Genomic DNA, 276984 nt, shown 5'->3' on the forward strand with positions numbered 1-276984 from the left:
TTTCGATCTAATAGCGTCAAGTGTGTGCGTTGGTCACTTATTTTACCCATGCAAAAAACTAATACTAGCTAAGAATATGTAAATTATATATTTTTGTCAACAGTCAGTTGCTCAGATAGTTGCTAACTATCGTTAGACAAATAAATGGGTTTTATGGCCAATACGGGATTGCTTTCACTTTTATTTTTTGTAACAATGTCTTATAAGGTTATAGCCTCAAGCTCATTGTATGTGTCCTCATTGCTAATACTGTCATTTTTTACCATATAGATCATAATATAAATGACAAAGGTATTAAAAGCTGAATGTGTATGTAGGATGGAATGAGATGTTCTTTGTTACTGACTAGGATCAGCTGTTTTCTTTATCCAGGTTCATTCAATAACTGAATAATGATTAAGGAAGTTCGTCAATGACCGAGTTATTAAGTATAAAATATTGGAATTTTCAGGATTGAACCAGCGAATGTTTGGAACAAAAAAACTCATTAAACAGAACTAGCTGTTACCCACGGGTTTTATACTTTCACCCCGTTTAACTTCATAAGTATTAATAAAACTATTAATTGGTTAAGTTAAGCTGAAATAAACAAAACAGAATACATTAATACAAACAAATAATCACACCTGATTATGAATGTAATAAATTGAAAGAATAACATACATAAATTAGTACAGCTGAAGCATTTCTAACATTAGTTATATAGAAAGTTCCCTTTGGAAAGGAATTGCGACCTTAAAAGGCAATTTATGAAATAATGGATAGTTTTTCGCAAGGTTTCTCGTCATGACGAATATCTTTAGTATATGGTTTATGGGGGTGTGACTTGTAGTTTTCTCAACGGTTCATGGTTACTTTGAAATTTATATATGGAATTATAATACAGTATTGAAAATTCATGAAGATTAGTGTACACCCTACATGGCGAATACCGTAATAAATAAGGAAGTAAATAAAAATTTTCTATATAAACTGTGTCCATAAAATTATTCCTCCAAATTAAAATATTACTTCAACTGAGAAAATTTTAGATTCTTCATAGTCAACCGTTAAGACCGTTTGACCGTTTAAGACCGTTCTATGTTATAGGAAAATGTCCCCACCGCAGCAAACCTGCAGGCTAAGCAAATTTCCATTCACCCGGCTGGATTTATACTAAAATATTTCCTAAAAATTGTCAGATTTATTTCCTATCTAAATAACATTAATTTTAGTGAGACATTAGGTTTGCTGCTACAGGGAAGATATTGAGGTGTCTTTTTATTGCAATTTTGGTAGCTTAGTATTAGATAAACAAAATTTCCGCAAATTTGTTAAAATATACCCATAAACAAAGCAAACTTAAACAGTTTTCATTTTCTCCATAAGAATAACATGAGAATTTTAATTTTTTTCGTTTTCTCCGTAACCATTAAGCGCACAATAACGCTTCAATATACTAAATTATTTGTTTTTTAAGTTCTACAAAATGGTTTGAAGATAAGTTAAAAATCTTTTTGTTTTTAGGGTAAAATGGGAAAAATCATTTTTCATCCCATTAAACCCCCGATAAACCCCCGTTCCCATAGTCCGATTATGCTGGTTCGCGAACTCGTTCGAATAGGTACTCAAAGTAGGTTTACATGTTTGTACTAAATTTCATCAAAATCTGATCATTTTATTAGTATTTTATCTGAAGTATTTTGCTCGAGTTATCACGCTAACGGACCCACATATATATGAATTTTAACGGATTGTGTTTTTGGCCTCTGGGGGGACCTAAAAAAAAATTAAATTAGTCCCGGGTCTAGGTCTTACCATGAGACAGTAATAGCTAATTCCCTATATGGGAAATTCACTAACATCCCATTAAATTACAGTATCCACCCTACCACATATTAAACACAGCCTGTTTGGTTGTAAATAGGAGTTAATCGCACACGAGACTCTGTTCTTTCATTCATACGTGTAATGACACAAGAAGAATCTAAAAGTCAAACCATGTTTATGGGTTTTCCTCACGAGGTTAATTGAAGGGGAAAGATCAAAACACTTAAACGTGAACTACGTTCTGCGAACCACGTGAGAGATAAAACAGACGATTGAAATTAGCATGCGAGATCCTTGTCATGTTTACTATTTTTATTTTCTCTTGAATGTCTTTGAAATGTAATTTGTGGATTGGGTTTTACATGTCATCAAATGTTGTTGATCTCAAGTAGTAAGACTTTATTCAATAGAAAACTAGACAAATGCAATCCTTTAATGTCTGAGATTATTTTACATCTTCCATTGTAACAGTGGTGTATATATGACTAGCAGAGTACCCGTCCTTCGTAAGGGGTTGGCATTCAAGTATAAAATGCTTATTGCAGTTATACCCAAGCTTTGCGTTTGCAATGAAGCAGGACACAGTTTGATAAAATTTGCTTCTTTAAATTTACAGTAGTCTATAGTATTTCACATCTACCATAGCCATAGTGTTCTACCACTTCACCTAAACAATAGAAACAAATAAATTATCAAAAATCCACAAATTATCACAAATTATTAATGAAATTAAAAACATAAACATAACTGTAAACAATCCTACTTTGACAGTTAGTTCTTATTGCGTATCACAGTTTTTTGTTGCTGCTTGGTTAAAGAATTAGCTGTTTTCATAAATGCAAAGAAATACAGGGTTATTACAAATGATGTTCCTGATTTTGATTATAAATATTACTGGGTTAATTTGTTCCAAGACTATTTTAGTTGGTACCATTGGAAAGAAAAACTCATAAAGTTTCATTTACATTGGTTTGGGTGGATATCAGCTGTTTGTCAAGTCAATTGTTGTAAGTGTTGTGTAATGGTTGAATTAGAAGGCAGGAACGCTTTTTGCCAGTTGGAATATTACATTAACCAATCTGTTATTAGTGTGCAACGACACTTTAGAACCAGGTTTAACGATTATCCTCCTAGTAACCACTATATTGGCAAGTGACACTTGAAATTTAAGAGAAATGGCTGCATTTGAATGTTACTTGTAGTAGGGCTGAACTTAACAATGTGCTGCCTGAGATATGGAACGAGCTCGATGGTCCGAACAATGACACACCCCTGAACTGGCCTACAAGATCTCCGGACTTCACCCCCTGTATTTTTTTCTTGTGGAGATGCATCAAAGATAAGGCGTACACACCACCATTATCAGATAGCATACTTGATATCCAGCAACGGATTACCAATGCTAACGAAACAATAGATCAAGACACACTTTCCAAAGTCTTGCAAGAGCTTGACTACATTATTGACATCTGTCATACCACAAGGGGTTCCCGTATCGAGCATTTACAGTTCTGTGTATCTGTGTCGAAACTTTTTGAGTTTTTCAAAAGCTGTAACCATTTGATTTCTTTGTATAACAAATAAAACTATATTTTATGTATGTTTGAAATCATGAACATCATTTGTAATAACCCTGTATTGTGGTGCACCCTATGTTAGTAAATCTTATAACGTTTTTATGCTTTTACATATCATAGAACCAACTTTTTAGTTGAAACAGCTGACTAAATTCTTTAATTCCCTTTAAATATGAATACTCATAAGGTTGACATGGGGAACTGCAGAGCCACTGGGGCGGAGCCCGAAAGGATTTTTGAGATAAGAATATGCCATGTTAATCGGGAATGTGAGCTATCATCATGCCAAATTTCAGTCCAATCCGTCCAGTGGTTTAAGCGTGATTGAGCTTCAAACAAACAAACACACTTACTTTCACATTTATAATATTAGTAAGATATTAGAAAGGTAACTATGTTATATTCACTGTTTACATTTATTCATCTGTTCTATCTGTTATCTAGCTGCCTTTTAAATATTCCCTGGTGTTTTACAGATGCAAAACAAGATGCAATTTAATTAAAGTTATATCAAAAGAAACTCGACTAACTAGTTTATGAAATGATCAGCGTGACCAAAAAAACAAGTCTCCATTAACAGATAAGCTGCACAAAACAGGAGTAATCCATCGCTATTTGTGTTCAATAGTATCATTCTACTGATGCGACAGGGTGGTATTTGCTATCAAAATTATGGAAAATGTAATTATTTATTTACCAACTAAGCTCAACTAATATGAAGCTTGTACGATGGTTGTTCAATAAAGACTGAACGTTGCGTACATGCTAACAAAGTACAATAATTAGTTTTACCAAGTTGGTATGAAACATTAAAGTATTAGCAATAACCCAATCAGCTGTTTACATCATAGCATACTTATTGTTGTGATGGTGACCGCTTAGTAACAAGTTGTAAATGCTTACCTCTAAAGTTAATTATGGCAGATTTCAGTGAGACTTCAGTAAGATATGGAATAAAGTTTTGTGTAAAAAAGTGTTACGGATAAAACAGCTACTTGAAAAAATGCTTTTGGTGGTGATAAAATGGGTGAAAGAACCTGTTTCAGGTTTATATAGACGGCGTCTTTTTGGCATATTCTGTTCAAAAACACGTCTTCAAGGCGTGGCAGAGGCACTGGAACAAGTATGTGGCTTCTAATAGCGACTAATTAACAGGCTAAACTTTTATAATAAAGTTATTGAAAGAGTACTGTCAGTCTTTATTGAACACCCCACATATTTATATAACCTTCTTAAAGTTTTCGTTCAGGAATAAATAGAGCCCATACTTGAAGTATCAACAAAACTGAAAACTTGTAGTAATGATTTTGATACCAACCCAAAAATCGTCATTCCATACAATTGATGTTTCTACTGCAATTGGTCACTTGAGATAAAGTGCAGTTTTAGAGTAGTGTTAAAATGTTATTCGATAAAATAAATGACTCTTGATAAGGTAAAGTATAGTGTCAAACATGTAGAGACTATGAGGTGTCAATTTGTGCACACCTTCAAAACCTATCTTTAACGCTATTTGGTACAGAACAGAGTAATATTAGGAAGCAAATAGCAAAGATGGGAGAATGAACTGAACGAACCTTTCGTCTTTCGGATTTGACATTTAATGTGCTCAGCATATCACTGATTCTACCGGTTGGCAATTAGCCATAGGAACAAAAATAGATTCCGTATTGTCTTCGTGTTTTTAAAGCTAATTTCCTTTATTTTATAGGAAAGAAATATGTGTTCGTGTGTGCGTGTGTCTTTAAACACAAAAACATGAAATATGGTTCAATTTTGATGAAATTTGGTATGAATGTGAAAGAAACTTGTATGAATTTGCGAAGCAACAGGATTAGGCTATAGGAGCAGAGTGAGTGTAATAGGGGTTTAATATTATTTTTTAACTTAATTTCAAATTTATATCCACAAAACAATAAAATACTCAGGTTTTATGGCAGCAATCGTGTAAAGTAGAGCTTAAATAAGCATATAACAATTTTGAACGGATTGTGTTTTTGGCCTCTGGGAATTCAAAATAAAAAGTCAATAGGTCTCGGGTCTGGGTCTAGACGTACCAGTTCCTTCCCTACAAGGAAATTCGCTAAAACAATTAATTATGTATATTTTATCGTCTTTGTACGAGGTTGTGGAGAAAATTTCGCCAAACCATGCGTTTAAAACTCTCATGTCATTTTTATAGGAAAATCTAAACTATTAGGTCTCTTCTTTATGGGTATATTTTGATAAAATGTGACAAATTTCGCACTATACTATTGGTTATCACGTTTTCGTACCTATAGCAACAAGTATTCATTGAACCTAGTGTTATTTAGCTTCAAGTGACTATAACTTAAAACTATTGGACTTGCTGTCATGAGTACTAAACAGCTTTAGCCACTGCAACAACGAAGGACAATTTAAACCACAAATATAATTTCAATTTACATATTCTAACGATCCTGAGGAGTGCGACCAACTTATCCTACCAAATATCCCTGTTGGCTGGTGCTGCGCCGCTCAGCGCCTCCTGAGACCAAGGTTGCCCTGTCCTTGGTCCTTCCTCTACCTCCCTCTACTCTGCCTCTACCCTGCACTTGCTGAATCTCCCGCAGATCATTCGCACATCTAAACCTAATCGTGGTCGAACAGTTTTTTGCCACCGGTAGGAAATTTTCAGTGCGACCAGCTGATTTTGTTGAACTTATCCTCGTCCCTGTGATCAAGTGAGAAGTGGGTTTTGTTTTTGGATACGTGGCTAATTGTGAGTACTGTTTAACATATTTGTAATATTTGTGCAAATTACGCCTATTATTAAAATGTCCTTTTTACATTTTCATTGGAAATTGAATACAATCTCAAAATAAGTGATTTAAAAAAATCCTTTGTTTGAGAAGGTACACATCTATATACACTTTAGTTATAGACCCTATAATAAGCCACTCAATCATATACAGTAATATTAATGTATACGAATTTTTTTATGGAGTTGGATTTTTTGGGTTTGTAAATATTTACAATGCTATAACGCACCAAATTATTGAAAACTGCATTATTGGTTAAGTAATAGTCACACTCCGTTCATTTAACTCGATGTTCTACATTACGTAACGAATTTTAAATCAAGCTTATTTATCAACTACTGTACTAGCTTCTGTAGCCGTGCTTTGCAACGGGAAGATGTACTATACCGCCTAATCAAAACACTTGTAAAGTAGTTCGAATTTATTAACAAAAAGTCACCAAATTTATACAAAAAAGTATGACCTACATTGAGTTGTCTTACTCTTAACATTAAAATGTATCAATTACATAATTGTCATAACTAACGGTTATAGAATCTTTCTTTAATTCCATAATCAATGACATACTTTTATAGAAAAATTGTGTAAAATATTTTATTTGTTTGGATCAGCTGTCTGAAATTGTCAAATAAGCATTCAACAGTACTTATTGTTTACATTAAAATGTCAACACAAAGGTATACAAATATTGTGAATTATCTTATGCTCCTACGGAGACCAATTAATATTTACATTTGAAAACCTCACCTCAAAACTTTACACATCAAAGGGGCGTAGCCCGAGAGGAACTCGTGGAAGTGAATAGGGATAAGACATTCCTAGATATGTGGACCATCGGTGTGTTTACTTTTGGCTGTATCGGTTTAGTATTTTAGTCATGACAGCTGCACAGACAAACAGACACCACCTCGATTTTATAATAGTATAGATAAAAATGTAACACTTGACTCCTACTAGCAGAATAAAGTTTTAAATTTTTAAATCAAGAAGATGAATGCTAACCGTTAACGACCTATCAAACGCTAGACAATTTCATGAAAAGGTGATTTAAGTCAACTTCTAGGCCGTCTGCTGTTTGTAAAAAGAAAAAAAATATTGACAAAAAATGCATATAGCCAATAATTAAACGTTAAATCAAACCCAAACGCTTTTTAAACTCGCAATTGCTTTATCAGGTATGTTTTTGTTGTGTTCTTAATCAGACAGGTAAAATAATTTTGATGTAAAGCTACATCTTAATCCAAATGTAAAATATTTATATATTGTATTAAATTCTACTAATTAATATTATTTGTCATTGCAATGCGGAAACCTGTAAAATTTTAGTCATAAAGAACTATCATTACTATACGTTGTCCAGCGAGTACAATTAATTTAAGAATATGTTTCACACATTGGGATTCAGTTTTGAAATCATTTACCCAAAACACTGTTGCCCTTAAATGGAATAATATAGGCATATTAGACTTATTCAACATTACTAGTCACAGTCAAAAACATAGAAAAAAGTATGGACATTCTAATTGATCTGCCGCCGGTAACTTGCCTAAAAGAACTTGAAATACATTAGAGACGATTAACCTGCCCCGTAACCTGTCTGCTCTACTGCCCTCATATAAACGCGGCTTAATGTTATATGGCTTAATTTTAGGGGCGTAGTGAAACTGCCCCAACATTTTGGGTACTTAGAAACATGAAACTGCCCCGCTCATTAAAGAGAAGGAAGAGTCACCTCGCAAGACTAGAAATTCTGAAATTGCTCCGATCGCCCGGCCAGGTAGTCGCTACGGGACTGGGGAAAAAAGAGAATTATTTTTGTTCCTGTGTCCTATCAGTGGCAGCAATCTCTAGGACTGCCTTCGACTGCTTTTCCTACTTTTTCTGTACCAATTCCTAACCTAACGTAACCTATCCTAACCTTTACCTAATCTAATCTAGCCTAAAATAAGCTAGTAATTCCTAATATTGGTGGTAGTTTTTAGAAGAATGCAGTCATTGACAGAACGCAGGGACAACAATAATTCCCTTTTTCCCCAGACCCGTAGCGTCCCCTACCTGGCCGGGCGTTCGGGGCAATTTCAGCAGTTTGGTATGGCGAGGTTACCCTTTTTGATGCTCTGTAATGAGCGGGGTAGTTTCATCATTTAAAACGTACCTAAAATATCGGGGGCAGTTTCATCGTTCCCAGTTTTAGCATAGCTCTATAATAGGTGCAGTGGAGGTTCCAGGGGGGGGGCTTCAGGGGCTAAATACCCCCCCTGGGACCCTGGAAAAATAAATTTAACTAATTTACATTTCGTCCTTAAAACACGCTATGTGATAAAACAGACATCAATGTAGTTTTTATTAATTTTAATAAGCGATGACAGGAGTAGTATTAAGTTCCACATAGATAAACTTTGTGGACAATAGCACAACGAATAAAACAATATTACACTCAGGAAAGTTGTACGCATCATCCAATTTTTACAGCAATCAGCTGTTGACATGCTAGGGTAAAGGCGAGCGCCGAGGACGGTTAAACAGCTGATTTCTTGATGTTCCATAGTTAGTTGTCAAATTGTATGCTAGCCACTAACTTTAGACAGGCATCAATCAGCAATCAGCGTTAGCACTAGTCTATTACAATTGACTATATAAACACTAGTGTCAAAGTTTATATAGTAAATGATGTTACGGAATTCGATACAATAGATATTGTGACAGATCTATGAAAGGGAGAAAACGTAAGCTTAAAAAACGTGTCTAGTTGCTTGCATGACATAGAACCGGTGAAATAGAAGGTTTTAGGACAATTGGGCACAGTTCTAGCCGTTATAAAATGGGAGGTTTGGCACACAGTTCTAGACTTAAAACTGGATGTAGAAAGTCACCCAACGGCTTTTAGGAGGATATGGCCGTAGTCTAAAGTGTGAAATTCATTAATGCAATCCTCATAGCCTAAGTTTAAAAACGTCTATTTGCTCATGACAAACAACACTCGAAATGGGAGTTTATGGACAATTGGGCACGGTTTTAGGTGTTAAAAATGGTTTTAGAAAGTCACCAAACGGCTTTGAAAATTTCCACTTACATTTCTGCTCCACACCCCCCAAGCCCCCTGGTAGCCCCCCTTGACAAGGTCCTAGAACTGCCACTGTCTCTCTGCATTTTTGGGAATGCGCAATAATCCTGATGTCGGATGCCTACTTTATTGCTTGAAGGAAACCCCTTCAAAGAGGTAAATTTTTAATTTATCGGGATGTTCACAATTGTGTGCTTAAATACAACTATGGAGTTCAACAGAATAGTAGGCAAACCTAAAAGAAATATCAAGTTGATATTTACAGTTGTAGATATTTTCATTTTAAAGAGCTGTAGATCCCATTGAGGCCTTCAGAAACAAACACAAATGCTCTTTAAAGTTTACGATCTGTGTTGCTTTGTTATTGAATAATACCAGAAGTTTTTTTTAGACAGAAACATGTATCAAAAGCCCAATAATGAAGAACTCCTGGGTCCAGTTTTGAACCATCAAAAAACTACTCACTTTTCTCAGGATTAAACCAGCGATCTTTGATACGAGGCGAGCACTATAATCACTTAGTTACCCAGCTGTTCATAGAAAAAAATCGTTTCAAATCGTCACTCTATTCTAAAATCCAAGTAACTGTGGACTCCGGATAATAAGCTGAGTATAAGAGGCAATATTTTCCGCGACCGCAAAAACAGAAAATTGTTGTCAGTTATCATAACAATTGGAAAACTAAGTATAAACAAAAATATAAGACGAAAAGGTGGCAGGTAATATACAGGTTATCCTAACATTAAACCTAACATGTAAAATGTTTAATGTATTGGACCGAAATACATTTGTATAATCTTTTACCTCGTTCATTTTTGTACGGAAGAGAAGTCAAATGTTGTATGATCCGCTTGCTTGAAATGTACTTAAATTGATTATTTTCTGCTTATAAACTCTTTTCGAAAAATATCGAAAATTAATACTCATTTACAACACATAAATGACTAGGTATTACACAAACAACGAATAGTGTTACAACACTTAAAACTTATGGATGAATTATATTCGTACTTAAACATCAATGCAATTTCTTTATTCATGATACAGTAGAAGCTATTGTTTACAACTATTTAATAAAGCGTATAATGTTCACGGTATAATGAATGGTCTATCATAAGAGACGGTAAGAAGTGCCTACTTAGGCATGCGCATTTGTCATTGTTTAAGATCGTCATACATACAGTCAAGTCATCCCATATAATTTACCTTGTCACACAAAGACTAGAGTCACTTCCGGTCTACAGTTTTGTTTAAAATATTCTGAATTCCATCAAAGATTTAACTTTTTTATTCAAAGGAAAATTTATCAAAAGAATAACGGAATTTCAGAAAATTGGATTTAAAGTTAATACTTAATTCTACTTTCTTTGGAGGTATTACTAAAATGTGATATTTTGAAATGGTAGCGAACAAAACCAATGAGGAAATTCAATGGGAGTCACCATCTACCTCCTTGTATAAATAATAGGGATGAATATGTTTTATTTGTACGCTTATAATGTCATGGGTGGATTATACATGTTCAATGTATGTGTTATTTAAATGTATTCTTCCTTATCACTTACATCAAGTACAACTTTAAATTTATGTGAAATAAATATACCGATTGTAATAAATTCCACATCCTTTGCACATTTTGCAGTAGTTAAAGCTCATACCATGAATAACATTAGCAAATTCTTCATTAAAAAATTAATAACAACTTGAACTTACAAGTATATAGAAAAAATGTAAGTAATTAGGTTTCTATTCAAATGTGAAGAATCGTCAATTCTGTTGAAGATAAATTAGACCGAGATCCATTCAACAATTCTAAATACTAAAACTTAATTGGAATTTATATGGAAACAAATAATTGCTGTATAAATGAATCTTATCTACACGTTTGATGAGCAATATCCCTCAAACTGGAAACCTCCTATACTTCCCTGCCAATCGCACTGAATTTTGTGATGAGTAATAGTATAGAAAATTATTTCTGGGTATATCTTGTACAGAGAATGGTGTAATGTGACTTTTTAGGTATGATTCAAATTATAGATTCAAACTACACATTAAATCATCGAGATACAGGTATTATAATATCTAACGCAGCAGAGCATCGGCCGGCGCCAGCATATTTGCACGTCTTCAGTGCCAAGGATGCTAAGTTATGGGAGAACGCGATGGTCCGTGGGAAAAAAGTGCTGAGGCAATGTCTTGCTCCCCTCTTCCTACAGTAGTATAGTTCTAAGTTTGTGGCTTGGTAGCTATAGTATAGTTGACTTTGATGCCACAATGTGAGAGGAAAACAATATTAGAATCGTAATCAAAGTGATCTAGAACTTTCAATGTACTTATTTTATTTCCTGGAGTTACACTCCTGATTTCCATAAAAGTGCTATTGTTGCGGATAGTATACACCTTAGGAATTAGTAAATACGCCAGCCGCAAAAGACCCGCAGACTAAGAGAATTTCCATTTGACTCATTATTTTAAATTATGTACATCGAATTCAAAAACAATAGGTTTAACGAGTAACTAGGTTTGCTGCTACAGGGAAGGTAGCAAAGTCTATTTTTTTTGTAAAATAATAATAGCTTAGGATAAAATAAATACATTTGCCAAGTTTGATCAAAATATATCCATAAACAAGCAAATTACAACAGTTAACTTATTCTCCATAAGAATAACATGGGAATTTAAAATTAATTATTTTTCTCTGTAACCAATAACCGTACAAAAAAAGTCGGCATACTAAATTATTTGTTTTTTAAGGTCTGTAGAGAAAGTGGGAAATTTTGTGCTTTGAAGGTCAAAAATGAGAAAACCAATTTTTACTCCGAACTAAAATTTCATCAAAATTGAAAAATCTTTGCTCTTGTTATCGTGCTAACAACAAAATCCCTTTTTTGTCAAACTGAACAAATTGTTTGGTTTTATTGCCTTTATACTTATAATTTTTGGAATAAGTATTTTGACAACTTCTACATAAAACGTAAATGTGGTTTTCAAGTGGTTTCCTGTGGTTATTCCGTAAATTTTGTCTACTTCACCCTTATTCTCATTACGTTACCAAATACTTTTACAATCTGAAAATCTGAACGTGCTGCAAACGTTATTAAAAAAATGTGCTTTGATTATTCAAACTTTAACATTTATTACACAATCAACCAAATTATTTTTTAATTCTCATCAGTTTGTTTCCAGAGAAAAAAATAGTTTACAAATGTTACGTATCATACATAATACACTAGCTGATGAAACCCATGAACAATTATGGCTTAGCTGCCATTCTTCATAGTAATTGACTTAAAACATGTCAAGTTTCTGTTTCAGGATTAGAATTAATAAATGAATTTAGTTGGGGAAATGAGCAATAATCACGGTTAAATCGAATAAAGAACAGCCCAACAACTAACTCTTAATTACTCCTGCGTGTATTTATGAAGTACAGGGTGGAGCGCGGGAAATTGCTATTTTGAGTTGCAGGTGGTTGGCAGCACTGTTAGTCAAAAAGAGGCGGAAGTGGGCGATGATTGTTGTGACTGACCGGAAGTTTGTCTTCAGCTCATTTTGAGTTGCCATCATGGAGTGGACACGTGAGGAGCGTTCATTTTGTGTTGAAGCATATTTTTCAAATAACTACTCGGTAATTGCAGTGCAACGTGCTTTCCGTTTGCGTTTCGCTGTTTCCCCACGCGGACGTGTTCCTGGACGGCAATCAGTTGTGAATTGGGTGAATGCATTCAGGACAGCAGGGAATGTGTCATCTGTACGAAGAGGACCTGCGAGGAGTGTTACAACACCACAAAATATCGAACGAGTTAGAGCAGCAGTATTGCAATCACCGAAACGCTCTGCTCGGAAGCAAGCACTTGCTCTTGGCATTTCAAGGCGTTCTCTCCACCGGATTCTCCATAGTGAACTGCATTTCCACCCATATAAAATGTGTGTGGTCCAACAATTGTCAGCACGGGATTATTTGACACGACGAACATCTTGTGAAGACATGCTTGCAACTATACCTCGTGACGCAATTGTGTTCTTTTCTGATGAGGCACATTTTCATCTCAGTGGGTGTGTAAACAAGCAAAACATGCGGTACTGGAGTGACACAAACCCCAGAGAAGTTCATCAGAGACCTCTGCATTCGGACCGCGTCACTGTGTGGTGCGCCTTATCACGAGTAGGCATCATTGGCCCTTACTTTTTTCCGGCAACTGTGAATGCCGAACGTTACCTAACTATGCTGCAGGATTTTTTCCATCCAGCACTTGAGGCAATGCAATTAGAGGATACATGGTTTCAACAAGATGGTGCCACTGCACATACAGCGAGAGTTACCATTGATCTTTTGAGGCAAATGTTTCCTGAACGGCTCATCTCTCGCAATGGTGATCTGAACTGGCCGGCACGCTCACCAGACTTAGCTCCATGCGATTTTTTCCTTTGGGGTTACCTGAAGTCCAAGGTGTATTGCAACCGTCCCAAAACCCTGGAAGACCTAAGGAACAATATTGCTGCTGAGATTGCCAGAATACCAGTCGACATGCTTGAAAAAGTGCATGAGAACTTCAGAAAACGTATGCAGCAGTGTGTGGATCGGGAAGGTCAACATTTGCCAGATATAATATTTAAAACAAAATAATTTGTAAATTCCATTACTGTTCAATGTAAGTGAAATATAAAATTAAGTTTCTACATGTTCATAATTTTTTTATTCCACTCCCAAATAAGCAAATTACCGCGCTCCACCCTGTATCTATACTTATTCATAACTAAAAGCCATTGTCTACAGTTAATCAAACAATAAACTAAAATTTCACACTGGAAATTAAACATAACGATTGTATTGTTCAATGGAATTTTGTTATTCGGATCAGGCTTTATAATGATCATCCTTATAATGATATAATTGAGCAAAAATTATATACTATTTGTTTTATTAATGACGTTTCTAGACTATAATTAGGACTAACTTACAATTATGCTTTTATTGGCCATAACTCATTCGCTTTAAATAAATTCATGCACTCAGCTGCAGATTACAAAAGGCAACTTTTCTTACCACCTAATAAAGCAAGTATAATAAAATTAACACACTATTTATAATTAAACTAATGATCGTTTAATTTTACATTGGCTAACTTTGATAGTTTGTTTAGTATTCCTCTACTGACAAGCGCATTTTTTGTAGTCAATTTTTATTTAATGAAGAGGAAGACACTTGTTTTTATTTGCAATAAGAAAGTTTACAAAACGGTTTTTATCTTATAGAAACTTTATTAAATATTCAACCTTCATTTTCATTTTCACCCTAATAGTATTTGCCATTCAAATTAAACCCAATCAATTTACAACAATCTTTTTTCAGCGTAGTAAATATTGATGATCATATTTTTTCCTTCTATGGTTGAAAATTAAGGAAAAATATACAATTGAAAAAGCCGTGTTATTAACAACGAGTTATAATCTATGTAGTGTGTCACTCTATGTAGGGTGTTACTCTATTTAGAATGTTACTCTATGTAGTGTGTTACTCTATGTGCCGTTCTCTATGTGCCGTGTTACTTTATGTACCGTGTTACTCTATGTAAGGTGTTACTCTATGTAGTAGTGGGGTGGATTCAGTTTCGTAAACTATTATAACACAAAATAGTCTAAAACTATACATTTCATTGATTATTTTCGTTAACGCATGGATTGGTTCTAATAAAAATCCACACAAACTATATTTTTGTTAAAAATCCACACGAACTATATTTTTGTTAAAAATCCACATGAACTATATTTTTTTAATCCACACGAGCAATATTTTTGTTGAAAATCCACACAAACTATATTTTTGTTGAAAAGTCTTAGGAGTTTTTTTAATACTAGTACAACATCAAGAACAAATTAAAATCATACAAATACATTTTCAGCACAAGTCACGAATGCAAATGTTACAGTTAAGATAGTGAAGGGTCCTGATCAGTGAATAAAGAGCAACTCAACCAATTACGTTAATTAGAGAAGTGGATTTGGATTTATCTGTACAAAACTGGACGTCCTCGGTCAGTGGAGCTGGCGCTACATAGGAAGTGGCGAATCGAGTTCGGGTTGGACTCGAATTACTTTTTGCAAATGTCCTTATACATAACGATGACCACAGGTCTCATGGTAAGAGGACCTACAACCACTCCACGAGTTCGGTTTATTATTATATTTACCAATTAGAGGGGGGCGCCACCTAGGCGCGTATTATAACCAAGATATGAGTGAAGGACGAGTGTAGAATGAAGTGTGATGATCTCTGTAGCTTTGTTACAAACTTATCAGCTGTTTATTAGCTAGGATCATTAAAGCACAATGATCAGGATCAGCTGGGTAAAGTTTCGAACTATCAAAAAGCTACTGCCCTTTTTTCAGGATCGAACCGGCAATCTTATGGTTGCCAGGTGAGATCTTTAACCACTCAGCTACCCAGCTAGTTGGGCCCCGAAATGCGTAACAAACCGACCTTTCGTACTAATTTGTGTGTTTGCAAGCATGAACGCTTTAAACTAACTGCTGTATCCGTTCTTCGCAACGGAAAGAAAAATCAGTTTCATTATAATTTAAATGGATTTGGAATAAATAGTCTATCACAAAGTTTTAAATTAAAATTTAATCTAATTATTTAATAATCCTACCTTATGAAGTAGCTGACAGTGCTCCAGAAGCTGACAGTTTGAGTTTCTTTACATTATAATGTGGTCTCTTAAAAATATTTACACATGATTGCATTGTTAGAACAACATATGTTTATTCTTGATTTGTTTACAAAAAAATCAGTGAAATTTAGCCCATACTCGCTGAATGGTGGTGGTTTGAAAGCGACCCTGTCTGTACACAACACATTTAGTCGATTCCCTTAATGAAATTGTTAAGAAGGTAAGTTTGGTTTTTAGTCATTTCGCTAAATTTCTTAAATAGTATTAATGATTAGGCTCATTATTTTTATCAATTATACCTTTGTTGACAATTTCATGATAAAATTGGGGTGTTAGGGGATTTGGATTAAAAATTATATCAATGTCAGGCTTTGGTACACAAAAGCCATACAAGTTCCAATAGCTGACAGGGGATATTTGCTACTTGCACAATATTAAATTGGTTTAACCCATCGAAATTTGCATGCTATTTATAATTTATGTGATCTCACATTTTTATAAAATGATTTCAATTTTTTAATTAATAAGCCAAATTATCTAAAAAAATGTATATATGTTTTTAATATAAATAAAAAATATATATATTTTTTTAATGTAAATATTTTTTATTTTAAAATATGTAAAATAAATTTTCTTAATAACGTTTTACATGATTTTATAATTTAATTATTAAGTTAGATTTTATTCGTCTTATAAATTATAAAACCCATAGGTTTAGCAGCTAGTACATGTATAGTTCCAGTGTCAGCTACTGGGACAACTGACTGTCAGCTACTGGTACAAGCACTTTTTTCACTGTCAGCCACTGGAACACGTACAAAGGTTGAATTAAGTTTAAAAATGTTATAAAATATATTAAAAAAACCCTTTTTGTATGACAAATTTGAAAACTACACTAAATTTAGAATCACATAAAATCCGTAATTTCTCTTTAGTTCCTATTTATTCAAAACCACGGATTATTAAGTGCGTATAGTTTCTTATACTGTCAGCTACTGGTGCGTTTACCTTAGTTTTGTAAAATATATTTCATTTCTTTGAATCAGCTGGGTAATTGTGAAATGAGCATTTGGCGGGTCTGATTGTTTACATTTACTAAACAACTTTACAAATTTACTAAACAAATCAACGCTAAGGTAAATATTGTGAATTTTCTCATGCTTCCATGGAGACCAATTAGTATTTACTTTTGAAAACCTTGCCTCAAAACTTTGGACTTCCAAGGCAATGAATACACAAACTATAGTTTGTGTATTCATTGTCCAAGGGCGTAGAGGAACTTAGGGAGGTAAATAGGCCTATGACATTCCTGAATACGTGGCCTATCTTTGTACTTAATTTTGGATGTATCGGTTTAGTATTTTAGTCGTGACAGCTGCCTAGATAGGCAGACAGACACCACCTCAATTTTATAATAGTATATATGATGTTCGTGAAATTCGGACCCAAGCAAGAAAATGTTTGATTTGGAAATTAGGACGTTCTTCATTTGATTTTTGAGCCAGGCTGATGGTTCTATGGGAATTGGGTTAAGAGGGTGTGTTTATTTGTAATTCAAAAGTTTTATTTTTCACCCCATTGGTAAAACAACCGAAATGTTGCTAATTAAAATTTTTTGTGAGAGGGGTGTGGCTGGTTAAATGGGTGTGGTCAGATCTTTGAGGGACTCCAGACTTTCATCATTGAGTTTTTAACGTTTTCCTTCAACCTGCTCCAGCTACGCTGTGAAATGTGAGCTGACCCGGTGGCTTGGAAACCACAACATGCTTAGGGATCCCTCAATAGTAAAATAATAGGTCTTTAATCCAAAAAAACCTCAAATGGTTGTCTAATTTCAAGGAAAGTGAAGAGATTTTAGTTTTTAACATTCACGCTAAAAGTTCACATGTAGGCTATTCATATTTTAGTGATAACACAATAAGAAACAAGAAATAAGAGTTTTAAAGATTATAAACTACTGTAATGCTCATGGTTCTTTCTTATATTTGATAGTGAAGTACTGCCAAGACTGGGACGGGTGGCGTCGTCCTGTAATCCAGCTACTGGGAGGTAACGAATCGTGGATAATTATTGGCATGCACTTTGGATGCGACACTCCCTGGTGTGGATTAACGTCCGCACGGGTTGGTACTACGACTATCTGCAGTACTATTCTGATAACTAGACCAATTCGTATATACCAAGGAAAAATGTGGTTCGGATTCCACTATAAACTGTAGGTCCCTTAGTCACCATTCGCTGTATGGGCTATTAATTAACAGCTTAGTCTAAGGAATATGTCGGCCTTAGTCACTAACAAGACTACAAGATCGCGCCACTCATCATACACTCATCTCCATTCATACTTGGAAATACCTACTTTGTATGGTCACCATTTCAAAGAAAAGTATAAAGTATAAAAGTATAAAGTAATTAGGAATCAGGATAGGACTCTTGTTATTCACTAAAAGGGGGTTTTATGTACAGGAATAACAGCTCTGTCAGCTGATAAAAGTACATGTTGGTATTGAACTATTTTCTTGAGAAATATTTATTATATCAATAGTCAAAGCTATAAGTAAATATAAATTCCTCACATCCTTCCTCTACATCAGACCGTCATCGACTATTTATCATAACACAGAGACATTATTCGATATCTAGGAATTTTAAATAATAAAAAAATAATAGAACTAGATCATATCGTTTTACACGAAGATAAAGCACTAAATGAAGTGTGATGTCATACTAGTTGTTATAACAGGCACAGGTTACATGATTGTTGATTAAGAAACCTGTATGATAAATATTGAATAGTTACAACATGTAACGTCTAACTATAAACATAATGATGAAATAGTTATAAGTGGGAATATGAGTTAATACATACATCAATGAATTAAATTGTTGGCTGAAAAACTACAGTAACATATCTCAATCCTACCTTGATTAATGAGAGATGTTTTGCTTATGATATTTTTCCTTCCGCAACTCTGACGTTACGCCATAATATCATGTATATTAGAAGTATAGATTAATGTAAATCTCAAGTTATATTTATGATATTTTAATCCCACAAAATGCGTGTGTTTCGTGTTGTCCTGACATTGGTAGATACTTTTAATTTAGTCGGGCAAATCATTCAACTGTTGATTGACGTTTTTTTATCTGTTTCTATATTTATTTATTCATACATAGTTACATGCAAATTTGCACAATACTGTGACAAGTTGTTTGACAAAAAGAGTTGAAAATACCCCCACCGCAGCAAACCTGCCGACTGATCGAATTTCCATTTTTCTTAATTGATTTTTAATTAAATCTATTTAAATAACATTCGGTTTAACGAGTACCTAGGTTTGCTGCTCCAAGGAAACTATTAGAGTGGGTTTGTTAGTAAAAGTATTAATAGCTTAGTATACAATAAATAAATTTGCCAAATTTGATCAAAATATATCCATAAACAAGCAAACTACAACATTTTACGATATTCACCAAAATAATAACATGGGAATTTTAAATTTACAATTTTTTTATTTTCTCTGTTACTAAAATGATCGTACAAAAGCACTTACTTATACTAAATTATTTGTTTTTAAAGCTCTTTAAAAATGTCTTAAGAGAAATTGGGAAATTTTATATTTTGAGGGTCAAAAATTAGAAAGCCCATTTTTTACCCCTAAGCCCCCCGCTCTGTAAAACCCCGTTCCCATCGTCCGATCATGATGGTTCGCGAACTCATTCAAGTTCATCCCACACCATTCACGAATGGTGTGGTTACCTCCCGCCATCTCCGCGTCCCGCCATCTCCGTGTCCCGCCACATCCGAATTTCAGAGTGACCCCTATAATCCTCCAATAATGTAATAATGTGTCCAATAATTTAGTAATTTTTGTTACTACATGCGTTAAGACTTTCCGTCCTATCCTAACCTAACCTAACCTAACCCACGGGTTGAATTTTCATTAAATCTTCCATCCACGGGGCTTCGCAGCCGTGGATGCAATGACAGCTAACAACGCAGGCAGTGACGGGATTATAAGGGTCACTCAAGAATTCGGAGGTGGCGGGACAGATTTGGGTTCGGAGTTGGCGGAACGCGGAGATAGCGGGAGCACACGATTTTATTCTTTAAAACGTCTTGTCGAAATAGTATTACCCTGCTTAGCGCAACAATGTTAGAACTAATAGTAGTGATTCTTTTAGACTATAAATCAGTCTTGTCATACAATATCGAACCCCGTAATACGGTACTTTTGTATATCGACTAGTTATGTATTCTACAACGATATATCGCATCGGATCCGAAGGTCGACTACTTGGTGTTTGCACCCAGCAGCTAAGTCAGCTGTTTATACAGTATTCACTGGATTCGCCAATCGTTTCCTGAAAGCTACTATATCCCAGACGTTTCCTGAAAAGCCGCAAGACATCTGAAGGGAATCAGGTGGATTCCGGAATCTGCTTTGTACACAAAAAATTAGAATGTTTCGCAAAAGACATTTAATAGTTGGATGATTTTGTTCAAAATACGAATACTAATTATGTAGGAATAATTTGAGCCAGGTCCAAGAATTAATGTTCGCGGTCTTAGTGGAAAAATGTGGTAGAAGGAAGGAAGATTCTAGAGGGCAAAAAACGATGGAGACCTTAAAACTACTTCCGTATGCTTTTCGTTACCCTAAAAGAAACTAAGGTTTAACAGATTTTACACAGAGTTATTGTACTAATATTTTACTTTTCAATGAAATGGCGACCATACAAAGTAGGTATTTTAAGCCAAGTATGAATGGAGATGAGTGTATGATGAGTGGCGCGATCTTGTAGTCTTGTTAGTAACTAAGGCCGACATATGCCTTAGACACAAATGTTAATTAATAGCCCATACAGCTAATAACAACTAAGGGACCTACAGTTTATAGTGGAATCCGAACTACATTTTCATCTTGGTATTAACGAATTGGTCTAATTATCAGGTTAGTGCTGCGGATAGTCGTAGTACTCACTAGTGCGGACGTTAATCCACACCAGGGAGGATCGTATCCACAGTGCATGCCTATAAATATCCACAATTCGTGACCTCCTAGTACCTGGATTACAGGACGTCACCACCGCCCTAGTCTAATATTGTCCTCTATTAATGACCTTGGATATCATCGCAGACAACAGGATAAGTATCGTTTCCTTGTCTGTTATACCAATCGACGAAAATTAAATACACTCAATGCCAAACAAACCACAACACTACCCACACAAAATAGTAAATACCAAGAAATGGTTAATTTGTTATAGTACAACGAATAAAATAAATTAGCTAAGAACGTCAACCTTCAAAGAACAACAATACAAATTCGTGTTTAGAGATTAAATACTAAATTAAATATGTTTTTAACGTAATTTAATTGAAAAAGCAAGTTACTAGGTTGGTAAATGGGTTAAACAGACGAGTATGGTGAACACATTATGGACAAGTGGCGTACGATACATTCGTAAAAACCTCATTTTCAAAATTCAACCCCCCCCCCAAAAAAAATTACATTAAAATCACCATTTTTGAAAAAACACTTTTTTACGGCTGTAGCTCGAAAACGGTAAGAGCTAGATTCGATTTGAGGAAATATCGCAGGTTCGGAATGAAATTGTCTACAAGACACAATTATGCGTTTTTCGAAAATCGCCCTCCTTCACCTTCAAAAAACGCCCTACTTACAAAAAATGTGAAAATTCTCGATTTTTTTACGTGTTTTTAATTTTTTAATCGACGTTTCGTACATATATTTATACTTTATATACTCCCAACGTTGAAAGAAAAGTGCCTAAAACGATATTCTATAATTTTAACCGAATAAACCAAATTAAAAATGGGGAATTTTCAATTAAAAAATGGTTTTTTAACGTATTCCTATGGAGAATTATCATGCATTTACATGCAAACTAGGCCCAAATGTAAATAGGTGCAAGGAAAAATACTGGACAACAACCTGTACCCTATGGCTCATCTGCACGTACCCCCAAACAAAAAAGGGGCCCTGGGGGCGGAGACCCCAGCGAGCCTAAGGCGAGTCTGAAAGGTTATATTGTCGTTTTCAACCACTCGCTGTAATTATGGTATTAGAGTTCGTAGTATCAAAACTTTTCATTCTACATATTCAGTTTTCATTTTTGAGTCAATCGTAATGCAACAATTTCTGTGCAAATGTAAATTTTATTTGATTTGTAAGTTTTGTTACGGCGATAATTAATTATCCATGCTTAATGGCGTATTATAATAATAACCAGCTAGCGTCTAAAAAAAATACAGTACAATAGTACTAATGATACTCTAGTTGAAGCAGGCGGCAAACAGCTGTTTTCCAGACTAAAATGATGAGTGGAAAGTCCATTAAACAGACCAGTGTGGCAAAAAAAGAGTTAAATATTTACTTGCCTGTAGTAGTACCATAGATTGGGAGTACTGTATGTTTTATCAATGGTAGTACGTAAGCAGGTGGCTGTTTTTCAGAAAAAAAAAATCCATGCATTGAGAGGCCATAAAGATTAGGAAAATGTGGTGAAAAACATAGTACAGTACTGTATTCAAATAAAGTAGTCAAGTACAGAATAATTTGTCGCAAAATTTCTCCAGTTTTATTTTATTGATATTGGATTTTTCTCAACACAATGACATTATTCATAAAATATTTGTCCTTTCAACGTTGAAAAACTTAAATCATTACGATGAGCAGAGTATGATCATAGATTAAGCAAGGGAGTATGCTTAATCTATGGTATGAGTTGATATTCTGGTAGGATAGATTCAGTGCGCGCCTGCAGTTATGGGACGGCGTTTGGTAGTACAGCGCAGTGCTGTGAGAGCATATGTAAAGTTTGAAGGCGCATCATTGCTACGATTTATGAATTACAACAATAAACTGCTTTTATTATTTATATTGTTTATTGTAAAGAAAGATATAGTGGTCAGTATGCAATTCTTTATACACAAACTAAATATTTACACTTCCACGTACAGTAATATAAAACGGTATTTTATAATTCTTCTTAATTATTTCATATAGCATAATCGAGTTAGTTAATCAATTGATTTTTCATCTAATCACTAACACCAAGGAGGAAACAAATATTTGGGAGCATTATCAGGGCCTACGATTCAGAATGTAAACATAAAAGGTAAAAAATACCTACAACTAAACAAAATTCAAACAAATTATGAGTAATGGTAATATTCAACTATAATAATGTTTAGTTAATTACCTATATATGACAATATTTAAATAGCTGGCATAGTAGCTGATGGTGTGTTTTTACTTTTGATTGGTTAATGGATAATCTCGATTTTTTTTTTATTAAATTCTACAATTTACCGTCCTCCGTTTATTCTCTATGATGATATGTGTAAATATTTCTTAAAGAAAGATAGTAGGTTTCTTACCTTCAATAAGCATGAGCAGAAAACCACAACAGAGCCCTCTTATGGCGTCTCGTACTGCTCCATCTGGAATGAATAATTAACATTTACATTTATAGAAAAAATTGTAGCCAGTTTTTTTAACCACAATCGTCGTAGTTGCTGTGAGCCACCGTCAGATTGCGCTGATCTAAATTACTGAATTCTGTCGAATACACAATCTTTTTTACCAATTCAAACTAATGGAATGACTTATTGTAAGCTATAGCAACTGTTATGACCCATCAACTTGGCCAGCAACAAAATAAGGTAGAAAATATAGTTTTAGTCACTAGCGCATTCTGTGATTGGCTCACACAACTACGTTCTGTTTTAACAAAAGATTGGCTACAGCTGGTCCATATAGAAAGGTCATCTACTTCAGTATCCATTATAGTATAGTCAATGATAATAGGTCAACTAACTGTTGTTTTTACCATACAACACTAATATTCTTACATTCGTACGGATATTATGATAAAGGTTATACAGAGTAATAACATTATTAAGAGAACCATTTGATCACGTATATTAGTAGGGTACCTTAGATGGAACCAATTAAGTTTCTCCAGGCCAATAAAACTACCTGATGATAGCTTCGGCCTCGCTTGGATGCCAACTAGTTTTACGTAGGAAGGCCCACAATATCGTTAACCTAGGACTAGTAGAAAATTTTAGACAATTAATACCAAAGTTGTATATCAACTTTCATTGACAGTTACTATCAAATGCCAATAATTTGTGTTTTCTTCAACTCCAAACCGAACCTTAATCACAATACAAAAATAGCTCTGTTGAATGAAGAAAGTCGTTAAAAAACCAAAAACAGCCAAGAATTTTGAATCAAAGGAATACAACCAAAGGGAATATAGTACTTTACATAATCAGAGTAAAATAGAAAAATATGTTTACAGACACACAAGTCTAACACTCTACAAATAATCAAGCGTCTTTACGAAGAAAATATTTCATACCCGAGAGTTCATGGCGTGTTAGGAGAAGGGGCTTTACCGGTCGTGCGTTTACAAACGAAGCTTTAAAGAACTCTTCAATTTCAATATATTGGCTGTGGTCGTTAGGTGTGGTCCAAAGTACCACTACTTGTATTACAATAATGTTTTTTTACAATATACTTACGCTTTAATCGCATCATACGAGAGTATTTGAGAGAGTATGTTCATGCCAAAATTTTCTATTTATATCACTTGTACAATCGAAATAAGCTATTCCGAGCTACAGCTCGGTCCCCCGGTACTGTTCGTTATAAGATTTGTTATTACTAGAAGTTAATTAACTTAACGTTTGATGATAAACAGTTGTAAGTTAAACTGCAAACCTTTTTTATGGGTTTTATCAGTAGGTTGTTAACTCTCTAAAACAGCGATAAATTGTTACATATTTAGAGCTAAATGAGAGGGTACAATGGTGTGATTGACTTTCTTACTGACGTAAACATGCCGGCTCCAAGAGTTTCTATTTTCTAAGGCTAGATTGCATAGTAATTTTGTACATCTTTATGTGAAAAACCCCCTTATGTATAGTAAATTATACTCATTTTCATACTGTTCTTAGAAACATCACTTATCATAATGGAAAAGGAAGGTTTTACCATCACCTTAGTTTTCTAGTATCAACTATGTACATTTAAATCCTTAAAAGTCCTTAAAATAGAAAGACGAACAAAACGTTAGTCTACGCAGTAATCCTCGTAATAAAGGCAGTTTATCTGAAACCTTCAACCCATACCATCTCACTACCGGGATACTTACGGTAGACCGGAGGTAAACTACTTGAACTAAGTATACAATAAACAAACAACTGTATACTCAGTAGCTATCAGATAACGAGGTGATAATAGTGATCTAACAGTGATAAAAACCAATCAGCATACAAGTAGGCCAGGGTGTAACAAAGGACGGCGAGGGTATAAAGCAGACCTCACCAACTATCGACCAATGTCACTTCTGTCGGTGTTTGGAAATATTTTAAAAATCGTTCCACACCGCTGTTGGAGATAGAATGAGTTGCTATTTAAAGTTCAAACATTATTTAAAGGTTCTAACTAGCTTGTTTGCCGTGTGATTGAAATAATTCAGTTTTATTCCACAATTTATGTGTTTATAAATTTATTTTATTTTATTTTCCGATTTTAATTTTAATAGAAAGAATACTTGAAGATTATTGTGAATGAGTGAACTAAATAACAGGTTTTAGGACCTACTACGAAAGTTTATCGACGAGAAAGGGGGATATTTGCTCTCTGAAGTTTATTATGGAGGAATATACATTTTAGGAACGGTTTAAATATCATACTATTAAAAATGACCCTGCACAATAGTACCTATCCTTTGTTGAGTTTAAATACACCGGTGGTATTTCTAAAAAGGTGTTATACTATCATGACCGTGGCCTTGGTTATTTTGTACACAGGTTGCTTCACAGTAATGAATCGTGTGGAAAAACGCTGTAAATGTCAACTTTAATATTGTACTACGCAGTTAACTGTTAATTTGTCTATCGTTACGTCACGTAGATCTATTAGAGTTTTGTTATTACTCGTCGTTGTTGTTGTTTTCTCTGAAAGATTTATTTTTGGTTAGAATGTGAAATGTTCCATGACATGTTTTAGCATTTTCTAGTTAAGAATTTGCCGTAATAACAATTTTGATACATTTCAACTGCTGATACTATTATAATGAATTATTCCACCTTGAGTATGAAAAGATATATATATAAAAATAGAGTAACTGTTGAGCAAATAAATGTATCATATCCTCACCTACCCAAAAACTATTCCTTCCAACTTGAACAAAATCCATCCACTTAAAGCAAAATTGTCATAACCATCCACAACTCTTAATTAAAAAATACTTTTATCCAGCATATGGTTCTACCATTGAATATTAAAGGTTCTACTTAAGAAACAATTTTCTGTTACCTCCATATAAGTAAAATTCAAAGAACACTCACGTCACCTGCAATTAAAGCTTTTGTAAATAGCTCACATGGTAATTACTGCCAGCATTGACCCATATAAAACAGCTGTACAAGGGGTCTAGCATGGCTAATCAGCGGCAAGGTCTAGGTAGTGCGGAACCGATTGTACGTAATTAAACATACTTGAGAAACTCCGTGATTGGAATGCCGAAACTCTACTGGTATTGATAACCGGGTATAGGTAGTGAAGTGGATAAAAACGTTATCAGAGTGTTTGTTTGACGGTAATAGTCTGGACTAGCAACTTAATGTACACGTACCGTCCGCCGCGCAGTTATTTTTTGGCCACACGTGTGTTTGTAAATAATGTATCTATGTGTTGTTTCTCGTGACGTATTTATAGACTTTATGACGACCTCTTCGGAGTGATATTTATGTTCCTTCATCGCCTGATGATGGCCCCACAGCTGGGCTGAAACCGGTCGCCGCTCATCGGTGACATTGATCACATTGACGGATTAAAGGTATTTTAACCTCTAGATTAATGTTTGTTTGATTTGGCACAAGAGTAGGAAATGAATAAATGCCCCGAAGTGGTGTTTCGAATCAGGTTAATTTAGTTTAATATATATGAGTTAATAATCGAGTATGGTTGCTGCATGGCTTTTAAGGAGGTATCTAAATGCCACGTTACACAGCATCCTCAGGGGAAAACTTTTGCCAGGGTTGTAGGGGATAGGCTACTCCGTAAATATCTTGACGACAAATGGTGGAGTTCACATCACCTCCGTAGTCACCTGCCAAGTTTTGTCCTAATTTTGTATTTTTCCTTGTAAACTAACTGATTTTTCCTTTTGTTTTTGTTGTTGTAAATAATTAAAATAATGATCACTTTAAACATCCACACAGTTTAAACAGCTATGCTAGTCAACAACGCAGCCTTAGTAGTAAGGTAATGAGTTATCAATGACTGACCAAGGATGGGAGCAATACCGACTTACAGACTCATTGACTGGTAAATAACTATTTACCCATTCTGCTTGTCCTAATAAGATTTTTAATAGTCTTTGAGAAAACATTATGAATTTAACATTTTAAATGTTCAAGTAAAAAAGTGTCTAACCAAGAGACAAGATAGGTATAAAACCAAAACTTTCCTTACACAACTTTTACTCTCATAATTATGAATCTAGGATTGGGAAAGGGAAAATACCTGAACTCATTTATAGTTTCTACTCTTAACGACAATCTTTTGTTATTAAAAATCACCCTATGGTTAGCAAGGTGCTATATTTATGTTCAGGGATATTCCCCTTATACAGCTGGACTAGGTGTTAGGGAGTCGAGAAAATCTGAACTTGGTATCAAGGTTATGAAGACTAGCTCCTTTCAGACTAGAGCACGGAAACATACAATCATAGGGGTTATCCAATGATTGGCCATCAGAGCTGTTTAATACTCACACAATTTTCCGTCATAGCTCTATCCTAGTTTATGACCCAGGATACATCTACTACAAGGACGATACAGAGCTGTTACAGAAATACGGGTATGTGTCAACGAAAGATATTTATTCGAATATTGTGTTGAACAACTTTACCTTGGGAATACCAAGTGTTGCAACATAGTTGCATTAGAGTCAACGAACTCCAAACTCAAAAACCGGCGCGTCTAGTTCTGGCCGTCCACTAATCGTTCTTTATGAGGTAGAGGTCTGAACTGGATGCTGGATAAAAGTCTTATTTAGGGAGTCAACTTGGGCGAAATACTTATCATTTATCCATTTTGAGTATAGGAGAGCAAATTGATCGTACAATAGTGTGGACTAGCTAGTCTTGAATGCATTGTAGTTACTCACAGAACCTCGGTAAAATAATGACTTAGACCTTAGGATAAATGAAACACCAGCAATTAAATAATAGTGCTCCTCGGCAAATATATGATCATTAAAGAGATACTGTTTATGTTTAGACTTCATTTGCTCACCCTCCTACTTCAATACACTAAAATCTTAGAGGAAATCTTCTTTGTTCATGTTAGATATTCCTTTGATTAAAGAGTGTACTTTGTAATAAGCTTTGGACATTGATTAACACCCTTATTTGTGACTGCCTACCATTCAAAATTCTTTGCAGGTCCAACTTCCAAATTTTTGTACTAGACCCACCTAAGATATACGTTATATTTAATACAACTGAGTACTGCCTTTGGAAGCACCTCAACAAATCTGATGTACGATACAGGCTTGAGCAGGTCGTTAGTATGTCGGAATATCAACTCCTCGATGTCCCTAGGGCAGGGTCACGTGACACATGATGGATGTAGCACGAGGTTGAGGAGGATCATAAACCTAGGAGGAGCTGTTGACTGCTCCAAGGTCCAGGAGAACCATTTGGTATTTCCTAGGACAAAGCCAAGTAGCGCAGTCCACTCTACTGCTGTGGAAAATGTGTGGAAGGCTATAGTGTTAGTCATCCACAGGAGAAAAGCAATAACGTATGACATATCAACGAAACCTTACGACATGGAGATTTTAGAGGGAATAGCAAAATTATCAGTTGGACAGTTTCTAGTTGTTGATGTTTACTGTGGTGGGTCTTTTCAAAAAGAGAGTCACCACTTTCTTAAAATGCACTGAGGTGTTTAGGTTAGGTTAGTTTAGTTTATGATAATGCCAAACAAGAGGTAGAACTTACATTCTTCTGAACACACGGTAAAAATTGCTAATGCACATTGACGTCTTTGTTTTAATTTTCACCTTAACAGATAGCACAATATCACAGCCTTTGTGTTTGTAAATAAATATTTACATTCTTTGTAGATATCATAAACTAAACGAACGGAATCTAACTATTCTAAACCCCAAACTAAACAGAGCACAACCATATACCTAAATAAGTGGCCGCCACAGTGACTTTGTAATCGATTTCAAGCCGCAATACTAACTTGTTTTCCGTATAATCGACCACCAAGTGACAACAACCAGTGTGTAGCAAAGGGACTTGCCGTGTGACCCGGTTTGATTGGATAACCAGTTGTAGGTCACGTTGCGCAATCGCAGGACTATCTCCGACTTACATCAGAGAGTTCCTTCCGCGTCTCAGGCCGAGAGGATCTTGCTTCTGCTTTCACTGATCCGGCGGCGGAGGTGGGTTGTGCAACCGGGGGTGTTTGAACTGGCCAAGTGACAAGTGGGGTGTTTGAACTGGCTGAATGACAAGCGGGGTGCCTTAACTGGTTGACTGACAAGTGGGGTGTTTGAACTGGCTGAATGACAAGCGGGGTGCCTTAACTGGTTGACTGACAAGTGGGGTGCATGAACTGGCTGAATGACAAGCGGGGTGCCTTAACTGGTTGACTGACAAGTGGGGTGTTTGAACTGGCTGAATGACAAGCGGGGTGCCTTAACTGGTTGACTGACAAGTGGGGTATTTGAACTGGCTGACTGACAAGCGGGGTGCCTTAACTGGTTGACTGACAAGCGGGGGTGCCTGAACTGGCTGAGTGACAAGCGGGGTGCCTGAACTGGCTGAGTGACAAGCGGGGTGCCTGAACTGGCTGAGTGACAAGCGGGGTGCCTGAACTGGCTGAGTGACAAGCGGGGTGCCTGAACTGGTTGTGTGACAAGCGGGGGTGCCTGAACTGGCTGAGTGACAAGCGGGGGTGCCTGAACTGGCTGAGTGAAAAGCGGGGTGCCTGAACTGGCTGAGTGACAAGCGGGGTGCCTGAACTGGCTGACTGACAAGCGAGGGTGCCTGAACTGGCTGAGTGACAAGCGGGGGTGCCTGAACTGGCTGAGTGACAAGCGAGGGTGCCTGAACTGGCTGAGTGACAAGCGGGGGTGCCTGAACTGGCTGAGTGACAAGCGGGGTGTCTTTAACTGGCTGAGTGACAAGCGGGGTGCCTGAACTGGCTGAGTGACAAGCGGGGTGCCTGAACTGGCTGAGTGACAAGCGGGGTGCCTGAACTGGCTGAGTGACAAGCGGGGTGCCTGAACTGGCTGAGTGACAAGCGGGGTGCCTGAACTGGCTGACTGACAAGCGGGGTGCCTGAACTGGCTGAGTGACAAGCGGGGTGCCTGAACTGGCTGAGTGACAAGCGGGGTGCCTTACCTGGCTGAATGAAAAGCGGGGGTGTCTGAATTGTCTGACTGCCCAGCGGGGGTATCTAAAAAGGAGGGAAGATGCATGGATGACAACCTGGTGAACTGTCAAGTAGGATAAGACGTAGTGCAGCACGAAACATGTCATATGTATATAATTGAAATGTTGAAGTAATACAGGTGGAGGTAAGCCTAAGCCTACAAATGCATGTAGTACCGACTTGCTAATTAATCACAACAAGTAGGAGAGGAAGTACTTTTAACAAACAATTGGCCGGTGAAGGACGATGCGGGATTGACCGGCATATAAAAAGAAGAGGATAGGGAGATGAAAGTCTGTTTAGTAGAGGGTGGTGGAGGAGGCAGGGGTGTAAACGTAGGTTACTAATAATAGAGGGCGGATAGCTGGGCAACTTTGCCAAGCAGCAGGTGAAACCATATAAGGCTTACAGGACAAAGTGGATAATAATTTGGCGACTGCGAGAGTGGACGGAGAGTGGACTGCAGGGTGGACGGTAGGTAAATGTAGGTAGCTAAATCTAAAAAATCTTACAAGTGATGAGAGATGCACGATTGCAGATTTAGTCCGTCAAGGAGAATACTAGACCTTCAACAACCTCACAAAAATATTCAGGTCATAAATCTTAAAAAGCTTAACTGCAGAGAGAAATGTTCTGGGGTGAATATCTGCCGAGATACAAGATGGGAGAAGATCTAAGTAAAGTTACAGGTGCAAACATAATATGAGATTCTAATATACAAAGTTTTTTCATGCTTGAAGAGTGATGGACTAATGTGAAGCTAAAGAAGTAATGAACTAGTGTTCTATGCGAGAATGTACCGTCAGTTAAGAAAGTGAAATTGAGAATAGACAAAATATAAATAATCTATTAGTCTAGCAAAATTTGATGCAGTAATCAGGGAAATATAATTATCTTTGAAAGGCACGCTTGTAGGGGTGGTGGTGGTACACCCATAGTGTAAAATGTTTAGAGGAATATCCTAATTACTCCTTTCTAAGCTCAATTCAATATTAGCGCAACAGTAGAGTAGGATGAAAATATGACGCATACCTATAGAAAAACACCTAATCAAAAGAAATGCTATGAAACAAAATAAATTTGAAGATTTAACAACCGTGTATGTTGTTTAATCTTTGGGTTAATTGGACTGTTAGGTTTACTTATATCTAAAGTGTAACTATTTCAGTAGTATAATGTAATTTTGTTTAAACATTGATGTTTACATAAGATCTTAAAATAATGTAAATATAACGTCAACAAGAGAAATCGCTTATACATTTTCACTTAAGCGTAGCTAATGTAATAAATTAATAATTTACAAAGACATAATTATCACCACTAAAATACGATTATTTGGAACTACAATTTATTACAATATTCTCCCTCGTAAGTAAAACCAACAAATTCAGCCTATTATTCCAACATAAGGTAGCCTTCCAATTATTTCTAAGTTTAAGAAAAAACTATTTTGATTTTACAAAAGGAATCCCAGAAAAGCTGAAATGTCAAATTTATTTCCGTAATTTTACAAATCAGGAAAGGGTCAAGGTACGTTGCTTTTGTAAAAACACTTCGCTCAGTAACCAGATACTTTGGCCACCTTCAACCTGACAAATGACAAGTGCTTTGCCACCTAATGTATTCCCAATCCTTATCCTAGGCCATAAAACTCCGGAACATTTTCGAAACTGATTCCTTGAATGAATCGAAACAGCGGAAGTAAAATGACGTGTCGAAAACTTGACCCGAATTGCATCGAGGAGAGCAACAATTTACGAAATTTAATGGGCTATCAAGTTTAAAAACCTCAGTTATACTTCTGATGTGCTCGAAGCGCTGTGATAACCAGTTTGATATATAATAATATAGTTGTTGTCCTTATAGGAGGGCCTTCTGATGATTGATTTTTATGTGATTTCTGTTAATCGCGTGCTGAATAGGCATTAAGTTTTACTCTCGCTAAACATTAAATATATGATATCAATGAAGAATAATATAAATGAGTTGTATATAAAAAACTTGGTTTTAGAATTCATTCTATTTCTGGTTTTTCTCAAGTACTGAAAGTATATTTTTCATCACTAGAGCGTAAAGTGACTCTTTTCGAAACAAGGTCAAGTTGAAAATAGGAAAATTAACGAGTTTTGAAAAGGTATTATTAGTCCATGTGATGAACTATATTTTAGGCGTGATTGTCACACCATTATCTAAGCAAACTAAGCTACAAAACAAAATACCCCCACCGCAGTAAACCTGTAGACTAAGCAAATTTCCATTGGCCTGATTGGATTTACACTAAAATGTTTCCTTAAAATATCACATGTATCCCCCATTTATGGATCAGTATGCAAAGAGTAGTCTGTACTGTGAACGGAAAGCTATCACAATACAGGTAGTTCAAAACCTGTCAATAGTGTAATTTTCCTTTAGTAAAAAATACAATCAGGCTAATATAAATTCGCTAAGTCGGTTTGAGCGGTGGTGATATTTTATTACTGTGTCCACAAAATGATATAAAAAAACAATTCTCATAAAAATAACAAATCTTTTCTTTTATCAATGACTTATTCCATATGATTATTATAGTATTGAATTAAATTTGTTTAAATCAACCTGTATGGTATTGTAAAACCTAGTGCATTTGGTAGTTCTGCTTGTTTGCATTCAAACATTATGAGTTTTTGTTGCCATGGATACCAATCAATTTACTTTTAAAAGATTCACCTCAGAACTTTGAAAGCCCACAGGGCAGAGTCCTAGGCCAATATTGAGCGGGAATAGTTATATATATATCCTTGGAGCTGTAGCTTTATTTTGTCCAATTTGAGCCCAGTCGGTTCAGTATATTTTTGAGTTTAGTTAATACAAACTCACACAGAGACAGATAGACACCACCTCTTCTTTATAATATGGATTTTTCTATTGTGAACAAGCAGCTGTTTAGTAAGGTAATGCATCATTTCGTCTATTACAATCATGTTTGTTTTGATTATACTATCGATATGACGAACTAGTTTGACATCAATAGTTTTCTTGCACGTCATGGATTTTTAGTGCAATAAAAAGTTCCCTGTGTCATCCATTTTCTTGGATTTGACCTAAGTAAATTTTAATCCAGTCGACAACCAGTTTAAATCATTCAATACGACCGATAGTACTTTCGATACAACCGATCGCTCACAATCGAAGTTGATATTTGAGCGAAATGTACTGTTGAAATGTACGAATTGAAACCAGCTGTTTCTACCCAGTGTATTTTTCTTTACTTTAACAACAGTGCATGCTTTAATTATTGAAGGAAACGTTTCCATTATGACCTACCTCTATTTATTCTGGTATTTTCCATTAACAAAATTAAGTATAAGTGTACTGAGTGTACTCGTTAGTAAATTATCCGAAGAGGAAATCGGAAAGCTTAACTATCCATTTATAAAATGTCTTTGTTATTTTTTTAACGAACATCCCATTACATTAGTAACTACCTGAAGCACATTTTTTGTTTCTTAATGCTGTAAAAAGCTAACGATGTGACACATTATGACATCAACCACTCTTTGTCAGATAATTACTCTCTGAGTGTGCAAAACCACGACTTTTTAAGTGGCGAAACCACATGTTAGTGGTCAGGCTACTAGTATCAAATCAAATCAAATCAAATCGTTTATTTGCACATTAGATTTGTATACAATAACATGTAACAAATATCATGCATCGTCAATATTTACAAACTAAAACTAAAACATACAACATGAGAATCTACATATCATTAGTTGTTAGAGTAGTGCGATAATAGGATTGTGTTTAGCGCCAGATTGATGGACTTGTAAAGTATCTGAAAATTAAAGAATCCCTATAAAACATTATATATAGTAAAATAAGATTCCTTACAACCCCACAATTCTGTACTGACTGGGATGGTGGCGTCGTCCTGCAATCCAGCTACAAGGAGGTCAAGAATTGTGGATATTTATAGGAATGCACTGTGGATGCGATACTTCCTGGCGTGGATTAACGTCCAGACTATTGAGTACTACGACTATCCGCAGTACTAACCTGATAATTAGACCAGTGCGTTAATACCAAGGTAAAAATGTGGTTCGGATTCCACTATAAACTGTAGGTCCCTTTTGCCATTAGCTGTATGGCCTAATAATTAACAGCTGTGTCTAAGAATATATGTTGGTCTTAGTCACTAGCAAGACTACAAGATCGCGCCACTCATACTACACTCATCCTTCGCTCATATTTGGGTTGAAATACGCACATAGTGGCGTCCCCATCTTAAATAATTGATATAATTGATAATTCAGAAATATACGTACCGTTTGGAGTTCGTGCGTTAAGATCACATATTTAGCATCAATATTTTTTGTGTTGAACCTGCATGAATTAATATGCTACCAACTGACTATTAGTGATTAGATAGAAGATAGATAACACAACTACAGTCAAACTACTAACCATTTAATGATCGACCAAGTTTTCTTTGCTGGAAGATTGCTGTTGTTTAAAATCTTGATTGCACTATGACTTCTAGAATTTCGAGACATCTGAAATAGATAGAAAAACTTGAAACGTGAAAAACACAGTGGCTAGGCTTACTGTATGTTTCTGTTTCCAGTTATATTAATCGTTATTGTAAAAAGACATGCTTGGTATTTAAAGTTTGAAACATCAACCACAACCTCAAAATATTACAGCTTAAGTCGGATAAAATTAATAGATTCAATCGTTGCACACGAAATGATTACCTTTGATGAACTTAGTAAGCTTTCTTGAGGAAATTAAATAATCTATTAGAAACTTTGTGTCCAAAATCACAGATTGTATACAGTAGTTACCAAGTTATGTAAACATATTCACCACCTTCACAACTAGAAGACAATCGCCCACAATCATGGTGCTGTAACAGTCAACTTCCTTACAGGGGTTTACGACTAAATGGTTGTAAATCAGCGCCTTTATCGACTCTTTCTCCTTATCGCTTCCTATAGGCAGTTTTACGTGGACATTTTAGATCTGTAGGTCTTGTGGTAGAACATTCTACTTAGTAACTAAAAAAACCGGCCACAGCAAACCTGCAGACTAAGCGAATTTCAACTTGTCTGATTACATTTTTACTAAAATTTCCATAAATACGACATATTTATTCCCATGTTTAAGACAGTTAGATTTAACGAGTGCTTAGGTTTGCTGCTTAGGGGAAGGTAAAACGTGTTTCTTTGACCAAACGCCAATAATATAGGATGAAATAAATAAGTTTGCCAAATGTTTTCGACATTATGTCCATAAACAAGTAAACTACAACAGTTTTCATTTTCTCCCTGAGAATAACATAGGAACTTTAAATTAGACTTTTTCTAACTTTTCTCCGTGGCCGTTAGGCATACAACAGCGCTTCAAGATATTAATTTAATTTATTTTAGTTAACTCTACAAAATGGTTTAGAAAGCTATTGCAAAATCTTTTGTTTTAAGGGTCCAAAATGGGAAAAATCCATTTTTACCCCATAAAAACCCCCATAAATCCCCGTTCCCATGGTCCGATCATGCTGGTTCGCGAGCTCGTTCGAAGAAATGTAGGTTTACACATTTATACCGAATTTCATCAAAATCGGATCATTTTTGCTCGAGTTATCGTACTAACGGACATATATTATGAATTCGAACGGATGGTGTTTTTGACCTCTGGGGACCTCAAAATGAAAAATAACTCGGTCCCGGGTCCAGGTCTTACCATGAGACCTACGGTAATAGGGTTTTTCCTATATGGGAAGTTAACTAATATCTGCAGTGCGGCATTAAAATGTCAAGAATTGTCCTGATTACAATTTAATTGTCCATAATAGCGGATCGTTAAAATTCGCATATTTCATAGCAATATTTTTTGGAATAATTAATTTTATTTTAATCAATTGAACCCAAGCCACGCATTATTTATTGAGAAACTAAATATTTAAGTGTAGACAATGTTGCATTAGCATTACAGTATATCATTTTTTCACCTCTAGTTTTTCAGCCTAACTTATCTCTGTGGTGTGTGTGGCTTAGGTCGAGTAATGTTTTAATATGTTTGGTTTTATCACCTGAAGCACAGAAAACATACTACTATAACCCAGAATGCCAACCGCATGGTAACGCTTTTTACCATGCGGTTGGCATTCTGGGTTATAGTAGTATGTTTTCTGTGCCTGAAGACGGCATGAGAATTCAGATCCCGAAACGTTGTGTATTGTATATTACCATTGTGAAGGAACATCTCCTCAAAAACCTTACAACATTAAACATCTTAAATTCCAAACACAATTCCATTGAGTAAACCTTGCACCCCAAGTTTCCCCACAACACTTTCCCAAACCCCATAAAACACGTTGCAACCTCTTGCAGCTCCGCCACGTTAACGTGTTGTTGCCCAACGTTTGTCACGTTTTGTCACGACGTTAGAGAGGCATTGTGATGAGAATCGTGTGATTTTTGTGCCTAGTTTGGTGACAATGCCACAGTGTGGCTCAACATGTACTCCGCTGTGGCGCTGGTAGGCTAATTAAAACTGAGTAATATAGTTGCTAAGATCGTAGCATGCAACGGAAGAGGATTTTTGCATGTAGAAATTTTGAATATATCGATTGATAAAGTAGCGTTACCTGGAGGTATTCTAAAAATGTTCACAGGGTGTCCCCGAACTCTCCACCGACCTTTAAGGGACCATTCCAAGACCAAAGGCAAACTAAAATATCACTTAAAGATTCCAACTCAAACATTACCTACAGAAAAAACTATTTATTTTATTTTAGAACAACTTTTGTAGCACCGTTAGGACCTATTTTGTATTTGTATAGTGTTTAGTATCAAAATGGCGACTATTTACAGTTTTTAATCTTAAATAACATACAATAAGTAAACAAAACTACTGCAGTAACGTTTTATTTCTACCATTTGATCACAATTTTAACGATATCAAATTTAAGATATCAGTTCATGAAGGACAAAACTCATTTTTTAATTGAAAGCTAAACAAATGATGTGTGAGCTATGTTACTGGCAAAGATCTGCTAATATTTCAACTTGGACGATTAAAAACCCAATGATCAAGAAGAGTTGGGTCCAGTTTCGAACCACGTTCAGACAATTCTCGTTGGTGGACATTGTTTACAGGAAGTTTTAGGAGGACTAGAGGAAGATTTAAACCCAGAACAGACCAACAGTTAAGTCCAAGGTAGAGGGGTCTAGGACCACCACGTACAACGGTGTACTAGAGTCGCAGTACCTGTCATTGTAGAGTCCTTGGAGAAGACGTGCTGCCCACTGTGTTAAATATACAAACACCTTAAAACTATTTTTTTAACCACTTTTATAGGGATAAATGATTAAATGATTTCTAAGATTGTTTTTGTCTTGAATACGACTTGGGAATCTATTTCACTCCTAGACGATAATATCATAGATAAAACATACTCCCTTAGTAGATTTCTCATCCTTATGGAACAGCTGAAGACAATTTTATTGTTAGTTCTGTACGTTGTACTAGAGGTCGAGTTTTACTTACAATTAGTTTCTTGTTATTTCAGTAAAACTTCATTTAACCAAATAACGTGATCGAATCATAACGAAAAACGTTTTAGAAAGAGGACGTTTGCAGAAATTTTGAACTCGTCCTCTATTGGTATAACCAAATAGTAAAGCACAAATCGAGAAATGAACCCTAAAATTATATACTGTAAATCAAATTTACGACACTAGCGCCCAGTGTCACAAAACATGAACTAGACACGAAAAACGAGCTTCAAAATTTACAATGAGAAGGCTACTTGTGTTGGTTAGTCAATTATAATACTAACCTATATCGGTGCATTTATTGAACAAAATATGAACGATGAATCATCTATTTTAATACAGGTCGTCCAGTGGTTGAACACTCGACCAAAAATATTTAATGTAGGCTACAGACTTCTCTATTTTCACCCCAAACTGTAAATAAAAAAAAATCATTGTAAATCATTGTTAGTCAACGTTGCTCAGATTTAAGTTGTTGTTCTTGTTGTCTTGTCAAGTTCTCTCATTAAGTAGATTCTAAGCCCCTTTGCATGTTTGGCTTGACCCTTAGTTACAGGAACATTGAGTAAGCATTATATAAAAAATAAATTGTAAATTGGTTTGTTTGGACCGTTGGAAGCAAAATAAAATAAAATAAAATAAAATATACGATTGGAATTTCTTCCTTCTATTTTGATTTATGTTTAGATTTCGTCACCAGCATGGTAACCAATAAGGCCCAAATGTTAAATTAATTTTTTTGTGCTCCTTTTTTATCCCATTTTAATTTATAAAGGGATTCTGCACATCTACAAGAAAATATCTTTCTAACAGTATGCATAGATTATCCCTGCGATGCACATAAGCTGAGAAAAAAATTTTCAAGAAACATGCTTGCCTATTAATAAATACGAGAGGTCGTCCAGTGGTCGAAACTCGACCAAAAATATGTATAATGTACTCACTTATCTATTTTCACCCCACACTGTAAATAAAACATGTGATTGGAGTTTCCTCCATTTGTTTTGATTTTCTGTTTATATTTCGTTGTTATGTCGTAACCAGCATAGCAACGCATAAGATCCATGTTAATTTTTTCAAATTTTTAAACTCATTTTTTGTGCTTATCTTTGAGCCTATTTAAATTTATAAAGGGATTCTGCACACCTACAGGAAAATAGCTTTCCAACGGTATGCGTAGATTTTCCCTACGATTCACACGAGCTGAGAAAAAAGGTTTTAAAGAAACATGCTTGCCTATTAATATATAGATAGGATTTTAAGGACAATGTTGTAGAAGTAAATACTGAATAGTCTATAATAGTGAAACAGTATATATGTTCTCATAAAAACACTCATTATTGGCACCGGTATGAGCTTGAACTACTATTATGAGTCTAGATTGTAATTTCAGTTATGTAATAAGCTCCAGATTTTTACAAAAAATTATACAAAACATAAACTGTTGCTTGTGGTGATAAAAATGCTAATAAATATACACATATTTTCAAACGGCACCATACTAGATAAAAAATCAACTTTCCATCCGAACCAATAAGTGAAAACGTTCAAACGTCGAAGCATGTTCCAAAATAATGAGCACTTGTTTCCTCCTCTAGAGTTTCATTCCCCAAACCCTAATTGCAGCTCTACTAAACTAATCAGGTCAGTATACCAGTTATGTGGCCTGCTATCTGGTATTCCTGTGTTATACAACTGGTGTGATATCTAGATCAGTGTGTGTGTAATTGTGTAATATACCAAGTGCACGCGTGATACATGCATCTCTCTCTCTCTCTCTCTCTCTCCCTCTCTCTCTCTCTCTCTCTCTCCCTCTCTCTCCCTCTCTCTCTCTCTCTCTCTCTCACCCCCTCCCTCTCCTTCAGACATACAACACATGTGCCATGTTGCTCAACTCTCAACACAATTGTACATTGTCAAATTATATAATAGCCCCTCTTTCGTCGGTGGCGCTCCCCTTTTGATTGAAAGGAATTGTGTCAAATATCTTTCGAGAGGACTAGGAAGCTTATAGGGAGGAAGCTTTGGCCAAACAGATAAACTAAGGAACTTAGAGAACTTGGATAAGTATTTATTAATTTTCTTTGTTTTATAACAATGTTTGTGGTTAATGAGTCGGGGGCTCAGTCGGTAGCGTCACGGACTTCTGATCCAAGGCAGCGATGTCGTGGGTTCGGATCCTGGTCACTATCGTAAACATTTTATCAGTACAGTTCACCTTCGTACTGCACCGGATCACTCCTTGCTTTGCTGTATACGATCCACGAACGGGCAGTTAGTCTACGCTATGTCGACGGGCAAATGCAAGGTTAGAGGCCAACCTCTTTGTTAAAAAACACAAAAAAAATGAAGATTTGACGAATACAACGCTTTTTCAATAAATTATCCATGCAATAGCTGTTTTCTCAGTGTTTTTCGTCAACAATTTACTTTATTTTTTCTTAAACAAGTGTAATTGTGTCTCAGTGTCGGAGAAAATACTAGCCAATACTAGCCCCTAAGTTAAAGGTAGTTAACGAATTTAAATACGGAAAATGTATTGATAACAATATTTCGTTCCGCATAAGCAATATCACATGTATTATCAACGAAGGAAGTGTTTTTTCAACAAGTAATCGTGTACCTACATTATACACCTCATATGAATGTTTGGCTATTGTTGTTTTTTACCAATCGGAGTTTTATTTGTGAATCGATGCAACATATACCCCTTATTTTTATTTTTGAAGAGATAATTATAACTACCATCACATTAAGGTGGCCCACGAAATATTACGTTTTACACACAATGGAATAACTCACTTACTTCTCGAAAAATTCATGATAGTGGCAATTTTAATTATTCCAATTTAGAGGTATAAGGGTAATATAATGACTCTACTAAGCATTGCGTCAAACGAGTAGATTACTATTTCCTCTAATCTTCAATTTTCACGAAACAGCTGCACGTAAGCGTTAATCCCGATACAATAAAACGACCTTCACAATGATAGACTGACAATTATTACAATTACTTTCAGTCATCCAGTGATTACCTGATTACATGGCGCGGCGCGGTGAGTCTGAATATCATAAATACTCAAGCTGAGATGTCAGTAATGAAGTTCACTCGACCCCTTCACCTCGCCATGTTTAAACATCCGTTGACTTCACGTTGACGAAAAATTGAAGGCTGCACTTTACTTTAGGTCCTGCACTCATTCGAATGAAAATATCGATCGATATATCGATTAATCGCTTGTTTCATTCAATATATCGTTTGGTTAGTTAGGTTAAGGTTAACCTAACCTAACTAACCAAACGATATATCGAATGAAATAATCGAATAATCGAAATTTTCATTCGAATGAGTGTAGGACCTAAAGTTAAGTGCAGCCAAATTGAAACACGTCAAGAGAAAACTGATGTAATGGGCATTCGGTAACGGCATGAAATGTTTATGTCTGACTAGGGGATCATAGCAGCAATTGCTGCTTTAGTTAGGTATGTATACGAATTGAAATTAAATACACACTTTTTTCACGTGGACGGTCTTTCCCTAAACGATACATATCACCACTGCTTAACCTAAAAACAGAACACTAAAATCAATAAATTTACAAATACGCAATGTTTGCATCAGCTGGTATATTTAACAGCTTATAGAAACACTGTAGCAGTACTATTAGAAAATGACTGGATCTTTAAAGGTCTATGGGGCAGAGCAGGAGTAAGTTTTGACACTTCTGATATTTTTCCCACCACCTTGGACCTTTCAAATGAATCCTCAACAGCCATGCTACCTTTTTCTTAGCTCGAAAAATTTCGTGGAGACCGATTCGCTTACGGAATTAAATTTATAGATGGAATAGATAGAAGCTCACAACCTTTTTAACCAAATCAAACTTGGGGAATGACTTGATGAGTTGTATCAACTATTATGACCAATCAACCTGCTCAGCAACAAAAAATAAGGTATAAAATAGAATTTTAGAAACTAGCGCATTTTGTGACTGGCTCATACAACTACATTCTTTTAAAAAATTGGCTAGAGCTGGTCCATATAGATGGGATGTCTATTTCAGTATCCAATAGTCAATGATAGAAGATAGATAAATAATATATGTGCGAATTAACATATTTGGTCAACATCAACGCTCTCTAGACTTACTAGACATTGATCAAAATATGAGCCAGATTATAGGATGAAAAGTCTACAATATCAAAGTCAGCGATATAACGATGCAGTGACAGCTAGGGCCATTAGACATATCAACGATCTCTGTGTTGTAGATAACTGTGTTAGTAAACAAAGCCATCAGACACCGTTTTGCCGTCTCCTTGTATCATCATAGGTGCGATCACCATTTGGATATTTACAGGTTACATCGCTGCCTCTTTTGAATATTTTTGTCTTCTGTAATTATAAAAAAAAAATATTAAATATAATAACTCTCCTAAGAAAATGTTAAAATGTGAATTATGCATTCAACTGGATGAAAACCCCACTGTATGATCAGTTGCATTTTTGCTCGGACAATGTTTTTTTTTTTTTTTTTTTTTTTACTGTTTAACTAAACTTTACACTCTTTCTAAATTTTCCGATTTAAAAAAATATCAAATACCTGTTAAAGAAATAACATCCAGTAGCAGAGAACACCTAATCATTGGTGTGATGATGTCATGAGCAGCAGCAAAACTATGAGGACTTTCAGCAGAACAAGCAAACGCGTAAACGTCATCATCGGTTTCATCTTCCTTAGCAGAAGAAACAATGTCAACGCAATGGATATCGTCGTTCCTTAGGAGTACATCAGCGACAACCACGTTACTATTTCTGTCAGAATCCCTCAGCCATAGTAGCAATAAAAACAAATACAACAACAACGTCTTCACGTTCCTCAACAGAAGCAACTGCAACGTTTTCATGTTTCAGAAGTAGCAGAATAGACAACAGTCACTATTTCTGTTTAACTTTTCTTACCCATGAGTAACAACCACAACACTGTTGTCAGCATTACAGTCTTCAGCAGAAGAATCAACACCGTCATCGTCGAAGACTTCCTCAGCAGCGATAACTATCTGTTAGAGTTTTCGTCAGCTAAGAGACGATAAATACAACGTCATCAAGCTCCTCAGCAGGAGAAGCGACTGAACGTCATCTTCGACGTCACCACGATCTTCAGCGGTAGCAGTCCTCCCCACCTTATCACTGCATCATTGATACCATACGGCCTTGCAGGTAGAAAGCCCTGTTCAGCACTCCAGTCCGGCCAGTCTTACTGCAACATCAGTGATAGTGCGCGAGTGCGTGGGTCTGCGTGTGTGTATGACAATCGTGTGTGTATTAGGATAAGTGAACACACAATACAACCAAACTTGGTGAGTCCACTGGGATATTTGAAAATTTGATGTAAAATATTTAACCTAATTTTGTCAGTGGTAATCTTATGATGACATCTTGACGGATTTTAGGTTATGTTTCGTTTTTTGCATATATTGACTGAAATATTATTGAAAGTAGAAGCTGGAAATGAATTGAATCATTCATTAGATATTTAAAAAGATGTATACAAAATATTTGTACCTATTTGTGTTATGAGACAGTGGTAAATTACAAGAACTACTTCAAAACCTTGGGCTCTACAGTTATTCATACCTAAAAGTATGATGATTTAAATCCTAATTTGCACTGCATATTTGAAGCTGTTGTAATTTTAATAGACCAATATTGAAGATAAAATATCCATGGTAAAATATATATGGACATGGTTAAATTGTATAGGCTATCATGCATTCAATGTTAAAAGGTGACACATCATACATACATCTAACATAGCATATAGGTTAGAAAACCCCTCCTGGCTATAAAGTTTACCTTTCCAACACTTTATTTATTACTCATGATAAAATTTCAACAATCATGCTACTTACAATTTTTTTAATATCATACAATACAATTTTTGTAAGCTACAAAGAAACTGAAATTATAATTTACTCAATTAATTGGTAATAACTTTAACTGTCTTAGTATGAAGCAAAAATTACTTTGATCTTTATGTATTAAATACTACCCTCGAATGATGACCACTAAGAATAATTTTCAATAGCAAAAAGTTCAGTTTATAGGCCTACTACAAGCTACAACAAAATATTTATCGTTTAAAGAGTCCTTTCTGAATAAGAACAATGTCAGACTGATACATATTGAGAATATTTAACAAGACATTTTTTAAATCTACAAAACAAGATTTTCATTCTGTATTAAGATCATTTTATACCGTGAGAGCTCTATAACTATTGAGAATAACTTTGATATTTGGCTGTTAATTTTTTTACCAAACCAAGTGTATATTACCTTTTGAGAATTGGAGATCTTAAAACAAATTGATGCAACTTTACATAAGAGAAAAGCTCAAATGATTCGACCAGTTCTTCTTTTGAAGTTAGGCTAAATGAAACTAAAAGAACGTGTCCTTCTAACCCAATCCCCACGGCAAACATAGTTTGGAAAAATTAATATGAACAAAATTTACCTTCTTGTGACAGACTTATGGTTATCAAAACTCTAAAATTCCCATTGGAATAAAATTGATTTTGAACATCCTGTAGAGTGGTGGGAGGGGATTTGAAAGGACATAATGCGAGTATGTAGTTGATGCAATAAAACTGGTAATGACCATTCCACCTCAAATGACCTACTGACGATTGGGTAACAAACCTAACACCAAATGAGAATCTAAATAGTACGTATTTTCTCATTTCACAAGATATATGAAATATTCAAAATCAGTTAAACCATTAAGCGCTCAACTTATGCATAAGGCGTTTTAAACAGTTAAACATTTTAACACTTGCATAAACATTGTTTTGACAGTTTGTTTAAATTGAAACAGCTGATTATTAAATATTTATTTCACTGCCAAACCAAAGTTTGAAAAAATTGTCCCAGACTTCGGGGATTAAGTTTTGGATGAAGAGAGCCAAGTAAAATAATCAGTATTTGATTGACACTATTTTCATCTATATCAAGTGATCTTCAGTGCAATTTTTGCTCAATAATAACAACTGATGTTTTCCCCTTGGAATTGTATTATTAATTTGCTAGTATACTGTGGATGGCTTGTTATAAAAACATGTTACAAGCTTTTTGTTTAATTTTCCCTTGTTATTTTGTTCAACCAACATAGTAACTTGCCAACCCATATGGCCAATGTCAAAAAATATTGACTTTCATTTTTTTTTTTTTTTAGATTTTAGTTTGCAGTTTTAACTGCATTAAACACGGTTTGCAGAACAGAAATATAAACCCAAACACCAGCTACACATTTTATAAAACCAAGCAGACGAACACACACACACAGCTGTTTTAGAGCAGTACTGCAATTAACCCAAGTCGACACAAAAAATAAATGAGTACCTTAAAGAGAAGTTATTTTTAAGGAATAAAACGTCTGGTTTTATTCACAGTCAATGATGTTATTAATAATAATTTTGTATAACCTAATATCTGACAATCATTGAGTTTACTCCAATAGTTTTAATTCTTAAAAGTAGACTTCCCATCTAGGATGGACCAGCTTTAGCCAAAATGTTATCAAACAAGAACGTAGTAGTGTGAGCCAGTCACAGAATGCGCTAGTCTCAAAAATTCTATTTTATAAACCTTATTTTTTGTAGCTGACCAGGTCGATGGGTCATAACAGTTGCTATAACTCATCATAAGTCATTCCCTTTGTCTTAGTAAAAACATCGTGTATAGGACAGAATTTAGTAATTTAGAACAGCGCAATCATCATCAAGTAATTCATTGCAGTAGATGAATGAATATGTGTTTAAACGCATAGGTAGTCAACAGTTACGAAAGACCTAATAAATCAGATGAGTGACATTGGAACATCCATGTTGTAATAAGAATAACTACAAACTATATTGCGCTAACTAAGACTTATTATTTGACACTGAGGTTGGTTGATCAGGTGGTTTACGGGTTATCAACCCTGTTACTGACTCATCATAACATAATGAGCGAGATGACACCAAGTTAACCTTTATAAGGTCATATATCAAACCTGTGTATCCCCAATCCCCAGCCATAGCGTACGAACATAATCCACACTAACACTTCAACTATTATCCAACATTTAAGTGGTTTTTGATTCTCGAGTGCAGCAGAGGCCTTTTGCACTCGTGTTACACATTATATTTTTCCTACAGTCACTATAAAGCATATAAATGATTAGTCTTTCAAACACTATACAACACGTTTTTTAGATTAGATTAAATCCAAGCGTTGATCGGAATAAAAAATACTGCACCAGCTGATTGTAGTGTAGTCTCATAGAAAAGTATGTTTTATCTATGGTAGTATCTTAAAGTGTTACTCAGTATAAGTGTGAAATACAAGTATGAATGGAGATGAGTGTAGGATGAGTGGCGCGATCTTGTAGTCTTGTTAGTGACTAAGGCTGAAATTCCTTAGACACAGCTATTAATTAATAGCCCATACAGCTAATGGCAACTTAGGGACCTACAGTTTATAGTGGAATCCGAACCACATTTTTGCCTTGGTATATACGAATTGGTCTAATTATCAGGATAGTACTGCGTACTTTGTTCTGCAAGATATGCCAATAAAACATTTTCAGGTAACAGGTTTCATGAAACATGTTATGCAGTTTCTGCTATTTCTTCCGGTGTACACATTTTCACAATCACTTTCACTGAGTTCATTATTTTTAAACTTGTTAGGTCCACTTATAATCGTTCTTTCAAATACTACACTTAAGGTTATGTTCAAACCAAGAGTTAAACGAAAATAGAATATAAACACGAAATGACAGGTTAAATCGTAGTATAAATAGTCAATCAGCTGATCATTGTAAAGTGTTGCCAACCTATTTCCAAGCATCCACGGATTACGTGTATAATAAAACCCGGTTTTGTGTTGTTTGGTTAGAATACTGGTGAGCGCCAAAGTATAAACCGTGCGACAAAGTATAAACGGTGCGACAAAGTAAGTAAATGCATCAATTAGCAGGTTTTTGTACTATAATCAGTGCAAGGAAGCCAACTTTGTTGGGTGACTGTAGGAAGAAATCTGAATCACCTACACGTGTTATTGAACGAAGTTATTCCACACATCGCATGTTGGTGTGTTTTCCACATTAGGACGTGTTAGCGAAAATCCTTCGCTTTGCCTTGGCCCGAGTCGAACGTTTGTTGTGCTATCTACATCCTTCCGATCCTTCCGCGTGCTGAGAAGTAGATAACATAAACTACCGCTACTTCTTCGCTACATCTCCTGGTGTTTGATAGCAGGAAAAGTCTAATTGAGTAGGTAAATCGATGTAAATTAGCATTAGAAAGTGTAGGTGTAAAAGTAAGTCGATCTTTTAAAACCAGAAAAGGTAAGTTAACAAATAATATCTATAATTATAAAAGACAAATACTACTCACTCACTGATCCCTATAATCTCAAATACCCCCGCCGCAGCAAAACTACCGAATAAGCGAATTTACAATTGCCTGATTTGATTTTTGAAACATTAGATTTTTGAAGATATTTAAACAACATGAGAATATAATAGAATAGAATATGTTTAATATTAGATTTAATGAGTACCTAGGTTTGCTGCTACAGGGAGGGTAAAAAGCGTGTTTTAGTAAAATATAATAGCCTAGTTTGAAATAAAAAAATTTGCCAACTTTGATCAAAATATAAAAAGACAAACTACAACATTTTACTTATTCTCCTTTAGAATAACATGGGAGAATTTTAAATTTACAATTTTTTTGAATTTTCTCCGTAACCAATAATTGTACAAAAACACTTCAATGTACCTTCTAAATTATTTTTATTTCTAAGCTCTACAAAATGGTTCGGAAAGAAATTGAAAAATTTTTTGTTTTTAGGGTCAAAAATGGGAAACCCCAATTTCTACCCCATAAACCCCACCATTAAACCCCGTTCCCATGGTCCGATTTTGCTGGTTCGCAAACTCATTCAAGTTTATCACATCATACACCTTCAAGCAAAATTTCATCAAAATCAGACAAAAATTACTCAATTTATCGCGTTCACTGACACATATATAACTCTAAAAATTTGAACAAATAATGTTTTTAGCCTCTAGGGACATCAAAATGAACACGTAAATCGGTCTGGGCCTAGGTCTTACTGTGCCACCTACAGTAAAACCAACATCTCTATAGGTAAATTCGCTAAAACTACAAGCCATAACAACTCAGGAATTGGAATGAAGGTTCCAATTGAGCTCGTGCAATAAGAAGCATTTTTAAGAATCAAAAAAGGTTAAATTACCTGTGTCAATTCTATTGAAATCCTTCACAGAAGATGCATTTTGGTGAACCATACGCCATCATCAGTCCCAAAACAATGCCTTGAAATTCCCCACTACGTGCTTCTTGAAGTTTGTAGACACTTACACAATACACAAAACGTTACATTGACGAATAAAAACAAATAACTCTGCGGTAGGCCTATTTTAACAAACACGGGATTTTCAAAAAATTCCATCAGAGTTCTGCCCCACTGGCCTTCAAGGTTTCCATGTTATTATTATGTAGAGAATATTTGTTTACATCTGAACAGATGAATATTTCTGAATGTTTCACTATTAATTTATTTCAGGAAACAGCTGGTTGTATTTATTTGGTTGAACAAAAATATTTTTACTATGCATTTTGTGACTTTTTGTGAAAATTTGTGTTTTACTGCAAGAAACTTGTTGAAATCGTCAAATGAATTTAAAACACATAATTTGTTCATTAATTTGGTTATTTATAATGGGTGCTCAAGAGAGAAGATCGAGTTTTTCTAGGCTAACAACCTCACAATCGTGCAATTGCAGATGAGTAAGTTGCTTTATGTTTTTGGTGGGTTATGTAAAGTATTAGAGGCTGAAGTGGATTAGAGGCCGAAGTGTTTCTATGTTTCTACGTTCTTTTTTGTAAAGAAATGTATGCATAACATAGAGTTTTAATATACCTTTTTACTGGAGATTTTATAAAAGTACTTTTATGTGTGTACAAATTCCGCTTAGTGAAAACATTGTAGTCGATGTATATCTGCAGTTTATTTTCTTTGGGGGGTTATACGAACCACATTGTTACTTTGATACATAATACTTTTAAATAAAGTTACGGGAGAACCGACTGTATTATTTAAAACTTAGTTTTATGTGTGTAGAGTGAAAGGAGGTACAACGAGAATAGTTTTCTGGCCAAAAACATTTGTAGGTGGTTTAAGAGTAAGAGTTCAAAGTTCCTTGTGGAAGGACAGTTAATTCTGTATAAGTAAACGTTCTCTCTTAGTTTAACATGTATCACATATGTTTAACATAAATTTTCGTGAGAAAAGCCACAATGGGTAAAGCTATAGTATATTTGTATAGAAAATTATTAACTAGGACTTTTAACTAACGAATGCACTAGTTTCCGTACCAACTTACCTGTTAAATAAATTGTAATTGATTTTAAAACACGTAAAGATATTCTTAACCATTATTTTCTCAAAATCACATTACATTGTTAATTATAGCACACGTGTTTAGTATGTGGAGGACTCATTGACAAGGATCTCGACTGTAAAGATATCTGAGTCATAAGCTATGATTTTAAAGGTCAGGAATATAAATAATTGACTTTTTACACGATTCATAATATATTTTATAAAATTATCCTTTAAAAATGTCTTTTATTGTGAAAGACTTATACTGATACATAATTTAGCTCGTAAAAGTAAATAAGCACATTTATTTGACGCCGAACCAATACAAAAAATGTTTTGATTTGATTTCGCCTTTGCAGTCGGCCGCGTTTAAAATCCTACAAGAGAGCAATACGGCATGAACGGTATCCCAAGCTACAGCGCAAAGCTATAAAAATAAAATTACCAATGACAAAAATAAATTAATGCATAACCGGGTGATATATTCTCTCGCTGCCATACTAAAATCAAGGTGCTAAGCCATTGGAGGTTTTGAGGTTGGTAAACAGATTTACCAATTCTTCAGAAAATACTGACTTATACAGCACTCATTTACTATTCATTTATTATTTATTTGCCAAGTGAGTACTACGACTAACCGCAGTACTGTCCCTGATAATTAGACCAATTCATTAATATCAAAGGTAAAAATGTGGTTCGGATTTCACTATAAACTGTAGGTCCCTTAGTTGCCATTAGCTGTATGGACTATTTTAACAGCTGTGTCTGCGGAATATGTCGGCCTTAGTCACTAACAAGACAACAAGATCACGCCACTCATCCTACACTAATCTCCATTCATACTTGGATTAAAATACCTACCTTTGTATGGTCGTCATTTCAAAGAAAAAGTAATGCTTCAAAGTTTGAGATCCTGTTCTATATCCACAACACTTGTCCTATATAATCTGAACACCCTCTCGGTGAATTTACAAATCCCGCTTGCTGTCAGCTTCAGAATTTCGAGCGATACTAGTAGAGGTAATACCAGAATATGACCTCACTTTCGGCGTTTTAGAGGCACTTTTAGGGCACTTTTTATAGGGGAAAAATGAGAAAAAAATGGAAGAGCTTTTTTTGGCCACTTTTTTAAAGATCCAGCTCTCGACCTATACACCCCTATATAAATTTTCTACTTTTTTAATACTGAAAAACACGTCTGGAATATGGCTCTTTTTTTTGGCCACCCGGCTCTCGGCACGCGAACTCGGGCGCGCTCCCTTGGACATCCTTAATGGAAATCCACGAGTTCTGGCTACTTGGGAACCCAAGCCATTTGACATACAATAAATCACCCTTTCTCCTAATTACCTTTTCTACTAAATACATGTCTTTATTCTTGGTCTTTAACAACTCCTCTGTATAGAAACCTCCCCTGATTATATTACCATTTTCATCTTTCAAGATATAAGTCACAGGCTTTGTATTCTTTACTTCTGCTATTGTAAATAGTTCCCCTGTCCAATTCGGGGTATAACCTTTACTAAAAACATGTTTATACTTGGAAATCCTCACACTATCACCTACCTTATATCTTGGCTTTTTAACTTGCACTACTTTAGAAGTCAACCTCTCATGCACATATTTACTATTCTTAATATTCACTTGGTTAGGCTTCATACCTATAGATCTATGCACCTTATTATTATATTTTCGAATTAACTTTGGAAGTAAATCCAACCATTTATAACTCCCCTGAGCACTAAATTCCCTATATAACCAATTCTTTAAAGTTCTCTGAAACCTCTCCACAATTGCAGCCTTAGTTGTAGAAAATGTGTGATAGTGATTAATATTTAATTGTTTCATTAGTTTGCTAAAATATTGATTAAAAAATTCCTTTCCATTGTCAGATTGAATGTTTTTAACCCCCTTTGGTAGAATGGTTTTAATGGCTTCTGTAACCACCAACCCTGTCTTATTCTTTAGCGGAGCAGCATAAGCTTTTTTAGAAAATGTATCTATTAAAGTTAAAATATATTTATTGCCAGAATTTTCTCTAGCATAGTTTTGCATATCAATTAAATCTATTTGTACGGTTTCGTTTATACCTAATACTTTAAAAGATCTTCTAATGAAATTCTTTCTTGCAGGCTTATGAAGTTCGTATGCAATTTCATTCATTTTTTATAACATCATCCTTTCCTGTAACTCTAAATACATCACCATTAGCCCCAATCAATAGATTATCTTCCATTCTTTTAAATACATAGTTTTCTGGTATATATGGTCTATTATCTATATACTTAAATCCACTCAAAGATGTGGGGTCAGCAACTAATAAATCAGGATTGTATTCCATCAAATTAAAATTTTTTTCTCCATACACAAATTTCGATCCATCATAATGCATAGCTTGTGACATTAGACAAATATCATCCAAATGTTTCCCCTCTGGTAGATTTCTTATAAATTGATTTTTGGCATCCCAACAATATAGTTTTTTATTATAAGTTATAGTCTGTTCTTTTGTAACACAGTCAGTGTCATCAATGGCAGGTTTAACACGTACTAACCTTTTATTATTAAAATTCCAATAGCCTGCTTCCATTTTTGGAACTTGTGAAACATTCACAGCATCTTTACTATCTGTACCTTCCATCAAATTACTAATTTTCTGTTTCTTTGCATTCCAAACACCATTCTCTGATTCTAAAAATTCATAATTATTATCGTCTTGTATAAATTTACCATCTTCTTTTCGTATTAAAGTCTGTTGTAAAGTGGGCACATCATCTAAACTTTCACCCTTTTCTACATTAGTAATTTTCCGTTTCTTAGCATTCCAAACACCATTCTCTGATTCTAAAAATTCATAATTATTATTGTCTTGTACAAATGTACCATCTTTTTTTCGTATTAAAGTCTGTTGTAAAGTGGGCACATCATCTAAACTTTCACCCTTTCCCACATTAGTAATTTTCTGTTTTTTAGCATTCCAATTTTTATTCTTAGATTCTAAAAACTCATATTTAGTTTTACCTTGTAAAAAGACATCACCTTTTCTAGTTAATGTCTGTCCCAAAGTTGATACATCATCTACAAACTCCCCATCTTTAACATTACCAATTTTACGGTTTAAACCATTCCAACTATCGTCTTGTAAATTTAAAGTAGGTTCACTACTAGCCCTGGGTTCTGCAGGCTTATTATATGGATTATATAAACGATAAAATTTATCTATAAACATATTTTTATTTAATAAATAATTCCACTTTCTCTTAATTCCTCAATAATGGAATCTATTTCATTATCCACTCCTGAGTTACCGGCTTGGCGACTTAGCCAAAGAAGTCTTAACCTATCTACAAGCTCATTAGGATCATCCCAATAAATATAGTCTATTTTATTATCAGTCACTTGTCTCAAACCTTCACCAACAGATTTAAAAAGAGGTTTAATTATATTAAGATATTTAGTATGTCTATTACTTGAAATTGGTGCACCATCTTTGTAACTCTTTAAATGCCCATTTGTAGCTTCCAAAATTTCTTTATAATTTTGCAAATCAGCCGGAGTATAATCCTCAGGTTCTTTTAAAGTTAACAATTGCCACAAACCTTTTGTCCCCTTGTAGGTTTTATTTGCAATTGTAACATCATCATTGGCAATGTCAACTTCCTTATTTCCAATAAAAAATTTATTTGCTTCTCGTCTAATACCATATGTAGTGTCTGTCATACTACTTTTACTGAGGTAATTTCCTAAATAGTCTGATGCTAAAAGACCAAAATCTAATTTCTGTGGAGTAGATTGTTGTAATGGTTGCAATCTTGGTATTATTGGTATTCTAGATGGAGTCATTGGGAGAATCTCCATTCGAGGCCTCTCTGTTTTGGAGATTTTTTTTAATTCTTGTAATGGCTCTATTAAAGGTTGGAATGTTTGAAACCTCTCTTCAGCCTCTAGAAACTTGCCACGTTTTAAAGCTCTATATTTCTCTCGTATTTGATTTGCAGAGTCAACCAATTCTTGTTGAATGTTTTTCATCTTTTATTTACATTTTATTTATCTCATTTGACAAAGGATTGTACTCAAACACTTTATCATGTATAATCAAACAATATGCAGATGTATTTGCTGGCACATTTTCTGCAGTTTCAATCTCTAATTTAATATCAACAATTCCTTCCTTCACTGTTTCGTTCTGTCTAGAACAGTCTATTACAATTAGTGGATATTTCTTCATAAACTCGGCCCTACTTATCATAGGATCTGGGATAGTATTATAGTAAGTCTCTCTAAACCTCATAAACATCTCATAAGCTTTAGAGACATCTCCATTTTCAAAGTCGAGATTTAAATCACTATAAGGATAATATTCAGAGTTTAGAAATACTTTGAGATTTTTTAACTTACAGTGATCAAATTCATCAGTTCTTTTTCGTGCACTATTATCCCTAGCTGTTTGGAAACCAAATATAATATACCTAGGCTTCTCCAAACTGGAAGATGTCTTTACTGACCATGTATGTCTTGTAGTATTGGGATATGATGGAAGTTCATGCAACTCTAAACTTCTAAATGCAATTTGCAAATTTTTATTTTGCAGTAACATCTTTTGTAATTGTAACTTCTCCCCATCTGATGGTATCACGTGTGGCATCACCCATTGAATTGAGTTAAGTGTAATTTTGGGAATTGCATCAGCAGTACCACTGGCTGGAGCACTAGTGGTTGTTAATATACAATTCAAATCATTTTTGGATCTTTTCAACACCAATTCTTGTTTGACATTTACTAATACCTTATTAAAATCCTCAAATACACCCATTAACAGTTCTAATGGCAAACAAGTACTAAACTTGCCACCTTTATGGAACTCTTTTAAATTCGTGTCAGAATCAAATGCCACATTTGACAATTTAGTTGTTTTATTGTAAGAGCTCAATATTTTCATAAGACTAGAAATTCCTGGGTTTCTTACAATGTCTATTTCTTTACCTGCGACTTCATATCTAATTTCATCAAATAAGAATGCAAATGCATTATTTATAAAATGACCTTTATCATGATTCTCAATTTCTCCCTTAATATACAGATAACTCCTACATGGGAGAGTTAGCAAATCTTGATTATTAATACATATTCGAATTTCATCAGAATTATTTATTGCCAAAGTGTTGTGGGGAACATAGGAGTGATTTGTAATTTTAACCACACTATCGTCGAATTGGGATTTCCCTGTAACGTCTAGAAAATCTTCCATTTTTATTAATAGAAAATTTTAACTTTAGTCCTATTGATCGTAGGAACCTAGCATTTTGTACACTTATAGATAAATTCTTATAAATTCTCATATCTTTTTTATATGACAAGTAATTGTAGTTTCTTCTCCGTTAAAGTCAATTGCCTTGTCGTGTTGATCGGCAAATGTAATACTGACAACATCTAAACTTCTCTTATTTACAGGAAAATATATAATATTTCTTGGAACTTCGATAATTTTGTAGCCAGGAGGAGCTTCTGGATAAAAGCTATGTATGGTGTGTGATTTGTTTCCGTTTAAATAGGACCCGTTTGCAATATTACATTTTACTCTAATCACATTTACATTATTAATGTTTATTTTATTTGTAGATTCAAACTGAACACCAGGAGTAGAAACACCTTTAAATCCCAATAAAACAGACCCTAAACATGGTTTTGTAAAATCAAACACGTGGCTAGAAAGTAATGTCGCTTTCATAGTTTTATTATTAGCTGTAAGGAAAAAGTTTGGAATTTGCTTTTGAATTTCCTTTGCAAGCTCAACCACCTCATATGTTCCTTCAGAAATTTCTATTGTAACTGGAGCATTGTGGTCATAATAGAAAACATCATCACCTTCTCCAATGGTTAATTTGTTGCCTTTAAGTTGATTTAATTTTGGAATAAGCCCTTTAAATAAAAGTTTGGATTTAGTATTAATTAATGCTTCTCCATTTTTATCTATTATAACTTTAAGTTTACCATTTAATAATTGGTTTAAATCATCAACTAAGATCTCTCCCTTTGGTAATGTTATTTTCTCTACTTTGTAATATGTTAAAGTATTTAGTGGTTTTTTAACATTAAATATAGAATTATAACTTTGAAAATCTACTAATCCAATTACATAATCATCATTTAATTCAATGGGAGGAAAGAACACTGACTTTAGCTCTGGCTCTGTACCCGAAAATGCTATAGTAAATGAATCCATTTTTATAAACAAAAATTTTTTATGAATGATAAACATAAAATTCCACAAATGGAACTATTTAAATCTTGTATTTGATCAGTAGTATAGAAGATTTTATGTCCCTCAAAATATTTAATTACTTCTTTTGGAGGTTGGATTCCAAATGGGTCAAAATAAATTACAATATCTTTATTTTTACGATATGCTGTCCAATGTGTGCCAGATGAACTGTCTAAATTAACTATTCCGCACTCTTTTACTCTTGGTGTTAGATTTTTTAGCTCGTTTTTTAGGTACACCCCCCGGAAGTGAGGCACGTCTTTTGCGGCCTCTAACAGCTGGTAGTTGTCCATATTTTTTATTAAATTTTAATCCCATTCCCATCTTTGCTTTTGCCTTCATCAAATTTGTCACGGCATAAGCAGCTGCTCTTTCAGCAAGATTTGCATCCTTGGCTGTTACTCTAGTCCAAGCTAAGTCTGCTAATCTCATGTCTGCTTTGTTCCGAGCAGCGGTATTGGGATTATTCATGTAGAATATGTCATGCTCTTTACAATAAGAGTCTAGTTTATTTTTTGGAGGTACATTTTTAGCTAAATTCTCACGTATATTCGTTCCAGGTCCACAGTACCGATATGATGGTATGTGAAGTGGAAATGGAAGGTTATTTATAAGAGTATTCAATAACCCTCGACCCCTGTAAGGCTTTAGGAATAAACCTTTGCCCTTTTTACATGTTTTCTTATTATTTTTTACCATTTTTATTATATAAAAAATGTCTTTTATTCAACAAAAACACAAATTTAAAATAGTACATACTAAGGAAAATATACCAAAGAATTTGGGTCTTTTTTCTACCAATATTCGATGTGTTATTTGTGGTCCCAGTGGAAGTGGGAAAACGGTTGTAATTTATAATTTAATTGTAAGAAAGGAAGGATTAAAATTTACAAACCTATATTTAATATCAAAATCTTTAGAACAAGAAAAATATAAAAAAATAATTGAAATATTTAGTTTGTGTGACGAAGTGAAATTACACACGTTTACTGACTGTGAAATCACACCAAATGATGTCGAATCACAGTCAGTTGTTGTATTTGATGACATAAATAGTCCAAATATTACACAATTTTTCTCAATGGGTCGACATAAAAATATTAACAGTTTTTACTTGTGTCAATCTTACAGCAAAGTACACAAACATTTACGTGATAATGTAAATTTCCTAATATTATTTAAACAAGATGATTTGAATTTAAAACATGTATATAACAATCATGTTGGTAATGATTTTTCATTTAACCAATTTAGAAATCTCTGTCATCAATGTTGGGATAAAACTAAATATGGCTTTTTTGTAATAGACAAAGAAAGGTTAAAGAATAATGGCAAATATAGATTTATGTTTGATCAATTTTATAATGACCAAGTGCAAGAGTATTGATACCATCTTCCAGAATAAACCTCTTGTCATCGTCAAACGATAGTACTTTCTTATTCATAGTTAAGGTTTGAAGATGATGATTTGTAGATTTAATTCTTGTCACATTCTCATAGTAATCTTGTCCAGTGGCAAGACAGTTCAAATAATGTTGATGTCTAAGGAGATGTTTAACTGTAGCACCATCAGCTCCTTTAGCTTTCTTCACCTCTAAAGCTTGTTTGTCTTCTTCATATAACCATTTTAGAGGAATATAAGAATATAACTTTGGTCTTAAACCACAATATTCATACATAATATGACCATCTAATTCGTCTTTAAACTTGCCTGTGACTTTTTTATTTTTATCAGAGTATAAGAAATGGTCTTTACTATATCCAGAGGTATCAAAATAGTGCAAGTCACATTCTATTTCCTTGTAAAAATCCTCTGTAACTATAGAATACATTAAAGAATCTGTATCTGTCATTAGAAATCTTTTATTCTTAAATTTTGACATATAATTATAGTGGAAATCATACATTATTACTTTACTAATATCCAAAATGGTCATTCCCAAATATATAGGTTTATTAAACTTTACAACTAATTTATTTAAATGTATAGCATGTAAATTGTTATCGAACTTTTTGCTACAGTCAAACCTTGGATTATTGACATATTTTGTTAATAGTGATTCATCCTTGAGATATATATCACAAAACTTGCGTTGGTTCATAATTGTTCGACCAAAGAGACTATTATTTAACAATTTGTAAAAGTCTTTTTCAAAATCATTTTTAGCACATTTGCGTTTTTCAATATTAAAATTAATATAGGGTGCAAGCCATTTGGACTGTCTAAATTTTAAAATTCTATGGTATTTTGTAGCAACCAAACCCAATTCCTCATATTTTTGTAATGTTTTATAATGTAAAATATATTTAGTTTTGTCATTTAAATTAGGTATTAATTTGCCATTCATTTTCTCAGGTGCTAATGGATAATCATTATGTAAATCATGTAAGCTTTTATCATATTTTAAATCAACTTCTAAAATGTATCCAAACTCATCATTTTGATTGTTTTTGTATATTTTGTAGTCTATCTCTTTCGTCCAATGAAATCCATCCACGGGTAGTGGCTCGCACATTGCTGTAGAGTATAGTGAATTACAGTCTAAATATATTAAATAGACACTTTCTTGATTGGGATCATAATGTTCACCCATATATCTATTATTGGCTTTAGCATAACGTGTGGAAATCATACTGACTCCTCCTCTGATTGCACTTTCTATGAACAAATGCATGTCAATATCTTGAAATAATTGTAATTTTATGCCAGTCATTCTAAGACAGGCTTCCCATGTTAGTCCTGGAAGTGAATACATGTGTACGGGGTCAAGTTTGTAATCCTTTAAACACAGGTCTCTAAATGTCTCAAACACATCAGCCAGTAGCAATACATCTGTTTTAAGATATAAATCATGATATTCTTGTAAATTATGTATATTAAAATGGGTCCAGATATGCTTTGCATGTTCATATTCATTGGGAGAGATATGTTCTTTAGTTAAAGTACTGTAAAATTTTTCAATTGGAGGTAGAGACTCTGTAAACTTATCTGGTCCTGTCATATATTCATAGGGAAATACGCCTTTACGTTGTAGTAGTGGATTGTCTATAAATCTAAATGTATTTAAATTGGAAGCTAATTTGTATAATGGAAGGGATAGAAAGTTGTAGGAATCTAAAAATACTAAATCATCAACAGAGAATGAAATGTACTTTTCCATATCTTTGGCTATGCAATTTAATTTACGATTATATTTTCCCAAGTGTTGCATTATTAAATGTCCATCGTAATTTTTCAAGTTATGGAAGAATACTGGTATTTTCTTTGTTACTTTATAGTTTAAATTACAATCATTATGGGCAGCTCCACGGTATCGGCCATTTGAATGACAATGATCATGTACCCTATCAAAATATAGAGGCTTTTCGCAAATATGACAATGTGTTGAGTTTTGGAAAGATGCCTCTTGCTCAGGAGTCATTACAAGGGGAATATATATCGCCATTTGACTTTTAATACAATCATAAGTCTCAAATAATCTTTCGAAAAACACATCCATAACATTTGCACCACTATATAACTCTTCAGAAATAATCTTAGAATCTCTCACTACAACGAATGCAAATCCCGATGGAATATGCTTGTTTGAGTTTATAAAGCACTCAAAATCAGCATAAATTACAAATGGGGCTTTAAGTTGATATTTATAATTTTTAAATTGTAATGTATCTTGTTTAGACATTTCCACTCGTTGGACATCAAAGTTTTTACAATATGTTATATGACGCTCCAATTTATCTTTGGTGTAAAAATGTTGTAAACAAAACTTGCAAAAATGCTTTTTACTGTTATCTTTTGTTGACCGTAGCATTAACCTATCAAAATCACGAATTAAACAGTAATGTGATTTACGACCTTGTTGTAATAATAATAGATCTATGTGAGCATTACTATTCAGTTTGGTTCTTCTTAATGGATATATAAATTTTTGGTCTTCAACTCCAAATACATTAACACTTATATTATTTTGTCTTTCAAATTTATCTATATCAGATATTTTAACAGGATACTTTATGTTTGTCATATTTAACTGATTTTCATAGGGTGCATATTTCGATACCCTTTCAGCATTTTTAGCATTCCTTGGATGTAAAGCTGCTAAAATTGACCAAAGGAAGCATTTATTATCAGCATTCTTTATATTTAAAACTGCTTTTGTCAATTTAATACTTTTTGGTGTGGGGATATATGACTTTGGAGTTAGGGGCTTATACTTGTAAACGTGCAACTGCCAATATTTAGTATAGTCATATATCCATCCACTACCTTCGGCTTGGTATTTGTGCATGGAAGTGTCAATCTTTAAAAGAGCATTTTCAATTTGATGCTTTAAATCTCTCTTCTCAATGGTTAGGATAGTAAGGCTTCTAAAATCTGCAATACATTCTTTCTCATTAACTAATTTTCCGTTTTGATCCATTGAATATTTTATAAATTTGATTCTCCTTACTAAAGTCCATTTTATTGGTAGAGGACAAAACTGAAGAGTACTTTTAAGTTCAGTTTTAATCGATTCACCGACAAATTTAATCATTGTATATGGACATTTGTTACAAGAATTTACGTGTCTTTTAAAATGACCAACAACATTTCTTTTACAGAAATTACAAGTCTTATGAGTTTGTAATATATGAGATTTTAGAGCTATGTTACTATCACAGATTAAATCACAAACTTTACACAGTTTCACCTTCATTTTATGTATTACCTTGTAGTGGCGAATAAGGTTGCTTTTTTTGGAGAGCGATACAAAACAATGTTGACATGTGGTCTTCATTTTTATATATGAAATTAAAAAATAGGTTGGCATCTTCTATATAGTAGAAATTACATTTTTACAATTTAAATTAATGAGAAGTAATAATTCAAATCATAATTCTAAATTTTAATATTCAAAACAATTTTATACAATAATATTTGGCAATTAAAATTTTCTAAATCAAAACTAAATTCTAAATCTTAAATAAAAACTCTTTTTAGCAGAATGCTGAGTCTACATTTATACAGAGTTAGTGTTAGTTATATAGAGAAGACTACCTATGAAAAAATTATATAGTGATTGAGATTCGGCTAAGTTTAAAAAAAATTATTTGTACACTTTTGACTCAAAGTCCCCAGTGATTGAGATTCGGCTAAGTTTAAAAAAAATAACTTGTACACTTTTGACTCAAAGTCCCCAGGTGAGTCAAATTCGGCTAAGTTTTAAAAAAATAACTTGTACACTTTTGACTCAAAGTCCCCAGTGATTGAGATTCGGCTAAGTTTAAAAAAAATAACTTGTACACTTTTGACTCAAAGTCCCCAGGTGAGTCAAATTCGGCTAAGTTTTAAAAAAATAACTTGTACACTTTTGACTCAAAGTCCCCAGTGATTGAGATTCGGCTAAGTTTTAAAAAAATAACTTGTACACTTTTGACTCAAAGTCCCCAGGTGAGTCAAATTCGGCTAAGTTTTAAAAAAATAACTTGTACACTTTTGACTCAAAGTCCCCAGTGATTGAGATTCGGCTAAGTTTTAAAAAAATAACTTGTACACTTTTGACTCAAAGTCCCCAGTGATTGAGATTCGGCTAAGTTTTAAAAAAATAACTTGTACACTTTTGACTCAAAGTCCCCAGTGATTGAGATTCGGCTAAGTTTAAAAAAAATAATTTGTACACTTTTGACTCAAAGTCCCCAGTGATTGAGATTCGGCTAAGTTTAAAAAAAATAACTTGTACACTTTTGACTCAAAGTCCCCAGTGATTGAGATTCGGCTAAGTTTAAAAAAAATAACTTGTACACTTTTGACTCACTTGAAAATAGTAATAACAAAATAAGGTTACATTTTAGATAGGGAAGCAGCATACAATTGACATGTAACTAAAAAACTAGGTTGACATCTTCTATATATAGTAGAAATTACATTTAAAAAATTTCATTTAATAAAAATAATAATTTTGAATATTAATTTTATATTTTTAATATTCAAAATTATTTCACACAATTAGATTTGGCAATTATAATTTTCTAAATCAAAACTAAATTCAACTAAAAGAACTAAAAGAAACTAAACTTCAAACTAAAAGAAATACAGAGTACAAGTATGAGTACAAGCATCAATTGGTCACAACCAATTGATCCCATGACCCGACACGCGACAATATATTAGGCCTACACTAGTCTAGCTTACATGTTACAACAAGAAGATTCAGGTGATGAGCAAGGTGGTCCAGGCGGGCGAGGTAGTCCAGGCGGGTGAGGTGGTCCAGGCGGGCGAGGTAGTCCAGGCGGGTGAGGTGGTCCAGGCGGGTGAGGTGGTCCAGGTGGGCAAGGTAGTCCAGGCGGGCGAGGTAGTCCAGGTGGGCGAGGTGGTCCAGGCGAGCGAGGTGGTCCAGGCGAGCGAGGTGGTCCAGGCGAGCGAGGTGGTCCAGGCGGGCGAGGTAGTCCAGGCGGGCGAGGTAGTCCAGGCGGGTGAGGTGGTCCAGGCGGGCGAGGTGGTCCAGGCGGGTGAGGTGGTCCAGGCGGGCGAGGTAGTCCAGGCGGGCGAGGTAGTCCAGGCGGGTGAGGTGGTCCAGGCGGGCGAGGTAGTCCAGGCGGGTGAGGTGGTCCAGGCGGGCGAGGTGGTCCAGGCGGGTGAGGTGGTCCAGGCGGGCGAGGTAGTCCAGGCGGGTGAGGTGGTCCAGGCGGGTGAGGTGGTCCAGGCGGGCGAGGTGGTCCAGGCGGGTGAGGTGGTCCAGGCGGGTGAGGTGGTCCAGGCGGGCGAGGTAGTCCAGGCGGGTGAGGTGGTCCAGGCGGGTGAGGTAGTCCAGGTGGGCGAGGTGGTCCAGGCGGGCGAGGTGGTCCAAGTGAGTGAGGATACGATAGAATCTCCCCCTTTTATACCCAAAAATTGTCAAAAAACCTGCCCCAGACAGACTGGCGCCAGACAGGCAGAAAAAATTAACAATTAGTTTTGATTGGGGTCATTGGGTTACACTCAGTCATTCATTAGAGTCAGGAGCGGGAGCATAGGACAGGAGCCCGACCATAGCATGGAGCACGCCATGGGTCAAGAGCATGCCAAGAGCATGCCCGCGACCGGGAGCACGCCATGGGTCGAGAGCATGCCTAGAGCACACCCACGACCAGGAGCGCGCCCGAGTTCGCGTGCCGAGAGCCGGGTGGCCAAAAAAAAGAGCCATATTCCAGACGTGTTTTTCAGTATTAAAAAAGTAGAAAATTTATATAGGGGTGTATAGGTCGAGAGCTGGATCTTTAAAAAAGTGGCCAAAAAAAGCTCTTCCATTTTTTTCTCATTTTTCCCCTATAAAAAGTGCCCTAAAAGTGCCTCTAAAACGCCGAAAGTGAGGTCATATTCTGGTATTACCTCTACTACTTTAACATTTCACACTAACAAAAACGAGACAAAACTATCCAACCAAACCATAAAATCCTTGTCAAAATTATAAGCTACTACAGGACCACGATCTGTAGGAAGAGGAACGGCGGTGAAAGGAAAACCACTGTAGAAGGCGTTCACAGGAAAACGCAGTAGGAAGCTTGGACTCACGGAAGGGACCGACTTCAGCGGGTTATTTAGGCTTAGCTCTAAATAACACAACACCTCAAGGTGCTCAACACAGATTAAAATATTAAACAGGTCCACCTCGGCTAGATTTGTAATTTTTGTCAGTGTTAATGTATAACCCGTGTCTAGCGCTTCTATCCCGAATCAAGGGTGATCTTGAAACTTTTAATCCAGACAGTGTAAATCGTTAGTATTGAGTTATCAGTTAGTGTTTGGACGTGTAAGTGGTTAGGTTGCTTCAGACATTCTTGTGATAAGGTAAATTTAGAATGAATTTTAGGGTTTGAGGTTGCGCAAAAGCTAGTAATAGCATTTAGGCGAGTGAGATACGTGAGTCTTGTCTTAAAATCTTAGTGATTTTGGTTGTTTCATATGAAATCATACACTACAGACAAACTCTAACTAAGAACTTTAAACAACAAAGTATACGCTGAAATTCAAAAATACGTTACATTATTTTAAGCAAACAAATTAAATTAGCAAACTATTCTCAATACTACAAAGTTTCTTTTGAAAGGCCATTTTACTTTTTCCTATAAACAGAATCATTTGTTTGAACTTGAAATTTTCGATGTGAATGTAAGTCTTAACATTTTACTGAACTTGACATCGAGAATATTCAGCTTTGGAGATAATGAAGTTTAAAAAAATTTTGAGCTCTTGGAGTTTTATAGAAATGTTCCACATGTAATTCACCCCTAAAATATAAACCCCAAAACTTGTAGAATAACGATTGGTAGTATGTTGGATAACAAGTTATTCCTATATTATAGAAGACAGACACGTTCCTAATCAGCTTAAGCTCGTTGACTACTCTTAATCTATATCAGATAACAAAATAAGCTGCATCAGATTACTTTAGCATGGTAAATCACTATCTTTAAATCACTATCTTTTACAACACTGAACAAACAAATTTTCTCCTCTATTATCTATCCACAAGAATTTGAATTTAGCAATTCACTAACGGTATTAAGTTGATCCATCCAAGCCTTTCAATTCTTTTAGGATACATTCGAGTCACTTATCTTTTTCACTCCGAAGTGCAAGGCTCAAAACCACTTGAGAGAATGTCCCAAGTTAGAATATAAAACAATCACAGTTTTTAAAGATCGATAGACCAGATTAGTTGCTGATAGTCATTATGATTCAGCATTACCCCTTTCTCAGCAAGATACACGACACACTTGCCAAATGCTGACGAGCATTGTCCAACAATTTGCTGACTTGTGTGTCCGCAGTAGAATTCTGAACTAGTCCTACATGGTCATCGTTGGGGTATCGTTAGTACAAAGGGGGTCAAAAATCTACAATAACAATTTTTGTTAGCTGATTTATGATTAACAAGCGTAATATATATTTTGTGATCGTACAGTTTGATTTTAGTTCAGATCGCCGTTTTGTTGATTTAGATTGATTAAGAATACAATTTTCTCTGTCACATATTTACTATCCATGATATGTACTTGGTTTTTATCACATCAATCAAAAGGTTTCCGTTCATACGTATATTAATGTAAGTATTTTTGCTCAATTGCCATTCCCAAGCAATAACTATTTTTAGTATGCTTCTACTCTGTTATTATCAGCAAAGTGTTCAATACTGTTCTTGTTTTTCAAATGTTTAAACTGGCATGAGCATGTCACTTATTTATTTATTGTAAAAAATTTTGTTTACCGTGAAAATAAAGGAATATTGAGTTAATTCATTGGATGGTAAACCTACATTTTATTACTACTTAGATTAAACTGCCGATAATCAAACAATGAACAATTGGGGGAGCGAGCTGGTCTAGTGGTTGGAGCGCGGGACTTCGGTCCCCGAGGTCCTGGGTTCGAATCCCGCCAAATCACCAATGGATTTTTTCTAAGTGATAATACCGCAACCCCTAGGTCTAGCCTGAAAAACAATCCCGGGCTCGTTCCTAGCGTCTTAGGACAAAAAAATCTAACAATAAACACGAATTCTTTTAGGTTAACTTTAAAAGGCATCAGAACAAAATATTGAAATCACTAGGATATCATTAGCAAAATTTTAAACAACGCTTTGAAAGTTGCTTCATCACCTTATTTGAGACCCCGTAACAGTGCCATTATGGTACAATGACTTGAAATGTGACTGAACATGTTTTAATGACCTCAGAAATACTAAAATAACAATTTAAAGAGACACATTTTGAAAAAGCCAATGATACACTAAACCTTTTTCGTTAAAATATAAATACTATAGGTTTGATAGAGGCAGGTCGATAATTTAAAAAACATTAAATGAATGTTTTTTTTTTAATCATTGGCGTAATAACTTCTAGATTTCTTTTATAAAAATTTTCAATGACTTGCAACTGCTACCAACCAAACTTTGCAGGATCCAGGTCAAAAACTGCATAATTTTGGTTGATTGAATAACGAAATAAGGTGGTTTGTAGTCAAAACCTGACCTGCCTAAAGCGGTATTCTCTCTCTCGCTCTAGCGCACGTAGAACCATTGATACAAACATGCTGTCTATCCCCCTCTTACATTGAATCACTGTCGACCTCTGACTTTGCAACTGGTTTCGTATGATCCGCGAGTATTGTGAATTTTGATGTAATATTACAATCATTTAACTCGTACGTTTTTTAAAGTGACATCAAATGGGAAACGCGTTCACCTAATAGTCTTAGGATCGTTTGAAAATAATAATACACGTTAAACTAAATAAAAGACATAATACTTTTAAAGACATACCTATGGTGGATCTCATAAAATCGCAAAAGAAATTTTTAATTTTTGAACAATTCAATAATTGACAGAGTCAGTGTAATTTACACATGTTGTTCCAGCGGCATGTTTAGAATATTTCAGTGATGTATAATTTGCCTAAAATAAGACCAAATACATGGAACATACATAGTGCATGGGTGCACCTGGTTCAATGATTAAACCTGGATGTAGCAAAGGTTTTCCTCCAATTGAGTGCTACACATTTCATGTGATTTGTAACAGAATTTTATCAGTATTCTTGAAAATCTTTTAAGCTTCTAACTCCCTAAATTTCACTTAATTCTGGATATTCATTTAAGATAACTGCGTAAAATTACTCTTTTAAAATCCTATGTAAAAAATATTTGTTTTCAATTCATCAATATCGACCAAATTTTTTTTATCTCGCACTACATAAATAACACATAATAACTAAATACCTGTGATAAAATGTTGAAATATTTAACTCAATCTATCCCATAGTTTCTATTCTATCGTATAGAGACGCGAATCCATACTGCAAATATACAAACTAGTAATCTTCCCTTCTTAAGTGATATCTCCAAAACAAGTGAGGTTTTGGTTTTGGACCGCCCCGGGATTGATGGTAAAAACATCATCAGGCAATGATAAGGAGGTTCGCAACTCAGTGATAAGACAACAGCTGAATTCACACGTTCAACCGGGCACAGCTGACTAACTACGTCTTTAGTTTGAATATAGATATCCCATTCATCTGTTAAAGTTGTGCGCAGTTTTAGGACAAAATGAACGTTGTTAGATTCAGGCAACGGTAGAGTCTATTACTGATTTCAGTCAAATACACCAAAGTTATATACACCAAATCCAACAGATAGAATAACTTATTGTATTTTAATCATCTTTTACGTTACATTAACGATTACGGATCGCCAATTTTTATAAAATTCTTTTGCAATTTTTATAAAATTGTTCTTTTTATGTATAAAAAAACTCTATCGTATTAACGAAAAGTATTGGTATTTTAGACCGTAGTGGTTCTGTGAGTAACTCAATCAAATGCTATCTTCTTATAATAAAAGATTGGTTTTGCATATTCCATGTAGAAGTATGTCTACTTCAATTTACAGTTCTCAATTAAGCAATGTTTCTAAGCCCTACTCAAGTTAAAATTTGTTAACAACAATGCATGTTCTAGCTAAATCTTTAGAATGTACACTTATATTAAAAACACTTATGTGGACTACAACACAAAAAACATTAATTTTAATAACCTATTTGAAATTTTGAAAAAGATAAACCACCGTTAGATGAAACTTTCACTCCAACTTTTGAAATGGTTTTCTACCAAATTATGATAATAATCTTCATTCGATTAGGTCATAGACTATGGGGATAGCTAACCATTTAATTTGTTATACAATAACATATTGATAGTTTCAACCTGAAAGTGATTTTTTTTAAATTATAGAATTACTCTATCCACATAATTCAATATGTAGTTAATGCAGTATATTTTTAAGTTTTTCGGGAAATCTTCAAAATATCAATTTAACTTATTTTATTTGCCAAAGATAAATTTTGTAAATTGGTTTGTATGAATTGGTAAATTGGTAGCTTTTAAAACTCATCTCTTAGAGACATATTGTAATGAACAAAAATTGGCTTTGACCATATTTGTTAACGCAAGTTTAAAAAAAGATTGTAAATACGACTAATGTAAAAGTTCCAGATGTAAAACCTATTCCTAAGAGAGTAATATTGCATGCACTATTCTCAGTACCTTCAATGGTTTTAAGTTTTTAAACCAAATCGACTATTTATAACACAATCAAGTCGCCAATACAGGAAGCTAAATATGTAAATGCTATTTTGAACCACATTAATACGATACGGCACAAACTTGTTTCTTAAATTAGATCCTTGACGGGGCAGGAAGTTGAATTCTGGTTCTGCTACAGTTGAATATGCGCGATCCGTGTCTATCCTGGCTAGACAATCAAACACAGTATTTAGTGAGGATGGAAGTGGCTAGAACAGTTTGTGACGTCATAAAATTAATCACGGCCACCAAGGTGTGTGGTATGCAAAACTTAGTTGAACATGTCACTTAACTCGTAATCCAGAACTAGATTATGTAATTTATTAGTTTGATGTGTGAAGTTAACTTTGAAGTATTGTCTAACTGATTAAAATCTTCTCTTGGAATTAAGCACGTTTTTTACATTGCGATATCTAACGTGTGAACTAAGATCTTTCTAGCGTCGAGTTTAGATAACATCATAGCTTTTTAAAAACTGTAAACAGCTGTTTTCTGCGTAAGGAACATATAGTCTGCAAAAGTAATGTAATAATACCCAGCTAATTATGGATACATTGGTTATATCTAATCGTCATAATGATGATGTCCAAAGAATTTGATGACATAATAATGACAGATTGAAGTAAATAGAGGAACAGGGAAGGTCAAGGTAAAGGGAAGATTTAGGGATTCGCAGGGATATATCGGGATAGGACCCAGAATCAGTTTGTTATTGGTGGTTTCAAATTAATTAATTTTAAAGCTTCATGGAGAGGCTTGATTAAATACGTGCCAGTGGTGTAAATCGTGTGGAAGTAAAATACTCCATTCTGCAGTAAATAAACCTGTTACAACCGTTCATAAACAACTAGGACACCTTAAGTGTTTAATATTTGTAGAGATTGGTCTTGAAAGTATCGAAATGAATAACATTTGCCCTTGAAATAATTGAAAATAAGTGTGTATAATGTTTAGCTACTATACAAAATAATGCACATAATGGTAAAACCGTCATTCAGTAGTTTAATAGTATGCAGGGCCTGTTTTGTAAAAATAATTAATTGTCTGACAGACGATGAAACAGACAATTTCTGCATCATGTAAACACGTTACTCTCGTTGAAGGTTATGGTGTACTCAGTATTACAAAAAAAGCACTAATTTCCCCATTCATTTAGTATCAAAAGTTTACAAGTAGGAACAACTTTTTGGGGTCAAAATTTTAGATTTAGAGATATTCGAAATGACTAAAACTTCTGATTGATCATTATTTAGATTTACAATTATTCTAACAATTGCCCCATACGTGCATAGGTTGTTTACTTTCTCAAAGACACAAAATACTCATAAGTCTAGTGTCTTATGTAAAATAATCAGCCAATAGAAAAATAGTCAAGTTTAAAATCTATTGACAATTTAAGGATTAGATAAAGCCAAGCTACTAATGGGTTATCTGGCTATTTGGCGGAACTTTCACAGAAGCAATGATAAAAATCAAAATCCGATTTCAACGCTAATTAGGGTTTAAGATAACTGATATACTTTGTTTGTATCCTGATTGTTTCATTATCAGTTATTATTTCTAACTAAGCCGATACTTATCATACTCTGATGAGAATCTGGGGAAGTTACGGTTACAAATGTTATGCAAGAGGGGTTTATCTTTTGAACTGATTAATACTAATCTTAGATCGTGTTTTGAACCAGTGGTTCTTGAGTCGAGATACCTACTGATTCAAGGTAAAAACCTTTTAATCTACAAATCAGTACTCGGTGCAAAAGTGTTTCACAAGTGCGTTCATAAACAGGTGTACTCAACATATTTCTATATACTAAAAATATATTTTGGTAGTTGTATAAAAACCAGTAAATCCTCACAAATCTGGACTGACCGGGATCAAATTTGTTCAAATTAAGTTAAATAATCCTAATAAGGTGAAAAACAGTGGTATTCCGGGCTGTTTGGGTTTTGCAAAACCAAGCGTAAAATGTATATTCTGGGTTGAAAAAAAAAAACAAACAGTAAACTTGTGCAGGTGCACTGTGAACTGACATCAAAACTATGTAATTTACAGTAGAATATTACTAGTTTAGTAGCATGTCATTTTGCATAATTTGCTCTCAGAATTAAATATATTCCGTATCAATAGATCTGGCCGGATTAATCCTACTAATATTATAAGTAAGAAAGTTTGGATGTATGGGTGGATGGATGAATGGATTAGTGTGACAAGTAAACGCGAAAAATAATGTCAAAATCTAATTTAAACCAACTATCAACAAAAAGCTGTTAAAAATGAGAATCACCCCTTTTTTATTGTTTAGGTGCAGAGGTAGAACATTATGGCTATGGTAGATGTGCTATACTATAGCATACCGTAAATTAAAAGAACCAAATTTTCTTAAACCGTGTCCTCCCACATTGTAAACGCAAAGCACGAGTATAACTGCAACAAGCATTTTATACTTATACGCCAACCCCGTACGAAGGACGGGAACTCTGCTAGTGGTTCATATGTTCAAAAATATTAACCGTGTTAACCGCGACGTCACTTACTTTATCAAATACCTTTTCGTATAAAAATCTAAAATATGTTCTCTTTTTCAGTAACCAGAATGACGCAGCCATGCCTGATCCACTAGGCGAACACGCTTTTCATCTCGAAACAAGATGGGACTTAACAAGCAGTACTACAAGGTGGTGGGCCAGAATGCCAAGAACCGGTTATTCGGTATCGCACCATCGAATCGGCAACATCGACCATCCGATAGGCCATTGCAGATGCTGGTGTCCGAACAGAACAAGATCAGCCATAGTGAGTACAATTTTATACTATACCGATATATCGATTACTGATCCGATATTGATACATACTTGCACGGGGATTTTTCATATTAATAGGTTTGAAAGTGAAATATTTTATTCGACCTATCGATTGTTTATTGTAGTAGTCGATATAATTGCGTGTTAGAGATTACAAGTCGATTAAATATTGCATTGGTTATCACATTTAGTTGTTTATATTCTGTATGAAGTTTTATGAAACATTAATTTTACCATAGACAAAAAGAATTAAATATGTATAGACCGTCAGCCATGCTGCGGTTACCATAGGTTCTGGCGCACACCGCTGGGAGTGCCATCTTAGTTACGCCGTACGCGATACGTAACTACATTGCGCTCACAGCGGTGTGCGCCAGAACCTATGGTAACCATGGTAACCACAGTATGGCTGACAGTCTATATTTAATTCATTTGTCTATAATTTTACCTACTTAGAAACGTACTAAAAAAAATATGTAATTTAATTTTTTACTTGTACCCAAGTTGTTTATTGGGCCTAAATCTAAACATATTTAATAACCCATTTGTAAAGAATAAATACATTACAACTAACGCAATACATGAATACATCAATAATAAAACCATCCAAATCAATTTATACTTTTGTAAAAAGGCCTATGTTTGAGTTTGGAAGTTTTAATGAACACTAATTATTTCAAGCTAGGTTCGTCTATTTAATTCATTTAAAACTGTCAGCTCTGGTCAGGCTTCACACACACGCAAAAAAGATTATCCCGTAGAAATAAATCTAAATATATAAAAGGCAAAGCCCTCACTGACACACTCACTCACTCACTCATCACTAATTCTCCCACTTCCCATTTACCTAGGAGGCTGAAATTTGGTACACCGATTCTTTAGGCATTAAATAGGAAAACTAAGTTGTTTTTATTCTGATCGGACTCTCGGGCTCCGCCCCAGTGGCTCTGGAGTTTCCCATGTTAACCTTATGATTTTTCATATTTAAAAGGAATTAATGAATCTTATCAGCTGTTTCAATTAAACAAGTTGGTTCTGTTCTATGATGTTCAATAGCTTTAAAGTTACAAGGATTGCCAACAGGGTGCAGCACTATTATTATTTTTTTAATTTATGACAACAGCTAATTTGCAACCAAAAGGTGAGTGAGCGTAGCGAACGAACTTCAACCTGGAGGCGAGTTAGCGTAGCGAACGAGCTAACCTGAAGGCAAGTGAGCGCAGCGAACGAGCTCCAACCTAAAGGTGAGTGAGCATAGCGAACGCACTTCAACCAGGACGTTCGCGTTTGAGTCATGCGAACGAGCTCATCTTGAAAATTAAGAAGTTAAACGGGGCAAAGCCCGCGGGTACAGCTAGTAATTGATACAACAAACAAACCAATACGTAAACACGTCCAAACTGCGTCATTCAATAAAAACCGCTTCTTCGAACCAGCTCGACCCCCATCCCCAATTACTTTATTTTTCACAGAATTTCCTGTATTTAATGTTTATTGTGATCGTTAAGTCTTTGTATCAATCCGGACAAGTATCTTCTCGAATGCAAATGTGAGAAAAAAGTCTACATTAGAGGCATAATACCCGGCCTAACAGGTATATCCAGCAATTAAAGCAACTAGGGGCTCTCTAGAGACTACAATTGGAAGTAGTAAAATTTTATTGCTTAATCGCGAAAATTGCAGTATCCTGTGTTACTCCTATAAGAATTAGAAGAACTCGAGAAAATGCAAGGCCAGATGAGTAAATATGTTATGTAAACAAAATTGTAACAACGCCCCTAATGTAATATCGAAATAATTTGAATGATAAGTGTTGTTGGTAAATACGTTCTTGGGAATGTTTAGGACATCTGATAACAAGCAAATTTTATGTTACAGCACGCACTAGGGTATGATAATAGATGTTTCTTAAAATAATATTATTCGGAATTTAGAAAGTTAATTATTTACCTAATAATTCTAAGTTACAGTCTTTACGTCTTATTTACAATGCCATACAAACTTAAATTTACTTAAAATATTAAAAACTCGTAAGTCTGAAAACGGTTTTGTTAGAGGATTCATCTTTAAGCTTTTGTAGGGATTTTAATAAGATTTAAGAGGATTTTTCTGATTAATAACAAACTCGTGTGGTAATTCTATCACTAGATAGCGATGCTCGCCACCTAGCTCTCAACTTTTCATTATAAAATAGCGCTGATATAATACTTAATAATATCATGAAATCTCTTTAAAAAAACAACATTTCATTAATGTTCTTTGTTTGTAAAGAAAGTGTGAACATTCAATACAATCATGGATTGTAAAACATATTCATGAATCAACTGTTAAATCATAATTTCACCATCTATTCATCCACCCAATCACATTTAATTCAATAAACGATTAACTGTAATTGTGTCCAACTTTGATGCTTTAATCATTATATAAATTTATTTGACTAAATACGGAAAACATGTAAATAGAATGATATTTGTACTTGACAGGCAAAGTATTTGAGTAGTAATGAGTGAATCCCGAATTGTGAAAATATTTTAGACAGGCTACTAATAAAGTATATACAATTTACAATTTAAATATCACCAGTTACGTTCAATATCACTTTAAAGTGAATTCTATTGCTTATCCAGTTGCTACCTCGTTGAAGCAAAGACCACTAAAGTACTAGACGAGAGGCTAATGCACAGACCATTAAAATCTCATTTCGCTACGTACTCAGGTAGCTCCTAAAATTACAGAAATTCATTTCCTTTCAATTTTGAACAGCTATAATTCCTACTGAAGTTTCCTTGTTCGGATACGTTTTTAATTGGTTTTGGTGAACCCAATAGCAACACAAGGTTATTCGCCTTGTAATGTTAAAACTACACACTTATTGATCTTTATAAAATATACCTACAATATTACTGTGTTATTTTACCCAAGGGTTAACGGATAATTTTAACGAACATAACGATAAAGTATCAAAATATACCAGATTGTAAGTAAAAATTGTCAGTTCTTTCACAAAAACGATTACTGTTTCAAGATGCGTAAAAATGTAAAAGTTATCTGTGTTTTAAACCATAAATTGCACTAAGCTAAATACAAACCCGTGTCAATATATGTGAAAGTGATAATCAACAATTATTTGGGTCCAACAGTTTTAAATGTACTTTTAATCATGCCAAGTGTTAAAATCATCATGTAAATTTACATTTTCTCCGTCAAATATTCATTATTTGCCAGCATCCCTAAAACAACGAGGAGCCTAAGGGTTATAAACTAGCAGACTTTACACAAGAGCTTCTATAAACTCAAGACTTGCAGAACGGTTTTTTACAGCCCTCGTAGTAAGAGGCTATAAATCACTACTCCCTTAGAACGCCTCCTTCTCTTATATCACCATACTACAAACGCTAGGGAATCATTTTAAACGTATAAGATTGTAAACACATTCATGGATGCAACAAATAACGATCAGTTTATTGTTGGATTCATGATCAATTATCTACTTAGGTTATTTCTCATAGAACTTAAAATTCCTTAGGTTATGTTTGAAGGAGAATGCAAAATAGCTCGTCGAATATGAGAATAATAGGTAAAGGTTTATCAGTGGGTAAATATTTTTATCAGTTGAATTTGTGAAGTCAAACTAACAACACGCATTCACATAATTCTTGTATCAAAGGAGCCAATTGACATTTTAAGTCACAATTTGACTAATTCGTTTGATATCATAAAAACAAGATCTTTAATTAAATCTTAACTTATTTCAAAGAGAAAATCACCTAACCCATGACATTTTCATTAAAATCCCAACAACAATATAAATCATTCATGTGAGTTTTGCTCAGTAACCAGGAAAACAATCATGTACACATGTAAAGTCCAACAATGTGCAAGACGTAGACTAATACGCACAAGTCAGCTGGTCATCAACAATCAGCTGCTAGTTCATCTAATCAGCTGATTCAAGGTAATTTAAACCGTCAGACCTTGCTGACTAACCTAGCCCTATCCATCTAATGAACTAGGGTCAAAAGCTAACTGCGGAAGTTGTTAAGTACCTACTGTTAATTATGTTTGAACTCCTTATTGGTTTGGTATAGTACGTTTAGGGAAGGACAATGAATGAGATATTTCAGGACGTCGTGTCGGTAACATCTTAGGTATTAAGACAAGTCTTAAAACGTACAAACTATTAATAGTCAAGCTTATGTTCAACAGTACACTTACAGATATGAAAATAGTCCTGAAAATAGGCGTTTACTTGACAAGTGTGGTCGTTTACGTGCGAGACGAAGTCGAGTACGGAATTACCATACGAGTCCTTTAAACACATTTTGGACGAGTGATGTACGATATTTTACACCATACTACTCTAAGCTAACTTAACAACAACAAATCTGTACAAACCCTAATATATTCCCACTGGCTGAAGGAATTACAATTTTAATTGAGGTTATGTTTATGTTTATAACCAATCATTTCGAAATACAATCAGCTGGTTGGTGTCCGGTAAAAACTCATTTCAGTACAGTAGTACGTAATGAAACCCCATTTGATAAAGCTTGGTGGCAAACGGCTGTTTTCTGGACTCAATCCTTGAGTGGGGAATTCGTTAAAACAGTGTAGTGTGGCGTAAAAGCTAATATAGTTTACGGAACTGTTTTTTGAGCTTGGCTTACTTAAAAGTGCTTAAAAGTATTCGATAAATAAATTGACAATAATCAGTAATTGACGTAAACGAACTTTATAGGGAATCAACCAGCATCCATTTTTATTGGAAAACAGCCAAAACAGGCAAGAAAAATTACCTATAGGCCAATAAATGGCCTATTAATAATAATTAAAGATTTGAAATAAGAATTTAAAAGACCATAAAAGTAAGGGCTCAGTTTATTTAGAACGTAAATTATTTCAAACCATTACTTCTAGTGAATATGTTAACAAGTTTCATTGACTCATCGTATTTTCAATACCGAACAGTCTATCTCAGACCTACCAGGTTGCAAATGTTAATATTACCAACAAAACCACGCAAAAATGTCCAATAGTCACGTCCATTGTCCAGCCCTGACCCTGACCAGGGATATTTGGTCGGGAAGGTTGGTCAGAATGATTAGCAGATGACACTCGAGGTTGTGAGGTTGGCAAGCTTGACCTTCACCTTCGGTTGTTATGGCAGCACTGCGAAAAAAGATTAATGACGCTCAGTACATAATGCATTGTTGCCTCTACTTTGAGATGTTGAACAGTTAAAAACGATCAATTTTGTAGTTAGACCAGACATTTGACACTGAACATTGATATCGTCATCCAAAACCACTATCCTTAAAAGGAGGACGTTATTTGAATCCTAAATCCAGAGGTTAATTAGAAAAAATCTATTTACACTTATTGAATACTCTAAAATAATTTCAATCAACGTAACTTCTCTAATAATAACAATGAAATCCAATATTTTTTTGTGTCTATGGATAAAATTTAACTTTATGATGTTTTCTACGAATTTCAAAAGAACCATTATTGTGAAAACAAGATACTGTAGTTTCCCAAAAGTTTTACATTACTTTTTACAATGACATTATTACCATCAAAATCTGGCATTTCAATTTAAATTATATCATCGTCGTTTATCTTCTAGGTAGTAAAAGAGTGTCCTAGAACATTGTACTCTTTTTTGAGGAGGAATACTTCAAAATTTAAGTATCTAGAGTGAAAAGTACTTTTTAGCAGGATCACAAGCTGCCTCACATAACACGAGATAGGATTTTGAAGTATACTACAGTTATATTTTATTTTACTTCATAGATTCTTTTCTAGCATTAGTTGCCAACAAACAGTAGTCAGATTACTAAAACTAGTAATACAGCACAACCCTACTAAATTAAAACAATGTTCCCTTTCAAACTTTAACAGTGCTTTTATTTTAAAACATTAACAAATCCAACAAATATACATCTCCTACACAGTTGTTACTATTCCTTTGTGCCTGCAGTACCGTTTATCGATATCAGCTGATCAGCCACCAAGTATGAATAATTCAACCATATCCCATCGACAGGTCCAAACCCTCTTCGTCCTTGGGTCAGTTTCGCGTTCAAAGGAATGTCGTTTTCCAGGTTAACCTTTAACATAGTCATAGCTAAAGACTTTAAACGGTTTGTAAAGAGGTTATGTTACCCGAAATATTTCGTTTAACTGCTCGTTCAAGCGTACCTTGAGTTATATTGCATAACTTTGTTGAAGAGGCATGATCCTAGAGACTCAGTCCAGTCAAGTTTCAGCTCCTCGACTGAAACATGAACTAAGGCACAGGACTCGATTCTTACAGTAAATGCAGAAAGTGCCTTTATGACTTAATCTTCCTGTATTTAAAATTTATATTTCCAATGCTGACTCAATTGAATTAATAAAACTGTCTTTGTCCTAAGAGCATCCAGGGTATGCAGGTGTTATGAATGGTCACTTAAAATTTACCAAATGCTTAAATTGTCCCCAAAATTCGTTCTGTATTGAATTCATTTACAAGAAAGTGCAAAGGTAGATAATAAAATTGCCCAGGAAACTGGATTGGATATAAACATTGATCGCTATGGTTTTGATAACGAAATTCAAATAGTACTTTGAAAAGTTAACGGTATAGTTAAATGCGTGTTGAATAGAGTAAAAACTTGGTTTTATGTGATCGCATTGGAAGTAAAAGAACATTGGTGTGTAGATGTTCCGCGAGTTTTAGAGTTTATTTATTTAAATGCTACAATACAGACTTATGTCCAATTAGTTTTATATTTTGAAGTAGGCTATTTGACTTATTCAATTAAATATTTGAGGCGAAAAGCTAAGTTTAGCATAATTGGTGAATACTGTAAGGGACCACAACGTATTTTAAAACTTCCCTACTTAAATACACAAAGCAAAATCTTTTTAACATTTTTTTTTGTCTGACAACTTTGAGAAATTAAACATTACAATATCCAACACGAACTCCTTTTTCATTAATGTTTTGTCGAACTAAAATATATTAAGAAACCCTCTGAAAAGTTGTAAATTTTTTCAATGTATGATAAACAATTTAATCATTTAAATTTTACAATTGTATACCCAGGGGTTGTTTCTTCAATGTCAAATGCACATTGTCTTATACTGCTGAAATACAGTGAACATTGAAGTATCATTACAGTATAAGTCATATACGCAAATCAGTGATAACTGAAGTCAGTCCACAAGGTCTGACTGGTCAACCCAATACGATTCTACCTTGTCCAGAAAACTTTAACCTCAACTTTTGGTCCTAACTTCACTTCACCGTCATAACCGTTCAATTACGAATGATTTCTTGTGATCTAACTCAAAACACACTCACATACACGGCTGTAAACACATACTTGACTTATCTCTGTTATCTTTTGACAAAGACCTCGAGAGGTCGACAATTTTGCAGATTCGTACTATCACTAAGTTCAAGATCAGATCCTTGACATCAGTCATGCGTGTATTGTATTGTTTATCTTTAATGTCTTCTGCTTAGCAGTGTTTAACATATTTCTCTCATCAACATTTTACTGCTGGTTATTATTCATTGTGTTTAACACGTTTGAGCCGCTCGCCTTGGTGTTAAAAGTGATCGAATGAATTATCTGCTCATCGTGTTGTTTGGTAAGTTTCCAGCATGGCGGAAAATTAATTTTTAATGGGTTATTAATACTAAGACAAAGGATATATTGCAAAACATTTTGATCTACCATGTATCATGTAAATATTACAGATTTGAGCTATTTTGTCACCTATAGTCGTAATTTTACTTTTGTTACTGCAATCTTCCATTGATATTTGTGACGTTATAGACATATGAATTATTTAGAATCGCAAACTATTTAAATCATAGTCTGTCAGTTAAAGCGTTAGAATAAAGCCATATTTTTTTCTTGCTATGCTTAAATATACTGTTATAATTTTTTTTATTAAATGGAGACAATATTTTAAAAGAGCAAAAGTGATCGCAATATGTGTGAAATAACAAACTCATAACTCAGCTAAATGATGAAAACTTGATAAATTTGCATTAATCAAGAGCTTGGAGACATGATGGTGAAATTTTATAAAAGCTAACTGAAACTGCATTGTCTTGCTATCCTGAGTAATATTTTTATGGCTTCAACAAATAATGTAAAACAAACTAATCAAATTAGTTAGTTATAAGTATGTTTAAAACTGTATAATATTTTTGACAACTTTTAGAACACGTGTACTTTTCAAGTTTTTTTTTTAATTTTGCTAATGCATCCAAGCTGTTAAGTAAGAGATCCAATCATTTCGTCTATTAATAATATATTGACATTAATACGTCTAAGCTAGAACCGATTAAATTAATATACATAATTTCAATACATACGATTACTTATAATCACAACAATGGATAACCATAGTCCACTGTCTGTGTCATAATCGAATTTTACAAACAAGTTTACAACAGCTGACTTTTACACTCTAGGGACTCGATAGGTATTTTACATCTTAGGGAGTAAGAGAGTTACTTTAGACTCCCAAAGCATGTATTGAAATGGCTGTTTTTACTGCGGTATGACTAAAAACAAATAATAAAAGCTCCTATAGGGTCGGGACAGTCTACGGATTCACTCCGTGTATGACTCTCGGTTTGCAAACTTAGCTTAACCTTCATAAGCTAAACAAACTTCCGGCCTTTAATGGACTTAACTTGCAGCATCACTCCGGTCCACGAGACTGCGACACACATTTACTTGGTCAAAATAGATACTGAAAATAGATTCGCAGAGGGTTATTTGTTTAACACTTAAACTCAGGAACGACGTATCACTATTCAAAGTTTGAAGAATTTAAAATGTCCACATGAAACTAGAGGAGGGTAGTGAAAAGTGCAAATAATTCACAGGAAATTGTTTTAGATATAACCAATCTACGCTTTACACCGTTTTGATGGATTTCGTTTTACGATTTTACATCATAATCCTGATATAATGGAAAGCTGTATGACAAATTTTCGTTCCCAAGCTAGACTTGTACATGAATTGTTGGTTAGGTTCACTTTGTGTAGTGGCCACAAGACTTCTGTCAAAGGAGTCCTAATCCCGCCAACTGCCAGAAAGTATGCTATTTTGGCTATACCACAGTGGCTCTGTTATTCCTGAGACCAAGCTGTAGGTCCGTCCTCCAATCTATAAAAGAAAGGCAAAACGAGCCACTGTACTGGATATTTCCATACCAGACGGCAATACTATAATTGGCTGCAATTTCTTTGTATGGAGTGTAAAATCGCCTAAACTACTCCTATTGCCAAAGGCTACGATGTAATTAACCATATAGGCGTTCTACCTCAAAAGTAATTTTATTTTAAAAGGAAGTTTTGACGAGTTAGTGGTTAGAGCATCGTGATTCGGTGTGTTGGAGACCGTCTATGCTTTGAGCACATCATGAAAAATAAAATTGAGCAAATAAAACCAATTTTCGTTACTGTAGAACTCACTCAAAGTCATGCTACACATAAACCTTAAACTTCACAAAGCTACAATACAACCACTACCTATTTTACCAACCATATCCATAACACTAATCTGACTAATCTCGTGTAAAATTGCCTCAATTTGCAACAGTTATCCTCAACTCGTCTCCACACTCCCTCACACATCCCTCCACAGTCCACAGCACAGTTAGAAAGTGTTGTGTCCTTGGCTGCCTCTGGACTGGTCGCGACGATTACACATATCGGATAAACTCTCGGTTTAACCTACATCTGGCACCTGACTCCAACACGGAGTGATCATATCGTGGTTGACGTTAAAGTAAATTTAGGGGTTTTGTTTACTTTCATTGCTTCACAAGTTAACACAGATTTATTTGGTCGCAAAATGTTGAAGCTATGTAAAACATGCGACTAAAAGAAGAAAATTTTTTACTGCAAACATCATTTTGATCACTGATAAAACATTAGGCCTACACTCTTGCAACTATCCCTCTACATCTCCATTCTATATTTGAATATAACTATCGGCAGTGTTCCTCTTTGACGTGTAAAAAATGGAGGTAAATTTTGTATTTCCCATCGCAGTTTCAATAACCTTAATTAATAGTTTACCTTTGTCGTTGTAGCCTGCAACTCTTGCGTACGTAAGATGTTTGTGGCACCCTATGCATTGCAGGGCGGCATCTAGGAGGTCCTCTGAAGATAACACACAAGCTGGCAAAATGCATAGTGACACAAAAACCTTACCTACTCAAGAACTGCTGGCTACAGCAACAAAGATAATATAATTCAGGTAACCATGGACTCAAAACTCATTCACTTGTCATAAAACTGGACGAAAATTTTAGTTTACTGCAACAAAATGAGCCCTTAAATAATAAATAGATCGTCAATTGTAATACGATATTGCGTAAAACATTATTACCAACGGCCATAGCTTATGACGGCTTTCAAATGTCAATGGGACTCTAAAATAAAACTTGAAATATACTGGTCGTGGTTTAAAATTTTTAATAAATACCACTCGCAAGAAATCTTAGTGATATGCCCAAATAGCCTCCAAAGTCGTCCTAATTTCAAAAACTAAGTTACCATAAAGACCACCAAAGATGATAAACAGAAGAGGACCTAGAGTGCTCCCTTGCGTGCTACCGTACACAGGATACGGAAGTTATTGCGTGGAAGACAACCAATTGTGAGGTTAGTCATCTTCATATCATTGTTGTATAGCCTCGAAAACGTTCCGCTACTTGCCAGAGCCACTTTGGGAATCACTGTACGACAAAGATATCATAAGGGACAATTTGTGCAGAATTGTTTGTGGGATTGTAATTGTAACAAGTCAAGCGATTGTCTATACACATCATTACTTGAGGTAGTTATAAATAAGTGTACGAATTATTATGATTGCTAAATTGGGTTGTCGAAATTTTGCTACTAATGATTGTTATTTTGTTTACCATTCTCTAATAGTATATTGTTCCTAATTTTTTACGCTAAAATAAAATAAAATTTCGTCAATTACTAAACAAAAATCAGTTTTAACAAAATCAACTCCGTTACGTGAGAAGACGTAAAAGCCCATATATATTATACACAGCTATTTGTTCATAAGGCCAAGAAAAATTTAATGTTTGGGTAAATTTCATTTTTTGTTGTGGTGTTTCCGGACCAATCATTTGATAAAAAAATTATACCTGATTGTGACCTTGTGGTCAAAGAAGACGGATTTTTTTTTTAATTTTATTGTTTGGATATAAATCATGCCAACTATATCTCGTTTGCCAGAAGTGCCAAACACATAGATTATAGTTGAAACCACGTTAGTATTTTTTTTATCGTTATTGACAATACTATAGAGACCGACACATTATTGGCAATGAATAGTTTTGAAGTTTGGCTTTCAACATTGATTATAGCCAATGGCTCCTCATACTGGACACTAGTAGACATACAAGACATACGGGATTTCCCAGGATACTCAGTTTCAGAGGAATTGATATTGATCAAGGATTTTATTCCGCTTAGAAAAAAGCTGGGTTTTCTATGAAAAGATTAGGATTTCTGTTGTGCTGTGGTGGTTGCGGTTACATGTCACCTAACCACGATTATTCAGCCTATTATGTATAGATTGGCAGTTATGTTTATACCTTAGCAATATCTCTTTATAACCGGTGTGCTGTTTACGGTATTCAATAAAGAATGCAGTGAAGGTTTGTTTCTTTAACATATACTCGTATTATAACCTCCCTCCTCAAGCATATTATTTTACATTTCATCCCCTCCCCGCCCTCTATACTTGCTGGGGTTAGTTGTGATAAGACCAACTAGACGCAATAAAATCAATTCATTAAAACCTTAGGACGGAGACAAGGTCTTAATTTATGTCTGATAAGGCCAATGTCAGAGGCCAAGCTCGTACTCATCACGGGAAACAAATCCAGTTGTAATGAATTTGTATTTGATTATATTTTACAAGTTGAAAACAAAGGATAAAAACGTTGTTTGTTTTATAAATTTCACTCCTAAGATAGAACCACTCATAAAAAACGAATCGGACACTCTTCACAGCGAAGTTTGGGTAAATTGGGTTTTTAACACTATTTTGAAGAGAGGTTGCGCTTACACTGGAATTACAACAAATTTATATTCAATTTCTAATTTTCAAACGTATATCCATTGCCTCAATCATATTCTATTGCTCCAAAATAACAATGAGTTCTTTAACCTGTGCACGACCTATTGACCGAAGGCAGCCAAGATAGATTACAATCACGTCGACCTTGAAACTCCAGTGCAAAAACAGGTGCCAAATAACGGTTGCGACCTGCTACACAACTATGACGCAACGGGAACGGTTGTAGTACGTTCATTCATAAAAAGTTTGTTTATAGATCGAATTGTTCTTTTCATTTTGTTAGTTACAACAGGTGCCAAATAACAGTTGCGACCTACACAACTGTGATGCAACGGGAACGGTTGTAGTACGTTCATTCATAACAGGTTTATTTATAGATCCAATTGTTCTTTCCATTTTATTAGTTACAACTAGGTGCCATATAACGGTTGCGGCCTACACAACTGTGACGCAACGGGAACGGTTGTATTACGTTCAAAGCTTTGATACATAACAAGTTCATTCACAGCTCAAAAATTGGTTTTTTATTTCATTAAGTTCACGTAATAGGTGCCAAGAACGGTAATAACATGGTTAACGAGGGTAGTATCAAGCAAACTAATGTTACTTTCATTTATACAAGGTAAAGTTACTAAGCTATTTTATTTACACTAAGTACATGTAAAAAGTATAAAGTTTGCGATCTGCTACGCCACTGTGACGCCACAGGAACGGTTGTAAAACCAAACCAAATGTATCTCTTTTTATAAGTCACAGAAACATTGTCATGTTTAAAAATTTCTACATTGCTTGCCACACAACCCATCGACTCCACGGAAAAGAGGTATATTGTATCATAGAAGTTTTATACACTCTTCGGTTGTAGAAATACCTGGTTGCGTCAAGATAAGGGAGTATGTTTTATCTATGATATTATGACGTATACAACTCACGATCGCGAGAAGATAGTGATATTTGGGGAACGGTCAAATAAAAAAACCATCAAAATAGACTCCCTTAACAATTATTAAATCGAACATTGAAATTATTAAAGTACTAATAATACATAGTAAATACAAATAGTATCAATGTATAAAAGGCACAGTTTTATATTTAACTGTCATTTTTAAAGCCAAGATGAAAACAGCTAAAGGCTTAAAATTGTAATTTAAAAAACAAAAATGTCACGGTCTTATTTGTGTTAAAATTTAACTTCAACTCAGTGTTGGCGAATTTCCCTATAGGGAAGTAGGTATTACCGTAGGTCTCATAATAAGACCTAGGCCCGGGACCGATTTACTTTTCTCATTATTATGTCCCCAGAGGCCAAAAAAACCATTCGTTCCCTATATGTGTCCGTCCGAACGATAACTTGAGTAACTTTTGTCCGATTTTGACAAAATTTGGTTTGAAGATGTAAGGCGGGATAAACTTGAATAAGTTCGCGAACCGGCATGATCGAACCATGGGAGCGGGGTTTTATGGGGTAAAAATGGGTTTTTCTCATTTTTTCTTAAAACACAAAATTTATCAATTTTCTCTCCAGACCTTTTTAAAGGGCTTAAAAAACAAATAGTTTAGTATATCAAAGTGTTTTTGTACGGTGGTTGGTTACGGAGAAAATTTAAAAATTTGTTAATTTAAGATTCCCATGTTATTCTTATGGAGAATATTGTAAGATGATGTAGTTGGCTTGTTTATGGATATATTTTGATCAAACATGCGGATTTGTTTACTTCATACTAAGCTATTGATGTTTTAATAAAAAAAACACTCTTTATTAGTTTCCCTTTAGCAGCTAACTAGGTTTTCGTTAAATATAAATGTTAATTTAGTAGATTAATTGAAAATCAATCCAGGCAAATGGAAATTTGCTTAGTCGGCAGGTTTGCTGCAGCGGGTGTATTTATTTTAGCGTTTAACGCTAATCCCAATAACACAGAAAAGCGATTGTTTCGGAGAACAGTTAAAGTTACGCATGTTATCAGCGTTAAGGAGGACAACTGTTTTACAGATAAGTTTTTGCATGGCAGTGACCCCAGAGAGGTTCAGTTTCAAGTTCACTGGGAATGATAACAGACGAACTGTGGCTCGGAAGTTGATAAATGACTTCCCAGTTTTTTAATTGCCGATTAGTTGAGATATATACCCACCTAGGTGCGTATATACCCAAATATGAGTGTAGAATTAGTGTGAGATGATCTGTGTAGCTTTGTTACTTACTAAGATCAGCTGTTTCTTAAGCCAACTATAAATTAATAGGCAATCATGTTTTTTTTAACAAACTTTTTCTCAGCTCGTGAGCATCGCAGGAAGAATCTACGCATACTGTTAGAATGATATTTTCCTGTAGATGTGCGGAATCCCTTTATAAATTATAATAGGCTCAACACAAAACAAGAATTTAAAATAAAAAAAATAACATGTACCTTATGGGATGGTGGCGACGAAATAACAACGCAATATAAACAGAAAATCAAAACAAATTAAAGAAATTCCAATCACATGTTTTATTTACACCGTGGGGTGAAAATAGAGAAGTCTGTACATTGCATATTTTTGGTCGATTTTTCGACCACTGGACGACCTTCTAGTCCTTATAAAAACACTGATTTCATCAACAAAGTTTCGAAAATCGTGTTTTATATAAAAGGGAGATGTCAAAATTGAACTGTTTTAAGGTGAGGAAAACATCCTGATTTACCCAAAATCTGTAAATATTACTTCCGCATTCTTCAGATAAGAAAGGATACGATAACGATCTACGGAAGAATCCCAACAAATCTGATGTGTGCTCCACATTAGGTAGTCAGGGGTGTCATATGTTTGGAACAGGCTAGCTTAGAGAATGTTTAGTGATATCTTCATTACTGGCTCGAGCGTCGTTCTAAAGCTTCACTTTATATATAAGATATATCAGCAAGTTATGTTGGACGATAAATATTTGATCATCGTTATTTGTAGGTAGTGTTTCGATTTTAAAACACAAAATATATTAAATTTTGAGGGAGGGGTTGATTTGGACCTCGGTGCAAGAAAAACGGGTTCCATCACCAGCGTATGCAAAAATTTGAGATCTTCAAACCACTTCCACAACTGTATATTATTCTTTCAAAAAAATATTACATAAAATCACATCCCCTAAAATTCTTAAACCACCATCGTTCAATGACAACCGATTCCGTTGACCGTTAAAGTCAATCTTGACATAATTATTACTCCCACGAATTATTAAAATACTAATTTGGACATGAACTTTTTCCTTGCAATACAATGCATGTCCAGATATGGGTAGAAATATCAAAAGCTAACCTTCATAACTCAACTCAACCACCTTGTACTGAACCCTCCTACTCAAACAACGCTTTTATTACGGACCTTGTCCATACTCAGCCCTAGCACAATCACTCACACATACACACACACACACAAACAAGGGTTTACACGTCGTACTTGTCGGTCAAGTACGGTTGTATCATAGTTGATGGACAGTTCAAGGTCACGTACGTGTTATTCCTGAGCATTTCCTGATTACAAAGTCGCCAGTTGAATATTAATTCTGTTTGAGAATAATCGTAATTTTAAACAGTTTTTTAGATGGACTTGAGACCAGTGAAATAGAAAAACAACTTATAAAGGTCCCTCTTAAAGTTTTGGAAAGGTTGGGAAAAATGTAAAGGATTTGTTAATTATTGTACATTATAAAATTTTATATTTATATTTATTATATGGTAAACTCTTAAAGAAATTGTTATTTGGTCGCCACCGGCCCGTCCAAATACGCGCACGCGATAGTTGATCTAATCAATGTCAAGTCTTTTGTTGAATCTGTCCTGTCAACGTGTGTTTTCAATTTTAAGTGTTTGACAAATTTAGAAGGGTATAGACTTGATGATGCATCAGTTGCCACAAAACATGTTCTACAACCAGACAAACAAGGATATTATGTGAACACGATACATTTAATGACTTAAAACTATTAACTATTGGATACCGAAGTCTATTAATATTGTATCAATAGTCAAAGCCTTAAAGGAAATGTAAGGTGACGTGTCCACATTCTTTCTTGTACCAATTTTAAAATGTTTTTTTTTCTGCAGAAGCTTTTTTATTAATTTGAAATTACGTATGCTTTAATCAAATATGATGAGTCGGTGGCTCAGTTGGTAGCGTCACGGACATTGGGCCCAAGGCAGCGATGTCGTAGGTGGATCCTGGTTACTGCCGCAAACATTTTATCAGTACAGTTCACCTTCGTACTGTCTTGATTAGCTTGGATACGTTCCATGCTCAGATCTGTAGTCTATGTGGACGGGCAAATGCAAGGTTACAAGAGGCCGCAAACCTAAAAAAAACACAAATTATTGAACGACAACTTTTATGCTAACCATCGAAGAGTTTTATTGTATGGATCACGTGCCTAGTAACGTGATGGCTGTTACTGAGCAGACGATGACTTGTCTGTTAACTGATAGACCTAGATCTATGCCAAGGTCATACGGTAGGAACCGAACTGTTAATAGGTTACCGATATTTTCAACATCGTTACTTGAGTTATTTATGAATAAATCAGACTATTGCACACGTTAAAATAATATGTATTACAAGTGGAATATCAACATTTATATGCTAGAAAAATACCGTTGAACGTGTTATATAAACATTGTTTTCGCGATTTCCCATAGGGGAATAAGCTATTACCTTAGGTCTCATGGTGAGACCTAGACCCGGGGCCGATTTACTTTTTCGTTTCGGGGTTCCCAGAGGCCAAAAACACCATCCGTTCAAATTTACAAAAATGATCCGATTTTGATCAAATTTGGTATAAAAGTGTAAACCAACGTTTATTCGAACGCGTTTGCAAACCAGCATAATCGGACTATGGGAACGGGGGTTCTATGAGGGGTTTTTATGGGGTAAAATTGATTTTTCCTATTTTCGACTCTAAAAACACAATATTTAATAATTCTCTCAAAAACATTTTGTAGAGCTTAAAAAAAGAAATAATGTTGTATATTGAAGCGTTGTTGTATGCCCAACGGTTACGGAGATAATTCAAATATTTTAAATTTAAAATTCCTATGTTATTCTATGGAGAATATATCACTGTTGTAGTTTACTTGTTTCTGGATATATTTAACCAAATTAGGAAATTTGGTTTATTTCATACTTACCTATCAACATTACAATAAAAACATACCTCAATATTTTCCCTGTAGCAGCAAACCTAAGTAGGTGCTCCCTGAAATTAATGTTATTTAGATAGGAAATAAATCTGAAAATTTTAGGAAATATTTTAGTAGAAATCCTGCCAGGTAAAGGAAATTTGCTTAGTCTGCAGGTTCGCTGCGGTGGGGTTATTATGATTTGATAGTCGTAATATAGTCATATTAGTTTAAAGATGAGAAAATTCTACGTTATGTAGCATTTTAAATACAACACTACCCTTATTTAACTATCTAACTATCTAAGGTTTGTCAAAAAAACAGTCGCAAAAAAACGGGATTAAGTCATTGAATAAATACAGAGACTTTGATTATAAGTAACTTCCAATAGGCAATGGTAAAATGTATCGCAGCAATTCAACACTCAGAGTAATTCAATTTTGAAATTTCCCAACCTAAGCTTATTGTTAAACACATCCGTTAGATATTAATATCCAATTTGCAAAGTCTTATGATCTTACAAGGTCTTCACTAGTATTTACTTATTCCTAATCACATAGGTTTCATAACTCCCACACTATAGGATAGTTAGTGTATCCGTTGGAAAACTTGTATAGAATGTTGACTATATAATTACATACGTAACTTATAAATGAAAAGGAATTGAGATGCGCCATTCTAAGAGTACGTAGAGTCATAGTAGTGGAGCTCTTTGCTCTTAGATACCGGTACGTCCTAATAAATTATTACAATAAACTATTTGTATTTTAAGCTCTTCAGAATAGTTTAGAGAGAAGTTGGGAAATGAAGATTTGAGGGTCAAAAATCAAAAACCCCCAATTTTTACCCCATGAGACCCTGTTCCCATAGTCGGACCATATTGGTTCGCGAACTCATTCAAGTTTATCCCACCCTACACCTTCAACGACGGACTATAGACTTTTGTCTGTGCAAACACAAATTTCATGAAAATCGTACCAAACTTACTCAAGATATCGTGTTCATACAAAGTTTGTATAAATATATATATATATATATATTCGTTTCGTATATTCGTATTTATTCACACTAGAGTTCGTCCAGTGGTCGAAAACTCGACCATAAATATGTAATGTACAGACTTCTCTATTATTTTTTCCAATTGTTTTGATTTTCTGTTTATATTGCGTTGTTATTTCGTCTTTAGCATGGCAACCCATAAGGCCCGTGTTAATTTTTTTAAATTTCAAATTCATTTTTTTGTGTTTATTTTTTAGACTATTTTAATTTATGACGGGATTCTGCACGTCTACAGGAAAATATCTTTCCAACAGTATGCGCAGATTTTCCCTGCCATGCACACGAGAAAAAAGGTTTTAAATAAACATGCTTGTCTATTAATATATAGATATACATATGAATAAATTGTGTTTTTAGCCTCTGAGGGACATCAAAATAAAAATTAAACGAGTCCCGCCCACTTACCGTACCACCTACTTTCCTATAGGGAAATTCGCTAATAGACCTATTTCGTGTTGGTCCCATTGTAAACTTTGCAGTCCAGACTATCTTTAGCTAATTAGGTCTACTCCCGTTCCCCGACCCAACCACGTGATCTATAAGATCGCACCTTGAGTCACGTCGACTATTAAGCTATCTGGACATTTTCAGATTATTCTATTTGGCCAAAATTCGGTAAACATATAAAGATTATCTCACCTCCCCACAATCGCATGATTCTAATCACTCTGCTAACGATTGGAAGGCATAAATTGCTGGGAAACAGTCTTAGTAGCTTCGCGTCTACGGCCAAAGTGGCTGCAAGGGCGGCAAACATGTATCCGTTCTATATTACCAGGCTGTTTGCCTACAGTGTGTGCAAGGCTATCCTCAAGTCTGTGATATTGTTTTATTCGTCTAATAGAGGTAAGGAAGTGATTTATGGATTTTCAGTAGTTTTTTAAGTATGAATTTTTTTCTGGGGATAATTTTATACCCATTTTTAATGTTTTGATTTATGTTGATTTTATCCTGTCACCGATGATGAGCTGGTGTAGTGGTTAGAGCGCGGGACTTCACTCCTTGAGGTCTCGGGTTCAAATCCCGCCAAATACCAATATATTTTATCTAAATGATATTGCCGCAACCCCTAAGTCTAGGATGTAATGTGAAAAACAATCCCGTACGAGTGCCTAGCGTCCTAGGAAAAAAATCCTGTCACCAGTACGTGCTGATTAATCACATTATTGGAGTTTAACTTTAAAAGGCTAATATATGCTTTAAAACGTATAAATTATATTACCTGATACATTTTACGGTACCTACTATTTTAGACCATTACAGCCATTACCATATGATATGGTCCTTACGCTACAAATATTATTATTTTAAGTCTTGGGTTATTGAGCCAAAACTACTTATTTTCTTTAGATATATTAAAATTCACCGAAGATTGTTCGGAATTTAAATTTCAACCTGTTTTTTTGAAACGAAAAAATATGAACTTAAATTTGAAGGTTTTGTATTAAACTAGGTTTTAAAGTTAATTTTAATTGTTTTTTTTTTAAATTAGTTTTTTTTATTGAAGTAAATCATTAATATTAACATTGTAAAATTTACACTAATAAAGAATATTGGATTTAATCCATGTCGTTTTTGGAGCAAAAATTAAGGTTAGACTTTTCCGATTACTCTCACCCTAACGTACATAATATTTAACCCTTAGGTAAAACATCGATGGTTTGGACAGTTTAAATAATATCTTTCATAAACAATGCGAGTATAATCTAGACGTTTCAACAAACACTAATCGTAAAAAATAGATATTAGTTGTCCTTTTTCGGCTTCTTTTTAAAAGACCTCAATCACATTAATAAGTCGACGATTTGAAACCTTAGAGTCACTGAGTAAATATTTACTCCAATGATATAAACCTTTCGGTGAAGAAATTTGTAATTTCAACGAAGTCCGTGGACCTCTTATAAGATAGTGTAGAGCATATAAGCTTTTCTTTCTAGACAGGTGAGTTTCAAGACATTATCATACAGCTTAAATGCGTTAATAATTACCATCTGGGCTTGGGCCTACAAAACAGAAATTCGGCGTCCCCATAACTTTTAGACTAGTCAAGCTGACTTGATTTTATAGATAAACACATCTACATCCGGGTATTCGTGTATCTGTATTCTGACACACAACAAACTCAACATAAAAATAATTTTCTCGAACTTTTCTTTACATGACTAATATGATATGCCAAACCCACCCCAAAAGCCTCCGTTCAAGACTAATTACACAAGGACCCCATTAGAAGCTAGGTGACGGAACCGTAATCCTATGTTAACCCTTGTTTACGCGAGGTGGCTATTAGTGAAAGTTTTACTGCACCCCTAGCCTAAGAACGCTCAGTCGCGCGGGTGGCTACCTAGGAACCACACCCATGTTACCTCTTAGTACCCAGGGGGTTCACATTGGAACCTCGAGGGTTCCCACCTTCGTTTTATCCTAAGTTTTTACGTTACGTTTTCGTTACTATTTTTCTTCGTCACCAGCTGAATTCCTTTATTTTTCTCATATATTTGACTACCGGACTTTTTACCACCTCAAAGATAATTTTTAATCCATCAATCGTGCCGTAATTTTTTTTAATTCCTCTAAAATTTTGGGGTTTTCACTTGTCCCCCTCGCACTTTCGCTCCCCTATTTTAGTTCGCGACGCGGGTGATCATGACACTACACCAGGAGTGTTCCAAGAAAGTCATCCTAGTTTTCTGGGTCTACTTGGAAGCACTTGGCTGCTTGTCTAGAGGTATGTGTATTTTTACTTTTTAAATTATATTGTAATCATATAAAAACATTCAGAGCGAGATACAATCAAATTAGGTAGGCCTAATCAAGGTATTAAATTCAAGGGTACCATTAATGTGAAATACTTTTTTTATTTTTTTGTTGCATTTTTCTTTATTTATTCAATACGCTCAAAAGTGACCAAATATTTCATAAAAAAAACTTGAAATTTTGTTAAGATAATTCGTTTTTTGGTTGGCTTATAGTTTCAGTAAAATAGTTTTTTCCGCTATTTTTATAACATGTTTTTAGTCACACAAAGTTTAATGTACATATTTTAGAGTTTTCTTCTAATATATTCTCGTGCGTAGCCAGGTTATATTGAAGCGACTTTTATGGCATTAGGAATACGTGTTGTATAAACTATCTGTGATACATTTGAATGTACAATGTTTCTCAATGTTTTGTTGATTTTCAAAATAATTTTTTAGTTTTTGTAATTTTTAAAACAATAAATTTGTTTATTTTAAGCTAAGGTTTTAAACCAAGTCATAGAGCATATTTTTATATATTTATAGCCAATTTAATAGTTATACGTTTAAAACTAATTATACGTTAAATGAAAAAAGATTAAAGCTTTAAAATTAACGTAAATTTATTGTTTTTTATATTTTTGTTAGAAATATAATTAATACAATTTTGGAGAAAAAAATGGTTCAAAGTTTCAAAGTGTAAAATAAAATAATCTTCTTGCAGTAAAAATTGGTTTCTTTAATTTCGTCCATACAGAAAACAACAATAAATAAATTTTAAAATTCGTCATAAAGTATTATCTCGGGATATAGATTATATTATTTAGTCTTAATTAACATTTAAAAAAATGTTCAAAGTACTCAACTGTTATAATACTGTATTCTTTATACTAATATACAGTTTTTTTCAATATTCACCTAAACAGTTTCGTTAGCATTACCACCTTAAAAAAAAAACATAAACATAAATGACCATAATCACAGGGTTGGCAAGAAAGAAGGTATTAGATTGAATGAATCAATTTCTCAACCGACACTTGTATTCATCAAATCACACTAATAGTAGTCAACACAACCCATTACTAAGTAATGAGGAATTAATTACAATATCATACATGACAATGGACTTAAGTACCATGAGTGGATCACAATTGGCCAATCAACTTTGCAATTCATTTTCAAATCTATTGACTCCAAAATGAAATAACTTCCTTGTGAATCTGCATGTATTTATCTTATTCTTTCTAAGGAACAATTGGTACTCAAATTATGTGATTGAAAGTTTTACAAGGTTCAAATTTAAAGAATACACTTTAACACGATTCAAGTAATATCATTGTGTTGGTAATAAATTGGTTGACTATCAACCAAGGTCCAAAAGGTAGGTTGCTTAAGGTATAAAAATTATACTGTCAATTTTTTGTTAAATACCTAAAGATAGGGTTTGGACATGTATTAGGAGTTTATTGCTTTCTATTTAAATCAGTTGTTTTATACACAAATTTAAAATAGTTTACTTTACAAAAACCTAATATAATAATGTAGTGTAACTCATGTAACGGTTTTAAGCGTATGACCCCTGATTATTAAACCAATAGTACGTTTTTCATCTCCATAACTTATACTAACATGTTTATCTCTAAAATTTTTACAGCAATTTTTTCATTGTTCTCAAATATTTCATATTTATATCATAATTCTTTTACAACTATCTTTCATATGAAGTCATTGTCTGCGTTACACTTAAAGTTTAAAATTACTACCGTGAAATTAATGATTCGATGTTATTAATATTTGTCTAGCTAAAACTTCCCATATAAAAAAAATGTATTATTCTATTAATATTATAGTTCTGTATGGATTTAAGAACTATTAACGAAGTGAAAGTAAGACCAGGTTGTCATCTTTTATTAATAACTCGCAAAACTAGTTGGGTAAACTTAAAAATTTAAAAAAATTGACTTTTAATTTTTTCTAGCTAAAATTTTCTATAAATAAAATATATTTATTTTACAAACATTTTACTACTCTGTACCTTTAAGAACTATAAGTGAAAGTAATAGCAGGTTGTCTTCTCGTATCTATTAATACCCGATGTTTAAATGTAGATACATGTTACCGCGGGTCTGTTTAGCCTGGGGGTGATAATTGGCGAGTCAGCTCCTTATCGAGGCCATTACACACACTTGCACTATACGTGGTTTATTGTTACTTGTAGTCTTAGCTGTATTAGGATTGGTGTATCAGTCAGTTTAAACATGACAAAAATTGTTTTAAATGTCTCTGTAGGTCAAAAATTGGCAAAGTATAAATAATTACCAGGTTTAAGAAGTTATAATACCTATTTAAATGTAATAGGTGAATTACTATAATTTTAACAAATAATTATAGAAATCTGATCAAAATATCGATTAAATTGTTACAAATATAAATTAAGAAATTTTTCCTATAGTCAATTTGCAAACCCATATGACGGTAGTTTACTGGATTAATGCAATTACCCTGTGAATATATTTAAACAAAGCATATTTGGTAGGCTTACTGAAGACATGTCCTTTCCCATAAAGAATAGTTGTTTTGGTAAACTAATTATTCCTTAATGTAGTTTGCATTTTACCCACGGAAAGTCAGTGATCAAATGTTAACATTAATAAATGACAGTATAGTCAAAAGGTAAGTAAATACTCATAAACAGTAACTTTTTAATTGAAATAATGTTATTTTTACAATCGCGTTAAACATATGATAACCATTTAATGTCAATTAAGTTGTATATTTCAAAACCCTCCCAGTGTACGTAGAATGTTTCCACAATCACAAGCTATTTGATTTCAAGATTCCTTGGAGCCTAGAATTTCGAACTCGTAAAACAATTAAAGAACTACAAAGAAAATTTCTTATCTCACAGTTTACTAGATATTAGCGAATTTCCCTATAGGGAAGTAGCTATTACCGTAGGTGGCACGGTAAGACCTAGACCCGGGACCGATTTACTTTTTCATTTTGATGTCCCCAGAGGCCAAAAACACCATTCGTTCAAATTTTTATATATGTATATATATATAGACTTATATATATATATATATATATATATATATATACGTCCGTGAACGCGATAACTTGAGTAATTTTTGTCCGATTTTGATGAAATTTGGTTTAAAGGTGTAAAGCGGGATAAACTTGAATGAGTTCGCGAACCAGCACGATCGGACCATGGGAACGGGGCTTTACGGGGGGTTTTATGGGGTAAAAATTGGTTTTTCTCACTTTTAACCCTCAAAACACAAAATTTCCCGATTTCTCTTTAGACCTTTTTAAAGAGCTTAAAAAAAAAATAATTTAGTATATAAAAGTATTTTTGTTCGATTATTAGTAACGGAGAAAATTAAAAAAATTGTAAATTTAAAATTCCCATGTTATTCTTATGGAGAATATTGTCAAATGTTGTAGTTTGCTTGTTTATGGATATATTTTGATCAAACTTGGCAAATTTATTTATTTTGTACTAAGCTATCAATATTTTACTCAAAAACACACTTTATTAGTTTCCTTGTAGCAGCAAACCTAGGTACTCGTTAAACCTAATGTTATAAAAATATATTTAACTGAAAATCAATTCAGACAAATGGAAATTCGCTTAGTCGGCAGGTTTGCTGCGGCGGGGGTATTTAAATTACAATCACTCTGGTTTTTAAACAAATATTTTGATATGGTAAAAATAACTCTTCAGCGGCTTTTTGAAATTAACATTGTCTTGTGGTGGTCAAATCCAAGATGGTTGTTAGCTTCCATGGACTCCCTTGGAGAACAATTGAAAACTACAAAGAACATTTATAATCTCACAGTATACTAGATATTTAATTTATAATCACTCTGGTGTTTGAAAAAATATTGTTGGACGATAAATAGCTCTTCAGCTTTCGTAACAACTGTTAGAAATTATCTAAGATTGCCGCTAGCCTCCAAGGACTCTTAAGAAAAATCTCGAGAACACTTTTTAAGTCCTCACATTAAATCTACTTTCTTATATAAAACTTAAATTCAAGAACAGTAATCTCTAAATCGACTACCAAAAAATATCAACGCACGTTTAATCTTCAACCAACAACACAAAACTCCAAGTTTCCTCAAACAAACCAAAAATATAATCAACATGGAAGGTGAGACATAAAGAGAGCAAAATTCCCCAAAAGGTTGACCACACATATCAAGTTGAGTCACTTTTCAACCTCAACGTCTTTCAGAGCAAAAAACCGGTCAAGGACTCTGTTTTGACTCATGAGTCGCCTTGTCTGATCATACGGATCAAACTCACTTCCGTGTGATAAGTGGCGAATCAAACTAATCAAACTAATCAACCCGTTCACCATTGACACCAGGGTGACTGTGTAATTTGTCCTAACTTGTTAACTCTGTGATATAGCGTCATGTTAACTAGTCATTAGGCTCGATTAGGTTTTTGCAGTGATTTATTAGAACTCAAGTGTGACTAGAACACTTCGGCTGTAGCGAGGATAACAGGGTAGCGGTAAATTATGTGTTGTTGGTAAATATTTAGAGATTTTGTGTGTTGTGGAATACTTGAAGCGTGTCTTCTTGGGCGGGTAATTGAGCCAACTGACCTAAATCAGTCGGGTATTCCTGAATTGCGCCAACTACTCCAGGGAGCCACCCGATACGTTCCTTAACTACAAGTTGCGGTTCTCTTTGACTGTATAATTGAGTAGTGTTGTTCAAAGGTTTATTACGGACATTTTCCATCACGAATGTAAAAAACAATACACAACGTTTCGGGATCTGGAATCTGATCCCGTCTTCAAGTGAAAACACTTAACTAACACATTACAACTAACAAGACGAATCACGAACGGGAATCAGATTCCAGATCCCGAAACGTTGTGTATTGTTTTTTTACATTCGTGATGGAAAATGTCCGCAATAAACCTTTGAACAACATTAACTCACCATCACCAACAATGAACTTCAAACAAATAATTGAGTAGGTTAGGATAGGTTAGGTTACGTTAGGTTAGGATAGGATAGGATAGGTTAGGTTAGGTTAGGATGACACGTAAACAATGTCGTTACTTCTGCTAGGAACTCACCCTTGGCTTGGCTTGGGCTTGGTGCAACTAAGGAACATTTTTGGGACTCTTTTAGGGCTTAGAGCAATTAAGGAACTCTTTGGCGCAATTAATGCACTGTGTAAGTGTCTTCTCTTCTCGAAAAGGTGTAAAATACGAAATTAGTAATCTTGTGATAATTAACTTTGACTATTGATATACTAGGTAGATGTTAAAATCCTATATTAAAGCTGTAGCCAGTTTATGAATTCAAATGAACTTAGCTAAGCCTACGTCATAGTGTTCTGCTGCCAAGTAGTAAATGTATGTTCCTAGTAAACCGAGCGTACACCTTTTTTGTCCATTCACCTTGAAAAATATTCTAAGAATGTCCAAAACCTAACCTTAACCTAATGTGAATCTCCAAACCATGACTAGTACACTGTGCTTCCCAGTGTTGGCAGCACCGTGATAATTAAACTAACAAACTACAGTAACTACAGATCGTCTATCCTACGGCTTTTAGATTCTGAGTAATTTTAAATGGACATATAAACTGTTTAGTTGGCATGTTAAATTTCAATAGAAAGATCCACTTCAGACATGTATTTTAAGAAAACACTTTACAGTGAATCGATCAAAAGTTCCACGATTTCGAGTAAAGGTTTAAAATAATGTGTTTTTACTCATACTTCTGTTGGATGGATAGTTAAATTAACTGAAAGAAAAGTCTAATATATTTTCCAATTAGTAGTTTGCCAATTAATGAAATTGGTAACATTCTTCATAATGTTTGAACATTAATTATTTGATTAAATTCTTTCACTGAGCTAAAAAATAGCTACCTTATCGGTAATTTAATTATCGGTAAGCTAATTATCGGCCGATTTGTGTAAAATATTTTACAATTGATATATGCAGCCACTAATATAACGTTACAAAATTCAAAAAAAAACTTTTAACCCCAAACTCACTAACTTAAATTAGTACTGTTGGTTTTAGAACAAAATTAGTTAAATAGATTAAATTTTAATGTCAATAATTAATTCATAAACAATTGTTATAAGTTCTTATGATCGAGCGAGAAAGATTCATTACAACACTTGTAGCAAATCTAGACCAAATGACCTTGAAATCTTTCGCAAATGAAAACAATAAACCAATCATTGATTGTGTCGCGGTACAAATGGCTTAAGTGGGTCAAAGCCGGAGTGACATTTGCAAAAGTTTAATCAATGGGTGCCATTTCACTGCAGAAGGTCTTCTGCTGATAAGAACGGCTGAGGCTTATTGAGATGAAAAACTTGTAACGACAAATTCCAGGAAATCCGAAGAAGGTTGGTCGGTTTCTGGATTATTGACTGATCCTTTTTAATCCGCGAGGGCGTCAAGCACTTCCGCAATGTGGAGGTCGCTTTTAATCCAATAACACTACAGCTTAAGCCAATTTGACTAAGATTTTCAAAACCAAAGCAGGATGAGGATTCCATTAACAAATAGTTTTGGCGTCATAAATGTCTGTCGCTGAACGGACTTGGTTGTTCTAATGAAATAATGTTCATTCTGGCAACATCTTTGATTAGATTAACACAAGTATTAAACCTACAAATCCATGAAAACTAAAATTTTGATCGATTATGTTCAACTCTCTCAGTACCTCCAGTACACAGGTTAAGAAATCTGTAGGTTTAAAGCATGACAAATTATCAAGCAGTGTATGTGCCCTAAAACATACGGTAAAAACTTTGTGAAAAATCAATCATTAAAAATGTTGTTTATTTTTCGTTGTAGCCTTTTCTAAATCATAAATAAAATAGAAACCCCTGTTTTCTTGAGCTAATCACGGTCTCCAAGACGATTGATTCAATGCACAATAATTATCAACGTTGCAGAATATGATAACAGTGCCAATACTGATAGTAGACAAACATGGGAACGGAAAACTCGGTCGATATTAACATCAGTTTACGCTCTGTTACTGTATCGTTCGGAATAATTAGGGTAAAAACCGTGTGTACTTTAATTGTTTTCTTTACATTTTGAAGTTTTAAGAAAATTTGTAATTACCTCAAGACATTAATTTTTGTGGAGTTTGTGAATAGTGTGTGATCGTGTTAACAGACTTTATTCATGAAATATGAAATACGTACTCTTACAAATCGTCAATGTGTGTTAACATTCCAAATCTTATAGGTTAGATTTAGCCTTAACATTCCAAATCAATTTTGTTAGGTTATCAAATTGTTGTTACATATTTAGCTGAACTAGTGTTATCATTATAATGTGAACTGTATAAGAACCATCCCAAGATTTTGATAAAAACTACCGTTAGCATATTCAACAAAATAAAAATAAAAATCCTGTAATTTACGTATGACTCCTACTTAGACATCATCGGGCCTAAACCACCACCTTACACCGTCCCCATTCTGTGCTAATCTTATCTTCGTAAACAGTGCAAAGCAGATTATGCACCTCTGTATTGACCCGTATGTAAGGCCAGAGATCAATCAGCAATTATTGTAGTCAATAGTAGGTCAATGACCATCAGTCGGTATTGAAGACTCGGAGATGGTGGAAGTTGCCAAGAGGGTTGTGCGGAAGTTGTCGGAAGTTGCCGAGCGGAATGTGGCTCTGTTGGTGATATGTGTGAAGTTGGCGGTAGCGGAAGACACTGAAGGGAATCTACGTAAACGACGTTGGCGAGGTTTGTCCTCTTGTGGTTTGTTGGATTTTATATATTTCTAATTTTTCTTGAACGATGCATAAAGACCCAAAACCCCTACAAACCTATATGAAGCTTTGACTTGTCTACTGCTAGTAGACTTCAACAAATTTTACAGTCTCAAGCTTGTGTCGGTGTGTTTGACCATTAATTTTTGGATACTGAAGTAGACATCCCATCTATATGAAGCAGCTGTAGCATACTTGTTATTCAGAAAAACATAGTAGAATGAACTACTTACAGAGTCCACTTAAGTCTAAAATTATATTTCTCCCTTAATTTTTGTTACCGTGACATAAAGTTACTATAGTTTATGAAAAATCATCCTATTAGTTTGATTCGGTTAAAAAGTCATTCTACAGAAATGAGTAGTTTATATCAAAGCACTTTGTCGATGGCACAATTATTCAACCACGTTCATTTTAATTTTAAAACCTGAGACAACTTTAACATGTGGATCGAATGTCTATTTATATTAATTACTATTTTAAAAGATGTTACGCTTAAGGGTATAGTAACCACCTTAAGTTACTATAAGTATAAGGGTATATACATTTGCCATTAGCTGTATGGGCTATAAATTAACAGCTGTGTCTAAGGAACATGTCGGCCTTAGTCACTAACAAGACTACAAGATTGGCCACTCATCCAAATCTCATCCTTCACTCGTATTTGGGTTAAAATACGCACATAGAGGCGACCCAATCTTAAATAATTGATAATTGGTATGAAGGTTATGGTCCATGAAGCCATCAAGTTTTTAGGAATTAGGTATACACCATTGTCTTTATAAAAGAGTTGACGTTTCGAGGCCGTAATCGATTCTCTTCACATCTTACATTGAAGTAACCAAAATAATATATCTTTTACAAATAAAAATTTTTTAAACGTAGTAAATGTTACCAAGTGTAGTTTATCATGACTGTCTATAGATTAACAGTTAATTTACTAACTTGAACCACAAATATTGTTTCCTGTGGTTAGGTTTTACAATAAAAAAATACAAATTTCAAAGTTTTTCTCCCAAAAATTATAAAAAATCCAAATTTGTGTATTTTCAACGAGTTATTCCACGACCTTGCAAAGTCGTGTGTATGAAGACACACCGATGTTCACCCGAATGTGTGATCGCAGCAGGTGCTTACGTGATGCAACCGGGGTTATAAGGTCGAGGACAACTGCTGGACTCGAACCCGGGACCCCCGGGACTGCCCGACAGGAGTGGCAACCTGACAGCGCGGAATTCCCACACCTTGACGTCAGGGTGAATTGGCAACACTGATTCTGGTGACTCGTTTTTATGGAACTTGGTTATGAGATACGGAGAAATCTCATCATAGGGGATTACATGTAGTTTAAGTAATAAGCCTTTGTGAAAAAAATCCCCATCAATGTTTACGTCGAAAATTGTTTGTACGTATCCTACGTTGGTGTAGAAAAAACGTGTGGCTAGATATATTAAATGATAAATGTGTTCAAATTCCTACCTCTGATTACACCATGATCAATACCACATGACTTTGTTTTTGACATTGACGTATCATCTTGGATTAATACGTTGTCAAAAACTGGTTTTTAATGAACTTGAAGTAAGAAAATTGATTGCTCGTTATTATATGTTTCAACATTGCTGGATGATGGTCAACTTTTGTACAACCATACAATTATCACAAAAAACAAATGGCGCAAATTAGCAATTAATATGCAAAAATATATTCACAAAAAGGTGGTTAAACTAGTGTTATGTGTAGTCAGAATTAATATATGCATGGTTTTTTCTTATGATTCACATTCCTAAAAAAATATTTTAACACCGGAAAGGAATGCGAAGATTAAGTCCTTTGAACAATAAATCATGCTATTAACTACTCCAGGAAAAATACCGGCCCCAGCGTGGATCCTTGAGGAACGCCATACAGTTCTCGTACGTTTAGGTATGTCAGCATTGTTTGTAGTGCAAAAACTGGAGCTTACTTCCCGATTGTTTGTTGGTTTCAGCCTTGCTTTTTCCAAGAACATTCGTCATCTTTTCATACTGTGTTCTCGTCCATTTTTAAGGATTTGAAAAAAATGCTCTGTCGTGTTTAGGATTAGAAGACAATTTGACTGTTTAACACAGTTAACCAGGTGTTTGGTGGTTAAGGAATTTTACAAAAATGTTTTAACCTCGGATTTATTAATTTTGTACTTATTATGTGATCATGTAACATTATTTTTGTATAAAAATTACTAGATACTATATTCTTACCACAATTAGTACACACACAAAATTGGGTGGTGGATGAGCTTTCCGAAAAGTCTACACCTCTATGTGTCAACCTCATTTACAAAAAATCCTTAGTACTTGCCACATTAAGAAAATAATATTTCAAATAGTGAAATAAATCACGTCACGAACTTAGGCCTAACTTCAACACGACGATTTTTATAGCCTCCACTAACTATAACCACATCTATTTTTAAATGTAGGTCGTTTAATACCTACGTTTTAATTTTCAAAAATAGTTAGAAAAACTAAAAAATACTACTTTAGAACTGCATTAACTCAAGGTACGTCTGAAAAACCATCTTTCGACCAAAAAAAGTCCATTCATACAGCATGTGAACGTACAATTTCAGTAAAACCATAAATTTTCATCAGAGGAAGGTTAGAAAGTGACCCGCCGGGTTTTTGAGAGTGATGCAACCGTGTCCGACACTCTGTCAATGAAGTAATCATGGCGAGCAAACACACTGAGACTAAATAACCACAATAAAACGTTCCGCCAATGTATACACGTTGTTTACAATCTCGTGATTGTAGACAATCTCCACCGGGTGTGTAAACTGTGTGTTTGTACGGATTTCTAAACAATGCAAAATACTAAGCACAAATTTTGAGTATGTATGACATGTTATATCATTGAATAGACTTATCATGTAATGTAAAAGTTTGAAGTCAATAATATATATATATAGATAATGATCATCTCACTAGTCAGCTGAGCTGCGGTTACCATAGGTTCTGGCGCACACCACTGGGAGCGCGATGTAGTTACGGCGTACGCGCTACGTTACTACACGGCGCTCCCAGCGGTGTGCGCCAGAACCTATGGTAACCATGGTAACCACAGCACGGCTGACAGTCTGTATTTAATTCTTTTTGTTTATGGTAACACCTAGTTTGGTTAAATATTAATTATAATCAATGCAAATAGCAAACAGCTGATTTATTTATCACTTGACACAGAATATTGTCATTAGTTGTTAGACCATCTCAACAGATTGCACCACTCTTTTTTGCATTATTTTTGCATTACTTATGAAGTCTATTCTGTGTAGAGTCAATGGTTATATGTAAATAGCGCATGTCTTTTAATAATCACTCGTCTTTTACATAAATTTCATATGCGTTGAATCGTGAATTCGAATAAATATTTTGCATCATTGTATTTTGCAAACATTAACATTGTACTATTACTGTGTTTTCATCAAAACCCTATGAGAATTATTATAATTTAACATGTTTGAATAAAAATGTTATTGGAAATAGTTAAACATGTCTAGCTCTGCTCTTCAGTATCAAATTCAGTATTTATTCAACCTAATTGTAAAATAAACAAAATGTACAAGTTTTATTAGTATAAAAGTATGCACTATAAACGTACAGTTTATGACCTATAACATATAACCCATAACCTATGGCCACTAGAACTACTTGAACATCGTATAGTCATACCCCTTTACTTATACTTTTATAAACGAGAACTAATACAGTGTATTCTACATTTTGAGGTTTGAGTATTTTAGTTTTTCACCAAACGTGTATTTGCAATTAGTAAAACATCGTCATGGATTGTGTAAGTGAAAACTTATAATAGACAAAATACACGTACATAGGTAATTTAGGAGACCTTGGGATACTAATACTAATTCCACAACCGGAAAAACAAGTACTGTATTGACATACAATTTATACAAAGCTTTCTCTTAATACACGTATTGGTCTACAAATCCCTTCCTTAAGTGTAAAAAAGTCAAGGCTAAAGTGATCACAACTGCATTACAATCCAACGTGTAGAATCTCCCGCGCAAATTCCCGCTTTTTCTCGCGCATTTTCCCGGTTATTTTACAATGTTTACAAAATAATGATTTCTAACACGTGTGTTTGCTAAGCAGTTATTCCGGAACAGAGCTTCACAACACAAATTAGTGATCAATAATAATCACATGCTGTAAACAATAAAACTTACTACTATAAGTTATGTCTTACAGTAAGAATCTTATAGTAGGAATAGCCTACTATAATATTCCCAAAGAGTGAAACTAGAGTTAGAACTAGTTGCTGAGACTGGTTTTTAATTGATTGAAAGTCAAGTTGTAACAGTAAACAGTTTATGGTAGTGACAACTTACAAGACGAAATATAAGGACAATCTCCATGTCAGCTAATTTAGTCTTAACTTTACTTATGTCTACAGACACTTAAACATAGTTTACGTAGGAAAACCTTTTTTGTAGCTACGAATTTTCATGTTTCTTTCTTATGCGTGAAAATAAATAGATAAAACGATAAGCCAATTTTATGGCTGTAAGATGCGTGTTGTAAAATTATTGAGCAAAACCTAGATATTTCTGTTTGCTTCTAAAGTGTGACCACACGTTATTCTTTATCATACTTGAACATTTTCAACTAGGTACTTTTTAGTAATTAACGTTTATAAAAATTGCATTAACACGAGTAAACAACGTGTTATCTATTTGAATGAATAATTTTCTTAATTAACACGTAAACTTCACAGAAAACCTCATTTGAATTTATTGTATTTATCTTAAATCAATATAAACGGTACATTTAAAATTAATTGCATACTAATTAATAGTAAAATTGAGTAAGTAAATTAGTTGTATTGCGTTTTTAGTAACACAAATCTTTCTAAAACTGAATAAAATGGATTGAAAATCGACCAGCTCTAATCCAAATGCAAATCAGTTTAGTTTATCGTCCTAACGATTGCTTAAAGGAAAATTATGTTATAACTTACACCCAGCAAATCAGTTCAAATTTATTTTCCGCGTGATAAAATCAATGAGGATAGTCTGATGCATAAATTTCCTGAAGTTTCGAAATCTGTTAGAAGTGGACCGGTAATTATCAGTAATTGATAAGCCATGACCTCGACTCCAAAATATAATCTGTGTCAACTGCTGCTCCAAAGGGACTTCTTGTCTGGATATTTTAATTTGAAATTAGTTACTGCCAAAACTACACATGTACGTCCTAAAACTTAGATTTTAAAACCCAAAATATTTTATGACCATTCATATGCTTCATCTTTATGCCAGATAAAACTCAAATGTTAACCTTTATTTCAAAATGTATGCCATCGTAGTCTTTTCAACACTTTGCTATTAAGTTGAATTTTCCAAAAATCTGCGAAGGTTTGTTTCTGAAGCACTAATCATATAATACATAAAAGCTTATAAATGATGACTGTAGTTTTATCAATGTTTTCTAAAAATTATTTTTAGCTTGGACATTCATTCAGCTTAAGCGATTTAGTTTTCAACTAACCCTGATAGCGCACCAAAGTTACCGGAACCCAACACTTCTTTACGTCATATTCTTAGCATATTTAAAATATAAAAAAAACTACTAGTACCTTTTAGTCACCTTATATTTAAAAACTAGCAACAAATGTTTATGTCAGAAAGGGAACAAAATAGGTAAACAAAACAATGGATGTTAATTTTTAATCCAAAGATAAATTACAGTCGGAATCTACATACACAAATTGAAAATTTGAAAAGTAAACAATCTAAAGGCAAGTTCTATGGCCTGAATTAAAATTCTTTAGCCAGTTCTACTGCGTACCTAGACAAATTTAGTGTGTAATGTCTAGGAGTATGACTTAAATTTTTAAAACCCATCTAAAACTCCTTTTTATCTATTCGCAAATAACAAAGAGTGCAAATAGTAAATCTATATTAGATATACTTTAAATATCCATTGAAATATATCATCAGTGTATTTAATTTTCCAATGAAAGTGTTTTGCCACAATGGAAAGTTACTTTAGTGGATCCCCCTACCCTTGAACTTCAATACGACTGTTTATCATGGCCAATGTTCAGTTGCTATATATTTGGTGTGTTATACAGGACTCATTGTAATATATGTTTACAGGTAGACTAGCAGTCATATGTATAGGACTGTTCACACTCGCTGTAGGCATCATTCTTTCTTCCGTCCCTTGGCTGGACTACTTAATATTAAAGGTAACTATTTCATTATTACTGCACAATATTGTTTAATATAGAATTAGAAAGCAACTAAGATTTATAAGGACATAGTAGCCTGACACAGATTCTATATTCCATTCCACGCTCATCTTACAGTTAGTATAGGTCTTATAGGATATATTCGTGCTATTTACACTACTGGAAACTTCAAGTTATAATTAGTTGTCATGTTAGTTGCGTCATCTGTCCTAAGTGAACAAGATTTACTACTTGAAATTAACAGTTTATTTGTAAAAGAACAATTGATTCAGTAACTTTTTTGTTTTCCATTGTACACAGTATTCAAACTCTAATGCAATTCTAGCTGCTCACAGTTTTTACCAAATATATTTAGTACTCGGTTTAACCTGACTTTCATCACCATGATTGTTAATAAACATTCATTCTTCGAATAGTTAGTTCGTTAATAATCTCTTTTCACTAAATAATACTCTACTCTTTCATTCCCTCAAAATATAGTCTCAGAGTTGTGAGTTTTGGAGCTCAATACTCCCTTGTACTCTATGAACTCTCAACCTCTTAACCTGTTGCTCCTCTTTAATTCATATTTTACAAAATATGTCACTACTGTGATGTACGACATTCCTGGCCATATAAATCATTTTTGTGTCTGTGACGCATAGCGGCACGCTATAATTTTTTATAGTGTGTGCGGTTCGCGAAGCGGCTGCATGTTCATCTCGTTGCCTGCCGCGACTGCATCAATGCTCTATCCCCACTTTTCCTAGTCTTGTCCTCTTTCTTCGAAAACCGGCATCTGGACATAGAACCTCTCGGAAAAGTTCCAGGACTTGTCTTCGATGTTTGGGATAAGTTGTAACATTTAATATGTAGAAATTAAGTAGGGAAAATGTCTGGCTAAGTCAGGTAGCTAGCGGGGAGCCCTTCTGGCTCGCCCGACTGGTGAAATGTAGGAAACAAAATGTTAGCCGGGTTCGCTACCCTTAAGGTAGCGGACCTTCTCAAACCTGTTAGTTAAACCACATGTTCCCAGAATGTAGCTTAGCAATTATCCGTCAATTTCATACTAATTAGCCACTCAATATTCAATCTACATATTATTTTCCCTCACTCATCAATGTTAGTAAGTAATTTCCCAAGTTCAGTTCATGTTTGAAGGATAGGTTAATATTTAAATAGTTAGTTCAATTGGTTCAATCAAAGCTGGCTAGGCAAGTGTTCTGATCTGGGTAAAAGGTCTCCGTCCCTCTGGTCCCCAGCAATCTTCCTAATTTTATTGGTAGCAGATTCAGCACGCTTATGTTAAGTTTGGTCCAGACACACCCTCTCCTAACCTATTACATTACCCCATTTATTCCCTCCTGATTACCGAAATTCCCTCCTCCATCCCCATACCAATAACCCAGTAGTTCCCCCCTACCTCAAACGGCCCCCCGGTTACATATGGTAGCAGAGCGTGGTTACGATCCACGGACCTCTGGGTTATGGGCCCAGAACGCTTCCAAATGTGGAAGGTTCTGACCAGCCTGGTTGTAATAGGCACCTCGGACCACCGGACTTTCCCGAACCAACCACGGCAGAGAGCGGGATCGTGTACCTCAAACGGCCCCCCGGTTACATGTCCACCACTCCTCTTAGACCTATCAATCTTGCCCTCTTAACCATGAACATTACAAAAACAAAAAAAAACAGCATCTTGTCATATTAATAACATGGTGCACTGAGTTGGCACCACCTTGAGGATCAGAACTACACCATTATCTTTACATTGAAATATGTATACAAACTCCATACTTAATGTTCATACATTATTATGGATTATTATTATGGACGATTAAGTATTATTCTATCCTGATAAATCCTAATAAAGGAAACCTTGGTTTTTCCTTTTTTGATAGGCACACTTGAAAATTAACCTCAATATGAGTGGAAGATGTGTGACTTAAATTCTATAGGCCTACGTTCCTCGGGACATAGTCTAAGGGCTAACAAATAGACCCAAGTAGGCTAGAACCCAGATGAGTGAAAAATTGAGTGAGATTGCTATTTTCGATTTTGGATAGCTTACTTATAATCTTACACTTGTATTGGGAGGCACTTGTACTGAAGATGTAACTGTATTTTCAGAACCTGAGGCTATGGAACGGCACCCTCAGCTACCATTACTGGCAGAAGCCCGGAGTGCTCAGGTTAACCAAAGTATTCATCTTCAACGTCACCAATCCAGAAGGGTTCCTTAACCAAGGTGAAAAGCCCAGACTGGAAGAAATCGGCCCTTTCGTCTATAGGTGAGTGATTTTTTTCCACCAATAGAGGTTTAATCTTATTTGATTTTAGAAAGATATTGGAAGAGGCTGGAATATATAAAATAAAATGGAATTCGATGGACACTTGGGTGTGCAAAACAAATATTTTTACAAATAGCGTTGACCTAGTGTTTTGTAATCTGTCCCAATCTTTATATAAACCTTTTGAAAATGTATTTAGTAACAAAAGATATCGTTAATCTCTCATCTGAATAATAAGAAAATAATTCGAATAATATCAAATAAACGTGACAGATTTTGTGTAAGATGTACAATGGTTATAGTTTTGTCATGCGAATACCCGATTTGATGATTGCTCCACACAATCTACACTGTTTTTCCCCGTTCCAAGACTTTAGAGAAGGGAAAGATCAAAATGGATAGAAAACCTAATTGAATTGTTAAAAAAATGCGAATATTGAAGTAATTTGCTACACTGATTTAACATTTTTATCATACCAATAAAAACATATTTCTAATAGATGAACATTGGATTTGATTGCTGCTGTCAACGTTTACAACAATTATAACATTGCGCAATGTAATAGACTGGCTCTGGACGAGTGATCTAACAGGAAGGTATTTGACAGCTTCTACGCTTACTGCGGTTTAGAACCAGTCAACTGTTAAACTTATGTTCACTGTCCATTACTTACATCATTGCTTTCATAACAGCTGATCAAACAGCTGATCTACTTTCGATTGTTAACCGCAAATATTTGTTCGGAGTGTTTACAATCAGGCTTGTGTTGAACAAGATTAATAATTGTTGTCCCTAGATGTCGTTTATATTTATAAATTTACTATTGAATTCTCCCAAAAAATTAAATAAATTTTCCTTTTAATATTCAGAAGAAGATTTTAAGTTACGCCTTTAGCGTTTGTGGTCTAGCCATAGATTGACTGCGGTATATAAAGATGGTAACACTATCTTAAGTTGCAATTTGCTGATAATATATAGAGTCTGTAACTGGATTAGCTTACTAGTTAACCTTCTTTGCTATCGACGTTTAAGTTATTCTACGAAATAAGATTACAAAAATAAAATTGTTAACGTTTCAGCTGCTAAAAGGAAAACTAATTAGATATAGGTTTTTTTCGAAGTAGGCCATACTTCTAATTACCAGGCAGTTCCAAACCTAGACAATTTCCGAAACATTTCCGAACTATCTTTTACTTCCATCATATTTTATAGAGAGCCATTTCCACACCACTTTTTACTTCTCCAAGAAATCCTTCCCAACATCATGACCTAGATGACAAGGGCGACAGCGCAGATTTATATTGTGATAAATATATTTTACGGCAGTTTTTGAGTCGGTCCTTCTTGGCAACAGGAGGATTTCCCCACTTGATTGATGATATGTATTGTAAGGTACAAGGTGGTGACAGTAATGAACTGGGCTTTATTTTTAGCAGCTCGGGAAGAAGTTAAACTTTAACATTGCAGTAATTCTTGGTAAAATCTTATTTGTACGAACATAAAGTTCACAATATTGGTACATTTTTGTAAGAAGTGATATTCGTGGAACTTCATAAACATGTTCATCCAGTTAATGTTATGGATTATTTCTGGGTTAAGAAAAAATATGTAAATAAACTGTATCAGCAATCTGACACATACTTTCTCCCATTAGCTTGTCAACAACCTTTATCATGGGTAAGCGATGAGAGTAACTATGATATTTAATAGGTAAAATCACAAAAGTGGTATTATATTTTGAATCGTATGTTTTACGGGAAGGGGGAAGGACTATTTTGTTTCGAATCATAAAGACCATAACAGACGAATTTCAATCGGAACCGGTTTTTTTCAAATATCCATTTTCCGTTGTTTCATGAGGTGTAATGGGAAAGTAGCATAAGTTACAATAACTTTTGAACGTTAATTCTTACAGCGATAGGGGGGTGCACTATGTTGTTAAGAATTATAAGGACCATCGCATACTAATTTAAATCGAAACCGGCTTTTTTAAATACGGTTTCATTTTATTTTATGAGTTTTTAGCGAATTTCCCATATAGGGAATAATTAGCGAATTTCCCATATAGGGAATAAGCTATTACCGTAGTACTCATGGTAAGACCTGGACCCGGGACCGATTTTTTTTTTCGTTTTGAGGTCCCTAGAGGCCAAAAACACTATCCGTTCAAATTCATATATATATATATATATTAGATATATATATATATATATATATGTGTCCGTTAGCGCGATAACTCGAGCAAAAATGATCCGATTTTGATGAAATTTGGTACGAACGTGTAAACCTACGTTTATTCGAACGAGTTCGCGAACCAGCATGATCGGACCATGGGAACAGGGGTTTATGGGGGCTCTTATGGGGTAAAAATGGGTTTTTCCTATTTTTGACCCAAAAAACATAAAATTTTGAAATTTCTTTCCAAACTATTTTGTAGAGCTTAAAAAAAACAAATAATTTAGTATATTGAAGCGTTATAATGCGCCTAATGGTTACGGAGAAAATTCCAAAAAATTGTTAATTTAAAATTCCCATGTTATTCTTATGGAGAATAAGTAAACCGTTGTAGTGTGCTTGTTTATTAACATATTTTGCCCAAACTTGGAAAATGTTTTTATTTCTTACTAACTATTAACATTTTACATAAAAAAAAAAACACTTTTACCCTCCCTGTTGCAGCAAACCTAAGTATGTGTTAAACTGATTCTATTTAAATAGGGAATAAATGTGATATTTTTAAGGAGACATTTTAGTCTAAATCCAATCAGGCAAATGGAAATTCGCTTAGTCTGCAGGTTTGCTGCGGCGGGGGTATTTTTTTAATGGGAAAATAACAATAGTTACAACAACTTTAGAACCGTATTTTTTAACATGGATGGGAGTTCTACCATTTTGTTCAGTATTTAAAGGCATGCTACATTTTGATCAACATCGTTTGGGCTATTTTTGAGAAAATTCCGTTATTTTATGGGTTTTATAGGGAAATCACTTAAAAAAATGGATTACAGGTGTGGACTGTAGCTCTGTACACATCCACTACACACACACACTCGTGGACAAACATCACTTCGAAAACCACTGGTTTGGGTTCAGGGGGGCCCAAAACTGATAATCCACTCAAAACTGAAACTCGAAAATTTTGACGAAAACAATACTTTCTCCGTCTATGAATAGGGCGAGAAAGTAAAAAGAACTACCTAAAGTAAACATATTTTGGTTATCAAACTCCACGACACAAATTAGTGGCACACAAATTATCGTCAAACCGAAAATGTTACATTTTAACAACCGAATACTTAAAATTAAAGCTACACCCTTCTGCATATGTGTACTGAGAATTCTTAGCAGTGAATAAGTAAAGGCATTTGTTTCTTTACGGTATTTATAACTGTTTACATTCACAAATCTCCAGTTAATGAAATAAAAACAGAACATTGCAACAAAAATTGTATTTATCGTATGAGTTCTTTTCGCCTCTAAACCCTGCAGTAGCCGCCAGGAAATACGAGTGAACTATCGAAGGACTTTCAACTGATTTAGCAGCCATAGCGATTCGTACCACGGCGGGACATCCTCTGTATTGAGCCGTTAATTCTATAAGATATACCAGCAACATGCTTCGTGCATCACAATTAAACTTTATCAAATCACCTTGGCATACATAACACCTGCATATTCCAAAAGAGAATTTTACGTGGCAAATAATTTGAAGGGATGAAAAATTGAAACGTCAATTGTTGAAAATCATGATTTAACATTGGTTAATTATTTTACTTAGAACATAAAAATAAGTTATAAAGTTTGTGTACACGTAGATGGATTAGCGTCTTAAGAACATTGTCATCACGAAATGATTACTCCATCAGCTACCTCGACCGTTAAAGTCTCCGTGCTTCCATTTTTTTTGTCTTTAACCCTAAACAACATGGTTGAAACTTTTAAATAATTATTGGCAGAGGGATTAGCTTTGTTATTGTATCAGGTTCATTTAACTACCGACATTTCGTACAACAACGTGATTTTCCGACAAAACACAGAAGTAATGTTGAAAAAACGATAAACTCGTGTATCTATGATTTTTTCCCAACAAATCCAAATGCTAAAAATTGGTTATGCAAATATATTACACAAAAATCAAACAATGAATCATCAGTGAAACGCTGAGTTTTTGTCGGGAACAAACGTCACGTCAAAACCCAACCAAACAACTTTACCCTGACATAGCTGCAATATGTTGCACGGAAATATTGCACTATATTGTATTGTATATAGTCCATATTGTGCCTTAACCTATAACATAATACTATTGACAAATCGTTTACCCATGGCTGAAGTGGAAAAAATAGACATTTACCCCCAATGAAGCTTTTTGTGAGAAGAAACCCCCCTAACTGTATCCCGTGGATAGGATGTAATTTTGTGTGACTTTCACATAATGTGACGATACCTTCAAGGACTTTTCTCCAAATCACTATGTGACATTATAAGACTATATTTCACGTAGTTTTTTTACGGTGGCGTTATTTTCAGTGACAAAGACTTCGATATTTTGCCTCAATGGTCTACTACTCACCCCAATCATAAGTAACATTTTCTATCCTAGTTTGTTCATAGCAAACGTTATATCACCATTACACCACGCCAATGTCGGAAGCCCTGTGTGGCTGTGCAACACCCATTGATCACATTAGCCAAGGCGCGCCCCTGGGGCCCCTGATTTGTCAGGCGCCCTGTGGGGGCGCCGCGTTGTTAGGCGTCCCGGGGCGCATATCTCATACATCTCCTACCATTGGCTTACTGGCACCTGGTTTTGTCATTGTTTAGCCTGATTAAGGTTGACTTTTAATTCGTTGTCACTTTAATAAAGTAGAGGTCGGGAGTTTTAGAAGGGAGAGGCACGGCTGGAGAATTAACATTGAACGGATGTTTAAAAATTTCTTCCGTTTATGTTCCAGTAAATAAAAAAATATGTGCTATGGACTATGTCAAATAACATTTTTATTTATTTACTATCAACAATGTATGTACTAAACAACGTTAGGGAACTTTCGTGACGACGAGTACCATAATTTGACATATGAATGACTCCTCACCCGTACTAACGAGTAACTCTTTCTACCCCTTACCGCCCCTTACTGTTACCACCTACAGTATTCCCATTATACAAAATCATTGTCACATAAAACTATAATAATATGCTATTTCTTTATCACAGTGAACTAAACTTTATGCCTCAAAATTGTTTGTTTTTTTAGTATCTACAACGAGATGTTTTTTTTTTTTTATATTTACCGTGAATTTTAAAATTACTAAAAACGAACTACCTATGTATCATGAGTAGCATTAGGCCTATACATTTTTATGGTTGAAACACTCCGTAAAAAATAATTTGTTAGCGTACTTCAAAATCAAAACACTGGTCTAATGTACATGAACATTGGTTTAATGTATTCGTAACACGTTTATAAATTTCCTACCAGAAAAAGATTATAAAAATTCTAACTTTCTAAACAAAATACGATCATTAAAACACCATTGATTATTTTAAGTGGAATCACAATACATTCTATAAATATTAGCATTTTTAATTGACCCATGTCAATCAGCCAATCAATAGACTTGGATGGACAGGAGAATTCTAACGGAATGCTCAACACTTCAAAACAATCATTATTAAGTAGTTTTACATCAATTTAATCTCAACGAGAAAACAATTTACAGATATATAATCAATTTATTCCTTAATCAAACCCTACAACTCAACTTCTCATTAAAAGGTTTAACTGACAATAATGGACAACAATGCCATATCTATGATTATCCAGGCAATCAAGATTCAATCGATTTTCAATTGTTTCTGACTCCCAGTCACAGTCAATTAAAGGAAACGCACGACTAATTTATTCGATTATCGAACCTGACCTTCAATCGATTTATCGAGTAGTCTACATCAGAGGCGTAATCAAGGTATATGCAACAAGTACAGTATATGCAAGTTGCACCTTTAAATCAAACTAAATTATCATAATATTTTGCATGGCTATGATCCAATATATTAAATGTACTAGCACTCTTTAATGCGTCCTTTATCGGAAGTTATATAATCTTCTTGTGGATGGTTCTAAAAAATTCCTAATAATTTACATTTGTTTTTATTTATAATAATCTAGATATCGGCTATAATGTTCTCGTTTTTGTTCCCGTGTATTGGAATAACTAACTGGGTATTATTGTTTTTTTTTCTTCAAATAGTTTAATTATCTGCATAAAAATCTTTAGTTTCGTTGAACAAATAGTTTCGGTTATTGGATTCAACCATCTATAAGCCTACAAGGATAAAAAAAAATATTAGTAAATTTTTAAAAGTTGAAAATATTCGTTTCTCGTTTGCTTGTTTTATCAAAATTTGCTGACGATTTTCAAATGAAGTGCCGGCGATTGTTTTATTTAATACTTAATCGTAAATTTTACTAGTAAATCATCGTATCAACGTACATTTCAAATAGGGTTTAACATTTGACTAATAACCAATAGTTGGTTCTATAACTTACTAAGTAATCTATTGTACAACTTTAGTTAATTACAACATATTAATTATTTTTAAGTAAATTGTAAATATGAAACCCATTGGCATAGGGCATTAATTGCGCCAACTGACCTGAGTCAGGTAGTCGGGTATTCCTGAATTGCCCCAACTACTCCAGGGAGCCACCCGATACGTTCATTAACTAAGCCAAGTGGCGGCCCTCTTGGCCTGTATAATTGGGTATGTTAAGGCATTGACTATATATATATATATATATAGTCAATGGTTAAGGTTAGGTTAGGTTAGATTAGGTTAGGTTATATTAGATTATGTTAGATTAGGTTAGGTTAAATTAGGTTAGGTTAAGTTAGGTTAGGTTAGGTTAGGTAAGATTAGATTAGGTTAAGTTAGGTTGGGTTAGATTAGGGTAGGGTAGGATAGGTTAGGTTAGGTAAGGATGACATGTAAACAAGGACATTCCCTCTACTGGCAACTCACTCCTACCTGGCTTGGGCTTGGTGCAACTAACATTTATTGGGACCTTTTGAAAACTTGGCGCAATTAAGGAACTCTTTGGCGCAATTAATACACGACCAAATAACAACACCTCGTCTCTCTGCCCACCACACTTGTCTATTCTCCACACTTGTCCACACAACCCTGGACCAGACAATGTTTCCGCGTAGCAACCAGCTCTCCTTGCGCATGTTTTCAGACAACACTTTTACATAACACCAATCACCACTACAGTGTATCGCGATAGAGTGGAAGCGGTTATTTATAACCTCTATATCGACTGCGACTGAGATGATAATATTTCAATTAAGTTCCAACACTGAATAATGAATGAGTCTCTTCATTGTCATTGTGGCGCCTACGATGTGTTCACTGAAACTATTTGAGTAATCTGTGTCTTATGTTAAACTGATTATAAATCAACTATTTAGGGGTGGTAAGGGTTTAACTAAATAGTTTGTCACATTTTGCTATGGTGTGGTTAAATTAAACTTTGCTGCCGTAATATACTGTAGTACAAACGATTCTATTACAAAAAAGGGGCGTATTTATATAAAGTTTATCAATTTTCTAAGATTAGGTATTTTCTACCTGTACTGTGTCGAAAAGAAAATGAGCAAATATTGTTAAAATAAAGGTGTGTAGCAAATATTTAATAGGTTACGTAAATATGACAGTAATGTATCAGTAATTTTAGCTGGTTTCTAGAATAGTAGTTTTTTTCTCGTATCGATTGAGCTATTCACCATTCTTTCTTGTCAGAATATTAAAAATATATTACTAAATAATTTCTTACAACAAAGTCGATTTACAAAGGTTCCTACAAAAAATCTACAAATGAATCCTAACCACTGCACGAGTTTTTCTTTACAAACCCCTAAAATCGTCGCAACATCCGAATATCGTCCTCGATCGTAAATCATCGCGAATCTGGCTGAATCCCAGCTGATTCGCCCACACGTGTCCTTGGCCTACTGAGTCGGCAAAAACACAGCTCCAGGAAGCGGCGCCCCCTGATTACGTGGATCAGCTGATTAACAGCTGTCCACCGATCACCTGATAATCAGTTGTTCTGTCGCAGTACTGGGCATGCTGCGGGTGTTGCAAGGCCCTTCCTGGATTTGTTTACACTAAACGATGTGTTTTTAAGTTTTTTTTCGTTTCTTTGATTATTCGATTTTGTAGTAAACATTAGTTGTTTTCGGGTTTCTCATGGAGTTAAAAATGACGAATCAACTGGACTTTGATTTTAATCCAGGAAATGTTTAGAGACGCCTATTTCGAAAACAAGTTCTTGGCAAATAGTTTTGGTTTTGTTTACGAACTGCCTCCTTCCATTGAGTTGTCTCACTTCAAATATAAAGAATTATATGGCTGATAATAATTTAAATACATTGTAGGGCAGAATGTAAGGGAATATGACATAGTGTTAACACGAAAAGTCTTCTGCAGTTTTGGTATATAAAAAAATCAAAAAATATCAAATTCAGAACTATAAGTAGATGAACTTAAGTTTTGTTGGTTGAAACGCAGGACTTATAGCCTGAATACCTCAAATAGACTGAGAACTTGTTATGTGTTTTAACCCCACTTGAGGTTCCAAACATTAAGCAAAATTTGTCTAATAGTGTGGTAAAAGCTGTTTTCAAAGTAAACATCTCCATCTTTATAGTTTTCTCAAATTTTGTATTTAACTATTTGAATTTCTCTTACCACCTTGGACGCGTAAGATGGCATAACTATAAGACGCGAATTTCAATGGTGCAATCAATTTCAAGACGACCAGTGTCAAAAACAACATAATCAACTCCAAGGACGGATATGTCCTCATATACGGTAGTATGTGTCAGATTGATTACTCTTACAAATTTAAGTCCTTTATTTCAACTCGTGTTGCACATGTTGTGAAATAAAAACAAAACTACACAGTGATTTACCGTCTGTAGTTTTACGCCTGATTGCAAAATATGATTTCGATATTTCAAAACACAAAACGTGCTTGCGTTAGTTTTCTTTTGCAATCTAAAATTCAAATCACAACAAAAAAAACCGACGGAAATTTGTGCATTATCTTATAATTTATTGTAGAAATATATCTTCCTTTGAAAACGTTGCTTGGATGATTGCTCTTGCTTCGATCAGCTGATCAGCATATGCTGACTATTATACATGTTCCATTATTGAATTGAAATATTAGAAATGCTCGATGCTCATTAAACTATTCCACCCTCCAAAAGAATTTGAAAAGTATCTCACTCCAATATCACCACTCAAATACAATATAATATAAAGTAAATGCAGTGAATTAACAGTTGAATATTAGCAGTTTTGACCCGGTTTATGATCGCAAAATGGCCGTACAACCCAATGCCAAGTTTCAATGATTTTGATTTTGGTGATTTGTAAGTGTTATTGAAATAAAAATGGTGGGAATTTAAAATCACGTAATTCAAATATATTGATTCACAACGTTGAAATTATATATCCTAAAATGACCAAATCAACAAGGGGGTTTTTTCAATTAATCATTAAGCATTGAATGATCAAACATAGAAGAGTAAGATGTGAAATATTTATCTCATCATGATTACAATATGTTTTATTTGTATTGCAAAACGTGTTAGAACACAACAACAGTTTCTAAACATAGCTCAAACTTCCTTGATAAATAGTCAAACGATTGGTCAGAACTGTGCAACATACATTAAAGTTAGCTTTCCTACGACTTTACAGCTTTTAAAGACCACGTAAAAACAGCAAAATAAACTTCAAAAACTCCTTAAGCCTTGCTAAAAATCTCTAATTTCATAGATGTGTATTTCCCAAACCAAAATTTCTCCGTGTACCGGAACCTCTCAATCAGAAACCACAGATTCGTTTACGGAAGACCAGTTCTAGCTGGGGCCAGTGGGGCAGAGCCCTACAGCCAGTGGGGCGAAGCCCGTACCACTGGCCTAGTGGGCAAGAGAATAATCATTGCATAATACTACTTTCTACGCACACCGGGTTTATAGTGATATGACGAGAGTTATGTCATGGATGTAAGTAACTGGCTACTGTTCGTGCAGGTTTGGTTGGCACTATCGCTTCTGTGTAGATTTGTTTTGACATATCGGAATGATAACCTGATTTTTCTGCCGTCTATTTCTATAGGATACTAGTTCTTGTTTTTGCTTAATTACCTAGTCAGCTAAAAGAGTCATTGCTTAGTTGAATGGGATTTGGATTGCATACAAAATACTTATGTTGTATGTATACAGCATTGCTGTAACTTTAGTCGAAAGATGAATTTATCAAACATTTCTTGGCTATCCAGTTTAGTAAGTGGTAAACGATTTGTAAAATGTTTTAAGGGTGTAAATCAGAAGCTTGGTAATATTTAAATGGTTTGATGGTTGTTCAGTGATATAAGTGTACGGGAATGTAAAGTCTGTAAGGGTTGTATGATTATCATCCTGCTGATAGATATAGCATCGTACGGGTTATCCTGGTTGATAAAGGATAAAGATTCTTCAGGTAGTCAGTTAGGTTCTGTAACATTTTCTCAGCTAGGTTAGGAGTAGTTAGGTTTTATTTAGTTTTGCCAGGTCGATAAGGGGTGTCAGGATTTTCTCGGATATATAGATGTCTGGGGATTTGTAACACCGGTGAGGTTGTATGATCATCCTGCTGATGGGATCTGGTTAGGATTGAGGGGAAACCCTCTCTCCGAAGGGTTGCTTCGGCAGCCGGTGAGCCTGATGACCTTAAGTCATCCTCCCATGATGTGCCAAAGGTTGGTGCATTAGCTTCGGCCTACATCATGGGGCCCGGGTATGTTTAATTATAGGTACCGGGCTTGCAGTCAGGGAGCTTCATGCTTTCATGACAAAACAAAATGGAAATGGAATGGAATGGAATGGAAATGGAAATGATGGATCTGGCCAGTGAGGGTAGACTGTTGGTGTGGAGAGATTGGTACCCCTGTCACCCAGACTCCTGCAGGACCTTCCAAGGACGATAGTTGTGTCGCAATGTTGGCAACACTGAGTGAAAGTAACGAACTACCAGGCTGACCGCTGCTGACCTAAGAGGGATTTTTTTTAATAATTTTACAAAAAAATATACAATTATATCTATAAATTGATTGACGAGTATGAAACCATATTCTTGACCTATTTATATATACTTTTAATCTCAAAAATGCATATTGTGGACAGTTAAACTTTTTTTGATGGGGTCATACAAAATCATTATTTTAGTAAATCATTCTCGAAACTAGTAAATGACTTAGAAAATTGTTTTATGTCATCATTAAAAGAGAACAGCCCCTATTTCACAAAATACCATAAAGAAATGTGAAAAACCAAATGTTCAGTTAAAACAACTGTATAAGCACTGGAAGTAAAATTTGGTAGGTTAGCATTATTTTCCCTCAATTTTTTATCCAATATATTGAGGTTTTCCAATACATTTGCATTTAAAGTTTTGTAGACCTCTAGATCTGTGGACCTGTAGACCTTTTTTTTATACATGGCATATTTGTAATTGCATGAAAAAATGGGTTACTTTCTTTTAAACTGCAGCCAAAATAATAATTCAATAGTAATTTATTGTGTTATTTTGTATATTTACTACTCTAAATCAGTAGAGCTTGTATGTGTCAGATTCCAAGAACAGCAATAGATTAGTTCATCACGAATCAAATGAACCAGTTTATTTCTCAAAAATACCTAGAAAAACTACATTTTCTGTTTATCTGACAAGGAGGTGACTTTTTTATTCAGCTTCAAGAGGATTTCGGCTTCAAAAAAGGATTTGAAAATTCCCCAATAGCAATGGATGCTCTCAAAGTGTGGGTTTGAATGACGCAACGTCTTGAGGTGCTAAAAAGCCATTTCCTATTGCATAAGTGCAGTGATCTAACCTCATGTAGGGAAGAGGTCCTGATCCCTCACACTGTTATGAATCACTTTTAGACACAAGGAATTCTATCAATCATACAGTCCTTGCTTGTGAAACAATAACATAAATGAACTTTGTGATTTCTTCCAAGTCATTGAAAGTGCTGGGAATAGCTTCATCATTCGCAATTCCGTTGCCAACCTGTTTAACATTTATTAGGCAATATTATTAAGGATTCAGTTCTTTAACCTTTCCAATTTCCTCTTACATCATCTCTAAGTTAATACCCAATAACTGAATTAAATCAAATTATAATTTAGGTAAAAAATAGATACGAACACAGGGCATCAACCAACAAAGGCAAAACTGTGCTGTGTAAATTTCGCTATCCATTCCAAGGAGTATAGCTTAAAACGCGCCGTGCTCATTTAGATATATTCTCTTCGAATATTGTTATAGCACAATAACATAATCTTCATCACCATTTCAGCACTAACATAACCGAGCAAGAATCCAATTATATTCATAAGATAAGAGCTTCGCAAACTGGTTTCTAGAGTTGAGTGCAACGAGTACTCAAGTTTCCGCTTCTCCCGTCTTATATAAAACGGCTAAATAGTTTCCGCCCGTTTTAATGGGTCGTTTATAGGCATTAAGTTTCTTGTTACTACCTCCATTAAAACACAACGTTCTCATATAAAAACCATTATTGCCAAGTGCCGACGTATATCATTATGAAGAACATATTTTCGATGTAAACATCGGGTTTTTTAAATTAAATTTAATATAGAAAAAACTTATTAATTTATTTGGATGTTATTGTTGATGAAATGTCATTTATTTTACTCAAAATTTTAGAGAGCATAAAAGGAATTATTATCATAGAAATATAAAAACATCACTTGAAGTTTTCACTCAAGTTCCAACATGGAATACAAATTAAAGAAATATGACTTTTCGTTTGCTCACGTTTGTGTTATGCAATCGGGAGGAATTTAGGAGCTGTACGAATTTTTGAACGTATGGTTTAGTATGGAAACTGATGGATTAGTGAACAAAGGTTGAACAAGATAAATTCATCAGCAGTGGAAGTCAAAGACGGTAATAGGACTTAAGATCAGTTGAACCATACGAAAAACCACAAACTGTTGGATCAAATGACAATAGATTCTGTGATAAATCAAAAGACAACAGTGAGGACAAGAAATCAAAAATCCTATTAAAGAAACCGTAGGAACAAGGAACCGTAGTCTTGATAGAGTTGGTGAATTATAGAAGAGGGACAGAAATAAAATAGACACAGTATAATTTGGCGGAGTAGGAAAAATTTCTACAATTATTTTATTATAGAATAATGCTGGGATAATATAGTCCAAAATTCTATGTGGGGAGAAATAGAAACAAAAAACTTTAAGTACTAGTTCAGTATGCATTTTTTGGAGGCTTGAAACATCAGGATCAATGATCAATGAATCTTAGGACAACTGTACTAACATGACACCAAAGATTCTCCGAGAGAAAATTAGGAATACTAGGTCTTGGAAGCAAATTCACAGTGAACTCTTCAGTAGCGAAGTTCATTGAACCTAAAGAGCTTGAAGTGTCTACCGGGTGGGCATGTTGATGTTTGTTGCTGAATCACGCTGACATATTGGCAACACTGGTTATCTAACGTTGGCAGCAATGAACAATCAATTTGTCTGCACAGCTGATTTCAGTGTTGGGAGTGCTGCCAGTCTAAAGTATTATTAGCTTTGGTTCCATTGTTGGGGTTTTGAAATATATTGTTTTTGTATCTGTTCAAGAGATTTTAAGATCCTTCAGATAGCTTGCAATAACAATTTCAATAAAATAGAAAATAACACATATCAGGATAATTGACCCGACCTAAGTTGATGTGATGGGATATTTTCAATTATCAATCATCAAACGTCAGTCTATAACTTAATTATAATCCATTTATGACAAATTGAAATCAAACGCAACAAGGTACGATTTATAAAATAAATAATTTTTTCCATTTTAAATTTACGACATATACACATGCCCTAGTTACACCATTGTTATTGGTTCGAATGAAAATTCCACCGAAGTATTACAAAAGTTGAGTGACCAAGATGGCGATTCCACTGACGACTTGTAAAACTGGACTCTTTCCCAACACTTCCCTACAAGTCTGCAGTCTGTGCTGTACAGTCGTGTTCTCTTGGCGTTCCGTACTGTCAGGTTTACATTTGTTTAGACTACAGCAAAGCAAAATGTAAGCTAGACTCTATTTACCCGTCTGCCTTTGGTCATGAGAAATTGATAAGATCACCACCCACTTTAGGGTGGAAAGTACAGTATTATTACACATCTTTGATTATATGGAGCCATCGTCGTTGCATTTTGGTACTAAAAAGGAAATCCAGACCATCCAAATTCAATGTTTAATTCAAAAGAAAGTATGTTGAATCGAAAACCCCTAGTGGACTAATATCCAAACTAAACTTTTAGTTGATACAACATCGAAAGATTTAAATCCACTATGTAGAAGTGTGCAGCCAATGGTAAATGGTATTGGACCAATGACATCACTAGAGGTCCTAACCAGCGTGACACGAACCGTCGACATCTCCACGTCTAAACAGACGGACGGAGCAATTGTACTTTCTCCTCAGCATCGGAATGTCAACTGCTTCACCCTCGGGCAACTGAGAGAAGAAGAATAAACGAGAGCAAGAGAATTTGATTATGAGATGTACGTAACAGGATTGTCTGAATCTTGAACATCGCATGTACAAGAATGCGGTATTTTGTAACTATTACGTTTTCGCGTTGTAGGATTTCCCACCGGATTTCATAATTGTTGGACTAGTTGTCTAGTGGTTCAGTAATTCGACGTAATTAATCAAACCAGCAAGGAACACAGCTAAATTGCTACGTTCGTTCCAAAAAATTTCGTATAGCATGGTAACGTCTTCCCTTTTTGACAAAACTGACGTACACTGTATGAATTAAGACTTTCTTTGAGGCATATGTCTGAAAAGTCAGTTCAGTTACTTCTACAAGTCCAATAAAACGTTTCTCATTATACCTTGTTGATACACAGGCGTACAAATCACATCTGTGGACAATGTTGAGGTTTGGACACAAGTGATCTCCACATTCATGCATGTCCAGTCGAGATGGATTTGTCTTGGACCGAAGGCGAAAGTCCAGTCTACATGTTACCAAACTGACCCAGAAACCTACAGCACACTTCCTCGTGTAGACCTGCTTGACCGGTGGACGGTAACTGACCGTCACACAAAAGTGACGTCATCTCGCGGTAGAGCTATGGTACATATGGTTACTTGGATTGGTACTTGGTGTGGTCCTTCCACAATGAGTCATTGTAGTCTTTCGTGGGGCCGCGGTGACGTCGACATGGCTACAATGTAAACGTAAACGTTACCATTAACTGACCGTCGCACAAAAGTGACGTCATCTCGTGGTATGTCTATGGTACATATGGTTACTTGGAGTGGTACTTGGAGTGGTCCTTCCACCATGAGTCCTTGTAGTCTTTCGTGTGGCCGCAGTGACGTTGACACATGGCTACAATGTAAACGTAAACGTCACCATTAACTGACCACAACACAGCACAAGTGACGTCTAACGTCATCTCACAGCATTCCTATGATATAAACGGGGCATCACTACTTGGCTGTCTTTGTCACCGGGGATGTCATCTTATGACATGGCTATGATACATAAGGTGAAGATTTTGACTGTTGCATCCAATTGCATTGTTTCAAAAGAAACTGTAAACCAGTACTTGCGGGACATCGGCACCAGTCATATCCAGTAGGACACAAATCACTGGATATGCGGCATCCTGGACATCAGTTCGGTCCAACACATCGACAACAATGAACATGTGGGTACCAATGAGGCACTGCAAGATTAATCAGTACAAACGGTAAACCTTTGGACTATTGGTGCCTATTAACCGTCAGCTGTTGCAAGTTGCGTTGCTCAACAATTGCATCTCTTACCCTATGACGAAGCATCCATCGTCTGGCAATAAGCCATTCGATGATCACTTTCAAGCATAATTTCCAACACAATATGCTTCGTCAGTGAAAAAAAGGTTCTTAAAAATAATTCTGTACTTCTTCCCTGTTTACAACACTTCCCCGCTACTCCACCACCCTACCACGACTACCCACCGCCACAACACTATCTTGAGCTTGAGAGGGACTGGCCTCGTGTTCTCAGAAACGGTGATTAAGTTGTTTCCAAAAAAATAAAAAAGTTCACTATCTGTTGTAAGCTTTAGTTTTAGAAACAAGTGTTACCAACAAAAAGTTCCAAACATCTGTATGAACACGGCCTTAACATGCTACTCCGACGTTATCTTAAAATTCGAGTTCAATTATTCAAATCCACTAAAAAAACTGGCGATAAATTTTACGAGAAGACATCAAAAAACTTTGCACCGTTTAAAACGAGAATCTGCACATCTACAAATCCTTAACTACCTAATCGTCACCCTCTAGTGGTAATTTTGTTACGTAATTGTTACCAGGTAATTAGGTAGAATTACCAGCGTCTGATAGCCGCTCTGTGCGAGGGAATCCCCGCATTTAATCAGTCCTAACCGCAAACTCAAGGTTAGAAGGTCAAAGGTCGATTGCGTCATTCTGAACAATGTAATTGGTCATGAGTACCTTGTTATACGGTGTGCCTTAAGGAATACAAATCAAAAAATGTAGGTGGATAATAGTTTTAAGTATAGAAATGGAGTTTGGATTGGGAGTGTAAGAAAATGCGGAGAAACTTAGTTGGACACATAATTTTTGTATTGCGTATTTTTTACGAAAAAGAAAATTACAATTTGGTTTACCTGTTCCTAGTTCAATTTAATCGTTCTGTTACGATGGTTCTTGACTAACATAAAAGCATGTACCAGTTAGTGGTAGTCTTTGATGTTATTTTTATTGTAAAAACATACAACTACATTTTTTGACCAATTCGTATGGTACAAACTATGTTGGCAATATTTTTTTGTGATTTTAAAATCCCTAGAGGTTTTTGGGATAAAAATATGGAGCTAGAAATAGTTTTTTTTTTAATTTCCCTAAACTAGATACATGCTTGAATGTTAACCCTCACTTCCCTATAGGAACTTATAGTAACCTATGGTTAGGATTTCTTTTCCACATCCATACAAATACTGGGTAAGAACACTTACGTTAACACTTTAATTGTAGTGCACGCTGCCACTACCAACCTACCCATCCTTACCTAACCTAACCTAACCTAACCTAACCTATGGTTGGGATTTCTTCTTTGTATCCATGCAAATACTGAGTAAAACGCTTACATTAACACTTTAATTGTAGTGCACGCAGCCACTACTTTTTCCAAGTGACGATTTGTTTAATTTACAATAATTCGGAAGTAGTTATTTATACCTTAAAGTCTATGTTTTCGGAGTGTTTTACCACCAAATAAAGTGTTAAGCATTTTAGGATAAAACAAAGACAAAGAAATATATTCTTACTTTTATGGACATAAAATACAAGATCGAATCAAAAATTGCTTTCGTTTTGCAGTACTAACTCCAACTTCTTAAAAGAACCAACATCTCATATGTAACCCAAGGTAAAAATAAACTCCAATACAACCTTCCGGTGTGGAATCAAAAAAGGGATTTGTTCAGTTTTATTACACCCTAAACATACAGGAACCTTGCCCTCAGTACTTGTCCCCGGGGTCAAGAGCCGGCAGGTTCATGTCCAAGGTTGACTCAAACTCTGGTACGTGAGAACTTCATTGTATGGAGGGACACAAGGGTGTAAGGTTTTTCCTCTTTTGTTTGAAATATTGACTCAAGTAATATTTAAAAAATGTACCTTGATTTAATTGGAATTTATTTTTGCATTGAAGACAATACTAAATATTTGACTTGCCATCAAGGAATTCAATTTGTGGACACAAAATTTTGAACTCTAGTTTGACATCATTTCAATGGTGTGTTTAGACTCAACTTCACTTTAGAAAGAGTTTATTGGAGTTGAATAGTGAATATAGCGTGTGAAACGAGTGTATTAAATTTGCTACCGTCTATTTCTTCGGTTGAGGACATACTAAAAGACCATCAAAGAATTAGGTCCGGTTGCGCCATTTCAAATAGCTCGACAACGTGGTCCTGGATGGAGGTGGTATTGTCGTAATTTTCCTCGAATCTCAGTTGGCTTGGTGATATATCAGCTGGCTCAAAACTGATCTTATGCAAGAATTGATGGTTGTAAAGAGTATAGCAGTTTACCAGACTCTGGAAATGTATACAACCTAGCACTATGAAAGTGTACAAAGCTAGTAAATTATGTTAAACTTGATGATAGTCTGTAAGACTCATTATCATCATCATCATCAGAAGTGATGTTTACGACTTGTTTTAGCTATTGAGATTTATCAAGCAAACTTTTCGGATGCATTAAAACCCTTTTACCACATCACTCACTAAACAAAAACCCTGTTAGCAAAAGTAGCTTTTTCAGCGGTTTAAGCTATATTCTTACAATGCTACAAACGAATAAATTAACACTTCACTTTCACCGCAAATAATCTGTATGTATAATCTTGTTAATTTTCTAACGTTAAGAAATAATTAAGCGCCAAAGATTACAAGGAAAATTTGTCAGGACTCTAATCTACTAACTTTTATTAGCAGCAATTCTAAAACCGTATTTTAATAGCTGATATTTTTTTGCACATTATTCACTATAAATGTTACTCGATCGTTACTAACGAATAAATAACTGTTAATGCAACATTTAAAATACAATTCTTTTCCAAAATCTACTCCTTCGGGATAACTCCATAGTGGTATACATCAAGGCCAGCGAAAGTTGGCAACACCCAGGCTGAGGCTACTGAATGTTGGAGCTTGTCCAGACATAATAACTGTAACACTTGTTACTATGTCGAGAACTTATGTTGCGATACGAACGTTCGTAACTTCAACTTTATTTTTTCAAGTCACGGTTTTTATTACCTACACAATACAATGTAATGTTCAACACTCTGAACTTTGAGGTGGGTAACGTTTTATGGACAGGGTTATGTACGTAAATGGGTGGCAAAATAGACTTTCATAAACTTTTAAAGGTATGAATTAAATTCTAATTGAATTAATTTCATTCATAATTGCCAGGCCTTATGTCATTTCATTTCCATGCTATACTTTGAGTTGTCAAAGGATGAAGAAAGATTTTGTGGCGTAGATTTAAAGGATTTTGTGATGGGATAAAGTTTAAAACATCAGCAGGAAGATTGTTTTGTTCGCCACTGCCGTAACCGTCAATTAAACAAAATTAATTCACAGTACTCTTGAAATAGGTTTTATTTTTAATATTATTCAATAATACTGTTAGGTTACTTTGAGACTATTTTCGTTAAGGCCATAATAATTAGGTTTACACTAATAAATCTCATTTTAATTTTTTTTTATTTAGTTTCCAATTATCTACTTCTAAGTTTGAATTGGATGCAATTTTCACATTCTATTAGTTATGCTTGACTTTTCTTCCTAATAAACCGCAAGAATGTATCATACTCTATGGAATGGGCATGACATAATTGTATATGTTGAGAGATTTTACACCATAAATTACATGTTTCAAGGTTGGTACCTCTGACGTAATATCAGCTGTTAAAAGCCAAACGCCCCAGCTCCTTGACATTACGAGTGAATGCTCCAGCTTCCTCATTGCGCCTCCCCTGCATTTACCAGGTTCTGACATTAATAGATGACTAATCCACACATATCATCTTTGAAAATTGCTGAACATCTCTTTCTTCTGCTGGAATTAACTCGACACGATAATTTTCACCGCCGTCAATCCGATAATTTCTGTTGCACATAAGTGTACGTGACAAAATCAACAAGGTACGTGAGTAATCTATTCAAAATTACATACAAATTCAACGATTAAAATAGTTATATTCAAAGTATACAAAATAAAACCAAGCCATTTTCTACTATTTTGGCCTTATTACCTTGGTTGTAATTTTAAAAACACAAAGGGTATAAGTGATGGTACTAAATAGTCTTCTAGTTATTTTTTGCAAAAATCCAACAATGTTTTTCAAATTCGCTTACTATTCAACTACCATATGGAAATATATTTTTAGCATTAAAAATCAGTAGCTTGTGATGAGACAAGAACACTAGCCAAGTTAAATTACACCTTTGTGTAAGTACACAGCAAGTATTGTTTGATCTTGGACTCGAAAGTGACAAAAGAAACTACAGGTACATAGGCCCAGATGCACTTGTTTTTCCTTTTGACACCCACCTGTTAGAAAGCACCTTTAATTGGTTTCCCAATGACAAATGTTGTACTTATGTTTTTTTACACCCTCTATTGTTTTCCCTCCACTCCATACACACTTTCGGTCACGTTTCTGTCGGATTGTCAGTTATTACGCGCCAAAACAGGAGCGTCTCTAAATATCTGTCGTCCTCGCCTGCAGCCGCCCTCTGGAGATAAGGACAAGATGTGACCTCGGGCCGACCTTGGGCTTCCAGGGACACGTGTGCTCGGAGGCCGTCGGGGCGGTATCGATACAAGTCGATATATCGTATCTTCGATATAGCAACTATCGAAATATTAGTTGTAGGTGAACCTGGTAGAACAAAGCAAGAACAGATTGATCCAGTTCATTCGATAACTTCAATTGGTTATAAAAATCGTTTAGTGGTGACTAAAAGGATATGACCTTACAAACACTTTATAACTAAGGAAGGTGTGGAGGAAAGCGTGCCATAGAAATCGATTGTTATGACTGAAATAGGTGTAGATTTGATCATTCCAAGAAAATACAGATATCCTATTAAATTTACCAAAAATATAGTTGATCTACGATTTAAAAAATTATAGGGGATTGAGCTGGTCTAGTGGTTAGAACGTGGGACTTCGGTTCCTGTGGTCCCGGGTTCAAATCCCGTCAAATTACCAATGGATTTTATTTACGTGATAATGCCGCAACCCCTAGGTCAAGCCTGAAGTAATGTAAACAAAAATTTCGGGCTCGTGCCTACCGTCCTAAAAGAAATCGAAAAAAACTATTAAAATTATGACTTTTTCTATGATCATTATCAGTAAGTCATTTTCTCACCATAAGAGTCAATTAGATAAAGTATTATGCCTCAAAAATTTCAGGCAGACATTTTTTTTAACTCCCAGTTTTATAGTAATTTTTAAAACTAGCAAACATTGCATAAGATAATAAATTAGCTCTTAAGTTATTTTTCAGGGTTTTCCTCACCACATAAATTCCAAAGCTATTTTTAGAAATTAATTGTTAGGATGAGTCACTGATAAAAATAATTGAAAATATTGACACAGTATTTAGGGTTTTAATAGACTTACTCGTATAAGAAACCCTACAAGAGAAATTCTGTAAACCTTTGTGTACCCTAAAAGAAAATAAATAATAATTTAACCAACCAGCTGTAATGATTTTGAATTAATTAAAAGTTAAAATTTTTTACTAATAATATATAAGATTGCATTGAAGCTTCTGGTTGAGTACGTTTAATAATCAGTTGAGAATGTACTAGATCACAATGAAAGTAATTATTAACGCTTCATAAACATGCCACGCAATGTTGTACTTGCAAAGGATAATCGTCTCAAGTTGCATTATGTCGACATTTATTGTTTATCGTTACCGTTAAGTTACCAAGAAAATCATACGTCTTAGTAGTAAAACATGTCAACTGCATAAGTTGCCACCAAGGACTGGTAATCTAGTTAAGCTGTTTTGCCTATCCAAGACATTACAGAATATCATTTAAAAATAGTGTGAAAATGAACAGACGACAAAACTATTTTTCATTATTATTGTACAGTTCAGTTATACGGTTATAAATAAAAAGAGTGATTAATTTGTTTTGAAATCTTTTTACGTGTATAACTATCATTTATTGTATAAATACGAACAATAAACATAGTAGTTTAATCATAAACTGTTCTAAATAAATACTTTATTGTCTTGACAATATAGATTGTATCGACAGTACAATTAGGTATGCTATTAAATAAAACTCTTTAAATAGTGATGCATTTTTCGTTGAAGTCTTTAATAGAGTAGATTGGATTTTCAGTAAGGATTTGTTTTAATTTTCTTTTGTATTCTTTTAATTTTAAGTTTTGAATATTAGTTGGTAATTTGTTAAATAATTTTATTCCGTTGTAATAAACATGTTTTAGGGAAAGTAGAAGAAAATGTTTGTAATTTTCTCTAATCATAATTCTTCTCACACAATTCATCATTTTTCAAGAATTCCTCAAAATTGTTCTTTAAAAATAGTAATGTTTCATAAATATAAATTGAGTAAAAGGTCATAAATTGGTAATTTTTAAATATTTTTTTACAGGATTGGCGTGGTTTTAATTTGAAAATAATTCTTAATGCAGACTTTTGCAATTTAAATACTTGTTTAGTTTTTGACGTAGTTGAGCCCCATATAGGTATTGCATATCTAATATTGGAAATAATTAGCGAATGATATACAGTGAGTAATGCGTCTTAACTACAGAACATAGACAATTTACTTAGTATAAAAATAATTTGGGAAAGTTTTTTACATAAGTGTTCAATATGCGAGTTGAAATTTAAATTTTGGTCCTAGGAATTTGATTGTTTTTACTTCTTCTATGTGTTGTTCATCAATTAAAATATTTAAGTTGAAATATTTTTTAATTTTATCTCTGATTGAAATCCCATAAATTTTGTTTTATTTACATTAATTTCTAAATGGTTTTCCATGCGTTCTATGATACAACTATGCGACAAAGTAACACAAAGTCAACTTTACACACAATACGTTGTTAGGGGCAACACGTGTTTTATCACACACACACGCGCCGCGGGTTTAAATCAACATCGACGCTAATCTGTGAACAACACGACAATCTAATTACAGCAATTTAATTACAGCAATTAATCACCTACGCTTGTCATTTTCTCACCATTATTAGTTAAGAGTGTTAATCACAATTAATTGTGAGCATACTACTTGTAGATGAGCGGCTTCAGTCTTTCCTTGCGTTAAAGTTTCCATCAACTCGCATTTTATCATCTTACTTGTATCAGTTATGTCGGTATTTTATTCATGAATCAGATTATGATTATCTTCCCGTTTGATTATGACAATCCCTATGGGGTTTCATAGATTTTTGTGCCGAAATATATTTGAATCTTCAAGGATTTAACTACTTCCAAAGTGAAAATTGGGAAATGAGTAAGAGATTGGGGTAAAATTTTACCAGAATAGCTATCTATCTATCTATATATTAATAGGCAAGCATGTTTCTTTAAAACCTTTTTTCTCAGCTTGTGTGCATCGTGGGGTAAATCTGCGCATACCGTTAGAAAGCAATTTTCCTGTAGGTGTGCAGAATCCCTTTATAAATTTAAATAGGCTCAAAGATAAGCACAAAAAATGAGTTTAAAAATTTGAAAAAATTAACATGGATCTTATGCGTTGCCATGCTGGTGACGAAATAACAACGAAATATAAACAGAAAATCAAAACAAATGGAAGAAACTCCAATCACATGTTTTATTTACAGTGTGGGGTGAAAATAGAGAAGTGAGTACATTACATATTTTTGGTCGAGTTTCGACCACTGGACGACCTCTCGTTATATTTTATTATGTGCGTAACCCGTGTACGCTTGAAAATAAGTTGGCAACATTGAAAGATATTATGACTACGATCAGCTGGTGCAGCGTTTCCTATTTCATTCAATGTTTGGATTTAACCTAAACTAAAGACGTGCTGTACAGTGTTTTAAAGACTAATTATTTATATGCTTTATAGTAACTGTAGGAAAAAGAATAAATCGGAATTTAACTGCTTACAATAGTGGAAATGTGATCATTTCCATTCAGTGGTATTAAAATATTATTTATTATCAATTTACAGTGTGTGTACATCCTTTTTCTACAAAAGCTTGATTTTTCTATTGTATTTTAGGCACTATTTAGTGGGGCTATTTAGATTGTTTCATGTTTTCCTCAACAACACGGGTATCAGTTGTTATTTCTCAACGCCTCACACTCCCAGCCACGGGTTTACCGGCGGACGTTGTAATACAAAACCGGACATTACGATGTACATAGCAATTAACAAGTTATGTAACTGGTATACGCTCAGCAATGGAGTTGGCTCTACTTAACTGCGATTGTAACTTGGAGGAAATATAATGTTAGCGTAACAACGTCACACTTGGGAACATGGTGGTTCAACATAAGTAACAAACGCTTTGTGACATAAAATAACGATCCATAGTAATGCAAGGAAATAGCTATCAGGTGTGAGATGATCTGTGTAGCTTTGTTACTGACTAAGATCAGCTGTTTAATCAGTCATGACCATATAAAGCCCAATGATCAGGAACAGCAGGGTCCAGGTTTGAACCATCAAAAAACTACTGACTTTACGTAGAACCATCCCACTAGCACAAACTAATGGTCCCAACGGTAAGAAAGTGGAGGATTGTCTAAGTTTCAAAGACGAGCACGTTGAGTGAAAGGCCCCGTAACATTAACTTTGCTCAAGGATTCTTACAAGTAGCGTGCATAAGACAATATTGTTGTTTACTGTTAATACTCGCCTTCGGGCCTGTATAACTGTTCTTTCAATTCAGAAATTGGTGACAGACACGCACACAGGGGAGATGTAATGACTGCGTACATTTGAAATGGTTAGAGTGGAAAAAGTCCCAGGATAATTAAATATATCAAAAAGTAATACAGATAGGGATTCAAAACTTGGTACATAGTTACTGTGCATTAAAATCATTTTAACACATTATTCAGTGATGCGCTCTTCAGCCTCCTCAGGATGATGGCTAGGAGTCAGAAGAAAATCTTAAACGTAAGCACAGGTTAATGCACATTGAATTAAAGGGCTTTATAGGAGTACAATACCATAAATTTGAGCTCAAAAGAGCAACTAAGTAAAACATTGCAGTAGTTAAAATATTCAAAACTAGCTGTAACCCGCGGGCTTTGCCCCGTTTAACTTCTTAATTTTCAAGATTATCTCGTTCGCATGGCTCAATCACGTCCTGGTTGAAGTTTGTTCGCTACGCTCACTCACCTTTAGGTTGGAGCTCGTTCGCTACGCTCACTCACCTTTAGGTTGGAGCTTGTTCGCTACGCTCACTCACCTTTAGTTTGAGCTCGTTCGCTGCGCTCACTTGCCTTCAGGTTAGCTCGTTCGCTACGCTAACTCGCCTCCAGGTTGAAGTTCGTTCGCTACGCTCACTCACCTTTTGGTTGCAAATTAGCTGTTGTCATAAATGTAAAAGAAATAATAGTGCTGCACCCTGTTAGTAATTTTTGTAACTTTAATGCTATTGAACATCACAGAACAGAACCAACTTGTTTAATTGAAACAGCTGTTAAGACTCAATAATTTCATTTCTCATAAGGTTAACATGGGAAACTCCAGAGCCACTGGGGCGGAGCCCGAAAGGATTTTTGAAATAAGAATATGCCTATATGTTAATCGGGAATGTGAGCTATCATCATGCCAAATTTCAGCCCAATCCGACCAGTATTTTTCGCGTTCACTTGTCACAAACATACATCCATACATCCATACATCCATACATCTAAACTTTCTCATTTATAATATTAGTAGGATGGCAGATTCAAGAAATTTTTGAACAGCTGTCATTTTTTAACAACTCAACATATTATTTTCAGTTCGCAGTTGGTTTAACCCTTACAATTCCAAAAGATATTCACAAAGTTGTACTGCAATTATTTTCCCAGAAATAGTTTTAGACAGAAATAGACACAACAACAATAGCAGACATAATGACATTTGATCGGATAGTAACTCTAAAACTATTACGGTAATATCAATACGGGATCGCTATACAATGTGTCCCCATAGATTGTATCTACTTGGTACACATTTATCTACACTATGTTATCTAATGACCAGTCAGGTTTGTTTCCTTGTTACAACCTATCCATCTCTACTTCTATTCCCATATTTAATAGCTACAAATACGGATAGCCTCAAAAGATCATTTGAGAAACCTTTAGGCGTGATATTGTTTATTGTATTCCTCCAAATATTTTCTTAGTTTCCTACAAATTCCTTTAATGTCTTGTAAAGTTAATGGCGCCATTTACACTTGTACCTTTGCTTATAAACAACTAGATCTATTAGAATGATACCTCTATAGTTTATTATCTATTCTAATCAATACGTACGTGTATATCAAGCTAGTTTTATTTTACTTAAAAGTAAAGTCTTGCAAAATCAATAAGATGTATTGTTACTTTTAACTCTATGCAATTTGTATTGAGATCAGATGTCAATCAGCTGTTTATCGTGCATTGCAAATTGTAAACATATGTTTTCATAAATTGCATGTTTCAGGTATGTTGGCGATTCCGCGCATGATACTGTAAGTCTCTCATTGTGTTTGTAGTTCAAATAAGCACATATTGAATTAAAAGGTGATGAATAAAAGATCACCTATTTTCGACCAATTATTATTATTGAATCGTTCACAATTACTTGCGCTCTACTTATATGTTAATTATACACTTTAGAACTTCAGTCAGTTTTGTAAGTGATTAGAGAGAATCAATGTATCAAATAAGTTAAAAATAAGAAAAGCTTTTTCATGAGTCTGCTTATGATAAGCGTATTAAAAATAATTCCAGACAAAAATTCGAGTACAGTATGTAAATATTTACGAAAGTAATTCAAAGCTTTTCCCGACCAATAAAACCCGACTTTGAAGTAAACAGATTATTCAGATACATCTTATATTGATGCACCAATGTTTTAAAACCTGAAAATCTGAATTGCCTTAACATTTCTCATGTAAACAAAGGAATACAGTACTCTATTAATTCAGTTTTTAAAAAAACAGACCCTCTGCATTAGGTTCACAAACCAAACAAAAGTTTGTTACAATTAATTTAGTGTCAAGTGTTTTTGGATCTCAATATCGTATCGATAAGCCTCGATATCGATTATCGATATCCCAAGGTCGATCCATAATAATGTTCGATAAATGAGATTATAATTTGAATCCCAATTACACCGCCTAAGAGATCACAGTTTCCTGGACTGGACATTGATGGATTTGCAGGATGTATTCCAAACCAATTAAAAGAGTCATTTATTTGTCGCCATGACAATTTTGTCTTCAAATGTATTGCCTTTTCAAGATTTAAATAGCTTCAATTATCTATGCGACCTTGGCAATAGACATTTGAAAATGTATTCAACAAGAGGAATTCCTAAGGTTTTAGGAATTCCTCTTGTTGAAATGAAGAATACGTCTACAAAGTTAGAATTCATTAACAGTGTTTAATGTAACTTTATTGGGCTTTTTATGTAACGAATATTCATGTCCAAGAAAACATTGGCTCTTGGTACTTAAAAGGAGGTTACTTCGAAAAATAAGAGGTTGGTTTGTTTTTACTTAGCACATTGTAGTCGTCACTGTACGCGATTCACTATTTCTGATATCACGGACGATAATAATTTTAATGACAAAATTAAATGTTAACAAAAACAATCATAACTTTATTTCCTTCATCAAACAACAACACTTAAAAACTATTATCTTTTTTAACAAAACAATTAAAACATGACTTTTTATTTATATGAATGAGCAAACAGTCTTCTGTCAAAATTACAGTGAAATACATATTGAGGTTTTTAATAAATGATTATTCATAGTACGCCAGTTTTTAACCATACAAAGTACAAAAATGCATAAATATCAAGATCAATCTTAGGGCTTGAACAACTTTTATATTTTTTAATTTTATTACAGTATGCGAGATGATTCTTTTCGTCACTTTCTTTTAAGACCACGTGTATGTCAAAGAAATCGATTTGGTACATTTTTATTTCTTAATAAAATCAGTCAATTAAAAACAAATTCTAAACATATTTTTTTACCATCAAGTATATGGGTGACAATTACGGGTTAGACATTGACTATACAATGGTAATAGACTTTAAAATACTTCAAAACCACATCGAATAATTTTTTTTTATGTTTGCGTATCCGTGGAGATTAAAAGAGGTAATCCCGGTGTATCAGTCAATCGCAAGTCATTAAAGTAGGATTAAAGTTTGTTTACTATCAACACATCAACAATGATTCAGACGAGAACTAACCAGGAACGTCCTTCGTATACTTGACGGTTTTATCCTTAAATATCTACTCTGCTAAAACATACGTAAACAATCGTGATTCACCAAACCTTTCACCTTGAACGTACTTAAGTTGCTGTATTTGTTTAAAACCCTGCACAATACGATAATGAGCCAAAAGTAACAAACGATACTTAACGATATATTAACCACTTTACGAGTTAATTTATACATACTAGAGGTCCAGTAGTCGAAAACTCGACCAAAAATATGTAATGTGCAGACTTTTTTATTTTCACCCCACGCTGTAAATAAAACATGTGATTGGAATTTCTTTAATTTGTTTTGAATTTCTGTTTATGTTTCGTTTTTATTTCGTCACCAGCATGGCATTCCTTAAGGCATATGTTAGTATTTAAAAAAATGTAATTACATATTTTGTGCTTATGTTTGAACATTTTTAATTTATAAAGGGATCTACAGGAAAATATCTTTCCAGTATGCGTAGATTTTCACTGCAATGCACACGAGCTGAGAAAAAAGGTTTTAAAGAAACATGCTTGCCTATAAATATATAGATTTCAAATATGCTTTAGTATTATTTATTATTCAATTAACGAACGTTGCCAAAATTAACAAACGATAAAACTAACCACTTTACATGTTAATTTAGATAACTCTAAAATATCCTTAGTGATGTTGCATTATTCGATAGAGTGGAATACAACTATGCAAAAGTTAAAAGTTGTATTTTTAAGTAACTGTATTTATCGATTTAATCTGAATAATCCAATAAAATCGATGCAATAAAAAAGGATAAGTTACATTAACCTAACCCTCAAAATTTTATAAATTTAAAGTTAATTATTGGCTGTTATAAGCATTTTAATTGTTACATTCACTGCCGATTCTTCAAAGTAAACACTATAAAATGACTAATCAAAATACATTAACTATTTGCCTCTCAAACTTTGCAAGGGCCTTTTCCGTCAATTCACTACCACTAGTTTTAGCGCCATAGATTATTAGCAATAGAAGTGGTAATGAATTAAACTTTGGTTAGGTTAGGTTAGGTTAGTATAGCCTTTAGTATAGCCACAGACTATCTAGTCTGTGGTATACAGTTAGAAACCCCTAAGCTAAGCTAACTTAACCTAAAACTACATTCCACTAGTGGTAGTGAATTAACGGAAAATGTCCTTTGGCCGATCTCTAATTTTGAGTAAACTACTCTAAAAAGTACCATTTATTTGTCATTAGGCTAATTGATAATACTGCCTAACAAACGGTCGACGGTAAAGAGTAGGCCTTAAGACGATTAGTTTTCCGTTCCAAAGAAACATAAAAATGCCAATATCAACACAAACACAAAATAAAAATCACTGACGCCATTATTCCCACAACAAACAACGCTGACATAGAGGAATGAGGATGCAGATTCAAGGCAAAGAGTATTAAATCGCCCTTGTTAGGACGTATAAAAACACAATTAAAGTTTCAGCGTCCGAGATCATGCATCAGCCTAGCGTCCACGAGGAAAACTGTGAGAAAACCTTACATAATTGATAAACTGATTGGCTTTTAATCTTATATTTCTATATACTTATTGTGATTGGACAAAACAACGCGTGTAAGTGGTTGTGTAGGGCGGCGACGTTTAGCAAAAAGTACAATAAGTAGTTTGGAATTCAGCAATACGTAAATGAATAATAGTACGCAAATTGCGCTATGGGTCCAAAACTGGTTTCTGAGGCAAAATGAGTCCAGTCAAGATTCTATTTGTTTAGAACAGTTATTAGGTAAATAGAGGTAATTTACACTAAATTTGTTGATTTTACATCTACACTTTAAAGAGGGATTTACCTACTAGTCAAAGTTGTCAAAAAGTATCCTATTTAAAATACTTTTCATAAACTGTTTAGTCTGTTATTTACAATCAACATCATCTTCAACTCCACACATTACCAACTCATGTTAATGGTTAAACATTAAACTACAGGAACAGCTGTAAAATAACAATTCACATATTATTAAGCCATTATAAAGAAAGTTGGTCAGCATAACTCGGTCCTTGAAAATAGGCTCTAGAAATAAATTAAACGTGAGGGGCCGAAGCCCTAGAGGAAATTACCCTTTTAGTTACCGTTCACAGGTACGCTAAGCTTTAAAATGACACCTCAATCGTAAAGTTCTGTTAAGTAGGACGGCTGGAAAAGGGGTGTTACAGGGAAACCCCTTATTTTAAGTATACCGGGTGTCCTATTATACTCCCCTCTTAATTTCGAACGGCTATAAACAACTATATTAAAACGGCAACACCTATCAACCAGCATATCATTTTAACATGCTTTAAAAAATAAAATAATACTACTAATCCGACTTTGATTCGACGAATTTTCAAAAAGTTATGGCAAGAAATGTGGAGGAACCGGGAGAAATAGAAAGAAACGTTAATTTAACTGGAACATTACATTCCATCACTTTTATTCTTTTCATGGCTGTAAATTTTCAAATAAACTACAGTACACGTGACCATGGTGATGTCACCCACTTATTAACATGATTTTGAATTTCATCGCCCACCCCCAATTAGGGGTTGGTATTAAAAAATCAAAAACCCCACCAGCAACCCGATGACTACTCTATGATTATATTTGAAAGTAAACACTTTAAATGTTAGAATTGTAAAAGATTCTTTTAGTTAATTGGTCGACTAACATGAGACGTAAGAAACGTTATTGCAAGTGTAAAATCGACAAAGTTTTAAAATTTGTGACAAGGTAGGAAATAACGTTCCCAGAGTCAGATGTAGAGGTTTTAGAGCATCCTTTTCCTTTCACAGCTCCCGTCGATAGGCACGACACTTGAATCACAGTTAGTCTTCAATAGGAACAGTCAATTATATTGGGGGAAAGTCGGAAATGTGGGAAAACGTGATGGAGAAACTGTCAGGAACTAGAGACTGCGGTATGCCTGGTTATGTGGTTAATCCGACGACACTGATCTGGAGGCCGAGCTTGGCTAAGAGAAAGGGTATTTGCTACTAGTGAAAAACGTCTAAGTTTGTAAACTATTAATTGTCTTAAGACTGTGTCAAATGTTAAGTATCACGTGCAAAGCTATAGTTATTCTTTTGGTGGCCAAGCTTAGCTCAAAGATGAAATATATCCAATTCACTCTAACATCGAGAATAATATAGTTGAACAAGTATTTTATTGAGTTTTTCTACTGAAAGTGAAAATTCCCAGTGTGTTATTTTAACGCTTGGAAGGAATTAGTTTTTTGTGATAAATGTTTATTGAGTAGCAAAATTAAAAGTAAAAAAGTATTGGTATTCGATTGTGGACTTTTAGGACAGCGAAGTAATTTCGGTGTAGCTTTGTCCCTAAGATCAGATTTTTTATAGCCAGGACCATTTAGGTGGCAAAAATAGGATAATTCATTGATTAACCTGATGTTAAAGATTTCAAGAGTTAATGGTTTGTTCCTATCTCCTTTCATCTAGTTGTATTCTACACTTTAAGCATCGTATTTCGTAATTGTAAGACTTTGAAGAATTATTCAAGATGGTGCTTGTGCCGTTGTAAAAGGCGGAGTTCTTATATAGACAGGGTGTACAGATCCTGTACTCAGGTTGAGTAACCAATGCTGTACCCGCAGTGTTAATAGGGCTCTGGAAAGTTTCCTGGAAAAGGAACCTACACTAATCCTTTAGGATCACAACAACACTTAACAGAGCTGTTAGAGATAAGATAGATGAGATGAGTTATCAACAAACCTTGCAGATCGCGACACGTGAGAAGGTTGGTCAGCTGTTTGTAAACAATACAACTATCTCACTCTCTCTCTCACTCCCGTGGCGAGGACATAAGTCTCTCTCTCTCACACACACACACACACATTCATCAAGAATCCGACTGATCATTGCTAAATATAGCGTTGAACACGTGTTGGCAAATGTTGAAACAAAGTGTTAAATTATTGTAATTTTTAAATTTTATGATAATAAGTTTGTTAAAATTAGATTTATTTGCACGAGCGAGAACCAATGTCGTTTCTCTGTGGAGTATTGTCTGTGAACTCTTTTGTATTCCGACAAACTCATTGTAAATTTGCCGCGACCCAGTTTTCAGTATATAACAATAGATTTTAATGATATTTTATAACTTTTAAAAGTCTTTACAGAACTTGCGTATCAGTTGTTTTAACTTTAGGTAGTATCCAAACATTTGTTTTGTTTCTAGAGACGACATTGCTTCTAGAGTGCGATTTTTCATTGTGTCATTTACAATGTTATTGATTATATGACTCCACTTGTACATTTTATTTATTGCCACGTCATACTCTTGGCAGCCTGTCACTGTCTTACATAAGAAATACCACAGTGTTGTATATCCATGACCATGTTCATCATTAACATTAAACTATGTTAAAAGCTTTTAGCGAATTTCCCATATAGGGAATAATTTATTACCATTACCGTAGGTCTCATAGTAAGACCTAGACCCAGGACGGATTTACTTTTTCGTTTTGAGGTCCACAGAGGCCAAAAACATCCTCCGTTCAAATTCATATAATATGTTTATATGTGTCCGTTAGCGCAATAACTCGAGCAAAAATTAACTGATTTTGATGAAATTTGGTACACACGTGTAAACCTACGTTCATTCGAACGAGTTCGCGAACCAGCATGATCAGACTATGGGAACATGGGCTTATGGGGGATTTATGGGATAAAAATTGGTTTTCCCCGTTTTTCAGTATCAGTACTTCTAAATGCCACCCTACTGATACTGAAAAACGGGGAAACCCAATTTTATCCCATAAATCCCTCATACGCGCCTGTTCCCATAGTCCGATCATGCTGGAATAGTTACCGAGTGCGCGCTCAAAAATTAATCGATTTTATGACTCTTCTTCATCATTATCCGTCCAGTTTATTTCCTTCTCTAACATACAATGACACACTATACAATGTAGATACAATATACCATATTATGCAGTAGAGTGTATAGAATGCAGCGTTGGACAAGGTCGGTGCAACAACATTGAGGTCAGTGTCTGTGTTAGCTCCAGTTAGCATCGTACTTGTATTGTGTACACTTGAATTGACTTGACTTTGAGGTCAACCTGTGTCATAATATTATCTAGTTTAGAAATAGGACTGGGGGAGCGAGCCTAGTGGTTAGAGCGCGGAACTTCGGTTCCCGAGGTCCCCGGTTCAAATCCCGCCAAATCACCAATGGATTTTATCCAAGTGATAATGCCACAACTCTTAGGTCTAGTCTGAAGTAGTGTGTAAAACAATCCCAGGCTCGTGCCTAGCGTCCTAGGACAAAAAAAAATATAAATATGACTAGTACAAGATTGAAAGGTTTTAATACTGCAGGAATGTACATTTAAAGACTATAAAATAAATCCCATAAGAACGAGTAATTTGACTGAATTTCACTCAGAGGATGGTTGAAGTTTAGTAAAAATATGTTTTAGGGTAATTACTTTTTATTTTTTAAATCCTAGTTCTTATATTTGTTAACTATTTTCGAATGAATTTATTTTATAAGAGACCTATATCTTCTAAGTATGTCTCTAGTTTGTCGATACCCATATCGAAAACACCATGTTCGATGTATCGCATCGTCTACCGCATCCTCATTCCAGTGACGTCAGAAGCCCATGCAGGTCACTCTGTACGTCAGCTGTTGCTCGGTCCACGCCCTTATTTAGTGAAAAACAATTCTCGCAGTTTAGCGATTTGTTCAGGAATTTATCCTCGTTGCTTATCCTTATTGGATGATTAGCAGAATTAATTGTGGGAACGCAAGGGTATGTTGTTTAATTTAGTTGTTTATTTTGCTATTCTCAAATATAAACCATATAAATAAACAATAAACAAGTAGCGAAAATGGTTAAACAAAGGTGACGTTTCAATAAAACTAGAAACTAAAAGTAATGTGTTCCGGCATAGAAACTATTAAAATATTATTACACGCAGTGAGAATAGTTTATACGTGGTATTTAGTGCGTAGAAAATGGACAAAAGTACGTGCATGGCTGTTAAATGATGAACTTGACTTATGGCCCAATGTCACGGAAGACAAAATACAGAGAATTTTTGAAAATAACCTAAGCGTTAGCTGGCTTATTTCATTGTTTAATTTTGTACAGTGCAAATCCCTAATGGTTTTATTCGATTCTCAAGTTCCGCAACGAACCAAGTATGAACAGTTAAAGACGCCTTTTCCACATAAGTGCCAGTATAGCACAAGTACGGTGTTCCACAAGGCCGAACACTAGATCCCTCTCTGTTGATAATTCCCATATTACACGTATCCATATGGAAGTTACGTTGTCCATGTAACCATTCATTATCAAACTCCCTCAAGCTTGACGTTTAAGGTGGGTTTGTGGGTCACCTCTGGTTTGTTTACAAACCGACATTCTAAAGATGAAAGTTATGTGAAAAAATCTATCTAAAGTATATATAAAATTTGGATACTGTTGTGGATAGTATTGCACTTTATAATGTGTTCTTATATAGTACTTTAAGTGATTCGAATATTTTTATTGTGTTTTAATGTGTTACAACTTAAACTGTACTTGCACATATTTGCGATTCAAAAAATATTTTATATTTTTGTTTGTTATTTGCAAAAGAGTATCAGGCAGAAGGTTTTAACATTCAATCCCGGCATATGGGTTTTTTCAAAAAAATTTTAAGTACGGTAAGATTTTAAAAAGATATTTTTTGTCTCTGCCTTGTCCCAAAGCCGTGGCATGAACCCAAGGTCTCGAGGTTTGGTAAATTATTCATCACATATAAGATTAAATCAATATATATTGGGCAAAAACAGTTAGGGTACCAAGTTTTGAAAATTTTTCTTTAACTAAAACTCTTTAATCTTGTACGTTTAACTTTATGCGAAGTGTTCGTTTTTGAAATGATTATATTTGTTCCGACTTTTCATGAGAGGTTGCTCCATACAAAATTATGCAAAGTAAAATATTTTTAATGTTTCCAAAGGACACAATTTTGACATTTTCCTTGGAGCAAACATCCCTGAAGAAATATTATGGCCAAGATACTCAATGAAGTTTCCAATTTAAATTTTTGTCCAGTACTAGTCCGAGGAATTTAGAAATTGTCAGTTCTTCCAGACATTTCCTTCCTTTAAAATTCTATGTTGAATCTATTTATCACTCTGATATGTAGAGAAAGATATGCACTTTGTCTAATTTATATTTACTAAAAGATTTAAATTCTTAAAAAAGTATTTACATGTGGAAATAGGTTATTTGCTATTTATTAACTCTACAGTTTGATGGGTATTACCAGATACAAGTAAGCTAATGTCATCAGCATATAGACAGACTTTATCTAATAAATCTGGTAAACCCTTTGTTTAGCATATGAACAACAGTGGTCTCAGGACTGATCCTTGTGGAACTGCATTTAAAAATGTTTCAATGATGAAGTAAAATTTGCCTTATTGATGTTTGTGACATAAATTCTTTCCACATATTGTTTTCTGTTAATTAAATACTATTTAAACCAATCTAAAGCTCTTGAGCCTTTGATACTCAAACAAAACAAGATATTTACCAGCTTGGAATGTGACACCCTATCAAAAGCCTTACTGAGGTCCATAAAGACCTTAACATTAGCAACTGAACATGTCTAGTTTATAAAATTGGAGATGTCCGTTGGTATATAAAATAAATAAATAAATAAGCACTAATCACCAACCTGCCGGATTGGAAGCCATGTTGTTCTTTATAAATTAAGTTATTGGTTTCTAGAAATTCTATAAATTTTAGACTCATAGGTTTTTTTTCAAAGGTTTTAGAAGAAGAGGGTAATAAAGATATTGGCCTATAGTTTGAAATTATAGTTGGGTCTCCCATTTTAAAAATTGGTTTAATATTATAAATTTTCAGTTTGTCAGTAAAAATACCGACAATAAAAGAGTTTACAAGACATAACGGTTTTTTAAATGGTCAACTGCTGTTTTAATGATAGGCATGGGGATGTCATCATTTGTCTACAATATTTATTTTGAGGCGAAACAACTGATTCTATTTCTTCTATTGATAGTGGTTGAGGAAGAAAGCTTTTTTTAGTGGCTTTTGTGTGTTTGATCACTTATCACTTTATTGGGTATGTTTGGGATGACTTCTATTTCAAGCATGTTGGCATAGTACTGGTTTAGGAGTGAACTTACCAACCTGGGCTCACTGACGTCTCCGTTTCTATGCTTTAAAGTAATGTTTTGTTGACGGATTGAACTGCTGCCCACCTCTTGATTTTATAATTTTCCAAAAAACCTAGATACAGCTGGTCAACATGAATTGCCTCTCTACTACACATTCCAAAAGACAACTTTTAATGTCACATACATATCCACATACGTTGCACGATATTGTAAACCAAACTTTTCCACTGGAACAATACCTTATTCACTGTGGTGTTTGAGGTCGTCGACCATCTACTGCAAGCTACCATTGACGTGTTAGGCTCAAAATTACAACCTAGAAACCAGTTTTTACGCCTATGACGCAAACGATGCGCTACTAAGTGGCAACCATGATGGCTGGATAATTAAGAGGTAAAAACCTGGCAAGTAGAGTTTAATAGAGACTGTTTTTACAAACGCTGCAAGAAACAAAAAAATTTTTTTATCATTTTTAGACCACCTTATTGGTAATATGTATCGCCAATTTACACAGGGGCTACGCTATAATACATCCATTCCTCACGTGTATTTGTTTTGTATTTTCAAGTTAGTTTGTGGTGAAATCTGCTAGTTTTTTTGTTTTAAAAAAATACACTGATGTGTTTTCAACGACGGAATCGTTTATTAACAAACACCCATCGATGAAAAAACAGGTGAGGCAGTTTCAGGGTTGTTATTCTCATGATCCTACGTGACTAAACTGTATACGATAACAAAGCATGTCGAACAAAATAGTTATGAGAAACTTACGAAGCGATTGTTAAATTAGTGGAAGAAATTTGGTTCTAATCCGACTAAGGACACAAAGAATCTGTGGAAACTCACCAAAAACACTCAAAAGGCAAAGAACCTAAGATCGCACAAATGAACCTAAAAGATAAAAATGTATCAAAACAGACTTATCAGAAAGCGTAGAGTAAAATCCTCCTTAACAATAAGTATTTCAAAATAAACCTTTCCACTTAAAACTATGCCAAACAAGACAATTTAAACTGCTATACAATTATTATATTTTTAAATAACCGAAACCATCAAACAGATATGCAAGGTGATGACTACAGGTAATTCCTCTAATGATAATAAAAAAGGTAAGCCCTAAGTAATACAATATTTTAAATAATTGTCAAATGTGATAAAACTTCCTCAAAACTCTAAGGATCTCTCAAATCACAAAGAAATATTATAAAACTATATAACAATCCCTCCAAATGCATTGGAAAACGTGCAAAAGCGATCGAAGTGTCTTTCTAAGTATAAAGTCTTCTTAAAAGTAGTTCTTTGGGATCAAAGTTTAAAAAACAGAATGGTTTGTAGTTTGGTGGTGGATATAGGCTTTGTCTACATTATCAGCAATACTTGAAGTTTAAAATACATCAGTTTATGCCAATCACGATTTATTGCTAGATTGAACACGTTTTTACGTAACTGATGATATTCTCGTCAAATATGGACACAACCAGATCAAGGCCTTGATAATGAGACCTTGATTTTGCTGATGAAATTTCTTAGATTATTGACAATCAGTTACCACATATAATAAATGAATATATAACCAAAGTTAATTAATAAAATACGCCTGCCACACCACAGCAAACCTGCAGACTAAACGAAAATTGGATTTTTACTTAAATATTTCCTTAAACATGCATTTTGTCAACATATGTTCAGTGTTGTAATTCTATTTATTTTACCATTCATGTCACATTTATGTATTTTTCACCGAATAACTTGTGTATATTTGTATGTTTTTTACTGTTAAAGATCCATTAATTCATATTACCCGTTTGAAAACTACATTCAACGTTTTAAGATTCTTTCCCTTAAAAATTATTTTATGCGTATAATAAAAAAAAATAATATTGATATGTGAAAATAGGTGAATAGCAATATGTGACATAACTTACATCATAGTTTTATGAGTCGATGCAGTCATTCTATTTCATTAGTATACAAAGTCTAAAAAAAACTAGCATTATTTCAAAAAGAGTTGCGTGAACAGAATCTATCATAGGTAATTACGAGAGCTAAATTGTAATGTTTCCGATTCCTGTAAACAACCTCATACATTAATACATTTGCATCTGTAAAAAAAACTTCCTTGAAAAGTCCTGTCGTTTTGTTTATCACTGTCTACATAAATTTACAATTATCAGCTTTAATGATGTCTTTGATGGGGCCTAACGCTTGTAGTTGGGTGGTCTCGATGTAGTTTTACTCACTTAATAAATTTGAATGGGGAATAATTGAATAAATTTGCAAATTTATCAATTAACCTTGATAAAGCCTTCAAACTGTTTGATTAGTAAGCTGCCCCACCTTATTTTTTCACAACGTTGAACATTTAATTTGATACATAAAGCATAATATTATCAGATTGTGACACAGCATTACTGCATTTCAATTACCAACATGTAATATGGAATCAGTTGCTGTTACATATTAACATGCATCATGAAACGAGTTCTCGCTCTGCAATCTGACGTTTGCACAGCTAATTCAAACGTAGAAAATAAAGTGGGTGAATTGAAAGAGAGGGGAAGAGACAGGGTGTGGAAGTGGGAGGGTGTTGGACATGAATGCAAACCCATATATTCGCACCAATCCACCAAATTTAATGCAAATTTGACAAGCAACTTTCTAAGTACATTATAAACAAGAGTCTATGTTTGATTCACAGTATATACAGTGTTTGCCGAAACATGTTTTCTTTGTAATATGTAAACACTTTTAATGGCTATGAAAAGTATTAGTGAGTCAACAATTTCACTCTAATTTTTTAAACTACGACCATTATCAGTTCTTAGAATTGAAAAGCTTCACATAACAGCATAGTTTTACTTAACAACACGGATAACGGACCAATGAGGTTCAAGGATTGAGAGAGAAGTAAAATACCCCCGCCGCAGCAAACCTGCCGTCTAAGCGAATTTCCATTTGGCCGAATTGATTTTCAATTGATCTATTTAAATAACATTAGGTTTAACGAGTACCTAGGTTTGCTGCTACAAGGAAACTAATAAAGTAGTGTGTTTTTAGTAAAATATTGATAGCTTACTATAAAATAAATAAATTGGCCAAGTTTGATCAAAATATATCCATAAACAAGCAAACTACAACATTTTACAATATTCTCCATAAGAATAACATGGGAATTTTAAATTTACAATTTTTTTAGTTTTCTCCGTAACCAATAACCGTACAAAAACACTTTGATATACTGAATTGTTTGTTTTTTTAAGCTCTTTAAGAAGGTTTAGAGAAAATTTGGGAAATTTTGTGTTTTGAGGGTAAAAAGTGAAAAAAACCAATTTTTACCCCATAAAACCCCCCATAAAACCCTGTTCCCATGGTCCGATCATGCTGGATCGCGAACTCATTCAAGTTTATCCCGCCTTACACCTTCAAACCAAATTTCATCAAAATCGGATAAAAATTACTCAAGTTATCGTGTTCACGGACACATATATATATATATAAATCTATATATATATATACCTATATATATATACATATATAAAAATTTGAACGAATGGTGTTTTTGGCCTCTGGGGACATTAAAATGAAAAAGTAGATCGGTCCCGGGCCTAAGTCTTACCATGAGACCTACGGTAATAGCTACTTCCCTATAGGGAAATTCGCTAAAATTGCAATGTGGAAGTAAAACTTCAACTAATCAGCTGTTTACCAATTTAATTGTTGACGATTTGTGCAATTAGTGATTGATACAATGAGTCGTTGCATCAATGTTAGTGGGAATGAGAGGTTATAAACGAAAAAAAAAACCTCTCTTAGAAAGTTTTGAGTAGTGATTATTAGTGTATTAGTGTTTTTAACCCACTACATATGTTTCGCCATATTCGGCATTTTCAAGTGGTATACAGAAACATTAGAAACATTAAAATATCAAATATTAAAAACCGGTCGTAGGTAAAGTAGTGTACGCAACTCGCGTAAATAGTGTTAACGACACGAGTAGAAAATTTGAAAATTGTTTGGCGAGTGTCTTAAAAACATCTACGAGTTACTATGTTTAAAATATAAGAACATAAAGGGAAGTGCTAACGAAATTTAATGTAAATTAGGCATATGTGTGTCTAGTTTTGAACAAACCCTAAACATAACGCCAAAGATCATAAAATGAACTTCTATAACGATACCCCACCACGATAGCCTCACCGTTTTGGTTATTCTACACTTTTCTATAGAAAACCCCACCAACAATCTCCATGTCTTAGAAAACACTAACCCGAACAACAGTTTTCTGGTTAACTCTTGTTACCGTCAGAAAATGTTGGTTTCGCTCAACATTTGAAACACATCTTTTACTAGCACTTCCCTTTTCCTCCGTGCCGACTACTTCCTATTTCCCCCGGAAGCATCCCTCAAGGAAGCCCCCGTGCTGCACCTCCACTGTCGGGTACGAGAAGGCATCTTAATCGCCAAATTACGCCACCAAGGTCCTGCAGAATTCGCAACACGTGTTCCAGGTCAGGGATACTCGGAGTCATCCGGGTAAGTCACATTGTTGATATTCTGTTGTGGACAGAGATTTGCATAAGTTGATGAAATCTAGATGGCCGTAGTTGGCGAATTCGTTGGAGTATACACAAGACTGTGGGAATGACTTCATTCTGCATTTTATATCTCGGAGTCGGTTGTAGAACCACACGTGGCTAATGCAAGAGCTCTTAAAGTTTGTTACTTTTGTGTTAGGAAATAATTTAATTCATCAGTATTTGTCTTATTCGTGATTAGACTAATCAAAAAGTTTTGACTTATAAGCGTGTGGAAAGTTCCTTTTTATACTTTCCTAGGCAGATGGTTGGGAGTAAAGGTCTTATTTATTTAACACTTCGGCATGATACCTAAAACACAGGAAGAAACTAAAACATATGTGCTAGACCGAGGAAACTGGAAGTAGATCCTTCATTCTCACGTCCGTTTATTGTTTAGATATATTTTAGTGTTCTGACTCATAAACTTTTTTATTTTAGGCTGAATGAATCTCAGAATGCTCTAATCTTCGACTACAATACTAGAGGCAAGAGTTTATAAATAGGTCGTTTGATTTAGTTACAATAGTTTGAAAATTTAGTTTAATAACAATATCTAAATGGTAACTAACAAAGGTTTACATCAATCGGAATTAAATATATCTTACAATTGCCTTGTTGTTTTTCGTAAGCATGATAAAGTGCATGTTTATTAGAACCGATGTCAAGTAAAACAACAAATAAAGCACAGAATCACACACATAAACACTATTGTACGATAACATCATTTAACAATGCAATCCACTCACTGTAATTTTGTATTCAAGGTAATGTGGGGATAAACTATTGCAACTATGACTTCCCAACAAACTTAATAACATAATGAGTACGATCAAACAACTGCTATTACAAACTTATAAGTGAATAATGTTTAGTAAATATTTTAAATGGATGAGCATAAACAATAATAATAGTTACACCGACAACACTCTCAGGTGTTTGTAATGTAAACACATAAGATAAGTCAACGACGTACAACTGCTTGTTGATGTATTACCAACCTCAAGACATTCCGATGTTTAATTGAAGTCATTAGAACATTGCTGATAATCATTGACCTACACACCTCTCCTCTTTGATATTCGAACTATTCAAATGACAGTTGGCCAAGGTAAGGTTTGCAATCATTGATTGTAACTCACAATCACTGATTGTCACCTGCTGATTGTACCGTGCAATCGCCAGACATTCTGAGAATGTTGATGATTCTGCTGATTGTATGTAGTAGGCCTACATCAGCTGGATACAACCTATTGTATGCAAGCCCGTATTGTAAAGTTGAATTTGAATAAGGATACTTTATGCCACAGTAAATCTGAAGGTTTTTAGCGAATTTCCCTATAGGGAAGTAGCTATTACCGTAGGTCTCATGGTAAGACTTAAGGCCGGGACCGATTTACTTTTTCATTTTGATGTCCCCAGAGGCCAAAAACACCATTCGTTTAAATTTTTATATATCTATATATAGATATATATATATATATATATATTAATAAATAATATGTAAAATAACATGAGTACCCTTTTTTTATATTCTTTTTTATTTAATAAATCACAACATGTTTCGTCTCTAAGGACATTTTCAAGTGTGTTAACCTAATTTCAAACAAAAATATTATGTTATGAATAAATACAGCTGTTAATTTTGTTAGTACCTATGTGAATGAATGTTTAGTTGTTGGTTTTTCTAACACTTATAATTTTGTTAAATATAGGATTAGTGGTTTGTGTGTGTACTATATTTAAAATGTTGTTTCTGTCTTCTTTGTAGTGTTTATATATGTGAAAATTTTCTTTTATGTTCATTTTGGTTCCTTTGTTAATAATGTCTAGTATGGTAATGTTTTCGTTATAATTTTTTTATGTATGGTCTGTAGAAAGTATGTGTTCTGCAAATGTAGATTTTTGTGTAGTTCTGTTGTTTGATTTAATTGCTTGAATATGTTCTTTGTATCTACTTTGAAAATTTCGTCCTGTTTGGCCAATATAGAATTTTGAGCAGGAACTGCAGTTTAATTTGTATATGCCTGATTTGTCTTTTATGTCTGATACGTTGTTGTTTGACTGTGAAAATTTGTTAATTAAATCAAATGAATTGTTTCTTGTTCTGTATGATAACTTATAATTTTGGTTGTTAAATGTTTTCCTATATGCTTTGTTAAATGTAGTTGAGTAAGGTAGGCATAAAAATTCATGTTTTCTTTCTTCTTTCTTGACATGTTGGTTTTTCATGCCTGCTTTTTTCTTTATCATTTTTTCTACGGTTTTGCTGCTGTATCCATGACTCTTTGCTAATTTTGTGATATGTTCCTTTTCTTCAATAAAGTCTTCGTTACTCATGGGAATGTTGATAAGTCTATCAATATACGAATGGAATGTTGCCATTTTGTGTTGCCAGGGATGATTTGAATTTGCTGGGATAATGAGATTGTTTTCAGAAACAAAATACAAATGTATATATATATATGTGTCCATCCGCACGATAACTTGAGTAATTTTTGTCCGATTTTGATAAAATTTGGTTTGAAGGTGTAAGGCGGGATAAACTTGAATGAGTTCGCGAACCAGCATGATCGGACTATGGGAATGGGGGTTTATGGGGGGTTTTATGGGGTAAAAATAGGTTTTTCCCATTTTTGACCCTAAAAACACAAAATTTCACAATTTCTTTTTAAACCATTTTGTAGAGCTTAAAAAAACAAATAATTTAGTATATTGAAGTGTTATTATGCGCCTAATTGTTACGGAGAAAATTCAAAAAAATTGCAATTTTAAAATTCCCATGTTATTCTTATGGAGAATAAGTCAACTGTTGTAGTTTGCTTGTTTATGAACATATCTTGATCAAATTTTGAAAATACATTAATTTCTTACTAAACCACAGTACCTTTTAACATTTTACATAAAAAAAAACTTTTTACCCTCCCTGTTGCAGCAAACCTAAGTACTCATTAAACTAATTCTGTTTAAATAGTCAATAAATGTGATATTTTTAAGGAGACATTTTAGTTTAAATCCAATCAGGCAAATGGAAATTCGCTAAGTCTGCAGGTTTGCTGCGGCGGGGGTATTTTTACTTGAGTTCAAAGTTGATAAGGTTTGAGTGCGTATGTCGACGTTGACAAAATGTTTATTTTTTATGGTAAAATTTAACAATCGTTGTTTTACACTTTGGTTATGATCCCAGAAGATAAGCAAAAGCTCTCAAATTAGATTGTAACATTTATAAAAGGGTTTTTAAGTAGGTCAAAATACAAAACCAATAGTAAACAACAAAACCTATTTAGCAAAAAGATTTACAAAAACATATTTTATATATCGTCTTCAGCTGATCCATGTGATAAATTGAGGTAGTATGTGTACTATAATAGTTCAACCAACTACGGAGCTAACCAACACAATTGGACTACTCATCCCATTGTACATTTTTTTGAAGCTAGTTTTTCGTGTCTAGCTCATGTCCTATTGAATGACACTGATCTCTTGTGTCAATTAAATTTCGTTTCTATTATCTTAGAGTTAATTTAATGATTTGTGCTTTACTGTTTGGTTATATAACTAGGGGACGAATTATTGTCTATGATTAGATCGTTTTCTTTGGTCAAACGTAGTTTTAAATTAATAAAATAGCGAGAAACAAAATGTAAATCAATCACGACCTCCTACAGTACACCGGACGGAACCAACAATAAAATTGTCTTTCGCTGATCCATAAGGATGACAAATCTACTAAGAAGTATGTTTATGGAAACTAAATCATTGTTACATTGTATACATCATGAAGTTTGCATAAAATACTTAGCTACGGAGATTTACAAGTTTCTTTGTCCTTTATACTTGTAGTTCGAAACTGGAAAAGACCTCTTCTGAATACCCAACAATAAATATTTTTCCAATCTAAGAATATGATCAATTAAGTTACTGGTTGATTTCTTCTCTACGATTCAGAAACTCCCAGCACGAAACCCTCCGTGTGAGCACGGGGTTTTTCCAAGTATATTTTACAAAGCTTTACACCTAAACTGTTTACAACTCCTACATTCCTGGACGAAACCAAAACATCCTCAACGGTTTAAACGGTTCGCGCCGCTAATTATAGATTGGCGTCACCGATGGACAAGATTATAATCACGATCAGCTGGACCAGGAAAACTGGCCACAGAGTAATCGGCACATCCTGTTGTCGGCTTTGCATGGAGTACGAAATTAGAGAACGAGAATCGCAAGATTTGCTGTGATGAATGTGGTATGTTAATTGGTGTTTTGGAAACTATTGGGTAGATCTTTATCAGCGGTTCTCATAATTTATATAATGAACTATTATACCAATTTCCTTAACAAATCACGTGGTTGCTGGTAAAATAGTAAAGTTTAAAAGCTAGATAATGAATACGTTTTATAATTGAATGCTACTTTTCTAAAGGGTTTTATCTGAACATAATTGAATTTAAATCGTATAAAATCATTATGATCTTAACCATGTCTAAGATTTAGAAGGAAAACATAGCCTTGTCTAATGTGGAACGTACCCTCCATATAATGTTGAGTGATAAAATATAAAATCTCAGAATTAGGGTTTGGCTTACTTTTGGAAAGATATTCCTCGAACTCGTTTAAAAATGCAAGCCAAATAATTCTCATCCCAACATTCTAACTATAGTATTTTTGCTTTATCAGTTTATAACATCTTAACTCACGGCCTGTTTTATTCTGACGATCTGCAAAGTGGTTGATTAAGCTTAGACTCCCTTCTGCGGAAATATTCGAAGGAATCTGTAGGGCACTGACTAGTAATAATGTTTTAAATAATTAAATCAATGACACTTACAATTTCCCAAATTAGATTTTAGAACGAACATTGGCATAAATGTACAGATTTGTGTACATATTTTATTTTCTGTTAACGGTAAAAACGAAAATACAAATTAATTATTTTTAAATTTAAAAGATCTTGTTAGCTTTTTTTGTCTGTCCTAACATCATGGCGTTGTTCTGTACAAAACGTTGTTTTTGCTTCGCCTGCAAGTAGTTGGTGGCAAGTATATCCACAGGACTGTTGAATATTTTGCGCTAACCAAGTTGAAGTAGCTGAATTCATTTCATAGGCTAAAATCTATTGCAGACTAATGACTGACAATTATTAATACTTTATTAATTTAAATAGGTACCAAAAAAATAGTTTATTGAGATAAAATTGTTCTAAATGTCTGGAATAGGATACTAGGTGAGGTAAAACCTTTTAGCTATTTGTCTAAGATTTAATTGCAAATTTTTTGTAAAGCATGCTCCGACTGTTCTTGTTACGCAATTCGAATGTAATTGATTATTTTGATAAATCTAAACCTACTCAATCGTTTAGTTTTGCTAGTAAATTAAACTAAATTAATAAGCTAACAATAATAAATAAATTACCAAAACAAATGTGTAAAATGATGATCGGTTACGTTTCCTCACCTTCATTCGTAAATCAGCTGATCTTGTCAGCTGTTTCACATCGATCAGCTGATTACGTCCTGATGCTTATCAAGGTCAAGTTAATTGTGATCTTGTCACCATCAGTTTTTGCCGATCATAGGCAAGACATGCATTAGCATTAGATTTGCAATTTACTTTGATAATAACAATAAATCTCAAAGTTGTCGCCGCCCGTGAGACCTTGAAACTTGGGATTTTCCTCGATAATAATGGAATATCAGATTATTGATTAGGTACTAAATTGTGCCTGAATACTTAAGAAGATTGCTTACTTTGATGTAAGAAATCTATTTTTATGTGATCGCAATGTATCTAATGATAAATGGAGAAGTTTTTCTCTGATTTTAAATTGTAATAATATTTTTTATTCACAACCTAAGACGACAAAGATTTAACAACTTGCCATATTTGACAAGTGCTATCTTGTAAGCCCTCCTTGACAGCAGTTCTTTATGTTAAAAATAGCTTCTGATGACGAAATAGTGTAAGATGTTGATTTTATATAGGTTGGTCTTAAGTTTTGTGAAAATATTTAGATACATTACTTTCTTTTAACCTTCATTAGGCATTTAACTACAAAATACGAAATACATTTAAAAGAACGCATAAATAATTCACTACTCAAAACAACAACACAAACGTAGAAATGAGATGTTAACCCTACCTTAGTTGTTGATATTGATAATGAAGTATACAGGCAAATGATGAACAGTCCTCTAATGGTAATCCAATCACTAAATACCTACTAGGACACTTCACTATTACTAAACCAATTTACCATCACTTAAAAACACGTTTACCTACGACCGCTTTTTAAAGTAGCCGTTTCAGTTCAGTTCTTAGAATTTAAAAGTTTCACATAACAGCATTATTTACTTTCATAACGGCATAGTTTTTTTACTCATAACAACACGGGTAACGGACCAATAATGATGTTCAAGGATTGAGAGAGAAGAAGTAAAATTGTAATGATTCGAACTTCTACTAATCAGCTGTTCAGGCCAATTTAATTGTTGAGTGATGCATTAGTGTTTGGTAGTGTTTCGTTGCATTATAAACGAAAACATAACCTCTCCTAGAAGCTATGAGTAATGAAAACACTGTCGTAGGTAAAGTAGTGGACGCAACTCGCGTAAATAGTGTTAACGACACTCGTAGAAGTTTTTAAGGCACTCGCCAAGGTTCGTACCTTAAATTTTCTACTCGTGTCGTTAACACTATCTTTACGCAATCGTTACCACTCACATTGCACTATCATGCAGTGACAGTAAAACCAAGCTTCCACAAATCTCGCTTAAACACGTTTTAAACTCAAATAAAAAACGCACTTATACCGTAAAAGCGGGTTCTCAAAAGTAATAAATAATATTAATCATGTTAATAATCTTTTACAAAGTTAAACTAAGAACAAACATTGTGACTTTGAGTAAAATATCCCGCGGTCCAACCCGACGAAGATTTTCCGAAACTGGCGATGGAAAAAACTAATTATCAAACACTTACACAATAGGAAACTTTTTAGGCACCAAATGTGTGAAGTACTTTTAGTAGATAGACGACGTAATGGTTAGCTTCGAGTGGTTACAGTTCTTGCCTACGTCAGTAGCTTTTTGTGGTCCGAAACTGTATCCAGAAATTATTGTTTTCGACAAAATTTTCGAGTTTCAGTTTTGAGTGGTATATCGGTTTTGGGTCCCCATGAGCCCAAAAAAGTGGTTTTCAAAGTGATGTCTGTATGTGTGGATGTGTACAGAGCTACAGACCACACTTGTAGTCCGATTTTTATGAAATTTGGTACGTTTATCTATGGTATCTCCATGATGTTTTTCATGTTTTTTAAAATTTTGACTTTTGACTGAATGGGGATTTTCCCATAAAATAACGGAAAAACGGATTTTCTCAAGAATTGCTATTCAAATTAATGTGTTATTGTCCTTATAATTCTAAACAAAATAGTGCAACCGCTGAAACAATTACAGTTCAAAAGTTACTGCAAATTTTATAATTTTCCATATAAAATATCATAAATACTCCCACCGCTTTCCCATGTTTAATAAACATTGTTGATAAGCTAATGGGAGAAAGTATGTGTCAGACTACTGATACCATTTATTAAACATATATTTACACGTAATAAACCAAAAGTCATAGCATTTGGAAAACTCAGTTACATTATGAGGGTTTCAGTCAAGCATGGAATGTATCAACAAAACAAACCAAACTCGTAAGCTTGAAAGGAAAGTTTCCTGAACTTTTGAAAACTCTTTTCTTTATTGCTGTTGTTGCAGTGTGCAATTTTATAGGATCAGCACAAAATCAACCCATACCTTCTCTAAAGTATATTTGCTTTTGCTTAGAACTTTTCAATGATTAAACACCACCATTGATAAAAACTCTTGTGTAATAACATTTTGTATAGTATCGTGTTTGTGTAAGTTACCAAAGTTTTGATAGGTTTTTAAAACATTTTACTAAATAAACCATGTTTATAAGATTGAAGTTTCTATTTTTTACTAGACATTAAACATGTATTAACAAATTCCATTGTTTATCTTATCCAGTTTTGTAGAGGGCAAGTGATGCAAAGGAATGGTTACTATTGAAAAATGTCTCTTGTCCCTCCCAATTAAGATTCCAAAGGCATCCCAACACCGGCAGACGTCTTTCTGCTATTAATTTTACATGCAAGGTGCAAGGGTAAAACTTAAGGGCAACCTGCAATCGATCCTAATAATTGTTAATGTATTGAGGTATTCAAGTCAGTTTTTCACCAACGGTTCCTATATGTCACCAGACTAATGTACTATTCGTTGTTTCTGATGTTGACTGTTTGTTCCAGAGAAGACATGGAGAAAGTCAACATCAAGTTCCATGACAACGGAACTGTCTCCTTCCAACATCGCAAGATTCTGGAGTTCATGCCGGAGTTGTCTGTCGATAAAAACCTGAGAATAGTCGTTCCAAACATCCCTCTCCTGGTGAGTGCACGCTTTTGGATTTAACAATTAAAAATACTTTCAGGGATTTATTTTGACCCGGCGATTGGTACCAATAATCTGATTGAGTTAAATTATGATCACAGTTTCAAGTCTCAACCGGTCCCAAAGTGGTATTGACTTTCAAGCTGAACAAGACATTTTATTTTAATAACTCAATTATTTCTGTTCTTAAGGCCAAAAATTATCTTTTGCAGCTCTTTGACCTACATAGTGTTCAATCATTCAATTTAAAGCTATGTAACTATTATGACAAATATGATGTTTTGGTATTTTGCTGAAAATAACCTTTAAAGGTGTAACCCACAACCTTGCACCTGCTGGAAGTTCAGCTGTTAGCCTTACTTTATGCAACCCTCAAGTACATGTTTACTTATCACCCCTGACACTGCCAATTTTGTTTTTCCTACAGTTACCTGACAAAGTGAGCTTCCTTGCACTGATTATAGCACGCCTATTAAAGTAAAAAAGGGTAAATCACTATGACTGGTAAACATAGACCAGTCTCCTCCAGTATTTGAAAGTCAATCGAGGATAGCATTATAATAGATTATGTAACGGAATTGTATATGTAATTTCAAATGTTGCCAGATCTAATTCGGTAGGTATCCAAAAGTTTATAGTTTAATCTATGCTATACTCACTATTGCCCTTTGTCTGCAGACACTCACCTCCGGCAGCAATCAGCTGGGCAGGTTTGTGCAGACTTCACTCTCCGTACTACTCAGGTTCATGGGCGGAATGACTCCCTTCAAGGCCGTGTCAGCAGAGGAGTTGGTGTTCGGCTACGATGACCCGCTCACCTCACTGGCTAACAAGTTCTACCCCCGGGGCAAGCGGCCGCCCCGTCAAATGGGGCTGCTACTGGGGGTTAGTACAATAGTACAATAAATAAACATAAATCAATTTGGTACAAATTGTTTCCAGAATCTTTCTCTAATCATGACCAAAATTAGCAGAATAGTCGGTTATGGAGTGTATATTAACTTGTTTTACATTTTTACTTTTGAATTTGGTAGGGAAAATTGTTTTTGACCACAAATAAAGGAATACATGATATCAAGCATCACACACAATTTAGCGAGTCAAACAGATCCGTGATGAAGGAGAGAGCTGGAGCATAAAAATGCTCACTCGGTGGTATGTTGGTTTACATGGAATTGTAGTGCAGTTTGTTGTAATTGTACTACTTCTGCTGCATCTTTGGCATGCTGTCTACAATTACCTATAAGCTACTGCTACACCAACCCTACTATTTTCAATCATTTGGAAATTCCTCCTTCTTGAATATCTATTCGATACCATTTGGTCTTCATTAAACATTGTGAGCTTACTTCACAGAATATACAATTACATAAATGACATGTTTATTTCAAATTTTTATAAAATATAGGAAAAGAGTGATGAATTACTATAGCGAAAAAGGTGATTTCTTGGAATTTAGTGTTACCAAAACAATTAAAAAGTACTAATATATTGCTACTACATCAATATTGCACTAATGATGTAAATGAGGGAGTCAAATGATTTGAACACAATTCAAACAATCTTATAACCACTTGTTCCACTATCAAGTCATTATTCTTAATGCATCTTTTCTTTGTTAGCTCTTAAGAAGGTATTCTTCCATGAAAATAATCTTTGAACCCTTAAAAAAACAGCTCTCATTAATAATCTACTTGTCACTTCCTGCTTACAAACCAAACTGATCGAAGGTGGAATGTCAACCTTCATTGCATTTTTTCCAAACCTCATCCATCCAGAATCCACACTGCAGGTTGTGAATGAGTTACATGATTAATCCACAAATTCTACTATCCTGTGCCATTCCATAAAGTATTGTTGCTGTTACAGAGGAACGGAACTCTGGACGAGGTTTCCACCATCAACACAGGACACAGAGGTATGGAGTACTTCGGACTGCTGGACAAACTCAATGGCCTTGACCATCTACCCTTCTGGGAGGATTCACCCTGCAAAAACATCAATGCTTCAGAGGGTGAGTTTAGTGTGTCTATTGAGGATAGGTCATTATGTCATTCGGTAGATTGAAATCAAGTAGCATACAAGTTACGATATATATTTTGTCAACTCTCACAACATGCCATTTCAACCTCAAATTTTTATTGAAGAACTCTTTTTCTCTTTAATTTATGTACAAAAGGCTTCTTATGCTCTCCAATTGATGATGTCCATCTGTCCATGAATTTCCTTTATTATTGGACATTGGTTGAGACCCTATTAGATGGTATTAAGTATAGTTTTCTGAGGAAGATATAACGATTGCTACTGATCCTGTAGCAATGAGAGCTGTGTGATACCACGATATATTATTATGTTTTACTGGTTCTCTTAAAAGGGTTGCACAAAAGGACATGATTGACGAAGAAATAGTATATACAATTAAAACCATGAAAGCCAAAATCTATGATATTTTGAAGATACCTAAGTATACGTATTTCTTATAGTAATAAATACGTGAATAAGCATATTTAAACGTTTTATAACTATTTTGACTTGTAAAATAATAACTAATAGAAAATGATTTTCTATAAGGGATGACTCCCTTATCTTTTCTATAAAAAGTTCTTCAGGTGCATTACATCAATGTATTGTCTTTAGGCTAACTTAACTTGGATTTATTAAATTAAGATTCCCATCTTTTTTTGTCAATTCTTTTCACCATGCATTACTCGACCAATTATTATTTTCCAATTGTTTTCTGCTTTCCAGGTTCGTTGTTCCCTCCCCGTGCCATCACCGGGTCTGATGTGGTCAATGTTTATGACAAGGACCTGTGTAGAGTGTGGCCTCTGAGGCACAGATATGAGGTAAGTAACACAAGTTATACCAACTTTTTAGCTTCACTGTCTTTGTAGACCTGAAAAATTATTAATCAAAACAGTTGTATACCTTATTGGTACTAATTTATTGAAGGATGTAAACATACTTTATACTTTACTTTATACTGTACAATGAAATGGCGACCATACAAAATAGGTATTTTAAGCCAAGTATGATAATGGAGATGAGTGTAGGATGAGTGACGCGATCTTGTAATCTTGTTAGTGACTAAGGCCGACATATTCCTTAGACACAGCTGTAAATTAATAGCCCATACAGCTAATGGCAACTTAAGAGACCTACAGTTTATAGTGGAATCCGAACCACATTTTTGCCTTGGTATATACGAATTGGTCTAATTATCAGGATAGTACTGCGGATAGTCGTAGTACTCACTCGTGCAGACGTTAATCCACACCAGGGAGTATCGCATCCACAGTGCATCCCTATAAATATCCACAATTCATATTTTTTACACAATCCACATATCTACACTTTTTACCCTGTTGACATTCAACTACTAATTTGTTGGATTTATAGTAGTACTGGTATCAGTTACATTTACCAACCTCGATGCAATGCATAAGCATACATGCTTGTGAGTTAGATTCATTTCAACAACACCCAATGATGGGTGGAAGTATGAGTAAGCTGCATGGATTCTGGAAAGCCAACATGCATGGTAACGCTTTCAATCAAACAGTTCAGCACACATATGTTAATGTTACTACTTGTAACTGTTATTTTTTTTAAGTAAGAGGAGCATACACCTCTGGATACTACACCAGGATGATGATAGCATGTTCCAAACAAGTAACTGTTCCATACATAACATTTACACCTGTTTTTCCTGACAGGTCTATGAGGCAGGTATCACCTCGGGATATTACACCCCTGACGACGATGTGTTTGAGACGGGAGACGTCAAGCCAGAGAACAAGTGCTATTGTCCTGGTAGAGAGGAATGTCCTCCCAAGGGGCTCCAGAACATCAGTCCGTGTCAGTTCGGTGAGTAACAATAACTACCACAGTCAGGAGTGCTTCGCTAGGCTGCTAGCCAATATAGCGTCTAGGAATTTTCTGTCAGAGGATCGGGTTCAATTCCCGTTACACCCACAACAAAGCCTTATGCTTCTTCCCAAAAAAAAATACCTCTTGCGCCCCTTGACCCAGGCTCATTTACAAAAGCGGCACTGTATATAGGTGATAAATGTATAACAAACTTAACTACCAAAAGTATTTAAACGACTGAAAATCAGTTAAAATATTAAAGGGTGTCTCTAATTATTTCCTAATAAAAAGTGATGTCCTAAAAGAGTGTGGTATTATTTTAAAAGTTATATGTTTGACTGACTATTGTATATAATATGTATTATCATGACAATTTACCCAGCTATGCTGGCCTGCTATATTATGTTAAATCAAAAATTGGTTATTGACTAATTCCATACAATCAGCAAACTATGAGCTGTAAGGTGTACTAAGCAATACTTGAGTAGTTACATTTGTGATGTTTTCAGATGCTCCGGTGTATTTGTCCTTCCCCCACTTCTACCAGGCCGACCCTTCCCTGCTGGAACCCTTTGAGGGGCTCACCCCGAGCCAGGAGAAACACGAGACCTTCTTTAAAATACAACCGGTGAGATAATCCTGTGGGAGTACTAATACAGGCATCTTTCTGTATCGGCATGGTTCCCTAGGGTAGCTAAGGGATGTGATGTTTTTAACAACACCAAAGGGGAATAGAAGACAAATTACGGGTTTAATTAAATGCTAGTTGTACTTGGGAAAATTAACCAAGGAGTATCTGCTAGTTTATGGGCCAATCTACCTAACGGTTTGAATTAGAGGCTACCTACTGAATCCAATTTGTTATTCTCTGAAACGAAATATTTAACTAACAATATGTTGTGTCTTAACAATAATAATGATAGATTTATCAAACTATTCCACTAAACTAAACTTTCTCAAAGTCAAACTGTTCCTAAAAATAACTCTTTGATGTCCAACTCCTCCCTAAACTATACCATCTACCTAGCTAACTATTTCACCTCAGTTAATGCTCTATTTTGAACTGTTATATTACAGTAACTGTTTCATATTAAACTGTTTTATATGTCAAATTGTTTTATTTAAGTAACCGTTTCCTCAGAAACTGGGAGTGACTCTGGAGGCCAAGGTCAAAGTGCAACTGAACCTCAAGGTGGAGCATGCGGAGATCCATCCAGTCCGCAAATTCCCCACCATCGTCTTCCCCATTATGTGGCTGGAAGAGGTAAAACCATTTAATCTGTTTCTTCATCAAAGTTTGTACAATAAAAAGCATTAATTAATTGCTCACACAATGAGAAATAAATACAACATATGCCAAATGATTGATTTTGATACTAACATCAGTTACTTTCAACAAATAAATTTGCATCGCCAAAATGTTCCATAAATAACAGTTCGATTTTTGTAACAGAGTCAAACATGTATACTATTACAATACGTAACAATGACACAAATGTAACATTACAGGGTGTGGGAGAGCTGACACCCAGTATACACAGTTGGGTGTTTCTGTCGACTACGTTTGCTGACAACGTGGCGCCCCTGCTGCAGTACGGACTGATCGCGTTGGGAAGCCTGACGCTGATTGTTGTGTTTGTCCGAGCTTACAAGAACCTCGTGTTCACAGCTGAGAACATAGAGCTGGGCAAACAGAAGTTGCGGCGAGGCAGCAGCTTCATCGGTGAGATTCGTAGTCTTTTCTTGAAACATCGATAATAAAAATCCATTAAATCATTAAGTTAGGAATATTCAGCCAAGGTATATTCCTCAGAGTTCAAATGCTCGTATATCGAACAAGAGAATAACAAGACCAAGCTTTGACTTACAACTGTCTACGTGAGTATAACCTAACAAAAATGGCTAAAAGCTATGCCTAACAGTTGCAGCCTGTGAGTAGTTTAGGACTACTATCATTAGGCATTTGATTGCTGTTCTAGTTAGTGGGTTGGACAGTAAGTTTGCTCTGATCAATATGGTTTAGTGGCCTGCCAAAAGTTGAGGGTTTCAATCCCTTCTCGGTCAGGTCTTATGTGCAGCTCTTGATTGGGGAGGCCCACCATACACGGTTGAAGGCTTGGGTGAAAGTTAATCAGATGGTTCGATTCTTCATGGGTTGCATATCAAAGGCATTTTGCTACTAATCGTGGAAAATAGGACAGGATTTGTATCTTTACCACGCCAACCACAGAGCACACAAATTCTCCACCAGGGACCAGTTTTGAACAGTCACAAAATACTAATTGTCTTCTCAAGCAAATTGCTGACCTTCTAACTACATATCAAAGGGGTTCACACATGGATGGGGATGAATGTGTTGGACACATTTAACACATTTAAGTCTTTACCACACATGAGTAATTATTTAAACCAACTAGGTCTTGGGTATTTGCTGTGAGAATAGCAGAATTGTCTGAAGAGTTAAGAGGCATTTTGGTCTCAAGAAACACAACCACATTACTCTATACACAAAAATTATTGTATATTGGATAACATTTTACTGTTGCTGACAGAGTTTTCCAACCAAGGAAAAGTTGAGTTGGGAAGAAATGTTTTCAGGTCCATTGGTGACTAGATAGTAAAATATTCTAATATATGATATACCGTTGTGTAAAGTTCTTTATGTTTTTTGAGTGAGAGTTACTTTTTCCCATTCAGGTAAGCCTGTTATCCCTACAAAAATACCACTAGAACCTTGGCACTTGTGCTCTATGTTACATCCTTTACCAAACTGTCTTTTTCCAGTAAACGGTCAACACCGTCTGCTCATCATCCGAGACTCGTACCACGTACTGCACAATCTACGCGAGACGTCTGTTGCCCGGCCGGACTCCGTCCATCTGCTCGACACGGAGATGCAAGAAACTTCGTTCGACCCCGATCCGGTCACGCAACCTCAGAGCTAACACCCGCGGCGCTCGGCCACTGCCGCGACTATCACCTACTAGTCCTGCGAATGCAGCGTAGATGTAGACGTAGACCTTCTCTCTCCGGAGAAATGGCGGAAGATGGAAAATCACCAGCTGAGAGCTGAACAGTGGAAAAAGAAGTCTTAGTGCACAACCTTCAGATATCCCATGTACAATTGGTTATAAACAAATCCAGGGAAAAAAGTGCAAAAAAGTTCTAAAGTACCACCTTGAGGTACAGTGTGAATAGCTCTAATGCTAATTTTATATAGCCTTCTTTATTACCACATGTGCCTTGATTAGACATTATGATAAAGAATGTAAAGAGGGAATCAAAAGGCTTTAGGCATTCCCTTTGACCCAAAGCATAGATTGTCCTCTTAATAATTTCAACCAAAAGTAGAGTCTTCCACAAATCACCACTCAAATATTTGTTACAGAAATTCTTCACCAAATTGAAACTGACTTATCCCCTAACCCTTTAATACTTTAATCCCAATTCGATGAAATCCAGGTATGATGTCTGGTACTGAATTATAATTACCCTCATTTTTGAAATAATCATGTTTACCACAAATATCGCCTAATTTGCAAGTAAGCTTGAACCACTTGCTTGAGAGATATTATCATTATGTACAGTTCAGACCTTCTACACCAGTGATAACATTGTGCCTCAAGTAATTTAGCTTTGGATATTATATCGATCTTGTGAATATAAGTCAGTGGTGTGAAACTATTTTACAGTATACAAAATAAGATTTTATTCCAGCTATAAACATTGATCTGTTCAGGATTTTTTGTATGTTAAAATGTCCGTAATGCATCCCAAATGGATGATGAATGCGTGAAACACTACAAAGCAATTTGTTTAAACGTTCAGATCAAACCTAAACCATAGACTAGATGATTTCTCGCACACCCTTACAAAACTTATGTAGTCGAGTTAAAGATATCTGAAAACTTGCAATATTTTGAGAAATTGCTCACATAATGCTCTCTCTCTCTCACTGGTGATTTCCGCAGCTCAATAACTCTCGAGTTGTGAAGCACAAGAAACATTGCTCAAGAGTCATTACTTGCCACATGTGCCGTCCAGTATATTGTATGAGCTATTTAAGAGTTTTATTTAGTGATCTTGGCGTTTCGGAAGGTTTTTAAATGTTTAAACAGTATTACCGATTGTGTGTACAGTCCTAGCGTATCTGTGAAGCATTACGATACTCTAGTGAAAACTATTTACCTTGTAGATAATCTATCGTCCAATGTATCATGAATGACGTAATTTTATGTAACACATTTGTAGTTCAACGACAAAAACTAAAATGTGTATATGAATACTCAAACCCCTTTAGTGCCCAATAGTTACAAATTTTGTCCTCTAAAGTTACCGAGTTGGAATAATTATAGCTGATTTTAAGCAAATGTTAGCTCTTGTGATATCTACAAAAGTGTTTAGTTAAATGTTAAATAAAAAAATATATATTTTATCAATGTTTAATTTCAGCTATGCGATTACTATTTGCTCTATATTGTTTGATTTACATCACTAAAAGCTGAGTACATCTTTAGTACCCTTTTATTTATATTTATAAAAATATTAATCTTGTTAAAAAAACATTTTAAACTCGTTATTTTGTTGATTAAATATATTAGATTATAGTAGATAGTAAAAAACATGTAACTTACATTTTGTTATTTCAGATTTTAATATATCACATTTATTTGACAGGTATATTTATTCCAATCACTAAACGATCGTAAAGAGACTCAGTCTCGCATATTGCTCAATGTAAGCCATTTTAGTCTGTAGTCCCACATGTACTATACTTTTGTAAATATTAGATAAGTACCGGTATTATAATTATATTCGTATCTTTTACATACTGTCATGTGTGGTTATTACAAATTCCCATGCCCCCTCTTTTACTTTTAATATTTTTAATTAATTTTAACACAATACTAATGATGATACTAGAGGAGTATCATAAAAGCAGAATTTTTTTTTTAAGAGGTTGGCAGCCTCTTTCAACTTTTGCAATTGCCCGTCCACATAGACTAACCGCCCGTGCGTGGATCGTATACAGCAAAGCAAGGAGTGAGCCGGTACAGTACAAAGGTGAACTGTACTGATAAAATGTTTTCGGCAGTGACCAGGATCCGAACCCACGACATCGCTGCCTTGGGCCCGAAGTCTGCGACGCTACCGACTCACTAAAATCTCTTGAGGTTTAAATACATCACCCTAAAAAGCACACAACAGGTATTTGCACCTTCGGCAACTTCAACATTTTATCTCTAAGTTAGAAAAAACACTATTGACAACTCTAAAATAATAAATTATTATACTGGTTGAATATAATTTTGTTAAAGAAAATCTGTGGTGATATTGGGAAAGTGTTGATGTCATTACTCCCCTTTGATTTGAACTACCAGACACAAAATGAAATAATTTCTTAATAGTGCATTATTATATTAAATCTTTTTGTGTACTTCAAAAAGCATCCATCAGCTAACCTAAATCCTTGTGATCTTGCTCAATAACAAAGTCTGAAAAATCATACGGATCCAATCTAATCTGAAATCAAAACCTTTACTATACTACATTATTTAGTGAAGAATCATTACAGAACTGATTAACTTACTTTAAAATGTGATGGAATGGTTGATAGATGAGGCGAAAAGTTCTTTTATCGCTTGTCTGTTGTTATACATCAATATGAAGATTGTCAATAGGAGAGAAACGCTTGCTAATGCAGCAGGAACACTGCTACAGAAGAACCTTAGCTGAAACAGAACGGTGTTGAACCATAGGCAAATAGAATAAATATAGACTGTCAAAGGAAGGTTTCGGCGCCCACCGCTAGGTTTGCCGTGTAGTTACGGCGCACACCGCTGCATGCGAGAAGCGCAGGAGCCGTATGCTACCAGCAGACCCTGCAGCGGTGTGCGCCGTAACTACACGGTAAACCTAGTAGTGGACGCCAGAACTTATGCTAACCGCAGCACAGCTGACGGTCTATATTTATTCTATTTGTCTATGGATGAACTGAACCAAGCTGCACAGGTGTTACAGATACAGGTTGGATGTTCAGTACTTGGTGAAGAAGTTTTATACCACCTTCAAATTTTTAATTTTAAATAGCATGTATCTCCATAAAAATAGAAGGAAAATGGGGTTGAAAACGCTAATACACACACATTGTATTACTTAACAGAGGCATTCCCTATTTCCAGTTTCTACTGATATGAGTTGTATAGTTTGTTAGGCAGGGAACATTTTTGTCTAAGTAAATATAATAGTTGTCAGGTTCTTTAAAATGTGCTTAAGTACTATTAAGTACAACAGCAACGGTTGACAACTACTACAACGGTATTTCCCTAACGGTGGATACCGTGGTTGCAGGGGACCTCAGGGAAAGGGTCTCACTTGGCATCTAAGGAATTCTTTTCTCTTAAAAAACTAATTCCACTGATAATCTACTAGGGTTCGATTTTTGAGCCAACCTTTTATTCTCCCGATTGTCAAAATCGAAATCAAGATTTTGCCACGATCACAAGAGATAAAGATATTGTCTCCACAAACGCAGAAGATGTTGGCGATTTCTTCCTGATCTTAGAAGATGTTTATGACTTCACTGCGACTGCCACAATTTCACAATTTCATTTTGACCGACGACAATTTCACTCATTTTCAATTTCATTTCGTGTTCACGATTTTGCCGCTATTGCAGAAGACATTTAAACAGACTATATGATAAAGAATTAATGTTTAACTACAGTTTCCAAAGAAACCCGATTTTGACCCGACCTGATGTTGGTTCGATACCCAAAGGTCAAAATTTTAACACGACCTGCAATATTATTTAAATAATAATAATATGGAATTATTTAGTATTCACAAGTCTCCTAGCCACTTAGGTCTATTCACTGGTCGAAAACATTAGGTTTAGTTAATGGAGTTGTAGCAATACCACATGTATTTCTAAACCAACTGATGCTCCGCCGGAGGCCTCATTGATTCTAATCTGCAACTTCTCGCCAAACCACCTACACCAACCAGGTGGCAGATGGTGGTAGTTATCAGTAGCAAACTACTTGTCCTTAAGCCCCAAGCCATTGGGGAGCGAGCTGGTCTAGTGGTTAGTGCGCGGGACTTCGGTCCAAGAGGTCCCGGGTTCAAATCCCGCCAAATCACCAATTGTTTTTATCGTAAGTGATAATGCCGCAACCGCTGTCTAGCCTGAAGTAATGTGAAAAACAATCCCAGGCTCGTGCCTAGCATTCTAGGACAAAAAAAGCCCCAAGTCAAACCTAAAAACAACTCTGAAAAGTTTAGAGTATTTAGAATCCAGATCTCCTAAAAGTCCAGATTTTCAAGAACCTACCGTATTATTTTTCAAATATCAGGGAACTCATAAGAAACAAAAGTTAACTATGAAAATATTATCTAAGGGGTAACATTCTTCTTAACTCACACACTTAGTGGATTTAGAAACCTTCGGTCTTCTAACAGGCAAAAAACTACTTGGAACAGCCATTGAAAAACTAGATTATAATTTGTAAGAACTCAGAACTATAACACATTATCCACTGATGAAACAGGATGGCAACATTGTTGAGTTTTGGAAGTTTATAATTGCCAGCTGCTGGTAAGCATGATAATTACTCAAAACACATGTGAAATATGAAACAGCTGTTTTGGTATCTGAACATTCAATTTTATAGCCTTATTGTAGAAAAATCCTTAAATATCTGAATACTACTGCAGTTAGACATAGAAGAAGTAAAGCTGTACTTCAAATATAAATTGTCTGCGTGATATTGTTCAATGGATTCATTTGAGGGAAAAAATATAATTTAAATCTGTAATAAAAATAATAAAAGAGCATAACATTCTTAACTCATTCTCCGTATCCCCCCACCAAATTATGTAAGTTACAACCTGTTCAAATCACTTTGGGCTCTTATAACTCGCTTGTATTTTGTACATATAGCAGCATCTAGTAAAAGTATTTATCATAACAAATATAACTTTTTCGGGTATCAGTTAAATAAATTGGGAACAAAGGATTTTGTAACAATTTATTAATAATATTTTATTAAATATCAATCAACAAACCTAGCAAAGGTTGTTTAGTAGTTTGTAAATATCACACGTTATCGATAAATATAATTTTGATTTTAAAATGGCGATTGATTACACTGAATACAAAGGCACTTTAGAATCAACATAAACTACACATATAATTTTATATTCGATGTTCTTACAGTATAAACAAATTAAATACACAACCTAATGATTTTTTATATTAATTACTGAGTATAAGTAAAATAACACAAACTAACTAACTCTGTAACTAATAGATAACATTTTAAAAGGAATTAGTACCTATAGAATTAAAATTGAAATTTTACTAATGCGAACTAGTTGCCTCGTAAAGCAAGGGCTTTATAGCTACATGATAAATATTAAATACCGTACACAATTATGCCATGCAAGAAGGTCTACAATTTATACTTCAAGACTAAAATCACTTTTTCAAATCTAAGGTTCTTTTAAACTTTTGTTTTACTATTAATAGTGAAATTTACTTAGCCAAGAAAAAACATTTAACAAGATACAAGAAAAAGGAAAAAATATTGTTTAAGATATACTAAATTAAATTATGTAGCCGATGGTTTCATTGGAAATTGAATCAACCACATATTTGGATATAAAAGTAAATATTATGTATATAAAATATATTATTCTCTATGTATGTTCTATCACTACATAAAATAACTTGATTATGACAAATAAACAGTTAAAACACGTTTTCCAAATATGGCAAACGCAACAGTAAAAAATGCACTTTTAAAGTAGGAACTATGAAAGTTTCAAAAATAATTATAATAACAACTTGATTACTTCACCTGTATTTGTAAGTCACCCTCTATGTTCTGTAACTGTTGAAAATGCCTGATATTATATTACTTAATGAATTAGTAACCATCCAGAATTCACTTTTAATCACAGACAAATAATAACAATAGAAGAAAGAGTAACAATGTTTTTCCAACCTGCCCAATACAAAACAATATTATATTCTAAATTACTAGAGGAATAACATACAATAAATATGGTCAACAATATTATTTCCAACTAAACACTCTAAATATGATAATAATCAAGTTGAAATACAATGTATTACAAATGGCAGCCATTAAAGTTATTGCTGTGTCTACATAAAAGATAGTTGGTGTTTGAGGTTTTAGTTTTACATATGACAAACTCATTCATACTTCGTTGATTCATAACACACAAATATAGTGTATTAATTCCATCATAATAATAACAATTATAACAACATTATTGATTAAGGTGAGCATACAATATGTTTAGATACGAATAGTAAAATATACCTTCTCCCAATAACGTTATAGAGTAATCAACAAATAAAATATTTAAAATATATAAATCTCTGGATGTATCACATATGGGTGCAATAGCATGGTAATGATATGGTTTCCTTATATACAAATATTTTTAAGGTCGTGTTGATTAAAATAGTTTGAATAGAAAGCATTAAACTAAGTCTTGATAGAGACAATAGTAACATTTTCATGTAGCACAGTACTACTGAGACCAATAAAAAGTAATAAATCTATTTGATAATTTAATGATTATTTTTTATGTAATAATAAAGTAAAAAAAACTGTATCTTGGATATTTTAAAGTGAGTCTTCTCAATTAGAAGGCTACAATATTTATTTCAAATTAGGATAAAATTCAACACTTAAATGTCCATTGCATCCTAAATTGGTGCAAAAATTAGTTTAACTTTGAATATTTGCCTATCTATCATAACTATGGATATGATTATAAATAAATTGATTATAATATAATGTCAACTATATAGGCCTACTCCTATGAGGATCGTTGATTTTCCGGAAGGCATTTAGAGACTGTAGGATGGATAGCTCGCCAAATACCTGCCAACTGAAAACAGAAGATGTTTGTCAATGTGGAAAAACGATGAGCAGACTACTCCTAACCCCCAATCAAACTCCTAAACCTGTTGTTTTGTTTTGAACCAAGACACTGAATCTGGGGGAAAAGATTGTACTCTTTTACTACTCGCACTACTAAACATTTTTCACAGCATAAAAATAAAATAAATTATCTCGCATAGAATATTGGTTGCGGCCACACTCAAACAAAAATAAAAACCTCATTGTGAATGAGGTTCGGTGAAAAATCATAACTGTAAAAGGCTCCTATTGTAGACAGAATGCAAGCCCTAATGACATTATATAGACACAACACGTGTGTGGATTGTTGTTGATAGCATGTTTACCTAAAAGAGAACCAGTCCTTCCCCAAGTAAAACAAAAACTTAATAGCATTCAAGCATTCACATTAGTTGGAATATTGTGTATGGTGTGCAGTACCGTATTTGAGTTTCTTGTGCCAAGAATAAATTTTTTTTAACTTTATGGGCTACTCTTTCCCAAGCAAAGAACAAACTTTGTTTTACACTCTTGTAGCTCATTGCAAACAATAACCTTGATGCAAACTAATCCACTTCTAGACTTTCCCGTGTGTAAATATTACTAGTCAATTCTTCACATCATGTAAGAGCAACAATTCTTTCACGGTTCTTTCATAAAACTGTACAAGCAACAATGAATTTTTAGGAAAGGAATAATCCTCAAGCGTTAGCTACAGTGACGCAGAAGCAACTTTTTAAAGTTTCATGAAAGTAGATATTATATGTGTACAAAATTTGCAAAACTACAGAATATACTATGAAATATATATAAATAAACTTTTCGTACAAATACAGTTGGGGTATTCACAAAAGACAACATTTTCTAATAGTTTGCAGTGATATAAAAATCAGCTTGATAAAATTATACAAGTACGTGGTTCATGGACGTGTAAACCTCTCACAAAAACAAGACACACAGGAGATCAAAAGAATTTACTGCGCTTAGTGCTATGGTAATGTACTTTCAACTTTGTAAGGTTGTCATACCTGAGCGTGGCCGTTAGCCTGTACATCCACCAGAGTGTTAAGAACTCCCGCCAAAACTTCCAGCTGAGCATGGACCAGCTGTAACACAACACTACATTAAAGTATGATTTGAGATAGTGTATTCATCAAATACTAGCAGAGTATCCGTCCCTCGTACGAGGTTGATGTATAAGTGAAACGTGCTTATTGCATTTGCACTCATGCAGTGTGTTGATATCGACCATGTATTTACAGTAAAGTACAGTAGAATTTCAATTACGCTAATCATTAATCAATTGGGACCGGACCCCATTCGGATAACCAAAAATTCAGACAATTTGAGTTTTACTGGAATTCTGAAAATTTTTTAGAAAAATAAAAATCAAAAACAATTTCAGGTTTTCTAGGTTAAAATTTCAACATTTCCAGGGCAAAGCTTGATGCAAAGCTTGACGCTTGCAAACTTACTTAAATGCAAAACTTACTTGTTCTTTTACACCTGCAAGAATATTTTTAAACCCTTTGGTGGCCATGATAATTTCTTGCAATCGCAAGAATATCGCTGATCTTATTTTTTGAACGGGCAAAATTTGTAACGTTTTCCCACAACCGCGGCAACATCCATGATCATTTTTGGTATTCATGACGACGCAAATTTAGACTACGCAAAACTATAAAAATTAAGATTTTGCGTGGATTTCTCGGCGGTTCAAACATTTAAATTTCCCGGTTCAAAATTCACGAACAATACACAGATTTTTCCCTGGTTATCAAAATTCACGCACAATTCCCAATTTTCCCCGTTTCCAGGTCGGCCAGACGTCCTGTGAATGTACCTGAGTTTCCATGTGAACACAGTGTAGAGAAAATGCAGCCCGTTGTTCTACAGAGGCTATCATGGACTCCTGCGCCAGCATACGACGTTCTAGAGTCTCCACACTCTCTGCCTATCAATCAAATATCATAGAATTACATTTGTAAAATAAACATTGGTTAAGGTTAGCTAACTCATTTTTCAGTAATCAGCTTATTAAAATTAGTAGTTTGAGTAGTAGCTGTGTGATAAGTTTAAAAATTGATTTTAGAAAAGAGAAGGTTAACACAAAGATTACCTAACTGACAGGGCTAAACTTAACACAAAGAAAGATCATAGACCCCTCTAAATGATGATTCAAGTCTTCAAAATCCCCCTCCCTCCGACTGTGCCATGTGGTCCAAAGTTCCAAGGCTACTTACGACCAATAAGTTCCACATGATAACATGACCCCATTGTAAACTACAGTATAAAAGCTAGAGGTTACATATTAGCAGTGTTTTACTCACATCAGAGCCTCGTAGAACTCCCTGCATCTGCCTGCGCTTCAGAGCCAACATCTTGGACAAAGCCTTCTGGTGATCACTGGCCACTCCCTTCTCCACCCTGTCAAGTTAGTATCATTATAAGCAGTGGTGTGTTGTGGAGCGAAAACGCATAAGTTGTTCAGAATTTTGCTGTGATCGTGCAAGATAACAATGATGTTTCCATGACCACGGAAGTCAATGATGATGTCTACACAACTGCGAGAGACGATGATTGTGTTTCTATTACCGATGATCAATATTCATGATTTTGCCGCAAACGCAAAAGACAGTTTTGATGTTTCCGTGACTGAGAAAGATATTCATGAATTTGCGGTGATCCCAGAAGACGACAATAATGTCTCCACAAATGCGGGAGACGATCAAGATATTACCTCGAGTTTGGCTTGACTGAAAATATCAGGCTGACACACCTCTGGCCATAATAACATGTTCTATTTGATTTTTGTTGTTAAATCTTCGTTTACCGTAAATATGGTAGTTATTAAATTTGTGCTTAGGAGGGTTTAAACTTATATTGGCTAGTTAGAATTTTCCATTGGTGCATAATTATTTTCTTTACTTAAAAAACACCCCATTACCTTATAAATACTTGATAGAAGGATATAAAGACAGGGGTTGGTGTAGTATAACCAATCATTCAGAATATTTTGTAGAACTATAAAAAATGGTATTGAAAATTTATCAATTTTGGTATTGGTATCGACACATCACTAGAAAAACGTAATAATGAATGAGAACGTCTAAGTGTGTATCTTGAGTGACAAGTTCCTAGGTACGTTACCTCTCACACAAGTCAGCGTGTCCGGCCAGCACGTCGGATAGACTACGAAGTCGCTCACACACCTCCGTCTCCTCACATTGCGCAAGGGAACTGGCCTTGCCTGACATCACACTCATCTCTCTGTCACAACAAACGACGATTGTAATGAAACATATGGCAGACGATACTGGATAGTGGCCGACGCTTGACTCAAGCTTCAATCACTAATCTCCTGTATCTTGACAGCAAATCTTTGATCAAGGCTAACCGTGACAAATCTAGAATTTAAAGATTCTAATGCAAAATATTGAAGTAAGCCTATTGTCTAGGAGGTAGCTTAGTAAGTTAAGAGTAATGAGACGGAATAGCGTAAAAAAGGAATAAGTAAAGGGCTAACTTAACATTACTTAGCCTAACCTAACCTTGTATTTATCAAACAAACTAGTTCAAAAACTAGTAAAATAAAAAAAGCAAGTAGTAGTAAAAAAATTAACTTAGCTTTAAGGTGCAACATTAATAGTGTAGACACACTATCTAGAGATACAGAATCTAAAGATTCACCTACCTAGATATGAGTGAGAATCCTCTCTTCATGTTGGTCCAGGTGCTGTTTCCTCCAGTCGCCCACTCACTGTTGCCGCCTGGTTCTACTGCCAGTTTGTTCAGCTGACTTGCTAACTCCCCCACATCGTCTGCATACCTGTGTTGTGTGACAATGCCACATATTGATCCTTAGGTCAACCACTCTAGTTTTCTATCTTAACCAATGCAAACGATATTAGCCGTAGAATTAAATAATCAAGGTATTTTCCTATTAAGATGTTAAAAGATTATAGGTTTCCACTTCAGATTTATTTGTGAATAGTTCCAGAGCAAGAGAAAATCTCAAATGTTCAGAATAGTATATCCAACTTATTAACCCCATTATACAAATTAAACATGGAAATCAAAAACCACAAAATATTAGTAACAGTGAGGAATAATTTTAGAGTGTATGTTATCTTTAAATATATTATAAACAAATCTACATACATCAAAATTTAAGCTTGAACTCAAAAAATAACATTTACAGTACACATTTAGCACTAATGCTCAACACACTTAATGTCTGACTACATCGTTAACCTCCTCTCAAATTAACAATAATGATAGTTTTCTTTAAAGTGAGCTAATTCAGAAAATCACATAAACAATTTCAATTTTTGAATAAACTTGAGTCTCAACTGATATTGATAAAGTTTTTTTTTCCTGAGATTTCTCATTGAGCAACATCCTACAGGATAAAATAGCATTGTCATGTTGAGCAATTTCTTTTTACACCTCTAAGTTCCTGGAGAGGAAAAGGAGGAGAGACCTTCTGCAGTCAGGTAATTTTGTTCAGATACGCTGGCTAAACCCTGGATATTTACCCACAGTTATAAATAACTAAGTATTTTACATCTCTTTCTATCCCTTTCCTAAAATAGTACCACAGTCACACAGTTTTATCTTCAAATCTAGCAATAAGTGAATAGTCAACTGACGCGTATGAGCGAGTAGCGAAGTTCTCAGCGATCTGCTTGATGCGAGACACTCCTTGCAGGATTACTCTGATCTGCTCTCGGCTGGTGGCAAACTCACTGGTGCTGTCAGCCGGCACTAGCTCCTAAAACGTTACAAGTACGTTTACAGTTCAACTTTTACAACAAGATTTACAAGATACAAATTAATGTCAATGAGCTTCAGTAGTAATTCACACTTGGCACTGCCACTACGGTACGAATAATCTTCACATAGCACTGGAGACTGACTAGAATAGCAGTGAAGAAAATAGAGAACACATCGCTGGTGTTAGATTTGAACTAACTATTGACCATGGAGCTTGTTGGAGATATTGATTTACAGACAACCCTCATGAAGTGAAATGTGTGTGTTCTTATGCATCTGATATTCATATGATTACGTACTTGAGTCACATCACATCTCACTATTTGTTTGTCAACAGAGATTTGTAACAGATTGTAAAGCAGGACATAATAATAGGGTAGTTTGATGTGTATAACAAAAGATGTGTCTGCTGAGGAGGGTCTGTAGGTTGAATTATGCAAACTATTTTGAATAGGAAATTACACAATAGAATCAATAAAGATTTGCGTTATACTTAAAACTGTAAAAACATTCCAAAGAATTTTGAAAAGCTAACAAAATTAAAAGGTTGCCACTTTAGTAAAATTAGACAAAATACTCAAGTTAAAATATCCACAAATTGATTGTGTATCACTGACTACGCAAACTACCAGAGCCCAAGGAGCATGCAACTTTTATCCACCTCACACCATCTTGTTAGTTCAATAACATAAGTATTTTTTATACATCTTGTCGGGTAATCAGGAGGGCCCTAGGAGCTTAGCCCTTAAAACAAATCTTTTCTAATTTTGGTTCTAGAAATAACATTGTTTGGTTGTAATTCTTACATGTAACACCCTTCAGCCATAAGACTTCAGTTACCTTGGCAACAGCAAACTCTGATGTGGCAAATTCATCCGGCATTCTACGGAAAGTCTCACGTATCTTGAACTGCAAGTCATCTACAGGCGCAGTCAGGAAGTAGTGAAGAATCGGATCCGTACTAAGAGGACAAAATAATACAAGTTAATTTAACCCATTGAGTGCAATTCAACAATATATCGTTGTTCACCAAACTCTCTAAGTGATATAGAGAGGAAGGTTAGTTAAACAAGAAGTAGCAAAACGGCCATTGGTGAACTGCATGTTTGATGCTATTTCACTGTAACTTTCACTACCCTTTCCTTTTCTTAACTCAAACCTTCCTTGGTGGTTAATTCTGTCAGTGACAGTAAAACAATCTGTAACGCATAGCAGCACGATTTTTTGTATAGTGTCGGTAAGCTTCGACGCCGGGCTGCATGTTGAACTCGGCCGCCTGCCGTGACTGAGCGAACACTCTCCCCCCTCCTTTTCTCTCCAATCCTCTCTCCTCGAAAACCTGGCGTAGAAGAAGGATCATCCAAAATTACAACTGTGTATCATCCAACAAAATGGATAAGTGTTACCATTTTAAGCTTTAATTAAGATCTGAGGTATATCAGGCTAAGTCAGCTAAATAAAGGGGGAACCCACAAGGGTCGCCCGGACATTTAAGATTTAGGAATTTAATAATCGATTAGCTCGAGGCCCTTCTACCCTGACCAATTTCCATAGTTGGGAAAGTTAGTCAAAAATTCTAACTAGTTAGAAGTTATAAGTTAGTCCCGTAAAAAGTAACTGATAGAAGTTATAAGTTAGTTAGTTTAAAAAGTAACTGATAGAAGTTATTAGTTAGTTGAAAAACTAACTGATAGAAAATAAAGTTAGTTTTAGTAGAAATTAGTTCGTTGGGCAGTTGTTTTAAAGTATTTTTTAATGTCACATCTTGGTTACTAATATATACTATAATATGAGTAAAGATTCAGATTGCGCAAGATATGATTTAAAAAATGGCTCCTACAATTTCCTCCAATTTTAATGCTACTAAAAATTGCTTGTATAATACATTTGCATTGTATGATGTCTTACTAACCAAAGGGATAATTACGACTGTTCAAAAACATTAAGTGTTTTACTGCAAAACAATATACACTGACATTGAACTAAAAATCTAAAGGAAAGGCCAAGGAGATTTGTATTTTTCGACGATGCACAGCACGAATTGATGCGTTATTACACCATCCCGTAATTATAGTTGCAACGTTCCACGATGCCAGTGACTTAATGCAATAACGGTCGTCAGATAACAGATGTTATGTATCATGAGTTGTATATTGATTGAAGCTTATTGTGGACATTTTATAGATTGATCGTCCAAATTAAAAGGTTTTGTAGACTAAATTGAGGATTAGTGGATGTCTAACAAATTGACTTTACTACTTAATTAATCGTAGTAAGACTGAAAATATTTGTAGGCTTATATAAGCTCTATTTTTTACCTCTTGAACAAATCAAACACCTTGAGCTAGATCGGTCCCCTGGTACTTGTGTTTTAATCAAACATTGTCACATTTTACATTACTACAACATAAACAAATGACATAAAACTTGACAGATAATGAACATCAACTAAAGACAATGTTTTGACACTTGAAATGATAGGCCTATATCAATCACAACAAACATTTCCCCTTCCCACCCATTAGTGCTTGGGGTGTTGATAATGGCCGTCACTACCCTTCCACAGGCCCACTGCATTCCAAAGCAACTGGACTTTGACTTTCTCTTTCCCCACCCCCCACGTTGTTTGTCTACAAGGGCACTGACCTCTCACGGCCGCACACAACCCTCACTGAACACGTGAAATAAATAACCAGTATTTGAGATGCTTCCGCATAATTGGGAAAGTTAGTTGAAAATTCTAACTAGTTAGAAGTTATTAGTTAGTCCCGTAAAAAGTAACTGATAGAAGTTATTAGTTAGTTAATTTAAAAACAAACGAATAAAATAGAAATTAGCCAAAAAACTAATGAATAGTGCTATTCGTTAGAATTTCTATTCGTTATTCTCAAGTATGCCAATTTCCAACGTGTAAAATCACGTTTTTCTCAGAATGATTTCCATAATGTTCAGCTAATTTCACAGTAGATTCCAGTTTAGTAAACTTAATTCCCAACCACATTAATTTATTCAACTACTTTAGCAACCCAACCAATATCAGTTCTCTATGTAGTTAGGAAGGTATTTATAAGGAAATTAGACAATTAATTAGTAAATCAAAGCTGGCTAGGCAAGATTTCTGGTCTGGGTAAAAGATCTCCATCCCTCTGGTCTTCAGCAAAACTCTCAGTTTTAGAATTTAAATTAATTTGGTAGCAGATTCAATTCACGCTCAATCATTCAATCAATTCAATATCACTCCATCTTGGCCCATGTATTTCAATTATTTCTTCCCTTAAGCTTCACACATTTCTTCCCCGCCCCCTCCACGCTACAAAATCTAGGCTACTTTTTGTGTATTGTAAACTTGTTTGTCTTTCTTATGACAGATTAGATTCCCTCCCATTCGGTTAGGCCTACTATCCAAACAAAAACTGCCCTACTCGGTTACAGTTAGAGTGAGCAGGTCTAACAGCAGGGTAGAGCGTGGGGCTTCCCCGGGGTCCTGAGTTCAAATCCTACAAGTCACCAAAGGCTTTAGCTATGATAAAGCCGCAATCTTTTAGGCCAAGCCTGAAATAATATACAAAAAGGTTTTGGACTATAGCCTAGCATCATAGGATGTGAAGAAAGGAAATAAAATAACTATTTTACTGTTGGTATACCTGATGGTGGGGTGTCGTGCAACCAGTGTCAGCCATCGTGTAAGGCTGCGTCGTCTTTCCTCAATGAACTGTGTGTCAGCGGCACCCAGCAACATGGAAGCACTGGCTGAAACATTCGAAAAATAATATTTCAAACATTTATAACTGACACTTGGACACTTTTCAGACAGTTTGCACAAATATGTTTGAAATATAAAGGAACTAAAGGAGGCAATGGGTTTACGACCAATTGTGTTGCTATTGTGTTTTTTTATTAATTTCTTTCCCTATAGGGAAGTAGCTAATTACCATAGGTAGCACGGTAAGACCTGGAGCCGGGACCGATATACTTTTTCATTTTGATGTCCCTAGAGAAGTAAAAACACTATTCGTTCATATATATATAGGCCTACTTGTTATATATTTGGATATATACATCCGTAAACGCGACAACTTTTGCCTGATTTTGATAAAATTTGGTTTAAAGGTGTAAACTTGAATTAGTTCCCAAACCAGCATTATCGGACCATGGGAACAGGGTTTTACGGGGGGGTTTTATGGGGTAAAAATAGGGTTTTTTCCATTTTTGACCCTCAAAACACAAAATTTCCCAATTTCTCTCTAGACCATTTTAAAGAGCTTAAAAAACAAATAATTTAGTATGCCAAAGTGTTTTTGTACAATTATTGGTTAACTAAGGAAAAATTCCAAAAATTGCAAATATGAAATTCTCATGCTATTCTTATGGAGAATAGTGTAAAATGCTGTAGGCCTAGTTTGCTTGTTTATGAAAATATTTCGAAACTTGGCAAAATTATTTATTTTATACTATGCTACTAATATTTTACTAAAAACACACTTTATTAGCCTGTCCCTGTAGCAGCAAACCTAGGTACTCGTTAAACCTAATGTTATTTAAATAGATTTAATTTTAAATCAATTCAGGCAAATGGAAATTTGCTTAGTCTGCAGGTTTGCTGTGGCAGGGGTATTTTTCTGATTCCATTCCAAGGTGTAAAGGAAAACTTGGCTTATTTATTAAGAGAAAAAGGGTTAGAGAAACGTTGTACTGGCTTTATATTCTCACCTCCCACAATCATCCTCTTAGGGGGCAGTTTGGGGATGAGTCTGTACGGGAACCGGTTCAGCAGAACCTCGTAGAGGGCAATGAAGTCATTGTAGCGCCGGTTCACTCTTGAATCGAACCTCTGCAGCAAACAACCTCAGTAAAAATCTTTTTAGATACCTTAACTCAAATGATTATCTTTTTAGGATGTATTTTGCTTTGACACATAAGCAGTTCTTCCGAAATCTGATTATTTTATATTCATACAATACATTTAAGTATTTTTTTTTTACTAGGTATGTTTTTTCTCGTAAGGAAAATTGTTATGGTTCTGTTTCTGTATTATTCCCAAAGTTGTGTCTAACGCAGTTCTTTCTACGTGCTTCAATTTTTAAAAAGAAACAAATATTACAAAAGAAATATAAGATAGTTAGGTTTTTAATTTCAAAATTAGGAAAGGTAAATTATTGATTATTGTTAGTGCCCGTAAGAGCCTTATTATGCGTGGCCACTCGAGTAGCTCGCCACTGCGACTGCCCAAAGGCCACTTTTAGCAGGCCATGTTATCGTGGAGCTTATTAAGCGACGCGATCACGGTAATGACGCAAGTGACAGTTGCCGCGACTAGCCACCCCAGTCGCGGACCCTCGCTATTGGTGGCGAGCCCGAGCGACTGTCATACCACCAGTGAGCCATGTTCTCATATGGTGCTTATTACGCGCAGCCACAGTCAATTCAATTCAATTCAATTATTTAAGATGGGGACGCCACTATGTGCGTATTTTAACCCAAATATGAGTGAAGGATGAGTGTAGGATGAGTGGCGGGACGCAGCACACCCCCCACTCCATAGATAAGTCACCATCTATTTTGCTAAAAGTTCATCAAAAGAACATCCGGAAATATAACAAAAACTACAAAAAGTAGAAGAAATAGTTCATCTTCTTCATTGGACGACTACATCATTCAAACTGAGAGACTACATAAAAGTCTGCATAAAATACAGCACGACCTCGCCACACTTGTCGCTATCCCTAGCCACACCTGTGGCCACCCCAAGCTAATGAGCAGTTGCGGTCGCGAGCCAAATTACTTTAGTGGCCGTCCATAATAAGAATAAGGCACACTATCTTACACTATCTGCCTGTATTAATTAAATAATCATAAACATTACACAGACCATTTATTCTTTCAATGTCCCAATCCCAATCCTTCACTAGTTAAACATCAATAATTTAACATAAACATAATTAATTAATTATTATTATGCCCTCTTTACCTTGCTTGATACCAAGTACTCGACGTGTTTGATGAAAAGTCCTTTCTTCTCAGGGACAAGTTCAATGTCTATTGTATCGATCCTGACGAGGTCACAGTACCTGAGACGAGAAGATGGGCCCAGGTAGACAGACGGTAAACCTGCACACATGTGGTACAACATAGAGTTAAAACTTTATAGTGGCTGTGTCTAGGTTTTTGTTTTTTTGGGGAAGCAGTGAAGATTAATTGCTTTTCATAAACAAAACTAATTTATTTTCCAGTAAAAATGCATAAGCAAGTGTTTTTCATCAATTAGTGTTTTATAAAAAATTAAAAAAAATTAAATTAAATTATTAAAAGTTAAGGCTGAATTAAAAGACTAAAATTCGTACCTTTTAAGCAACACTATTAGAAGGCTGTCACCACAATTTTCAAAACCTCCCCATATTTATGGTGTGCCAAAACTGCACAAACATGGAATTCCTCTAAGACCAATAGTAAGTTCTATCAACTCACCAACTTATGAGCTGTCTAAGTTTCTGCTACCTAAACTAAAACCACTTTTTGGATTAGAAAACTCATTCATAAACAACTCTACAGACTTCATATAGAAGATTAAAGGAATAAATGTAAGTACAAGAGATATAATGGTTAGTTAAGACGTTTCCAGCTTATTCACAAACATACCAGTAAGATGAGCTGCTAAACATAGTTCGAACAAAGTTGGAGAAAGACGATAGTCTACAAGAGCGAACTGATCTTCCTGTGTCCTCAATTTTGGAAATGTTGGGGGTGTGCGTAAATCACAGTTATTTCCAATTCAACTCTCAGTTTTACCTTCAAAAATCAGGTTTACCAATGGGTGGAGTATTAAGTCCTATACTGAGTAATATTTACATGGACAGTTTTGAAAGTTTTGCCCTAAGGACATGGTGAAGGGAACCAAAATTATGGCTTAGATATCTGGACGATATATTTTGTTTATGGAAGCCAGAGCAGAAATAAATAAACGATCAACAACCATTTCTTGATGTGTTAGTTGAAAAGAAAGAAAATTGCTTCAGGACTTCAGTCTATAGGAAAACTACCAATACGGGACAGTATTTAAATTTTCACTCTAATAATAGCCCAAATAGTTTTTTATTACTTCATCATTTTTATCAGTACAGTACAAAAATCTAAAAAATCTTAATTGTGAACTTAAATCAGTACATTATTCTTTAACTTACTACAAGGAAGTCCTACATTAGACACAATAACAGTTTTATGTTCTGTGGCCATTTATCGTGTATGTACTAATAACTTTCGCAGGTAAGGTAGCCGAACTCATATCCATTTGAAAAATTCATGTAAAGCATAAGGCACGATAGGCTAATACTAAGAAAACAAAACAGGTAAAATTCTCTTACGTACCTGATGTTTGAGAGTCAAATAAGTGGTGTGACAGTTCTCGTCCCTGCTGAGCCCAAGCTACCAACGCTAACGCAGCAAACACCTGCTCTGAGGTGACGTCATCCTCGGACAGCTGTAGCAACTCCCAAATCTGCAACATTCACACTGGTCAACTACATCAAAACATAGTAGGATGGACGGAAACGGCAACAAGTCACTCCTAGAAGAGCTAAGATATGGATTAGAGAAACAAAAAAACTCAATTAAAATTGGACAAATGATGCATACTGTTAAAGAAAGCTGAAAGGTAAATGAAAATTATGATCGTTGAAATTAAAAACTGAACCATTTTAGGAGCCTTGTCGGAGGATAAGCGGAAACACAAGACAGTAGGATGCAGTCAGGTGTTCTAAGAGGCAATGTCAGTTAAAATTTCGGTGAAAAATTAAAAAATTCTCAACCACAAAAAGTTCAGAATTTTTTTGAGGTGTAACTTATTTCGATATAAATTTTAAAACATTTTTTAAGCAACTATTCTAAAATTACTAAGTTACATTAAATTTATGGCAAGTCATGGTTGATTGTATGCATTAATTTGAATGAAATATTATACAGTGGATGTATGTACAAATAAGGTTTCAATTCAAATTATTTTATTATCTCCACTTAAGTGTCCATGAACCATATCTGAAACTTTGACATCTGTTTCCAAGGCTATCAGTAGGCCTACAACATAACACATATTTGTCACAGTTCCAACATTCTGGATTAATAATAATTATGAAGAAAACACATTACATGGCTTATCATCAAGCAAAATTTAATGCCATACAATTTGTCAACCTTAACATGATGCATGTTGTATTTATTAAACTACACATTTAGAATGATTTTGAAATTTCTATCTTAAAAATTACCAATAAAAAAAAAATTGTTTAAATCACAAACATACCGACATACAGAAATCTAGTCATTATAGATCCTTACTATGGCATTTTATGTTTGTCTTAGTCCAAGGAACAAGCCTGTACAAAATATGTCCCGGCAATTTGGAAACACTGTATTTCACCTCTACATAACAAACAAACCATTTCAAAAACCTTGATTTAACGAGTTTTTAACAATTCTGGCTTAAATAAATCATTTCAATTCAATACGGTATAACAAATTTATCATTGTCAGAGCCTCTATACGCAAGCTAATTTAACCTCTGCTTTACGTACCTTTGTCTTTCCCTCCTTATAACGAACCGCCCCCTCCCCCACCATATTGTTTTTAAAAGTGGTTATAAATAGTTTTATAAGAACCAAACTTTTAGGGTACCGGTACAAGGCTACGTACTACTTTAGGGTACTACGTTATACCATTGGCTATACACAGATAATTGTATGGTCACTGGTTAATGGTACCGGTAATACTAAATGCCAGACGGTAATAAAGTTAGGCTACGTTGGACAAGCATAGCAAAAATCTTACCACTGTTTTAGGCCTACTGTACTAGAACAAACCTGTTCAAGTTTTTCATCTCTCAACTTTGACTTCTTAAGAAAAGAGCGGAGAATGTCTTTCTTTGAGAACTCTGCAGAGACAGCTGCCTTAATATCCGCCTCAATTTCCCTGTACTGGGCTGGCACCGCATCTAGAATATTAAAACTTTAAACTTGACAGTTTACAAATATTCATAGGTACCTTAAAGGTCTAACTTACTATTCACACACATCAGTCACCGTTCAGTCACAGTCAAAAAATGTATTCTTTAGTGGATTTTCTTGTGCGCTATCATAGACAAATAGAATAAATATAGACCGTCAGCTGTGCTGCGGTTAGCATAAGTTCTGGCGTCCACCGCTAGGCTTGCTGTGTAGTTACGGCGCACACCGCTGCAGCGACTGCTGGTCGCATACGGCTCCTGCGCTCCTCGCCTGCGGCGGTGTGCGCCGTAACTACACAGGAAGCCTAGCGGTGGGCGCCGGAACCTTCCTTTGACAGTCTAGATATTTGTCTATGGCGCTAGGCTTAATCATCTGCTCCATACTTACTCGCCAGATTTGGTTGTCTTAACTGAACACGGGAAGAACCAAGATGAGATCCTCAACACTAGGCTTATGGGCTACTGCTTAGTATCAGCTTTTGCACGTCAAGATATTCCAAAAGGAGGGGTAGCTATTTACAGAAAAAATACAATGGAGAATGTCTCAAGCTTGCATTTGGAACTCCGCAGTATACCTCTGGTATGTGAGATTTCGGGTGTGTCAATCAAGCTCAAAGACAGGAAATCGCTTTTTGTTATTGGTGTATATCGCCCCCCTAACAGGGATCGTAACCTTGTTGACGAAGCCTTTCGGCTCCTGTCTGACACCTTGAACTCTTTGCCTTCAACATTCAGGTCCAAAGTTATACTTATAGGTGATGTAAATATAGACCGACTGAAGCCTTCGTTGGATTGCTCTCTTTTTAATGACCTTTTATTATCCCACAACTTAACAAGAGAGCAGCTACCAGCAACCAGGATTACCCCTACTACCAAAACATCTATTGATGCTGTGTGTACTAATTTCAGCAAAGACATAATCTGGGAGATATTAAATGCTTCAATCTTGGATCATACTGGACAACTGTGCTATCTTTCTTTTCCTGCTGAGCACACACAAACTAATACATCAACCCGCAGACACATTAACGCCAAGAATCTTCACAATATTAAGCTAAATCTTGCAGAGGAGAATTGGAACGCTGTCTTTAGTTCTGTTACCGTGGATGATGCATACAACTCCTTTATGCAGTTACTCCTTGAAAACATTGACGTAACTTGTCCTCTGAAAAAGTCTAGACGTAATCACAAACCCGAGATGTCTGCAAAATATGACCACGAAGCTAGACTCCTAAAACAAGAGTTTCTAGATGCTCAGAGAAAGTTCTTGCTCACCAACTGTATCCAGGACAAACAAGAAGCTTCTGAACGGAAGAAGGCTTATGATCTTAAACTTAGATCTCTTAGAAGAGAAATAGGCCTAAGTGCATCTAAGATAAATCAAGCCGTCAACAAAAGCAAAGCCATATGGCAGACCATAAACTGCGAGCCTAATAACAGATGTGATGTTTCCTCGAACTCTGTCAAACTGCAAATCGAAGGAAGGGAAGTGGAGGACCCTGTCGAAGTTGCCAATTTGTTTAATCACTACTTTGCAACTGTGGCTGAAGAAACAATAAGGAACAACCAAAACCAGGAAACCAAAAAGCAAGATCGATCGTCCAGAGTTTCTAGCACTGACAAACACAATGTAGTCTTTCCAATGTACAACCTCAAGCCGGTATCCCAAACGGAGCTCTTAGAAGTGATTAACTCCCTCAAACCTAAATCATCAACAGGGATAGATGGAATATCAGCTAGGATAGTGAAATCCTGCAGACAGGAGCTTCTGCTGCCCTTGCTTCACGTAATTCAATTATCACTCACACAAGGCAATTTCCCATCGAACATGAAGACAACGAAGATCTCTCCCCTACACAAAAAAGGAACTCGACTTGACATTGGGAACTATCGACCAATATCTTTGATTCCAACCTTTTCGAAGATCCTGGAGAAGATTGTCTTGCAGAGGCTATTAGAACATCTTTTCTCTAATCAACTCTTGACAGAGAGACAACATGGTTTCGTCAAGGGAAAATCCACAACCACGGCACTTATTGACTTCGTAGAGTCCGTCATTGATGATATAGACAGTGGTAACAACGTTGTCGGCATTTTTGTTGACATGAGTAAGGCGTTTGACTGCCTGAGCCATGACTTGATCATCTCAAAGCTTAGCTCCTTGGGAGTATGTGGAACGGCTCTTGGTTGGTTTACTCAGTATCTGAAGGGTCGAATGCAGCTAGTCGAACTCAGCCACTCCAGGAATAGGACTATCACCACCGTTAGATCTGAAGTACGCCCAGTGTCCAGAGGAGTTCCACAGGGGTCCGTCCTGGGACCGGTACTTTATATCTTATCGACGAACGACCTTCCAGATACCACCGAACCCTTCAGTAAAGCTATAATGTATGCGGATGACACTGTCTTGCTTTCTTCAAACTCACCCATCAACAACGTAGAAGTCAATGCCTACATTGGTTTGAGCCTAGCTGCGGAGTATTGCAACAATCATGACCTTGTTTTCAACGCCTCAAAAACCAAGCTAGTTTCATTTAGCAACAGGAAAAGTTTCGTCTGCTGTATTCCCGACATTGACTCTGTTAGCTCTGTAAGACATCTAGGTGTCATCATTGACGAACATCTCGCTTGGGACGAACACATTAAAGCACTCTGCCATAAGCTAAGCACCGCAATTTTTGCACTGAGAAGAACAATGGCTGTGAGCACAGAAGAGGCGGCACTAACAGCATACTATGCCCTTCTTGAGAGTATTCTCTGTTATGGCATTGTGGTGTGGGGTGGATCGTCGGCACAGAACCTTAACAGAGTTCTAATCATGCAAAAGAGGGCTGTTCGAACCCTGACTGGCATTGAGACAACAGATAGTTGCAGACCAGAGTTTAGGAGGTTAAAAATCCTGACCGTAGTCAACCTCTTCATACTACGGACTCTTACCATTGTCGACTCTTCCCGGACCTGTCGTCATCAGGAGGTGCACTCATACAACACAAGATGAAGAAATGATTACAACCTTCCTGCTCACAACACAAGGCTCTATGAAGAGAAACCCTCATACATGCGTGCCAAGTTTTTTAACGTCCTTCCCGTCCACTTGAAGTCTCTTCAACCCAGAAAACTGAAGAAAGAACTAAAGTGCTGGCTGTTACATAGACCATTTTATAGTCTGAATGAGTATTTGTCTTGGCAAGAACTTGAATAAATCATCACTGCAAGAACTCTGATCAGCTATTTTTTATTCTTAAAAAATAACAATTTGTATTGACTTTTATATAGCAACTGCACAATTCTGTATTGACGCCCTTTCAATCTTAAAGATTGTAAATAAAGTATTCTTGTATCTTGTATCTAGCTACACTCATCCCGCACAGTTCTGAAGCAGGTCCCTCAGTCGCTCTGCCGGCATCTGCCAGTCAATTCCAGATATCTCCTCACTGATGTTTTTTTAAGATTGTCAGATGCCTGACGGACATGCAATGTAGGGTAAGTTATGTGTTTAACTTAACATTAAAAAATTATTTTTTTGTTATTCAAATAGCCTTAACTTAACTTAATTGTGTTGTATTTTAAGTAAGTTCAAGATGGATCATAACAAATTGAAAGAATATGCCTAAGTTATCGTGTTTCAATAAACAAAATCTTGATTGTAACATCACTGTATTTAAATTGACAGAAGACTGACTGAAACCAACTGACTTAAACAGTTGACTCAGGAATTAATTGTGGATGCAACTGAGACTGAACTGTGGCTGTAATCTAGAAATTTACCTTTGGGGCTTAGTAACGCTTACGAGACATGAGTAATTTAAGTTTAGGGTACACTTCCATATCTGTTGGCACAAACAACCGAATGAATAATAGGCCCTATTGATTATTCGGTTGTTTAGTTCGATATATCGTTTGGTTAGTTAGGTTAGGTTAACCTTACCTAACTAACCAAACGATATATCGAATAATCGATATATCAATCGATATTTTCATTCGGTTGTTTGTGCCAACAGATATGGAAGTGTACCTTAAGTTTATTATTAATCAGCAGAAGACCTTGTTTTCTTGCCGAACTAAAGGCCTAGGCCCAAGTTAATTTTGTCCAATCATGAAATTAAAATATCCCTATTTATAGGCTATAAGCAGAAACAGTGTAGTGTTTAATTGGCAACTACTATGAGAGGTAAAATAATGAATTCCCTATTTTCAACTTACCCAAAGGTACTTTGATTGGCATAACGGTGATATAACGGTGCAGGATCTCACGCCCAAACAAATAAAAATATTAGGTAAGTTAAGGCACTTGAAAGTATCACAAATGGGTAACTGACAATATTAATGACAACTAATAGCCGATTAAAAAGTATAAAACCTGTTAAAAATTAAAATCGTATGGATAAAATCCTATGTCCTCATAACTAATTAGATAGCCTAGGTATATTAATATTATTAATTATGTTTTCAGTTATGACGTAAATAGAATGACGAATAACAGCAGAATCATATGATCATGACAGTTGTTGAGATTTGAGAACACCAAAAACAAACACAACACAATGCGGCAAAAGGACTTAAATACAAAATAATCATATGTTCATGTTGTGTTCTTTCTTTCTCTACATCGAACCTCACCCATCGCCATATCGCGTTTCGGAGAGGTTCGCAGGAGCCATCTGTGACGTCATATTGATGGCCCGTTTACCCTATATTTCAATCTAACTCCAACTTTCCAAGATTACTTCCAGCATTTACTTTATAACCGGCTTGTCTGTAACAGCGACCTATTATCACTGACTCTGACTACTGAGCTAATCCAATTTAGCTCAGTGAGTGCGTGTTATTTGTCGTCTGTCACCATAACTGTCACATCGCCAACACTCGTTTATTTTGAATTTATAATATTAATGGATACGTCTTGTAGATATTATTTCATTGACTTCACATAGAATAATTTATTAAGAATTCTTGAGGTGATATAGTGAAATATACTATGAATTTATATTGTAATTTTTAAATTAAAATAAATTAGGCCTATATTTTGAGAGAGCTCTATGTGTAAGCGTAATATCTGTAATATATGTAAGCTCGATAACCTCATCACTTGTGTGCGGTCATAGGAAGCTCCATCCACTTCATACTTCGTAACTTTAAGATGTGTTTTTGGATATGACGCTTTACGCTTATCTCTGTTATAATTTACTGTATATTTATAAGTTTTTATACTAGTCTTATTCTGAGAATTTAAAATGTACTGAAATGAATGTGTTTAAACATTATAATTTAATAGTATTTCATACTATTTACTGAATATAAAGTGTCAACACTCTGCATTGTTATAATTTAACATAGGCTCAATTCCTTTCTACTTACAATTATTAAATAGTTCTACCACAATTAAAAAGTGCGTCCTAAAAATAGCACAAAACATAGTTACTTGATTGTTTATGTTTTGTCTTACTAAAAGGAGACTGTCGACAGAATTATTTTACACCAAGCACTTTTTTTGCAGCAGCAACTACATCATTTGGCTGAGGTAGTGAGGCTCGCTCGAGACTTTTTGCATATGGCATGGGAACATCTGCTCCAGTTACTCTAACCACCGGCGAGTCTAGATGGAAGAAAACTTCATTCTCCATGATTCTTGCGCATATCTCCGAGCCAATGCCACATTGCGGCCATCCTTCCTCAACTGATATCAAATGGTTTGTCTTCATTACAGATTTTCCCACTGTGTCAATGTCCAGAGGTCGCAAAGTTCTAAGACTGATCACTTCTGCTTCTACACCTTGTCGAGCCAGGATCTTAGCTGCATTCAACGATGTGTCAACAGCTTTTGAGTGAGCCACGATTGTAATGTGTTTTCCCCTACGTTCTATTTTTGCTTTACCAATCGGCAGCACAAAGTCTTCGGAAAGCGCCTCTTTGGACATTACAAACTCAGAGCCATAGAGAATTTCATTTTCTAAAAATATAACTGGATCGGGGTCCCTAATGGCTGCTTTTAAGAGACCTTTAAAATCCTCGGAGCTATACGGAGATATTACTTTGAGCCCTGGACAATGACTGTACCATGCTCCGAAACACTGAGAGTGTTGCGCAGCCACACCCAAAGCGGCACCGTTCGGTCCACGGAATACAATGGGCACATTGAAAAGGCCAGCAGACATGTAAAAAGTCTTGGCTGCAGAATTTATAACCTGGTCGATAGCCTGCATTGAGAAGTTGAATGTCATAAACTCACAGACAGGCCGAAGCCCAGCTAAGGCAGCTCCAATGGCAATTCCTGCGAAACCTTGTTCAGTAATTGGAGTGTCAATAACTCGCTTACTTGTATACTTCTTCAAGAGTCCATCGGTTACTTTGTAAGCTCCATCATATTGAGCGACTTCCTCTCCTAGAATGATAACTCGATCGTCTCTTTTCAATTCCTCATCCAGAGCCATGTTGATAGCTTCCCTAACACGTAACAGTTGCATACTTGCTCTCGAAGTGGAGAAATATCTTGAAAATAATGTAGTGTTTTTCAACATCTTATGAACTACCCAGTAACTGAAGACAAGAAAATACATTGATGTACCCTATCATTATGCAATTTTTTACAAACTGAAAATCAACTACGAAAGGATAAAGAAAATAAACAAATAAAACATTATTATATATTTAAATCAGATGATTTTTAAATGTAATCTACATAGGTATAAACATAAGTTCATACCATATAGACAAATAGAATCAATATGGTCATACCAACCATAATAATGAATATAATGAGTACTGTATGTTGTTATCATACAGTAGGGTTTATTTGGAAATTACACATTTATTTGACCACTAGAAATCAGAAATCAGAAATCAGAAATCTTTATTCACCATTGATCATATTACATGAAATAGGCTTCGTCATACAATATAGGCTAAATCTATCATAATACTAAGGAAAATAAAATCTACACATATAACAATCATAAACCTATATAGGCCCAAATACTACTGACAATAACAACATTTCTTGGCCAATTCTATCTACAAGTGTTAATCTAGGATCACAGGACAGTCTAAAAACTCAGTTAAACAATAAAATGGATTTTTTAATAGCCAATCGTACATTTTCTTCTTGAAAACATTGACTGGTGCAGTTCTAGCATATGAAGGAAGTTTATTGAAAAATCTAATGCAGTTAATTTTGTGAGATGACCCAGTTTTGGCTAATCTGTGCATTGGGATATCAAGTCTCACCTTCCCTCTTGTGTCGTGGTTGTGTATGCTCTCTCTTGTGACAAATTCTTGTAAGTTCATTTTGATGTGCATTAATGAGCAGAAAATATACAAATTTACAACAGTGAGAATTTTAAGTTTAATAAATAATGGACGACAGTGTTCCACAAGGCTCAGCCTATATATTATTATAAGTTTTTTCAAGTATAGGGATAATAATACTATGGATTTAACCATAGACTAACCAACAAAGACTTCTCATAAACTTCTCATCACATTATAAAATCTTAAGCTTGTTTTTCATGTTTAGTTTGTGTTGATGACACTGGTACGTAGTTTTAATAATAATAGTTTAATTTGAATAGTTTAATCTTAATCTATGATTAAATATCCTTAGTAGATGTCATCCCTATGGAACAGCGGAAGACAAGTTTATTGAGCAGAGAAAGCGAAGCTCTAAGCTTCACTCTTCCTTTTGTGTCCCAAATGTATTTATTTTCCAAATTGAAATTCCTCCTGAATGGCTGAAACGATTGTACAATTTTTATTTCAGAACTAGTTTTTCCAACAGTGTCATTTGGAGGCTTCTGATTGACTGTAAATGAAGGTTTACTAATCGAAAAAATAGTTTTGTTCGTAAAATAAAATTATAAATGCCTCAAATTCAATTTTATAATGTTTTAATTATAAAATTAAACTATCATGACCTAACCAAACTTGCTGATAATGAAAAAATCGAATGAAGGTTTAATCGAAAAAATAGTTCTGTTCATAAAATAAAACTTTGAATGGCTTAAATTTAATTTTATAATGTTTTATTTATAAAATTAAACTGTCATAACCTAACCAAACCAACCGAAATTGCTGATAATGAAAAACACTTAGACAAAATGTTAGTGCTACCAGCTGGATTCAAACCCGGCACCTTCAGATTATCAGTCAGTCACGCTATCCACTAGCACTAGACCACCGAGGCCGATGTCATCCCATCGTATCGTTTCGGTAATGGTGTTACCACAGCCAATCATAAGCCTCCAAATGACACTGTTGGCAAAACTAATCCTGAAATAAAAATACAGCGAAGCGGACAGCCCAAAATTTAGCACAGTCCATGGTGGAAGGAAAAATAACCATAAGCACAGTCGTAATAACCAACTTTGGGGAGGGTATAGATAGGCTATAAATCTGAAATGGTACAAATCGGACTTTTCCCTACGTGAGTTTACACTTTTAGAAATTTAACATGAGCTTTATGCTTAACCCATTGGGGAAGGAATTAATGCGCTACCTGCAGCACCCTCTGGTGGCAATTAATTTTACCGAATTTGTAGACTTTTGCTCTAACTGCTATAGAAAGAAAACCTTAGGTAATAAATTAATAATTCTTTCACCATTTTGTTCACAGTAAAATTGTCTACAGAAAAGTGGTAATTGGATAGTCAAAGTTCTAAACTAAAAAATATATATATAAAGATTATAAAAATAAAAATTTTAAAAACAATATTTTGAAAGTAAACTTGATATACAAATTCCAAGATTAATCCAGACACCACATAACACTACTATTATAAAGTTCAATCGATTCCCTACGTAGAAAAATTAAAAGTTGTGTACTTTTATAAGTAATAACATTTTTTTTATTGTTTGTTTACCTTACCGCAGCTGATTTTTGGTGATATGTGGCTTCCATGGCAACACAAAATTGTTTGTTATTCGCTAAAATAAATGAGTAAATACGCAAATCAAGAAGCAAGATATTTATAAACTTCATAATAGTAAGAAGAAACAAAAAGGGCGAAAAATAATAATAACTAAATAACTAATGGCGCTGCCTAGCGGTGACACGAGCGGCACTCGTAAGTCGGCCGCCGGGCCTGCAGCGGCCGTACGAGTAACGCTCGTAAGTCGGCGCCAATGGGTTGCCTGTGGGTTAATTGGTCACCCGGTCACCGTGGCAGTTATATTTTGAAAGATAGGCTACTAATTAAAAAAAGGTTACAAAAGACATTATGTTTATTACAAACAATTCATATATAAGCACATAACAACACAAAAACAAAAGGAAATAACCAAAGAAAAGAAACAATCTGATTAACACAATATGGCTGGTATGCCAAACCTGAAAACATTAACTGTAGACACTGAAAGTAGACAGCCTTGTGCATCATAGAATTATAACATAATTGAGTGAATTTAATCTATGATAATAATTACTGATTAGAAAGTCAATAATGCACATAAGCTCTAATTATTCATTTTTAGTATATTATGCTCAACGGTAATTTTACATGCTATATACGATCATATTCAGAGAAAATATGGTTTTATGGAATAATCAATGATTGGGTACTGTCTTTCTTTTTGTACCCCCTCCAATGAAAGTTTTCTTGTTGTCTTCTGTCTTGTTCTTGTTGTGTTGTGGGTTGGGGAATTCAAGAGTTGAAGTTGAAGTTGAAGATCGGCAGACATTTTTGTTTGTTTTGTCAGTATGTACAGTGGAAAATGACACTTTTATCTGAATCTGTTGTTCAAATTAATTATCACATTTATAAATATTTTAATGGAATATTTTGTGTGACAGTATCACCTAGAAAACACTGAAATGAGAACATATATTTGTTATGTGTCTTTGTTGGCATCAAACTAGTTTTAAGTACAGTAACTAGTCATTTAGTGCAAGGTAAGATTTTACTTTCCTAAACATTGCCTTTTACTGTTATTACAATAAGTAGTTAGGCCTAACATCTTTACCGTTAAGAACACAGTACTACCATAGGCCTACTTTGTGTCATGACCAACTCAAGGCTATAGTTTAGGTCTTGAGCTAATTTTATAGCCTAGGCCTATTGGATGGACTCTGATTTTCAATTGTATAGTTCTACAGAGAACCTGCTATTTAAGCTTGATAACATATCGGATGAATAACGATATATTATATAAATCATCCGATTTAATAGGATTGGTCCTATGTTTTTTACCACTAAGTTACCTACTTTTTTACAATTTTAATTTATACAAGAGGTTAAGTTACCGGTACCTTGATTCTGTCCAAGTAATTCTTGAAGTCATCATTAGGCCTAGTGCGACCTTCGATGTGTATGACGGCCTTTAAAGCGTGTTTAAAATGTGCGGGGAAGTCTGGCCAATATAAAAACTTGGACAACTGTCACAATTCAGTTTGTAGCCTATACACTTGAATTTTCTGTTTGATCAGCACGGTTTGTTTTCTTATCTTTTAATACTGATGAAAGTTTATTCAAAGTTTTAAATGAGACGATAACTTGGTTTTTAGATATTTCTCTGCTTAACCCTCCGAGTGTTATTTGTTGCTGCTCTATGACTCACAAAATCGGATTGAACTGGATCGAGTTAGGTATCGTTTTATTTTACAGATTCAGAGCTTTCTCCGGAGGTCTGTCTCTAAGCGCTATTCATTTTAGTTCCGAAAATATTGTAGCAGACAGCTGACGTGCGTATTTGTAAACAGCTTGGTTATCCTCGGACCGATGACTGATGTGTTTTATTACGTTTATCATTGTTTTAGTGTTAAAAATCAAAAGTAGTGATATACGTGGTGCATTATAAGAAGATTTAAGTGATTTTGAAGGGGTGGTTGATGATCCTGAAGAAGTAGGTAGTGACATTGATGTAAATTATCAGCCAGATTCCTAGCTATGGTTAGGCTATGCATTCTTAGCTAAACGCTATGTACTGAAATCTGTTTTTTGCCCATAACTTATTTATTTGCAAATCTACTTCCTTATATTATTATATATTTGTAATCCTCATAAAATTTAGAACAAAGTGGCTATTTTCAAATATTTATAGGCCTATAATTTATACAATTTCATTGAGCGCGAACTTAATTTTTTTTTGAAAATTTTCCAAAATATTTTTTTCCTTTAAGGCCTAAACTATGGACACTCGGAGGGTTAATGAATCACGGCTTAAAACAATCGATGAGATATTAACATCATATCAGGTTAATATTGATATAAGTTAGGTTACGGTAATATCTTTATTCATCCGATATCGCAGGTTCAATGAAGTTAGACTTAAAACTGGTGAGTTATAACTTATCAGCTTAAGCCTTCAGTAGGCCCTATAGCTTAAGTAAATTTTAGGATAAGTATTGCACCTCTAAATAAGTTAGTTTGGGCTTTGTAGGCTAGATAAATGACTAGCGTCTAGACTGCCAGTGCAACTCCGAGGATCGTGGATCAGAGGCGCTGTGGCACCAGCGCACCATGTCGTACGCTTCCAAATCATACCGGCGCATCAGCATAGCTTATTTTATAACTGTTCGCGGAAAATTGTTATCTGTATCACTGTCGCTGTCAAAACGTATAATTTGTAGGTTAAATTTAAATTAAATATAATTAAACTGTCATGACCTAACCAAACTTGCTGATAATGATAAACTCGAATAAAGGTTTACTAATCAAAAAAATAGCTCTGTTCTAAAAATAAAATTATAAATGTCTCAAATTCAATTAATAATTCTTTAATTATAAAATTAAACTATCATAACCTAACCAAACCAACCAAACTTGCTGATATGAAAAAATTTGTTGACAAAAAGTTAGTGCTACCAGCGGGATTCGAACCCGGCACCTACAGATTATCAGCCCGACACGCTATCCACTACACCACCAAGGCTCATGACTCAGCTCCGTATCGTTGCGGTAATGATGCCATCGGCACTGAGCGGTGGTGGGGGGTTTTTCGATCTGATCCACGATCCTAGGAGTTGCACTGGCAGTCTAGATGCTTATAGATAAATGGACGAAGTAGGCTATAGCCTTTTGTTTACAACTACTTAGGATTGGAATTTTTATTTTGAACTTTTTGCTTACAGCAGGCCTAGTGAAAACTAAAGTCACATTTTGAGATGATAAGGAAAGTGACAAAACATAAGTTAGCTTGCATCAATATCCAAGCCTAAAAACTATTTACCCTTTGCAGAATAGAAAACTACAATGATTCAAAGATAGGGAGCAGTCCTCATCCATCAAGATGAATCCCCCAGACCCTTTGGCTCCAAGTGTGGTATCAGCCACAGCCATACCAAACACTGAAGTGGTCGTTCCGGTGAGTAGAAATCTGGATCAAGTAAAATTGTTTTTTAATAATATCTCTGGTAATTTTTTCACATTCCCAAAACTGTCATGCAGTCACTAACTGTCATGTAAGATAGTGTTTCAACGATTGCGGAAATCCTTGTCCCTCTTGTACCAATGTCGCCCTCTGCAGCTGGGCTTTCGCTATGAAGATGTACCCTTGGACGAGCTAAGCCACCTCCTTCGTCTTCAACCCTTGTCAGTCAGGCGTAGAGTCTCCGATTTAATGTTTCCGAAGAAGATAATCTCAGCTTCAGTGGACTCACCTGATTTGTTGGGAAGAATCGACCTTCGAGCGTTGAAATCGACAAGATCAAAACAACTGTTTGAGAGGAGATATTGCTCTACACAATATGCGTACCACAGCACTATGCCACGTCTCCATCGCCTTGGAAACTGTCTTCCAGAACACCTAGACTTCTTCTCCATGTCCGATGAAGTCTTTAGAAATGGGCTGAAGAGTTTCTACGCTTAGCTGCTGTTGAGATCATTATACTGTTACCTTCTTTTTTGTTTCTTTATCATTGTAGTTGTTGTTTTACTGTTACTTGTTTTTTGATTTTTTATCTTTGTTAGCTAATTACCAAATTTGTTGTTCCCCATGTTGATTGTTAATTATTGTTGTTATTTATTGTATTTATTGTTATTTATTGTTATTCATTGTTATTCATTGTTATTTTTTGTTATTTATTGTTATATATATTGATATATTTTGATACATTCTGATTTATTAGGGTTCTTTAGTTAGGTCATCTTGATGTTATGTATGAATTGTTCTATGTAAGTCTGAATGAAATGTCTTGCCATGATTGTATGTTATGAAAATGGAGTTTACCGTCTGTAAATAAATAAATAAATAAATAAATAAATGTCTAGACGCTCTTCTTCTGCTGTAACTTACTGTAGGTGTTTTCCTTTCAGCTCTGTTTTTCCTGTTTCTTCAATAGGCCTGCACTGTTAAATTAACTTCTATACAAGATGCAACAAATTACATAGACTGTTATTGGCTATAAGTTTGTCTAGGTTACACATGGCTTGTTTTGTCCAGGCTGTACTGGAGCACGGTCTGACGCAGGACCAGAGGGTGACATCAGCTGAGATGTGTCAAGGGACGACTGTGGCGCTGTCCAGTGTTGCCAAGTACTGGGTGTTGACCAACCTGTTCCCTGGCCCTATACCTCAGGTATTGGGAGTAACTTAAATCTCTTCACTAATATGGTACACATTTGATGAAATGTTTTCGTAGTGCTAATATCAAAAATATAGGCCGAACTAAACATTTGGAGGAAATTTAGAACTTTTTCATAGGAAAAAATTAAGTTGTAACTGCTCATTTAACATGGGGATTGGTTGAAAAACATTTGTTAACATTTCCTTACTGTCGATACCTCTCTCTTCTGCAGAAAGTTAATAAAATATTAAAAATTCCATACGTGATTCTGCTGTAACATTTGAACTAACTTTAGTTTGATAGCCTACATTACAGAATTCCTTATGCATGGTTTATCACTGTGGCTGTTTCTTTTTAAATTTGTTTATATTGTACAGTCCCGATTAACCGCCGGTTAACTTCTAATATTAAACTTAATCCATTTAATGTTTATCATAAATTTTAATGTTCCCTAACCACTGGAATAGGTTTTACTCAAAAGTAAATTGTGGTTTCAAAGCAATACATTGACTGTCCTATATTGTGTAATTGTTTAGGTGTCAGTGTACGGACTGCAGTCACCGAGGCTGGATGGCAAGGACGGAACTCCTTGTCTGACTCCTGTCAATGTTGGTGTGGAGACGATGACATTGATACAGCAGCACCAGGCACAAACTGTTAGTAGAACACTAGTTGACAATGATAGGATTATCTTCCTTCAAAATAGCACTTGTTGCTATGTGTTCAGATCGGGGGTAATCTTGCCAGGTTGGCCAGATGGTACTAGCATTGAATATATAAGTACACAAAGTGTATGTAGTCAATGGTACAGTAGAACCTCTTTAATCCGAACTAATTGGGACCAGGGGTAGTTCGGACTATTGAATAGTTCGGATTACAGAACATATTGTTGTTTTTACTTAACAATAGCTAAAACATGGCTAAAATTGATCAACATTATTTTGGGAATAGTGAAAAAAGGTTTTATAAAGTAAAATACAGTGTTTATTTAATACAGTAGTTAACATAGTGAATAAACACTACTGTAAATTAAATACAGTATACAATAAAGAACTGCTGTACTGTGTATAGAGTACAGCAATGAGGGGTTCGGATTAGTGGACGTTCGGATTACGGGGGTTCGGATTAAAGAGGTTCTACTGTACTAGTATAACTTGCATTTTCTAACTGTGTAGGCCTATAATATCACTGACTATAAACACACTTTGTGAGTATATAGCCTATAGTCAATGAAAGAGTCATTCCAAGTTTACAATTATGTGCAGCAATTTTATTCGATTACCAACATTACCGTACAGTTCAGATTTTGTTTGAAATTTGACAAAGTTACCACCCTTACAATGGTAATGGTAGGTTTATGCTATTACAGAGATTATTGCTGGTAAAACTTGAATTTTGCCAATACGGTAACTGTTGAAAAATGTTTGCAATCCCTTAAACAACAATAAAAATGCCTAAAATCACTCTTTACAGCTGAGAGTAGAGCATCATGACTCGTTGCTGATTGCGATATAATTGTTGCACGTCCATATCCTGGTATTGGAGAAAACTTTAACATCTGCACTCTGCAGTTGCGAGGACATCATTGTTGCAGTAATCACAGCAAAATCATTGCAACAACATAAAAATGTATATTTTACATCAATTCTTGATTTTTTACTGGTAAATCCATCACTAGTAGTACTGTACCTATCAACGTAAAAGTGTTGATAAAGTGCTGATGTCGCTGTACACTGTGTAGATCCCAGTATCCGTGGGTGCCATGTCCACTCTGACACTGCCGTCACCTCAGCTGACCACAGTAGCTCTGCCTGCGTCTGCCTCCGCACAGCTGGAGGACAAGTCAAGCTGTGTGACTGAGCAGTGCGGCAACAACCAGGTCCACTGTCAGGTCAGTGAATAGTTTGATATTTCAGTAAAGAAAGGAATAGTCTGGGCAATAAAGTGTTTCTCAGGGGATAGCTTGTAGTGTGTCGTCTCGGAGCACAGTTTGGAAAGTGTCAAATGTGTTTCAGGGAATGGTTTGGGAAATTTTGTACTTTACGGGTAACTGGTTGGAGAATGTGAAGTGTAACTCAGGGCCTTTTGATTATCAGTCAAGCGTATCCCGGGGTCAGTTTGGAAAATTTTAAGAAAGTCCAAAGGAATAGTTTTATGGATAGTGTGTGTCTGTCTCAGTTAACAGTTTTTAAAATTCATAACACTTGTGCATTCACCTAAAATATGACATCATTTCTGCTTGGTTTGTGCAGGTGCAGTGCGACCTTACTCTGGTACAACAGCCAACACTGGTACCAACCTCTCAGAGTATAACTTTGACACCAGAACAACACCAGCAGTTGCAGCAACAGGTAAAATCATACAACGTAAATAATCAAGTGTGAAGAATGTAAAATCTAAGACCATTGACTCTTTACTTCTACTGGGCCTGCTACTCTTAACTTGTGATGACTCAGTTTTTAGGGATGGTCAAGTCTCGAAATTTCGGGAAATTTTCGGGAAATTTTCAATCTCGTTACACGAGACGAGATTACTTTTTGGCCAAGATTTTTATTGAGACGAGAATAAAAAAAAAAAAAAAAAAAAAAAAATTAAAAACGCCTGCAGAAAGTCAATGCAATACCCGCAATACAGGAGCGTGTTGTAGTTGCGTTTCCTTTTCGAAGGCGTTCTTATTTAATTAATTCTTTTAATGTAAATATTACTTTAATTCTTTTAATGTAAATATTACTTTCATTATTTTAATAATATTACTTTAATAACATTTGAGAAGTTTTGTTAAGTGTAAGCAGTGTGAGGAATGTTTTATTACTATAAAAAAAGTCAAAACAAGTAACTATTTTATAAAAATTAATATTGCTTTTATTTTATGATTTATTTTATTTTAGGATAAGTTGAACTCTATCCTAACTGATATCACCATGTTTCCTAATCGTAGGCATTTTTAATAAGTTAGGCGTGATTAATAAAAAAATGTTATGCTGATGCTATTTAATGAAAGATTGTAAATATTCTTGCCTATTATCATTATTTTAGTATTTAAACAGTCATCTAACAATGTTACAAAATCAGGTAAAAATTTCGAACGTGCATTTCCCGTTGTGTATGAGAAGAGAAATCTCGTCTCGATCTCGTCTCGAAATTTTATGAGAAATAAAAAATCTCGTCTCGTCTCGTCTCGAACTAAAAATCCAATCTCGTCCATCCCTAGTTTATTTTAAATTGAAAAGCTGTCTATTATATAGTGCTGATTACGGCAGGTGCTGCAACACCAGGCGTTGGCGCAGACGACGGATGGGCAACAGATAGAACTGGTGGTGCAGGAAGTCAAGGTGGAGGATGACAAGAAGGAGGTCGGAGTCATCACCAGGTAGGCCTATACTGCACCAGTCATGTGACTGATTCATATTGTGAATGATTGCCGTTTGAGTTGTTTACCAAGCTAGGGATGGCTCCACAACCAGGATGAAGCAACGCTAACTTGGATTGGGGAGGTAGATTTGGCTTTCTACTAGGATTGAACCCCTGAACACATCTTCGGGAGGAATATATTTATCAAAGCAAATTGTTATCACTATTTTTTATCTAGTGAATAAGATTCTTAATTTAAAGGTCTTCTCAACTATCTCAGCATAACTTATAAAATATTTTATGACTTCATTATCATGCACAGTTTAACTTTATTTAGCGGTACAGTGTCGGATTTATTACATGGCTGTATTGTACAAAAACAATTTTTGTCAGAACAAAGATTTTTTTATAATTCACCACAAGTACAGGTGACTATAATGATGTCCCTGTGATTGCAGCCTGCAGTGGATGATCATGATTTCGCCACGGTTGTTAGTGTCGATGATGATCCCGTGATTTAGGGGAGATATTCACGATTTCTCCGTGATTGTGGGTGACGATGATTCCCCTCGATTTAGGAGAGATGTTCACAATCTCTACGAAATCATGAGAGATGATGATGATGATGTCCCCGCGATTGTTACAGATGTTTACGATTTTTCCGTGATCATGAGAAACTCCTATATCCAAATAAATTTGCTATAAAGCTATAAGCTTGGACACAATCTTACCTTCTGTGTTTTTTGTTTGTTTTAGCTATCAAGGAGACAAACAACAGCCAAACATACAACAAATCCTGGTAGAGAAACCTCTAGGCGATAATATTGTCTATAAGGTAAGTAGCCTACACTGATACTCCTGCCTTCTTACTGCACTTAATTAACTGTTAGTTATATCCTAGACAAAAAGAATTAAATATAGACCGTCAGCTGTGCTGCGGTTACCATAGGTTCTGGCACACACCACTGGGAGCGCCATGTAGCATTTGCGCTTCGTAACTACACGGCACTCCCAGCGGTGTGCACCAGAACACCAGAACACTGTCAGCATGGCTGACAGTCTATATTTAATTATTTTTGTCCATGGTTATACATACTAAGGTGATTGAAATCATAATTTTTGGTGTCAAGCTCAATCGAGATCAATCAAAAGCTCCATCATCACAATTTAAAAATTAGCCTTATTGGCTTTCCTTTTTTTATTTAATTTGGCTACTATAAACATAAATGACAAGTATGTATACTAATTCCAGTTTGTAAATTTGCGTAATTCCTAGTTTGTTTAGTAATTAGTAATTTTGTAGTTAATGGTATCCTAAGGGGAGTGTATCTGCTTTACCTTTGGAACATATTACAGCCAGTGAACGTGGACGACATCAACCAGTTGCTGGCATACCACGAGGTGTTTGGCAAACTGCAGGGAACAGAAGCCCCTGCTGTGGCCCCCCCGCCCACTGTAAAGACCCCGGAGAGTGACCCTGACCCCCCCGCCAGTCCTCCGGGCACCCACGTGTGTGACTTGTGCAACAAAGTGTTCCCCTACAGGTACCAGGTGATCGTCCACCGCAGATACCACACGGAGAGGAAACCCTTTCAATGTCAGGTAACACACTCCCTTAAAGTTCTGCTGTAGACAATTGTATGGTGCATGTTTATGGGCAGTATCTCTTGAGTATGTTGATGTCTACTATTTATTTCTAGATTATACAATTGTACAATGTGGTACAGTGTAATAATTTTAGGCAGCGTGAGTGGAAATATGAAGTTTCAAGCTTTCATACAATTATGGATACGATACAGGGTTTCAAGGAACGTTGGACGAATCAGTGCAATCTGATCAACAGTTGAACATATCACAATGACTAAGTTGAGGTTCTATTATACATGAAATTAATTTGCTTACAACATAAACCAGTTCACTATGTAAACTTAATGTAGTACAAGCATTTTTACAGTTTACTGTATTTACATTAACTACTTTTAGATGTGTTAATATTGACTAATCATACGACAGGTTTGCGGACGATCGTTTGAGAATGCAGATGAGCTGAGTCAACATGGGAAGAGCTGCCATCAAGACAACAATTCTATGTTGACTTGTCAGGTATGTTATCAAACAATGTTGTAATAATAGTGAACATTATGAGGTCTGAATAACCTTATTTGCCAGTGCATGTTGCTGATCTAATATAAGAAAACTCTGTCCTCTCTGGCTACATTTGGGATCAAAAATGTCCTGTCATCAGGTTTCAAGGTCATCAGTAAATCAGAATTGTTAAATCAACAGACACACAACTTTATTAGCTTAGGCCTATTTAGTCTTCTTGGAGGTGAAAACTTAGGTTATTATACTCAAGGATTTTTTTACTAACAGGTTAGCTCACTTAAGGTTCACACATATCAGTTACGGCACGCCACAGTTCAGTCAAGTCACATTTTTAAAAAATCTTCTGTAATGGATTTTCTATTGTACCATCTACACTCATCTTACACCGGTCTGTCAGTCACTCTGTCGGCTTCCGTCAGTAAATTTCAGATTTCTTTCCAAATCCACCGATATTTTTGGATTGTTCGGACACCTGACGGATGTGTTTAAGGTTAGAAAATAGTGTTTTTGTTATTTAAATGATTGTGTTTGTATTTTAAGTTTAGTTTGTAACAATCAACAAGATGGAGGATGATAGAATGTAGTGTTTTAGTTTAAAATTCTTGACTGTAACATCATTGTAAATATTAGTGACGGAAGACTGACTGAAACAAACTGACCGACAGTTGACTGAGAAATTGTGGATGCAACTGAGACTGAACTGTCACTGGACTGTAACGGAACTGTGACTGGACTGATATGTGTGAATCGAACTTTATAATTATTATAATACTCCATTGTTAAGTTTTCCAGTCTATTGCTGTTGCAATTTTGTAAAAATTTTCGAAATTTCCTTTTTTTCAATAATCGACCAAATAAATAACTTTATTTCATGAAAACGTAAATTTTTTGCATTGCGTGATTTTAAATAAACTGATGTCTTCTTCCGGTATATAATATTACTTTAATTTTAATATTTTAATTCTGTTTTGATTAAATTTACCATAACAAAACATTGTCCCGAGAGTCGCTTGCCAGTTAATGTAGAGTTTCCGTCGTCCGCAGGTTTGTTTCCACGTGTTTGCGAGCGCCGGCAGTTTGGAGCGACACGTAAGACGACACTGTCTCGATAAACCATACCAGTGCAACATCTGCAATAAAGGCTTCGGTCGAAAGGTATGAAACTTCTTGTTCCGCTGTTACGCTTTTAAAGCCAGTGATTGGCCTATTTTAAAACTGTTTGACTCTGATTTTGGTTCTAATATGTTAACATTGATTGTCAATTCCAATCCCGGGCCGAATTGAGATAAACAATAATAAAAAAAAAATGTTAAAATGGGCGAGAAAGGTTGTTGTTGCTTATCTACAATGAATTAAAAAATGTAGACCTATGTTTTTAGACACAATAATAACCACTAACATATATTAATTCAAATTTTGACTGAATCTTCTTTTAGAGTAGGGAGGTCGTTTAAGACCTGAATATTCGAAAAATTATTATTACAGTAGACCCCCTCTTAACCGACCCTAATGGGACCGGACCTAGGTCGAATAACTCAAAAGGTCGGTTAAAACGGGCAATCCCTAAAATCATAACATTATGAAGTGCTATTCATTTGGAATTATATAATCATTATTTTGAAGTCGTATTGCATCTTCTAAATATATAAAAGGCAAAGCCCTCACTGACTCACTCACTCACTCACTCATCACTAATTCTCCCACTTCCCATTTACCTAGGAGGCTGAAATTTGGTACACCGATTCTTTGGGCATTAAATAGGAAAACTAAGTAGTTTTTATTCTGATCGGGCTTTAGGGCTCCACTCCAGTGGCTCTGGAGTTTCCCATGTTAACCTTATGATTTTTCATATTTAAAAGGAATTAATGAATCTTAACAGCTGTTTCAATTAAACAAGTTGGTTCTGTTCTATGATGTTCAATAGCATTAAAGTTACAAGGACTACTAACAGGGTTACAATTATTTTTTTAAATTTATGACAACAGATAATTTGCAACCAAGAGGTGAGTGAGCGTAGCGAACAAACTTCAACTTGGAGGCGAGTTAGCGTAGCGAACGAGCCAACCTGAAGGCAAGTGAGCTTAGCGCACGAACTTCAACCATACCTTTTATCTATGCTTCAACCAGGACGTGATTGAGCCATGCGAATACTTATGAAGCTAAACGGGGTAAAGCCCGCGGGTACAGCTAGTTATTTATAAAATAAACTACTCTTATCTCCTTTTTCATTTTTGATAGAAAAAGTCACAAATAAACACAAAACACCGTTAAGTCAAATAGGCCTACTTTCAGTGGAATATATTATAATACTAGGCAAGAGTCAATAAAATTCCTATTTTAACTTTAGTACTGTAATGTATTAATTGATGCTTTCCAAATCAATAGTAATACAGTACAGAAACTTTAGTCAAAATTAAAGATACAAGCAACCATTTTGTTACGAGACAGGATGTTTATTTATAGCCTCTCACTGGAGGCTCGAGGCACAAAAACTATCTTGACCTTGGAGTTGTTACCACCCTTCCCCGCCCTCCCTACAAGTTGCGTTGTTTGTTTATTCCAGCGATAAGATAATCAGTTCTCAAAATTGTAACGCACTTTATGATGTTATAAATTTGCTGCACAGATACCAAATAAGATCAGATCTGTAATGTGCTCGAGCTACGAACGATGATGACAAACTGACAATAGACTATGCTATATTTTATGTGATCAATCCAAATTACTTATTTTTAGTCATATCCTGTGGAGATAAGCGTATGGTTCAGTTCTCATCGCCCAGCGTGGGAGCGGAAATGCCGAGATTCCTAGAAAGCGGCGGTTAAACCAAACTGCTCTCAAAGCAAGGTCGGTTAAAACAGACTCTATTATTTTACGATCGAAGGCGGATAATCCGATTATCGGTTAATACAAGGTCGGTTAAGAGGGGGTCTACTGTATTGCCGTTTTTCCTGCGGGATTTGAATGATGCGTCATTTAATTCTAACAAAATCTCGTTATATATATATTGGAGTATACAGCTGCTAAATTTGCACGAAAAACAATAATCCACAACAAGATTATCATGATGTAACCTTGACCGACTGGACAATTATTATGATGCTACCTGGTAAAATACAGTATTCATGATTTCCCAATAGTCGATGGAGATTCTTTAATCAGTCATTGAATCTGAAGACACAAAATATCAAGAATGGCAACTGTGTATTCTAGTAGTTTTGTTGTTGTTTCAGGAACACTTAGACAATCATCAGCGTTGCCATTCAGGCGAGACTCCGTACAAATGTCAGTATTGTGAAAAAAGCTTTAGTCGGAAGGAGCACATGGTCAACCATGTCAGGAAACATACTGGTGAGTAACCTGTTACTCGGTGCCTATTACTTTGTATACCTATCGTTACTTAGTGAACATGTTACTAGGATTAACGTCTGCACTAGTGAGTACTATGACTATCCGCAGTTCTATCCTGATAATTAGACCAATTCGTTAATTTACAGGGCAAATATTTGGTTTGGATTCCACTATAAACTGTAGGTCCCTTAGTTGCGATTGTATGTGCTATTAATTAACAGTCCTGAAAGGAACATGTTGGCTTTAGTCAGTAACAAGACTACAAGATCGCGCCACTCATTTCTATTCATACTTGGCTTAAAATACCAATTTTCATGTGGTATTAATTTTCAGTACTCTTCAGATTTTGGCTTTGATTGTTGATGTATAATTCCCTAAATTCCACAGCAAGCATTTATTGACTTAAATTAGTAATTAATTTTCACTATGAGATTTGGTAATAATTGTTGTATGCTCTTTAAGTATCTCCAACCACAAGTACCAAGTTAATTCCTTGCATTCTTATCACACATGTTAGCAATTTTCAGTTCAACTGTGGGAATTTATATCGGTCCAATAATGAGTATTTTGTTTGACAAACCTTTCACTGAAGACTTTAGCTGTAGCATCCATCACTTCAATATTACTTTACCTTCTTGTCCAGAACCTCTTGACAACTATAATCTGTCATTGCTTGCTTTTGAATTTTCAGCTGTCTCTGAAGTCGTTTAAAATTATTATTAAAAACTTATTAGTCTAAATTTCAGCAAGCAATGACAGACTTCAGCCACCTAGAGGTGACAATACTGAATGATTTAATAACAGTATTACGTAGTGAAGCTAAAGGTTCAGATCATGTAATGTTGGTGTGTTAGAGCCTTTAATTATCTGAGTAAGAGTTAGTAGTTTGGTTACCTTTTCGAATTTTTAAAATATTTGTCTCTGAGACACAATTAGTTATTACTGAGATATAATACAAAAGTCTTACAAGGTCAGTAACGGTAACAGCTGAGAGGTGTACACAGAAGAGGTATGTTCAATATTAAGTGGTGTGACATGCACTGACACACCTTTATACACCTGGAGCAATAGCCAGCTGCCTCTTCTAGGTGATACGCCCAACCGGTGTGATATTTGTAAGAAAGCGTTCACCCGGCGGGAACACTACTTGAATCACGTGCTGTGGCACACAGGAGAGACCCCCCACACTTGCGGCCTCTGCGGCAAGAAGTACACCCGCAAGGAACACCTGGCCAACCACGAGCGCAGCCATACCAACGACACACCCTTTCGTTGTGAGGTGTGCAGCAAGGCGTTCACCCGCAAGGAGCACTTCACCAACCACATCATGTGGCACACGGGAGAGACACCTCACAGGTAACATACACTTGTGTACTAACCTAGCAACTGTGAGATATTTAGTTGAAAAAACAACAAGTTAAAGGATTCAAGTTGGGATAGGTTTATTTGGATGAGGTACAAAGATTTTACACTCTAGGCTAAACAAAAATATAATATTTCTCTGTTGCTGATAGGTTTTTCAACCATAGAAGGATTAAAAAAAAAAGGTTTGGTTGAAAATGTTAGTGTCAAGAAAAATGTTTTATCCTTATCTAGCCTGCTATCCCGACAAAAATACTTAATAACCTCTGTCTTATGTTGCATCATTTAAGTTGAATAAGTTACTGAGAGTGTGTTATTTTTATTACATCCAAGAAGAAGGAATGGCTAATAAACTAACTGACCTAAGAAAAGAGTTGAAACCACACAGAAAGTTCTCACCGCAATAAACTTGATATTTCATAGTTACCTTGTACTTCCTTCTTAAGTAGCTCCTTTTAGGGGCGAAATACCACGTTTGTTGTGTTGTGAACTTTTCGTGTACTTTCAACTAAATGAAACTTTTTTTATGCAAGTTAGTTGTGTATCATTTTCTTCTTCCTTAATGTATTCCTAAGTGAAATGCCTTTTCCTAAAAAAAAACTTAGATTGTGTTTTGAATTTGAACAAAATTCCAAACCACACCCTTTAAAGCACTCTGAATTGAACTGAATTGAATTGGCATTTCAATTCAGAAATGTGTACTCAATTCAAAATGTTCATCATCAGTTTTATTTTTGTCCGTTACGAGTTTATTCTTCAACTAAATTGAATTTAATACATCTCGATCTATCATATTGCTTTGAAACATTAGTTGTTGAATTAGTAAGAAATTAACTTATATATGTATAATAATTTAGATATAGTTATGCTTTTTATTAAGATACCAACATTATTCTAGATTGAAAATGACTTTTGAGTGTGATCGAATTCATCAATGCTGTGACAGAAGTATGGGTTTGACTGGTTCAGATAGTTGCTATAGTTGTCATTGTTGAACAGATGTGACTTCTGCTCCAAGACGTTCACTCGCAAGGAACATCTGTTGAACCATGTGAGACAACACACTGGAGAGTCTCCTCATAGATGCAGTTACTGCACAAAGAGCTTCACACGCAAGGTACTTGCAACTGCATAGCTACATAACACATAGATGTTGAGCTGGTCAGCTTATCTGAATGGAGGAAAGAATACCTTCATTTGTCAAGCCTTTGTTACTAAACTTATCTTGAAAAATGTTTTGATAGTATCAATTTTAGGACTAGAGTAACAGAATTTGTATTTTATCTTTGTAAATTTAATATAGAATAAACCACCTATTGTTTTAACATGTATTAGCGTTACCTGTTAACATGTGTATCCACTATTCGTTGCACTTTGTAACATGGCTGGACTTTGTTCCAGGAACACCTGGTCAACCACGTAAGACAACACACGGGTGAGACGCCTTTTCAGTGTCAGTTCTGTCCAAAGGTGAGGAAACTATCTGTGACTTAACTAACGTTTTAGCTAACAGTGGAGGCGCATTTGTAGTTTTATAGCTGGGAATTTTCATAAACTCCCTTCTAATGTTAGTCTATATGTCTTAGGATTTTCTTGTCTAGAAAACAACACCATTCACATAGAATTGATTAAAGCCTAACAAACAAAAGACATAATTTATGTTTCCAAACCAAGACTGACTCGCATAGAAATATTTTCGAAGCCCTTTGCACTTGGTTGGCCAGTCTTAGCCACGGTGATGACATAAACACGAGGCATTGTATCACCATCACCTGGCTATTACCACTTTTCTTAGCTTATCAAGTTGCTACCATCACGGCGGCTTTCAAAGTGGCTTTCTAGGTAAACACCACAAAAGGTTTTTTGAATGGAAAAATTTGTGCTTTTGGCTTTGAAACAAAAGGTTTTATATGCTAGGCCATAGGATAGTGATAGGAAAGAGACAACCGCTCTTTTATGTGGCCATCTGTGCCGAATATCGCAACTAAAAATTATGTCCTGTGATGACACAAATAACAAAACTACTGCTCTCCCCATAAAATGTAATTATGCCTACCTAACTTTGAGTGAGTGTGTAACTGTTTTGTTTGACTTGCAGGCGTTTACGAGGAAGGACCATCTGGTGAACCACATAAGACAGCACACAGGTGAGTCCCCACACAAGTGTACGTACTGCACCAAGAGCTTCACACGCAAGGAACATCTCACCAACCACATACGACAACACACGGGTGAGTCTTGCCCAGTGGCCTACTCTCACTTACGTTCTTAATTTCCCTCAAAAGTCTTTAGTGAAAATTCACCTTAGGAAATCTTAAATTTGTCAAAGTCTTGTAAAATGGTGAAATCTTATATGTTTCAGGAGAGTCTCCTCACAAGTGTTCGTATTGTTCCAAGTTCTTCACGAGAAAGGAACATCTCACCAACCACATCAGGTGAGGAATGAATTTTGCGCGGTAAAATAATTATCACAGATTTTATTAATGAAAGGTTATAAAAGTTTGTCCTTTACAGAGGTACTTTTCCAACTGCAGACACTGTAGTTTTGTTTAATGCTTGGTGCTGCAGTTTTTGTCGAACCCTGGTCCTCAGATGTATATAAGGTCTTAAATAATCTCCTCCACCATTCTTCATCTTCTCACTCCTAGTCTGTGGAGGTAATTTACCCATATTTTATTGGTATGTGTTACTATGCTTGATTATCTACTGGTTTGGTAATTTTGTGAAAATTAGGTGTGCATATATTTTCTAAATAATAAGTATTGACAGGATCCACACGGGAGAGTCGCCGCACCGATGTGAGGTGTGCAGCAAGACGTTCACACGCAAGGAACACCTAGTGAGTCACATGCGTGTGCACACCGGGGAGACAGAACACACATGTAATGTGTGCAGCAAGCCGTTTGTGAAGAAGGAACACCTGATCAACCACATGCGCAGTCACACGGGCGAGCGACCATACGCGTGCGGGGAATGTGGAAAGAGCTTCCCTCTCAAGGTATGAACGCAATATTTCTCATGTTGTTTTCTACGTGAATTAGTAAACCATGTTGAATTAGTTACCATGTTGAGTATGAAGTATGTAGTGTTGTCACTGTGTGTTTTGGATTATATGTAAAGAAATTCTCAATTTAATCCTTTTCACACAAAAAATATTGCCAGAAATAAAATATTAGTTAAAAAAGATTAAGATTACCACTTCATAAAGTTAAGAATTGTTTAGTGCAAAACACCATACTTGGGTCTAAGATGGTACAATGCTCTACTAATCATTGTGTCTGAAAATGTTTAATGTAAGAAAATTTATATAACAGATTCAATATCAAATAATGTATTATAAATCTTACTACTTATTCAAAAACCCGAGCAACCTTGGGGTTTTTTTTATAACTTACCTTGATATTCTAAGATATGCTCTAGCTTGGAACCGTACTTGGAAATACTTGGCCAAAGCTTGGATACATTACTTCAAACTTGGCTGTAGAGGGTTGATGTATTATCACATAGCTTAAACTTCATTGGTGATTAGTGTGATTTGAACCTGGGACCTCAGGGACTGAAGCTTCACATTCTACCACTAGGCCAGCTAGCTCCATGGACAACCCCTTAGAGTAATTACTACATTAATTAAAACAAAGCTTACAATATGCTACACTATAATGGTTTTATTACTGTTTCAACTAAATATTTAATTTATGACGACACTTTTTCCAACTAACTAATTGTTTTTTTATAATGAACGGATGGCGTCGTCCTGTAATCCAGCTACTAGGAGGTTACGAGTCGTGGATATTTTTAGGCATGCACTGTGGATGCGATACTCCCTGGTGTGGATTAACGTCCACACGAGTGAGTACTACGACTATCCGCAGTACTATCCTGAAAATTAGACCAATTTGTTTATACCAAGGCAAAAATGTGGTTTGGATTCCACTATAAACTGTAGGTCCCTACTACAAGATCGCGCCACTCATCTCCATTCATACTTGGCTTAAAATACCTACTTTGTATGGTCGCCATTTCATTGAAAAGTATAAAAAGTATTAACAAGTTTTGATAAAATAAACCAAGTCCATCTTGTCCGCAGGGTAATCTGCTGTTTCACCAAAGATCGCACAACAAGGGTGCTGCGGCAGAGCGTCCGTTCCGCTGCGACCAGTGTCCCAAGGACTTCACCTGTAAAGGTCACCTGGTCAGTCACAAGCGCAGCCACTCTGCGACCCCATTCATATGTGAACAGTGTGACAAGAGCTTCGTCAGCAAGGAGGCGTTGGTCGCACACATCAGAGAGCACGACGGCGCAGAGGCGTCCACTACGACGGAACTGCCCACCCAGGCACTGACCACCTACTAGCCAGTGTAGACATGGCATTTGTCTAAAATTGTCCGTTTCTAATCACCTCAGGTCCTATTGTGAATTTGGTCACTGCAAGTAGATTTTCCTTAAATTGTTAATTCTGAAGCCTGTTTTGATAGGTATTTTATGTCCAGTTACGTTAGAGGATGTTTTTTAGATTGTTTAGTTTTACAATGTGTCTTACTCTTTGGTATAATAGGATTATTATGTACAAGGATAGGGATCAGCTAGCTTACCTGGTAGACAGTCCAGATTAGCCTTGATTACACATAAAACACATGACACAAAGAAGACAAACAGTAGTTTACGAATCGGTTTTATCATTAAGTTAAAGTAATTATCAAGTTAAACAGTAGCAAGTTGACAGTAACAAGGTAATTTAAACCACTATATAGTTAAACAGTAGGCTTGCCTTAGCCCTTAATGAAGGAAATAGTTTAATGTACAAATCATGACAGAAGGATATATTTGTTGTAGTAGGTTAAATTGTTGTATACAGCCTACTACAAGAACTAAAACTACATCTGAAGGAGCTGAGATTCCGAATTTCTACCATCAGCTAAGTGTTTATCTTTCAAGTGTTGTTACCTTCAACTATTTTTTACAGTTAGCTAAGCCTGCTGTTTAACCTATTTAGCACAAAATATTTTAAGACCGTGCCTAAAGCTGTCTTAACCAAATAATTTCACACTTTTAAAGTTGATTAAGTAAAAAAGTATAAATCTTGAGAAAACATCTTTTACGCTGGACATTGAATCGGCTTCATCTAATCCATAGGAATTATAAAAGTATACCTAAGGGAGTAAGTTTAATCAATCTATGGGGGGGGGGATTCAAAGGAATGAGTTGGTCTAAGAAAGCACTCACTGAAAAATAAACAGAACTGATCAAAGTTAGCAGCAATGTGGTTAAAAGTAATGACATAATGCATATTTTCTGTTGCATACTGCTGCATATTTTGTGTGAAGCACACAATTGCCATTTTTCACACTACAGTGTCCAAATCATCCGAATCGATGATTGTTTGAATCACACAGAAAAAAACCTTAAAACTACAGTATTAAGAATTGTTTTCAAAGAAGCCAGAAGCCATGATCTCTGCAAAATTCAAAACCCCTCTCGGTTGTGTGGACATCATCTTAGTCTCCGGCGGAAATATTGTAAGATTGGTTTATCGTAATCACAGCAAAATATTGCACATCTCCAGAGGTCTTGTAGACATCCTTGTGTCTTGCAATCACTGGAAATCATAATTGTTGTCCGTAATCACTACAAAAAGTGAATTTTTCTATTAGGATTGCAAAATTAAATGCTCTGCTTGACTTTGGGTATTTTGAGTAAAATATTTTGGTTAAAATCTAATTATCTGAATTTTTAACTATCCAAATATAGAACGGTTCTCATTGATTCTGATAATTGGAGTTCTACTGTACTCACTGCCATTTTTGCATCTCTAAATCACATCAATGACTGGGAAGTAGTGTCCGAGTTTCTCATACGAAAATTTTTTAGGAAGATTGATTCTGGGTTCAGTTGTCTCATCTAATCATTTATTCTCATTTAATCATCCTCACTAAAAAAGATTGTTTTTGTTCCTGCTTGGAGTTGACCAATAGATTTACTTAATTTTGATACCATTATACTTAAACTAGCAAGTTTAATGAAAATTTGGGGGGAAATACTTTTGTTTTTAGTCTTAATGTTTTTTTTCTATATGTTTTGAAAAAGTAATTTTTCAAACTATAGCTATATGAATTAAAAGTTGCAACACTGCATAAAATGCATCCATGCTGCCACATTTATGAACTTTATTTTATACAACAATATACATAGAAACAATACAATATTCCAAGGTATGTTTCTTGAAGGTGCTTCTTTGTGATAAAACCAAGATAATGTTTTTTAAATTTATTTATTCATGGTGTCTACTCTCCGGGAAATTCGGGAAAACCGGGAAAACTCCGGGAATTTGATCTTACCTTGAAATGTCCTGGAAAACTCCAGGAATCCACCCGAACCTCCGGGAATCCACAGCCCGGTCATCGGAATCGTCGGCTAACCAAACACTATTGCTTTCGTTGCCGAAATCGCGGGAGACGATTATCGGTGTCGCCGAAACGGCAAGATATCCTCACGGGTATTGCCGCGATCGCGGGAGACGATTATCAGTGTCGCCGAAACCGCAGGATATGCTTACGGGTATTGCCACGATCGCGGGAGACGATTATCGGTGTCGCCGAAACCGCGGGATATGCTCACGGGTATTGCCGCAATCGTGGGAGACGATTATCGGTATTGCCGAAACCGCAGGATATGCTCACGGGTATTGCCGCGATCGCGGGAGACGATTATCGGTATTGCCGAAACCGCAGGATATGCTCACGGGTATTGCCGCGATCGCGGGAGACGATTATCGGTGTTGCAGAAACCGCAGGATATGCTCACGGGTATTGCCGCGATCGTAGGAGACGATTATCGGTGTTGCAGAAACCGCAGGATATGCTCACGGGTATTGCCGCGATCGTGGGAGACGATTATCGGTATTGCCGAAACCGCAGGATATGCTCACGTGTATTGCCGCGATCGCGGGAGACGATTATCGGTGTTGCAGAAACCGCAGGATATGCTCACGGGTATTGCCGCGATCGTAGGAGACGATTATCGGTGTTGCAGAAACCGCAGGATATGCTCACGGGTATTGCCGCGATCGTGGGAAACGATTATCGGTATTGCCGAAACCGCAGGATATGCTCACGTGTATTGCCGCGATCGCGGGAGACGATTATCGGTGTTGCAGAAACCGCAGGATATGCTCACGGGTATTGCCGCGATCGTAGGAGACGATTATCGGTGTTGCCGAAACCGCAGGATATGCTCACGGGTATTGCCGCGATCGCGGAAGACGATTATCGGTATTGCCGAAACCGCAGGATATGCTCACGGGTATTGCCGCGATCGCGGGAGACGATTATCGGTGTTGCCGAAACCGCAGGATATGCTCACGGGTATTGCCGCGATCGCGGGAGACGATTATCGGTGTTGCTGAAACCGCAGGATATGCTCACGGGTATTGCCGCGATCGCGGGGGATGGTAATCGGTGTCGCCGAAACCGCAAGATATGCTCACGGGTATTGCCGCGATCGCGGGAGACGATTATCGGTGTTGCCGAAACCGCAGGATATGCTCACGGGTATTGCCGCGATCGCGGGAGACGATTATCGGTGTTGCCGAAACCGCAGGATATGCTCACGGGTATTGCCGCGATCGCGGGAGACAATTATCGGTGTTGCCGAAACCGCAGGATATGCTCACGGGTATTCCTGCGATCGCGGGAGACAATTATCGGTGTTGCCGAAACCGCAGGATATGCTCACGGGTCTTGCCGCGATCGCGGGAGACGATTATCGGTGTTGCAGAAACCGTAGGATATGCTCACGGGTATTCCTGCGATCGTGGGAGACGATTATTGGTGTCGCTGAAATAATAAAATATGCGAACTTGTTTTGCCGCGATCGGTTGCCTGTGTTGACGAGACTGCAAGATATGCTCACCGGTATTCCCACGATCGCAGGAGATGATAGCTGGTGTCGCCTTACCTATTAGTTATACTGTTTTATTATGTTGTATAAAATATTTTTCTTTGGAAAAGTTTTGTTTTAAATTAAAATAATCATTAATAGTAATAATAAATTATCATTAGCGGGCTGCAATTAGTTAAACGGGTTCCGATAGTAGCTCTTAAAATTCAGGAATTTGTCTTGAATTCTCCTGGAAAACTCCTTGAATTTTTCAAACCAGGTTTAGTAGACACCATGTTATTACAAAGATAACTGTTGGTACAATAACAATGTCTCTTGAGGCATGGTTCTCATCCACAATGAATTCTTAGTAAGTTAAGGTTGAAATTTTAATACAAATATGTTTAAGAGTAATAAAATAATAAAAATGAGTACATTTTTCCTCATGAGAATCACAAGAAGAACCAGTTTCTCAGTTAATTAATTGTTTTTTTTTTTTTATAATTATTATTAAGTTTTCTCTAGAGGTTCTGTTGAATTCAATTGCTTGTCTTTCAAAAACACCTGCCGGGCGTATTATTACACACTACACATTTTATTCACAAAATATTACCATGTTTTTTATTACCCTATGTTTGTTCACAGCTGACAATATTTAGACGGTTTTAGGGGAAGAAATCTATCTCCTTTAAAATAATAGCTCAACAGCTGACTAAGCAACATAGTCTACATTAAATACTAAAGAGTTGGTGGGGGAACTTCCCCTCAAACCGTCAAAATATTGTGAAAGAAGTATAGCCTAATGAATACATTTAATTTTACAAAATCGTAATATGAAAGTAGATTTATTTATTGTTCTGTTATCTTATTGTTCTACACAGATTTGTAAATTTTTTTCAAGTCATCAACGTGTTTTCATCATTTATTAATGCAAAATTCTGGTAGGTATGTAGTTTTGAGCTTTGCAGTTGTTTACTAATTAATTATTATGTTATGTGCAAGGTCAAAGATATCTTGGTCTTCCAAAACAACTGGTTTGTCTGGTTTACATTGTTAAAAAGTTGGTTTTTAGTTCTTAACTGTTTGGGAAAATCAACAAGAAAAAATCTTTCCTCAAAGGAATTAAGTTTTTGTTTTATGTTTTACTTTTTTTTACAATCAACAGCCAGTTTAGATTTGTATATATTGTTTTACCCACATAATCATACTTTGCACAATATTCATTGTTGAATTTGAAAATCTTCTTGAAGTATTTTACCTTAAAGGGAAAACGCTATATTTGTTTCGCAATATGTGACAGTTACCATGAACGGAGATATTTCTACAGTGTAAATAATATAAATAGTTGTAACATAAATTTGAGTAGGTTCCCAAATACATATTGTGTATTTATTTATACAACGTGGTTATGTATATAATTTAAAGTGACGTATTATGAGTAGTGTATGTTTACTAAATTATAGTTTTTTTACTTAATAGCTTTAATTCATTTTAGAATCTACTGTGATCTTTTTGAGAATTTAGATTGCGTTGTATGTTTTGTCGACTGGAGATACATGCGTGATTTTTGGGCTTTAAAATACCAAAGTCCATTTAATTGAAGATGTTATGTTTTGGTAACCATGCAATCACTCCACCCCACCAAACGTTTCCCATAGCCTAATCCCTATTATTTTGTTATTAACACAGTGTGCCAAAATCTAATATCAGCAGTTGGCAATTGTTATGTATGTTTGTAAATTTAACATTATGTTAAACACTTTACAGTATTATATTGTTAAGATTCATTTATACTTTATATTTTTAAGTTTAATAGTTTTATACATTGGTTTAGTTCAAAGTAACCAAACATAGGCCCTCTATTATTCCTCCATGGAATTAATGACTAAATATTGTTAATTTTCCACATCACATAATATTAGCTTTATGTTTTAGTTATATGATGTAATTGTTTTATTTAAATGTTATATTTATATAGGTATTAAAATTTACAATTTTACAAATTTTATGTAAAGTTGTCATGTGTATGTTAACGTATGATTATTAAATAGACATTTCACTAAAAGTGTTTTTATAACCTGTTCACAAAGTCATGTCAAATGTTTAGTGAACACATACTTGGTTATTTGTTTGCATTAATGAACTATTAATGTTTGGACTGTCATAATGAATCGTTTAAAACTTTACAGGAGTTTTAACTAAACATAGGCTATAGTAAAATTTAAAATTGAGAAACCCAAAATAAAAGACAATTTGCTACTGGTCATACTATCCCCTCTACCCCTCTTATGCCTCAATACAGTGTACCGTATTCTATCCATGTTCCTCACTCCTATTGCAGTGGAACAATTGGCAAACACATTGGTAGGGTACACTTTCATAAAGATTACTGTGTTGTCTGGGGGGGGGGCTATAACTCAGAACCAGTAAATTTCTAACTAACCTTAGCAAAGATTGAATCGCTTATCACTAATTTATAGTCTAGCATCTGTTATAAAACATTGGATTTCGCCTGAACTGTGCATTGAATGGTGTTTCTGTGACATCTGGTATTTATAAACAATGAAGGTTATTACAACAGGAAAAATTAGAGTTTTGTCTTTGTTGCTAAGAATTATATTTTTAGGTCATTTTTACGTTTTATACAAGAAGCTGAAACAAGTCTTATCTCTATTTCTGTCTGTCACGGCCAAAGAGGCATTTTACACGGCCTTCTCCTGAAAAACGAGAGTACCTATCAAGATCCAAATCATTTTAATGTATTCACTGGATTGGAGAGGGTGTCTTTAGCCATTAAAATATTACCTCACTACTTGTAAATAAAATGACTGACGTTTAAATACCCAATTTTGTGTGATTTTTGTCAAGTTTTCTCCCAATGTTTATCACATAATCATCTATGAAATAAAATAACTTCGGATCAAGATTATTTTTTCTAGCTGTTACTGAAATGTTAACAAATACCGCAACCATTTCTGTTCACGTTTTGAAATCAAATCCAAACCAAACGAGACTAAAAGCTATTTTCTTTACATAACGGATTTAATTAATCGAAAGTGCAACAATAGGGTAGCCGTAAATGAAATTAAAGATTCTCTGTGTAAAATAAATTATAAATAAAAATCGTTTTTAAACGCACTAAAAAGTATAAAATAAGTTATAAATATGTGGAGAGTATAAATACTTTTAAGATTTAAAACGAAAAACATGGGGTACATGCAATAGGTAATTTACAATTACCTTCACCTATTGAACTAATGTATTATTATAAATTGCTTGCACCCCATGTTTTTAGTTTTGAATCTTAAAAGTATTTATACTATCCACATATTTATAAATTATTTTATACTTTTTAGTGCGTTTAAAAAGTTTTTTATTTATTTTTTAGTTTTTGATGTGTGTGGATGTTAAATCTATTACAAGCATCTATATCAGATTAAGACAGAGGCATGTGAGAAATCCAGGTTTATTTGAGTTTCTTTTCATATAATTATGTATTAGATTGAATGTATGGCCTTACCTACTAACTTTAAATATAACAAACTATTTAACTTATTGTTTACCTTATAGAATACTAAATAAATAACAGTAGACATTATTAACAAACACCTTAATTAGATTGTTTATCTTTATTTTGAATTTTTTGTTTGTATAAAGAATCTCTTGGGAGCTTAACCTGTGCCCCTTAACCTCTGCTCTTTGAACTGTCAAATTTAATTATTTACAGCTGACTTAATTTAATTGATATAAAGTACGGTTACTTGGCGCGAGCGCCAAGTGGTCCGAGCGCCGGGTGGCGCGAGAATGGGCGCGAGCCATGATAACTTCTCATCCCATTGTAAATTTTGAAGCACGTTTTTCGTGTCTAGTTCATGTACGTGACACATGGGCACTAGTGTCGACGAAACTTTGTTTATATTATTTTAGGGTTAATTTCTTGATTTGTGCTTTACTGTTTTGTTATACTGGGTGGCGCATAAAGAACGCATGGATTTGAGTTGAGTGGTAAGAGCAATAAAAGCGTCCGTGGAGGGACTGGGACTGGTTGTTTTGTAGGTTAGGGCGTCCAGTTTTAGTAGTAATGGTGCAATCAACCTGACGCATCACGTTTTTTCTGTAGAACATTTATTAAAAAATAATGAATCTGATATAACTGTTCAATGGCTTCTCCGTGCATAGTTCAATGGTTCAAAACAAAACCCGATCGCAACACAATACTTTGTTGGATAGCTCCTTTTCGCACAATTGAATCAGTTATGAAGCAGAAGTGGTTTGGTTGTCCTTGCACGGCGCGAACTCCACAAAATGTCGACAGAGTAAGGGCGTCTGTTACACTAGGCGATGCGCTCCAACTGTGTGCTTGTCTTGACGCTCGTTGCAGGGCAACCTGAAAGACGAGTTAAAATTTCATCCTTACAAAATTATGATCGAACAGAAGATTTATGAACGTGATTACGAAAATGGAAACTGTTTTGAGAGAATGGTTGATGTTCTTGCCACTGATGGCGTTTTGTGTGTAATGTTAATGATGGAGCGCAGTTTCATTTGGATAGTTATGTCAATAAGCAAAACTGGCACTATTTGGCAGCAGAAGACCCAAAAGAATTGCATCAAAAACCACTGCACGATTTGAAACTTAACGTTTGGTGTAACTTTCGTTATTTTTGGGCCTTACCGTACTTTTTTCAGGACTCGCGGAACATTGAACTTTGTGCAGAAAAGCCGTTGAACAGTTTTAACAGATTAAATTACTTTTGAATAAATGTTCTACCGCAAAAATCCGATGTACCACGGACCACTGCACCATTGCTACTAAAACTGGACACCCTAACCTACAATACAACCAGGCCCAGTCCCTCCACCACGCTCCTATTGCTCTCACCACTCAACTCAAATCCATGCGTTCTTTATGCGCCACCCTGTATAACTAGGGGACAAGTTATTGTTTATGATTAGATCGTATTATTTGGTAAAACGAGGCTTTAAATGGCTGTAATAACGGGAAACAAATTGTAAACAAAACACGACCTCTTCATAAACCGTACAGAACTAACAATAAAATTGTCTTCAGCTGTTCCATAAGGATGAGAAATCTACTAAGGGAGTGTGTTTTATCTATGCTGCTACGCTGTGACAGAATCGACAGCGCTAATTATATATATATATTGTACACTTATAATCGTCAAATTATCAATGTTGTAGATAAATTGTGTCCGTTTAAGCGAGCTTTTAAAACCTTTTTTAAAACTTTAATTGTGTTTTAGAGCGTTCAAACCTGATTAAAATAGCATAAACGTTTGCTATTAACCTAACGTAACCAAACCTAACATAACAGCTGGCTCTCCGAACTTGGTCATGTGCCGCGGGGAACCCGAAGTGACACCGCGCGGAGTTAGGATAAGCCCTTCCATTGAGGCTCATGTTAACCTCGTCACTTCTGCTTCATTGAGCATACCCTTACAAGATTAATGGTTTCGGCGCTCGCACCACTAATTTAGCCGCGGCGCTCGCGCCACCCGGCGTTCGATGCACGACACCATTATATTGTCGTAGTAATCCATGATCATCAACAGACGACACCCTCACGCATTGCCTCCTTCCCTTGAAGTAAGAGCAGAACCACTCTAGAGCCAATCCTCTGATTCCAATATTTTCCATTACTAGCTCTACTTCAAAATATATAGAATATAAAAATGATTTGAAAGCGTTTAATTAATCGGTTGTCGTGAAGAAGTTTTTATAGTATGGCTAAAACGCTACTTCGACGATATCGAGCAACAAAAGTCACATTATATTGTTGTCTACGGTGGTATTGGATCAGATCAGATCCGTGGCTTGCATTGGCTCCGATTGGCTCTGTCTTCTGTCCCTGTCCCTCTGTCCTGTCTCTAGTGAGTGTCTGTTCGTCTCGTCCGCTACTGCTGTCGTCGTCGTCGTTGTCAAGTGTAATGTGAAGTTTGGTATATTTTTGTGTTAATGTTTTGCAAAATTATTGAAATGTTAAACCGTGGAGTTATTTTTGGGCACAGCTTAAGGATAAAAGCTAGATTTAGTATTGAGTAGTCTATCCTATTTAGTCAAGTGCTAATATACACTAGCTTAAACTGCATTATTTCATTTTACTAGTGGATTGAAATAAATTCGCGTTACAAAGTTCATCAGTAGAACATGGCGGATCAGGGAAATTCCTCAAATTCAAATCAGTTTTTTCAAGGAAGTAAGTGTAAGTAGAGAAGTAGAGTTAAACAAGTTGGTAATTTACATTTTGGTTGTTTAAGTTAACGGTATGTTATGTTGTGGATTTACTATTCATGACCTTAGCCTATGCCATGAATATTCTTCCCATGCACAGTCTTTTTGGGACTAGCCTAAGTAACTAAGTAAACTAGTAACCTAAGGCTAGCCTAACCTAAGTAAATGACTAGGCTGGCAAAGTTAAGTAAGTTTAAGGTTAGCATGATGGATGTAAGCCTTTTAAGCATACCGTATCCAGCTTTTCACAAGTTTTTACAGGCCTAGGTTATATCGTTAATTGAATAAACGTTTTCTGTCTTGTTCCGCTTTGTCAGTGCCCACTTGCATATCTTCGGACTGGAAACAGGGCGTAGGCTACAGTTTCCCAACTAGTCTAGGCTACTTTAACCCTTAGAGTGCCAGGCGAGAAATAAAAGTAACGCTCAAAAAATGCCGATGATTTTTCCCGAAGGTCGCGCTAAAAATGCCGAGCGCGATCTGGCGATTTTTAGGTTAACCCTTAGAGTGCCAGGCGAGAAATAAAAGTAACGCTCAAAAAATGCCGATGATTTTTCCCGAAGGTCGCGCTAAAAATGCCGAGCGCGATCTGGCGATTTTTAGGTTAAAATTTCGTAAAAATCGAATTTTCGATATTTCGACCAACGAAAATTGATGTATCGCATCTAGCAACTTTCGACTCAATGTTAATATATGGGTTAAAAGAATCCGAGTATTTATTCGGTTGTTATGACAGCTGTTCGATCATTACGAAACGTCCGGTCAGCCGGACGTTGGCACTTTTGGCTCGTTCTAAAAACGTCCGGTCGGCCGGACGTTGGCACTTTTGGCTCGTTTTAAAAACGTCCGGTTCCCCGGACGTTGGCACTCAAAGGGTTAAAATTTTGTAAAAATGAATTTTTGATATTTCGACCAACGAAAATCGATGTATCGCATCTAGTCCCTAACTTTCGACTCAATGTTAATATATGGGTTAAAAGAATCCGAGTATCCATTCGGTTGTTATGACAACTGTTCGATCATTACGAAACGTCCGGTCAGCCGGACGTTGGCACTTTTGGCTCGTTCTAAAAACGTCCGGTCGGCCGGACGTCGGCACTTTTGGCTCGTTTTAAAAACGTCCGGTTCCCCGGACGTTGGCACTCAAAGGGCTAATATTGGTTGAATCTATCGATTCGATTAGCAGGGCCGCCCCTAGGGTAATAGACGCCCAGGGTGTACTAAAAACATTAAATTAACAACTCAACGGACATCACAAAACGACTATGAGTTGACGTAAGAATTCGAGCTTTGAAGTTAGAAACAAGCAAGTGTAGGTGGGGCTGGGGTTTGTGGGCGATTACGCAGTGTGTGTGTCTCAGGCTCGCAGTATTGCCAACAAGTCACATGCCAGACGTAAAAGTACCGGTACCGGTAGGCCTAGTAATAAGTTAGTAAGTTAGGAGTTGTATTGTTAATAAATAACTTAACAATAAGTTACAACATCTAACATATAAGTTAATAATACGTTGTCATTAAATAAGTACCTAAGTTATTTAACTTATTTTATGAATAAAACAAAAGCTATAGAAAACTTGCTCTTTTTAAGAAGAGTCACTGTCATTGATTGGGCCTACATGTTTACGAGTTTCCCATAAAATATTCGTTTGCGGTTTGCCGATAACGTTGTCAAATTTTTTACCTGCTAAAGTCGTGGTGCCCCCCTAGCCGCGGCGCACAGGGTGGTCCTGTCGATTAATAGGCCTTTACCTTCTTTCGAATTTTTCATTTTATTAGTAAGCTAAGTTTGATATAGGCTAAACTTAGTTAAAAATCTCGATTATTAATCAATATTAACTTAGCCCAGTTAGGTAGGCCTATAAGAAACTGTACCGGAAACAGACAATATGGTAGCCTAACTTAAGTTAAACTCAGGAATCAAGAATCAATATTTTATTCCATTAGACATGTACATGCATTAGAATACGTCAATAAAGTTGAATAGGTACATGTTGCAAAAACACAAGTCAAAGATAAATTACAGTACATAACAAATTAGGCAGGACGTTGATAGCCAAAGTGAAACCAAGGGCTGCACTTTAGTAGGTAGTTATCTGTCCTTCACTCATTCGAATGAAAAATATTGATATAATCTATAGATTATTCGATATATCGATTATGGTATTTAATTCGTTCAGGTAGGTTAGGTTAACCAAACTTGATATATCAATTGTAATAGCCTAATCAATAGCCTATTATTCATTCGAATGAGTGTAGGACAGATACCTACTAAATTGCAAGCCTACTAAATTGCCTAGTAAGGAGAGAAATAAAATGGTAGGCCCACATTAGAATATTTGGGTGAACGCAAACATTCTATTTCAAAAGTGTTGTTATTCAAATTCAATTTAGGTATTTCAGTGCTTCGGTAATAAAGAGGAGATTTCTACCTTAAGTTACATTCTAAGTTATATCTTAACTTAACTAAGTTAAAACAAAGCTAATATGTATATATAGGTATGTATAATGCGGAATGCCAAAATCTGGTAATCTCTGGGTAAATCCGTTGATCGGTTGTAATTAAGAAAAATAAAAAAATATCACAGGATGGGGTTGGAAGTAAGTCCAGCAGCTGATCCCTTTCATTTTGACAAATTAACTTAGTTTTAGTTCCAATGATAAAGAACAGATGGATTCATATAGGCCTATTGATGGATTCCAGTATACCTAATGGAAAATAGCTTCGGCGTTTATAGATTTTTACTTTCATGATTTAGTTTTGAAGTGCTTTAAACCTTTTTGGTGGATAGAGCAGTCTAAAAGTAAAATCTAGGCCTATGTTTTATTGTCTTTATAATTTAGCATTTTACAGGCCCTTCTTTACAATTATTTTGAAAAGTTACGGTATGTATGTTTCTTGTGTCTTTATGATTTTTCCTAGACTATTTTTTTACCCAATGTTAAGTTATACCGGTACTGCCTAAACACGTCAGGCCTATAAATACTGTACTGTAAACATACAACCTATCTAGGCCTACTGTCCTTCAAACTGTGTAGAAACTAACGTTGTTTCATCCCTAGTCTAAACATTATTTAACTTCACTTTCAGGTAATAGTCGCCCGATGTTTCCCAACATGGAGTTCAGACCGATATCAGCAAACGATGAGCTAGATCATGCAGCAGGTAATTTCTTACTTATAATAGACATATTTTTGAATTAATTGGTTAGAATAGTTTTAAGTTTACCATCCTAAACCAACTAGGCTATAGGCTAATGTTGGGTCAAATTAGTTACCGTAAAGTTTAAAAGTAACTTTTCGGACAAAAAGCGTTGCCAGCCGGGATTTTACGGGAAATTTGACTACCAACTTATCCCAACCGACACCAAATTGAAGTATGGTATAGGACCAGGACAACCAGCTGACATAGTTAAGTTGATCCCCGATAAATGCGGAGGTCAAGATAGACCAACTTGTATAACACTGCACCATTACTCCAACTAAAAAGTACGCACGCTGTGCCAGTACGGCATGGCTCCGATCGGAGTCGTCAGCAGCGAACGTGTTAAGGATAAGAAAGGGGAAAAAATAATTTGTATAGAATAAGACAATAATTATTGACTCTATGTAGTACGGTATTCATAATTACAAATGGACGTAATTTAAGACGATTGTAAATTGGCAAAGGGTCCAGCTATTGATGTTCAGTTGAGATATCAATAAAAAGGTATCAATTAACCCTAGGAGTGGCCAATGTTAGAAGTGGGGAATGGCCAACCCATTTTGGCGATTTTGCAGACCTTTTTTTGAAAATTCGTAAAAATTCAACCGTACAAGTAAACCTAGCCAACCTCATATTCATTTTGTTCGGAAAGAACAGGAGAATCTAGAAATAGTAATATCATAATGATTTAGATAGTGTATTTTAACGGTAAAGTGAAAAAAATAAAAAAAAATTGAATTTTTTTTTTGAAATTTCAAAAGCGGCCTTAGTATTTTTTTTCTACGGATTTTTTTATGGGAAATTCATTATATACATTTTGTAGACAATCTAATTCCCTACATAGAAATATATAACATGTTAAGAAAATATTTTTTTTTATAAGTTTTTGGGGCGAAATATAATGACAAACGGAGAACCGAAAAAATTGAAAACCGTACAGTGTTAGTTTATGTTGTAAAAAGTTCTATAATATATGTGTATACTAATAATGATATATACATGTTTGTAAAGCTAATGAAGTAAGGAATCAAAAAAGTCATAAAGTTTATGATAAAAATAACTTTTTACCTATAAACATACGTATATAAAATAATGTTTTTATATTTTAGCGATTTCTCGAGAAAAAAAATTCACAGTACTTAGTATACAACTTTTGTACCATATTTTTTTACTTCAAACCAACATAATAATCTTGTAGTGTATTCAATTATCTACATAAAAATGTATAACATGTTAGAAATATTTTTTTGTAGGTACGTAATAGGGACATAATAATACAATAACCGCAAAACCGCAAATAAGTGTAAACTATAGCCTATAGTGTTTGCTTGTGTTGTGAAACATTATGTAGGCTGATGATATGTAGCCTACATATTTGTAAAGCTAATGAAATAAGGAATCCAAAAAAGTCATAAGTATGATGGTAAAAAGTTATTTTCACCTATGATTAGGCTATGTATCAATTTGAGAACGTTTTGAATTTTTTGCGTATTTCGAGAAAATGGAGTGTACAGTATTTAGTAGCCTAGCCTATATAATTTTTTTACCAAATTTTTTACACCCAAACCAATATAAACATGTTGTAGTGTATTTATTTACCTTTATAAAAATGTATAACACCTTGGGTATATCATTATACTGTATAGGTACAACAATCTCTGAATGTCAGAAACGTCATTTTAGGACATGATGCTAACAAAATACAGTAGTAGGCCTATTTAGTATAGGCTATAACTTTTTTACAAAATTGTTTACCCCCAAACCATTATAAACATGTTGTAGTGTATTCATTTACCTTTATAAAAATGTATAACACCTTGGGTATATCATTATATAGGTACAACAATCTCTGAATGTCAGAATCGTCATTTTAGGACATGATGCTAACAAAATACAACCTTTTATGAACACTATTTCACACAATTCAGTAATATTTATGCATGAAGATTACTGTTATACACACACACAACACTTCACTAACACTAACACTACGAACTAATAACATATTTAGTAATAAATCGCGGATAAAACTATTACCGGCAACAACACAAACAAACAATGGCAATACAAGACAGCTGACAGACTGTAGCAGTAATGACTCACTTCCATCGTCTACATGCCAGCATACAGAAATAACCCTGAGTGCAGGGCTGCCACTCTCTGAATCAAAATTTCTTCCTCTTCAAAATGATATACTATATGACTAGTAATAATAACTTTCACTGTATATAATTTGTATTTTCCATACTGTCACCAGACGACTGTTGGCCATTTGTTAGAAATTTCGAAAACAGCTGTTTTCATAAAATCGTACCGATTGTGCAATCAATATTTAGTTATAAATATCACTACCACAATGAAGATAAAATCAATGGCTATCCAGTGGTACCACCCGCAACATCCCAAGACGAAAATTACCCGAGCAGGGTAATGCCAAACAAGACATGTTTTGCCAGTTCCCAAGTGTCGGCTGCAAAAGTCGTACCGCGCCAAAATTTCATTTGATTTCTAATCGTCGTGACATTGTTATATACCTGCTACAGGGTTTGTTTTATGTAATCAAATGAAAGTTCAGAATGTGATCTTTCGAATGGTATATATATTATTCTCATCTGAGTTGATTGTAAGTGTTTTTTTTACCGTTAAAAAAATTTCGGCCCATACCGTCACCAGACGACATTGGCCATTCTAAGCATCAACGTCATACCGTCACCAGACGATGGTTGGCCACTGCTAGGGTTAAGTACTTTTGATGAACTTGTAAATGTTTGTTTAACAAAATTTTTGTCATATAAAAATCTAGAGCCTATCTTATCATTGTTATCTGGAAGAGGCAGATTAAGTTCTTTAGCAAGTAAAGATAGTTACCCATTCAACAAAATACCCTCAGTATTGGTTTTTAAATTCAAACAAACATTCATCAAACTCATTGGTTCTAACTTGCATTCTACGTTAAAAACACTTGTTCTGAATTGTTATCGATGTAACTTAAAACTTGGACATTCTAAAATACTCAACTAAGGAATAGTAGGCAATACATACTTATTGGCTATACATAGACCATTGCAAGATATAAGATATTTGTAGTAAATTTTACTTTTTATTTCCTCAGCTGAAAGAAGAAGGCTGAAGAAGATGAATGCACAGATGGCAGCATCTGGGCTGAATTTTGGTGATAATATTCCAACCTTCAAACCACTGTGAGTAATCTTACCGTCTAATCTATAACAAAAATGATACCCCCGCAATAGCAATCCTGCAGACTAATCAAAAATCCATTTGTCTGATAGGATATTACTGAAATATTTCCTTAAACATATCAGATTAAGTCCTTACTAGCTGTTACCCGTCGGCTTTGCCCGACAATATTCTGTGTTTTATTACTACTATGAAGCCGTGACTTTGCCACGGACTAAACGATCTTTCGCATTAATTTGCCAACGAAGGAAGAACTTCTTCATCTACAAAATTAACCCTTTTACCAGGAGCTTCGAACTACTCTCTCTGGAACAGCCTACAAAATCATTTTCACAAAAATAATATTCCCACTGTAGTATCTCCTTCCACTTAAAGTTATACTTAAATAAATAAATAAATTATCCTTCTGTTGAATTGCGCTTGCAAAATAGATCGATGATTTCTTGTGGTTTTTTTACGACCCTCAAAGGCCCTAAACAGTTGCAGATGTACAGTATCTGTGATGTTTTCACTAAGCGAAATGTACACACATGAAAGTGGTTTTCTCAAATCTCCTGCAAAAGGCACATTTCCAACTTGATATGATTCATTTCAAAACCTTGCATATGGTAATTTTTTCAACAATAAAAATATCTATGATTCAATCATATTACATAATTCGCCAAAATAGTGTGATGAAATCATTAATATCTCCCATGACCATCATTGTTTGCCGCAATAGTTTAACCTTATGGACTTTGCGATCGCGGTAAGTGTGAACATCTCCTGCGATCATGGCATAGGCTAATCGTGAATATCTACCACAGTCACAGAAACATCATAATCGTCTCCTGGATCTGGGGAATCGTCGTGAACATCCCCACGATTTTTGCGGATTTAACATCATTGTCACCCGCCATACCGTAAACATATCCCGCAATCGTGGAGATTGTGGTAGAATCTTCTCCACTCACAACGCCCCAGAATTACTTACAGTTGGAACAAATGCTGTCCCATGAAAATCGCAAATTAAATGTAATCCCAGATTTAAAAGCAATTATAAATTTTCACTGAAAAATTCCAAAAATCTTTCCTTTTATATGTCAATTACGAGTGTAAATACTTTAAATCATTAAGACATTATGCTCATCACAGAGAGCCTTGTTACAACATTTTTTATCAGTGTGATTGCTGATTATTAGTTTCAATTGCAGACCGAGGCCCACAGCTTTGCCGATACCAGACGATCGGGTGCTGAGCAGTCCGAGGGCCAAGCATGGCATACCCAAGGTCAAGCCACCTTCCCAGGATCATCTGTTTGAAAAGTCACGGTCAGTTGCTTAGAGTTCTGTTGTTCTATCTTTAGTGACGTAATATGATCAATTTCAAACAAATAATTATAAACATTTCTAATAATTGTTAGTTGAGTTTTGTTCAAGGAAAGGCTCTAGGCCAGGTCTTTGAATTGTAGAATAAGAAGAATAGTAGCTAGCTTACCTTGAAGAATTGTTGGTAGGCCGAACAGAAGAGACACTTCTTTACTTAGTAAGCTCCGCTATCCTTCATATTTTTAAATAATGATTTATTGGCAATAAAGTTAAGGATGTTTTAAGGATTTTTGTTAGTATAGCGTGCTTACATGAATGAGAAAGAGGTTTATCTGCTATTCTAACAAAATACTTTGAAAAAATATTGTAAAGAACTAGTAGGCATAATTATTGTATAAATAAAAAATATTGTTCGTTTTAAGGAATATAGATTTGTTTTTTTTAAATTCTTACCAATAGTACATGATAACATATCTGTTATGTATTACAGTGGCAGGTCATATGAGAAGATGAGATTGAGGTCAGTTTCATTGGTTGCGTTTGAATTTTGTTTCAATAACACAAGTGTGTTTTCAGGATAGTTAGTCAGATTGTGGGCCTGTTGTGTTGTATATATCTGTCATCATCACTAACCATTTTGCTCCCACCAACAGACATTGTGAACACTATTAAACACACGTTTTATGTTAATGCGTGATGAGTTAGTCTGTGCAATTTGTTATCAACCAGTGAAATTGTGTTCTTGGCTAATGAATCAAACTTAAGGGAAAAGCATGATAGTAAGGCGAGAAGGCTTATTATTGTCTGGTCATTAATCTTATTGCAAAATAACTTGTCAATCTGTTTCAGTGTTTCTACTGTAACGGTTGGTTTTTAGGTGTTACTTCTTTTAAATGATGTTTATTATTATATAATATATTGTGGGGGGTGAGCTCGCTTGGCAGTGAGCACAAAGAAAGGTACTCGAGATTCGATTATACAAAATGCTATATTATATTGTCAACACAAGTAGTATTTATAATTACAGAGATACAGGGAAAAATAGAATATAAATGTTATATCAAGAACAATGAATGGCAAATACTAAATGACAAAATAATGATTTTCAATCAAATATAATTGTTTATGTTATTATTCTCAAAATAACTATTCAACCAAAAAGGAAATAGAAATTGGTAAATATATATATATTGTTTTAAAATAAATGTATGTAATGAAATTTATGAATTTAATATGAAAAGTTTTAAGTGACTTTATAAGTATTTCAAAACTATCTGTGCTCTAAGTCCAAAAATATTAAAAGAGGATAACGGCCTTACCTTGGCCAGCCGGCGCTGGTTCTTAAGGAGGAGTGGGCTATTGGTGAAAGGTCTGCCACCGATGGTATTTTCAATTTGGCTGCAAAGAGAGAGGGTAAGGCCATAATCAGCAATTTGTTGGGTATTGAACCTACTGAATGCAAGAAGCAGCACAAAACTGCTTACACTCAGCAATCTACTTTACTCAACCAACTGCTGTAACTGATACTTCTACAATTGTTTGATTGATTGAAAATCATTTACAATATGAATTTTAAAATTTTTATTGAATTAAAATTTTCCCCAAAGCGTCCTACCATTACACTACTAAAAAAATTTAAGGTTGTTCCTTGGAATTAAACCTGCTTTGTTTGAAGTTTTGGATTCAAGTGAGACAAATGGCATAACCTTATTGATTGGAGTTTCAGTAAAATTCCCCTACATAGGATAAGCAACCACACATCTTCGCACACGCTTCATCACAAAAATGAAAGCTTGCAAAACTTACCTCTAACATAAGGGATCCAATCCGAGCTTGGCCTGAAAATAATATCCACTCCAAACCAATCCCTTGGGCCGACTTTAGTCACAAAACTATTGCCATGCGGACCTCAAGTTATTGATAAACATTTTAATTTAGTTTGTTCATAACTTAATGTCACCATACATTATTTAGGTCAGGTACATCTTTTGGGCCGAACAATATCAACACTAATTCATCATCAGCATGATCTCTAGAAAAATTACAAGTTTCTCAGTTAATGTGCAAACAGCTGTTGAGGATGTTTAAAAGCGTGCAGATTTGTTTGGTGTGTCCATTTATAATGTTATGTTTCAACAATGTGAATTTGTTTACAGAGAAAGGCTGAAGATGTGTCAGAGTATGTGTCAGTCAACTGGAAAACTGCAAATTCCTCCAAACTCTGTAAGTTCAATGTGTAAAGTGAAATGTCATTAAAAAATAATAAACAATTAGGGATGGAAGTGTTGACTTGTCCTTAGATCAATAAAACAATTCAGGTTATGTAGGGATCTTTTACATCAACCTCTAATAATATGTGTGTCCAGAAAAAGGAAATAACTTCTTCTTACTTTCCAGAAAAAGGATACTAAAAATATATCGTTTTCTATTCAATTTCTTATTATGTTTCGTATGTTCTTCTTAAAATTAGTCTAAAATTTAACTGACTAGAAACTTGATTTGTGAATCATAATTTCTCAAGTGATCATCAGAACTCACATTTTCATCTGTAGAACTCCTTAGCCTCAATGCAATTCTTACCAAATTAAATTTATAAATATTTTAACCACGGTATAATTTTTTCAGTCACTTCAATATCAATATACCTAAAATAATGTTGGATACATTTTAATCTAATAGTGAACAATTTAAAAAATGATTAAAGAAATTATTGTTTAAACAGATTTATGACTTTACGTCAGAAGATCTGTTGGATGAGGGGGAGATTGGGAGAGGCGCTTTTGGAACTGTCAACAAAATGGTGCATCGGAAGAGTGACACGGTGATGGCGGTGAAGGTATGTTGATCAACGACAAATTCCGAGATTTAGCATTTCTAATGGGGTTGACGCTTTATCAAAGTTGATAGCATTATTTTATCAACACAAACAGGCTTTTAATCTGCAAGTGTTGTCTTGTTTGTTTTGATAACGCCTTAAAATAAATATCCTGGAAAATAAAGTCAACTGATTATCAACTTGAGGATAACCTTATCACTTCAAACTTTGTCCTTTGAAATCATACTGGAAAATTTTTGCCATATCAATCACTTTTAAAATGATTTATTCATTGTTTCTGAATTATTTGACAAAGTTATCGATTTATAATTTTTTACCAAACAAATAAGTGCCATTCCAAGATGTGTAAGATGTTGCTATTCCAAGCAGACCATCCTAAAAACTGGTAGATGATTGTGTTAAAAACTCTCTGTTTTAAATCATTGACTTTTCTGTACTGAATTAGACATTCCAATTATGGACCAGCTGTAGCCATTTGCCGAAGCAACTGAACCAACTGAGCTAACTTAGTTTTGGAATTATATCATGACTAGTTGTTACCCACGGGCTTCACCCCGTTTGACTTCATAAGTATTAATAACTTAAAACTGTTGATTGGTTAGGTTAAGCTGAAATAAACAAAACAAAATACAGTAATACAAACAAATAATCTCACCTGATTTTAATAAGGTAATAAATTGAAAGAATAACATACAAATTAATACAGCTGAGTTATTTTTAACATTAGGTATTTGAAAAGTTCCCTTTGGAAAGCAATTACGACCTTATAGGGCAATTTAAAATAATGGATAGTTTTGCGCCAGGTTTCTCGTCATGACGAACATTTTAAGTATATGGTTTATGAGGGTGTTCCTTGTAGTTTTCTCAAAAGTCCATGGGTACTTTTGGCTTTATACATTGACTAGCTGTACCCGTGGGCTTCGCCCCGTTTAACTTCATAAGTGAGCTCGTTCGCTTGGCTCAATCTTGTCCTGGTAGAAGTTCGTTCGCTACGCTCACTCACCTTTTGGTTGCAAATTAGCTGTTTTCATAAATAAAAAAAATAATAGTGCTGAACCCTGTTGGTAATCCTTGTAACTTTAATGCTATTGAACATCATAGAACAGAACCAACTTGATTAATTGATACAGCTGTTAAGATTCATTAACTCCTTTTAAATATGAAAAATCCTAAGGTTAACATGTGAAAATCCAGAGCCATTGGGGCGGAGCCCGATCAGAATAAAAACTACTTAGTTTTCCTATTTAATGTCCAAAGAATCGGTGTACTGAATGAATTTCAGCCTCCTAGGTAAATGGGAAGTGGGAGAATTAGTGATGAGTGAGTGAGTCAGTGAGGGCTTTGCCTTTTATATATTTAGATATGTGTTTTACTGTTTGGTTATAAAACCTGAGGTCTATTGTTTATAATTAGATCATTTTAGCGAATTTCCCTATAGGGAAGTAGCTATTACCGTAGGTGGCACGGTGAGACCTAGACCCGGGACCGATTTACTTTTGTCATTTTGATGTCCCCAGAGGTCAAAAACACCATTCGTTCAAATTTTTATATATGTATATATATATATTCGTCCGTGAACGCGATAACTTGAGTAATTTTTGTCCGATTTTGATGAAATTTGGTTTGAAGGTGTAAAGCGGGATAAACTTGAATGAGTTCGCGAACCAGCACGATCGGACCATGGGAACGGGGCTTTACGGGGGGTTTTATGGGGTAAAAATTTTGACCCTCAAAACACAAAATTTCCCGATTTCTCTTTAGACCTTTTTAAAGAGCTTAAAAAAACAAATAATTTAGTATATAAAAGTATTTTTGTTCGATTATTAGTAACGGAAACAATTAAAAAAATTGTAAATTTAAAATTCCCATGTTATTCTTATGGAGAATATATGTGGTTTGCTTGTTTATGGATATATTTTGATAAAACTTGGCAAATTTATTTATTTTGTACTAAGCTATCAATATTTTACTCAAAAACACACTTTATTAGTTTCCTTGTATCAGCAAACCTAGGTACTTGTTAAACCTAATGTTATTAAAATATATTTAACTGAAAATCAATTCAGACAAATGGAAATTCGCTTAGTCGGCAGGTTTGCTGCGGCGGGGGTATTTTTGGTTAAACTAGTTTTAAAATAACTGAAATACCAAGAAACAAATTGTAAACAAAAATACTACCCTACAGGCAAGGGACAGATAAAAATTGGCTTCAGCTGATCTAAGAATGGAATTTCTACTTTTACATAGTTGGTGATGTTGGTGATAGTTGGACAGTGTCATTAAATAATGTTCTTTTGTATGCTTTAGAGGATACGTTCTACAGTGGATGAGAAGGAACAGAAACAGCTGTTGATGGACCTGGAGGTGGTTATGAAGAGCAACGAGTGTTCTTGTATCGTGCAGTTCTATGGAGCTCTCTTTAAAGAAGGTAAGTTACGTGTGAATAGCTTCCGTCTTGAAAAGTTTCAGCAAAAAATAAATTATTTAAACTTAAGATCATGACTTATTCCATTTATAGGTTTGAGACTTGATTAGAGACTTGCCTTATGTATTGTTTTAAACAGTATACAGTATATCCAACTGGTAACTACTTAGCATAGATGTAAACTTATCTACACAGACTGTTTGGTCAAGAAATTTACAGTTTTAACCATTTTTGGAAGGTTTTTTTTTACCATATTCTCAAACTTTTTGTTTAATTTATAAATGGTATTCTATTGCCAAGTATTGTCAGAAAGGTTGTAAAATTCATGTTTATCACAAACTAAGATTTAAAAAGTAAGCCCTAATCAATGATTATGAATTTATTCTATTTCGTAAGACTTGCAAGGTAAGTAGGCCTACTGAGAATTTATATCTCATTCCTGTACAGGGGCATAAACAATCAACATTGTTGTTGAATTGCTAGTATATTTGATTTTGTTTGTTATTATTTAATTTAAAATAAGGTAGAAACGCTTATTAATGCATATATACGAGAGTTAGTACAGTAGTAGCCTAAAAAGTTACAAGACTTAGCTATTTTATACAGGGTGTTTTTTTTTTTTTTAGTTTGTTCTTATGCAACCCAAATCACATGGCTGCCAATGCCAACGTAAGACCTTTTTTTGTCCTTAAACAATGAATCTCTGTATCTGTAAAAAGGGTAGGGGGGGGGGGGTTGTCTATGTATCTCTGTGGGTTAGGTTAAAAAAAAACCTGTATTTTGAATTGAGCTTTGGTAGATTCAGTTCAGTTATCAGACCTAGTGAATAAGGCATACTAGGAAAAAGCTTTAAATTGTTTATGTTTTTTCTCTGATTTATTTATTGAACATTGTTTTTTCAAAGATATTCTTTGGTGTATTTTAAGTTGCAAAATGTTGAAATTGATATAATCCCCATCTATGTCGATACCCTAAACAATTCCTCACTTTTCCCTGTGCCTACTTTTACTTACTGGTTGTTTCTTTAAAGCTCTCAGGTTTTAATCTCAATTCCTCTTCGGTTCAACTGGTCTCCTTAAACACTTACATATACTAGACCCTACTGTGTTATTTTATCATCTCTCTTTTGTCTTAATCCTTGACTATCCTGTATGAACTATTTTCAAAGTATGTGTTTTGATCCAACATCTTCAGCTTCTGTATTTCTAAACCTTACTCTAAGATGTTATCTTTATCTCCTTCATACTCTCCTCAGTCCTCCTCTCAAGAGTTGCATTTAATCGCTTCGTTTGTTCAGGAGACTGTTGGATATGCATGGAATTGATGGACACAAGCCTCGACAAACTTTACAAACACGTTTACGAAGTCCTCGACCAAAGTATACCTGAAAGTGTGCTCGGAAAAATCACTGTCGCTACGGTTACAGCGCTCAACTACCTCAAGGAAAAACTCAAAATCATCCATCGTGACGTGAAGCCTAGCAATATCCTACTGGACCGACGGGGCAACATAAAGTTGTGCGACTTTGGTATCTCCGGCCAACTGGTCGACTCCATTGCCCGGACCAGAGACGCGGGCTGTCGTCCTTACATGGCGCCCGAGCGCATCGATCCACAGCGGGCGAAAGGTTACGATGTTCGCTCTGACGTTTGGTCGCTGGGAATCACGTTGATGGAGGTCGCAACGGGGAGGTTCCCCTACCCAAGATGGAACTCAGTTTTTGAACAGCTGTATCTAGTTGTTCAAGGCGACCCTCCACGACTCACCGAGGTGGAATATGGCAACTCGTTCACCCCGGAGTTTGTCTCATTCGTCAACACGTGTCTGATCAAGGAGGAGATGAAGAGGCCTAAGTACGACAAGCTGCTGGAACACCCCTTCATCCGACAGAGCAGTGCAAGCTCAGTGGATGTGGCGGCTTACGTAACACGAGTGATGGACACTATGGGGGCCACCATCTTCACCATGGACCATCCTTGAGGGCGCGCACGGACCCTCGTCAAGAAACTGACTGCCAGCTGTCTGGCGTTCCTACGGTCGCCGGTGCGATAGTGCTAGAGTCAAGTTGGTGGCTTTTCATTGAGGATTTTCATAGAGGAATAAAAAATATATTATCATTTATTCATTTTTTTCATCTTTAAAAAAAAATTGAAAGAACGAATAATGTTTAAAGTGATTGCTCAATGTTGTGGAAATGTTTGAATCAAAGCAAGGACCAAACCTTAGAATGATATTCAAACTTAAAATTTTAATATTGTTGTTGATGTTTGAAATAATAGCACATCTATGGTAACTTCTTCAAATGCCTGAAAATCTTAGTTATGAAAGCGTTTAAAAGCAGACCAATCTTACAACAACTTAGATACCGGTACTCAAACAGAATCACCAAGCCTTTTCATCAAATTTTAAAAGATTATGATAACGTTATGCTATACATGCAGTAACTAAGAACAGCATCTAAGGATTTTCAATAAATAAATCTTTATGTTTGAGTGATCAATGTAAAAGTAATAACACTCCAGGGTCAAGAACTGGCTTGATTTGAAACCCTGCTTTGGTTAAGGTGTAAGGCCAAAATTTACTTTGTTAGGAATATTTTTCTGACAATATCCATTGAGACAAGTTTACACCTTTTTTTAGAATCGGATGTTAATCGGTGTCTTACTAAGACCGGCACAATAACTGTAGCCTAAAACCCCCCACTTGCAAATCACAGAATATAATTTATAGTAGGTAGGTAGGAAATGGATTTATGCACAATAGTAGGAGAATTTCTCTTAGTTTTGGTTATATTTTAGCACTAAGCGATATTGTCATTGTCTTATCGAGAGATGTAATTCCTCAGTGAAATGCCTCTAAGTTGGATCTCACACTGAACCGGGATGCCATTGACTGCAATACTGGAGCAGACCTTCACTTACCAACGGTGCCGCTGTGATCAAACATTTGGGTTCAAACAGAAACAATTTTTACAAAAGCACCGAAACGTCTACTCAAGTACTCAGTCAATGGACATCATCAGCTTTGTCGTGTTCTTGCGTCTTTAAAACGAGGGTAAATGTACATTTTGTATATACAGTGTAAATTGTGATGCGGTTATGTATAATTGTACAGGTTTCTGCGATCTAACATATTTTATATCATAAATGACAGCTATGATGTTGACAGTTTTTTGTTTTTATTTCCCTATTATCCCAGTGGTGACAGGTGCAATGCCTCAGAGACAGTATAGTATTGAATGCAGGGAAGCCAGGATGGCATTTGTATTATCGGTGGAATTTAAACTGTTGGTGGGCTCAACATATAAGGAAATTTGATTTTAATGATAGGTTTAAATAGAGATATTAAACCACAAAACTTTCTTTTGGTTATCTTGGATATTGCACTTACTGAACTGTAGTACCAGCATCCATGCTTCTTAAGGTTTTAAGTACATTATATAAATCATTTACGTCTAACATATATATTTGAGCAATGTTACTTACCTCCAATACGAGTCACATACCACCAAGACAATGAAATGAAAATCATCCAAACAGAAAATAAACCAAAAGGTCTCTTGTGTATTTAAATGTTAGAAACTGTACATGCTTCAAGGCAGGTGTTGCAGGACTGTAAAAAAAGTGGGATCGGACCTGTTAACATGACTTGAGACCCCAGCTTGAAAGGTTTGAACTTTTGTTTGTTTCTTTTAATCAGTTTTGAGTACTGGTAGTAAACTGTGTATAAAAGCTTTGTTTGGTATTCTTGTCAATATTAAAATTAATCTGTGGAACAACATAAATTTAATTTATTTTAGTACTTGGTTTTAGTATTCAACTCTTGATTGTCCGACAAACTCAGTAATCTCACTCTTCGCTAGACGAGTTATTATCTGATCTGTACAGTTCTGGAATTATTTGTGTTTTGTACTAGGAATGACTAGCGTAATCAAATTGAACTGAGATGGTCATAAAGCATATAATAAGCATCATTAATGTTCTCTTTGCTAATAGGATAATTTCTGAGTCATTCACAATGACATCTTAGGTAACCCTCCTGGTTCCGTGGTGAATTATGGAAATTCTACCGTATAACTATTAACAAGAGACAGGAATTGATCTGTTTACATATGGGGAATTGTCAAAAATAGATTAATAAACACATACTGCAACTTTTTATTTCTTCAAACACAGTTAATTCGGTAATCAAATATTGCTCTTGTTTACTTGATAAGCTTATATTGTCATGTAAGACACTAACAAAATCATAGTTACTTTATTGACTACTAAGTAATTATCATTAATTGCTTTGGTTTACACTAACATACTCACAACCCCATCTTATAACTTACATTTATCACACTTAATGTTATTGGACGGTTTCGTATGGTTTTGGCATTGACTTAGGATACAGAAAGGAGACGAAATCACTGCCACAGCTGACTTCTTAAGTTTTTGCTAATGTGACTAAGATGCCATCTCATTAGGGTATAAATATTACAGTTTTGAGATACGTTGATTGGTTCATTGTAAATTCATTAATTAATATTAATTGTAAACAATGAATTCATAGTACTGTATCCATCATATTTATTTACATTTCATGCAAATAGTTTATTCAAAAGGTAATTTTAACGTCAAAAGTGATTTTATATTTTAGTGTGTTTATTATTTCCATTTCTGCTCTAGAGGAGTGTTTCTTAAGCTTTGGAAAGAATACTACACATTACACACATTTTCGAGGGAATTCGACAGTCCAGCAACCAAATGTCATACCAAAACCAAACCTTGATGTAAGCTAATCTAACATTAACACACACAAACATTAACAAATTAAGACTAGATGTTGGACGGAAGAGAGTCACATTAGTTGAAACCTGGACGGAATCATTCTTCACACAAATAATAAATACTTATTAAACGAAACATTATATAATAAATTAATTAATAACTGTATTGAAGAGTTAATGTTAAAAAGTATAACTTTTTTGTGCTTGAAACGATACATAAAACTATGTTGTTAACCTGGTACACTTTTAAATAATGTAAGCTAAGCAAATTTTGAATATTTCATTGTAAGACAATGCTCTTCAATTTATTTTACTGATTAATCATATTGTGTATCATATTTAGCTTTTAATACAACTAGTGTACATGTTGCTCGAAATCGAGCAATTGCAAAGCAATACAGGAGTTATTTATAAACGTTTAAAAACTAATAACATTCATCATTTTCGATGATTTTAAAAGAGTCGACTAAAAGATTATTAACTAATGGAAATACTCACAATTTACATAACAGTCCTATTGCAGTTTAAAGGATTAAATTTTAACTATCAAACTGCCCATGTACGGGGAAGGGCAAGCTTACAATTTAAGTCAACGTAAAAAAGCTGTCAGCTTTTATAATGTACCAATTTGTAGACAATAAGGTGTAGGCTACAAAAGCACTTCCATGAATACTACGATTTTAGTCTTAAAGTTACCTTCAGGAAGATTACCCTCAAAATTTCTCATAATGAATATGTGTAACCTATTAAAATATAGTTGCCCATGAACGAAATTGGTCTGGGTAAGAACAGTGCTAATCTTTAATTAAAGTGCTTAATTTACTTGGCTTGGTGCTTTCATAACTGCAAATTCAAAATACACCCACAAGTAAAAAAGAATCAAGTTATTGGTTGTGTAACAGTGTAACCTATGTTTGTGTAACAACATTACTCACATGAATAAGATGATTTGTTTGATTTGTCAATCAGCTGTTTTGTTTGTAATGAATTAATAATGTCAAAGCTTTGTGATTTTAAATACATAAATTATTATAGTAAAGTTTTCTAAATCTTGGTAACTTATTCTTAACTAAATCTTACCATTCCCAGTATTAATATAAAGTAGTAAGATCCATTATGAGTAAACTTTTAAGGTATACAATGCTTGATTGAAATTTAGTATACATTAACAGTCATAATACACACCAATTATTATGTAGTAGACTTTGACTATATGTTCAAGTAAAAAACATATGTTTCTGTAAATAAAAATTATCTCCCATGATATCCTTATGGATAAATACGAAACTTTAAAGGGCTGCAGGGCCTCACCCTCTAATTATTTCCCTAAAAAGAAAGTTTCCTGCACAACTTCACGTTACGCTCTTTCCAATGACACCAAAAACATGTCAATCGGTTCAGTAGTTTCGGAGGAGTAATTGTCACAAAAAACATGCTTGCGTATTAAATAAGTATAGATTTTGTTAAATAGTTCACGCACAACATAGTTTAAATCAAACTGTAAACTATTACAAACTTTTCCCTTACTTATGTTCTGTGAAGGAGATATCTCGAGGTGATCTATATTGAAGACATTACCTTATGCTCATTACCATCAAATTAATTTAAAAGCACTTTTTAAAGGCACATCCACTCATAACTTAAAATTTTGACTGAGGGTCAATTTTATAAATAACTCAAAAAAATAATTCAAAGATTGAAAGTAACCCTTAGCGATAGAGAGCACTTAAAAACATTATTTACACAATGTACATTAATGGCAATGGAGGTAGAACCAGCTGATAGAGCCTCATCAGCTGGTTTCAGTGATGCCAATCTACCCTATGTGATACAAACAGTGTTACCAACATAAACATATTGCTAGGTCACAACCAAATGGTTAAATCCTGTATTGCGTTTAATATCTCAGTTTTATATTACAGATTATGTTCTAAAATCAAGTCCATCCTGCAGTAGGTTTAACGATGAAAAATTCCTGTTAAAAATCAATTTTCCTCTTTAGTTTTTAGTAATATTTCATTGAGAAATTATTCATAACGTCTTAAAATTGTAGTCCCTTCATTTATATTTAAAAGACTTACTGACTTTCCATTCTTATCCTAGTCTGTTCTTGATTCTGTCCGTCTATGTACAGTTGTAATTTTAGGAAAGCAAGTATTGAAAAAGAACTAGAAAAACCCAAAGCTTTTCTTTATTTGTGCTAGGACGCTAGGCACGAGCCCGGAATTGTTTTTCACAATACTTTAGGCTAGACCTAGGGTTTGCGGCATTATCACATAGATAAAATCCATGTGTGATTTGGCGGGATTTGATCCCGGGACCTCTGGAACCGAAGTCCCGCGCTCTAACCACTAGACCAGCTCGCTCCCCCGGTTAACCCAAGGTTAACTTTAGTAGGTTTCAGTTACTCAACTATAGACATTAGCAAGTTTTCCATTCTCGATTTTGACCAAACCCAATGATAAATACAACAGTAAATTGAAGCACACCTGTATAACTTGATTGGCAGCTGAACATATAATTCAAATTTAAAGTTCCACTTAGCATTGACTAAAAGACTTTTTTCTAAAAAAAAGAAGATGGACATAAGAAATAGTTTCCTATCGCCTAAAAACATCAGTAACTGCAGGATAGACTGTCTCGCCCCGTGTTTACAAAGAGTCGAGCAGAGAGTGGAGTAATTCTAGCTGAGAGTCGTCCCATCCCACATTGCCCAGTAGAAGGTTGGCCAGTTCCTCCTCTATAGCGGACTCCCCGACCAATAGTGAGGGGAGAGGGGTGTCCTGTGAGGGAGGAGAGGCGTCTGGCACTAGAGGGGAGGGGGGAGCAGCAGGCAGAGCAGGCTTGCGACGGGACCGATTACGTCGACGGTTTGTCAGTCCGGAACTCCCTGCAACATGATGTAAGAAATTAAAATACATATTGTTTGTTAAAACAAGTTATAAAACTAATTTTAGAAACAGAAGTTAACATGCCAACTGGTGTTCATCTGTTTGGTTTTACTCAACTTTTATTAGGAAGGAACATAGTTGAATGAATCATATTATTCAATAACAACCTCATTAAACCACACAAACCTTACAATTCCCCCCACCAATTCCGTCCAGCATCATAACCCACAGATATAACTACAATAAACTCCCTCTTATCCGGACTCCTCGGGACTCAGGCCAGTCCAGATAACATTTTTTTCCGGTTAAACCGACGTCCTCAAAAACTCATTAAAACGGACCGTTTACTGTGATATTCAACTTAAATTTAGGAGAGCATTGTATTTAGGCACGTGATCACTGGTCTCAAATTTTTCCAGTTGTTTCAGTACCGCCCACTTCCTGCCGATCTAATTTTGTTGAGCCAATGTGCTGATAAAAATTGTCCGGTTAAAGAAATGTAATTTCCGCAGAGTAGTCCTGTTAAACTGAAGTCCGGTTAAAAGGTGTCCGAATAGGAGGGAGTCTACTGTATGAGAAGCTCAGACACTACTTTCCAGTCATTGATGTGATTTAGAGATGCAAAAATGGCACTAAGTACAGTAAAACTCTAATTATCAGAATCAATAAGGGCCGTACAGTATTTGGATAGTTAAAAATTTAAATAATTAGATTTTAACCAAAATTCGGGGTATTTCACTCAATATACGCAGAGTCGAGCAGAGCTTATAATTTTGTGATTGCAGAATGCAATTGAAAAATTCACTTTTTGTAGTGATCACAGAGAAAAATTATGATTTCCAGTGATTGTGAGACACGCAGAGGATGTACATACACAATGTCAGACGCCTGTTCTCATTCTCACATGTAACATTTTGTCCGCACACCTTCTCACCTAAGAGAGGACCCGGCTTAAGTCTCTTCTAATGATATACTAGTGTGTTAGGTTACATTATAAAGCTCCTTTTCCTTCTTTGTTATGTGATAGTTGAAATGAATGTATCAGCAAATTCCATTGGTAACGCAGTTCTATGTTTATTTTCATTACGACTCTGGCTGTGAATATAGTATGGGAATGGAATATCTAGTTTCATTAAAGGTAAAATCCAAATTAATTTTCTTATAATATTTACTTGTAATAGTTAAGGCAATGAGGTTTGTGAGTCATTTGTAAGGTCACAGTCTCCCAAAGTTTCAAAAACATTCAAAACTGTATCCCATGTGAATTACCGTTGAATTGATTTGTTTAGAGTCACTCTGTTAGGTTACAATATCCTGTAGCAAAACTATTTGCAGATAAAAATAGTTGACTCTTGAGCCACCGACAGAGGCCGCTTATGTTAACTACTATCGAATACATCCAATAAGAAATCTTATTGCTTATTGTAAACAATAAAATCGCTAATGTCACAGCAACTATCCTACTAAACCAAGAGATAAAGAGAATGGTTGATCAAACTATGTTAAATTTAATAAAAAAATTTCTGGTAATAGATGGAATGCCTATTTTAGAATAGAGAAGTCAATGGCTCAAATACACTCATACTTGCCTCAGCAATACAGGACATTTTCAAACATTGGACTTTCATAAAATTGATACTTTACCTTCATTCAATAGTTTTGTTAGTGATAAAACACTCTACAGTGAGTTATGTTAATGGAACACTACAGAGTGTTTCCAGTTCCGTTGTTCTCTATATGTTGTTTTTGTTACTCACCAAGTCGCCGTTTATTCCTCTGTCCCTCTTCAAGCCTCTCTATATCAAGTTTCCAGAATCCACCTTTCCCCGGCTCATCCTTCGACCTTGGTATCTTGACGAAACACTTGTTTAGTGACAGGTTGTGCCTTATTGAGTTCTGAAACATAATATTTTGTTACTTTAGTTCATTAATTGTAAAACTTAATAAGTACATTACATTATGAACATTTTCATTACTTGCAACTACAGATAACACCCATGTTGTTACAAACAAACAAAACTGACAACCAATTCTCCTGTGAAATAGCTCTAGTTCCCTCAGTATTTTTATTTTGTTGCTATCTTCGCTGTTGACATGTTTTACATTTTCTTAAAGGAAATGGTTCAAACTCGTGTCTTGTGACTATTTAACATTGACCTTAAGTTAGACACATTGTTTCTTTAGCCACCACCTTATATAGGATGCTCGATCAATTACATCTAGATCCAGTTTTGAACCATCTAAAAGCTCCTGCTTTTACCCAGGGTTGAACCAGCAACCTTCAGATTGTGAGGCTACTGTACTTGACTGACCTGCCAGGTGGGGTCGGCGTTCCTGTAGTACATGAAGTTGTCTCGTATCCAGCTGTAGATGGCAGACAGAGTCATCTTGTTGTTGTTGGCTCTCATAGCCATACAGATGAGGGTGGCGTATGAGAATGGAGGCTTGTGATCTCCACAGGTCCTGTAGTCCTCTGCGGTCACAGCGTCTGTTACAATCACATGTCAAGTTTTGGTGGAATTACCGGTAAGGCTTGTGAAGAGTAAGAACTAAATATATAGACAGTGCCTTTTGGATACTGAAGTAGATAGGACCAGCTATAGCCAATTGTTTAATCAAATATAACATACTGTGCCACTCCACTCTCAGAGTGTACAGTTAAATATTTTAATTTCACATTTAGTTGCTGTTTTCGGTGATAGTTGTAACATAAAGTATTCTGCTTTTTTCAGTTTGGCTTGGTTGAAAGTTACTCATTTTTGTGGCTTGCCCCTTAACTGGTAAGACAAATATATACATTTGTTTATTTACTTTTTATTTTTCGTTCTAGCTCAAAAATACTTGTAACTACAACCAGGCTTTGATGCTGGTTGTGCCATGCTAACGTTCACGGTTTTTATTTTGTCCTAGGACGCTAGGCAAGAGCCTGGGATATTTTTCACATTACTTCAGGCTAGACCTAAGGGTTGCGGCATTATCACTTGGATAAAATCCATTGGTGATTTGGCGGGATTTGAACCCGGGATGTCTTGGACCAAAGTCCCGCGCTCTAACCACTAGACCAGCTCGCTCCGTGTTCACGTTCACGTAGATACCATTGTCGAGAAAATCCCATTGTTACAATAGTGATAGTCGGTCACTTGGATGTTGTCAAGGGGTTTCTATTTACACAAACGCATGTACAGACGCACTGGGGCTTGTAAATTGTTAACGAAAAAGACAAATAGAGTTCTCGCGGACAGAAAACAGGGCTGTGACTAATTTTACTTATTTAATTGTACAGTCCCAGGAACCGGCTGGAGAACACTCTCTATCTTTTCCATCGTTCCATCTTTTCAGAACATAATTGAATAAACTCATAGAATGCTACTGTGAAAGTTCTACAATCTCCCTTAACGTTTTATACCACGATAGCAGAAGCACAAAATATGCAATGGCTTACATCAAGTTTACCCGTCATTAATGTCAGAGCTCAATTCAACCATGATCTCATGTATTCTAAAACCGGCGATGTATTTACTATAGGATCAAAAGAAATTCCAACCGATATCTTATAATACGTTGATTGTTGATCGTCATACATACAATACTCACTCAGCTGTAGCCTCAGTGTGGGAGGTTTCTTGGGTTTGGCGGACGACGGTTGAGGCGAGGACGGAGGTGTGGGTAGAGCTGTCACTGTGGTCAGGTCCAGGTTGTGTAGCCAGTGTAGAGAGGTCAGGTCCACATCCCCCCCTCCCTCCTGGGGGGAGTGGGGTGAGGGGTCACGGGTAGAGGGGCAGGTCACCAACATGACTGACGTAACATACCTAGAGCATAAACAGTTTACAGAACTCCTGTCCCTTGTAAACAAATCATAGAGCAATAACTTATGAAAATACTGCAATTCTGGCATATAACTAACTATTTTGTTCCTATCTGTGATATGGAACCGTTGCCTTGGGATGGGGATCCATTCAAGTGAAGAACATGGACTGCATCCTGGTTTGACAAATGACACTGAGAACAATACTGCGCCTGCAGCCCTCGGAGCACTGCAAACCTTTTTTACCCAGCATAAAATCCTCACTGGCTATTACCTCTATGTCTATGAAACCATAATCCTGGCCGGACAACAATTCCCAACCCTACGACAAGAGCAACGCACGCAACAAACACAGCAGCATAGACTTCAAAAATTCTGAAAAACCCCAACCTATTCAGGCTCCTTTTTCTTCAATATTTTGCCTTAAGACTTAAAAAACCTATAACTAAATCATACCTTCAACAAAAAACTCAAGCAATACCTTACTGATAGGCCCTTCTACAACATTTGGGAATTTGTGTCCGACCACACATTCTCACGTGAAGAAAGAAGACCCTGCTGCAGATGAAAATTTATGAATCCTGATTGCCTGATCACAGAGAAGACGCCGGACGTAAGATGTAAGTCAGCTACGTAAGAGGTTTTTGCGTATCTCACTACATGCTTTAGAGCCTGTCAGACGGTACACAATAAACTGAAGCATTCTGCCTATAAGCTCTAACAAGTCTCCTTGGACATAGACTTTGTAACAATACAGATGCTTTCTCAAGTAACTATAGTCTGGGATCATCCCCTTGATCTGTTTGAGATGTCTCTGGATTACCAATTATTATTTAAAACTGAGCAAACTCCTGATTATGGTAATTGGCACTTGAATCTCGAGTACAAATAAATTGGAAGAAACCATTACATACAGATGAAATATTATCTAATTTGATAACCACTGCCAAGATATTAGTTATTGCTGTGCAGTGTTATTGAGACAAAAAATCTGGCTATCAAATTCTAGAATTAAGTTCTGTCATTTAAAGATTTGGGAAAGCATCTGTATAAAAAAGGGTTTCAAAAACTTGTTATTCAACTACATAAATTCCTAAATAGAAACAACTCAAACAATAATGAAGTTTGAAGAACGATTTGTATTCAACAAATCAGTATTGGAGAATTACAATTTAAAAAAAGTTAGTTTTTTGTCAATGACCTTGGTGGCGCCTTCAAGAACACCTTCGATAAACTCGCAGCACACGCGTGTAGCCAAATCACGGGGAGCGCCGTTGTATTGCAATGGTACGGCCACACGGCCAATCTATCTACGTGACATGCAGTAGCCTATATAGATTGTTTATTTATTTTATTTATTTATTTAAAAAAATATATGCGCGATGTGTTACATGAATGAGGGTTTTAAATAGTTATTTGTGTAACTATTGGGCGAAGTGCCCACGAGAGAAATCTTTACGCACGAGCCATCTTGAGTGCAGCAAAGGCAGTTTGCACTCGTGTTACACATTATATTGTTCCAGTTACTATAAATCATCTATCTATACTTATTTAATACGCAAGCAGGATTTTTGTGACAATTACTCCTCCGAAACTACTGAACCGATTGACATGTTTTTGGTGTCATTGGAAAGAGCGTAACGTGAAGTTGTGCAGGAAACTTTCTTTTTAGGTAAATAATTAGAGAGTGAGGCCCTGGGGCCCTTTAAAGTTTCGTATTCCTCCATAAGATTAACACGGGAAACAAACATTGTTTTGAAACTCCAGCTGGTGTCAGAAATTAAATAATAATAATTGGTCTCCATGGAAGCATGAGAAAATTCACCATGTTTTCATTTACTTTGACATTTAAATGTAAACAACCAGAACTGTCAAATGCCTATTTTACAATTTCAGACAGCTGATCCAGAAAAATAAAATAACTATGTGGTAGGTTTATTTAATCTTAAACTTTATGATAGATTATTTATTATAAATCTATTTTCAATGATTATGAAACAGATTTCCCCGTTGCGAAGCATAATTAAAAGTGAGAAGAAGAACACATGTTAATTGTAAACAGTCAATGTGTAAATTATCTATGTTGTATTAAAGATGTGTATAGTTTTGGATGTTGGTTTGTGTTTAATGATATAAATTATATAATTTTTATTTTAAGGATTTGGTATATGAGTAAGCATGTGATAAATAACACCATTTCAGAGTTCTGCAAGTTTTTGAGTAGAGTTAGTAGCCTACACGTTATTGTCTACAAATTGGCTAAATAACTTAGGTACAGTACTTTATAAAATTTGACAGCCTTTTTACGTAGACTTAAATTGTAAGCTTACCTTTTCCCGTCCATGGGCAGGTTGATTGTTATAAATTAACTCTTTAAACTGGAATAGGATTGTTATGTAAATTGTGAGTATTTCCATTAGTTGACTACTAAAAACTGCCTATTTAGTTCACTCTTTTAAAATCATCGGAAATTATGACTGTTATTAGTTTCTAAACAAGTGATTTGTTTATAAATAACTCCTGTACTTCTTTGCAATTGCTCGATTTCGAGCAACATGTACACTAGTACTTATTTAATACGCAAGCAGGATTTTTGTGACAATTACTCCTCTGAAACTACTGAACCGATTGACATTTTTTTGGTGTCATTGGAAAGAGCGTAACGTGAAGTTGTGCAGGAAACTTTCTTTTTAGGGAAATAATTAGAGAGTGAGGCCCTGGGGCCCTTTAAAGTTTCGTATTTCTCCATAAGATTAACATGGGAAACAAACATTGTTTTGAAACTTCAGCTGTTGTCAGAAATTAAATATTATTAAAAATCGGTTTCCATGGAAGCATGAGAAAATTCACAATGTTTACATTTGCTTTGACATTTAAATGTAAACAACCAGAACTGTCAAATGCCTATTTCACAATTTCAGACAGCTGATCCCAAAAAATTAAACAACTATGTGGTAGGTTTATTTAATCTTAAACTTTTTGATGGATTATTGATTATAAATCTATTTCAATGATTATGAAACAGATTTTTCCCGTTGCTAACCAAAAATTAAAAGTGAGAAGAAGAACATATGTTAATTGTAAACAGTCAATGTGCAAATTATCTAATATGTTGTATTAAAAATGGGTATAGTTTTGGATGTTTGTTTGTGTTTAATGATATAGGTAAGTTATTAATTATTGAATTTTTATTTTAATGATTTGGCATATAAGTATGCTTATGATAAATAACACCATTTTAGAATTCTGCCAGTTTTTGCCTAACTCTGTACTGTAGAGTTTAAAGTAGCCTACACCTTGTTGTCTACAAATTGGCTAAATAAAAATAACTTTAGGTACGGTACATTATAAAAGCCATTCATTTCCATTCATTTCCACTCATTTCCATTAGTTAATAATCTTTTAGTCGACTCTTTTAAAATAATCGGAAATTATGACTGTTATTAATTTTTAAACAAGTCATTTGTTTATTGATAACTCCTGTACTTCTTTGCAATTGCTCGATTTCGAGCAACATGTACACTAGTATAAATAGTCTTTCAAACACTGTACAACACGTTTATAGGTTAGGTTAAATCCAACCAAATGAAATGGGAAACTCTGCACCAGCTGATCGTAGTTATAATATCTTAAAGTTATAAGCCGTTTTTGAAACATTGGAATTCATATTTCTTTAATATCATTAAAAACTATTTAAAGTTCTCCATTTAATGTTCGCTCTAAATCTGATAGTTTCTGAGATACCAATGGTGGCACAGTTAAGTTGTTCACCCTGAATAGTCCGCCTTTGTCTGCGATGCGGTCTAAAAATTCATTGAACACCGCAACCCGCTGCAGAGTATATCCCGCATCTATATTTTGATCAAACTAGGCAAATTTATTTATTTTATACTAAGCTATATTTAAACTAAAAACATACTTTATTACCCTCCCTTTAGCAGCAACCCTAGGTACTCGTTAAATGTATTATTAAAATTAATTATTAATTAAATTGATTTATTATAAGATTTGTATCAATTTGCTTTAAAGGCATTTCGAGTTCCTTTCATTCAGATTCTGCCACTGATACACTAATAAAGTTGAATAAAAATGCAGTATATGGGATTGTGTTTATCGTGAAAAGTCATGACCACTTTTCATTACCCAAATACCATGTATTCGCAATCCTTTTTCGTCATTGGGGTGTAAAACTTTTGTGGATTGAAGCATAAGGTTCGATAATGAGTCAGATGGTTCAAGGGATGAAAGGGGTGGGGAGGGAGGAGGGTGAATCCGATTGGACGAGAAAGGACCAATCACAGATGTGGAGATCTGTCGACCAATCAGATCGATCGGAGGGTAAGCGACAGAGCGAGGGGATGCACAAGTGGTTTCGTGCTGTCGCTGTCATTTATAGTGGTCATGACGTCATTTATAGTCACTGTGCATAGAGTTTATCTGCATTGAAAAGTAATTACTACAATGAAATTAAATGCTTTATTTCCTTGAACATGACACATATATGTAAAAAGTCAAATAAACTTTACAATGATGACAACAGCGTTTTTTAAATAATCGATTCATAAAATGGACCGATTCATGTTAATGGTTCGAAAAAAACGATGTGGAATTTTTGGGCAATTAGTGACTAAAAGATGATGTAACAATAGTTGAATTATTACTAGTCTTAAAAATAAAATGGTTCTAACTAATGAAACACATTTTTGTAGCGTTAGTTGTAATGTATTTACAAAACTAAAACAGGCATCTCAGCCACAATTTAGATTTAATCATCACTTTAATACTGTACACCTAGTTTTAAATTGTAGTGTAGTGGTGTGTACGAAAATTGATTATATATTGAGGACTGTGTATAGTCAATGATGAGAGTAATAGTAAAGTGAAGTTTAAAAAAAAGGTACGGCGTCGGACGTGATTCAGGTACAGCCGTGTTGTGCGGGCTGCACAAGAAATGCTGTGCTTTGAAGGGGCGGAGTGTATACGGGTATATGAACGTTGTTCAAAAAATGGTATATAGTCAATGGCAGAAACTACCACGCAATTTAAACTTAAGTACGGCTGTTATTATGTGAGAATGCCATTTATCTATTTAATTTGAAGTCGATAAGACAATGGAAGTGGAAAGCTCAAGAGTAATTACAATTTCAAAAGCAAAATGTGGCCAACACTACGAAGACCAAAAACTGCATTGAGAAAGTTAATAAATTATTTTAGTGCACTCTCGCTATTTCAAAGCATTCCAAGTCTAAATTCCTAAACCAGTAGTCATCTTCTTAGTCCGAACCAAAGCTATAACTTCGTAGCCTTATAAAAACCCAATTTGACAACATGGCATTGCGTGTGTTCCTGGCCTGGGGACGGGTTCAATTCTTGACATATACAAAAGCTTTTAGGTGCTTGAATTATTTTTCCTTAATATTCGTTAAAGCTTCATTTGTACAAAATACCACTGGTGAAGACACAATCAGATAAAAACAAGTCGTCCAGAGGTTAAATCCCTCAAATTATCTCCAATGATAAATTATAAATATCACGTTGTGTTCGACATTTGCTAAAATCACAGAGAAGTAACATTACTTCTCCGTGCTAAAATGTCTAATCTAATTCACACGACACAGCAACCTCAGTAAATAGTAACGCGAGACTGTGGCTTATTGGTCGCGTGTCATATACGGTTACCAACAAGGAATTCATTCATCCATCTATTTCATATTTTAGGAATTCAATTATACTTAGCAAATTCACAAGACTTTTTTGTATATTTTTACACACCCACATTTTTATCATGGACGTTTATGGACCAAAGTAGGCTAAAGAGGAACGTTTACGCGATATGACAGGTTATACAACAAGCCTTCAATTTTAAATTCCAACCTAGAAAGAGGTCCATACTGCTTTTGCACTCTACAAAATCTCAAACTCATCAAATATTATGCAATCATAGCAAACAAAAATAGAGTAAACAACATTTTTTTAGCTTCATTCGTACATGTTATGTATTAACAAGTGTATGTATGTCATCGTCAATATGCGTGATTCGATCAACTCGATATCACGGACGATCAGTTAATATAAAATATCAGAAATGACAAAAATAAATGTGAACAAAAACCATCATCTTTATTTCATTCCACACAACAACACACCAAAACTATTTTCTGTTTACAAAACGATTGAAAAACATATGACTGTTTATATATTGATTATTAGCAGTCTTTTGGCAAACTTATATGAAATATATTGAGGGGTTTTCTTTATCAATGATTAATCATCGTACGTCATGTATCCACATACATTTCCGTATATTGGCGAAGTGTTTGAAAGGTTCATGTTAAATCTCCCATGAGCTTCCTTAAATAATACGACATACAAAATAATAAACGCGTGGCTCGGGTGTATCTCATGCTATAAAGATGGCTATGTGAGATGGCAAAAGTACTGGTGGCAAAAGTACGGGTGTCATTTCACTGACAGTTTTCTGATGATACCCACCGAACTTTAATTATTGAATTATTGTGCCACCTTCACATCCTTGAATGCTAGCCCGGAACGGTTTACATAATTATAACATAGTTTTCCAGTCACGGACACTCAAATTTAGTTGTCAAACAGTTCTAATCTAACCTAACCTAACCAACCAAACTTGCTGTAACATTTCGAAATTCTGTTTTATATTCACCACATGATTTTTCTATTGTCCAATGGAATTACTCGAATTAAAATTAAATAGCATGATTTGTCTAGGGGGGGTAGTATTCCAGCCGTGGACACGGCTTCCATATTGGTTAGTTGGCAGATTTTGTGACGTCACGTTTCACCTGGGGGGGTAGTTTCGCGGAGGATAGTATTCCGCATCCCCGTGGATTCGTCTCGGAACCTTGAGAACCGGTGGTCCACTTTACCACTAGACCAGCTCACTCCCCACATTAATTGAATTGTAGTCTTGACTTGCACGATTAAGCTAGTTGCTAATAGCACAGAAACGAAAAAAACTGAGCGAAGCGAAAAATCTCCCCAAATTTGTATTACCAGCATTCAAAATGAAAACCCCCTAAGCATCCTCTACCTCTCGGCTGTGGCGGTGAGTTCAACGGACGTGACGGTTTTTCATCCCCCTGCCGCCCCCTTTATCGACCAGGGGGTGTAGGGGGAGGGGGGGGGGGTGCAGGTGGACCAACAAAAGATCCCGCCACTCGGTGAATAATGTATCACCTCTCCAATAGATCGATAGTCAGTTCGACATTCGACTACAATGAGAATAACAAGTCAGACACTCGCTGGGTGGAAATTCACGCGTGGAGGGATTCTATAAATACATAAATATAACCTAGAAATAATTAATGTTTCAGTTACAGAATGTTTGTCACCTCTATATCATCCAGTACACTAATGGGTTATTTATTAAGGAGTTGGTATTTTAATCTGTATGCAAAGCAAAATCTAGTGCAGAAACTGATAGATTTTAACAATCCAAACAAGAAATAACGATAGTTTGTTAAAATGTACTTGCTCTCTTCCAATACAAGTCTAATAATTCTTCCTTTAAGTCTTTTCTGAAAAGAAATATCAAGAAAAATCTCGTTGAAAAACGTCATGGAATTGCATACATCAAACAAATATATTGCTTAAACTAAATGTTTAATCGTTCAACCACAGCTAAGTGGGTCCAATCGATGAAATATCCAGTGTAGGTTGGGAAAAAATCACTTAGAGAACTCTAATTTATATAAAATACGTCGAAATTTTTTCTTGACAGGTCCGTAGTTTGAATGATATAGTTGTGTGCCTTTAGTAAGCTATATGTCTTACAATTTGGTTTGTGGTTGAGGCATTTTTCATCACAACTTACGCACACAACGTTAAACAAATCACACTTTTTGACCGAGCAATAACAATTCAACAATTAATTATGTCGATCTAAATTGGCAATAACCTAATTTCTTGAGATATGCACCGGTCAGTTGGCACACCTGGTTGCTTATCTGCTATCAACAGATCAGCTGGCTGAGCCACGTGTCAACCGGATTTCCGGTCGAAATGCATTATGGGACGCCCGCTCATCCGATCCGGAGATAATTAGGCCTATGTGGTGGTAAAGTGGTATCGGCAGCGACATGATATATCATCCACTATACGTGATGTGACCATTACTATGTGTCCGGGTAGCCGAAATGTCGCCGGCCCAATCCTGAGAAGAGTGAATTTGTCGACGGTTCAAAACTGAACTCAACTTTTCACTATCGTGCGTTGGGCTTAAATAAAATCGGTATCAGCAATCTGACACATACTTTCTCCCATTAGCTTGTCGTCAACAACCTTTATCATGGGTAAGCGATGAGAGTATGCTATTTAATAGGTAAAATCACAAAAGTTGCATTAACTTATGAACTATACTTTTACAGGAATGGGGGGTTACACTATTTAGTTTAGAATTATAAGGACCACAATAGACGAATTTCAATGAGAACCGGTTTTTTCTTTTCAAAAAATCCCTTTTAGCGAATTTCCCATATAGGGAATAAGCTATTACCGTAGGTCTCATGGTAAGACCTAGACCCGGGACCGATTTACTTTTTCGTTTTGAGGTCCCCAGAGGGCAAAAACACCATCCGTTCAAATTCATATATAAATATATATATATATATATATATATATATATATATATATATATATATATTAATAAATAATATGTAAAATAACATGAGTACCCTTTTTTTATATTCTTTTTTATTTAATAAATCACAATAATTTAATAAATATTTAAAACAATTTAATAAATATTATATATATGATATTTATATATGTGTCCGTTAGCGCGATAACTCGAGCAAAATTGATCTGATTTTGATGAAATTTGGTACAAACGTGTAAACCTACATTTATTCGAACGAGTTCGCGAACCAGCATAATCGGACCATGGGATCAGGGGTTTATGGGGGGTTTTATGGGGTAAAAATGGGTTTTTCTCATTTTTGACCCTAAAAACTTTAAATTTCTAAATTTCTCTCTAGACCATTTTGAAGAGCTTAAAAAAACAAATAATTTAGTATATTGAAGTGTTTTTGAATGTTCATTGACTACGGAGAAAATTAAAAAAAATTGTAAATTTAAAATTCCCATGTTATTCTTATGGAGAATAAATAAACTGTTCTAGTTTGCTTGTTTATGGATATATTTTAATCAAATTTGGCAATTTGGTTTATTTCATACTAAGCTATCAATATTTCAATTGAAAAAAAAACACACCTCAACATCTTCCCCGTAGCAGCAAACCTAACTACTCACTAAAATTAATGTTATTTAAATAGGAAATAAATCTGAAAATTTATAGGGAATATTTTAGTAGAAATCAAGCTGGGTAAATGGAAATTCACTTAGTATGCAGGTTTGCTGCGACGGGGGTATTTGTCTTATTTTACGTTCTTTAAATGGGAAATAACATAAGTTACGACAACTTTTGAACTGCAATTCAACAGAAATGGGGATTTGTACAATTTTGTTCTGAATTTAAAGGGCAACAAGATTTTTCGATTTTCCGTTATTCATGGGGTTGTATGGGTAAATCACCATTAAAAATTAAAATAAAAAAAAAATGAAAACCCCTGGAGATACCATGAATTAGTACTTACATACAAAATTTCATCAAAATCGGACCACAGGTGTGGTCTGTAGCTCTGTACACATCCACACATATAGCCAGACACACGGACATACATAATTTCGAAACCCACTTTTTTGGGTTCAGGGGGCCCAAAACGAATATATCCGCTCAAAACTTCAATTCGAAAATGTTGACGAAAACAATACTTTCTCCATCTACTATGTATGGGAGGAGAAAGTAAAAGGGCCTTTCCAAAGTAACTCTTCTAGTACCGCAAGAAGACTAGACCTACACAGATTATCCGAATCATTCTACTCGCAGCTTTTAACTCAAATTACATACACAAAGTACGTCACTGTCCGTAGTAAGGTGATTAAGTGCATAAAAGATAAAACCAATTCCTCATGTTTTACCAAGTTCTCAAAGTTACATATGGGATACCACTGAGTTATCCAATATTCATTCAGTAACATAGTGTTACAAGTCAGGAGCCCCGCGCAACAATAGCCAGGCGCCGTCTCAAAAGGGTTGTTTGTTTACATGGTTTCTCCGAACGCGCCAGTGATAGACAATAGACCCATGTCAACGGACTACGTCAATAGGGGGTTTGACATCTCCAGAAGCTTCCACGGCGATCTGTAAACACCTTTGTCTAGCCTACGAGTAGTCTCTAGAATGTTCCACGGTAAACTTATATAAGGGACCGTCTTCCGGCATACGGCAGTTGAGTTGAGTTAAGTCTTCCGAAAATCATCGAAGCGACGGCACGCCGGTGTGAGTGACCAGTGCTAGTGGCAGTGACAGTGTAGTGACAGTGAGAGTAACAGTGTAGTGACTCTAGTGACAGTGTAGTGACAGTATTGTAACAGAAGTGATAAATCCTGTAGAGGCTAGCTGTAAGTAGAAACATTGTAAATTATAATAGGCATTAGCTAGGTTTAGATAGGGTTAGTTAGGTGTTAGGTAATTCTAATATCTGTAAATAGAGAATAATACGTGTAAATAAATAGTTATTATAAAATCGCCAAGTTTTATTGTAAAGAACCCGTTAAGCCCGCAACAATTGGTGTCAGAAAGCGGCATTATTTTGGCGATTTTATTTGTAAAAAAGTTTTAAGGATTTTGTTAGATATTAGTAATTTGTGTCATAATTTTTCTTAAAAACAACTGTTTATTGTAAAATTATTTTAACTGTAAGGCATAAAAATGGCTTTCAAAGGTGTGAAACTTGACGAGTTAAAAGTAGCTGATCTTAGGAGAGAATTAGAAGAACGAGATCTTGATACTAGTGGAACTAAATCAGCCCTTCAGGCACGCCTTAAACAAGCTTTAATTGATGCAGGTGAAGACCCAGATAACGTTTTATTTGAAATATCTGATATGAATAAAATGCTTAAGAACTTAGAGTCAAAAATGTCAAATCTAGAATCTAATATTGAGTCAAAGATGTCAGAAAATAACAAAAACTTAGAAGCTAGCATTGAGTCAAAGATGTCAGAAAATAACAAAAACTTAGAAACTAGCATTGAGACAAAAATGTCAAATGTAGAATCAAAAATGCTGAACAAATTAGGTGAATATTCTAGCAAAGTTGATAGTTTAGAAAGTAGGATAAATGAAATCGATGAGAAAGTTAACTGTATAGAAAAAAATCTAGAAGATAGGTTAGTTGATAAGCTTAGACAGGAGATGGCTGCATCGGGGAGCTTCACACCTGCGTCATCGGCTAGCACTGACGAACTTCGGCAGGATAACACCCCAGAAACGATCTCCAAGCCAGCGCCCACCATTGCTGCCGCTGTACCTCAGAACATCGTTCCTCATTTCGATGGTAAAACTCCCTGGGAGGACTACATGCTTCTCTTCGAGACAGCGGCTATGGTCCATGGGTGGACCGAGGAGACAAAAGCTTCGACACTGTGTCTTGCACTACGGGGCGATGCATTAGCTGTTCTGCATGCTATGCCAATGGCGGAGCGGAAGAACTTCGCAGAATTAATAAGGAGATTGGACATGCGCTTTGGACATCGACACATGGACCAGCTCTACCGATCACAGCTACGGAACCGGATCCAGAAGCCCAGCGAGTCACTCCAGGAGTTTGAAGCCGACATTGCTCGCCTGGTGAGAAACGCCTATCCATCGGTCACGGATGATGTCTTCGAGAGCTTGGCAGTGGATAATTTCCTAGACGGACTACGTGAACCTGAGACTCAACAGGCAGTGATGCTCGCCAGACCAAAGACACTGAGTGACGCACTGACACAGGCACTGGAGTTCGAGGCTGTACGGCAGTCGGTGAGAGGTCAGGCTCCAGTCCGTGTGGCAGACGCAGAACCTACAACTCCACTGGACATCGAGGACCTGGTAGAGAGAGTTCTGGAGGCACTCAAAAATCGTCACCGGCAGGCACGCTGTTGGAACTGCGGAGAGATGGGGCGTCCCCGGAGTAAACCTCATTCAACCCCTCCAGGATCGAAGCAGGAGTATGACTTCGAGTCAAATCATCGCACTGGGCCGAGCCATAAGAAGGCGGATGCACCATCCAGAATACAACGTGGAGACAGCGGCAATCGTTGGGCACGCAAGGAAGACCATATTGCATCGGTTCGTCGTGTGACCACCATTAACGACGAAGGGGACAGGAAGAAGCTGTCAGAGGACCAGAAGTGGGGACCAGACTTAAAACACACTAAGCAATGGAAGATGGACAATAATGGAAGACCATCGTGGCAGGACGTTGCTCCCTTGTCTAAGAACGGGAAGAGGATGGACGAGATTCATGAGAAGGTCCGTCGCTTCATACCTGTAGCAAGTGACAGAATGAAGGAGAGGTACGACGTAAAGGCCGAGAAAGGAGGGTTCACACCTGGTGATCTCGTGTGGCTACACAACCCCCGAAGGCGTCGTGGATATTCGCCAAAACTCCAGAACTCGTGGGAAGGACCTTATGAAGTTATTTCTCGTTTAAATGACGTCATCTACAGGATTAAGAAACAACCAAATGGCAAACCAAAAATAGTTCATTTTAGCAGACTTGCACCCTACAAAGGAGATCACGGCCAACAAGTTCGGAACCTCTCAACCGAGCCAAGAGACGTCGTGTCTGAGAGACATGGAAATGAGGGACTGAGGTTGTTATACAAGGACCTCTTCACCTTGCCAGTGGAATATGCCTTGGCACACTGCGTAGCAGAAGACCTGAGAGCGTCGCGAGGTATAGCCACAGTCTTCAGGAAAAAGTTTGGAGGGACCGAAGATCTTGAGCGTCAGAGCCCCGCCATTGGCACAACCCTTCACCTGAAGCGCAATGGACAGCATTTGTTCTACCTCGTTACAAAGGAAACATCTAACAAGAAGCCGTCTTACGAATCTTTGAAGAAAAGCCTGCAAGACCTGCGAGACAAGCTCCTGCGGATTGGAATCAAAAAGCTGGCTATTCCAAGGCTGGGATGTGGTTACGACGGACTGGAATGGAAGACTGTAAGAAATATGGTGCAGGAACTTTTCGAGGACACTAGCATCGAAATTGTGGTCTGCGTATACAACCCATGGGGAGCCTCCGGTGGACCAGAAGATCGCAAGCTTCATGGGAAATCTGTTCTGGGACAGAACAGTCTTAAGGAGGGGGTAGTGTTACAAGTCAGGAGCCCCGCGCAACAATAGCCAGGCGCCGTCTCAAAAGGGTTGTTTGTTTACATGGTTTCTCCGAACGCGCCAGTGATAGACAATAGACCCATGTCAACGGACTACGTCAATAGGGGGTTTGACATCTCCAGAAGCTTCCACGGCGATCTGTAAACACCTTTGTCTAGCCTACGAGTAGTCTCTAGAATGTTCCACGGTAAACTTATATAAGGGACCGTCTTCCGGCATACGGCAGTTGAGTTGAGTTAAGTCTTCCGAAAATCATCGAAGCGACGGCACGCCGGTGTGAGTGACCAGTGCTAGTGGCAGTGACAGTGTAGTGACAGTGAGAGTAACAGTGTAGTGACTCTAGTGACAGTGTAGTGACAGTATTGTAACAGAAGTGATAAATCCTGTAGAGGCTAGCTGTAAGTAGAAACATTGTAAATTATAATAGGCATTAGCTAGGTTTAGATAGGGTTAGTTAGGTGTTAGGTAATTCTAATATCTGTAAATATAGAATAATTAGTGTAAATAAAATAGCAATTTTAAAATCGCCAAGTTTTTATTGTAAAGAACCTGTTAAGCCCGCAACAATAGGTTTGACAGTTTTACATTCCACATCCACATTTGTTATCCTAATTCATCCGATCTCAGTAAAACATTAACATTCGTGTATACAACAAAAATAAGGTTAATGCTTCTTTCTTTTAGTATGGATAAACTGGAGGAACAATTTTGTAGCCAGAATCGTCTGAGTTTCTCTCAGATTGTTCCATTTCCCTCCCCCCCGTTGGTCAGTATATCGTGACCCGCCACATCGCGTGTCCAGCAGCCACCCCTTCTCTACACTCACCCCTCTGCAGATTTACCTGCATCCTTTATTCAGGCGCCGGTCTCTCTCTCTCTCTCTCTCTCTCTCTCTCTCTCTCTCTCACTCTCTCTCTCTCTCTCTCTCTCTCTCTCTCTCCCCTTTTCTCCTCCCCAACTCAATCAATTACTCACAAGTGTCAACAAGGGGTTTCGGAGGTTTCACAATTAATAAAGTCGATTACGATAACGAAGTGGTTCCCGGAGGGGAAGAGCTTTGCTGGATGAAAGACGGCTGGAGACGCTTGGCTGGGAAAGCCGGTTTGTGTTGTGTTGTGGATTTTCAGTCCAGGGAGCCGAAATCCCCACTGGACTGAGGCTGTTCTAGGACTATGTCCTCTTCAGCCTTCAGCCGGTGAAGGAGGATTCCGTCTCCCGAGCGCCGAGCGGGCTATCTGGCATAATCTGACAGATTTGATAACCGAATTAAAATTCACAAAAGCAACGAACTGCTGTAAAGGCATGTGCCCAAGCATTGTAGGCGATCAGCACTGGATTGGCGTTAATTTTACATACATTTCATTGCAGACATGATATGTTGTGAATTATAAACTAACATTAAACGAATATTTTAATTCAGCTTACCGACTCTCGTACTTTTTGCTCGCACTTAATCTACAATGACTAACTTAACCTAAACTAACCTAACCTCTTCTAACCTAATAATTAATCTTTCCAACAGTATACAACACGTTTTTAGCTTACGATCCAAGTGTTGAACGAGTCGAAATGGGAAACACTGGATCAGGTGATCGTAAAATCATTATGTTGCCAACCTATTTCCAAGCGTACACGGATCACGTGCCTAATAAAAGCACGCTGTTTTGTGTTGCATGGTTTGAATACTGGTGTGCGGAAAAAAGAGTGCGGCAAAAGTGAGTAAATGCAGCGATTAGCAACTTTCTGTACTATAATCAGTGCAAGGAAGCCCACTTTGTCAGGTGACTGTAGGAAAAGTATATTTTCAATATTTGAAATCAGCAAGCCGGCTTACGTTTTATGGGGCTATGCTTCAATAGGGTCTATTGCATTCAGTCCAAGATCGTTCACTCCAACAAGTATTTTACAATTTATTTGACTGTTCGTTCACTCCAATGTTCATTCGAAAACCATCAATCAGATTATTTTTAAGTATTCGTGCACTAAGGAAATGTGAGTTCGTAAACATTGAAACACAAATAATTTCCGGCGACTGCGGGTCTATACGTTTTATATCAGCCAATATCATTTATCGCTTGTGCAGGGTAAATAACTTGCGTAATGATAACAGCCCAGTTTAGTGCCTTAAAAAGGTTTTATCTAAAAAATCCTGATATAAATCAATTTCACATAAAACGTGAAATAAAACTTTATAAAATAATATTCAGACATGTACTGAATGTTAACCCTGGAACAGTAAACTAACCCAAACTGTACGTTTGTTAACGATTACCACATTGCCCAAAAGCACACGCTCGCACTTGGTCATAAAACTGTTTTCTCACGTAATGCTAGTGTTATATTGTTAGTGTTCCTTTACTGGTTAAAACCTTTTAGCAAAAATTGCCATTGTGAGAATGGACTTTCAAGGTCAACCAGTTGTATGCTTAAGATGACGTGTTATATAAAGGTTTGTAGAACATACCCACACACTCACGGTACATTTAAGTTCCGAAACTAAGTGAGTTTAAAACGAATAATTCGTGGATTTATTGGCAAAAAACAAATTTTACAATCAACTAGGTTAACTATTTTATTAATGACGTGAAACACGATTTTATACTCCATAGCCAAAAGATAGGGATGTTCTGGCAAGATGCCTGAATAGATTTTACTTCCTCCACAATGACTTAATTAATGGACTTAATTAATGTTTAATTAAAAAAAATGGTAAATCTTTTTTTGCACACAGATAAAATCACTTTGAAGATATAACAAAATAAATATTTGAAGAATGAGAATAGCTAATGGCTTGTAGGGACATAAGTTCCTGAAAAGCTCAAATGTAAAACACAATATTGTAATAATATTTAAACAAACTCAGAATCGAATTATCTATGTGTCAGGATAGATACAGTACAACATATATTTTGTGTAAAAAACTGTTGGTTGTTTGTCATTGTTTGATTTTTAAACTAATTGTTTGTAGCTCTGATGCTTGCAAGAATGCAAGGGTTATTAGTTATTGTTTTCAGTGAATTTTTTTTATATAGTTTTGCACTGAATGAACATTAAATCCATAAAATATCCACCATATTCTAATATTTAAATCCACATAAAATAAATGAACATATGTGGATCCACAATGTAATTTTGTAAAAATAAGGAAAAGAAACCGACTTTAATTTCAATTGTTTGTCCTATAGTTTACTTTATAATCTGATGGTATGCACCTTTTACTTTTTACTATTTAAATTTCCCTAATGAACCTAATACCACTAATACTGTAATACACCCCCACCCTTAGTGACAAATGAAGTCCCTAACCTTACACTATAATTTAAATGGGGAGCGAGCCGGTCTAGTGGTATGTATGGCTCCAGGCTTCGAAGCCCGAGGTCCTGAGTTCAAACCCCACCAATCACCAATGTATATTATCAATTTGATAATGCCGCAAACCTCTTGAACTAGCTTGAAGTAATGTGTTAAACCGTTCCGGGTTAGAACCAAGCATCCTAGGACATGAAGGTGGGATATAAAAAACTATTTAAAAAGTCTTATTCGTTATCTGTTCTCTGTAATTAATTATCAAATCTCATCATATCTCAAGGCCATGGACAGGTTCTATTATGCATAATATAACAGTCTGGACATCTCTTCTTACCATCATGCCACATACTTATCAGTTATCACATAAACTGTTTCATACTCAAGTTACTTGGAAGGATTCTCATTCAACTCAATACCCCAGAGAAATGTTCTCTAGTTGACGATATTTATTTAGAAATGTTAGGATCCACAGAAATCTATCTATAGCACTGTTGTGATAGCAAATGTTCATCCCCGTGTAAAAATTGTACTTTTTAAATCATGATTTAATTAAGTTTTAAGTTATTTTTACTTCAATCTTATTCAATAAATAAAAAAGGTTCCATGAAAAAATTATGCCTACAAAACTCAAATATTCAACGAAATTAACAAGAACATTGCGCCACAAAAGTGACTCATCAGACATTCCAGTAGCTACGGCAATCGATACTCTAGGGGACCAAGCTTAGCATTGAGAAACTAGCTATTTTGTTTATTTCTGTTTTAATTAGAACATTTCTTTTTTTGCGCCAAATTGATACACCAGTAACTATATTCGCATTATTAATCAAACATTGTATTAACTCTTTTTTCACGCAGAACCTATATTTTAAATTTTTAATGGGAAACAAATGGTTTTAATGGTTGTAGGTATACAGCAAGAATAATTTGTTTATGAAGAGAATGTTTACGTTTTGGAGAAGCCACGCCCTTAGCTAGGAACTTGAATGCTGGAATGTTCAGGATCCTCTGTTTGATTTTGTTTAGTGTTTGATTTTCAGTTTCATTATTAGTTAAGATTTTATTATTTAAAACTTTGAAACCAACTCAAAATATTTATATTTATTTGCTATGTATTAAATTTGAGCCAAACTATTTCTTTAAATCTCGACATAACAGTATTGATGTATTAAATGTGGTTATTAATCATTGCACGCATAACGTAATAACTTTATTCGTTAGATGACGACCAAATAACATGTTTATTTAACTCCTACATTCAACCTTTATTTATTGAACGGAAATTATTGTTTTCCTAGTGAGAAATCCATCACTTAAGTAAATAAAATAAAATTGAACCCTCTAGAATTATAATTAAGCACCAAAACAAAACACTGCTATACCACCAAAATGCAAATTATTAGAAATTATAAAATACAATTTTCGTTGCAATCACAACAAAATAAATGCCTTCACTAGATAGAAAGAGATAAATACTTTTCTAAAAGGCGAAACACAAAATGTCATTTTTTTATAAGTATAAATGTGTAAAGGTCTTATAAACATCCACTGAGACTCTAGCAATCCTAAAACTTTGCGAGCGATAATAGAGGAAAATCTGTATAATTATAATGAATGTAAAGTTAAAGATTAAGTTCTCATTCGTAAAATCGCAGAGTTGTATAAATAGCTCAGAAAAGCTGTAGACAACGCAATTGTGCAATTGGGAGATCTGTGTAAAAAATGTAATGTGGTCTGAATTTGCTAGCTTTAAAGGTACTTTGCAAAAATAACCATCCAAAGGGGGGATTTTTCAATTTAAATAAATATAAACAGAAACACGAATACTACCGGTGTCGCAGTTTTATAGATTGTTATCGAAAATTCCAATCAAATTAGTGAATAAATAGTTTAAACTTCCTAATAGTTGTGACAGAAAAAAAATGAATACAATAAACTGTTTTCTGGTTGTTATGAACGTTAAAAACATTAAAAAAATTAAATTTCACTTTCTTACCACTAGGGGTGTCAGGATTGTCCACCTGCTCCGACTCCCGGCTGAGACTGGACTGAACTGAGTGACCAACCGCCAGGGTGGCCACCTGTCCGGCAATGGCAGGTGTACCAAATATCGATCGTCAAATGACTGCCATTGTTGCCACCTGTACAGCGAAAACTGTGACGTCAGGGAGTTTGATTGATGTTATCAAACGAGAGTGGGAGATACTTGAGATAATAAGGGTTGGATTGGACGGGGATGGTGATTTCTTTGTCCTAAGAAGCTAGGCACGAGCCTGGGGTTGTTTTCACATTACTTCAGGCTACACCTCACAACACGTTATCACTTAGATAAAATCCGTTGTTGATTTAGCGGGATTTGAACCCGGGACCTCTTGGACCGAAGTCACATTCCCCAAGTTACTCCCCCGGGGATGGTGAACAAAGTCACCAGAGCTTATATGATTTGAGGCTTTACAATGAGTTATTTGTCAAAACTTAAATTTAGAAACTCTTATTGTGTTTGATGACTCGTGGGAATGTGGACCCAAATGCCATTTGGCTACAGGTTATCAGTACAAAACAATTGGGGTACATATTAATTGGGCTACCAATTAATGATGCTTTCTAATGAAATGTTGGCATAAAACAGTTAGACCCCGGATGTGAAATGCTCTTTAAAATTCGTAAAAATGCCTTTGGAATAGAGAAATGCCCAAATTAAATACAAGAATACCATTTATACGTTATGGTAGCACTGCTGGGTAGCTAAGGTTAAGATGTTACTCATATTTTATTTATTATTTATTTATATACGGCAAACACCATTTTACATTGTACATTGCAATTTTTTACAGATGGCCAAAGGTAAAAAAAGATGACGTTATTATACATACATGTGACTATTACAGCTATCTATTACCTACACTTAAGATTAACGAAACAAAGTTGAAAAAAATAAATGATAAATATCACAGGAAGTGGCAATAAAGACTAGTTAACATGCAGGAACAATAATAACAATAAATATTAACGAAGTAAAGACTAACAATAAGCAAACCCAAAAATATGAAACACTACAAAATAAATACATAGTATGGAGGCAAGGACAATTTACAGCAAATTTACAGAAGAGAACAATGTGCAAAAAGTACGGTAAACTCTGAAGAAAAATTAAAAACTTAACAATAAAGGTAACAACAAGATATACCATTAATATGAAAAAGTAATGCACATAAGTGAGGGGAGTCGACGGCCCCAACACTACCACACACTCTTGCATATTGTAACGACACTTACAATAATTTATCTTTACAAGATACATATTATACGATCTACCTCCCTGGGCATCACATAAAAAATGCTATAGATATAACGTATATTTAATAGTAATTCTTACAAAACATTACATAAAGCAAAATATGCTCTGATATAACGGCATCGTCTCGGGATGATGGTTTATCTTATGACTGCAGTCATTACTGACCTGTAAATAAATGTGACTTATACCGTACGGTTCTTCACTCTACTTATATTTATCACCGGACAGATCAGGAGGACTATTGATGTACTTCAAATAGTACGCAATACAAACTTACGACACGGATATCGTCCCGGTCAGTACATATTGTAGCAACTTGCTTCTTGCTTTGCTTCATATTAACAAGCAAAGCTGTAGTGGAAAATATGCAAGATAAAAAAACATATCTTAAAACAAGTTTACGTATATTTAGTTATGGTATTAAGTACATCTATTAAGGTCTAACGTCCAGAATGAGAACTTGTTACACATCGTATGTTAGTTGTGTAAATAATATAATAAAAACCTAGGATTGCTTTTCTAAGTAAAAGCTTTATGTAAAAGCCAGTCAAGCAGAGACATCACGTTTTATGATTTTTTATGAAAACATCAAAACAATATCTATAACATAGATATAATATATGACTTCTTGATCAGCATTGTACGTGTTATTAAATTTACGGAAAGTAAATAAAAGAAACGTCTTATAACACTTAAAACATATATTTACGCTTATACTGTTACTCACAAGACGTATTCGCCTATTGGGTCCGATGATGATTGGAGTGTCCAATCGAAATCGATCACCACTTACCATCTGTTTTGTATATTTACCGTCTTGTGAGTAACAGTATAAGCGTAAATATATGTTTTAAGTGTTATAAGACGTTTCTTTTATTTACTTTCCGTATATAATATATATATGAAATAAACCTACTTTAATAGTTTGAACTGTAAGTTAGTCTCCAAACTATTAACATCCGTCCACCAAGGTAAGTTATAAGTAAAGAGGTGGATATACATTAAACTAAAATCAACTTTATAGTTGGCAGAGCTCGGCTTTATTTACTGGAGGTAGTTTAGTACAAAACGTAGGTAGTAGGATTTTCCAACCACACAGATTTTTTTTGTCGACAGATTTCACATAGCTTGTGACTTGATAATTATTAAAACACTCGCTAATGTAAAATGTGTTATTTCGTTATTTCATAATAAATTATTCAAAAGCAATTGATCGAGCAATCGGTATTATTTATTTATCTACCAAATTTACAAAAGACAACAGGTATAATGGAATAGTCTACTGTCATATAAACAGTTATATTGTCGAGAGGTTGGTATGACAGGCTTTTACTCAATTAAATTAAATAGTTTTCGAACAAGATCAAATAATCCTATACTCTTATAATATGAGCCATGTTTGCTTGCAGAAATATCTTGAAAACTGCACCTACGATTCCCTCTAAATGTTGTAAATAATTTATTTTTGGCCTAAAAAAGAGTTTTATGCACTTAAACTGTAAAAAGAATCTAATTACGCAAAATTTTAAATTGAAAGTCAAAAATGTTTAACAGTGAGCCTTGAGGGTTACTACTTTGGCAACGAAATAACAACAACATCAAAAAAATAGTAAACATCGACAAAATAATAGCTTAATAGTAAACAAAAAATATAACAGCTGATTAAAAAACCAAAGAGGGTTTTTAATTCATGACTGGAGGACATTGACTGTCTAAAATTGAGTTATCGCGTAATAGTAAATCGGTGACGATGAGCAACTCTCGGTCATCCTGGTACTGTACTAATTAACCCAAAGTGAACAAAGCCTCATTTCATTGTAGCCAAATTCTGCACATTTTAATTAGTTCAACCTGTTTTAACTTATGTCAATGTGACCAGATTAGAAAATTAAAAATATTTTTAATTTCAGTAACTTTATTGGATTGATTTCAACCCGTCGGTTAGAATACTAAAATTTGTATCTTTGATTCTCGGAGGGTTGTTAGGTAATCAATGTACACACGAGACACAGGTTTCTATAGAAAACCTTCCCTTTCTGGCATTCTACTGACGTAGTTGATGTGAGCCACTAACAGATTGTGCTGATCTAAATTACTAACATCAGACAAATCCACGAGCTTTTTTTACCCAGTCAAACTAATGGAAGGACTTATTATGAGCGATATCGACTGTTATGATATGATCCATTAACTATGTCAGCTACAAAAAGTAGGGTTGAAATAATAGCCCATTCTGTGACTGGCTCAAACAACTATGATATTTTAGTAACAGATTGTGAAAGCTGGTCCATATAGATGGGTCTATGGTTTAATCAAATTCTCTAAAGAAATCATACTTTGTAAGAGATGGAGAAGCAGATTATAGTAAATTGACTTGTTTACCTTTTGATTGCCAGGTTCTTGATGAATTTCAAAAGGTAAACAACATAATTATTTGTTCTTGAATCTGGAAATGCCACATAAATTCTAGTAAATTGACTATTTTAATAATAAATAATAATTCAATTCCATTATTGAATTCAATAATAAATAATCAATGGATTAAATAATAATATTATAATGACGCCTGCTATTTATCAGGTAGTAAAACCCTGTTTTTGAACGAACATGGTTTTTGAAAGTTGAGAATAAGGACCAAATGAGTCTGGACATTGGATTCCATCTAATAAAAATACACTTTCAGGTCGTATTATGATCGTATCAGTTTATCGTCATGGTGAAAAATACATTATTTTTTTTTAGGAGGTGGATTAAATCAGTTCTTTATTTGATAAAATCTAATCTAACAAATTATTTACCGAACCCAAATAGAGTTACCCAAAGACAAACTCGTTGTTCCTTTTACTTTCTCCCCCTGTACCATAGTATATAGAGATTGTTTTCGTCAACATTTTCTAGTTTGAGTTGAGGATATATCCGTTTTGGATCCCCCTGGACCCAAAAAAGGTTTTCGAAGTGATTTCTGTCCGTGTGTGTGTTCTGGCCGTCGATGTGTTCAGAGCTACAGACCACACATGTTGTCCGATAAAAAAAATGGTATGGAGGTACATGTATTAATCTATGGTATCTTCAGGCATTTTTTATATTTTTTTGAAATTTAGATTTTTATGGCTATTTTTTCATAAAGTAACGAAAAGTCGAATTTTCTCGGAGATTGCCCGAATGATTTTGACAGACATTTAGTATGTTATAGCCCTTTAAATTCTGGACAAAGTGGTATAGCTCCAATTTGCTGTATAAATTGCGTTTCTATAGTTATTTTACCAAATGTTATTTTCCTATTAAAAAAAAAACATTAAATTACAGAAAATCATATTTAAAAAAAACCTGTTTTGATTGAAATTAGTACACTATCTTATAATCCTTAAAATTCTAAACAAAATAGTGCAAGCCTGTTATGAAAACAAGAAGGTTTATGCGAAATTGCATTTAGTTATGGAATGTAGTAATAAACAAATCATTATTAAAGCTTTTAATTTCCTATATACACAGAAAGTGGAGTCAAAAGATGTAAGACAACCAAAGAAAACTGTATCTCTAAGTAGTGCTCCTTTTTATAAACTGTAGTACGTAAACAGTTTACGTGAACGTGAAAAAATTTGACACATGTGATTGATCTCAATAATGAGGTTCCAAAATTTGGTTTAGCAATAAGCACGCGTAAAACATACAAAATCGGTTATATATTTTATTTAATTCTGTTTTAACGGGGTAAAACAAGCATTTTAAAATCCATCTAAAGTGTGAATCTGAAAATGTAGTTTGATTATAACAAAAGGTGTTTGCAGATTTTATTTTGGTTTATAAAGTAGCACCGCAGAATTATGAAAATCGTTTAAAACGATTTATTGGATGAAAATTAAAATGAGTCCCAAACCGCAGTTTACTCTAGTGCCTGCGCGTATTGTGATGCTGTCTGCGACACAGTCTTGCTGTATAGATGTGTGGAGAGCTTGCAGGCGTTATTGAAATGATAACAAGTAGGAATTCAACCACCAGCCTTGGTACTTTCAGTTATTATAAAACAAAACAAGGCTACTTCTTACTTGATTTATTTAGAACAGCTTTGCTGACATGTGTTTGTTTGTTTATTTAGTATCTACGATACCTTTTATCCATGTTGCCTATAAATCCCAAAGTACCCATGCACTTTTGAGAAAACTAAAAGTCACTACTCCAATATACCATACACTTAAAATGTTCGTAATGACGAGAAACCTTGCGTAAAATTATCCATTATTTCATAAATTGCCCTTTAAGGTCGTAATTCCTTTTTAATGGAAACTTTCCACATACCTAATATTAAAAATACCTCAGCTGTACTTATTTGTATGTTATTCTTTCAATTTATTACCTTACTATCTGTAACCCGCGGGCTTTGCCCCGTTTAACTTCTTAATTTTCAAGATTATCTCGTTCGCATGGCTCAATCACGTCCTGGTTGAAGTTTGTTCGCTACGCTCACTCACCTTTAGGTTGGAGCTCGTTTGCTACGCTAACTCGCCTCCAGGTTGAAGTTCGTTCGCTACGCTCACTCACCTTTTGGTTGCAAATTAGCTGTTGTCATAAATTAAAAAAAATAATCGTGCTGCACCCTGTTGGTAAACTTATTAACTTTTTAATGCTATTGAACATCACAGAATCAAATTGCTTAGTTGAACCAGCTGTTAAGATTATTTAATTCCATTTAAATATGAGTACTCATAAGGTTAACATGGGAAACTCCAGAGTCACTGGGGCGGAGCCCTTTTGACGGATCTGCACCAAACTTCACACAAACCATCCTTGAATAATGCTTAATAATGCCTGAAAGTTTCATTACAATCTGTCAAGCGGTTTTGGAGTCCATAAAGGACAAACAAACATACATACAAACATACATTGGATTTTATATATATAGATTGAATCATACTCCCTTAGTATATTTCTCATGGACCAGCTAAAGCCAATTTTATTCTAAGTCCCGGCCAGTGCACTATAGAGGTCGAGTTTTGTTTACATTTTGTTTCTTGTATATTCAGTAATTTAAAACCTAACCCCGGACAAAACTATCTAATCATAAACAATAGCTCTCCCCCTAGTTATCTAACAAAAAATTAAAGCGCAAATCACTACCTAAAAAATAGAAACAACATTTCGTTGACATTAGCGATCAGTGTCACCGGACATAAACTGAACACGAAAAACGAGCTTCAGAATTTACAATGGGATGAGAAGTCTACTTGTGTTTGTTAGTCGATGCTTCTATTTGGCTGACATTACTGTATAATATAACCGGCAGGCAATCTGGGTGGTACAGAGCAGATCTAACATTCTGAAGGTAACTGAACAATCGTGAACATTTTCAGTTGTAAGTCTTGGTGCGGTTGGTTGCTGGAGCCAGCTGTTCTTGATCATTATGTTTAGTTATTGTTACTGGTTAAAATTAGCTGATCATAAAAAGATACATAAAAATCTCACCGCTTTCGCACTCGTTTTAATACTCCTGTTTTAATAATCGTGTTTACTTGAAAACTAGCATAATACTCGTAGCTATAATAGCTGTCTATACACTTTAAACTTTAAAACTTTTTAATGCAATGGCGACCATACAGAGTAGGTATTTTATGCCAAGTATGAATGGAGATTAGTGTAGGATGAGTAGCGCAATCTCGTTAGTGTCTAAGGCCGACATATACAGCTAATGGCAACTAAGGGACCTACAGTTCTTAGTGGAATCCGAACCACATTTTTGCCTTTGGTATATACGAATTGGTCTAGATATCAGGTACTGCGGATAGTCGTAGTACTCACTCGTGTGGACGTTAATCCACACCAGGGAGTATCGCATCCATAGTGCTTGCCTATAAATATCCACAATTCGTGACCTCCTAGTAGCTGGATTACAGGACGACGCCACCCGTATATTTAATACGATACATGGAAAGTTTGTTCCTGTAAAGCCTTTTCTTGTTGTAGACTTCCCTACATAGTCCTACTATGTACATCAAAACATACAGCTGGGTGTGCAGATTTGCAAACTGGCTTTTGATATTCAATTCAACCCATAAAACTAGAATGAAACCCCAAAATACCTTTCTTACAACACTATATTTACTTTTCCAAATTTAAATTCAGAACGCCTAGCTGTTTCACTTGCATTTCCACTAAACCCAAATCTAGCTGTTATTAAAACAAAAATACCCCCACCGCAGCAAACCTTCAGACTAAGCGAATTTCCATTTGCCTGATTGGATTTACACTAAAATGCCTCCTTAAAAATGTCACATTTATTCTCTATTCAAATAGAATTAGTTTAACGAGTACTTAGGTTTGCTGCAACAGGGAGAGTAAAAAAGTGTTTTTTGTTGTAAAATGTTAATAGTTTAGTAAGAAATGAATGTATTTTTCAAATTCGATCATAATATGTTCATAAACAATCAAACTACAACAGTTGACTTATTCTCCATAAGAATAACATAGGAATTGTAAATTTTAAACTTTTTGCAATTTTCTTCGTAACCATTAGGCGCACAATAAAACGCCTCAATGTACTAAATTATTGTTTTTTAAAGCTCTACAAAATAGTTTGAAAATCAATTTTGAAGTTTTGTGTTTTTAGGGTTAAAAATGGGAAACCCTTATTTTTACCCCATAAAACCCCCACAAACCCCTGTTCCCATAGTCTGATTCGCGAACTCGTTCGAATAAATGTAGGTTTACACGTTTATACCTAATTTCATCAAAATGACCTCAAAGTAAATCGGTCCTGGGTCCAGGTCTTACCATGAGTACTACGGTAATAGCTTATTCCCTATATGGAAAATTTGCTAATTCCATCTGGACGTATTTGTAATGCAAACAAATTCTACTTCAACTTCAAATGAGTGAAGACTTTGAGTTAGAGTAGATTATGATAGATTTTGAAAGGTGAGAATCAGTATACCTATTACGTGAAGGAGGAGTAGATTCAGTTGCAGTGATCAGTTGTTTACAACAGTTATTACAGTTTCCTGATGAGTTTTTTAAAACCATGAAGGAAGAGGTCAACTTCGACACCGTATAAGTCTTCAACTTGACAACTTCTTAATGCTTAACACAAGAGAAGAAATAACCAATGAAACTCGAATTGAAGTTACGGGCGTTTTGTACAAATGCTAAAAAGGACCGAGTCAATATACTAAATTATTTGTTTAGTATATTGAAACCCCCATAAACCCCCGTTCCAATGGTCCAATTCTGGTTCGTGAACTCGTTCGAATGAATGTAGGTTTACACGTTTGTACCAAATTTCATCAAAATCGGATCATTTTTGCTCAAGTTATCGTGCTAAAGGACATATACATAACGTGTTATAGTGCTCGCTCGCCCTGAAGATGCCTGTGTGGCCCAAATGTCGGTAGTTTCTGGTATAGCCAAATAATGCGACCGTGGAAGCATAATGAAGATGATTCACCTAGTAACTGATTTAAGCAAACATAATTTTGAAAGGTAACAGATCATTGCATTGGCATTGTTTTACCTCAGAAACAACATTTGGACCCTATTCAAATGACAATTGGTGCGAGGGTCCTCTCGCAAAATAAAAATTTTGATATCAAAACAACAAAAACAAAGACAGCATACGTAGTGTGTTGAACTGCAATAATAAAAGAAAAATGACACAGATACATAAAGAAAAATTGTAATGTAAACGACATCTTTTCGGAATTCAATAATTACACTAAGGCTTTAAATCTCTGTTTTTGTACTACAACAAAATTTGACAAATTCCAGTACACGTAAACTATAAAATATTCAAATTACGTTGGTGATGTAAAGCATACCAACGGGCGACCATTAACTGAGAACAATTCGACTATAGCCGATTAAACCGCGGCCTTCTGCTTAAGATTAATCAAGTCTGCCAACCAATCAGAAGCCGGTATGACAACAACAATGGGTCGACAATAACAAAGCCAGTAATAACAGCTGGGTCGTCGGCCTGACAAGCGCGCGGCGCGGCGGATTTGGAGGGAAAGTTGAGCGGACAGCGAGGCAAGTAAAGTTAACCTGGGACAGTGGCTTCCTGATTTAAAAACAAAACATTTAATTTAAACTTAATTGATAAAGATGTAGCAATGCCCGCCAAATCGCCAAAGGATGTTACACTGTGAAATTGCCGCAACCCCTAGGTCTAGCCTGAAGTAATTTGAAAAACAATCCCCCAGTCACTAAAATACATAGATCACTAAAATAGATTGCAGGGCAGTTTTATTACGGGTACAACCGTGTGAAAGGCTTATCGTATGTAACTCGAGTTCATTTTCAACCGGTATAAGCTTTTTCATACCTTTAATACCACATATATTCGTTTTTGACCAGGTTTACTGGATAAACTGCGTCAGAAGTGTCAGAATATTATAGAACCATCACTCATCTCGATTATTTCATTCAATATTATCTCGTCCGTTATTTGCAGAAACAGAAATGTATCGTTTGCTTTGCTTCAACTACAAAATGTGTTGGTAAGCATTTAAGCATAGACATACGCATTCGTCTAGGTCTAAAGTATTCTCCCAGCATAAGGTAAACGAGGCACGTATACATTTGCAATCTTTAAAGGAGAGAATTCTCTTATTTCTGCAGGATGAAAATGTATGAGGCTAAACAGCTGGTTGGCGGGAATCAGCGAATCAGCTGATTGGGGTCAATGACGTCATCGCACCAGCTGTTGTCCTAAGTTAACCTTGGGATGGGTTGAATCACAGCTGGAGTGGTGGCGCTTGGTAGATTCGAACCTTTTATGGTCGAGAAAGTCCTTTCCAGTTAGTCACCGAGAATTATTCGCCTGTTTTGAATTTATCAGCTCCGTATTCGGGTTGGTTTGGACATTTAAACCACCTGTGACATGTTTTTAGCACAATCTACTTTAACTACTTTCTGGTTGAATTTTTGTTTAAAGTTTCAATTTAAGGTGTTGCATAAAATAAAATTGAATATCTATTTTGGGAGTATACGGTATAGATAAACATTTACAAAAAAAATCGTTACATTTAATTAATTAATAATAAGTCACTACAATCACTTAGTAAATAAGTATTAACAAAACTGTTAAGAATAGTCTAAGATTATTTTAATAAGGCTACAAGTTTTCATCTGTCAAATTAAAATGAAACACAATTTGATTTCAATACATAATCACAATTACCCTTGATAAAAATCCCATGCTTTACACAGACAACCGCAAGATGAGAGCCAGTTTTAAAGTGTTGGCTTTATTTTGGGTTCAATCTGGTAATAAATCCACGTTTACAGGGTAAAAGTGGCAATTCAAACAGATTATTACCTAATATAAAAAAATGATTAAAAAATGTTTTTATATCAGATTACAAATAAACATAGCTCATCCAGCAAAATTATACTTTTAGCTATTTAGATTTTTGACTGTACTGTCTAGTGTAACCTATGTACCGGTGGTACAGTGAAATAGACACTTCTTATTCCATTCCAGATTTCATATTCAAGTTAATAGTTGGATTTATTCGAATCCAAGTCAAATTTCCGTCTCAAACAAAACACATATTGGCTACTGTGCCATAAATTCAGTTAGTAGTCATCCACGGAGCTAAAGATACAAGGAGGTGAGTAGTGAGCGCTGAATTAGAGAAATAAATATTGGCCGTTGGCCGCCACATGTACACTTAGTACAATGATATTAATAGGTAGGGGATTGCGGGTTTGTAAAAAAAAACATGAGTCAATTGAGCTGGTTGATTCCTCTGAGTATGTTTTATCTATGGTTATTTTAGAATCCCCACGTGTTTTTTATGATTGTTTAGTTGCACGTTTAACCAATATCATTCTCTAGTTTTTTTAATTCAAGAAAAATTAGTATGCAATCAACGCGAAGTAATATTATAAATGTAGTTTAAATATGTATATTAGAATAGAACCACAAAACTCATTGCTTATAGTAACTGGTCCTAGTTGGATAAATGACGACGAAATCAAACTACTCGATGCTTCTTCAACTGCCAAACGTCACTGTCCGG

The 276984-nt window shown here is 35.1% G+C and overlaps 7 protein-coding genes across 11 annotated transcripts; 3 read left to right on the forward strand and 4 right to left on the reverse strand.

Annotated features, from left to right (window-relative positions):
* Positions 1-5977: 5977 nt before the first annotated feature.
* LOC128999846 (scavenger receptor class B member 1) lies at positions 5978-166005 on the forward strand. Of its 3 annotated transcripts, none has more exons than XM_054426555.1 (13): positions 5978-6129; positions 70342-70549; positions 105577-105668; positions 107781-107941; positions 157162-157300; positions 157982-158188; positions 159173-159317; positions 160052-160149; positions 161020-161170; positions 161683-161801; positions 162315-162437; positions 162683-162896; positions 163958-166005. In XM_054426555.1, the coding sequence occupies exons 2-13, from the start codon at positions 70405-70407 to the stop codon at positions 164116-164118; spliced, it is 1755 nt and encodes a 584-aa protein (XP_054282530.1). In that variant the 5' UTR covers positions 5978-6129; positions 70342-70404; the 3' UTR covers positions 164119-166005. The 3 variants fall into 3 exon arrangements, with proteins under 3 accessions (XP_054282530.1, XP_054282529.1, XP_054282531.1); XM_054426554.1 differs by lacking the exon at positions 5978-6129 and adding an exon at positions 43178-43309; XM_054426556.1 differs by lacking the exons at positions 5978-6129; positions 70342-70549 and adding an exon at positions 99243-99393.
* LOC128999574 (uncharacterized) lies at positions 29675-30520 on the reverse strand. Its single transcript, XM_054426149.1, has one exon. The coding sequence runs from the start codon at positions 30518-30520 to the stop codon at positions 29675-29677; it is 846 nt and encodes a 281-aa protein (XP_054282124.1).
* Positions 166006-169197: 3192 nt separating the features above from the next.
* LOC129000016 (sorting nexin-8-like) lies at positions 169198-189166 on the reverse strand. Its single transcript, XM_054426861.1, has 14 exons — positions 189083-189166; positions 184737-184867; positions 183250-183379; positions 181856-181995; positions 180598-180718; positions 179532-179637; positions 176728-176848; positions 175764-175885; positions 174806-174940; positions 174262-174381; positions 173442-173538; positions 172955-173065; positions 172140-172217; positions 169198-171100 (listed from the first exon to the last, which is right to left on the reverse strand). The coding sequence occupies exons 1-14, from the start codon at positions 189102-189104 to the stop codon at positions 171029-171031; spliced, it is 1506 nt and encodes a 501-aa protein (XP_054282836.1). The 5' UTR covers positions 189105-189166; the 3' UTR covers positions 169198-171028.
* Positions 189167-190246: 1080 nt separating this feature from the next.
* Positions 190247-191387, reverse strand: LOC129001195 (pyruvate dehydrogenase E1 component subunit beta, mitochondrial-like). Its single transcript, XM_054428407.1, has one exon. It carries the CDS (start codon positions 191341-191343, stop codon positions 190348-190350), a length of 996 nt encoding a protein of 331 aa, XP_054284382.1. The 5' UTR covers positions 191344-191387; the 3' UTR covers positions 190247-190347.
* A 5711-nt stretch (positions 191388-197098) lies between these two features.
* LOC128999575 (zinc finger protein 83-like) lies at positions 197099-213685 on the forward strand. The gene is made up of 18 exons (XM_054426150.1): positions 197099-197173; positions 198251-198385; positions 198910-199029; positions 200115-200264; positions 200626-200724; positions 201634-201743; positions 202481-202559; positions 203081-203326; positions 203738-203827; positions 204875-204985; positions 207064-207181; positions 208270-208537; positions 209543-209660; positions 209945-210013; positions 210642-210774; positions 210906-210978; positions 211313-211541; positions 212631-213685. Exons 1-18 carry the CDS (start codon positions 197099-197101, stop codon positions 212895-212897), a joined length of 2490 nt encoding a protein of 829 aa, XP_054282125.1. The 3' UTR covers positions 212898-213685.
* Positions 213686-222329: 8644 nt separating this feature from the next.
* Positions 222330-238806, forward strand: LOC129001114 (dual specificity mitogen-activated protein kinase kinase 4-like). Of its 3 annotated transcripts, none has more exons than XM_054428300.1 (9): positions 222330-222642; positions 225760-225834; positions 228986-229073; positions 230265-230381; positions 230869-230898; positions 232535-232601; positions 233101-233214; positions 235522-235642; positions 236937-238806. In XM_054428300.1, the coding sequence occupies exons 1-9, from the start codon at positions 222588-222590 to the stop codon at positions 237617-237619; spliced, it is 1350 nt and encodes a 449-aa protein (XP_054284275.1). In that variant the 5' UTR covers positions 222330-222587; the 3' UTR covers positions 237620-238806. The 3 variants fall into 3 exon arrangements, with proteins under 3 accessions (XP_054284275.1, XP_054284276.1, XP_054284277.1); XM_054428301.1 differs by having other exon boundaries at positions 222330-222636; XM_054428302.1 differs by lacking the exon at positions 230869-230898.
* A 4216-nt stretch (positions 238807-243022) lies between these two features.
* LOC129001707 (forkhead box protein J1-like) lies at positions 243023-265711 on the reverse strand. The gene is made up of 5 exons (XM_054429101.1): positions 265670-265711; positions 246896-247110; positions 245614-245789; positions 245059-245197; positions 243023-243300 (listed from the first exon to the last, which is right to left on the reverse strand). Exons 2-5 carry the CDS (start codon positions 247092-247094, stop codon positions 243062-243064), a joined length of 753 nt encoding a protein of 250 aa, XP_054285076.1. The 5' UTR covers positions 247095-247110; positions 265670-265711; the 3' UTR covers positions 243023-243061.
* Positions 265712-276984: the final 11273 nt, after the last annotated feature.

Source organism: Macrosteles quadrilineatus, unplaced genomic scaffold, assembly GCF_028750875.1.
Source record: "Macrosteles quadrilineatus isolate MER2022 unplaced genomic scaffold, UCM_ALF_1.0 Scaffold_8__2_contigs__length_117827958, whole genome shotgun sequence".
NCBI lineage: Eukaryota > Metazoa > Arthropoda > Insecta > Hemiptera > Cicadellidae > Macrosteles > Macrosteles quadrilineatus.

Bases quoted from the DNA above. Each gene is read 5' to 3' on its own strand.
- LOC129000016 (XM_054426861.1), bottom strand. From the start codon at position 189,104: ATGCCAATCAAAGTACCTTTGG. The intron at 175,886-176,727 runs GTAACTGAAGTC...GTAACGTTTTAG, and splicing joins CAGAGTTTGCTGTTGCCAAG to GAGCTAGTGCCGGCTGACAG. The intron at 174,941-175,763 runs GTCAGTTGACTA...CACACAACACAG, and splicing joins TTCGCTACTCGCTCATACGC to GTATGCAGACGATGTGGGGG.
- LOC129001114 (XM_054428300.1), top strand. From the start codon at position 222,588: ATGGCGGATCAGGGAAATTCCTCAAATTCAAATCAGTTTTTTCAAGGA. The intron at 222,643-225,759 runs GTAAGTAGAGAA...CTTCACTTTCAG, and splicing joins GTTTTTTCAAGGAAGTAAGT to GTAATAGTCGCCCGATGTTT. The intron at 230,899-232,534 runs GTCAGTTTCATT...ATTTGTTTACAG, and splicing joins TATGAGAAGATGAGATTGAG to AGAAAGGCTGAAGATGTGTC.
- LOC129001195 (XM_054428407.1), bottom strand. From the start codon at position 191,343: ATGCAACTGTTACGTGTTAGGGAAGCTATCAACATGGCTCTGGATGAG.
- LOC128999846 (XM_054426555.1), top strand. From the start codon at position 70,405: ATGGGACTTAACAAGCAGTACTACAAGGTGGTGGGCCAGAATGCCAAG. The intron at 70,550-105,576 runs GTGAGTACAATT...ATATGTTTACAG, and splicing joins ACAGAACAAGATCAGCCATA to GTAGACTAGCAGTCATATGT. The intron at 107,942-157,161 runs GTGAGTGATTTT...TGTTTGTTCCAG, and splicing joins ATCGGCCCTTTCGTCTATAG to AGAAGACATGGAGAAAGTCA.
- LOC129001707 (XM_054429101.1), bottom strand. From the start codon at position 247,094: ATGTTGGTGACCTGCCCCTCTACCCGTGACCCCTCACCCCACTCCCCC. The intron at 245,198-245,613 runs GTCAGTCAAGTA...ATTATGTTTCAG, and splicing joins ACGCCGACCCCACCTGGCAG to AACTCAATAAGGCACAACCT. The intron at 243,301-245,058 runs GTGAGTAACAAA...ATCATGTTGCAG, and splicing joins GAGGAATAAACGGCGACTTG to GGAGTTCCGGACTGACAAAC.
- LOC128999574 (XM_054426149.1), bottom strand. From the start codon at position 30,520: ATGACATGTTTCGTGCTGCACTACGTCTTATCCTACTTGACAGTTCAC.
- LOC128999575 (XM_054426150.1), top strand. From the start codon at position 197,099: ATGAATCCCCCAGACCCTTTGGCTCCAAGTGTGGTATCAGCCACAGCC. The intron at 200,725-201,633 runs GTAAAATCATAC...TGATTACGGCAG, and splicing joins ACCAGCAGTTGCAGCAACAG to GTGCTGCAACACCAGGCGTT. The intron at 210,014-210,641 runs GTGAGGAAACTA...TTTGACTTGCAG, and splicing joins AGTGTCAGTTCTGTCCAAAG to GCGTTTACGAGGAAGGACCA.